The sequence below is a fragment of the Cetorhinus maximus genome, unplaced genomic scaffold, assembly GCF_964194155.1.
Source record: "Cetorhinus maximus unplaced genomic scaffold, sCetMax3.hap1.1 HAP1_SCAFFOLD_455, whole genome shotgun sequence".
NCBI lineage: Eukaryota > Metazoa > Chordata > Chondrichthyes > Lamniformes > Cetorhinidae > Cetorhinus > Cetorhinus maximus.
Genome location: NW_027596399.1, coordinates 41,609 through 329,966, shown reverse-complemented (window position 1 = coordinate 329,966; position 288,358 = coordinate 41,609). Strand labels below are relative to the sequence as shown.

General features: G+C 44.0%; 2 protein-coding genes across 8 annotated transcripts; both read right to left on the bottom strand.

Moving 5' to 3' along the window:
• Positions 1-782: 782 nt before the first annotated feature.
• LOC144673728 (UDP-glucuronosyltransferase 1A1-like) lies at positions 783-23,273 on the bottom strand. Of its 4 annotated transcripts, none has more exons than XM_078535429.1 (5): positions 22,334-23,273; positions 22,046-22,177; positions 20,099-20,186; positions 18,873-19,092; positions 783-918 (listed from the first exon to the last, which is right to left on the bottom strand). In XM_078535429.1, the coding sequence occupies exons 1-5, from the start codon at positions 23,165-23,167 to the stop codon at positions 849-851; spliced, it is 1,344 nt and encodes a 447-aa protein (XP_078391555.1). In that variant the 5' UTR covers positions 23,168-23,273; the 3' UTR covers positions 783-848. The 4 variants fall into 4 exon arrangements, with proteins under 4 accessions (XP_078391555.1, XP_078391556.1, XP_078391557.1 ...); XM_078535430.1 differs by lacking the exon at positions 783-918 and adding an exon at positions 935-1,231; XM_078535428.1 differs by lacking the exon at positions 783-918 and adding an exon at positions 14,372-16,907.
• A 26,592-nt stretch (positions 23,274-49,865) lies between these two features.
• Positions 49,866-265,064, bottom strand: LOC144673727 (disco-interacting protein 2 homolog A-like). 4 transcript variants are annotated; one of them, XM_078535427.1, is made up of 39 exons: positions 264,784-265,064; positions 181,268-181,339; positions 152,521-152,664; positions 135,465-135,584; positions 131,405-131,614; positions 114,015-114,146; positions 112,342-112,461; positions 110,716-110,913; positions 110,357-110,448; positions 108,369-108,479; positions 108,117-108,240; positions 107,266-107,375; positions 103,221-103,323; positions 101,745-101,809; positions 97,246-97,339; positions 95,658-95,777; positions 91,537-91,651; positions 90,634-90,773; positions 89,582-89,718; positions 86,068-86,148; positions 83,992-84,119; positions 82,844-82,958; positions 80,137-80,338; positions 78,170-78,279; positions 75,694-75,774; positions 74,533-74,656; positions 72,462-72,583; positions 69,906-70,017; positions 69,074-69,183; positions 67,493-67,623; positions 65,746-65,914; positions 64,833-65,003; positions 63,889-63,918; positions 62,285-62,346; positions 56,762-56,819; positions 55,322-55,396; positions 53,358-53,532; positions 52,646-52,769; positions 49,866-51,414 (listed from the first exon to the last, which is right to left on the bottom strand). In XM_078535427.1, exons 1-39 carry the CDS (start codon positions 264,860-264,862, stop codon positions 51,162-51,164), a joined length of 4,719 nt encoding a protein of 1,572 aa, XP_078391553.1. In that variant the 5' UTR covers positions 264,863-265,064; the 3' UTR covers positions 49,866-51,161. The 4 variants fall into 4 exon arrangements, 3 of the variants coding, with proteins under 3 accessions (XP_078391553.1, XP_078391551.1, XP_078391552.1); XM_078535425.1 differs by lacking the exon at positions 63,889-63,918; XM_078535426.1 differs by lacking the exons at positions 55,322-55,396; positions 63,889-63,918.
• Between the last annotated feature and the right edge of the window lie 23,294 nt (positions 265,065-288,358).

Genomic DNA, 288,358 nt, shown 5'->3' with positions numbered 1-288,358 from the left:
GCAACACGTTGCAATACCAGACAAAATGTTATCACTGAGCCAGATTAGGGAATATTTGAGCTGGTGATCCCCATGCTTTGTCAGAGTGGTAGGTTTACCGCAGTGTCTTCAAGTAGGGCAGAAAGAAAAAGAAAGGGCTACATTTTTGTAGCCCCTTCCACCACCCCAGGGCACCCCAAACAGCTTTACAGGCAAATAGAGTGCTTTTGAATTGTGGTCACTGTTATACTGTAGGAGAGAGAGATGGAAAGAGGAGGGGGATAGAGAGAGAGAGGGATAGCGAGGCGAAAGGGTTCTGGCGGGGTGGAATTCCAGACCTTCGGACCTAGTGTTATAATTGGATGGGAGGAGTGCGCAGATTGACTAGCCCCACTACTCTGCACGTCACACCACTAGTGTAAAGGTAAATTCACTCACCAAAATGGCCAATTATTTACCTTCGTCACCGTTAGACCCAGAATAAAAGAGACTTTAACCAGGCTCATTTCAACTCAGAATGATTGATTTATTAGAAAACAAGCCTCTTTTTAACAAGTTGCAAGAACTGATTAACACACTATTGTAATCTGGAAGAATAACTATCTATCCCTTCTTAAAAATTCCTCAGTTAACACAGACAGACAGACACACACACACACACACACACAGACAAACAAAGGGCACAAAAGTAGTCTCTGCAGGGATGGGCAGTTAGAAAAAAATTTATCAGAACAGGATAAAGTTCACAGCGTTCGATGCAGTTGATCTCATGAGAAGATGGGTCGCTGGTCCCAGTAGATGCCTGGAGGTTCTCACCAATGGGGCGTCGGCATGGAGGAATATATAGAGATGGATCAATTCTTTATATCTCAGCTTTGCAGGTTTCCAAATGCGGACAAGTTACACTCTGATGAGGATTCTCTGGCTACAGGTTGATAACTACACACAGAATTACAGGCAGGGAGAGAGAGTCAGTATAGGGTAGACTTCCTTCTCAGCTTATTCCCCAAGAAAGAACCGAGATCTAAACAGCACATTCAAAAGCTTAGAGCTTGCCTCTGTCATGTGGTTTCCAGTAAGTCACTAGCCTTTGCCTTTTTTCAGTTTTATTTTCCCCAACAATTGAAGCAATTGCAGTTCAAAACAAACAAACAAACAAACACCTCTCCCCCCACTCAAGTACGATGCTGCTCAGGTGATTTCTTGGAAAAGGCATTGTTGCTCCCAGGCCAAAGGTGAACTTATGACTTTCCTGTAAAATAAAAATCAAGCGTCCAAATAATGCATTGCTTTCCAATCTTTGAAAGAAAAACCCAATTTGTGAAGACATGGGTCAGAATCTTTCTCTCGTCAGGGGTGGGGGAGGGGGGCGCGTGCCCGGCCCGAATGAGCGTAAAATGACGCGCGATGATGTCGGGCGAGCATCCCCGATGTCATCGCGCACTCGCACGGTATTTTGGTCAGCGGGCGGGCATGGGAGTCAGCAGCGCCCTCGCTAACAATTAAAAAGGCCCATTAAGGCCATTAAAGCAAGAACTGAGTACAATTTTTCGCTGCCCGTCCAACCTTTCGGTTGGCGAGGGGAGGAAAAGGCCAAAGCGGCCTTTGGATTTATTTTGCGAAACCTCATCCACGGGCGGGATGAGGTTTCCATCAGTCATTAAAAAAAAATAAAACATTTTCAAACTAATTTCTAACACGTCCCTGCTCATGTGGCAGAGTCACAAGTGGGGACATGTTTTAGGACATTTTAAAAGTCTTTATTGTTAATTTGCAGAAGTCTCCAGTGGAGTTTTCCCCGCGTGCACCCGAGCGCATGCGTGAAGTTCCCTGTTCGCCCTCCTACCCCCACGCGGGCAGCGCTTAATTGGCCCGCCAGAGTGAAATCGTGGCCGTAGCCTGATTGCGGGCGGCGGTCAGCTTCCGGAACATTCCCGCCCACCCCTGCCGAGCCCGTCTGACGAGGGCAAAATCCTCGTTTGTTGGTTTTCCCAATGCTTGACGGTCAATAGTACGGCCAACAACGGTGGGGGCAAAGGAAATCTGAGGTGCATGAGGAGGCAGTATTGGACCGATACAATGATCTCGGGGGGTTGTAGGGGAGAAGGATGTTTCAGAGAAAGGGTGGGGGGGGGATCAAAAAGGCACAGAGGCAAGGTTGAGAATTCGAAATGCCAATACAGGTCAAGCGAGGGAGGAATGGCACAACTTGTTAGGGCATGGGGAGCAGATCGGGATCAGCTCAGGTTTAGAAGATGGGAGACCAGCCTGGAGAGCCATGGGTTAATGGAGGCAGGAAGCAACAGGACCCTGGTTAAAATGTAACAGTAGGTGGTTCTTAACAGTAGATAGTGCCCACGGGACCAGATATCCCCGCCCAAAGTCAATGGGCCTTCTGCTAGTCCGCCAAATTTTCCATCCCACCCACGGCAATTCCCATGATGTTTGGGGCAGGAAAATCCCACCCATGGCCCCAAACATAACCTTGGCATTCATTCCGATGGCCTCTCAGAATTAAACATATTAACGTGGTAATTAATGGTTCCAGGCATCCTCTCAGTCAAAACACCCACCATTCAATGCTGGCTCATTCTGAGAGTTAGAATGGAGGAACAAGTGAAAGGACATTCGGACCCTGTCCCACCATTCAGTTAGATCTGCATCTTAACTCTATCTACGCACCTCAGTTCCATATCCCTTAATACCCATGCCTAACAAAAATCCATCAAATTTCCATTTTGGATTGACACCTCGGCCTCAATAGCTTTTTGGGGGAGAGAGTTCCAGACTTTCACTCCCTATGTGTGAAGAAGTGATTCCTGACATCACCCTTGAACTCTAAATTTGAAGTTCAGCCCCCTGGTTCCTGACTCCCTCCCACCAGAGGAGAGAGTTGCTCTCCATCGACCCCATCAAATCGTTTAATTACCTTAAACACCTCAACCAGGTCGTCCCTTAGTCTTCCACACTCACGGGAAGGCAAGCCTTGTCTATACAGCCAGTCCTCATAATTGAATCCTTTAGCCCAGGTACCAATCTGTGCTGGGCCCTATATCCTATATAAGGATTATTAAGATCCTTATAATTAATATTTCAGGTCAGCAGCAAGACCACAAAAGCTGAGGGGCGGCCTGTGAATCCAGCTATATACTGCCACCCACTGTAAAAATGGATAATATACACAGAAAAAACTGCCAAGAGAAACTGGTAAAACACCATATTGTCCTCAAATCTTTTCAGCAAACTATTCCCCCAAGAACTGGCCTCATGTTACTTCGAGAAAATACAGAGTGAGCAGATGGTAGCCTGCTTCTGTGGAACTGTCCCCCGGTGAGAGTCAGTGACTGTGGAAATGTGCGCCAGTGAGAGTCAGTGACTGTGGAACTGTCCCCCGGTGAGAGTCAGTGACTGTGGAACTGTCCCCCAGTGAGAGTCAGTGATTGTGGAACCCGTACCCCAGTGAGAGTCAGTGACTGTGGAACCCGTACCCCAGTGAGAGTCAGTGACTGTGGAACTGTCCCCCAGTGAGAGTCAGTGATTGTGGAACCCGTACCCCAGTGAGAGTCAGTGACTGTGGAACCCGTACCCCAGTGAGAGTCAGTGACTGTGGAACTGTCCCCCAGTGAGAGTCAGTGATTGTGGAACCCGTACCCCAGTGAGAGTTAGTGACTGTGGAACCCGTACCCCAGTGAGAGTCAGTGACTGTGGAACTGTCTCCCAGTGAGAGTCAGTGTCTGTGGAACCCGTACCCCAGTGAGAGTCAGTGACTGTGGAACTGTCCCCCAGTGAGAGTCAGTGACTGTGGAACTGTCTCCCAGTGAGAGTCAGTGATTGTGGAACTGTCCCCCAGTGAGAGTCAGTGACTGTGGAACCCGTACCCCAGTGAGAGTCAGTGACTGTGGAACTGTCCCCCAGTGAGAGTCAGTGACTGTGGAACTGTCCCCCAGTGAGAGTCAGTGATTGTGGAACCCGTACCCCAGTGAGAGTCAGTGACTGTGGAACCCGTACCCCAGTGAGAGTCAGTGACTGTGGAACTGTCTCCCAGTGAGAGTCAGTGTCTGTGGAACCCGTACCCCAGTGAGAGTCAGTGACTGTGGAACTGTCCCCCAGTGAGAGTCAGTGACTGTGGAACTGTCCCCCAGTGAGAGTCAGTGACTGTGGAACCCGTACCCCAGTGAGAGTCAGTGACTGTGGAACGAAAGCCAAAGGCTAGGATTTTACTGGGCCCTGCTTGGCAGGGTGGGAGGTGTTGGGTGGGTAAAATCACCCAGAGAGGGATCAGGTCGATGTCCCAACATGCTCTCGCTGTTGGGGAATGTTACTGACAATGGGACCGGTTGCTGAGAGGCTGCCCGCTCCAAGGAGACAGGCCGTTGATTTGCATAACTAAAGGCCCATTCAGGAGGAAAACCCTCCCATTTGGTCAGGCCCCCCAGACTATTGGAGGCGGCCTCCCAGCTGCAGCCCGGGGTGGACCCACAGGCCATGGATGGGGGCATGGGTCAGTTTGGCAGGTACCCATGGTCCCAACGACCTCCCTGCAGGGCTTTACCCTCCGACCCTTGGCACTGTGAATTGTTTTTCTCCTTCCGCTCCCTCTCAGAGACTCCAGCTCTCATGGTGCGATGCCCAGAACTGAATGCAGTTACTCCAGATGGGGTCTGGTGAAGGCACCCCACAATTAAACAAAACTCCCAACCAATTCCATTCCCGCCCCTTGGGATAAAATTCAACGTTCCATCCGCCTACTCAATTCTGTTTTTGAATCTGACCACTAGTGATTTCTGTACTTGGAGCCAGGAATCTCTCTGTTCCTCCACTTTCCCTAGCATCTTGCCATCTAGGAAGGGGAGATAGTGATGTAGTGGTGTTGTCGCTGGACTGGTGATCCAGAGGCCCAGGCTAATGATCTGGGGCCAAGGGGCAGAACATGAACAGTTTTAAAACTTAGAAATAAAGATTCATAAAATGGTTATAAAGCATGTTCCCCTCGTGCGACTCTTGTCACATGAGCAGGGCCAGGTTAGAAATGAAATTTTAAAAAAGTTTTATTTTATTTTTGTTTGATTTTGGAAACCTCATCCCGCCCTTGGATGAGGTTTCCCAAAAAAAAAGTGCAAAGGCCGCTTGGCCTCTCCACCCACCCGCCGACCATAAGGTTAGACGGGCAGTGAAAAATTTAAGTTAATTGACACTTTAATGGCCTTAACAGGCCTTTATAACTGCCAATTCCCGTGCGCGCACCTCCCCCCCCCGCCCCGACCGAACCATCACGCGACTGTGCGTTGACGTCGGGACGCTCGCCTGATGTCATCGCGCATCATCTCACGCTCGAGCGGGTCGGGCTCACCTTTTGTCCTCACCTTACAGCTATACTTTGCAGCTCAAGTGGCTAAATACGAATAAAACACATTTCCAGATCTCCCTTGACAATGGTCTAGCTTGGCATCAACCCTACCAGATCCTGAGTGTCAGCCATGGCTCAGTGGGTAGCTTTCTCGCCTCCAGGAAGTCACGAGTTCAAGTCTCACTCTAGAGACCTGAGCATAAAATCTAGGATGAGGCCCTAGCTGAGTGCTGCAGGAGGGCTGCACTGCCTGAGGTGCCACCTCTTCGGATGAGGCATCAATAACTGAGGCCCCACTTGCCTCTCTCAGGAGGATGTAAAAGATCCCATGGCACTATTTTTGAAGAAGAGCAGGGAGGTTCTCCCTGGTGTCCTGACCAGTATTTACCCCTCAATCAACATTGCAGATTCTCTGCTCAGTGTCACATTGCTGTTTGCGGGATCTTGCTGTGCGCAAATTATCTGCCATGATTCCTCCAACAATGACAGCACTTAAGTACTTCATTGTCTCTGATGTGCTTTGGGGTATCCTGAGGTGATGAAAGGTGCTATATGAATTTTCTTAAACCTTATTACCACTATAGAAACATGGCCCACCTGGTCTAGGCCAGTGTTTACGCTCCACACTTGACCCCTCCCACTCTACCTCTCCCCAAGCTGCCTCGTCCTTCCATATTCCCTCCTTCCTCACCCACGAGTGCTATTGCGACTTCACTGATCCAAGTGAGTGGTGAGTGCTCCATCGCAGACCTGACCTGAGCCTTGGAGATGGTGGAGAGGCTTTGTGGGCCATGATCCAAACCCCTTCTTGGCTACACAGTTACCCAGCAGCCTTTGCCCTGCCATTGAAGCCACAAGGTTGATAATGGCTGGTCCAGTTGACCATTGCAATTAACAGTGAACAACCCGAACCTGACATTATGAGAGAGCAAAGGTCAGTGGAAGAAGCAGCTGAGGATGATTAAGCCAAGGACACTTTCCCATCAAACTCCTGCAGTTGATATCCATTGGCTGAAATGCTTGTTTGGGATAACAGCCATGGCCATGTTCCTTTGTGTCAGATATGCCTCCAATCATTGGAGGATAACCCTTTGACCACCCCACCCCAACCCCTACATTGATCACAATTTTCCAATATGAAATATAACCTTAAAGTTGAGGACTGCTACTCTCACCTCTCCTCTGGTATTCAGTTCTCTCGTCAGCCTGGAGCACAGTTATGTTGAGGTCTGAGTGAAACTGGCTCTAACTGAGCAACAACGAGAGGGTTATTGGTAAGTAGATGTTGTTTGGTCAGCTAGTTGCTGACTACTTCCACCAGAGCCTCAAGTCACAGCAAGCCCTATCCCTTTTATCACCCCTGTGGTCGCTGACTTACATTGGCACCCAGACACTATCGTGATTTTAAAACTCTCATGCTTGTTTTCAAATCCCTCCATGGCCTTGCCCCTCCCTATCTCTGTAACCTCCTCCAGCCACTCAACCCTCCGAGATATCTGCAGTCCTCTAACTCTAGCCTCTTGTACATCCCCAATTTTAACTGCTCCACCATGAGCGGCCACATCTTCAGTTGCCTTGGCCCCAAGCCTCAACCCTCCCTGCACATCTCTACCTCTCTACCTCGCTTTCCTCCTTTAAGACACTCCTTAAAGCCTACCTCTTTCAACCAGCTCTTGGTCACCTGACCTAATATCTCTTGGTGTGGCTCAGGGTCAGACTTGGGGTGGAATTGTCCCAGATTTGCCCTAAGTGTGGCAGTAGCCTCGATGGCGGGTTTTCATGTTGTATCGTCCCAATCCCGCCACGTTATGTTTGCATTCCCGGGAAACACGCCATTTCCATGGCGGGCGGGATCTCATTCGCCTACCAAGGCATCACCTCGCTGCTTCATCACGCCGGGCGCCATGTTTAAAGTCCAGTCGTACGCACACATCTCAGTGTTTCCAGCCCACCACTGCTGCAGGGAAGATGTCCACGAAAGGCAAAAAGACTGCAGACCCCAGGTTTAATGACACGTCAATGGAACGCCTTTTGGTTGCCGTGGAGGCCCGCCGTGATGTCATCTACTCCCACACCGCCGTGGGAGACGGTGGCAGCAGTGGTCAGTGCCAATGCCCTTCAGAAGAGGACAGCCACCCAGTGCCGCTACAGGATGAATGGTCCCATCCATTCCGCCAGGTTAACTCAATCTTCTCATCACTCTCAACTCACAAACCCATCACACACCCACAGGGATCTCACACCTCAAGGGACAACACCACTCACTCTCACACACACCCTCACATCTCCATCAGGCTCATATCCTCTCGAGCTCACATCCTCATCCCGTCCATGTCTCCGCTCACCACACAAACATTCCAGGCAGTGCCATGTATCCTACTCACAGTCTCTCTGCCTGTTTTCATGCAGGAGTAACTGGCTCAAATCAGCAGGGAGAGGTTCCAGACCGGGGGGTGGAGTAGCCCACATTAGACCCCTCACTCACTTTGAGGAGTGGCCATTGTGCTGACTGGGGAGGATGTGGACCCTGCCTGTGGTGATGGTGAGGTCAGTGGTGAACACCCACGTGAGGATCCTGCACCGCATCATCCCTCTCTCAACGCAACTGTGAGCTCTCTCTCTCCTGCTTTTGACTCTGCTGCCATGCACTAGTTATCTCTACTTTGGTTCACAAGGAGCTCTGCCAAGCGACCAACACCCTCAGCCAGCCAGTCCCTCAGCTCCATCCAGGTCCTCACCTCCAGCCAAGAGGACTCCTCCTCCAGTGAAGAGCTGGAAATAAGCAGCCTGGGAGACCTGTCACCACAGAGGGAGGAGACAGGGCATGAGTGATTCTGGAGGGAAAAGTGTGTGTGTGGCAGGGTCTTTCGGAGCCTTGTGCAAGCACGCTCACAGGCACACCGATCCTTCACGTTTCACACTCATCTCACTGTCCCGAGCATTTTCAATGCTGCCTGCTGGGGTTCTCCTTCAGTTGTCCATCTGAGCTGATCCACATCTCCGCCCACCCACTGCTCACACCCCCATGCAGCACCTGATCTCGCCCACCACAACTCTCGGTTCACATTCGATTTGAACAATATGGTGCTAATTCGGTTTTACTTTCGCTCCACCATCCTTTCCCCTCCCCCAGTCACCCATTTCCTCTCCCCCATCACAGTTGCCCCCCTGGCATCACCTTCCACCTCCCCTCCGTGACCTACCAGCCACAACCCTTTTCCTTCGGGAATGTCCAGGTGAATGCGCACATTCCCTTCCTTCCCGAAAATCACCCCCTGCAATCCACACTCACCTCCCCGACCTCCTCCTTCCCACCCCCAGGGACCGTGTCTGCCTTCGGGTCCCCACTAACCACCCTCACCATCCCTTCTGTCACTACCATTGAACCCTCACCCTCCCACCTCACTCTGCCCTGGGTCATTCTTACCCTTTCCTCATACCACACCCACCCTCAGTTCACTCCCCAGGGGGCAGACATGGACCCATCAGACGCCTCTCGTGCAAGTTGACCTGCACATCTCGCCCTCCGCACCCTTTCCCCCCTCTGTACCCAATCGCGCCCCCCACCCCAACTCCACACCCCCTACCCCCCGGAACCCCGTCCCCGGTCCAGACCCCTTCCCGCGCAGAACCTCTACCCCCCCAAATCCTCCCACTCCCGGACTCCCCCTCCCGTTTAGTCCCTCCTTCCGCCTGACCACTTCCTCCACCCTTACCTCTTCAGCCCCTTTAGTCCCTCCCCTTTCCTGACTCCTTCCTCCAGGCTTACACCTTCCCCCAAACTCGATTCTTCCTCCAGCCTTACTCCTACCCCCTTCCTGACTACTTCCTCCACTCTTACTTCTCCTCTCCTCACCCCTTCCTCTCCTGGACACCCTCACACCCTCCCCCCTTCGCACCCCTTCTTCCCTCAGACACGCTCTCCTTTCCTCACTCCTTCCTCCCCCGGACACGCTCTCCTTTCCTCACCCCTTCCTCCCCCGGACACGCTCTCCTTTCCTCACCCCTTCCTCCCCCGGACACGCTCTCCTTTCCTCACCCCTTCCTCCCCCGGACACGCTCTCCTTTCCTCACTCCTTCCTCCCCCGGACACGCTCTCCTTTCCTCACCCCTTCCTCCCCCGGACACGCTCTCCTTTCCTCACCCCTTCCTCCCCCGGACACGCTCTCCTTTCCTCACCCCTTCTTCCCCCCGGACACGCTCTCCTTTCCTCACCCCTTCCTCCCCCGGACACGCTCTCCTTTCCTCACCCCTTCCTCCCCCGGACACGCTCTCCTTTCCTCACCCCTTCCACCCCCGGACACGCTCTCCTTTCCTCACCCCTTCCTCCCCCCGGACACGCTCTCCTTTCCTCACCCCTTCTTTCCCCCCGGACACGCTCTCCTTTCCTCACCCCTTCCTCCCCCGGACACGCTCTCCTTTCCTCACCCCTTCCTCCCCCGGACACGCTCTCCTTTCCTCACCCCTTCTTTCCCCCCGGACACGCTCTCCTTTCCTCACCCCTTCCTCCCCCGGACACGCTCTCCTTTCCTCACCCCTTCCTCCCCCGGACACGCTCTCCTTTCCTCACCCCTTCTTCCCCCGGACACGCTCTCCTTTCCTCACCCCTTCCTCCCCCCGGACACGCTCTCCTTTCCTCACCCCTTCCTCCCCCGGACACGCTCTCCTTTCCTCACCCCTTCCTCCCCCGGACACGCTCTCCTTTCCTCACTCCTTCCTCCCCTGGACACGCTCTCCTTTCCTCACCCCTTCCACCCCCGGACACGCTCTCCTCTCCTCACCCCTTCCTCCCCCGGACACGCTCTCCTTTCCTCACCCCTTCCTCCCCCGGACACGCTCTCCTTTCCTCACCCCTTCTTCCCCCGGACACGCTCTCCTTTCCTCACTCCTTCCTCCCCCGGACACGCTCTCCTTTCCTCACCCCTTCCACCCCCGGACACGCTCTCCTTTCCTCACCCCTTCTTCCCCCGGACACGCTCTCCTTTCCTCACCCCTTCCTCCCCCGGACACGCTCTCCTTTCCTCACCCCTTCTTCCCCCGGACACGCTCTCCTTTCCTCACTCCTTCCTCCCCCGGACACGCTCTCCTTTCCTCACCCCTTCCACCCCCGGACACGCTCTCCTTTCCTCACCCCTTCTTCCCCCGGACACGCTCTCCTTTCCTCACCCCTTCCTCCCCCGGACACGCTCTCCTTTCCTCACCCCTTCTTCCCCCGGACACGCTCTCCTCTCCTCACCCCTTCCTCCCCCGGACACGCTCTCCTTTCCTCACCCCTTCTTCCCCCGGACACGCTCTCCTTTCCTCACCCCTTCTTCCCCCGGACACGCTCTCCTTTCCTCACCCCTTCCTCCCCCGGACACGCTCTCCTTTCCTCACCCCTTCCTCCCCCGGACACGCTCTCTTTTCCTCACCCCTTCTTCCCCCGGACACGCTCTCTTTTCCTCACCCCTTCTTCCCCCGGACACGCTCTCTTTTCCTCACCCCTTCCTCCCCCGGATACGCTCTCTTTTCCTCACCCCTTCTTCCCCCCCGGACACGCTCTCCTTTCCTCACCCCTTCCTCCCCCGGACACGCTCTCCTTTCCGCACCCCTTCTTCCCCTGGACATGCTCTCCTTTCCGCACCCCTTCCACCCCCTTACTCCTCCCGGACACCCTCTCCCCTCTGAGCCCCTTCCTCCCCCAGAAACCCTCGCCTCTCTGAACTCCTTCCTCCCCCCGGACACCCTCTCCTCTTCGCTCTCCTTCCCCTGCATTTTCCACCCCTCCTTCACCTACCTCCCCAGTTGTGGTCTTCTACGCTGTTACCCCCTCCTCCCTGTTCTCCCTCCCCCACCCTGACCTAACCTTTGTCTCCTGACACCTTCATTCCCCAGCTCTCATCCTCCCCCCCATCCCAACCTCACCTGCCCCGGTACCCCTTCCTCTCCCAGCCGATCCTTGACCTTCCTCTCCCTCCCCCTTGACCATCATGCGTTGTGAGCATCAATGGTGACTTTCCAACTTCCGTGTGGAGCCACATCCCATGAGAACCCACCCAGCATGCCATGGACATTCCCCCAATGTGCCATTGCTGTTGGCCTCCAGCATCTTCTGCTCCTCCGATGTCCGCGGTGTGAGCAAGGCCCTGGCGGTAAGTCCCGACTTCTGCACGTCACAGTTGTCAAGGCGTGTTCTGCACTGGCGTGTTTTCCCGCCAACGTGGGTGGACAATCCAGCGGGGGTGGGGGGGGGGAAACGATTCCGGCGGGCTGGCCTAATAATGATATGCTGATGTATTACGATGAGGTTCCCGACGTCGGATGGTGGAGAACACGGCGGGCTGAGCGGACGATCTGGAACTGGTCTCACGCCGTCGTGAAACCGATCGCGCCATACTGTCCGCTGGCGCCACCGAACACGCCCGACGCCGGCAGGCACGGAAAATCCCGGCCTTGGTTTCATAACGTTCCTATCAAGCGCCTTGGGATGTTTCTATCATGGTGAAGGGGCTATCTAAACGTGAGTTGTCATTCACTCGCATTGGGAGGAGGATCATAGAGCAGCCATTGGCTTGTTCGTCTTCCCTTTGGGGAAAAGTGGGATGGCGTTGGGAGGAGAGGCAGGCCGATTATCAGCCTGTTGAGCTATGTCACGATGGATCCTTCCATGACCGACAAGCCCTGTGGTGCGACTTGGACCAGGGCTTCTGGCTTCGAGATGAGGGCACTACACCCGAGCTACAAGATCTCCTCGGCGATCAACTGGGGTTAGATTTATCTTGTTTCATCACGTACAGGACGTACCTGAGCAACCCTCAAGCTGAAGACAGAGCCATAGCACCTGCTGGAGCGGAATGGGATTGTGGCTGCTCCGCTCAGGAATCAATCTGTTCGCCATCACTACACAATTTTTTCCACTGGAATGTCGTTTTTATTTGTGGCCCAGATGAATACAAAATATTTATCAAATAACAAACACATTTGTTTTTAAAACATTTCCCCTTAAAATTAAGAACGTTAAGTTTACCTCTATGATAGTCCATATTTTTACACCGTTGTATTTGTTCCACGGGCCTAACTCTATTTGAGCTACCTCGCTTTGTTCATTTGTTCACGGGATGTGGGTGTCGCTGGCCGGGCCAGCATTTATTGCCCATCCCTAATTGCCCCTTGAGAAGGTGGTGGGTGAGCTGCCTTCTTGAACCGCTGCAGTCCCTGTGGTGTAGGTACACCCACAGTGCTGTTAGGGAGGGAGTTCCAGGACTTTGACCCAGCGACAGTGAAGGAACGGCGATATATTTCCAAGTCAGGATGGTGTGTGGCTTGGAGGGAATTTGCAGGCTGTGGTGTTCCCAAGTGTCTGCTGCCCTTGTCCTACTGGTTGGAAGAGGTTACAGGTTTGGAAGTTGCTGTCGAAGGGGCCTTGGTGAGTTGCTGCAGTGCATCTTGTAGATGGTACACACTGCTGCCACTGTGCATCGGTGGTGGAGGGAGTGAATATTTAAGGTGGTGGATGCGGTGCCATTCAAGTGGCTGTTTTGTCCTGGATGATGTTGAGTTTCTTGAGTGTGGTTGGAGCTGCACTCATCCAGGCAAGTGGGGAGTATCCCACCACACTCCTGACTTGTGCCTTGTAGATGGTGGACAGGCTTTAGGGAGTCAGGAGGTGAGTTACTCACCACAGGATTCCCAGCCTCTGACCTGCTCTTGTAGCCATTGTATTTATATGGCTATTCCAGTTCAGTTTGTGGTCAATGGTAACCCCCAGGATGTTGACAGTGGGGGATTCAGCGATGATAAAGCCATTGAACATCAAGGGAAGATGGTTAGATTCTCTTTTGTTAAAAATGGTCATTGCCTGGCACTTGTGTGGCGCAAATGTTACTTGCCACTTGTCAGCCCAAGCCTGGATATTGTCCAGGTCTGGCTGCATTTGGACATGGACTGCTTCAGTATCTGAGGAGTCGTGAATGGTGCTGAACATTGTGCAATCATCAGCGAACATCCCCACTTCTGACCTTATGATGGAAGGAAGGTCATTGATGAAGCAGCTGAATATGGTTGGTCCGGGGCCACTACCCTGAGGAACTCCTGCAGTGATGCCCTGCGACTGAGATGATTGACCTCCAACAACCACAACCATCTCCCTGTGCTCGGTATGACTCTAACCAGCGGAGAGTTTTCCCCCTGATTCCCATTGACTCCAGCTTTGCTAGGGCTCCTTGATGCCACACGCAGTCAATTGCCTTGATGTCAAGGGCAGTCACTCTCACCTCACCTCTTGAATTCAGTTCTTTGTCCATGTTTGAAACAAGGCTGTAATGAGGTTAGGGGCTGAGTGGCCCTGGCTGAACCCAAACTGAGCATCAGTGAGCAGGCTGTTTCTGAATAAGTGCTGCTTGATTGCACTGTCAATGACCCCATCCCCGGATATCTCCCAGAGAGGCCAACTCATGGCTTTCCATCACTTTGCTGATGATCAAGATGATCACCTGAAGGGGTGGTAACTGGACAGGTTGAATTTATCCTGCTTTTCGTGAGAGGCCAGAGGTTGGGCTTGCTGTCCAATTAAAGCGCTGGGTGGTTTCACGAAGCTGGAGAACCAATCAGAGGCCTTCTAGCTTGAAGGCAGGGGAAGGATGAAATGAAGGGTAAGTAAGAGAGAGGTGCACTTCAAAAAAGGAGGTGCCTGCTCTCCAACAGTTTCAAATGTGAAATTAAAAATAGCCTTGGCAGCCAGGCCATGGCTGGGGAGAGGGTACCCCTTGACAGGGTGGTCTCCTGTGCCTCCAGGCAGGGAGGAAGGTCACCTGGGTCTACCTGGAGTGCAGCCCCCACCCCCAGGAGGCTGCCTCCAGGCAGCTAAACGGTCACCCACCGCCTCTCAGAAGCTGGATGCAGGCTGGAAAATCCCAGCTGACCTCCTTCAATTGGCACCAAATGGCTGTCCAACCGGCTTAATCGGCTACCCACCACAAGCAGGCAGGGAGCCCTGCCGCACTCCACCCCCCACCTCTGCACCCTCCCCCCCCCCAACCCACCACCCCCCCACTACCATAATGCCTCTGGGAAAATGGCCCAGGGATCGATCGACACAAGGAACCAGTATGTAGGCTGGCGGCAATATATTTAAGCCCCACCTCCGGTGAGGGCTTGAAATTCAGTCCGTGGGTTTTTGAGTATTGCTGAAAAAAAGAGACATGCTGTCAAAGTTTTTCATGTTGGACTCATCAGGACAGATTCGCAAAAATACCAAATCCCTTTGAGAATGAGTACTCTTGCGAATCTGTCCTGATGAGTGCAAGATGAAAAGCTTTGACAGCATGTCTCTTTCTTCAGCGATACTCAAGTTCTGTTCTGCCGAGTGACTACCTGTGGCTTTTATTTCCCCATCGCACTCTTTTGGCCTTGAGTTCAAATTCAGCCTCAGGCTCACACACCTTTAACCCTTGCTCATTTATCCAGTCCTGTTCAAACATGGACCAATACAAGGGACAGGTGAGCAAATAAAGATATTGTGATTCCTTGTGTGATTTGCATAGAGATGAAGAAATCTGCACGGAACCAATTCTCACGAAAGTCAAAACATATCAAGAATTTGAGAATGAGAATGTGCCCAACTTGCTAATTCACAAAGATGGGTAAAACAAACTGAAAATGGGAGAAAAATGAACAGCAACTCACCTTTCAATTGGGCACTTTAGAGGCTTCCACGTTCAATGTGGAGTTCAACAATTTCTGAGTGTCATCTCTGCCCCCAGTTTGTTCCCCCCCCACCTTTCTTTGCAGGTTTTGTTTTGCTCTCATTTTTCTCCCATTTTCACTTTTGGACGGCACCTGTTTATCATTCTGCCATTCGCACCACCTCTAGACGCATCCTCTGTGTCTTTATTAGTCCCGACCCCATTCCCTGCCCCATCAAGTCCTTTGTCAGTTAATCTCTCCTGTCTTCCAACCTATCACAAACTTTCTTTTTGCACTTTGTCCCCATCTTCCAACCTTCCAGTTGCTCAAAACCTATTATGTCGCCACCTTTTCCTGGTTCCGATGAAAGATCGCAGAGCGGAAAGGTTAACTCTCTTCTTCTCTCCACAGACGTCGCCTTAACCTGCCGGGTGTCTCCAGAATTTTCTGCTTTTGTATTGAAAGTAAAGATTCTTGCTGGTTAGACTGAGTTACGGGGCATGAATTTTCAGGTCCCATTGACTCTAGGAATGGTGGCGGGGGAGGGGGGTGGTCCGGGGGGTGGGTGGGGGGCCTGGAAAATACAAGGCTGGCCAGAACATCGACATCCCCACCCCCTTTCTGACCTGAGGTGTGTTTGGGGCCTGGAGTGAGGGGGTGGTTGCTCAAACCCACGAGGCCTCCAGCTTCCTGGTGCAACGGGGGGGAACGTTTACTGACTGGAGATTGGCACTCTGCGGCCTACCCTAGTGCCCGTGCTCCAGGTAGGCCTACAGGCCCCTCTCTGCCAGCCTGGGTGCGGGTGCAGCCAAAGGCTGGCATGTTTCCAGCATCACAACAGTGGCTACAATACCTGAGAAGTATTTATTTGGCTGTGAAGCACTTGAGGTGCCTGGTGGTCAGGGAAAGCGCTATATAAATGCAAGCCCTTCTTTTATTTTCTTTTTGTAGAGGCCACAGTGATGGCCTGGATGCTCTTTGTAGTTTTTTTTTTAATTTAAAGCACCCTCTCGGTTACTCGCCCTGTACTGTAGCCTACTGCTCCTCTCAAACTGGGAAGGCCTCTCATTGGCCCTCCAGCTTCGAGACCGCATCCGCCACCTTTAATTGGACGGGGAACCTGTCTCCATGCAAATTAAGGGTCAAAATTCCGATGAGTGACTGTTTCCCTAAGAGGGCGGATTGGGGACCCGGAAACAGTCCCGACTCCTGTTTCAGCAGAGGTGAAAATTTAGCCCCAGTGACCACCCAAGTCGCATTGAATGAATTATTTTTAATAATCACAGTGTTGACCCGCATTCCTATTTCAGCGTTTGCAAGGCCCCTTGTAAAGTACAAAGCGACGAGTATTGACAATGATTAAAAATGGTTCAATCTGTCACTCATTCCATTCGTCCTCCTGATATGTAGGTTAAAGTTGAAATCAGAAACTCTCATGCAGATCATTCGAAATCCAACACACCTGTATGGCACTCAGAACAAAGAGAACCTGAATGCAAGTGATGTCGATTACCCATTCCCGCAACTAACATTCGAGGTCTGAGGTTAATAAGCAGTGTTCGCTCTGCTTGGTCTCAGTTACCCTTTCAGCAGTTGCAGAGACGTTTCTAGGAAGGATTTACGCCCGCTCTAATCTGGTTTTCTCTTCATCCGATACCTCGCTCCGCATAAACATCGCTTACAGCAATAGGAGCAACACTTAGCCATTGACCACACAGAGGCCACCACAGAGATAAGAAACACACCGATGACATCCAGGCTGTGGTACTGGATCCAGTTGAGGTCGTGAGCTGCTGGGTGCAAATGCTCTGCCCCCTTGTGCTCCATCACAAATTCCACCCAGTAGACAGAGAGGTCCATGGGATGGACAGGACGACTCTTGTGCAGTGAAGACAGCTTCATCATGGTTTCTTTGTATCTAAGGTAGGAAAAGGAAGTCAAAATTTGTTTTAAATGGATGGGAACGCGGCGAGACGATGATGAATAGGCCATTGTTAGAAGAATAATACGGAAAAATTGTAGTGACTTGCCCTTCTGCCTAAAAAGCTGAAAAATTGGATCCCCTCATGAAGGAATCTAAGGGGCATAGTTTCTGAATGTGGGGTTGCCCACTTAAGGTGAAGATGAGGAGGAATTTCTTCTCTCAGAGTGTCGTTAATCCTGGAATTCTCTGTGTCGGAGAGCATGCGACACTGAATATATCCGAAGCTGAGGTAGATAGTTTTTTGGGCTGTAGAGGACTCAAGGGCTCCTAGGAACAGGAACCGTGGAGTCGAGGCCAAGATCAGATCAGCCATGATCTTATTGAATGGTGGAGCAGGCTCGAGGGGCTGAAGGGCCAACTCCTGCTCCTAGCTCTTATGTCCTCATTTACAATGATGCCGAGATACTGAGAGACAATTAATTGAACATTAAAGAGCATCACTGCCTATCAGAATCAGATATCTACCAGGGAACCAGGTTTATAGACAAACACAAATTGGATTCTGGTTTGGAACCTCAGAAAGTCAACTCTTGGACCATTCAAACCCAGGATAGGTGGGAAAGGGAACCGGTGCCTAATTTTTAACACATATATTTCTTCATAGAAATGGATAAGGAAGTGTGCTGTTAACTTTCATTTGGGTTTCATGCGATGATATCCGATTTACGTCATTGCATAGAGACAGCCTCCATTAAATTCAGAGCAGCTATTGTCAATCTGTTTGATTCCACAGGTCTAGTTTCTCTTTCAGTCAAATCAGTGACTCCAGCTTTGCAGAGCTCATTTTATATATCAGCTGTGGCTCAATGGGTAGCCGCCATCGCCATAGACCAGCTGACCAGGTCATCGTTACAGAGCTGTTGTGGGAGCTCGCTGTGCGTAAGTTGGCTCTTGCATTTCCTACATTACAGCAGTAACTGAACTTCAAAAGTACATCATTAGCTGTCAAGTGATTTGGGACATTGAGGTTATAAAAAAACCCTACCCAAATGCAAGTCAGGCTGTTTATCCGACACATTCAGTACTGGATTAGCAGAAAGTTCCATCCACTAAATATTGGGAAGATTGAAATCATTGTCTTTGGTCCCCATTCCGAGCTCCCTTTCCCCAGCTACCTCGGCCATCCCTCTCCTTGTAAACTTCCTGAGGCTAAACCAAACTGATTGCAACCTTGGTGTTGTATTTGACCCCGAGATAAGCTATTGACCACATATCTGCATCATCGCTAAGACCCCCCTATTTCAACCCCCCACCCCCCTCCATCAACTCCACCCATGCCACAGATCAACACGTGTTGTAACCCTCATCCATGCCTTTGCTACATCTGGACGTGAATATGCTCTCCCTGGCTAGTTTCGCACCTTGCACACTCCATAAACTTGATCTTGTCCAAAACTCTACAGCCTGCACCCTTGCTTGCACCAAACCCCTTTCCCCTTTCCCCACTGTGCTCGCCGACTGCTCCCAGTCAAGCAACATCTTAAACATTCACCGCTCCCTATCTCTGTTATCTCCCCAGGCCCCACAGCCTTCCGAGATCTCTGCGCTCCTCTCATTCGGGTCTCTTGTGCACCCCTGATTTTAATCGCTCTACCATTGGTGGCCGTGCCTTCAGTTGCCAAAGCTCCGAGCTCTGGAACTCCCTCCCTAAACCTTCTCCCCTTCTCCACCTCTCCTTCCTCCTTTGAAGACACGCCTTAAAACCAATGTCTCTTTGACCAAGCTTTTGGGTCATGTGACCTAATATCTCCTCATGTGCCTCGGTGTCATCCTTTGCTTTGATCGAGCTCCCGTGAAGCACCTTGGGAGGTTTCACCATGTCAAAGGGGCTACATAAACACAATGTGTTGTTACTGTCGGAGTATTTAAGGTAAGGGTGGAATCATCAGTTTTACTGACCTGGTATCATTGATAACTGTGTTTAATGCGTTGACTAGATCATGCGAGCTCATGCGTTCTATATCCAGCCCAATTCCAGCACCACGATCCACCATGTGGTCTACGTTATAACCTTGATCGCCAAACAAGGGTATCATGACAGATGGTACACCATTGCAAATGGCCTCATAGATCCCATTGGTCCCTCCGTGGGTGATGAAGGCTCGTGTTTTGGGATGTCCTGGTTGGCATGAGAGTTGGGACAAAAATTACCAAGGTTCTTTGAAAGCGTTCAACAACTGGTAAAACCCTCAGCAGGAAGGAGCTGGGCAGTGAGAAAAATTAGGCAATTTGACCAGCGTTTTCAAGGTTTACAAGAGACCAGGCTGCCTAAAGCCAGCAACTTCATGAGCTTATGTCCCCAGTCGGCAGCTGCACGCGCTCGATGAAGACGCTAGGTCACCTGAACCCTTGCAGCTAGGACAGGTGGGCATCATTTCAAAGAATATAGTCCATGTACCCCATCACTCACAGGTGAACGCTGGACTGGGGTAGAGTGTAGCCACAGCGTGAGAGGCTCTGAATTCTGAACCATCTTTAGAAGTCGGATTTGAGGTTAAAACCATCTCTTTAAGCTGATGGCTCGGCTGACGTTCTAAATCAGAATTCCCATTCTAGAGGCTTGTGCACCGAATCTGGGTTCACTCTGTCAGAAGTGCCATCTTTCAGACGAGACATTAAAACCAAGGTCCTTTCTGCCCTCTCAGGTGGATAGAGGTGATCCCAGGGCACTGGTTCTGAGGGGAGGTCTCGCCGGTGTCCCGCACGCTATTTATGCCTCAATCAACATCACCTATTTGGTCATTGGCACGTCGTTGTTTGTGGGATCTTGCTGTGCGCCTCCTGGCTGCCAAATTTCCAACATGACCACAATGACCAGGCTTCACAGATACTTCACCTGAGGTGAAGCAAGGCGCTTTGGGACGTCCAGAGGGTTGTGAAAGGCGTGATATATAAATGCCTCAAACTCTAAATTGGTAAGCATGCGCAAGCTCCAATGTCAACCCACTTGTGCCAATGCCCAAATCATTGTACATCAATGGAAAACAAGGAAAATCCCAGTGCTAGTTCCTGAGGCAGTCCAAGGCTCCCATTCACCAGTCGGAAAGCCGTTAATTAAACCAAGCTTACCATCAATTAGTCAGCCAAATTTACTAAGCCCAGATAATGATATGTTGGTATCTTACCCAGTAAGTCATTCTGTGGTAGCCATTCCATTAGTTTTGTATTTGGTGCTAGTGTAGTAGGAAACTCTCCAGTATATCTCCACAGAACCTTCCAGAAGAGAGATAACAGTGCCGAGTTACCAGGAGAGGACAGGAAATGGTGAGGCAATAAGAGAGAAGGGGTAAATTTGAAAAGTAACATAATGGAGTCATTATGGCACAGAAGGAGGCCATTTGGCCCATTGACTCCACACCAGCTCCCCCTGGGCCAATCCAGTCAGCCCCATTCCCCCCGCTCTATCCCCCTGGCCCTGCAAGTTTATTTCCCTCAAGTCCTCATCCGATTTCCTTTTGAAATCATCGATCGCCTCTGCTTCCACCACCCTCGTGGGCAGCGAGTTCCAGGTTATTACCACTGGCTGTGTAAAAATGTTCTTCCTCGCATACCCCCCTGCATCCCTCGCCCAAAACCTTAAACCCTGTAACCGCCCCCCACCGCCCACCCCCCCCACCAAGTCTGTGCACCAACAGCCAATGGGAACAGCTTTTCCTTGCCTACCTTATCTAAACCTGTCCTAATTTTGTCCCCCTCTATCAAATCTCCCCTCAACCTCCTTTGCTCCAGGGAGAACAACCCCAGCTTCTCCATCCTGACCTTGCAACTAAAATCCTTCCAACCTTGAACCATAACTTTCAAAAGGGAATTGGATGAATTCTTGAAGTGGAAATTTGCGGGGCTATGGGGAAAGATCAAGGGGGCAGGACTCCAACAGCAACACCTTCCAGGACAAAGCAGCCCACTTGATCAGCACCACCCCATCCAGCCCCTTCAACACTCACTCCCTCCGCCAATAATAAATGCTGGCTTAGCCAGTGACACTCACATCCATGAAAGATTTTTAAAAAAGGATTAATTGGAGCTGGCATAGGTGTGAAGGCTGAATGGCCTCCTTCAAAACTGTGATTTTAAAGTTTTTACCCAAAAATCTGTTTCCCTGAATTGGATTAGAATTTTTATTTTTAATAAATTCATGGGATTCAGGAGTCGTTGGCTGGGCCCAGCATTTATTGCCCATCCCTAATTGCCCTTGAGAAGGTGGTGGTGAGCTGCCCTCTTGAACCACTGCGGTCCCTGTGGTGTAGGTACACCCACAGTGCTGTTAGGGAGGGAGTTCCAGGATTTTGACCCAGTGACAGTGAAGGTACGGCCGATATGTTTCCAAGTCAGGATGGTGAGTGACTTGGAGGGGAACTTCCAGGTGTTGGTGTTCCCAGGTGTCTGCTGCCCTTTGCCCTTCTAGATGGTAGTGGTCGTGGGTTTGGAAGGTGCTGTTGAAGGAGCCTTGGTGAGTTGCTGCAGTGCATCTTGTCGATGGTACACGCACTGCTGCCACTGTGTGTCGGTGGCGGAGGGAGTGAATGTTTAAGGTGGTGGATGGGTTGGCAGGACGTTGAGGAGGACTCCCTGGGTCTTCTTCAAAATAATACCATGGGATATTTTACATCTGCAGTACTGGTTTAATATTCCAACTGGAAAGCAGCATCTGCGATAGTGCAGCACTCCCTCGGCACTGCACCATGAGTGTCTGTCCAGCATTTGTGCTCAGGTCACTTCCTTGAGTCTTGAGCCATGACCTTCAGACTGAAAATTGGGCAGTTTAGTGAGATTTTAAAGTATGTTTAGAATTTGTCCTGAAAATACATTTCTTCCCCTCTTTAAATCATTTTTAATATTGCTGAAAAAGTCAAAGCTTTTTGCCTCGCTCTCCTCAGGACACTGGCAAGAATGCCAATATAAGGAGAAAACAACAATTTGCACTGTATGTGAAGAGAGTGCTGATTGGTCGGCAAGTGGCATTGCCATGGATAATGCACCAGTGATGGTGACTGACGGTTAACTGCCAAGCATTGTTTGAAATTTAAATTTTTTAAAATTCGTACACAGCTTCAGTTTTTCCACTCACTCACCTTCTGAGGAATCTGCCCCAAAGCACTTGCAATACGATTAGATAGCTCAGGAGGCATTTCCGACACCATCGACCCAAGGGTAAAGACCACGACACCGTGCTCCCCGGAGCTGTTCATAAATTCTTCGAGTTCCTGCGGGACACAAAATGGAGCTTTTGTTCAAAGTGCGGGTTACGCAGCTGAAATGCTTTCTTACCAGCTCCCGCAATCAATCAAAATGCAATTGGGAGCTGAAAAATACCAGGCAAGCTTTTAACGTCACATCTGTTTGTTCAGTCTTGTCCATACCTGCGGTAAGGGTTTCCTGTCCTTGCAGTTAATGCCTCCAACTAGCACCATATTTGGCATCAGGGGTCTCGGGTACTCGAGCGTGAAGTCATACCTCAGCAGCCAGATGGAAGTTTGACTCAGCAGCTGGACCAGTGTCACTTCCCTCTGAAGGAACCTCTGGGCCAGCTCTTCAAAAGGCGAATATATGAACCAGCACAACAGCGGCTCCAGTAAGCTGAGCAACGCGTTCCTCGTCCGTTGCAGGAAGGTCATCCGATCGGTGTTCCCAGAGAAAACCCTTGGCACGTAGGAGAGCGGCCGGGGGCATTGCGTGGCTAAATTATCCAAGCCGCAAGGCAGCCCCCCCAGCAGGTTGACTGTGGGCAGCGAGAGGTTCTCCGCAATAATAGTGCCACAGGGGACTAAAGGGTCAGTCAGTAAAGCGTCATACTTCTCTTCAGCCAGCTCCTTCATGAGCTCTGTGTTGTACAGCAGGCTCTCACATGTGGTTAAGAGGAACTGCCGAAGACGGCTTGCCTTTTGGAAGCCAGTACTGATCCTTTCGAACACAGTCATGTTGGCGAGGATGCTTGGCTTCAGGCTCTCCATGTCCCCCCTGCCGTAAGGCACCGGGAACACCTTGGTTGTGTAGTGAGGGGACGGGCCCATTTTCATGTTGACCTCAGGCACGACAACCACCACGTTGTGGCCCCTTCGGCCAAGTTCGTCCATCAGAGCTTTCAGGTTTAGCCAGTGGCTCCAGTCCACGGGCACCACGAGGAGGTGCCCACCTTGGGTCACTCCCCACAGGGACGCGAAGAGAAGCAACAGCCTGTGAGGGGTGGAAGCCATTTCACAAACTCAAACAGCCTCGGTCACTGCACGGAGTCAGGGCTTGTTTGAAGTGCAACTGAAACTGGATTCAACTAACTGCCAAGTGAGGCAAAGTGCACAGAGCTGCCAGGGAGCCGTTTGCATATGCTGCTGCAGTATCAGTTTTTAACTATTAACGCACAATTCAATTTAATTCCCAGAACTGCAAAAAAAGCAATGTAGGATTTCTGGGCGTATTTTCTTCAAAGCAAGGGGCCCGTCGTTATCTTACACAAAACATTCGCGTTTGCTTTGCAAGATGAAGATTGAGGGAAACAATAGCGGCCTCACCACCAGGATCAAGCTGAAGGACTAATGATTAATGAAGGCGCCCCCTCAGGAACTTGTGATCAGGTTCAAAGCTTAATAGTGTTATGTCATAAAAACAATAAAGCTAAAAGCTACTGCGGATGCTGGAAATCCAAAACAAAAACAGAATTACCTGGAAAAACTCAGCAGGTCTGGCAGCATCGGCGGAGAAGAAATCAGTTAACGTTTCGAGTCTTCGTGACCCTTCGGCAGAACTGAGTATAGTTAGGAGAGAGGTGAAATATAAGCTGGTCTAAGGTGGGGGGGCGCGGGGGGGAGAGAGAAGTTGAGGGTGTGGTGATTGTGGAAAGCAATGAAGGTGAGCAGGGCAGAAGAGACAGGCGGTCATACCTGGGGAGTTTCAGAAGTGGTGATGCCCTCTAGGAGCTTGTCCAAATTAACATTGGAATGACTGTAATATTCACTGATTGTGTTGAAGCACCTCAGAGTGCAACATGATCTGTGTCGATAACTCCAATCCCATTGCACTGTCTGACTGTCTGTAATGGCCATGTTGAAATGACTGTAACATTCACGGAGTGTGTTGAAGTACCTCGAGATCCATGCGTAAAAGTTGAATCTGATTGCACTTTTTGTGATGGCCATTTAGAAATGTTTTGTAATGTTCTCTCAGGTATTTTATGAACAAAGTATGTTTCTCCAAAGAAAAAACTATGTTGGTTGAGGCTTTTTTAAATTACACTTCAAAAATCAAAAGACTGACACCAGTCACATGATTTTCTCACTGTTTCAGGGAAATGCATTACCGCCCTCACTGTTCCGATTGCGGTCAATCTCACCGCCTCTATCCGACTCCAGGCTGGGCCGATTAAAAGCAAACTTCCCGAAATATTTACCATCTGCCGCTGGAAGAGCAACAGGCCCCCTCGCTGCGGCTTTGCTAATAATAAATTTGCATAATTTTATTCATCATGCGAAAGGAGCAGCTGATTAGATTTGGACGGGGGGACTTTGTTGTAGGAATAGTCTGCCTTCCACTGCCGAGCCTAGCAGTAGCCTGAGGGGTGGGCGCGGGGGCCAAGATATTCGGGATGGGACTGGCTTCCGTCCTATGTTCCACGGAAAAACGGAGGGCAGGGTTTTCCCCTGTGGCTTACGGGATCCCATTGTCAGGGTCCAGTGCGGGGCTCAGAGTCTGCACTGTCTGGGGATTTGGCCAATTAGCAGCCGGAGCACGGGCTCAGCATCTAATCGAAGATGGGGGGAGGGGGCTGAAGAAGGTACAGCTTCAAAATAAGGGATCTCCAATTTAAGATGGAGATGAGGGGGAGCTTTTCCTTCCACCCCCTCAGAGGGCTATTAGTCTGTGAAGCTCTCTCCCCCTAGAGAGCACTGGAGGGCTGGATCCTTGAACTTATTCAAGGCGGAGTTAGACAGATTTTTGATAGACAAGGGGGTCAAGGGTTATGGTGGGGTGGAGGTGGGGGGAGGCAGGCATGAAAATGGAGTTAAGGCCACAATCAGTTCAGCCATGATCTCATTGAATGGCACAGCAGGCTCGAGGGGCCGAATGGCCTCCTCCTGCTGCTATTTCATACGTCCTTGTGTGTCAGCAGCAAGTTGCCTTTTCAGCTAAGTGAGGGAGATTGACAAAGGAGGCAAGGGTTATGGGGGCAGGCAGGAAAGGACACAATCAGATCAGCCAGGATCTTATTGAATGACGGACTGGCTTGAGGGACCAAATGGTCTACAGAGGGTGTCACTCATCGTCTTCATCTGCTGCTCTCCTTTACACCCTCACGCTGTGACGGGGAGAGGAGCTGGATGAGGAGGAGCTGGAGGAGCTGGAGGTCTCCTAGGATGAGGAGGACACTGACGGGGATGAGGGTGTGGAGGCCCTCGGAGGCAACGATGATGGCAATGAGGCCCTCGCACTGGCCAGACGAGGCAGGCGCACTCGGGAGGCCCTCATAGCTGCTAGAGTCGTGGAGGATGATGACAACATGCAGTGAGGAGACCCCATAGATCCTCACGTTGCATCTGTGAACGTTTGACTCCAGTCTGGCTTATCGCAGCGCTAATACTTTCTGAGAGAATGCTCCTGTCATGGAGACACAGTGGAGGCCCTAATAGTCGCTCGGTTGCAGGAGGATGATGACAACATGCAGTGAGGACACTCCATAGATCTTCACATAGCCTCTGACTCCTGTTTGGCTGAGGGAAGCTCGCTCACACTCTGTGATCGGGGTCATATCATGGAGACGCAGCCATGAAACTTTAGAAGCACCTGATCCTTTCTCTGCCTTCAGCACCTGAGCCCTTCAGGAGCACAGCATCACTGGTCACAGACGCTGAAGAGATGAGGGCCAGACCCACCTTAAAGGTGCTGAGAGCACACGGAGAGAATGATGGAACTCTGTGACACCTGCCCACGACATTCTGGCAGCAATGACCAGCACCACCGAGGTGCAGGTATCAGTAATGTGTCCAGTGAGTGCGAGGCTGGACCATCACTTTGGTCTGAAGGCTGCACAAAGCACAGGGAAGAGGCCCTGGACAGAGTCACCTGCCTTTATCTTGTGCAGAAAGGTTTCACATCTGAGTGACATGAACACTGCTCATCAGAACAAGGAGCCAGAGGCAGGGAGACATTATTGGGAGTTTATTGACAATAGTGAACAGTATGTACAAGTGATTAACACCCGTGCCCAGGCTGTGCAACTCAGCCTGAGTTATGACGTGCAGCTCCTGTTTTCAGACCTGAGGGGTCTTCGTGGCTCCTTGCAGGCATTGTCCATCTTTTACCAGGACCTGATCAAAGCCTGGAACATGGTCGCCTCGTGACGCAGCTCTCCCCCGTCAGGAGCAACAGCTATCGTCAGAGAGCCGCTGCTCAGGAATCCGCACCTTCGGCCTTTTCAGTGGCTGGCGGAGAGGAGGGCTGTGGTTGCCAGGGTGACCAGGATCGGGGACGTGCTGGGTGGCGGAGGAGAGGGCTGGATGCTTCCAGAGGAGCTGGAGCATCGCACATCTGTGGACGTCTGGCTCGTGGCCAATGCCATCCAAGATCTTAGGACAGTCGTGCTCGGACCCAATGTTATACTGGGTCTCGAGGTGGCGCAGGTGCGTGGTGGTCTTCCGTCCTAGGGTACCCCTGTTTGGATGGAATTCCACATCGGCCCCAAGCTCCGAACCCTCCCTCAGGAGCCGGTGCCCTGCAACCTGAGGCACCTGGTGGAAATGCCCCCCATGTCCTTTAGCATGGCACGGAGGGGTTTCCTGTACCAGCTGCTGCTGCACACCCTTCACTTCCTCGCCCGCCCCCTGGACACACCCTGGCGTACCTTGTTGCCGTCCGGCGGCGGAGGTCCCCATTGGGGGGCCCTCTACGGAGGTGTCCTCCCGCTTTCCATTGGGGTCCTGGGGTGGAGGGTGTTGCACGCAGTAGTCCCCTATAACTGTAGGATGTGTAGGTTCATGGACTCCCAAGATACCTGCGTCATTTGTGGTCTTGTGGAGTCCGTGGACCATGTTTATATAGGGTGTGGAAGGCTGCACTCTCTATTCAGTTATTTAAAAAACCTTTTATTGATGTTTTGTTTGCACTTCAGTCCCATGCTCCTGATCTATGGGCACCCGGTGCAGAGGGTGGGGGGTGCAGGGAGGAGGAGGACCCCCCTCGTGAACCTGCTCCTGGGCCTGGCCAAGTTGGTCATTAACAGGTCCAGGCAGCGGGCGATCGAGGGGGGAGTCCCACCCGACTGTCTGCCCCTTTCCCCGGCTACATTCACGGCCGGGTGTCCCTGAAGAGGGAGCGCGCCATGTCTGCCGGCACCATCGAGGCCTTCCATGCCCGGTGGGCACCGTGGGGTCTGGGGTGCTTTATAGACCCCCTTTAATCACATTTTGATTTAATGTTGGTAAATTTCCTTTAAATTTTGCCTTTGGTTTTTTTACAGTTTCCCTAATTTAGAGGCTGTGTTTATTTTGTCCCTTATTTTGTTAATTTAGTCTAATTGGTTGACTCCCAAAAGAGTTAATTCTCCTTAACTATCTGAACCTTGCCGCTACATCTTGGTTTTCCCCGGACATCCACAGCGGGGTTGGAGGCAGCCTGCTGACTGAGACACCCTGTCTGTGATGACCGTGGTGGGCGTCATCTGGAGGGCTGAGACCTGGAGGGCCCCGGCCTGCTTTCGGGGTCCTGCTGTGAGGCAGTGACACCCTCCCCAGTCAGTGGAGCTGGGGCTGCAGATGTCACAGGAAGGGGGTATTCGGATGGGCCGGACACTCCCAGCATCACCTGGCTGGATGGGCCCGGAGTGTGCACCTGCTGATCCTCCTCCCTATGGGTGCCCGAGGGCCCCTGGCTGACTCCCTTAAAGAGAAGGGGTGGCTGGAGAGGGATCGAGCTGCCCAGCACCCGTCTCGCGTACACACTGTTAGAGGCCAACTATGGAATCAACGATGGAGTTAAGCCCGTGCAGCAGTGCAGGAGTGAAGTCCTGGACCAAGGTCACCACGGCGGCCATCACCCTATCAATGTTGACCTCAGTGCGTTGCAATGCTGGTGCTATCACCTCAGCCTGAAGGCGGACGGACTCCTCCATCGTGCCTTGCAATCTGAGGAGTGCAGTGGACATCCCTTCCTGACATTCCCGAGCTTGCCTTTGCAGCAGCTGTGACATGACCGAGTCCAGAGGCTCATCACCTGACTTGGACTCAGCAGATTTCTGGTCTCCAGCAGCCCCCCGAGTGCCGGGGACCTGGGAAGTCCCTGTCACCACCTGCTGTGGATCAGACAGTGCGATGTGCTCACCAGATTGTGATCCCGAGGCTACGCTAAAGCTAGGTCCCACAGAGGTCTCTGCGCTGGTGGAGGGTGTGGGTGAGTGCGGTGACAGGACTTCAGGGAGGGTGCCTCCAGATTCCTCTTCAGAGGCTTCTACAGGGCTTGACTGGAGGCCCTGGGTCATGGACTCCATCGGCTGTTTCCCAGATGTGCCTGCGGAAGCAAGGGGAGATAATTAGTGCATGGCAGTGGCCTGTGAAACAGGACACATCACTCACAGCATGGATGTCTGATGGATGTTGCACAGCTGGATCCTCACTTGGTAGAGCAGCGCCGACCTCACCGTCAGCACAGGACCGGTCCAGATCCTCGCCGGCCAGCTGGATGGCTCTGTTCTCATAGCCTGTGGGGACCTTGATGTCAAGCATTCCTCCACCAGTCTGCGACCTCTCCCTGTTGTTGTGTGCCAGCTTGTCCTGCATGAATAGAGATGGGGAGAGTGTAAGCAGGATGTCTGCCAGGCCAGATGATAAGGATGCCTGGCACGTGTGGGTGGTGAGTGGTCCCATAGACGGGATGAGGACAATGAGTGTGTGTGAGAGAGTGAACGGTGATGTCCCTTGAACTGGCAGTGAGTGAGGGCCCTGTGGATGTGCGATGGGTTTGTGAGTGTGTGAGTTGAGAGTGATGAGAAGAGTGACTTACCCTGGCGGAACAGATGAGACTATTCATCCTGGAGTGGCACTGGATGGCTGTCCTCTTTTACAGGGTGTTGGCACTGACCACCGCTGCCACCCATGCCGGATTGGTGATGCAGCTGCCCATCCTGCGGTCAGAGCGGGGGTAGTGGACATCACAGCGAGCCTCCACGGCGTCCAAATGGCGTTTGAGGGGGCGCGTCACTAAGCCTGGGGCCTGCAGTCTTTTTGCCTTTCGGGGCCGTGTCTTCCATGCAGTAGTCACGGGCTGGAAACATTGAGATGTGTGCGCGCGGCTGGAATTTAAATATGGTGCCCGGGGTGATGAAGCGACGAGGTGATGGTGGGTGGGCTCTCTTTCACCCGCCTGCCATGGAAACGGCATGTTTCCCGGGAATGCGTAAGCAATGAGGTGGGTTTGGGATGGTACAGTATGAAAAGCTGCCATCGCGCCCACCAGTAAAACATCATTTTACCCGCCCACTACCACACGGCGCAAATCTGGGATGATTCCGCCCAATATGTCTCCTCCATTAGCCACATTCCCTGACACTAACCCAGGGTACACAAGCCCTTCCCCACATCCCCTCCAAATGGATTCTGTACCGCTTCCTGATGGCTCTCAAATTCCATCTTTGTGTGAATGTGTATTCCAAATTTCCTACATCCATTTTGTCAGTTTCTGCAAATCTGTTTTTGATGTTGATGTGAGGTGACCATGTTAGGGCACTCCTCCAATCACCTCTATTACCCCCGTTTTAAAGTCGGAGAAGGGATCCCCCTCCATTTTAAAGATGGAGAAGGGATTCCCCCTCCATTTTAAAGACGTAGATGGGATCTCCCTCCATTTTAAAGACGGAGAAGGAATCTCCCTCCATTTTAAAGTCAGAGAAGGGATCTCCCTCCATTTTAAAGACGTAGAAGGGATCTCCATCCATTTTAAAGACGCAGAAGGGATCTCCCTCCACTTTAAAGACATAGAAGGGATCTCCATCCATTTTAAAGACGTAGAAGGGATCTCCCTCCATTTTAAAGACGTAGAAGGGATCTCCCTCCATTTTAAAGACATAGAAGGGATCTCCATCCATTTTAAAGACGTAGAAGGGATCTCCCTCCATTTTAAAGACGTAGAAGGGATCTCCCTCCATTTTAAAGACATAGAAGGGATCTCCATCCATTTTAAAGACGTAGAAGGGATCTCCCTCCATTTTAAAGACGTAGAAGGGATCTCCCTCCATTTTAAAGACATAGAAGGGATCTCCCTCCATTTTAAAGACGGTGAAGGGATCTCCATCCATTTTAAAGATGTAAAAGGGATCTCCCTCCACTTTAAAGATGGACAAGGGATATCTCACAAGCTTTTGTTGTTTAATTATACCCAGACATGTTTACAAACTTTTTGAACATTTTCCTTTTCTGCAACAAATGAACTACGGTTTTAATGCAAACTCTGCTTCACAGGAGAATCACTCTTTTTCATCGTTTAACTTCTTATTTATAGTTCGATTCTTTCATAACTTCATATTTACAATTGCATTCCTTCACAATTGTAGAGGGAGCTTTACTCTGTATCTAACCCCATGCTGTACCTGTCATGGGAGTGTTCGATGGGGACAGTGTAGAGGGAGCTTTACTCTGTATCTAACCCCGTGCTGTACCTGTCCTGGGAGTGTTCGATGGGGACAGTGTAGAGGGAGCTTTACTCTGTATCTAACCCCGTGCTGTACCTGTCCTGGGAGTGTTCGATGGGGACAGTGTAGAGGGAGCTTTACTCAGTATCTAACCCCATGCTGTACCTGCGCTGGGAGCTTTTGATGGGGACAGTGTAGAGGAAGCTTTACTCTGTATCTATCCCCGTGCTCTACCTGTGCTGGGAGAGTTTTATGGGGACAGTGTAGAGCGAGCTTTACTCTGTATCTAATCCCGTACTGTCCCTGTCCTGGGAGTGTTTGATGGGGACAGTGTAGAGGGAGCTTTACTCTGTATCTAACCCCATGCTGTACCTGTCCTGGGAGTGATTGATGGAGACGGTGTAGAGGGAGCTTTACTCTATATCTAATCCCGTGCTTTACCTGTCCTGGGAGTGTTTGATGGGGACAGTGCAGAGGGAGCTTTACTCTGTATCTAACCCCGTGCTGTACCTGTCCTGGGAGTGTTTGATGGGGACAGTGTAGAGGGAGCTTTACTCTGTATCTAATCACGTGCTGTACCTGTCCTGGGAGTGTTTGATGGGGACAGTATAGAGGGAGCTTTACTCTGTATCTAACCCCGTGCTGTACCTGAAATGGGAGTGTTTGATTGGGACAGTGTAGAGGGAGCGTTACTCTGTATCTAACCCCGTGCTGTACCTGTCTTGGGAGTGTTTGATAGGGACTGTGTAGAAGGAGCTTTACTCTGTATCTAACCCCGTGCTGTACCTGTCCTGGGAGTGTTTGATGGGGATGGTGTAGAGGGAGATTTACTCTGTATCTAACCTCGTGCTGTACCTGTCCTGGGAGTGTTTGATGGGGACGGTGTAGAGGGAGATTTACTCTGTATCTAACCCCGTGCTGTCCCTGACCTGGGAGTGTTTGATGGGGACAGTGTAGAGGGAGATTTACTCTGTATCTAACCCTGTGCTGTCCCTGTCCTGGGAGTGTTTGATGGGGACGGTGTAAAGGGAGCTTTACTCTGTATCTAACCCTGTGCTGTACCTGTCCTGGGAGTGTTTGATGGGGACAGTGTAGAGGGAGATTTACTCTGTATCTAGCCCTGTGCTGAACCTGCCCTGGGAGTGTGTGATAGGGACAGTGTAGAAGGAGCTGTACTCTGTATCTAACCCCGTGCTGTACCTGTCTTGGGAGTGTTTGATAGGGACTGTGTAGAAGGAGCTTTACTCTGTATCTAACCCCGTGCTGTACCTGTCCTGGGAGTGTTTGATGGGGACGGTGTAGAGGGAAATTTACTCTGTATCTAACCCCGTGCTGTACCTGTCCTGGGAGTGTTTGATGGGGACAGTGTAGAGGGAGATTTACTCTGTATCTAACCCCGTGCTGTACCTGTCCTGGGAGTGTTTGATGGGGACAGTGTAGAGGGAGATTTACTCTGTATCTTACCCCGTGCTGTACCTGTCCTGGAAGTGTTTGATGGGGACAGTGTAGAGGGAGCGTTACTCTGTATCTAACCCCGTGCTATACCTGTCCTGGGAGTGTTTGATGGGGACAGTGTAGAGGGTGCTTTACTCTGTATCTAACCCCGTGCTGTACCTGCCCTGGGAGTGTTTGATGGGGACAGTGTAGAGGGAGATTTACTCTGTATCTAACCCCGTGCTGTACCTGCCCTGGGAATGTTTGATGGGGACAGTGTAGAGGGAGCTTTACTCTGTATCTAACCCCGTGCTGTAACTGTCCTGGGAGTGTTTGATGGGGACAAGTTTATTTTGATTGACAAAAGAAGCAAAGGTGCTATGAGGACAAATTCTTTAACACTGTGAATGATTCGGATTTCGGTTGCACTGTGAGTGATTCGGATTTGGGGTGCACTGTAAGTGATTCGGATTTGGAGTGCACTGTGAGTGATTCGGATTTGGAGTGCACTGTGAGTGATTCGGATTTGGGGCGCACTGTGAGTGATTCGGATTTGGAGTGCACTGTGAGTGATTCGGATTTGGGGCGCACTGTGAGTGATTCGGATTTGGAGTGCACTGTGAGTGATACGGATTTGGGGCGCACTGTGAGTGATTCGGATTTGGGGTGCACTGTGAGTGATTCGGATTTGGAATGCACGGTGAGTGATTCGGATTAGGAGTGCACGGTGAGTGATTCGGATTAGGAGTGCACTGTGAGTGATTCGGATTAGGAGTGCACTGTGAGTGATTCGGATTTGGAGTGCACTGTGAGTGATTCGGATTTGGAATGCACTGTGAGTGATTCGGATTTGGAATGCACTGTGAGTGATTCGGATTTGGAGCGCACTGTGAGTGATTCGGATTTGGGGTGCACTGTGAGTGATTCGGATTTGGAGTGCACTGTGAGTGATTCGGATTTGGAGTGCACTGTGAGTGATTCGGATTTGGAGTGCACTGTGAGTGATTCGGATTTGGAGTGCACTGTGAGTGATTCGGATTTGGAGTGCACTGTGAGTGATTCGGATTTGGAGTGCGCTGTGAGTGATTCGGATTTGGAGTGCACTGTGAGTGATTCGGATTTGGGGTGCACTGTGAGTGATTCGGATTTGGGGTGCACTGTGAGTGATTCGGATTTGGGGTGCACTGTGAGTGATTCGGATTAGGAGTGCACTGTGAGTGATTCGGATTTGGAATGCACTGTGAGTGATTCGGATTTGGGGTGCAGTGTGAGTGATTCTGATTTGGGGTGCACTGTGAGTGATTCGGATTTGGAATGCACTGTGAGTGATTCGGATTTGGAGCGCACGGTGAGTGATTCGGATTTGGAATGCACTGTGAGTGATTCGGATTTGGAATGCACGGTGAGTGATTCGGATTTGGAATGCACTGTGAGTGATTCGGATTTGGAATGCACTGTGAGTGATTCGGATTTGGAGTGCACTGTGAGTGATTCGGATTTGGGGCGCACTGTGAGTGATTCGGATTTGGAGTGCACTGTGAGTGATACGGATTTGGGGCGCACTGTGAGTGATTCGGATTTGGGGCGCACTGTGAGTGATTCGGATTTGGAATGCACGGTGAGTGATTCGGATTAGGAGTGCACGGTGAGTGATTCGGATTAGGAGTGCACGGTGAGTGATTCGGATTAGGAGTGCACTGTGAGTGATTCGGATTTGGAGTGCACTGTGAGTGATTCGGATTTGGAATGCACTGTGAGTGATTCGGATTTGGAATGCACTGTGAGTGATTCGGATTTGGAGCGCACTGTGAGTGATTCGGATTTGGGGTGCACTGTGAGTGATTCGGATCTGGAGTGCACTGTGAGTGATTCGGATTTGGAGTGCACTGTGAGTGATTCGGATTTGGAGTGCACTGTGAGTGATTCGGATTTGGAGTGCGCTGTGAGTGATTCGGATTTGGAGTGCACTGTGAGTGATTCGGATTTGGGGTGCACTGTGAGTGATTCGGATTTGGGGTGCACTGTGAGTGATTCGGATTTGGGGTGCACTGTGAGTGATTCGGATTAGGAGTGCACTGTGAGTGATTCGGATTTGGAATGCACTGTGAGTGATTCGGATTTGGGGTGCAGTGTGAGTGATTCTGATTTGGGGTGCACTGTGAGTGATTCGGATTTGGAATGCACTGTGAGTGATTCGGATTTGGAGCGCACGGTGAGTGATTCGGATTTGGAATGCACTGTGAGTGATTCGGATTTGGAATGCACGGTGAGTGATTCGGATTTGGAATGCACTGTGAGTGATTCGGATTTGGAATGCACTGTGAGTGATTCGGATTTGGAGTGCACTGTGAGTGATTCGGATTTGGGGCGCACTGTGAGTGATTCGGATTTGGAGTGCACTGTGAGTGATACGGATTTGGGGCGCACTGTGAGTGATTCGGATTTGGGGCGCACTGTGAGTGATTCGGATTTGGAATGCACGGTGAGTGATTCGGATTAGGAGTGCACGGTGAGTGATTCGGATTAGGAGTGCACGGTGAGTGATTCGGATTAGGAGTGCACTGTGAGTGATTCGGATTTGGAGTGCACTGTGAGTGATTCGGATCTGGAGTGCACTGTGAGTGATTCGGATTTGGAGTGCACTGTGAGTGATTCGGATTTGGAGTGCACTGTGAGTGATTCGGATTTGGAGTGCACTGTGAGTGATTCGGATTTGGAGTGCACTGTGAGTGATTCGGATTTGGAGTGCACTGTGAGTGATTCGGAGTTGGAGTGCACTGTGAGTGATTCGGATTTGGAGTGCACTGAGTGATTCGGATTTGGAGTGCACTGTGAGTGATTCGGATTTGGGGTGCACTGTGAGTGATTCGGATTTGGAGCGCACTGTGAGTGATACGGATTTGTGGTGCCCTGTGAGTGATACGGATTAGGAGTGCACTGTGAGTGATTCGGATTTGGAATGCACTGTGAGTGATTCGGATTTGAAGTGCACTGTGGAGTGATTCGGATTTGGAATGCACTGTGAGTGATTCGGATTTGGAGTGCACTGTGAGTGATTCGGATTTGGAATGCACTGTGAGTGATTCGGATTAGGAGTGCACTGTGAGTTATATGGATTAGGGGTGTACTGTGAGTGATTCGGATTTGGAGGGCACTGTGAGTGATTCGGATTTGGAATGCACTGTGAGTGATTCGGATTTGGAATGCACTGTGAGTGATTCGGATTTGGAGCGCACTGTGAGTGATACGGATTTGTGGTGCACTGTGAGTGATACGGATTAGGAGTGCACTGTGAGTGATTCGGATTTGGAATGCACTGTGAGTGATTCGGATTTGAAGTGCACTGTGGAGTGATTCGGATTTGGAATGCACTGTGAGTGACTCGGATTTGGAGTGCACTGTGAGTGATTCGGATTTGGAATGCACTGTGAGTGATTCGGATTAGGAGTGCACTGTGAGTTATATGGATTAGGGGTGTACTGTGAGTGATTCGGATTTGGAGGGCACTGTGAGTGATTTGGATTTGGAATGCACTGTGAGTGATTCGGATTAGGAGTGCACTGTGAGTGATTCGGATTTGGAATGCACTGTGAGTGATTCGGATTAGGAGTGCACTGTGAGTTATACGGATTAGGGGTGTACTGTGAGTGATTCGGATTTGGAATGCACTGTGAGTGATTCGGATTTGGAGCGCACTGTGAGTGATTCGGATTTGGGATGCACTGTTAGACAGCGACCCCTCCCCATTGCGCCTTTGCGGCAGCTGCCCCAAGCTTTAGTGCGTCCCTCAGCACATAGTCCTGGACCTTGGAATGTGCCAGTCTGCAACACTTGGTCGGGGACAACTCTTTGCGCTGGAAGACCAACAAGTTTCGGGCAGACCAAAGAGCGTCTTTCACCGAGTTGATGATCCTCCAGCTGCAGTTGATGTTTGTCTCGGTGTGTGTCCCTGGGAACAGCCCGTAGAGCACAGAGTCCTGTGTCACAGAACTGCTCGGGATGAACCTCGACAGAAACCACTGCATCTCTCTCCAGACCTTCTTTACAAAGGCACATTCCACAAGGAGGTGAACAACGGTCTCTTCCCCACCACAGCCACCTCAAGGGCAACATGCGGAGGGGGTGAGACTCCTGGCGTGTAGGAAGGATCTGACGGGGAGGATCTTTCTCACCACCAGCCAAGCTACGTCTTGGTGCTTGTTGGAAAGTTCTGGCGATGAGGCATTCTGCCAAATGACTTTGACAGTCTGCTCAGGGAACCATCCCACAGGACCACCCTCTCCTTTTCCCTCAAGGCCTCTAGAACGTTACGTGCTGACCACTGCCTGATGGACTTATGGTCAAAGGTGTTTCTCTGCATATATTTTTCCTTGCACTGACCCCAGGAGCCAAGGTAAATCGTGGGAAGAGCGAGGCCATGTTCTTTGGGAACTGGGCTGACCGATCCTTTGTCCCCTTCACCATCAGGGCTGACGGCCTGAAGGTGCTGGGGATGTGGTTCAGAGGGACTGGGGCATGCGTTAGAAACTGGAAGGAGCGAGTGTCTGTGGTGGAAAGAAAACTGGGCATGTGGGAGCGACGCTCCCTCTCCATTGCGGGTAAGAACCTGGTCATCAGGTGTGAGGCACTCTCGGTGTACGTGGCGCAGGTCTGGCCCATTCCACACTCCTGCACGATGGTGATCACCCGAGCCGTCTTTCGCTTTATCTGGAGGTCGGAAATGGATCGTGTCCACAGGGACGCGATGTACAAGCCTCTAGATAAAGGGGAAAAAAACGTGCCCAACATCGCCCTCATACTGATGGCCACCTTTGTATGTGGCTGCGTCAAGCTGTGCGTAGACCCTCGGTACACAAACACCAAGTGTCACTACATGCTGAGGTTCTACCTGTCCCCGGTGTTGCGAAGGATGGGTCTGGCCACACTACCGCGGAACGCTCCAAGTAGTTGGACCACCTGTCCCTGGTGGAAAAATTTATGCAGAGACATACCAGTCTTCAGATACTTGAAGAAGGCAGAGAGATTGGAATATACAGGTCATGAGATGCCAGAGAATCTCAGGATTAAAGTTGTGAGGCCGTTTTCCACGTCAGAGTGTGAATGTTTTACGTTCTAATCTGTAAACCTGGGCTAATGATTCAGAAAGTCAGAGTTTCCCATCCCACACTTTGCTGCTGTGATTTTGAATTCTGAATTTTCTGAAGTTGAATGTGGAATTGAAATACTTGCAGGATGGGCTGATTCACACTCTGTCTGCTGCTGCAAAGCCCGTGTGTGTGTGTATATCTCAGTTCCGCTGTTTATCAGCGATTTAAGACCATGAGATAGAAAGCCGCAGGTTTGCAAACTTGCACAAAAATAGGCAGCGCTGTCAGCTCTGTAGCTGGGAGCTTAAAATTGCAAAGGGGCATGAATGTCTCAAGTGATTGGGCAAAAGAGTGAAAGGTGGATTTCAGTGTAGGCAAATATGTGGTCACCCACTTGAAAAAGGGAAAAACCAGATTATTTTATAAATGGTGAAAAGCTGGAAACAGGTGGAGGTCCAAAGAGACTTGGGGTTCATGTCCATTGGTGTCCATTGTAGATTTACCAGAATGATGTTTGGACAGCAAGGGTCAAATTACAAGATGATAAAGTAACACAAATGAGGGTTGCGTTCCCTGGAATTCCCAAGGATCAGGGGCGATCTGATCCAAGTTTTTAGGAGAATAGTGGGAACTGATAGGTTGATAGAAACTCTTCTTGCTGGTTGTGGAGTCAGGGTTAGCATCATAGTCTAAAAATCTAACACTAGTCTGAAACCCGTTCAAGAATGAAATTAAGAAATGCGTCTTCCCCCATGGCATGCTAGAAGCTGTGTTTTGTAAATGACCCCTCCCCCACCTCCTCCCGTCCCACCATCCTCCGATATCTGTTTTCCTTTCATTCTGGCCTCTCGAGCATCCCCAATTTTAATCGTTTCACCATTGGTGGCTGTGCCTTCAACTGCCTGGGCTCTAACTCTGGAATCCCTTCCCTGAACCTTTCTGTCTTAATACCTTCCTTTCCTCCAATAAGATGCTTCCTAAAACCAACCTGACAAAACTGACCAAACCTTTGGGCATGTGCCCTTAAACTCTCCAGTGGCTCAGGGTCAAATTTTTCAATATAAGGCTCCTGTGATAAAGCATCTTGGGACAGTTCCATTCAGGGTGCTATACAAATGCACGTTGTTGTTGTTTTCGTGTGTCAGCTTCTGTAAGAGGGAATGATTCACTCCCAACTGTTACTGTACATCTCGTGTGTCTCAGTGTCAGCTCTGAAACATGTACGGCACAATCTCATCCTGTTTCTGTCTCTCTCTGGCTCTGTATCTGCATCTCTCTCTCTCTCTCTCTCTCTCTCTGAAATCGGCTTCCCCATTTCCTAAATAACACAAGACTACGTTTCAAAAGTGTTCCATTGCCTCTGAAGCACGTTGGGATACCCGGTAGTCACGAAAGGTGCCTTGGAAATGTCCATCCCCAAGTTGCTGTGAGGACATTCAGGGTCAGCGTGTGACTTGGGTCCAATATAGGCCAGTCAGGCCTCTCTCCCTGAAGGGCACTGGGCGGCCACTTTGCTTTTTATGTCATATTTCATCTCTCTTGTATCTATCTTATTCCAACCCTGTGCCTTATTTTAATCAGTTGTTACTTCCTATAGGACCCGCAGAGCCCTCTTCAGCAACAGGGAATCCACTGAGAAGAACATCAGGTGATGCCTTTCTCTCCTGAAATCCATGTTTCCTGTTTGTTTCTTCTTGTCTTGTAGCTAAGGAGAGGCCAGAGGAGGGGGGGTGGGGTAAGGATTTGTGTTGAACGGGGTTTTCGTTTATTCACAAACTGTACCTGAAGCAAACGTGCGGGGATGTAAATAACACTGGTCAGTAAAGGGCCATGGATAGAATCCTAGGCCCCTGGCCGGGGTGCTCGGTGGGGGTGGTTGGGAAGCTGACCTCTGCCCCACGATGGGCACCGCACCGCCAGTAAAAGCCCACCCCAGCGTGAGACGCGAGCGGCAGCACCGAGCGCAGTGAGGGGGGGTGGGGGGGGGGGTGGGGGGCCCCCCGAGAGCGAACTTCACGCACGTGCGCAAGCGAGCGCTGCACAAACCTCGCTGAGGCGCTGAGGCTGAGCCGCCTCAGGGAGATGAAGAAAAGTAATTTTTTTACAAATGTAATAGCGCAGGTCACACACGGACCAGGGACACATTATTCATGAAAAAAATTTTAAAATGATTTATTTGCTTTGGGAAACCTCATCCGGCCCGTGGATGAGGTTTCCTGAAAAAGCGCAAAGGCCGCTTGTCCTTTTCGCCCTCCCGCCCGCCGACCGTAAGGTTAGACCGGGCAGCGAAAGCTCTACGTTAGTTGACAACTTAATGGCCTTAACGGGGCCTTTTAATTGTCGGCGGGCGCGCTGCCGACTCTGGTGCCCGCCCGCCGACCGAACTATCGCGCGACTGCGGGTTGACGTTGGCACGCTCAGCCGAGGTCAGCGCGCGTCATTCGTCATCTCCGCCCGCCAAGCGAAGATTTCTGCCCATCGGGTAGTACAGCACGGGAGGTGGCTATTCGGCCCATCCGGATATGCTGGCTCTTTTGAAGAGGGATCCAGTTCGCCTCACTCCCCCACCACCCCCCCACTCTTTTCCCCATAATCCTGCATGTTACTCTCAACGATTTAGCCCATTCTATCGCATAGGATACTATTAAATCATTATCCACCTCCCTAGCAGACATTGCATGATATATTACACAATATACAACAAAAACTAAAAAATGCTGGAGAAACTGAGCGGGTCTAAAAGCATCTGTGGAGACGGAAACACAGTTAAAGGTTTCGAGTCCGTACGACTCTCCTTCAGAGCTGAAGAGGAGTAGATGTGATGTAATTTATACTGTTTAAGGGGGTGGAGCAGGTAACACAGGGATAGAAGGTCAGCGATAGGTGGGGGCAAAGGAGTCATGGACACAAGACAAAGGGAGAGTTAATGGCAGTGGTGAGGGCTAAAGAAGGTGCTGATAGTGGGATAAAGGTAAGAAAGCAGAATGTGTGAACAGCAGAACAAGGGTCAGTGCTCTGTGAAAGCACAACATGGACCAAGTAACAGATAGCCCCTATTGGGGGTGGGGTGAGGGGAGGGGGTGGTGGGGTTGGGGAAAAATAGAAAAAGAGGGATAAAACAAAGAATAAATGGATAAAAATAAGTGAACAAAAAATAAAAATACATTTTTAAAAAGGGGGAATAATAAATGGATGAGGATAGAGGGGAGAGTGCATGGTCTGAAGTTGTTGAACTCAATGTTAAGTCCAGAAGGCTGTAAAGTGCCTAATCGGAAGATGAGGCGCTGTTCCTCCAGTTTACGTTGAGCTTCACTGGAACAATGCAGCAAGCCAAGGACGGACATGTGGGCATGAGAGCAGGGTGGAGTGTTGAAATGGCAAGAGACAGGGAGGTCTGGGTAATGCTTGCGGACAGACGGAAGGTGTTCTGCAAAGCGGTCACCCAGTCTGCGTTTGGTCTCTCCAGTGTAGAAGAGGCTGCATTGCACGATATATTTGTGTCCTGAGGGAGTTGGGTGTCCTTGTACACAATTCACACAGAAAGGTAACATACAAGTACGGCTAGAATTTTAAAATTACAATGTATTCTAGGCACCATTTTCTTGCAGACTCGCTTAACCTGTCCAAACCCCTTTGCAGCCACTCTGTCCTCCTCGCATTTTACTGTCCCCACCTAACTTTGTGTAATCAGCGATCCTGGATATCGAACACAACATACCTTCAGCTACATCATTGATATCGGATTGTAAATAGCTGCGGCTCCAGCAATGGTCCTTCTGGCGCCCTCTAGTGCCAGCCTGAAAACGACCCGTTTCATTCCGACTCTGTTTTCTGTCCTTTATCAATCCTCAAACTAAGTCCCCTTTACCCATCAACATGAGGTGTCAGCTGTGGCTCAGTTCATAGCACCCTCGCCTTTGAATCAGAGGGTTGTGGGTTCATGTCCCACTCCCGGAAACCAAGAACTGTGAATGTACTCGAAAGAGTTACAATCTGTGACTGTTGATAACTCGAAAGAGTTACCCATCAACATCTGGGCTCGTTGACAAAAATGGGCTCTCCATCAGCACCTCCTTTAACCCCCACCACTACCATTAACACCCCTTTGTCCTTCTGTTCATGACATCTTTGTCAATCTCTCCTTAGCCCCCACCTATCATTGACCTTCTATCCAGCTTCACCTGCTCCACCCCCTTTAAACAGCATAAATTTCATCACATTTTTACTTCTTTTTAGTTCTGAGTCGTCGTCATACACTCAAAACGTTAGCTATTTTTCTCTCCACAGATGCCTGCTGAGTTTTTCCAGCATTTTTTTGTTGAATATGATTGCACCTTTTGTGATGGCCATTTTAAAATGTTTTGTAATGTTCTTTCAGATATGTCATGTATAAAGTATATTCTTTTGCAAAAAGAGAGATTCTGACAGTATCCAGCAGAGAGCAGATTGGTAAAAGTGTGTGTGTGTGATTCTGATAGTATCCAGCAGAGGGCACATTGGTAAAGGTGAGAGATTCTGACAGTGTCCAGCAGAGGGTGGGTTGGTAAAGGTTTGTGTGTGGGTGAGATTCTTACAGTATCTGGCAGAGGGTAGTTTGGTTAAGGTGTTTGTGTGTGTGTATGATTTTGACAGTATCCAGCAGAGGGTAGTTTGGTAGCGGTGAGCCAAATGGATTTTTACGACAATCGTCAGTGATTTCACGGTTGCTATTACTAAAACTAGCTTTTCAATTGCAGATTTATTAACTGCATTTAAATTCCACAGCTACCATGGTGGGATTTGATCGTGTCCCCAGAGCAATAGCCTGGACCCCTGGATTACTACTCTGATGACATTACCACTACACCACCGCCTTCCCCCTAAGTTGTTGACCATAAATGTTCAAATCCATCACGCACCTGACTTTTGTGTTTTGTAGATGGTGGACAGGCTTTGGGGAGTCAGGAGGTGAGTTACTCGCTGCAGGATTCCCAGCCTCTGACCTGCTCTTGTAGCCACAGTATTTATATGGCTAGTCCAGTTCAGTTTCTGGTCAATGGTAACACCCAGGATGTTGATAGTGAGGGGATTGTGATGGTAATAGAATCACACAATAGTTCCAGTACAGGAGGAGGCTATTCGGCCCATCTAACCTATCCCAAGCCTGAATGTTGCCCAGGTTTTGCTGCATGTGGGTGCAGACTGCTTTATTATTTGAAGTCTTGTGAATGTAACTGAACCCTATATAACCATCAGTGAACATCTCCAACTCTGAGCTTTATAATAGGAAGGTAATTGACGAAGCAGCTGAAAATGGTTGGGTCTAGGGCACTGTCCTAAGGAACTCCTGCAGTGATATCCTGGAACTGAGATGATTGACCGCCAACAACCGCAACCATCTTGCTCTGTGCTAGGTATGACTCCAACCAGCAGAGAGTTTTCCCCAATTCCCATTTCCTTCAATTCTCCGATAACTCTCTGATGTCACATTCGTTCAAATGCGGCCTTGGTGTCAAGAGCAGGCAAATCTCACCTCACTTCTAGAATTCAGCTCTTTTATGCAAGTGTGCTCCAAGGCTGTTTTAAAATTTGGAGCCAAGTGGTTCTGGCAGAACCCAAACGGAGTGAAGGTGAGCAGGTTATTGACAAGTAAGAGTCGCTTGATAGTATCGCCGATGACCCCCTTCCAAGCATTGTCTGGTGATCCAGGCTAGATTGATGGGGCAGTAAACAGCCAAATTGGATCCTCTCCTTCCACAATATTCACAAAGATGTACATACTTGGAGGGACCACCTGAGAGTACTCAAGTTGGTATTTTTTCTGTTAACCTAGGGTAGAGTGTTGCTACAATTGCCCTGGCAAAGATTAGGTAACTGGACATGCAGGGTGTTGGGGCCTTCCTGGTGTGTTGGGGCTCAGTACCAACCACATCATGTGGGGTAGCTGCCCATGGCACCATGAAGCCTTTGCTAATAATTTAGTCCAATAAAACAATTGCTTTCATGTTAAATGTTTCCACAAAGCAGATTTAAGGGTCTAATAATTATATATGTTCCCATGAGGTGAATAAAGAGTGTGGTTATTGCAAGAAGAAAGCAGTTACATTTGTTTTTGGTAAATATGAAGATTATTTAATGAATCTCTCATAACTGTACAGAATAACATTTCATTTGAGGTTGGGAACAGTGGGGTAAGGACAGCTGGACTGGGAATAATAGTATTTATTTAGCATGTGTATAGTCACAGAGTCAAGCAATAGCCTCATCAGTGGCTAGATGGAGTTCTTTACACCTACCTTCAAGTTTAGTCAGCGGATACCCCTCGACAATGTGAGTCAATGTTTGGACTGCACCACAGCTGCAGCCTGGGTGGTCTTGGTAACCTTGCTGATGTTGAGTGGCTGCACAGGGGCATTGGTCAGTCTGGGACCAGTTTAAAAGTGCCCACCGTCACCATTGGAGATCAAAGCCGGGTGGGCGAGTAGAGGGGTCTACAGCGAGTGCGCGCTTTCTGGTGGCAACGGATCAGCATTCTCGTCACATCGCCTGTCAGTACCTGGCGCACACTGGGGAAACCAATGGTCCTTCTAGCGAACTGAAACCAAGGCTGCACTTGGACAATCCCGGGAACACAATGAAAATCCAACAATATGAAATCCTGTGGTTCCCGGACCATTGGACTCTCACTTCACATCCTGCAACTCAACGTTGAGGGAATAATGGGAACACAGATTAGGGCAAAGCACATTATATAGACTTGCTGCTTCACACATTGTCCGAAGGTTGGACAGTTCTCTTGGGCATTTCCATGGCATACAAGAGCCTAAAAATGGAAATAAGACATGCGAATATAACGTTCGCAGTATAAGCATTTTATCTGATCATTATCACATTAGTTTGTGGGACCTTGCTGTGTGCAAATTGGGTGCTGTATTTCCTCCATCACTAGTGACTCCCCTTCAAAAGTATTTCATTGGCTATGAAGCTCTTTGGTACGCCTTCAGATTATGGAAGGTGCGATACAAATGCAAGTTCTTTTTCACCTCTCCTATGGGCAGACCCAGCTGCAACTGAAATCAACTTTGCATGTGGCTTCTTACAAGAGGCTGCAGCACAAACTCACCCAGTGCAGTACTGAGGGAGTGCTGCACTGTCGGAGGTGCCATCGTTTGGATGAGACATTAAACCGAGGACCCATCTGCCATCTTGGGTGGATGTAAAAGGTCCCGTGATACTATTTCGAAGGTGAACAGGGAGTTCTCCCCAGTGTCCTGGCCAATATTCACCCCTTAATCAACATCACAAAAACACAGATTATCTGGTCAGTATCACTTTGCTGTCTGTGGGAGCTTGCTGTGTGCAAATTGGCTGCCTCGTTTCCAACATTACAGCAGTGACCACACTTCAAACGTTGCATGAAAAGTGCTTGGAGATGTCTGGAGGTTAAGAAAAATGCTTTGTAAATGCTAGTCTATGTATGTATAATTGCCAGCTCCATTGTTTGCTGTTAAATACTTGTCCACATAGCTACCCCACCAAGACCACTAGTTCTCACATAGCAACACAGCTCGTTTAAACAGTCCAGCCCTGTGACCAGGATTTCTGCACAAAACACTGAAGCAAAGTGTTGATTGTACCTTTCCTCTTCCTCGAAGTTGGCGATGTCGATGAGCTTGCTCCATCTAGTGGGAAGGGATTTGAAAAAAAAAACAGGAGGATTCACGTGTCAAGCGAGGCTTCTCTCCTAGCCATAACCCAGTATTATTAAACTGCCAGGTTAAACACCCTGCTCTGGGGTAAATGTTGAATAGCGCTTAACCGTGACCACTGGGCAACTCAGCTTTGTCCATAACCACTAAACCTCGCGTTCACTTACTCTGTCTGAAAACTGCTCTTTAAAAGGATCGCAGCCTTTTCTCCCCCCGAAGCTGAGCTGCCTTCTTGAACTGCTGCATTCCATGTGGTGTAGGTCATATCCCTTTTCGCAGGCTTTGAAGCGGCTTGATACAACAGAGTGGAATGCCAGGCCATTTCACAGGGCGTTTAAAAGGGCCAACCACATTGTTGAGAGTCTGGAGTCACGTGGAGGCAGGTTTCCTTCCGCAAGGAAGGGACATTAGTGAACCAGATGGATTTTTACGACCATGGTCGCTGTTACCGAGACGAGCTTTTTAATTCCAGATTTATTAACTGAATTTAAATTCCACCAGCAGCTGTGGCGGGGTGGGGTGGGGTGAGGGGATTTGAACTCGTGTCCCCAGAGCGTGAGCCTGGGGCCTCTGGATTACGAGTTCAATGACATTACCACTACGCCACCGCCTTCCCTCCCCCGCCATCCGCCTCAAGTTGTTGGCCATAAATGTTCAAATCCATGCCTCTGCTACAGGGAGCCAAAGTGAGTGCGGTACCAGAGGAACAGACAGAGAGAGAGTGCAATGGTTTTTACAGGAACGAGGGTGGATTGAGCCAATCAGAGGCTGTAAAAGTGTTTGTGGCAAATGGAGGGGGTGGCAACAGCTGGATGACTGGGAATCGGAAAGAGTTTTAAGAGAATTAGGGAGAATTATTTTTGTGCGGAGGGACACACAGGAAGCGGTGAAAGGGGCATGTGGGCAGGGAGGGATACAAGGAAGTGATCAGAGATGGCCTTAACTGTAATTGGCACAATAGGAGTCGAGGGGCCGGTGAGATAACAAGGTCGAGGAGGTGGCAGGACGGGATTGTATAGAGGGAGGGGTTATTGCAAGGGTCAGAGGCCAGTGAATTCAGTGGAGAGAGAGAGAATGATGAATTCAGATGGATCACCACAGATAAGTTACGCACAGAGGCAGGAGGAAGAAAAACAGCAGGGAGGTTCTGCTGAGGAATGTGGCTGGAGATAAAGAAGATTTTAAAGGAGGGGCTGGAACAGGGTGAAAAGGTGCAGGGGGAGCCAGAGGAATAGGGGACAGAGTGAGGTGTGGTTTGGTGATAAGACCGTCACTCTAGGGGTCTGAGTGGACCGGTGCTGGAAGGTATGGCAGTTGAGGCTTGGTTATGGCAGGAGCCATCATCGCCCTTTAGCCCAATTTCCTGTCAAGATCATGATTTCAATACAAACATCCCCAAATGCAGGGGGCAGGCGAAGACGGACGTTGTTAACTCCTCCACCAGCAGAATCCACAGAGTCAGTTCTGGGAGGGGAGAATGGCACGTCAGCGAGGGAGGTGAGAAAAGTTAGCCCCAGAGGGCAGGCTGGTTGGGATGCTCAGTGAGAAAGCAGGACGGGGGCAAGCTGGCATTGCTGCTCAGAAGCCGGGTTGCAATGACAGGCCCTTCGCACAAAGGGCAGCCGTGTGCTGGCTAATCCACGAGGCCCTCAAGCCTGGGATGGTGGCAGGAGAGTACGGGGGTTCAGGAGTGAAGGGGAATGGGCAGAGTGCCAGATGAAGAAACGGAAGGAGGTCAGAGGACAAGAGGAGGGCCTGGGAGGGGTATAGTCAAATGAAGAACAAAAAAAAGAGGAAATTAGAAGTGGTGAGCACAGGGACATCTTAAAGCATTTTACAGCCAATTCCTTCCTTAGTTTTCAGATACAGTTACCAGTGTTGGGTGAGCAGCCATTTTGTACATAGCAATAATCCATAAACATCAATCAGATGGATGATTAGCCCATTGAACCATAGAATGATACAGCACAGGAGGCGGCCATTTGGGCCACTGAACTTGTGTTGGCTCTTTGATTTATCAAAGTTAGTCCCACTCCCTTGCTCTTGCCCCATATCCCTGCAAACGCTTCCCCTTCAAGCATCCATCCAATTCTGTTCATAAAGTTATTATTGAATCTGCTTCAAGTACTGCATTCCAGATTATAACAACTCATGTGAATATATTTTTTCCTTATGTTACTTCTGGTTCTCTTGCCAATCCCCTTAAATTTGTTGTCTCTGGCTACCAACTCTCCTGCCATTTCTCCTTATTTACTCTTATCTATAAAGGTTTTTAACACTCCTATCAAATCTCCCCTGAACCCTCTCTTCTTTAAGAACAAACCCAGTTAATCTAGTCTCTCCACATAGTTAGCCTGTTTTAGTCGTTTGGTCAAAGGACAGAAGTGGTCAGGACACCTGGAGATCTCCCTCCTCTTATCTGATAAACTTCCACGGGATTTTTATGTTCATCCAGAGTCACAGAATGCAACACATCATCGAAAGAAGGCACCTCAGACGATGCAGCACTCCCTACATTATGTCCCAACTGGAGGTGAAAGGACACACTGCAGACCCATCATTACGCTCCTTTCTTTCAAAATACTCTTTTCTCTCTCCCCCAAGTAAACTTTACGCTGGGAATTATTATTACACAACTATATCCTCATTCAGATAAACTATAAATGTCATCTGTCAAATGTGGCTTTCACTTGACAGCCATTTCCAGGCCGGTTGACACTTACTCATCTTGGGCTTAGTTTGCTTCTCTGACATTTATCTTCTTCAATCATCTTTTCTTTTCTGGCTTCAAACTTTCAGACATTTTGATTAAATTTCTGCTATTCTTTCTCAACTCTCCATCATCAGATCTTATTGACCAGTCATTGCTGCACAGAACCACTACCAGCTTCCATGTATTTCATTTCAGTCCAGGCGCTGTCTCCTGGTCATACTGCTTTTAAAAGAACTGCTCCTCTGTAATGGTGCATCTGCGCACTTTTTGTCACGCTTTAGCCCTTGTGTCCTTTGATGAGATTTAGTTTGATCAGTCGCTCAGTGACATGAAGTCTTATTTGCTCCTATGGCTCTTCGTCAATTGTGCTGGGAATATTATTCTATCTTCATGAAGAGCCGTGTGTCCTCATCTTCAAGTTTTTTCTCCTCCCCCCAGTCTAAACAACTTTCTCCAATTTCCCACCGGAGTTCAGCTATTTTGTTGATGAGGTGGTGCCTTGGAATCTGTTGGGCCTTGCTAGATTTCCTGAGCTCCGCTCTTGCAAACTGGAGACCATCATCTGAAACTACCTCGTCTGGAATACAACATCGAACAAACTGCAATCACATCTGAATTCCTGTGCACAGCTTTGGCGAGGCTTTATCCAGCTGGACTTCCCAGGAGTCACAATGTGCACCAAACATACTGAAGATTGTAAGTATTTATTGTTTATCTTGAGGTCAGCTTAATATTTACATAATTTCTGTCCGACTGGCATCCATGAAAAAGTTGTTCTTACACTCAAAACGTTTTTTTTAAATTCGCTTTCTGTCCGACTGGCATCCATGAAAAAGTTGTTCTTACACTCAAACGTTTTTTTAAATTCGCTTTCTATCTTATTCTTTGCTTCTCTGACGAGAATGCTTTTGGCTGACTAACAAGCACATGAAATCTGCCAAATACATGTCTAACACTTCAGTCTCCCCATTACTGGTCAAGTCGGTTTACTGCCCATTAGTACGATTCAGTTTCACTTAACCTCCTCTTGCAGATGTGTCAAAGGCCATGTGACTGGGACGGCGAAACGTCTGGATTTAACCCCAACATTTAGGATTTGCAGCAATAAAGACCAGGAACCGGGAAGCATTGTGGATTCAATAAACATCGAGTTTCTGCTTGAACGAAGGGATACTCTTTAAAACAGATTTCGTTGAAGAACATCTTGAATTGTATTGGAACAGAGCGCTAAACCACTCCGCTCTCAGGCAGTATGCATGGAATTCTATTTCAAGACCAAACCAAGACTCTGGAATTTCAGAACTCCTAATAGATGCCAGCAATTGTAATGCTCGGTTCAGCTGAGACTTCTCTGCAGGACAGATGCACGGGGAGCACAAGGAGCTGACAAGAGCCCAGTGACTGCTGTCTGCACAGGAGAAATGAAGACAACCTCTCAGTGCAACAGAAGCTGAAGTGAAGGGAAAAGTAATATTACTTTGGGGATAAGAACTGGTCTGAACTGAGCATGAAATCTTTCAGGCCTTTCAAATTATGAAGGGGTTTGATAAGGTGGACACAGAGAAGATATCTCTACTTGTGAGCTGTCCAAAACACAGGGCCCGAAATGTAAGATGGTCACCAACCAATCCACTAAGGGATTTAGAAGAGGTTTCTTTACCAAGACAGTGGTTGGATAATAACAGGCAGGATAAGAGCTTTGGGTGCTCCGTGTCCTCTGCAATTATAATGCAACAACTCTTGTCTGCAGTGGATGAGCCCTCTAAATACCACTGCTGAAGGGTTCCTTCCAGTCTACTAGCAAACATAGGCGCACTGATCTGAGGAGCCCAATTTCAGGCATCAACATCTGAGTCAGCAACTTCAACAGTTCAGTCATCTGCCCTGGATGTCTGGAGAGCAGCCTGACTCAAATGGCGGGTGGCACGCTTCCGCCTTCTAATGCCTGCCCACACATTGGGTCACGTGCCCGAAACGCGGGCATGGGGGCCATATCGAATGGGTAGGCTTTTTATATTGTGGGCAGTTGGCACGTCTGACCATTTTCTGATCTGGGATTAAGCTGCAATGTCTCGTGTTTTAAAAGAGCAAAGGGAAGTGCTGATTGGCCTTGCAAATATCACAACATTGCAAAATGTTATTATTTCTATCAGCGCGGATGATTTACTTAGCGTGATTTGAAAAAAAAAGCCCCGAGAACAGAGAGGTGCTGTAAGACTGAAGTCGTATTGTGTCATTACACGAACAGCAGAGCGAGAGTTCAAGAGGTCCCCCCCACCGTCTCTCTGCAGTATGAATAAAGCAGATGGACTGCCCACGAGCTGCTGTCCCACACGGGGTAATGATTTTAGCAAAATCTGTAAACGTCTGCAATAACTTTATTTATTTGTGTAATCACCGAGTTATCTCATGTCTCAAGGCCCAGAATGCAAAAAAAGCCAGCCAGATATGCATGTCAGCAACATGGGTGCAAATGGAGCTCAATAATCAAATAGAAAGGTTTTAATTTCACATCAATTCAACCGTTTTGCAACTTCATGATTAAAGCCACTCTAGAGAACCCTCAGAAAATCTTTTGGAACATGATGGACGATCGACTCCCTGTGGCATTTCCAGGCCTGGCGTTATTCTATAAAATGGAAGGAAACTCATTAACGATGGGAGCGCTGCAGTCGGATTCTGTTGATGGATTGACAAAAAGTATCACAATGCTCTAATCATTAAAATGACAGGATACTAGTTTTATTTATTTTTCCTAGGGATATAAGATGGTCCGAAGTGGGTTTTCTGTTGCTCAGGCCTGATTATCATGGTTAGCAATGATCACAACAGTGACACAAGCTGGCGAGATTCTCACCAGCTTTACAGATCACAACACAATAGCGGGATAGGAACTCCCAAAAGTTCCGCTCTCAGGTCAATGGTGCGACCGTCCCAGGATGGCCCGAGCTCTCGACATTACCCTTGTCCACAACCGTTTTTCACTGCTTCTCAACAAGATGAACATTGGATTAGATTGAACAGTACAGCTTTAAAGAGAATGCCCCCCCGCCCCCGCCCAAAACACCTCCCCAGCCCTCAACCCCTGGCTCTGGGATTTCCGAGTGTCTGTCCATTCAGCCGTCCAATTGCATCCACTGATTTACAGAATAAATAGTTTTAAAAAGAATTTCCAAATCCAAAGCCACATCCAGAAAACGTGGCAACCTGAACTGCAAAGACCAGCAGGGATTTCAGAAAAATATAACACTGGTGACTGGATTCGTTTCTCAATCTCGCAGGAAGTCCGGTGACACTTGGTGGAGATCTGTTGCTGCTGCTGCTGCTGTGCAGTCTCTTAAACGTGCTGTGATACAGTGATTTTTCTAGGACACTACTTCACATTTAATATGGCACCAGCAGTGGTGTGGCAGGCTAGCCCATCGTCTTTTGATATGACAGGCGTTGGAGCTATGCGGAACACATCGCCATGAGAAGTGGCTGACAACAGGTCATACTGGATGTGTGGCCTTGACGCGCACAGCACCACCGCCCAGCAAGGTCTGGCTTTCTTTGTTCTCACTTTTAGTGCAGCATTTAAGATCAATATGGACATTCGGGGCACCGGCGAACACCGCCACCGAGGCAGCAGTAGCAGTAAGTAGTCTCGGAGCACGAGGCTCACATATTATAGGCCACATAAATGGGATCAAGCTGATCAGCTAGAAAACCATCCCGAAGGTGCATTCGCTGCTTTTCGCCACGTGAGTTGATGGGAATCACCCCTGGGTCCACCACAACTACCACTCCCACAATTAGATAATGTTCTTCCAAAACAACGTTGGTCACCAAGGCAACCAAGTCCAGTGCTTCCTGCTCAGAACCGTCCAATTCCACCACTACGACAAGCAGGTTGGTCCACGTAAAGACAGCGCTGTGGCAGAACAAAGACACAATTATCAGAAAAAGGCACAAATACAGGTTAATGAGCTATACAATGGGGGGAAGATGGCGGTGAAGTAGGGACCAGGGGGCTTATACTAGTAGGGTTAATGTTAAAATGCTTTGCTAATCTTAAAATAAGCACTGTAGTTATGAGGGTTATTTTCCTAAGCATGGTGGGACACTTGATCAAAGGTGGCTCTGGGGATGCTGACTCAGCAGCTAGCAATAACAGCCTGTATAAACATTCTATTCATCACTACACAGAGGAAGGAGGGGGGGAACCGAAGGCCAGGCTAGACAATTGAGTCACCATGGAAACTGCAGAAAAAAGGCTGAAGGTTGAGACAACAGGATCATTTGTCGGGCCTACATAACCCAGTTCACTGATAGAATTGTACAATTAAGGATTAATGGCTGCCCAGAAACATTGTAGTGAAAGCAGGAAAATAAGAACTACATGAATATGTGCTGCAAACTTTGTATTATTGAGAGGCTCCTTGGGTGGCTGAGGTTCTCTAACTCGACAGTGGTCCTTTTTGAGACTACAACTCCAGGATTAACCCCTGCTGGCTCATGGTCAAATCTCCATTCCTCTTCAGCCCTCATGTACTCGCTAGCTCCATGTAATGGACTATGAATCCGTGTGCTGGTTTGTGCATGCTCAAAAGTTATTGTCTACAAGCTGACTTTATCCCAACACAGGGCCTCAGATATTAACTTTGGACTCTGGCACATCGTCCCTTCCTGGTCCTCTATTCACACCCTTGACTTTTCTCATGACTCATGCCATGTTTCCGTAACCTGAATCTGCTATATCCGTTCAGTTAAACATTGTCTGCTCGCCTGGACTCATGCCCAACTATTTTGATCTCCCCCCATCCCCCTTTTACCTTCCTCTATCCTCTGCTTGACACCCATTCATGCCACCTATTATTTCTCTCCCTCTCGGGTACTTTTCACTCACAATCCTTTCGCAGCTCATCATTAATTTCTCCACCTATCTACTCTGCCTACCCTGCCCCAACCTGGACTTCCCCTTGAATAAGCCCTCATCAGTGAGAAAGAATGACGGGTGTGCATGGTGGAATATTTCCCAAGCAGCACTAAGTTCAGCTGGAAAGAGCAGTTTTATCCTAAACCATGGGTTAGTGGATGTACCAATTAATCATTTGGATTGCTTCATTACTGAGTCTGGTTAATTTATAGTCTGTGGGCCTCACCATTCAGCAATGCTCTTGTGAGATCGAAGCACTGAGGTCTCAATATCAATTGGATGATAACGCATTCCTCTCAACTCCAGAGTCTCGTCCAAGGACCCAACCACATAAAGGGCATCATGGCGTTCTGCAACAGGGGAGAGAAACATCACTTATCAAGAGAAGTCAGCTTTAGTTAAGCTTACAGAAAGAGATGAAAGCATCCTTTCGGAAAGCCGGCCACCCTCTCTTCAAATTAATGTAATCAGCCCACATGCTACATTTTACTGCAAGTGCCGGTGCTTCCTCCACCACTCCCAATACACCACCACTCCCAATACACCACCACCCCCAATACACCACCACCCCCAATACACCACCACCCCCAATACACCACCACTCCCAATACACCACCACTCCCAATACACCACCACTCCCAATACACCACCACTCCCAATACACCACCACTCCCAATACACCACCACTCTTTTGCAGTTCATTAACTGCTTCCTACATACATTATACCCCTCCCAGTGACTCCAGCAGAAACCACCCCTCCCAGTGACTCCAGCATAAACCACCCCTCCCAGTGACTCCAGCATAAACCACCTCTCCCAGTGACTCCAGCATAAACCACCTCTCCCAGTGACTCCAGCATAAACCACCTCTCCCAGTGACTCCAGCATAAAACACCTCTCCCAGTGACTCCAGCATAAAACACCTCTCCCAGTCTCACCTCCGGTTGCGTCAGTCAGCTCCGTCCTGCGAAGAAATCCCAGGTATCCTGTCCGTGCCCACAAGGTTTGTGTGTCCCCAAAACTAAGCTTGGCGTTAAAATGGTCAGCATGCAAGGACTCTTCACCATAAACAGTGTAGTACCCAGTAGCATTGTGAGGGCTGCTTACCCAGATCTGTGCAAGGAAAATGTCACAATCAGCAGCAAATCATTAGTTCCTCCATGTTAAACTTCTTATAGCCAGTTGGTGAAGATGGCCAGAGGTCAATCTTCACTCAGTTTTAGATTTATTCACAAAGTGAGACATGACAAATGTATAGCTCCTAACTCTACTACCTGCCACCCATGTCAAGAAGTGTCTCTTTATACCAATAAAGTAAACAAATAAACTAATTAACAAATAGTAAACACATTAGCAAGTTAACAGCCCCTTAAAGAGGCACTGTGAAAAAAAATCAAGACTTTAAAGGAAGCTTATTTAAATTAAGATGTTGTTTCCGGGCTGAGGTGTCCACTGGTCACGTAAGGCCTCAAGTGTACCAGTGGACACCGCATGCTCCCTCTCCAGGGACACCCGGGCGTGAACACAGACACGGAAGAGGGGCAGACAGTCGAGTCTAACAATCCATTAAACCGCCCGCTGCCTGGACGTGTTAATGGCCACCTTGGCCAGGCCTGGGAGCAGGCCAACAAGATGGTCAAAGGTCAGGAGGGGCGTCTCTTAGCATGTGCACATATATCCAATACATACATTCATCCAATGAATGACCCCCACCTGCAGACACAACCTTGATTTATACAATTAACTCTCCAACCTATCAACCAATTTTAATCAGCAGGTAGACAGAATCGGGCAGTTTAATTCATAGCCTTCGACAAAATAAAAAAAGGCTGGTGCAACACGACTGATAACAAAACTTTAGTGTAGTGCTCAGATTGTGCTGGATTGATGGAGAGCTGCCATCTTTTGGGTCAGATGCTTCATCAAGCCCCATCTGCCCTCAGGTAGCGCTATTTGAAAGGGAGCAGTTAAGTTCTTCCAGTGTCCTGAGCAACATTTATGCCTCAGGAAATACCCCAAAACAGATCGACCGTTCAATCGTTTCACAGTTTGCTGTGGGAATTATTTTGTGCCATGCCTACCTATAGATCAACGGTAACTTCACTCAACTGCTCCTTCAATACCATGGAGGGGAACAAAAGAATAGGATAATTATGGAAAGGCCCATGTACAAAGAGACCAGTCTCTGCACTTCAACCCAGTGAGGCAGCTGCAACACGGCCCTGCAGCAACTTCTGCAGGTGACTGACAATAAGGTGAAGGAAGACAGTACACAGCAAATGTGTGATTGGGCATGCGGTAGCATAGTGGTATTGTCACTGACTAGTTTTCCAGAGCCCCAGGATAATGCTCTGGGGTTCGAATCCCACCACAGCAAATGGTGAAATTTTAAGTCAATAAAAAATCTGGAATTAAAAGTCTGATGACGCTCATGAAACCATTGCCGTTTGTCATAAAGACCCATCTGGTTCACTAATGTCCTTTAGGGAAGGGAACCTGCTGTCCTTACCTGGTCTGGCCTACATGTGACTCCAGGTCCACAGCAATGTGGTTGACTCTTAAATGCCCTCTGAACAAGGGAAATTAGGGATGGACAATAAATGCTGGCCCAGCCAGTGATGTCTGCAACCCATGAACAAATAAAAAAAAAAAGACTGCCTGGGAACTAGGAATGTAGCCAAAACCAAATGTAGCTTTTCATTCCAGCCTTCAATTACAAAATTCTTTAGAAAACATACCTATTATAGGTTCACTAGTGCACAATAGATTAAACACACACGAAAAGAAAAGCATAATACTGTCGTAGTATCGCTGTATTAATAAATATTACTAGCAGGATCATTTTCCAACTCGTGGAAATTAGGGACTAACTGTAGCAACAACCTGCTCTTCCTAATCTCACCTCTCCCAAGTGGGAATCTCCGAGGGGGCCTTTGGTCTCTGGATTAGTAATTATAACCTTAACTCCAGGGAGAATCTGCAAAAGAAAGGAGATTAAAAAGACTGAGCTGAAGATAAATTAGGCAGTTAACTATTTTTGCGGTGAGCTCTCATTGATTCAATAGTCCCTTACATCTTTTTTTTTAAAAAATCAGCTAATCATTAAAGGTAACAGAAACAGCCAGAGTTCCACTTTCATCAAAACTGGAAAAATTCAGAGGTGCTACAGATTTTGAGCAAGTACAGAGGACAAGAACAGAAAATGCTGGTAAAACTCAGCAGGTCGAACAGCCTCTGTGGAGAGAGAAACAGAGTTGATGTTTGAGTCCGTATGACTCTTAAGTCAGACAGACTCGAAACATCAACTCTGTTTCTCTCTCCACAGAGGCTGTTCGACCTGCTGAGTTTTTCCAGCATTTTCTGTTCTTTTTTCAGATTTCCAGCATCCGCAGTTATTTTGCTTTTATATTACACAGGACAAGGCTTGCTTAAAACCTGTTACATCTCCAACATTGCCCAGTTCTGATGAAGAAAGGTTACCGACTAGAGAAGTTAACTCTCTTTGTCTCTCCACAGATTCTGCCCTCCCGCTGAGTTTTTCCAGCATTTTCTGTTTTTATTTCAGTTTTCCAGCATCCACAATATTTTGCTTTTATAGGATATGAGACGTGGCCAACCCTTAAGGGAACAAAGAACCTGTGAGTCTAGCTGCTACAGAACACGTGCAAGACTCCCCATATTACACAAGTGATATAATGTTCACAGGACCACGTAACGAGTACAAGTGTCCAACATTTGGGCAGGTCAACAAGCTGGAGTTGGTTTGGTAAATCCAAACTGGCCTTCATTCCTGCTAATCTGCAAATAGAGCATTGTACACCCTCTTCCTTTTCACTACGTTTCATGATGCTACAATTAGGATTCAATGCAGCTTCCCCAACTTTAACTTTTCTAGGACCATAGAGCATTTTTCCTCCCTCAGTCTTTCCTTTATTCTGCACTCTCAGCTTTTGAAAAGAACTTAAAAGTCAGGTCAACGAATCACTGTTTCCTGTTTTACTTGGTCTTCTCCTTACACCTCAGTGACGTATAACATGATGAACCTTGGATCTTCACAGGTCTTTCTCAAGATAAAACATTTCATCTCCTGATGCAAACGGAAGGAAAATTTTAACCTTCCCAGTATTACTGAGTCCAATTTCACCCACATGCAAGCCTACCAGCAGTTTGGTTCATGATATTACAAAATGAATTTTCACACCTGCTGTTCAAACTAGAGGCTGATGTAATCAGAGGTATCCTGCTTAATCTCTAATGATACCTGGCTGATCAGCAACCTTCTTGAAACCTCTGTGAAAGTTCTTCCACCACCCCCTGACTTTTGTGTTCTTGATCCACTTACCTTTCCCGATTCCATTAGCGGAAGGCTATGCGGGGAGCCTCTCTCCACCAAACGTACCCTGCAACCAGAGAAATTAGTTTTTTTTTAAAAATCCATAGAGTTAAAAAAAAATCATGTGCACTGATGCACATTGTGCATAACCCCCTACCCTCCAAGTTCAAAATTCTCACAGAGTGGGAGCTACACTTTAAGAATGAGCTACCTTTGAAATAGTCTCACTTTTCAAATATAGGTTATCCAGCATGCGCAAGGGAGGGAAATGAAGGACAGTCCTGTCTCTTTGAAACTTTGCACTACCACTTATGTTTATATAGCACTCATGCTACTTAACAACCAAGCCCATGGGCCACTTCCACCTTCTCATCAACCAAAACGTTTTCGAAGGCTTAAAGTGTCAAGCTGAAGAAGAGAATGGTCCTCCACATACTAATTGACTCTATCACAGTACAGCCCGGATAGATGTGGTTAATGTAATTTTATCTCAAGACTCACAATAGGAAATTCCATACCAGAAAACAAATCTTCCTTTGCAAGGAGACTGAAAACATAACACTTCCTGAAGGATTGCCTCATATAGTAACTTTGCAAGTGCAATCCAGTACAATAGTCTCATGAGGTACTCTGGTAGAACAAACCATCAGTTTCCTGAAGCAAAACACATTATTGAACCTAATTTGCAAGACACTAATACTGCATTGAACGCAAACCATCAGTTTCCTGAAGCAAAACACATTATTGAACCTAATTTGCAAGACACTAATACTGCGTTGAACGTTTGATTTTCACAAAATGAGTTAACTGTTTAGTCTGTGCATGTAGGAAAAAAAAGCCCTGATATAACAATTTTCACAAGGTCTTTTAAGGTAATAAGATGTCCCAAGTTGCTTCACAGGAGCATTATTAGACACAATCCAACACCGAGGCACATAAAGAGCTATTAGGACGCGTGACCAAATCGAATCTAGGCTGCATCTCACATGATGAAGGTGCCAGACAAAGAATTTTCATTCTTATTTCACAAGAAAATTGCAATTTCTCTACCAGAGAGAAGAGTAATGCTGAAAAGGGAGACATGCTGTCGAAGCTTTTTGTCTTGCACTCATCAGGACAGATTTGCAAGAATACCAAATCAAAGGGAACAACATATACTGTATGATGAAAGGGCGCTGTTGTTGCCAATCAGATCCTCTTCTCAACCAATCAGCACTCTTTCCTCATGCAGTAGAAATTGCTGTTCCGTTTGATTTGGTACTCTTGCGGATTTGTCCTGATGAGTGCAAGATGAAAAGATTCAACAGCATGTCTCTTTTTTTCAGTAATACTCGAGTTCTGTACTACCAAACGACTGTAAGGGGAGAATTTTGTATGAACTTCATGGGCAGCCACAAGATGGGCAAAATCCACCATAAATATGGTGTTTATGTTTCAAATTGATACAGCAAGGAACTTGGCTATTTCTTTTAGCAGTAGCCATTTTTATACAATGTTGAGATGAGGGGGAGAATTTCAGACTTTCCAACTTGGGCAAAGGTGCAACGCAGCACATGGTTCTCTGAATTTATGGAGGCTCTATGTTGATATCCCTGTTGTTGCTACGTTTTGCAGTGGAAGGTGCTTCCAGCACTGCAGGAGGTCTTTCCACAGTTATCTTAGTCTCAGAGATCTCATGGTAAGGGACAAGATTACACCTGTTATTTACTTGAATGTGATTCAATTAATAGGAACACAGCAAGGCTTCTCGGAGTTAGTGCTTTAATATCATCTAATCAATTTGACATATACCAGAAATAGCCCATACCATGGAACATTCAAAATTACAGAGCTGTCAAAGCTCTATTTATACATTCAGGATCCTTGCAAGGCAATGTTTAGACATTCAGTGCTAGATACATCATCAGAGCAGCTTGTGTATGCAGGATGACAAATCTCTTAATTTGCTATTATATTTAGCAGGTTTGAATAAAGGCAGAGACCAATTCTATCTCTGATTTCTTGTCAACATTTGTCCACTGAAATATATTAAAGGGGCCATATCTACGCAATAGACTTAATTGATTTAGGACTGAGATGAGGAGCAATTTCTTCACTCAAGCCGATTGCGAATCTTTGGACTTAAACACCAGAGGGTTGTGGATGTGCCATTGTTGAGTATACAGCATTCAAGGTTAAGATAAACATTTTTGGCCTCTCAGGGAATCAAGGCATTTGGGGAGTGGGTGGGAAGGTGGAGTTAAGGCAGAAGATCGGCCATGATCATGTTGAGTGGCGGAGCAAGCTGACAGACCGTATGGTCTTCTCTTGCTCCTATGCCTTATGTTCTTAAGAACACAATGGCATATGTGGTCTACTGGAACACAAAGGAAAATTTAAGTTCACTTTAATCTTAGGGGAAAGTTTTGAAAAATTTGTACACTGTCTTTTAAGGAAGGGTGAAAATGCACTGGAGGCGGTTCAGAGGAGATTTACTAGATTGATACCTGTAATGAGCGGGTTGTCTTATGAGGGTAGGTTGGACAGGATGGGCTTGTTTCCACTGGAGTTTAGGAGAGTGAGGGGTAACTTGATTGAAGTACATAAGATCCTGAATGATCTTGACAAGGTGGGCGTGGAAAGGATGTTTCCTCTTGTGGGTGAGTCCAGAACTAGGGGCCACTGTTTTAAAATTAGGGGGTCACCCTTATAGGACAGAGATGAGGAGAAATTTTTTCTCAAAGGTTGTGCGGCTTTGAAACTCTGTCTCAGAAGGTGGAAGCGAGGTTACTTAATATTTTTAAGGGAAAGGTAGATTGATTCCCTTGCCTAACAAGAGTCTAAGGTTATTGAGGGTGGATGAGAATGTGGAAATCAAAACACAAAAAGATCAGCCATGATCTTAATGAATGGCAGAGCAGGCTCAAGGGGCTGAATGGCCAACTTCTGCTCCTTTTTCGAATGTTCATATGTACAGCAACTTCAAGGTAGAAATCCCAATCAAACTCTGGATGTGTGTTTAAAATAAATGAGCCAATATTTTCATTAAAATAGTGCACTGAAGAATTCCATACGGGCACCAGGAAGGCAAATTCTGCTTTCTTTGTGCAAAGGTGCTTTTAGTTCCAAATTATCTTTCTTGCTCATTCAGAACAGTAGCAATGTTGAGTCTAATTTTATTTAGCAAGTCAGCAATTATGTCAATTAGATCTTAACCGCCTCTGCCATTTTCTGAGACAGTAGGTGCTGGCTAAAGAGGACGGTTGCACTTGGACTACTGGGAGTGGTGGTGGTGGTGCAGCCTGGTGTTTGCAGTGGGAATTCACCACCAGTACATGGTCAGCAGAGTGGCCTGCACGGCCAAGGTCTAGCAAAACATTCGCTGCTGCTTTCCTGGGCCATTAGAACCATCACCTCGAGTCATATTTTCCTTTCCCCCACCTCACCCCCTGTTGTTCTTCTGTCACCATTTAAACCTCCTCTAGACCCATCCTTTGTTTCTTTACTTGTCCCATCACCACTCCCATTTGCCTTCCATTATCAGTCCTTTTGTCATTTAATCACTCCTGCCCCTCCACCCGATCACAGACCTCACCCTTCTGTTTTTTTTCTCCTTCCCCTACTCCCCTAGCTCTATCTTTCCCAGGTCATGCTTAAACATTGTTAAACTCTAAATTCTGGTTCTGATGAAAGGTCATCGATCTGAAACATAACACTGCTTCTCTTTTCACAGAAACCATCTGACCTGGCGAATGTTTAACAGCACTTTTAAAAAAGAAATTATTTCAGATTTCCAGCATCCAAAGCATTTTGCTCTTTTTCAATAAGCAGTCACATGATCATACTGCACTGCAGCACTTCTTGCTCCCAGAGGATATAGAATATTAAATGGAGAACGTACCAGCTGAAGCAAGGTGCAGCACAGAACAGAAATATTAATTACTTTGCCTCGATATTTACCAGGGAAATTAACATGCCGGACATGACATTAAAAGATATATTAAAGATACAAAGACAAGTTTTTTTCAAATTTAATCGTTCATGGGATGTGGGCATCACTGGCTAGGCCAGCATTTATTGTCTATCTCTAACTGCCCTTGAGAAGGTGATGGTGAGCTGCTGCAGCTCCATGTGGTGTAGGTGCACACACACTTGGGGAAAGAGCTAAAAAAAACTCAAGTAATTGGTCTATATTTCTCTACCAGGGGTAGGTAAGACAATGGAATCCTTACTTGAATATTTAATAGAAAAGCATCTCAACACCGAAAATATGATATACAGCGTGGAAAAAAAAAGGAAGATTGCGTTTGACCAACTTAACTGAATTCTTTGGAATAACAGAAAGGAAAGAAAGGGTAACATATTGGATTTCCAAAATCATTCAATAAGATTCTGTGCAATAGATTCATGACCAAGGTCAGAGAATATGGAATCAGGAGGCAAGCTGCAGCATGGATAGCAAGCTGATTACAAAACAGAGGGTAGGGGATTTAGATTGGCAACAAGGTTGGAAACGGTGTTCCACAAGGATTGGTGGATTGATTGGGGGCTATAGATAATACAGAAGGACATTAATAAACTTGCCGAATGGACAGGCAATGGAAAACTAACTTAAATATAGGCAGGTACCAGGTCATACATTTGGACAGGAAGAACAAGGAGGCCACATACTCTTTAGAAAATGTGTGCCTAAATGTGGTAAAGGGATCACAGATAACCAAAGCATTGAAAGTAATGATACAGGCCAATAAGCCCATAAAAAGCCAACAAAACTATGGCATTCATTTCTAGAAGGGGAGAATTGAAAAGCAGATGAGTTATGTTGAGCTTGTGTAGAACCTTGGTTAGGCCACACTTGAGAGTACAGTGAACAGTTCTCATCTCTATATTATAAAAAGCATGCAGAGACACTGGAGAAGGTGAAAAATAGACTTACAAGGATGGTACCAGAACTGTGATGATATATGGATCAGGAACGATTCAACAGGTTGCAAAAGAGATAAATGAGAAGTGACCTGGTAGAAGTCTTTTAAGATCATAGAAGGGTTCTGGTGGGATAGACAGAGTCGATGTCTCCATTTGTAGTCGAGAGCAGGATTAGGGGCAATAAATGTAAAATGGTCACCAATGAATCGAAAAGGGAAAAAAGAGAAACTTCTTTACCCAGAGAATGACAGGAATGTGGAACTCTCAACCACAAGGATTAATTAAGATGAATAACAGAGATGTATTTAAGGGGAAACTAGTTAACCACATGAGGGAGAAAGCAACAGACTGATATGTTGATTGAGCTAGGTGATAAGAGGCTCATATTGAGTGCAATCACCACCATGGATCTATTGCGCCAAACATAACATTTCTATGCTGTAACTACTCTTTATTTTTTGCAAAGTCACTCGATAGCAAATTTTCCATCTTGGATACGCTGTTGAGTAAAGGCAGTAATTGGATACGCCATACTTCCCTGGGCCTAGATGGGTGATGTAAGGAGGTGATAAATTGTATGGGGAGTTGCCAATAAAAATTAGTCCAAAAGGAACGGTTTAGGCATACCTGTCATGCCGGAGGGCTCGCATATCCACAAATACTGTGGTTGGATCTGGCCCAGATGTTCCCTAGGAAACAAAGGCACTGACGTTAACAGTAGAAATGTCAGATGAACAAAGGTTACGCAGCCACTACTTTAAGTTGCTTAAATAAATGGAACTTCACAACACTTCTCAGAAATAGGCCTGTAACATGGTGTCCTGCCAGATCTACAGATACCAGAAATAGCTTTCACCACAAAACATTGAAAATTACAGAGCACTATTTATACATTCAGGATTACACATCCTTAAAAGCATAACTACACATTCAGCATTAGAGGTGTTACCAAAACCGATTACACATTCAGGATTACAAATCCCTTCAATTTAGAAATTATTTCTTGAACAGCAAACATGGATCAACTCTTTTGAGTCGGCCTCTAGCTAAGATTGTCTTTTGCTTCCTTGCTTGAAAATTGGTAAGAGTGAATGCTGTTGTGCAGCAGGAGGGATCTAGCACCTTGCTGTGTCTAGAATGTTATTTGTAAATCAGGGTAAAAATAATAGAACTTTTACCAGTGGAAAAACAGTCCTGAAGAATCAATTAAAGAGGAAAGAGAGTGCGAGAGAGATGGGCACAGACACCACTAATAGATTTCTGCAGCAGATTTAATAGGGACTTGGAATTGGATTTTACTCCTGGCCTAATCAGATAGTACAACAGTCTTCTGGGCTGTGTTGTACATAAGTGAGACTGAAATGTTTACCAGCTTGCCATGAAACTTGCAGTCTAATACAACAGTACTTTTTCACCTTTTATCTGATCTAAGAGGATTGGTCCTAACTCTGCACTACAGGGGGAAACAGAAAATCAGCTGGGGACTTAGTACCAGACCACACTGAATGCTCGAATCAAGGCTGTACTAATCAAGTTGGGGGAAAGTGTCATCCAACCATCCTTTTGGCCACACTTTTTTTCATGGCCCTGGGAATAAAGGGGGAAAGAGGAGTTTTGCATTCTCACTCCAAAACAATACTGATACTTGATCACGAATACATACTGTGAACGTTGGGAATCTAAATTACTTGGTGCTCCCCTAAGCTCTGCTGGAATCCTGCTCTGTACAAGTGTATATCAGTGATACAGCTACTTTAATGTCCGGTAATAACCATGACAAAGTGCTGTGTGAAAATATTTTAAGACAGCAAACTTGTGCTCCAGCATCTAGAACTCATCAGTGGAAACTCTTGGATAACAGGACAGCAGGTTATTTATTGAAACGTAGTTCAAATTGGCATCTGCCCTGAGACTTCATTCACACAGTAGAATAAGAATTGTGATCAAGTGTAAACATTAATAGCTTGTGTCTTAACTAGGCTAAATCTACACAAAAAAAACCAATTTAACCCAATGCCGCTGTCTGTACTCTTAAGCCATATCCGTTAGTTAGATATTGCCAAGTCGTTTTTTCATGAAATTTAACTTATTTCTTGATTACTAATTTTTTCAGATATTTAAATATAGTAGTGATTCTTAGCTCTGTCAGTTTAAGATAAATGTAAGTTTAAGATAAACTTTTGCTCGTTGGCCAAGGAAAGGACCTGGGGCAAAATAAAACACAAAATTACCTGCTCAGCCAGCTTGCCCAGCCTGTGTGGCTGAGAGTGCGAGGGAGGAGGAAGCGAGGAATGGAGATGGCACAGGTCAGCCCAGAGAGAGGAAGGGACAGCCAGATTTAAAGAGAGAGAAGCATAAGCAAGAGACAAGAGACAAACAGAAACAGCAAAACAGTTACTGGAGACACTGGAACAGCCATTAGCAAAGTCACTCTGCTGTTATAATACAGGGACCTCAGGGAAAATATGTACAAAAGCACAGCCCATATTTAAATTGCTGCTTTAGTACAGGGCACCTTAACAAAGCATTGAGAAAGGCATGATGGTTTAAACAGTTTCATACATCAGAAAATAAAACCTGTCTATTGGTTCTTCTTCTCACACTGTTCTCATTCTCAATTTATATCAGCCAAAGTCTAAGCACAGTGCAAACCAAGAATGCAATTTGGGACCTTCCTCCAAAGTGTTACTACACAGGGGTGGGCCTCCAAAATGCTAAATGAGTCCCTTCATTAGTGCAATGTGGGAATGGGACTGTAAACTGCACTAAAGTCACACTGCCATTGTGTTAACTCGGTTGCTCCTGGTTTTTTTGGGAGGTGGGATGGTGGCGGTGTAAGGACCATTTTGCACCGGATAGGCCCTCAGAAAACAACACAGCTTTGGATCAGTCAGTCAGGTCAGAGATGGCTGATACCATCCCCTACAGCGCAAACCGTTTTAATACAGATTTATCTCTTGTGACTTACTGGTTACATAATTCCTGACATCACCATCAAGCTTGCAATTTTGGGCATTCTGATGGCAGCAAGGAAGCTTGGGGTGGGTGAGCATTCCTCACTAAATAGGAGACTGTGTCAAAAGTACAGGCAAAGAGGAGATTACAGCTCATTGAAAGGAAAGGCTATTCCAATATGTTCTCAACTTATATTTAATTTACAGGATGAAATTCTCACCTGTAAGCAGATGGCCACATTGACCCTGCAGCCAAAGGTTGTACTGACAGCCCTCAGAGATAGTCCAAGGTCCTTAAATAACTTGGAGAAGGATTGTGTAAGCGCTATTCGTGGCCGCTCCTCTGCGACCACCATACATGTCCGAACACAGGACAGATTCACACCTTTAGCCTAAAGAAAGAAAATATGCTTACACGTAGACCCCAGTGCACACAATGACAAAGATGATAAAAGGATACCATTCCTTAGGTTTTAAAAACAGAAGCCAAAGTAGTTTCACTAGACACTTATTGCAAGATGTGCCATTTAAGTTCAAGTGGTCCTGAACCTTGATAAGGAGAAACATGATTTGAAGAAAAAGAAAATTGCCATCAAGTTGCCACAGCATCTTCAAGTATGGGGAGATGGTGGTGTTGTGGTAATGTCACTGAGCTAGTAATCCAGAGGCCCAGGTTAATGCTCTGAGCACACGGTTTCAAATTCTACCATAGCAGATGGTGGAATTTGAATTCAATTAATGAATCTGGAATATAAAGCTGGTCTCAGTAATGGTGACCATGACAAGAATTACCAATTGTTTTTTTTTTTAAAAACCCCATTTGGCTCACTAATGTGCTTTATGGAGGACATTCTGCGATCCATACCCAGTCTCGACCCCTTTAGGGAAGGAAATCTGCCATCCTTATCTGGTCTGTGCCCTACATGTGACTCCAGGCCCACAGCAATGTGATTAACTCTTAACTGCCCTCTGAAATGGCTGAGCAAGCTGCTCAATTCAAAGGCAATTAGGGATGGGCAACAAATGTCTTGCCACCGACGCCCACATCCCATGAAAGAATAAAGACCAAAAAAAATGACCCAGTCACATGGCACAATTCCTTAGATAAATTCCAGATACACGATTGACTCTTACCTTCAGTGCATCTGTTTGTGCACCAAGTCCTTTGGTGCACATCTCCATTACAGAGTAGGAACAGAAAGTTACACGCACTTTGTATTGACTAACTACAGACAGCCAGAGGGAGACATTACTCTCCAATTCAAGTGGAGGGACCAGGATGGACTGATGACCCGAATAAACACTGGGAAGAGAGAACAACAGATGTTTGGCCATTATGAAAATGCGTATCTGGTGTCTCTCATAGTCCAACATTGTGCAGAGTGTTTACATTTAAACAGTTCACCATCAAGAAATGCTCAAAAAAAAATCAACGTTTAAAAGTATAAGTATAGTTTGTGTGGGTAAAAAGTGTCCTAAAAGTAAATCAAGATACTACTAAACCTGACAACTCATTGACCTAAATGATGGTTTCTAAACCTCAAACCAATACTGATCATTCAAACATATCCACCACCAAGTTAAAGAATTGAAAATCTGTTCAGTGATGTGACATGCCCAGTAGCATGAAAATTCAACACGTTCAAAATACAGATAAAGATTGTGACATTTCAGTGTTCAGAAATGTACAAGTGACTCATGATTATTCCCAGCATGCTTGCTTAGGAAGTTGTTTGATGAAAGGGACATGTAACGTTTGGCTGAAATTAGATGAAGCACTTTTAAACTAATAAAGGTGACAAAATTTGCATTCAGAGATGAGAGCATGAACAGATGTAAATATCATTCACGCCCAAAATAAATTGCCAGGAGATTAAAAACAATAATTCAGTCTGTGCCAACAATGCTCCCCAGAACTTAAACCAGTACTGTTATTTATTCATTCAGGTGAAAATGTAGATGATATCCTGCCATTGTTATAATGTCTACTTTCAATCCTCTTATCTCACAGAGTCTCTTCCAGAAAACTGAAGGTCTAAAATTCCTGGCAGTATTATTTCTAGCTGTCACAACAGCAGAAATCTCTTCACTAGTCTCTAAGAGTTGAGCGTTTCGGGAGAGTGATGTTGTGCTCTTTAAACGGCTTTCTCTTAACTGATTCTTCTCGTGCCATGCAAAGGTGGGTGAGTGACCTGTCACCAGACCTTTGCTCATGTCATTTTAAAACTAGTTCACATAATTATCTCTCTCAGTTTCTGCTCCATCCCTGTGGGGGGCTGACTATTTGGCATCCCACCTCTCTCAGCAGTGCGGAAGGAACCAGGAGCTCGGATGCAAAAGATTGCGAGCTTGAACTCACTCCAGTATTCTCAACTTTCACAGGTTAACTCACCAATATGCTGTGTCACCCTATGAAATCCTGTCGTGTCTTTATAAACAGAAAAAAAATCTTTGCATATGGTATAAACACCACACAAAACTTGTTTACAATATATTTCTGAACCTAAACATTTTTCTTGGCTTGGGTTAAGATTGATCATAAACACTGGGAAATAATGATCACAGTTCCATACCATTGCTCTGCGTCTACTGCAGCAGGATGTGGTGTATCACAAGGTGGCATTATGGTTTGAATTCGGATTTCTGTTTTGCTCATTTAGAAGTAGCACTGCATACTGTGACCTGACAGACATAGCTTTAATGATGCTGTCTCTGTCTCACACTTGCTGTCACTTATTAAGTTAAAAACATGGTTACAGGCACCTCCAGTCTCTGGCAATGGTACACATTGGTGAATTATGCAACTACCATAGAGGGATTGAGTTCCTGCAATTCAATTTGTGTCACTAGGATTGATGAGTTTTAGGAACAATGGTCTTACCTGCAGAGGCACCAGAGAGCAAAACCAAGGCCGCAGTAGGGGTCAAGGCAAACTGCAATCTGTCGGGAAGGGTATAGCTCACACTGCAACTTGATAGAACGACACATGGCACTCGTTGCTTCATGGGACATCTATTGCCAACAAGAACAATACTCAAAGTGAAGAGCCATCTATCTAGATTTCCCTCTTCCCCAATGTAAATCACAAAGTTAAAGCCAGTGCAGCCCACAGTTAAAGCCAGTGCAGCCCACAGTTAAAGCCAGTGCAGCCCACAGTTAAAGCCAGTGCAGCCCACAGTTAAAAGCCAGTGCAGCCCACAGTTAAAAGCCAGTGCAGCCCACAGTTAAAAGCCAGTGCAGCCCACAGTTAAAGCCAGTGCAGCCCACAGTTAAAGCCAGTGCAGCCCACAGTTAAAGCCAGTGCAGCCCACAGTTAAAGCCAGTGCAGCCCACAGTTAAAGCCAGTGCAGCCCACAGTTATGCTGAGATTTTATCATAGAACATTTAATATGCTTGTGTCAATTTCCTGTCCACCATTTTGAAGACATGAACCCATTTATTACAACATATGAACTCCTCAGTTGTAACAGCAAACAAAGGAACTGGTTAGGAATGCTTTTAAGTATTTCTATGATATCATCATACAGGCTTACAGGTACTACTTTAATGCAGACTAAAGCTGCATTGGTATGATGGAGCCACGTGTTAATAATGGTTTTATGAAGTAAGTTTTACAGGCAGTCGATGCAAATCTTTCTGTGGACAAGGGGAAGGACTTGAAGTGCATTCTCCAGCAGCCGTGTGTCAACTGTGCTTCAGTTGGGAGCACACTCACCCAGGTTAGGAGGTCATGGGTTAAAGGCCCACTCAAAATCTAGGCTGACGCTCCACTACAGGACTGAAGAGTGTTGAATTGTCAGAGGTGCCACCTTTTAGATGAGATGTTAAACTAAGGGCCCATCGGGCATACGTAAAGGGTGGTGCTATTCGATGGGGACCAGGGGAGTTCTCCCTGGTGTCCTGTCCAAAAGTTTCCGTTCAGCCAACAGCACTATCCGGTTTGTTATCCAGATCATGATGACATTGCTGTGAGAAAATTAGCCACTACGTTTACAACAGTGACTAAACCTCAAAAAATACTTAATTGGCTAAGCAGTGTGGGGTGTTCTACTGCTGAGAAAGGCACTACATAAATGAAAAAGTTTCTTTCTTACTCAAGTAGTTACTGTTTATGATGGTGGATTTAGGCAATTTTACCACTTGAAATTCATAGTGCTACCCGACATACAGAAACGTGCCTTCACTGTACTTGAGTCTTGATTAATGGGAAGGCTTCACACGTGCCCATTTACTAGAGGTGTGACGATAGTTCTACCCGTTTCAGCCTCCTCACCAAAACCCAGACTGGGAGCAGGCTCAATCTACTGCTGTAATGCCCTTCACCTAACCCATCTACTGAATTCCCATTTACACAGTGAGGGGCATGGGAAGGTCAAATTGTGTTGTGCGGTTTGCAGATTGTTATAATTGTCAGAGCTGCCTCAGTTAGCGTATGCAGCTATCCAAAGGAAAGACTCCATACCTTCACTCCTGCAAGGATTCCAGTAGTGGATACGCTGAAGTCCAAGTACGCCAACATTTCAGGTGTTGGTGCTTTGTATATTTGGGGAGGCTTCTTTCGGGGCAAGTCATCTAATCGAAATATAAATGTCAAAAATCAATTATTAAACATTATTAATACAAATCATTAAAGCATGAGTCCTAAACTCACCAAAAAAAGTTAAGCAGTTATATTTCCCACATAATTGTTTCCTCATTCAATAATTCTATATTCACTTCCTACAAGGGGTAAATAGTCGTGGGTTGGATCAGGTTAATGTACTTAAATAGGGTGCAATTTACAAGGTTCATATCTGCCCTGGATACTTTTAGGTATAGCAGGGCTGGCAACTTCCAGTAAGTTGTCAGACAACCTTGCACTGAGCAGTGGGTCGAATATCTAGTTATTTTATAGTGTGACAAGAGGTCCTCGTGAACCCAGCTAGATGTACAGTCACTGATGTGTGCCCTTCACCAACCTTGCTGAAGCATTTTAGGGAGATGAAACTAGATACAAAGCGTTAAGCTATCTTACAGTTAACAATGAATGCACAGAGTAACAGTTTTAATCAATTCTCTCTAACAGATTGATAAACATGACGGCATGCTTTAAGAACAAAAACATAAGAATTAGGAGCAGGGGTAGACCACCAGGCCCCTTGAGCCTGCTCCACCAGTCAATATCATGGCGGATTGGATCTTGGCCTGCGCCCCCTACAACTCTTACTCCCTTGTAATATCACAAACCTATCAAAAGAGGTCAAAAATATTATCCAACTAACTTATAGTTTGTTCAATAAACAACAAAAGCCTACCGGTGTCTAAAACTGTGGGCCAGCTCTTGATATCCACAGCTGCAGCTGCCTCCTTTGAGCGGAGTAGCTTTAATATAGCTTGCGTTGTGAGAATGCAGACAGATTTGCTTACCTAGAGGAACAAAAGGAACAAACAGTGACCACATTGCTGCATGATCATTGGGATCTTCAGTTAATCACCAGAATTTGGTGGGTAACAGTGGATGTACCACGCAAAGACTTGAGCTGTCCCAAACACCACCTCATTCACCCAGCCATCCATTATTCTTCTATGCTTGTTTTTGCTGTCGGCACCACAACAAGGCAATATTCTTCACACAGGTGAACTGCTCTAGCTTTCCTACGCTACAAAAACCAAAAATCAGAAACAAAAAAGATGCTGCAAATGCACAGAAAGGCAACTGGCGTCGGCATCAGAGAAAAAGATAGCCAGCATGTTGGGTGGCACTTTCTCAATCAATTCAGCATATTCTGTTCTTGTTTCAGAATTGCAGCAACCATGAGTTTTATTTTCATCTCCAAAATGAATGCCAAGTCACTTAAATTATGGTTAAACCTAGCAGCAACTTGTTTTTTTGATTATGATGTACATGAGCCTCAATAAATGAGTAATTTAACACGGTGACAAGTGCCACTTGTTTCTGAACATTTTTCTGCTGAAGAGAAAATGCTCTGACTTTATACTGCAAACATAAAATGGTTTTCTTTTTATTTGGCAAGCTTGCAGCTGAAGACACCAGGTAAAGTAGGTGAGGTGACCCATTGGAATCCATCCCAACTTTATACTGGCAGAGCTCCACATTCAATCCAATGGCCTGGGGGCAAGTGACACACCTGAAGTAGGTCTCATGAGCCCAAGGCTATATCTGTCAGGTATGAAATAATATTTATAAATCAGCTCCTCAGTGTGAGCTCATCCTGAATTCCAACATCCCATTTAAAAAGGAAAGGAATTTATGCAGCGCTTTTCACAACCACCGGATGTCTCAAAGCGCTTTACAGCCAATGAAGTACTTTTGAAGTGCAATGTAGGAAATGCAGCAGCCAGTCTACTCACAGCAAGCTCCCACAAACAGCAAAGTGATGATGACCAGATAATCCGTTTTTATTTTTGTGATGTTGATTGAGGGATAAACACTGGCCAGGACCCCCTGTTCTTCAAAACAGTGCAATGAGATCTTTTACACCTGCCAGAGCAGACAGATTTAACATCTCACCTTAAAAATGGCATCTCTGACAGCGCAGTACTCTCTCGGTACTGCACTGGAGTGTCAGCCTTGATTTTTGTGCTCAAGCTCTGGAGTGGGGCTTAAACTCAGAAACTTGCAGTTCAGAGGTGAGGCTGCAACCAACTGAGCCACAGCCGACACGTGGTAACTTACGAATATAGGAATGGGGAGCAAGAGTAGGCCACTCGGCCCCTCGAGCCTGCTCCACCATTCAATAAGATCATGGCTGATCTGATTGTAACCTCAACTCCACATTCCCACCTACTCCTGATAAGCTTTCGCTCCTTTGTTTATCAAGAATCTATCCAACTCTGCCCTAAAAATATTCAAAGGCTCTGCTTCTAACACCTTTTGAGGAATGGAGTTCCAAAGGCTCACTACCCTCAGAAAAAAATTCTCCTCATCTCGTCTTAAATTTACACAATTATTTGGTGCAAAGGTTTTCACTTTTTCAGGAGCTGGTTTGAGAAGTTTTTCCCATTTACACTGGAGGTAGAAGATAGTCTTTCTGATTATAAACAAGAAAAAGAACCTTTTATTAAGTACGAGATCTGCATGACCATGGAACAAACTAGGCTGCTAGAATGCAAATATTGATTTACTTCTGTTTAGGGCACATGGTGAACAAGCCACAATTTAGCAAATATGTTTGAGCTGGTTTCAATCCAGGGTCTTAGTTCTAGCACAGTTGAAACCAACATTGCTATAAAGGGGTAGTATAAACAAGCTACATTCAAGAGCAATGTAAAACTGCAGCAGCTTTCTCACAGTTCCAAATTTCCTCCATGCAGACAGAAGATAGACACATGGTAGATGTCTATCAATCTTTTCCTCTGCATGTACACCAAAATAACACAGGATATGTTACGATCAGTACATCCCTCTGTATAGGCAGTACAGTGCTTCATGACATTACTTCACCAGCTATTGTCTTCCTAAAAGATGACTCCATTAGTTATAGCAGCAACATGTGGTATAACTGCGTGCGTGGGAGTGCGATTACTAATTTAAGTATGCCTCATGATATAACAAGCAGTTACTCCCTATTTACAGAAATTAGTGAGTTACAGTTCCATAAATTCTTTCATATGGACTGTCATGAGGCTCGCTCATTCAAGGGTACCAACGTACTTAATGGTACAAGATTTTTATTTAAACCTACAATATGGTGGCAAAGTAGCTAATGTTATAATTCGTATGGTTAGGAACATCAATTTCCAAAGTCAATACAGTTAATAGCATAATTCCTAAAGTTAGAGATAGCAAGATCTAAATGTAACAGCATGAAATCATCTCAGAAAAGGGTGCTAGTTGTTTGATATCATACCTCTACAATCATCTTGACAGTGGGTAAAGTGGTGGCAAGGTTCTGTGGGTGAGGGGGTCGCACAGTGACAGGCACACATCCTGCATACAGGCACCCATAGAAAGTCATTATGAGGTCGATACCTGGAGGAAGGAGCAGAATGAGACAGTTTTGTACAGTACTGTGGTCTACTGAACTCGCAGAAATCACTCTGCAAATTGAATCCATGGAATTTCAACATCTCAGAGACACAAATCATAGACAAATCACTCTCTGTTCACAATTGGTTAGGAAGTTAAATGGGGATACAGGTACCAATTCAATGGTACCCATCCGTGTCACAATCGGCACCGATTAAGTGTGGCAAATTGACTAGAGTACCAGGTTAATTGATACGGAAACAAAATTAAGTTGTGACAATTCATATCAAACTGAGAGAATCCCACTATTTCCTGCCCATACAATGCACAGGTCGAATATCCTTTATTCGACCATCCAAAAACCGAACACATCCAAAAACCCAACATTTTTTTTGAACGGCTATGAAGTTAATTTGTATGTTAATAAAGCAATGTAATATTATATTACAGGTGTAATAAGTGTTAACAGATAAGAGGTAGGGTGTGAGCGAGGTGGAAAATGGAGAAACAACCTAGTATTTGTAGAACTATAGCCAGCCTAGGCTTACTATATATATATGGTAGACCCAAAAACTGAAAATATCTGAAAACCAAAACACAATCGGCCCCAAGGTTTTGGATAAAGGATACGTGACCTGTACTTGCTTTGTCAGGTAATTTCCTTATAGTCTTACTGCTCTGACAGTATAAAACAAAGTAAAACTAGCTTTGACAAAAGGTCACTGATTTGAAAACTTTATTTCTCTCTTCATGGATGCTGCCAAATCCAAGTATTTCCAGCATTTTCAGTTTTATTTCATATTTCTAGCAATCGCAATATTTTGCTTTTGGCTATGTCTAAATAATAACTTGCACTTTGAGTTGCTGGGTTATAAAAAGTTGAACACCATTAATTACAGAATCAAGAAGTGCTGCCTGGGTCATCTGCACAGCCAAGATGCTTGAGCAAAGTGTGTAAACTGCTGGAATGTTAGTAATTTCTCCCCAAGATATTCTCTCAGGTTCAATATCACCTGGTCTGTCCTTTAACCAGACCATATCTCCCCCATGACCAAGAGTTTAATTTTACTTTCCCATCTAGTTGTGAGATAGGGGAACCTGGGGCTTGGAAACAATGAAGCCCCATGCTATGTAAACCGGTCGTGAACATCTTGCGTTTCTATCTTCTGGAAGCGGACTAACAAATGCTAATGAACAGTAGTGAGACTAGACTAGTCATGAAGTAACAAGCCACTTTATTTCAGGTACAATATACGAACAACGGAATACAATTCATAGTGAATTTTAAACTATTTTAAGATGTGGCTTGTAAACAACAGAGCAGGTCACACTATCCCTGTTGACAGGCTAAATACACTTAATAGCTTACCTGAAACTAGTTACACTAAACGTAAGCTGGGAGCTCTCAATTTCTGTGCTTAACTTTCTTAACCGATCTCAGTGTGTCTTTTCTCAGTGGGTTAGGAAGCCAAAAGCTAGACCTTTGACCCTGTCCAGCTCCGTGCTTGATGATGGTTTGTCAAGCTGCTGAACACACCTGGTACTGATCTCCCGGGTCTGGGCTCTAGGTACTCATTCCCACTGAGCTAACAACGAAGGCATTGGAAACATACAATTTATAACTCTCCATCGTTTCAAGCTGACATTGAAAGCACCATGAGTCAGTTGCCTGAATCTAATCTTTTAGGTGTCGAATTCTATTCTGCAATCCCCCACTGCGATCTGTTGTGCATTTAGTACCTCATGAGCCAAGTTTTAACGACATCCGAATGTGAAACGACCCGAAATCCTTCCTTGGCCAAATAGCGAGAAACCCCATAACACACGACTTAGATAAACGTGCAAGCATTCTGCTGCTGGAGTTACCCAATTCAACAGCAACCTGTATGAAGCGTACAAGCCCGTTTAACCACAAACATGTTTTCAAAGAGGCAGCACACTGTCTTGTTTACCTGGTGGGTAAACCAAGGCCACGTGATCCCCAGTGTTGAGGCGTCCTTTTTCTAACAAGGCTGCAGCCACTCTCTCTGCTCTCTTGTGCAGTTGTATACAGGTTGCTGTATTCACAACGGTGCCCTGGTGGGTAAAAACATAAATACTTTTAACACTTCACGATGGAAGATGAAAGTGCTGTCACAAGCTTCTCTCAAACTTTATTCTTCTCTCTGCACTTTGGTGATCAGTCCACTCCATAATTTCTAACATAGATTTTATTAGCCCCTATTATACCCACCTGTTCTATTACGTCAGCTTCTAACACACAACACACATCCCCCCCCAAAAACACCTTTTTGCCTCTCCATCTCTTTGCTCCACAATATTCAATATCACTTTAATAATATACACATTTTAAAGGATCTTCCATGTCATTGCTCAATGGAAGTATTATGATGCCCTGAAATAAAAGGGCAGTAATGATTTACTATGTAACGCATAGTGTATAATGCTGCTACGAAGGCTGAGTTAGGTCCTGTGAAGCTAGAGTTGACATGTTATGTAAACACAAGCTGCGGGCAGTGTTTAATTGTTATTTGCTCAGGAAATTTCACAGATTGGGACATATTTGTTATTTCAGAAAGCCAGGTGGATACAGCCATATATTAAAATTGTTTTGCATCTGTAACAAAGTCTGAAATTTAGTGTATGATGTTGGGAGTACGAGTGATGCATACTAGCGAGTTTCCCATGTTGTTGCTCACACAAAGTCAAGGGTGTCATGCTTGACAGCATCAGGTGCATTATACCAGGTAGAATTGCTTAACCCATGGAGGCAATAAAATCTAATTATTAACAATTTAAAAATGGAAATTTTAATCTTTTAAGTAAACACTGGGTAAATTCATATCGGGTCAGCTAAGCAGATGCATTTGGGGACACAGAATACCACTGAAACCAAAACACATGTCCTATTGTTTCCCATGAGTTATTCTCTATTGATAACTATACCCTCGAAGCCTCACTGCAGCCTGCTGGGTCTTCAGCCAATTACCAATACAACTCCAGATGAAATTGCTAGACACCACTAACTGAAAGAACAAAACAACTCTTATTCATTACATTTCGAGCTGAATTCCTTGTCTCTGAAAAATTAAGTCATCTCCCTCTGAACATACCTTGGCATTCAAGAGGAGAAAAAGGGGGTGGTCTGGTGTGGTCTGAGCACGCCAGTGCAGAACATCTGCCAAGAACAGAAACTGGGAAAAGAAGGGGAAATGTCACTGAGCAGTTAAAGGCAGTAAAAATATCAAGTCATTTGTTAAAAGACAACAAAATGCATCCTTTCTTGTCACCTGAATAATGCATCAACTTTCAAGGCAACACAAAGCAGATATCCCAAGCAGAAATCAACTCCTTAAAATAAACCTGTACTCAAGTAATTTGTTGGTAGGGAAGACTGAGCAGGTGGGTTTAACTTGGGGGTGGGGGAAAGGGAGGGGAGTAATTGCTCTGGTTTCTACTAGCAACGACACAGGAAGTGTTCAAAAATGTTATTTAAGAGGTGGCCACAAATAGCGGCCAGAGGAATTCTTGCGTCTCAATACACCTTATACAGTGGTGTGTCAAGCATCACTGAGGCGCATCAGCTGCACAAACAATTTACATACACTTGGGGCAGAATTTTCACCTCGGCAGGCGGACGCGCGCCCAACCTGCTCGAGCGTGAAATGACGCGTGATGACATCGGGCGAGCGTCCAGATGTCAACGCACAGTCGCGCAATAGTTCAAGCGGTGGGCGCACTCAAGAATTGGCAGTGCGCCCGCAGACAATTAGAAAGCCTATTAAGGCCACTAAAGTATTAATTAACTTAAATTTTTCACTGCCTGTCCATTTATAGGCAAAAAGGCCAAGCGGCCTTTGCATTTTTTTGGAAACCTCATCCACGGGCAGGATGAGATTTTCAACATCAAATAAAAATAAAATGTTTTAAATTTCATTTATAACATGTCCTTACTCATGTGAGAGAGTCACATGAGGGGACATGTTTTATAACATTTTAAAAATCTTTATTTCTAATTTTTAAAGCTCTTCATGTCCTTGAGGCAGCCCTAACCCTAACCCACACAGCTAAGCACTGCAGCATGCGTTTCACGCTGGGCAGGCCTTAATTGGCCCGCCAGCTTGAAATCGTGGTCCGGCCCAGATTGCGGGTGGCGGTTGGCTTCCCGATGGCCCCCGCTGAGCCCGCCCGACAAGAGCAAAATTCTGTCCTTAGAAACAAACAGCAGAATGCAGCAGCATGAGCAGGTGGCTTTCTTCTAGCCAGGAAAGATTAAGCTAACAATCACGGCTTTTGGTAAAATGCCTTCCATTTTGAAGGCAGAAAGCCAAAGTATTTTATTCCCTGGGTTTGGAACAAGAAGATTTTTTTTCCCCCCCGCATGCTGTTAACTCCTGATATGAAGCTCGTTATTCTCAGAGTATGGTGGTCAGTAACTCATAGATTCGTAGAATCGTACAGCACAGGCGAAGGGCATTTGGACCATTGTGCCTGTGCCACCTTGAAGGTGCTATCCAGTTCATCCCACTCCCCTGCTCTTTCCCCACATTATTGTGCAAATCTTTCCTTTTCGAGAACACATTTGAAAGTTACTACTGAATCTGAATGCCAGCACATTTCCAGGTGGCGCATTCCAGATCATAACGACCTCTACCATATAAAATGTCTCTTCATTTCCTCCCCATCAGCATAGTTTCCATCACACACATGCTTTCATATTTGGTTAAAACTGAATATTGCGTCAAGATGTTAGTTTGAAATGATCTTGCGGAATTAGTTTGTTGTTCGCGATCCCAAGGTCGGTCTGCATCCTCTTACTCGGTTGGGGACAGAAAATATAAGGATTGAAAATGTTTTCTGCTTTCCTCGGGGTTTATAAAAGCAGAGGTTTACAGATTGTTTGCAGACAGCAGCTTTGCAATAAATGTATACCTGGCAAATCATTCCTTTGAATCTATGTAAAGATACCAAAATAACGAGAACAATCTTTACGGATTGCTTTTTGATTTGGTGTTACACATGCTGTCAAACCACAGGCTACTGCTGGCTCTAATACATAGGAGCAATTCACCAATTTTGTGTGCGCATTTAAAATAGGAAAAGAAAATTACAGGGAAAGAAAAACAGAAGGGATTTCAGGTAAACCTCTTCGACTGTAACACAGAACTTCACCCTAGCCGTACCAAGTCCTGTTCACTCAACACCCACTCTCGCTAACCTACACTGGCTCTTGGTCTGGCAATGCCTCGATTTTGAAATTCTGATTGCTGTTTTCAAATTCCACCGAGGCCTCGCTCCTCCAACCCTCCAACTCTCGGAGAACTCCAATGTTGTTTTGACGAGCAATTCGTACTTTCTGCTGGAATGGGATCGTTTTTCCTTGAACTCGCAGTTCTGTTTCAAGGCCTGGAATACATTCTGAAATGCTCTTGCTGTGCATGATCCTTAGGACAGACAACACCCTCAAAGTGCACTATATTTCATCTTATTGATCACGTAGCATAAAACTGATAACATCCTATGACCGGAACAGAGTATAATACAGTACGTATTCAAATTACCATTCTTACATTATACTAGAATCCATACCTTTCGAGCCTGATCGTTGTCCTCAAACTGGGTGACATCCCTGCCAGAGGCCTGCGCTATTCGCTTTCCTGCCACAAGGTTACCAACTATCATGGAAGCAGGTCCCACCTCTGCATTCAAGAACAAATAAGAGGGTTAAAAAGAACAGTGGAAAGGAAACAAGAAAGTAGAGAGTTACTTTTCAACATTTTAGTCAGGTAGTCTGTACCAAAACAAAATGTTCTTCCACTGAACTGTAGTTATCAATTAACTGTTTCCCAGGACATATTACTCACAATTAGTTGTTTGGAAGTACACAACTTAAGTATTACTGAAAAAAAAAGAGACATGTCTAAGCTTTTCATCTTGCACTCACCAGGACACTTGCAGGAATACCAAATATAAGGGGAGAACAACAATTTGTACTGTATGTGAAGAGAATGCTAAGATAAAAGCAAAAAACTGCGGATGCTGGAAATCCAAAACAAAAATAAAAATAAAAATACCTGGAAAAACTCAGCAGGTCTGGCAGCATCTGCGGAGAGGAACACAGTTAACGTTTCAAGTCCGTATGACTCTTCAACAGAACTGTTCTGTTGAAGAGTCATACGGACTCGAAACGTTAACTGTGTGCCTCTCCGCAGATGCTGCCAGACCTGCTGAGTTTTTCCAGGTATTTTTATTTTTGTTTTGAAGAGAATGCTGATTGGTTGGCAAGTGGCGTTGCCATGGAGAATGCACCAGTACAAATTGTTTTCCCCTTATATTGGTATTCTTGCGAGTGCCCTGACGAGTGCAAGACGAAAAGTTTCAACATGTCGCTTTTATCAGCAATACTCGCAATTAAGATTGGAAATTTAAATCACTGACACTTGGAAGATGAAGGGCTAGATTTTATTTTATTTTTTTCCTGAATTTATATTTCTTATTCCATCGCCTCTTTTAAACAGATGAAAGTTAGGGGTTAATGTGTACAATTCCACCACACCCACAGAGGAATCAATACGTTACAAGACTCCAGCACTCCAACACAAATCTAACTGAAAGGGGTAACAAGCTCTCGAGGATTCCACCCCAATGCAGCCAGGTGGGAAGATAACTATGTTTCATGGGGTACTCTACAATGAGGTATGCAGGTAAGTCAATGACTCATCCGCACAAAATCTACTAACGTTTACCCGAAAGGAAATCATCCAATTTAAGAAGTGATCGATGCTCACTTAATGGTTCAGTCTGTAATTGCAGCAAGGGCTGTAAAACTGCACCACACAGAAGAAGCAGGTTTGATCACTGACCTGTGCTGAGCCGGCTAATCTCAGCTCTGTTGGGAATCTTAGAAACCCTCAGGCTAGAGAAGTGAAAAATCGACCAAGTTTTGAAACATGGTTCTTCTGTAACACCAGCCAGGAAGTACTGATGTGGACATCACCTTGGTCGCTATAGCCTAAATTTACTGTCTTAGCTCATAGTTAGGCAATTCCCACAATAGCACAAGGTGCTGTGGACAACCAGTTAAGCAGACAATTGCATCCCTAATGCCACAAAGAGAAAAAAAACGAAGAATACAAATTTTAAAGACTTGATAATTTTAAATATATTGCAATGCACAAGCTTAGAATCTGTAGAGAAATTGTGAGATTCATAAATTCATCTTCTAAAATCACGAAAAGCAATTTCCCTTTTAACTTAGATATATGAGAGAAAGGGGCAAGAAAGCATTGTTGGATAACAAAATGAAAAACAGAAAATTATAGGCTAAGAATTTTTTTTTACCGTTTACATGGTATTTATAGAGTTAACACCGGTGCCTAGTATGTGTGTTATTTAGCTTATCAACTTCAAACTCCAAGCCTACCGACAGCGCATGGGAGTGTAACAGCAGAGCAAAAAAGGAAGCTGTGCAGCACAGGACTAGAAATGAGGAAAGACCTTTATTCGCAACAAATTCACAACTGCAGACCAAACACACTATGGCAGATCACACCTACCTGGCTGTTTCTGCCTAGGCTTAGGAAGGTTGGTGACACAGGTGTGGGGGCACATTAAGACATTACATGGGTGCAACATGCCCTCCAGAAAGCGCTGTTTGGTCTCAGATAGGTGGATGCCTCCTAAAGGAGTCTTGGGAAGTGTGTTGGCAGGTACCAGGGCCAGGCAGTACACTCCTACCTGATGAATACTGTCGATAGCCTGGAAGAGAGCAACAGAAGGTGATTATCATACTTCTGATCTGAAGAATCAAACTTTGCCAGAGCCTGTGATATAGCAAAAAACATTTCCTCTTCATTAGCTTCAAAGGAACGTTCAATCAGCCGCTGACAGCATTCTGCAAGCCTGCCGCTGGTAGTGTCATGGATGTGTAATTATATTATCATAGATTTTGTAACAAACTGTAATATCTTTTTAAAATTGACAAAAAGAGCCTTAAGACATGGCTCCCAGAAGTAACACAACTTCTCTTGTGGATTCCAACCGCTGACAGCCAGACTGTCCTTATCTCAAGAAGGATCACAAGGCACTTGAAATGCAAAGACGCCTTGAGCTACATAATTGAATCTCTTAAAAGGTGTGAAAATCCCCTTTACCTCAGAGGGAACAGGAGACAGGAAGAACTTCTTTAAAAGACTGCAATTTAATTGACTTCTTTGCTCTGTGGAACAATGGCTCACCTAAATTAACATAGCAGCCATCTTGCGTTTTTTGAATTATAAAATGGGCTGCAAGAAGCCATTTCAGTGTGGCAGTTTTGAAAGACACTACCAGCAGACAGCTCTCGGCTAAAACTCAAGAGACAGCTGGGTTCTCTGCCACTACAGAGGAAGGAGCCCTGAAGGAAAACATCCTAGAGCTGCTAAAAAAGGAAGCCAGGCAATCATCATGTTTCATACTGGCAGAACCCGTAAAAAAAACGACCCTCATTTACTGAGTCCAGCTGTACAGGCAACTTTCGACAGTCAACTAGCGAAGCCATTGCGGCTACTGAATTGGACTTCAAGTTTCAAGCCCTTCACTTCAGAAAGAAGGAATTCAAAGCAGCAGGCCCGCAACAATACTTCACAGCGACTGATTTGAAATCTCAGCTTTAAATATATTTTTCCTTTATTTTCATTTTAATCTTTGTATCTACAATTTCAGTTAATAACTTTATCACTTTTACCTAACTTTCAGCAGACGTCTTTGTAATAAGCTTTTATCTTCTTTCGAGGCTAAAGCTTGACGGCTGGGTTATTTTTAATTGAATCACTCAAATTAAAAGGGGGCCACATACACAAATCCTTTCACAGGCCACTTTAAGGAAATGCCTTTCATGTGACAGTGGAATGGCCTAATATCCCAAAGCTGAATGAAGTATTCCACTCATGATATTTACAAAGTTCTTTGAGATATAGGCCAAGAAATTGCTGCTGGTGACATTAATGAACACTTACATTTGTATGACATTCCACTGCGTACTATTTCAATATAAATTGCTTAATCCATATTAAAATCATGAACAAAGAATATGGTACAAATAAATATTTATTGACTGTTAATAGTGGTAACTGTAACTCCCAGGCGATGGAAACAAAGGTGGGGTGTAAACATTGTGCTTCATTTAATTTCTAATTTCAGTACAAAATCACATTTTACCTGAGCTGCTAGATCATTTCCCCATCAGCTTACTGAGGTGGATACAAGTATATAACTTTTTTGAGCAACCAAAACTGTAACAGCTGTTGCAAATACAATACTTTGTGAGGCGATTATTTTTTAAACTATCTCCATTGATTTATGATAAAACCGAATGCCCTGGAATGGGGGATGGTGAAATCATACTAAACTCTGCCCGGATACAAGCCCATGTGATTTGGCTGTCATGGGGAACAAGGCCCAGGACGAAACCTACAGAAAAATCAAGTACCCGTTTTCACACTTAAAAGAGGGGTAAGCCGGTCTTTCTGGACACACGCATTCAGACTCCAAAAGACCAGGAGAGGCGAAGTGCAGGAAAGGGCCGTTATGTGTTAACCACAGAGTAGGGTGCAGAGGAGAACTGATCTTCTGTTTAAAAAGATGGGACTTGAGATTTAAGGGCCAAAGGAGCCGCCGGAGTGGGCCTTGCTGCTGGAAGTCAGGTCGGGGATGCTCAGAAGTCCGAGTGAAGCGACTTTCAAAGGAAACTGGACGACTCGCCCCAGTGCAGCAGGCTGAAAAGCCGGGAGGAATGCGGAACTTAATCTTCAAGACTACATAGCTGTTGAGAGAGTGGTGCAATGTACAAACGAGTCGTATTTTCGGTTGAGTTAATTATTTAATGGGGAAGTAGCTTCTCTGTCATTTGGTATATGAGGTGCCTACTAAGTAAGGTTTAGTCTATGTGATTTTAGTTTGATGAAGTAGAAGCCTTGAAACGCTAAATCTTGATGTGCAATTCCATCAGTCACTGGGAAATTCTCTTTCAGTCTCTATGGGGATCGTAACACATAGATAGGGCACAATACCAAATTATACACAACACCATATTGCTTTCAAATAGAATCTTAAGCTAGATACAAAATAAAACTTCAAAGAAAACCAATGAACATTTGAAATATTTGCAGTGCTTGAAGATCTTTGTGGGTGGGATTAAAAGCCTTTCGCAGGTGGCCATGTGCTTTAAGTACTCTTCCACAAAATCAAAACAGCCCACCTCCAGAGATAAGACAGCTTAATTACCTGCAGGACTCTGCTCATCCACTGGAAACTGTCTTCCTCAGATGCATCTGGTCGCTGCTCTGCCACCAATACAATGCGTTCGTCATGCAGTACATTCACTGAAAACACTGCTATCCTAAAATAGAAAAAGGGGCAAAATAAAAAAATTAAAATCCTGTTTGGGAGTATTTGCATATTGTACGATACAAGTAATTAGACTCTTTGCTTGCAATAAACCATATAGACACATCACAATGGGAGAACATCACTCAGTTTATAGTGTGACTGGAGAATAACTTCGCAAACTCATTGAAACATGCAAACAGTTTTCCCCTGGCTGTCTCTGAAAATCAGTTTCAAATTGTGGAACCGGGGTGAGGGTTCAAAGAGACGTACTGCCTTTTCACAGTTTTACATGGAAACAAGAATAAGTTGCCTCTTTAGTTTGTGGCTGTTTTTGTTATCCCCCACATGACACAAAGCACAGTCTGTGTCAGACACTCTAGCGCTGAAAATTACTTCATACCTTCAAGAAAAAAGGTGTTAAAATGCAGGCAGCACATTTCCTACTCTCAACATGAGTTTATCACTACATCACTTCAGTTTCAACCCAGTGGACAAGAATTTGGTGGTCTGTCACCTTCTCCCTTGAAACCATTGCCATTCAAGCATATTTCACTATTCATTGCACGTAAAGCTTTCTATTTGAAGATGCACTTCAACTCATTCAATAAAAAGGAGTGGAGACAGAGACACCAAGATGTTGCAATAAGGCAACGGGTGTATAAACACTGGACTCTTCAAGTGCTTCAGCTGTGAAACGGAAGGTAGTAAAGAAGTTTTGTATGAAGAGGCTGTAATCTAAGGAATGAGTAAGGTCCTATCAAAGGTTACTATGTCTCCTCTTTAAAGACAGATGATCTGTGTGATGCAACCTCACACAGCCAACCTCCGATGGCCACAAACTACCAATTTTTATAATAACATTTAAATTACTAATTTAATTCTGTAAAACGCACGTGGGATATATAAAACAGAATTAAAAGTATCAGGGTTAGTAATACAGAGAGACGCATGGGCGAACTTTGCTGGATATGCAAATGAGCTAAAACTATTAGCTGTACCCTTAACAATGAGATTATTAGATCCATGTTTGGTCCTTTACTTACCTTCCTCTGTACACAAACTTCATGGGCTCTACTGCTAATGCTGTTGCCACAACATCATCTGCATTGTGCCTACGCCCACTCACCACCATTAGGCCATCCATCTTGCCTACCACAAAGATTTGGTTGCCCTGAAGCAAAAGAAAACAGAATATAATCGAAGCAATGTTCATTCCATTCAGGTATCTGCTGGTCAGAATCAGTGCCCATGAGTATGTCAGTGTCTGGACTTTACCACATAAAACAGAACACACAATCTGTTGTCGCGAGGCTATGCCCCTTTATTTTTGAGAATGTGATTTAAACTTTCAAATGACTGGAAATTTTGCAATTTGAAATGAGACAGAACAAACTACAGGTTGAGTATCCTTTATCCATAAATCTGAAATCCTAACACAAACAAAAACTGTACTTTTTTTTTGAACCTCGTTGACCTTTAGCCCAGGAAAGTCTAGTTGTTTGTCTGCATGGTTTACCTCGCCATTTCTGCGGTGAACATGTCAAAAAGAAACTTTTTCAGGTACCCTGTATTTATCATCAGTGACACATCTTACTTTTGTTGCCGTTTTAATTACTTTAGACTATAACTAGCCTAGGCTTAAGCTATTGTAATGTAAGTTTATATGCAGTATCCGAAAACCGAAATGATCTGAAATCAGCCCAGGGATTTTGGATAAAGGATACTCGACCTGTACTTATAAATGCAAGGCCATCTTCCAAGGTGAAGGTGAAGTAACAAACAAGACACCCTCAGGGGAGTGTGAGGAGAGAGACATTTCTTGTAATTCAGAGACCCATCGAACTCGTCACTGTCTAAAGAAGAGGCATTAAAATGCAAAATGCTGGACATTGAAACAATGGCTGCTACAGACAGACACATCCAAAAACTCTAGGAAGTACACAATGGGTGAATTATAAGAGGCCAGGCTGGAGCCACTGCAGAGAGATAGCAATAAGGTTTTCAGCAGCGGAAACAGGCTGAAAGTAAGGTTTGCTCTCTCTCTATCTCTTTTGGAACAAGCGTATTACCTGATTCAGAAGCCAACATTACTAGAAATCTCCCAACGAACCAGTGTCTCATAATAATTGCAACATTTTTCATTTTGTAGATAGCGCACAGGGCAGCCACATTTTCCTGGTATTGGGCGGGTGTAATGTATTTCATTACACTCCCGTCTTGTGCCTTACAGTGGATGGAAAAAATTGTAAGTCAGGAGATAAGTCACCTGCCTCAGGATACCGAACCTTGGGTCTGTTCGTGTAGCCAAAGTATTTAGGTGGCTGATCCAGTTAGGTTCCTGGTCCCCACAGAGTGTAGATGGTAGGAAATTTGACACTGCTGATGCTATTGAATGTCAAGGGCCATGGTTAGACTCTCTCGTGTTGGAAATGGCCATTGCCTGGCACTTTTTTGTGGCACGACTGTTACTGATCACTCAAGTTGCCCAGGCCTCACGGCATGTGGATACAGACTATTAACTGGGGAATTAAGAAAGGAACTAAACACTAAAATCATCAGCAAACCACCACCACCCCCCGCCGCTCCCTCTTGTCCTTACAACGGAGGGAAGATAGTTAATAAAGCAGCTCAAAGTGGTTGGGCTTAGGATGCTACCCTGAGGAACTCCTGCATCAGTTCCTGGGGCTAAGATGTTTGGTTGAACAGAGAACTTTCACTGTGCCTTTGTGGTGTCTGAATTTGATGGCTAGATCAATGCTGGGTGGTCCATCTAGTTTTATTCACATTATACATTTTTGCAGTGGTTTGATACACTTGAATGGCTTGCTAGGCCGCTTCAGAGGGCAGTTAAGAGTCAACCACATTGTTGCGGGTCTGTGGCCATACCCGCTAAAGACTGTAGGTTTGCTTCATGAAGGTCAAGAATGAACACTTTGCAGTTTTTAATGACAATCCAATAGCTTCATGGTTGCCATTACTGATGTCAGCTTTTTACTCCAGGTTTGTTTTTTAAAAATAGATTCCGTCCTTGAAAGTCACAGCAAAATAAACTGAGAATGAAACATGAACACTTCAAAATTACTGTATCCAGTCAATATAAAACAAATACATTTCCTTACAGATCCTAGAAATCCCAGTAAATTAGTCCTGGTGAAGACATGTTCAGTGATGGGGGCTCCTCCAGCATTCACTGGCACAGCCTAGAAAACAGTAAATAGCAAAAGTTATCCCAACATCATTCAGAAAGCAGCAATCAGTTCACAGAAATTTGTTCTAACCTAGAGAAATTAGTGTTTCCAATATGCAAGATTGTTGCGTTTTGGGACTCTCTCTTTTCTTTCGGGCAAGGTGGAAGAATGAAGTGGGTTATGTGACCTGTTCTGAATTCCAACAAAACGCTTGAGTGGCTTGGCTGTTAAAGGTTAAAGGGGGTCCAGGTTGTCTAACTGGGAAGAGGGTGAAAGATATTCACACCTGTAAGTAATGACCTGAGCAACTGTGCTGACGGAGAATAGACTATTAGTCTCCAAGTCCCAGAGAGCTGTTAAAAGTGTCAGGTTTTGTAATCAGTTATACTTTAAACTGTCTATTTAACTCCAAGATAGAATGAAGTTGGAGGTCTAGAGGATAGCTAATTTGTATTTCTACCTGGATATAAGGCCCATGTGATTCACATTGCCATTAACTTGGGCTTTGAGAGGGGAAGAGTCCATAAGAAGCCATTGTAGGATCAGGTTTTCCTAAAATATCACTGAACCTCACTGGTAAAATCCCAAGACAGAGAGAGAGGGAGGCAGCAAATCTCTATTGCTCTCCATGCAGGATGCAGGTGGGAGCCCCGGTTGGACTGAAGAGACAAAGTTCATGAGGGTTTAAACTAAGCTGGAAGATTTGTCTAGCTTTGGCTAGAGAGATTCATCCCTCACCATGAAAGTCAGATTTGGAAGTAGAAGTTATCCGGCTGGAAAAGGAAAGAGCTGAGAATAGCACTGGACTGATCTCCTGGAGCATGGAGTGTCTACTTATGGGTCAGGGTAAAGGAAAACTGTGGAAGGAGACTTGCAGTTGTTTTAACTGTTAAATGTGAGATCTTTTCTGTGGTTTACAGTATAAGTTGCCTACTTAAACAGTTAAGTCAATGTTACTTTTTTAAGTTTGTTACTTTAAAAGTCTTCAAATTTAAACCTTGTCATGTGATCCTTTCAACAATTTACTGGAAGTTCAATTATTTTTAAGGAAGTTATCGATCTCTATGGGGATCATAACACTAGACAGGTGTAACTAAGATCCAAACTAAAATATTGCTAAAGCAACATAAAGTAACAAGGGTAAAGCATTAAACACAAGTGAAGGATCAAATGCTTCACTTGAGAACTCAGCCAGGACGCAGATGCACTTCAAATGCTTTTGTATGTAACACATTTAAACTTTTCACACTTGCAATCAAGTGATATTCCTCTCAGCCTCTTCTGACTCATTGTTTGGCTCTGGCTGCAGCCTCTGTGCTTTCCTGAGAAGGTACTGGGTAAGGGTTCCAATGCAGTGTGAAACTTTCCATTCCAATGCTGTGGGTGACAGGAAGCATTGGGAAAATAGTTTTGGCTGAAGAAAATAATAAACGTGGGATAATTTAATTGGTGCCACTGGCATCATCTGAAGCTTGGAGGACTGGCACAGCCTAACTGAGGTTGAAAGGGAGCGGCCAGGGATCCCAATATGATCACCTACGCTCCCTTGGCCAGTGCCCGCGTTATGAAAAGCAGAGCAAAGCAAGCAAAGGCCTGGCTGGAGAATGAATTCACCAGGTCCAAGACTGTGTCCATGTTCAAGCCTGCAAGAGCAACTACTCTCCCCCACCCCCCCTTGGTGCAATGCAAAAAATTCATTACAGGTGACAAATGATATGCGCAACATAATCCAAGTCTCCAGCAAATAAATTAAATCTGGCATCTGGATGTCAGCATTCCTTTCCAATCACGCCTTTTTTTCCTGACTGTGTCATAATAAATTTTAACTGGCACATCTTGGAGAAGAGGAATTCCCACCATCTACTCAATTCTCTCCCTGGCTGGAGGTTGAAGCAACCCTCCATATGTCACAAAGAACTAAATGCTGACATCCAAGGCTAGGGTGCCTTTCCAATGATTTTTTTCTATCTTTGCAAGTTTTGTAATGCTTAAAAAGAACAAGCATAATAATCGGAGGAGAATCTTGGATATCTGGTATTGTAGGTTCTTCTGGACAAACTGGACAAATCTTGAAACGAAGTACTGGCATTAACTAGGATGTTACTTTTTTTTTTAAAAAATGATGGATATTTCCTTAAGTTCAGTAGCACTGACTGGTCCCATAAGATTCCAATAAACCAAAATGGGCCTTTTACCTACATTTTACAGATAAACACATCAAGACCCAGACATTGAACAGAGAACTTGTCACTGTGCCCCAGTTTATAATGGGATATATCACGTGCCAAACACAGGGTCTTCTCAACTGCGGGACAAGGAAAAATATATACCAGATTCTGGCTATAAACCACTAGGCACATTTACTGAATCTGTAGCAGGTAAATAAATACTCAGCACAAACTATTAATAGTAACAACACTTCTCTAGTGTAATCATGACATTAAAGCTCTGTTCCTTTACTTCATAGAGGGCCAAAGGCTGCATCTGAGTTGTTGACCTAACCTTCATCTCTGCTTGCAATGCAGCCAAGATATAGCTCTAAATTTCTAGAACAAGGGATTTCCCACAGCTCCATGAGGTAGTCAGGATGCTATTTTATTTGAATTGGGTGCCTTGATCCTTTTTGTAGAAACCAATTAACGTGTTTCAATCACTCAGTAAATTAACACATCCATGCAGCTATTAGGGATACTGTTGGACAGCATAATGCTACGGTTCTGCAACTAACAGGCATGAAAATCAACTTCTGCTCCACAAGAACTAACTGATGCAAACTGATATCTGTGAAATGGGCCTGACAAACACTCTTGCTGTCCAGTCAGGTGATAAAGGTAAAGCAGCACTTACCTGCGCTGCTAAGATTAAATGCAAACCATCAAGGGAATGGAACACAATCCATGCTATCAAACATGCTGGAACTTCATTTTTGTTTCACACAGTGTATCAAATAAAGCACGAGAAGATCGAGCTCAGAGGCCAGAGTGGTAATTGCCTTGTAATAAACATTGGGCACCATCTAAGTCTTAAAAACTACCAAAAAAACTTCCAAAATGTTTCTCACGTGTCAGTGCAGACTCGATGGGCCAAAGGGCCTCTTCTGCACTGAGAGATTCTGTGAAAATCATTAAAAATCAACCCAAAAAATTCAGCTCATGTTAAAAGGAACTTAAAGCAAGATATCGTCAGCAGTTTAAAAGAAAGCTTCTCCCCAGTGAAAGAGCAAGTAGGTCAATAGCTTGTGGGCACACTACAAAAATATTTGAGGGTCCAGCAGGTGTAGGTGAGGGGGAAGGGAAAAAAAACCTAAATGCAAGTTTGAAAATTTTAAAAGACAGCAGTGCATTGTCCCAGTGGATGGAGGAACTTTCCAATTTGGATGTGAACAATGAATGAATGAGAGGAATTAGCATGCGCTTTCAGCAAAATAAGCAAGTATTTCAAATACCTCAAATACAGTCTTTGTCATTCCCGGCAGCCCATAGTACGATGTCCCTGACGCACGCGAGCTCACGCAGATCTCACCAATCTCATCTGTCTTGCAGAGATGTGGGGTACCTTCAAACTTTACAATACACACCAATGCTGAAAGGCAGGTAGACGGAAAGAAAGGGTACCAGTTGTCAGAAACATCAACAACAACCCGAATTTATATAGCGTCATTAATGAAGTAAAAATTTCCCAAGGTGCTTCTTGGGCGACGTTAAACAAAAATTTGATGCCAAGTCACATAAAGGAGGCATTAGAGGAGATGGTCAACAGCTGAGTCGATGAGGTAGATATAGAGCACCACCTTAAAGGAGGAAAGAGAAGTAGAGGGGGGCGAAAGCTAACAAAATAGTGGTCAATTCCGCTATTTTTTTATACTGAAATGTCTTTGTTATTGTTAACTTTTACACCTCAAAAAGGTTTGCTGATATACTTCACAACACAAATTGCCTTATAGTTCAATATATTTTTTGTTCATGACAATGGGTCAGTAAATTCTATGGCCTAGAAATTGGTTTGTGCAGTTGGCCAATGCAAACTGGACACAGGGAACAACCCCTGCACCAGAACAGGTATCAGCTAGAGAGTATTTCAATTTTAGGCAGTCAACATGACGACGATGGTCCAGGGAGGTGGACGCAGGGAAGAATCAATCAAAAGAGAGGGAGGACATCCAGGAGAGGGAGGGAGAAGCAATGACCAGGAGAGTAAGAGAATGATTGAGTAATGGGGTGGGGGCAAGAGGGTGATGGAAATCGAGTAGGGGCTGGCAACAGTCTTTGGCACTGCAGTGGAGTCAGTCAAATATTTGATGCATAGGTCAGAAAAAGTAATTTTAAAACTGTCTACAAAGGGGTAGGCAGTTTTAAAAATGCCTTTTCTGACCTAAGCATCTAACATTTGACTGAATCAATGAGATGTAAGTGAAAATCAATGATAAAAATAAACTATACTGTTCTCTGCAGGAAGCATCATCAATATTAATGAACTCAATTAACAGAGGGAATATACCTCCAGGCATAACAGCACCCACATCTTGGACAGTAAGAACAGAGAGCTTTTCCTCCGTGTCCATGCGTATGACTCCATAGCTCAAGCCATTCATGGATAGCACCATTTTCCCTGAAAAAGGTCCTCCTAAGTCGCCAGGTCTGAAAGGAAAGAGAACCCATTACAGTCACCAGGTTATCCCCAAGTCACATGGTGTTTCACATAGTGATCTCTAATCCTTTAGATACATCAGATTCAAATCATGATTACGTAATCCTGTCTAACAATCAGCAGGCAATCTGAACCTGGTGGCTGCTCAGCTATTAACAGGGATGTGGAAGGGCTCACGCCAACACTGATTCGTCCTTCTTCAGCTCCCATACTCTTACACATCCAAAGCCAAAAGGATTGAGACATTTTTTTTTTTTATTCATTCACAGGATGTGGGCTTCGCTGGCTGGGCCAGCATTTATTGCCCATCCCTAGTTGCCCTTGAGGTGGTGGTGGTGAGCTGCCTCCTAGAACCACTGCAGTCCATGTGGCGTAGATACACCCACAGTACTGTTAGGGAGGGAGTCCCAGGATTTTGACCCAGCGACAGCGAAGTAACGGCGATACATTTCCAAGTCAGGATGGTGATCAGATTTGAAAATTGCCCATGATCATTCCTCTACACCCAAGATCCTAGGAGGTCAAAACAGCACCTCCAAATCTTACTGCAGCATCTATGAGTAAACCAGGAGAAATCACTGACCGCAATGATGCTGCTCACTACCCTTTATAGATATGTAGAAGAGAGAAGATATATTTATATGCAATGTATTTTAGAAACATCGCCACACTCAAAGGCATGAAGGCAATACTCAAAGACATGGAGAGGCAGTGAAACCCTAGGATTCTGACACTGCAAAGAGCATTCTGTACCTGCGAATAGCCACTGTCAGAGCTTCTGATGAGCTAGCACATGGGCAGATCACCTCAGGGCGTAAACCACGTGACTGAAAAACATTCACAAATGCATCGCAAGATGATATTGACCCTGCAACAAAACAAGATGTTTAGTAAGGAAACACTATTTTGATGAAGAAACTCATTAGTATTAGGCAAACAATAGCTTATCATTTGATCGGCAAAGATCAAAGAATCTTACTGCTTTAATAAGGTTACCTGCTCAATTCACAATACAGCAGAGTCTCAAATCCTGCTGTCCAAAAACCAGATTTTTTAAAGAATATTTTTAACTGAGTAAAATTTTTTTAAAACTTAGCTGGATAACTTGGCTAGGCACTGCATTGGCTCAGTGTGACCCCTGACTAGTTATCCCCTTTATCATTTGCGCACGCCGGTATATTCCCACACTCAGTGACCCATGACCCCACCCAACCCAGCTTGACCCAAACCGCCCATGGCCTAAACCACCCGGCCAGGAGATCTAAAATCTGGTATGGCCTCAGTCCCGAGGTTGTTGGTTTTGAAACCACTATCTGTATAAAACTCTGTGAAACACATGATCTAATAGTATAATATAGTGAATCTATAAGTGCACTATCCAATGGAGCGGTAAGATTGTGGGCCCATATCGAAGTTTCCTCACTTAGGTCCAATTATTAGATGAGGGGGCCAAGTGCCAGCCAGACAGATAACAATGAGAAGGGAGAGGGGAAGCAACCAGAGAACCAAGAGTCTCAGCGACTCCTGTACATTATCTAGCAGCCAGCAACAAATAGCTCTGGTAGAGGCTTAGGATTAAACTGTCTACCTCACTCCTAGTTGTGAAATAAAGCCATAGATTAGAAATTTAGAAAAACAACTTATACAAGCACATGAATTTCTCCTCCTCCCCGCCACTTCCATTGACAGGAATAATTGGTACTGCATAAAGATATTGAAACAGAAGGTCAAGTCAAACTCAATTCAGTTTTCCTTCTCTAAACTGTCTGTATTGTAGTTCATTGTCACTAGATGTCAGCATCACACACACTCAGTCAATGCTGCAAGCTTGCACATGCTCTTCATTCTTGGGAGCCAGTGTTTCCTCTTCACCTGCGTTTCTGTTCAGCTGTTGAACGCTGCTGGCAAATGCCGAGTGCCTACTTGTGGCTTATCCTAGGTGGCATGGCTGAAGTGGCCATGTGGTAAGTCAATAAAGTCAATAAGCATTTTGTCACTCCACTGACAACGCACTATATTGAGGGTGGTAGCTTCAGATTATTTCACCTTCTTGCTCCATTCAATTCTGTGCATCAGGTATTCCTGCCAATTCTTGATAATTTAATTCATGGGTTTTTTTTTTAAACAGGAGTTTCTCCATGGTGAAAATGATGGAGTTTCTTGTGGGGTGGTGGGGGGAGAGGGAGGAGAGGGAGGAGGGAGGGAGGGAGAGAGAGAGAGAGAGAGAGAGAGCAGAGCAAGACCCTGCAACTTGCCCAAAGAAACCTCCCAATGTTACCTCAATTAGATATAACTTTGGTGGGTAAGACTAGCTTGTAGGCTACATGCCACTGAAGACTTTTGAAGAGAATTTGCTATCCATGGATCTTAAAAGATCCTCAAGAGGATTCTAAGAGATTTGTATCACAGTATCGTTTACAGTGCAGGAGGCCATTCAGCCCATCGAGTCTGCACTGGGTCTCTGAAAGTGCATTCCACGCAGTCCCATTCCCCCTGCCTTATCCCCGTGACTTTGCACATTCTCTCTTTTCAGGTAGCAATTGGCATCAGATTTCTCAGGCTGGCAAAATATGTGCTGTAGTGTAGCATCAATGAAAATGTCTTTATTTATTGATTTATTAGTGATTTGGTGATGTTTTTAAAAAAAATGATAGTGTATTATTTTCCTTTGCCATTATGCTGCGTTTCAGGAAGTGAAATAGGGGCTCCCCCTGAAGTGCAGCAGTATTTGTAGGAGTTCCCCCAGCAGTATGCTAGTATTTGAAGGGGCTCTGTTGCAGTATATCAATATTTGTAAGGAACCCCAGCCTTTGTAGACAAAGTTGCTCAACGTTAGTTGGGATCCTCCTCAAACTATTATTTACAGCTCATATTTATTGCAGATCATTTGCTGGCAATAACCCTTCTCAGAACAGTGAGCCAGGAAGTTGTTCACATCCTCTGCCCCGTATATTATTGGAAAATTAGCAGGTTTACTGATTAGTGGTATGCAGCAGGCGGTAACGTTTCTTTGTGATGTTACTGTGGTGGAAGCAGTTGATGTTTGTAACTCAGAGGATGTGGAGTCAGAAGCTCAGCTTATGGTCACATAGGATGCTGAGGTTGTGAACAGTCTGGTTCAGCCTGAGAGCATGACCAAGGACAGTGATGAACTTCGTGGCAAAGTTTGTCACAGGGGCTTCAGTCTTCAAATGTTTAGCTGGAGGAAAGAACAAGACTGGATGCCCGGCTAGCAGCTTGCCACAGACGGGGAAGGGATGTGACAGGGAGTAGAGAGTTAAAGCTAGGAGTCATGAACATACATGTGGAAATTGACCCTACTTTAGTAGGTGATATCACAAAGGAGCAGCATGTAGACTCGGAAGAAAAGCATGTCAAGTTTTGATTTTTGAAGTGTTTTGGAGCTAACAGTGGAGTAGGGGTGAGCTGGCAACCGCTGGCAATAATTAGATAGGTATGGCTGGGGACAAGTGAGAGTAATCTCACTGACCCACACAATGGAGGAGGGGTTTTGAGGAGGAAAGTGTGATGGACTGTGTCAAAGGCAGTACAGAGATTCATGGAGGACAAAGGGGAAGAATGCACCAGTCACAATGGATGTCTTTCATGGCTTTTTAAGCAAATGGCTCTGTAGCTTGTAGGGAAACTCAACTGAAGTGATAGATACAGGGAGTTGCGCTAAAGGTACACATGGATTTGGGAAGAAACAACATATTTGAGGATTTGGGAGGAAAGAGGGGCTAGTAATCAGATTGCAAGGATAGAAAGGTTGAGGGGGTGGTAATGATGATTTTGAAATGGAGGAAGAGAGTACCTGGGTTGGCAGCCATTTACAATGCTGGCTAACATGGGGACCAGGTCTAGAAGTTGGCTATTCAACATCTTCCTAGGAATGAGCTTGAAGAAGCAGGAGGTGGGTCTCATAGTCAAGATGAGCTTGGAGGAGGCACACAAGGAGAGGGTGGAAGGAAACTAGAGAAAGACACATTCAGTGCTAGGACAGGGGAGAGCTGGTGTTTTGGACCGGTGTGAAAGGGGAAGGTGAGATAACAACAATGATAGGTGAACCAATAATATCAACCTCAGTGACAAGTCAGTCGAAGTGTGCCTCAGACTTGCTGTTTGAAATGAGGATTTAAGGCTGGGATAGCATGATTTAAAGAGTTTGTTGGTGGTTGAAAAAAAAAAGCTTGGGAGTTATCTTTGTTCTCCAGGACAATCCAGGAGCAGTGGGTGGTCTTGGCAGAGGAAGGCGAGGCCCAACAGTGCTTGATGTCGTCCAGCCAGATCTCAGATGGATGGCTGGACTAGTTGTTCACCAGATGTACTCAAGCTTGTGCCCTTTGTGCTTGAAGGAGTGAAGGCGGATTCCACTCCATGGGAAACAACTGGGATCGGACAGACTAGAGGCTTTCCGAGAGACTAAAATTTTCCACGGGCAAAGTCATCTTGGATGGAGCTGAGGGGATGGCTGAGTTATCGACAGCTGTAAGGCCAAAAGCTAGGCAGCTGGGAGTTTGGAAGTGCAATTATAAGTGATTTAGGGAAAATTGATTTCAAAAGATGCACGCAAAAGGAAGTGGAGTTAGAAGGGAATGTGGTTGGTCACACGCTCTTGTACATACGAACATATGAATTAGAAGTAGGCCATTCAGCCCATCGAGCCTGCTCCACCATTCGATTAGATCATGGCTGATCTGATTGTGGCCTCAACTCCACATTCCGCCTACCCCCGATAACCTTTGACTCCCTTGTTAGTGAAGAATCTATCTCCCTCTGCCTTAAAAAAATATTCATTGACTACGCCTCCACCTTGTGACAAAGACTTTGTTGGTAGAGATGGCGAGAGATGACAAGGTAAACTGCATACTTACATGGATTTGCACCATCTGCTACAATCAGCATCCGCAGTGAGCTGAGACTTACATCCCTCTGATCCCGCTGAGCTAAGAGAGACCAATGCATGTCCCGAGATTTTACCACAGCAATGTGAGCTGCAAGGCAATAAAGCAGGATTTGCTGTTACACTCCAGTGGCTCCAGACCTCTTAACATTAAACGTACAAATTTGAAACTTATATAATCCTAAAATGAAGAAGCTGCATTAATAGTAAATGTTTAGTCCACATAACTCTACAAGAGTCAATGCACACGCTCGAGTAGTGGTTCTCAAACAGTGGCACTGATGGGAGGAATAACTGGGGCACAGCACTTAAAATATACTTTTGAACAGGGTCTGCCAAATCTTCCACAATTTTGCACCACTTCAATTCTGATAAAATGGCTGATGAAAAGCCTCTGGGGCTCATTGCAGGAGAAACCTTCAGGTCATATTAGGGAACTGAAGTGTTGCTGGTGCCAGGTACAAAGTGAGCTGCTGCTGCTGCTTAAATTTTCACATTGTACTTATCATTTCATTGTGGTAAGTGGAGCAGAACTCTACGTTCAGCTCAGGTATATATTCACCTCTCACCCCAAAAATGTACTCTTTGGCAGAACAAACGATACTCCATTCTAAAACTAAATCTATATGAATAGTCGTTGGGTAGTACAGAGCTTGAGCACTGCTGAAAAAAGACATTTGTCGAAGCTTTACATCTTGCACTCATCAGGACAATTGCAAGAATACCACTGTCAGGGGAACCAACATTGGTATTCTTGTGATTGTCCTGATGAGTGCATGACGAAAAAGCTTCGACAAAATGTCTTTTTTCAGCAATACTCAAGTTCTTAATCTATATGCCTAGTTGAATGGCCTCAAAATGATACGACATAGCACCACAGGGCTGAAAGTCAAGAGGTAAATGGAGTGAGAGTGGGAAGAGACAATGAAAAAAGTACATAAAACCTGGTAAAATATTCTCATTTAATGCAAGGACTACTCAAAAAGTGTGAGAAAAAAAACTCAAATTTTCTGTTGAAAAGCATGCATCAAGTCTCCTTACAAAATAAGGGTTGTGCCTCCAATCCTTGCATCCTCCTTCAGACAATCCCAAATCCATGTATGAGAGATTATAACATTGATTGGAATTTTAACCTTCCTGAAGTGTGGTGTCCAAAATTGAACACAATTCTCTAGCTGAGGCCAAACCAGTGTTTTATACAAGTTTAGCATAACTATGTTGTTTCTGCATTTTTTATTAATAAAGCCAAAGATCTCATATGCTTTTTTAAATAACCTTCTCAACCTGCCCTGCTACCTCCAAAGATTTGTGTACATAAGTTCATGATGGAAAAATAGCAAGGAAGCATATGTCAATAGATTGATATGAACTAAGGTGGGATGAGGCTCATATGAAGCACAGCACCTGTTGGGCCAAGTGGCCTGCTACTGTGTTATAAATTTGAAGTAAAGCAAGTTCACACAAATACAAAATTGTACATAGCTGACAGCAGAGTGTGAGGTGGGCTGAGTGACCTCCTTTTGCTTGTTCCGTGCCTTCTGACATTGTTATTACCTTACCTTTGTAGGAATAAACTTTCTGTATCCAGGAAAGAGGGTTCACCTTCATCAGAGCATAGGGAATGCTGATCACATGCATCCTGTTCATGACACTCTGCCAACAAGATGTATAAAACATCGGTCAATGGTGCTGCAATGTCTCAAACTGCACACTGATTAATGACTGACAACTAACTAATGACCATCATCTTTGGGAAGAGAGGTAAGCAGGGTTTAATTTGGCTCCAGGGTGACATGCCTGCCAATGAGGGTTCAGACCCATGTCAACCTTCTGTAGTTGATTCAGCAATGTGAAAACTGAGCCAAAGATGCAGATAATGACTAACCAGCTTGCATGGTGCACATGGGCCTTGAATGGGTAGCCATATCACTAGGGACTGCAAATAACCAACAGATAAAGCAGTACTTGCTGGATAAGCCAGGGTATGCAGTTCTGGTAAGGAAATGGATAATTCCAAATTAATAGAGTTCTGAACTGTTCAGATTTACTTTCTGATTAAAGGAGAGAACTGATTTGGTTTCATGGCGAGACTGCAAACAGACTAACTGGGAGGAGGTGAAGATAGGGGGAACCTCAGCCAAGTAATCAGTGGAGGGACACCAAAAAGAATCATGATTTTGAGCACCATTGTTAGAGGAACTAAAATGAAAACAGAAAACACTGATCGTGTTCAGCAGGTCAGGCAGCATCTGTGGACAGAGAAAGAGTGTTAACGCTTCTTTTTTACTTCAGATTTGCAACATCTGCAATAGTGTGCATTAATAAGGATGAAATTATGTTTTTAGTTAAAGGGCTTCTAATAAGGAATAATAAACACTCTGTGCTGTTGGCCAAGCCTTGATGGTCTTGAGACAGTTGCCAGTGAATGCCACATTAATACATGCAGTTCTCTCAGGAGCATTTTAAAAAGCCAGAAGTTTGTGAGCAGACATTGTTCAATGGGACATCAGCTGGATACTTCCACAACTGGTAACTTTCTCCAGGGTAGGGAGATTTGGACAGACATGCCAGATGATAACACAGGCCCAATAAACGAAATGCACATGGCTGATACTGAGGAAGAAAGCTGCAGATAGCAGGAAGGTATCAATGGACTGGTCAGGTGGACAGAAAAGTGGCAAATGGAATTCAATCCGGAGAAGTGTAAGGTAATGCATCTGGGGAGGGTAAACAAGAAAGGAATACACAATACATGGTAGGTTCCCAAGAAGTGCAGGGGCAGACAGGGAGCTCTGCTTAAGGTCTGAAGTTAAGTTCAATGCTAAGGTCAAAAGGCTGCAAAGTACCTAAAATGAGGAGCTGTCCCTCAACACTGAATTGCACTGGAATGATATAGGAGGCTAATGCCAGAGAGGAAGAGAGAATCAAAATTGCATGCTAATGGAATCTCAGGGCTATACCTGCAGATGGAACAGAGCTGTAGAGAATAGCAATTACCCAACCCACATTTGAATTTCCCAATGTACAGGAGGCCATATCGTGAGCACTGAATACTGCAGATGATACACTCGGATGGTGATATGGGATACCCTGCATATGTGCATTGTAAGGTGCCGGGGAAGAGGAGATGGACTAGGGATGATTGAGGGCCAAGAGATTAGGATGTTACAGAGGGAACAGTCCCTTCAAAATGCTGAAAGAGAGGAAGATATTTTGGGGGTGAGGTCACACTGGAAGTGGTGGAAATGGTGGAGGATGTTCCCTTGAATACAAAGGCTGGAGTGATCAGTAAGGACAAATAATGGTTCTGGAAAGGAGGAAAAGGGCAAGAGTGCAAGTGTGGAAGACAGGATGGGCACAGTTGAGGGCCCTGTCTACCACAGTGATGTGGAATCCTTAGCTAGGTAAGGAGGAGGATATTTCAAAAGCTTTAGGACTGAAGTAGAAAAGTTTGGGGTGGGAATTCAAAAGTCAGACCAAGGCAATGAAAAGCACAATCACCAGCAGTGAGGTGAAGGATGGAGGGATGCACAACAGGCCAACGTTAGAGGAATGGGAAGTTTGGTAGGGGTTTGTAGGTTACAGAGAAAGGGAGTAGAGAGGCCATGAAGGGATGCAAATTTAAGTATGAGAATTTTAAGCTGACCAATATCCGTGATGACAGGCTGATGTGTGATCAGGATATGAGCAACGGAGTTTTGACAAACTGGAGAGTGCAAAGAAAACTGAGTAGTCGTCTCGGGCATGAATGAGGATTCTGGAGAGGGTGCATTGAGGTGGGTGTGGATATAGGCAATGTTACAAAGGTGAAGGGAGATTGTCTGTCTTACGGGATATGGGGTCAGAAAAATCAGCTTTGGAGCAAAAAGGCCACTGAGACTGCTCACATTCATCTTCAGCCTGAGTCTGGGTGAGGAGGCGGATGGAAAGATAGGGAAGAAAGTGGAGTTTTGTGGGCGGGGCCAAGGGCAATGGCTTTAAGCTTGCCAATATTCAGCTAGAGGGAGCTAAGCTTCATTTCAATAACAGCTTTGGCAAGTGAACGCAAATTATTAAACAACTGAACAGCACAAACCGCAAGTAAAAGCAGAGCTCCACCAAAACTCCAAGCATGATACGAAAAGAGTATGCAAGATCCATATTTACAAGGTTCCTTCAGGCATGTAAAGAGTAAGCTCTGATATCTCGCTGCTCACTACAATGGGGCTCATTGATCTCCAAAGTCACACAAAAATTCTTGAGGGTAAATGTAAACATGCATAATGGCAGCGCAATCAAAGTGCTATTGCAAATTATACACCATCAAAGCAATATATAATGCACTATAATTGTAGAATTAATATAAAAAAGAGAACGATTGCAGGATGACACAATTTTAACTTCTTCCTGGTGTGCGATCAATAACATAACAACTGTGATAAATAATGGGAAAAGAATCACTGAAGTGCAAAAGGAGAACAAAGCTGAGAGGGAAGATCATGTGGTTTTATAATTTTTAGGCCATGATAGATTTCGAAAGGGGAGGTGTCGCAACTAGTTTCTCACTCAACGAGATAACCGAGATAGGATATTTCTCACCTGAAAATAGGTGTTAAGCTGGCAACACTGTGCTTAAGCACACCAGGGAGGAATCCAAATCAATCACAATGAAAAGGGCTAACTGCTACTTCAGCAGTAGTGACTGCTGTGAATCAGCTTTCTGCCAACCTATCGCTTGTGCTGTAAGAAACAGCAACTGAACTTAGCTTTGTCGTATCACAACAGAAAGAGAGAAGAGTCTGGCAGATTTTTTCTTTTTAAAAAAAAAGCAAACTGTGAATGAAAGAAAGACTTGCATTTATATAGCGCCTCTCACAACTACCAAACGTCTCAAAGTGCTTTACAGCCAATGAAGTGCCTTTTGCAAGTATAGTCACTGCTCTAAGTGTAGGGATTGCAGCAGCTAATTTGCGCTCAGCATACTCCCACAAACAGCAATGTGACCAGGTAAGCTGATTGTTGTGATGGTGATTGAGGTATAAATATTGGCCACGACAGCAGGGGTAACTCCTCTGCTGTTCTTCGAAATCATGCCATGGGATCTTTTACATTCGCCTGGGCAGACAGATGGGGCCTGGGTCCAACAACTCATACAAAGGACAGGTATTCTCCATCAGCGCATTGAGTATGGCACTGGAGTGTCACCCTTGGGTTTTTGAGCTCAAGCCTGAAGTGGGATTTGAACACAAAACCTTGTGATTCAGAGCTGCTACCAACTGAGCCCCGGCTGAAACACTTGATGCCTGAATGTGAAGGCTGTGAATAAACTTCATTAGAGCCCTCATCACTTGTAGTAGGCACGTTCGATCTAACATGATCTGCCCTGTCTATGCCTTGGGTAGTTAATATGAATCTTATGTTGTTTGTGAGGGGAACTGAAGCTTCAATTACAAACTGCTGCAAATAAAGTCATGGCAAAAAATGATTTAAATCAGGAAATGGCTAAGTTTTTTGAAGGTCGCTGTTGTATGTGAAATTCTCTATTAGCAACTAATTTTTAAAATCTCATTGAGGCTTGAAAGCTGACCCTGTCAAACACCATGTTCATAATTACTTCAAAAACATTCAGTATTAGTTGGCAGCATTTAAAGAAGGTTAAGGATACTAGCTAGCTGCTGTATATCTAAAGTTGCAAACTACCTAGTGAACTCCTTTGTCTGCCCAAAATAGACCACACAGTGTAAATGGTGGTTTTGTAATTGACAAGAATAGTAATGATTTGCACTATTTGCCAGATTTAAATGTGGGTGGTTTCAATGGTGGGGGCAATAATGGCAACTCTGTTTATACTACCCATTTGACTCAACTAATTTTTCCTCTTGAATGCATGTGATAAGACCAAGTGATCCAATTTGCAGTAAAATCTTAGTAGGTCGTTTGTCACAGGAAACAATACAGATACTATATACCATAGGTATGTAAGCTTATTCTGTGAACACATGTTGCCATGTTCATTAACAGTGTCTGGAGATACAGACGGGCTCTGTCTCTAGACGACAAATCTGGAGATAATACTTACGGTTAAAATGCCATGCCACAGGCCTGCATCCCTTTTAAAGTCCAAAACATTTGTTAATGTCTCCCCTGCAATATAAATTTAGAATATAAGTTCCGTCACAGCTCAGCTCTAACTTCCTTTATGCAGCTGCTCTGACAAATTTACTGTAATCTGTTTCATAGCACTGCAAACAGATGTCTTACAACTCTCTCCATACTACTGCTGGGGCACTACTGTTATGTCCCATATGTACAAATCAATTATATTCTAAAATCTCTTTGGTTTGAAAATAAATCTCCTTTGAAAGGGAGTATCCCATTCCCGGACATGAGTATCCAAGTTATAGAGCTGTATAGAGCCACCAAGGCTCCTCAGACAGCATCTCTCAAACCCATGACCACTACCATCTAGAAGGACAAGGGCAGCAGACACATGGGAACACCACTATCTGGAAGTTCCCCTCCAAGCCACTCACCATCCTGACTTGGAAATATATCGCCATCCGCTCACCGTCACTGGGTCAAAATGCTGGAACGTCCTCCCTAACAGCACTGTGGGTGTACCTACACCACAGGGGCTGCAGCGGTTCAGTCAGCTCACCACCACCTTCTCAAGGGTAATTAGGGATGGGCAAATAAATGCTGGCCTAACCAGCGACGCCCACACCCCATGAATGAATTTTAAAAACCGTCACGGCTGCACTCTGACTTGGGGGCTGCAGCTTCTGATTCATTAACAATCTCCTCCATTTCAAAGCTATGCTGATCAGCTTCAGGTACATAAAATGAATCAGTCAGTAAAGGTCCGTGAAACCTCGCTATAAAAGTGCACGTCATTACAAACCATTTCAAATACCTTACAAAATCAATGGGAACAAAGAAACACAGACCATCATGTAATAATAAAAATGCTTCCCCTAGGTGGTTTAACTGATGTCATCCTGAACATACAGCAAGGTCTTAGATTTGATTCCTGGACCGTACTAAGTGATCTGATTTCTATTGCCAAGGTGGCAATAGGGATTCTACAATTCATTCTAACATCCCAGGTTAGGGAGGGGGAGACAAAGATTCAGTCCAAGTTTCCATCTTCCAGTGACTATTTGGACATGGGAGTGACCATATAACCAGATTCAGACTTGACTGAGATAGCCTTCCCCGCCTCCCAAGGTCAAATAATTAGCAAATATTCATTATCTAAGCTCAGAGATGAAGAATGGGGACTCTGGTGAGTTAGCAGGGGGCTGCTGTTACTCCTAGAATCAAAACAGACAAGTCACCACCTTCAATTGGGTAGGGGGAAAATGATGCCAAGCAAAAGCATACTCCACACTGGCTTAGTTAGTGGTCAATGCCCATGTCAGCATGTCCTCCCAGCAGCCAGTTTTGTAAATCTTATCCATGAGGTCCCCACGTTTCATCTTCAAGCTAAAAGCTTCTTGGGTTCTATCCAAAGGTATTTTTTTGGCTGAATATCAATTGGAAACAATGAGCTCACCTTCACTGTATCCACAGCTTTGGCTAAGGGCATGGCAATGTGCTAACATGGCAGTCTGAGATATGGTTATGCCCATTGAACTTCCTTCTTTACTGGTCTTGTACTGAAGGAGGAGCAATAAAAGACAAATTAAAAATATTCAAAAATCATGTACTGTCTGCATTCCAAAGCACAGCAATGTAGAGAAGTTCAGCTGCATTCAGAAGTGGTCCTATGACGCCGGTGTTCCAAATCATCAGTTAAGCTAGGAACATAGGAACAGGAGTACACTACTTTTCCCCTCCAAGCTGTTCCGCCATTCCATGAGATCATGACTGATTTGAGACCCAATTCCATATACCTCTCTTTACCTCACATCCTTAATATCTCTGGTTAACAAAAATCTAGCAATCTCAGATTTAAAATTTACAATTGGTCTAACATCAATTACCATTTGCAGAAGAAAGTTCCAAACTTCTCCCACCCTTTGTATATAGAAGTATTTACTAATTCAACTCCTGAGCAGTCTTGCTCCAATTTTAAGATTATGACTCCAAGTCTTAAGACTCCCCAACCAGCAGAAATGAGGTAGATGTCCATGATATTTAATCCTCTATGTACCTGGACCCAAAGTCTGTTTGGGCCTCCATTGCTATAAGCTTCTCAGCATTTAGAAAGTACCCTATTCTATCTTTTTGTTTTAGGCCCAAAGTGGATGAGCTCATGCTTGCCTACACTCAAATCCATTGCCAGACTTTGACCCGCTCACTTAATCTATCAAAATTTATTTGTAATGTTACACTTCCATCTACAATGTCACCTAACTTTGTGTCAGAGGCAACTTTGGATATGTGGCTTTCTATCCCGTCATCTAAGTCGTAAATAACTATGGTGAATAGTTGAGGCCAGCACATAGTTCCTTGAGGTACACCATTCGTCATGTTAGCCAATTAGAGTACCTACCCATTATTCCTACTCTCTGGCTCCCAGCGTTCAGCCAGTTTCCTAACCAAGTCAATAATTTGCCCTCAATTCCATGAGCTTCAAGTTTCGCTGAAAGACTCTTATGGAGGACTTTGTCAAATGCCTTTATTAAAGTCCATCTAAATAACATATGTACATAGCATCTTTGATGTAATAAAGTATCCCAAGGAATTTCACAGAAGAATTATGAAACAAAATGATATAACATCCACACGCATTCCTCTGTTCACTGCTTTAATCACCTGTTCCAAAAAATTCAAGCAGGACCTATCCTTTATAAACACATGCTGACTTTCCTCAGTTTGGGTTCCGTCAGGCCCACTCAGCTCCTGACTTCCTTACAGCTTTGCTCCAAACATGGACAAAAAAGCTGAACTCGAGAGGCAAGGTGAGAGTTACTACCCTTGTCATCAAGGGAGCATTTGACCAAGTGTGGCATTAGGGCCCCGAACAAAACTGAAGTCATTGGGAATCAGGGGGAAAGCTCTCCACTGGTTGGAGTCATAACTAGCACAAAGGTAGATGGTTGTGGTTGTCAGAGGTTGATCATTTCAGTCTGGAGACATCATTGCAGGAATTCCTCAGGATAGTGTCCTAGGCCCAACCATCTTCAGCTGCTTCATCTATAATCTTCCCTCAAGCATAAAGTCAGAAGTGGGGGTGTTTGCTGATGATGGACAATGTTCAGCATCAGTCATGACTCTTCAGATACTGGAGCAGCCCGTGTCCAAATGTAGCAAGACCTAGACAATACCCAGGCTTGGGCTGAGAAGTGGCAAGTAACATTTACGCCACACAAGTGGCAGGCAATGACCCTCTCCAACAAGAGAGAACCTAGCTATCTCCCCATGATATTCAATGGCATTACCATAATCGAATCCCCCACTATCAACATTCTGGGGGGGTTATCATTGACCAGAAACACAACCGGATCAACCATATAAATACTGTGGCTACAAGAGCAGGTCAGAAGCTGGGAATTCTGTGGTGAGTAACACACATTCTGACTCGCCAAAGTCTGTCTATCGTCTACAAGGCACAAATCAGGCATGTGATGGAATACTCTCCACTTGCCTGGATGAGTGCGGCTCAAACAACATTCAAGTAGCTCGACATCATCCGGGGCAAAGCAGCCCACTTGATTGGCACCCCATCCATCACCTTAAACATTCACTCCTTCCACCAGCGACGCACAATGGCAACAGTGTGTACCAGCTACAAAATGCACTGCAACAACTCAACAAGGCTCTGTCGACAGCACCTTCCAAACCCATGACCTCTACCATCTAAAAGGACAAGGGCAGCAGACGCATAGGATCACTACCACTTGCATGTTCCCCTCCAAGCCACACACCATCCTGACTTGGGTCTATATCTCTGTTCCTTCACTGTCGCTGGGTCAAAATCCAGGAACTCTCTTCCAAAGAGCACTGTGGGTGTACCTACACTGCATGGACTGAAGTGGTTCAAGTAGGCAGCTCACCACCACCTTCTTAAGGGCAATAAATGCTGATCTAGCCAGCAATGCCCACATCCCATGAAAGGATAAATTTAAAAAACACTTCACGGTGTAATACAAATAACCAGACAGAATCATGTTCTCAGCATTTTAAAACACTGGCTAGCTACTCGTTTTAATCTTTTCACTCATTGTTTGTAGTTTATATGTACCTTTATTATTTTATATCACCTGCCAGATAGGTGTGCCCTGACTGAAGCACTGAACGAGCCGTTCAAACAAGGAAACCTGACAAGACTATATCTGATGTCAACTTTGAATGAAGTGCCCTCAATAATTTGCTGCGTACACTATCACAAACAGGTCTGAATGAAGGTCCATGGCCCATTTCATTTTATCCCTTCAGCTATGAACTAACAATCTTCCCACTTTAAGATCTAGTTGTTTCTTTAGTGACTCCCATGTCTTGTCTTCCACCACTCCTCCTAGCAACTCATTTCAGCTGTTGATTGCCTTGCAAACAAATATTTCTTGTCGTCAAAGCTAAGTTTGTCTATCAAAACTCAGCTAGTTCTCCTGCACTGGCATATTTAAAGGCTTGTTTTGGATTTAATTTCATTTTACATTAAGTATTTTATACACCTCAAGTTCCCTGGAGATCTCTATTTTAAGCTTCCACCGCTTATCTACTCGTTCTACATGGCTTATCCCTCCAGTGTTAGGTATCAGTTTCAAAACTTTCCTTCTGACAATCTTCAAGGTCTGCACAATCCTCTCAGGATTTTTGGTTCTATTAATTATCCAATTATTCAGGCCAGGCTAATGGGTCTGTAATTGCCATGATGTGATTGTTTGCCTTCACTGAATGTGGAAATTGCATGCGGCCAATGTACACTGGCTGCTGCAACGTGATTGTCAAGTGTTTTTTTTGGACAAATCTTGTCATCTTTCTAAGTACCCTGGCGGCTGTTCATCCATCCCTTAGGGTTTACCCTTACAGTCACATCTAGAATTACTGCCTTGTTAATGTCTGATGCTGGATAGTACACTGGTAAAGTTCTCCATGGTACAAACCTCCCAGGTAGTCGTTATTTAGTGATTATTTCCCGTTCAGTCTCATCCATATGTTTTTGTTTTAAAAAGAGTTTGAATTGGATTTCAAACTACCCTTTTGCTACGATACAGTTGTTGAAGAATTTTTGGCATGGTGCTTTGAATTTTATTACACGTTTTAAATTTAAGGCGCCACTATAACCTTTACAAAAATAATACAGCTTCCCGTCTGCTGAATAAGAAATATTGCAAAGGGCTTGTTATTGCCTTTCAGGGATAGAAGCATGACATCACTAGAAAGGAAGTGTGTCAGGCAATCCAGGTTTAGTTTTGCTTTTAAGCAGAGCACACACAGACAGCTCTGCAGTTCTGATGTCTTCATACCTCTGTACATCTGTTCCCATGTGCCTAGTCTCAATAAATAAACCCACAACGTGTTTGTAAAATCCTTTATGAGTGATTGGCGCTTTTATATCATTATAAAAACATGACAAGGCTAATGCTTGCTTATCAAATTACAATCAAAGCTCAATAAAGTACAATATACAGCAAGATCAGTTCAGGACCTACCTCGATGTAAGCAATATTGTTGCTGGCATCCCTGATCACGGGGTTCCAATCTTTAGCAGGCTTTGACAAGTGTTTAACATCTGTCACAAACCAACCCAAACGAGGCCAACCTACAAACAGAACAATAGTTTAATCTGTCTGGTAATCAAAACTCTTGGTGCAGAGTGGGGAGATCAAATATCCACAACCAAATTGGCAGCAGTACTTCACTATAATTATTTTCAAAAATACCTACTCAGATTTTATTTCATTAGTTGTGGACTGAAACGTATTACCGGATTTTGATGTTAATTTTAATAAATTTGGTACCAGCATATTGCTGTCAAAGAAATGGCACTCAAATAAAAATTCACTACCAAAACATTGCGCCATTTGTGTGACAAGGCTTCAGTTACATATGCTGTGCTAACAGGCTGTATACTTATTCACTGCATATGCCATCCAAATCCGCTGCCTGCTGGTGTCAATCACTGAACTTGAACAAAAGGGGAAACATTTCAATTTGAGTCTGTGATAAGACAACATATTCTGATAGATCAACCAACCATTAGTGAAGCCATAGCATCAGGGGGTTTTTTCACACATGCACTGTGACTCATGGCATATATGTCAATTGACAAGCTGCTGAGCCCATCTTCATCCACCCAGTAACAACCTGCAGCTCCTCTTTTCCGCACCATTGCAATAAACAGCGGTTTCTAAAATTATTCCAGGGTTTTTGCCTCAACTATTTCAGTCTGCTCCACATATTGACCACTCCTGTGTAAGGCTTTCTGGTAAAGACATCTTTCAAAGCAATTGTGGTTATTTTACTCATTGTCCCATGGTTACAGATAAGTGCGTGATATTACCTTTAAATTGCACCACATCCCCATTCTGAGACTTTGGTAATCCCTTGTGACAGGCATCACAAGTGAGAGCGACTGACACACCACAGCTGCCAAGTAGAAAGCCAATCTGCTGACTACCAGCATCCTGCCAAGAGCAAAGGAAACATTATGTAGTATTCAGAAAGAAAAATTTAGCATTACAATGGCCCCAATCTGGCATTACAGAACCAACACCAATTTAAGATCAAAGGCTTAGACGATAGCTGACATTACCTTTCTAGTTAGTGGTACTTCAATGGGCACAGGGACCAATTCTGCTAAAAGGCAACCGTAAAATGCCACAATAAATGCCACAGGGTCATTGTTTGGATACACCAAAGCCACCTAAAACAGAGCAGAGAAATTTCATTTGATAACTAGGTCTGAAAAAAAATGCAAGATGCTCCCATTATTTCTACATTAGATGTAACAAATCTGCAAATGCGATGTTTGGATCAAACTAATGTTCAGAGGAAAACATTGGGGGCCAGGGGTATGGTCATAATTAAACCACAATTCAGCTTCAAATGTTTATCAAAACCTGTGCATGTTTATGAATTCCTGGTTAGAAAGAGGCATTGTCAAGAGTTTGGCACAACTGATGAAAGGGCAACAAAAATAAACTTTGTCTTTCTTCCAACAATATATTTCTTTATACATTTCCCAAATAATTAACTGATGCCTCTTTTTGTAGGGCAAAACATATTTTCTTATGTTGGCTCTTTGAGGTCATTACTGAGTCACAAAGAGCTATGAGTATTTTATGCAGAATCAAATATAATTTTACAGCACAGAAACAGGCCATTCAGCCCAATATGTTGATGCTGATGTTTATGCTCCACACGGCCCTCTTCTCATCCATATTCATATCACTATCAACATAATCTTCTCTTTCTTTCTCCCTCATTTAATTATGAAGCTCTCTCTTAAATGCATCTGCCAGAGGCTAAACCATTCAGTATGGCAGTGGTATTTTGTAGGATTCAACCACACTAATCGATTTGCCAGGTTATGATCGCCTTTCAAAGGTTTCATGATTCATATCCTGCTTGCTTAGTCCCCAGCAATCTTTTATTTTTGAATACAGTAATGATTGATTTGTAGTTCTCTCTTTCTTTGCCATCCCCAAAATCTTTCCTCAGCCCATTGCCTCCCCCAAAGGCAATGACTCATCCCCAAGTCAGGAGCAGCTTTCCTGTGGCCATTATTCACTATCTTCAAGTGTGAGCCCAGGTTATGAGCTTCTGTAGCTTATTTGACGATGGGGTGGGGTGGGATGGGCATAACAGCCAAGATTGATCCAGTCTTCAACCTTTGCCCACATATGCACATTTCTAGCAAGATCACTGCGTAGCGATCAGGAGCAGGAACTCTAGCAGGTTTTGGGTAGTCTAATTCTATCACCTAGTCACTACCCTGATTAAAGTTATAAAACACAGCAAACATTAGGTTTGAGGTGGAGACCTTAGTGATGAATGATTAGGCATCCCATTAAGTACTGCAGGTTAAACAAAGACTGGCATTCATTTTGCACCTTATACAACCTCAGGACATCCTAAAGCATGTTATGACCAATGGAAGACTTTTGTTGCATAGTCATTGTTGTAGGGAATGTGGCAGCCAATATGTACGTAGTGAGCTCCTGTGATGATGGCTGTATAATCTTCTGGTTTTTTTTTTATGCGATTCTGATTGAGAGTTAAAATGGCCAGGACATTGTGAATAACTTCCCTGCTCTTCTTGGAAATGGTGCCATAGTTTATGTACACATGAAAGGGCAGACAGAACCTCAGTCTAACATGTCATTCAAAAGATGACACCTCAACAGCAGCGCCCCCTCGGTGCTGCACTGCCAGCCCAGAGTTTTGTACTCAAGTCTCTGGAATTGATTTGAACCCGCAAGCTTCTGACTCAAAGGTTAGAGTGCTGCCAACCAAACCACGGATGACACATTTAACTGCTGAGTCATCTGCAGAATCTTGTAATTTGTAATCTTATGCTCTACACTGGTTTGAAAATTGACATAATGCTCCAGAGAAAACGTCTAAGTATCATCCATTAAACTAATCTTGAATGTAAAAGTACACAGGGGAAGGGGCAAACAAATAGGTTTAGTTCAGCAATTAGCACCATCATCTATGAGTAGTAGCCTCCTTTCATGTTGTAATTCCTGTAATACCGCAAAAAAAGAAACTGTACAATTCTGGGGAAGAGTAACTTACTCTATCACCAGGCCTCAGAAGCGGATCATTCTTATTGCTCAGTTTGTTGAGGAGTGTGTAAGCTAGCTTGAGGCTCCGAGTCCACAGCTTCCCTAAAACACACAAAACAAAGGAATCAAACATTAAGTATACTGTGCTGCGAGACTTTCTGTAGCTCCACGAAACAATACCACACTCCTCAAAGATATTTTCATCACATTAACCCCATTATAAACTGATAAGTTTATGCATTATTGCTTAATCCTGGATCAGTCCACATTCATTCGACACTTGAATTAAGTATACCACAAACAGGATTCCCATCGGTAGCAATGATCGACGTCTATTACAATCGCTTTATTCAATTGGCAGGTGCTTACCATAGGTGAGTGTGTAAATTGGCTTCCCTGTAGTATCCAGTGAGGTCAGACAAGAAGCCTTGGGCTGTGTGGTTCCCCATCTTTGCACAGCAGCCAGCAGTGATGGGGGCCAATTCGTCACAACTCCTAGTGGCTCCCCTTGTAATGGTGTCGTTTGAAGACCTTCTGGTTTTGGCTGATTGGGGTCTGCTTGTGGAACTGAAGTTGGAGTGGGATAGTAAAGACAAGCATTATGAGATGATCAGAAAAGATGTGGCTGTCCTCATTCTTTACATTCTCTGCCACATACCACTTTCAGTGTATTTGAGATGGGGCTAAGCTGACTCAGATGCTATTGAGAACGACTATTTGCATTAAAAGTGGGAGAGGGAAAGGACAAGAAAAATTTGCTCCTCGTGGCAGGGTTGGGAAATTAATAACAATGTATAAACTATCAATAAGTGAAAAGTGACTATATCCTGGGAATAATGACAGGGGATTGCATTTTCCTCCTCAACTTTTAAGATGTCAAGCCAGGTTCATAGTAATTTTTTTGTAAAGAATTCGCCCCTGCAGCCAACTCTCATCACATCAGCGAGCCAGCAATTCCTGCTGGAGTTAAGCAAAGATTTGCACTGTGTCAAATAAAATCAACACTACTAGGGTTCAAGAGCTGTGAGCCATATTGTAAGTGGAGAGGTCAGTGCTCATTTAAGTAGATGGTGACATAAAGGGGCAGCAGAAAGGTTAGAAAGAGGCGGTGGCCAGGAATGGGTCCTTGGGGGACTCCCAAGGGAGCGGTGCAAGATTGAGAAGAGAAACCACAGCTCAAAATGCTCCAGCTACGTCACCAACTATTGTAGGCCTCGTTCAAGAATGTAGACACCTTCGCAAAATTGTAAAAACTCCCCCACAAAAATTTCAATGTCTAAATTCGTGTTCAAAAACACCCCCACAAAAGATGACAACTGCAACATGATGGAACAATCAGCTTTTCCAATGAAGCACCAGTGTGAACTGCCGCTGAAAGTGTAAGGAAAAAACTGAGGTAAGCAACCAAAATAAAATCTGTACACAAAGTGGGAATGAGGAGGTAAAAAGAACTGAGCAGAATGATCACGTCTTTACACAGCATTAATATCTTATTAATACCTTGTGGAGGCGGTGGTGTAGTGGTATTGTTATTGGACTGGTAATCCAGAGATCCAGGGTAATGCTCTGGGGACCTGGGTTTGAATCCCATCAAGGCAGATGGTGAAATTTGAATTCAATAAATATCTGGAATATCAAGTCATGATGGCCATGAAACCATTGCCGACTGTTGTAAAAACCCATCAGGTTCACTAATGTCCTTTAGGGAAGGAAATTTGCTATCTTTACATGTGACTCCAGACCCACAGCAATGTGGTTGACTCTTTTTTTAAAAAAAAAGCCCTCTGAACAAGGGCAATTAGGGGTGGGCAATAAATGCTGGCCTAGCCAGTGACACCCACATCCCATGAATGAATTTTAAAAATTCAGGAAAAAATAGAAAATTTAAAGGATTTGACTGATAAACACTTCTGAAAATGAAACTGCACATTAATGTATCTGAGTGTTTTCAACACTCCAATAGAAGCAGCTTCATCTTCATTTAGACTCATGTACCTTCCAGCTGTTCTTCAAAATCATCGACAAAGAACTCTTTCAGTGGTGGCCGCTTCGGTCGCTTGAGTGTGTTCAGGAGCTGCTGAATTTTTGAAGAGACTCTGCTATTCACAGGTACACCTGACAAAAGTGAGCAAAAGAAACATATTCCTCTCAAATTTTGTCTGTCATGTTGGCCTTTTATTTTGGGTTGAAGATGAACAATTTCCTAATACCAAAGACCACAAAAGGTACATCGCTAAAAGTCTGGTTCAAGAGGGGATTTGAATGGTTGTTAAAAATGACAGATAGCGTTACAAAGGAAAAGCAATTTTTTAGTTTTACGAAATTTGGTGCAGTTGATGCAGTTTTGGCTCCCGTCTCTAGTTTGTACACGGTAGTGGGGATGCATCGAGTTAACAGCTGACATATATCAGATTCGTCCTTGGGCCGTTTGTAGTGTCGGATATTATTAGGGCTCGCGTCTGTCATCCTGGCTAAGTGGTAATTCACCCGCTTCAGAGTCAGAAGATTCAAGGATTCAAGTCCCACTGCAGGGGTTTGAGTACTCAATCGAGGTTAACACCAGAGTGCGATATCGGGGGAATGCCGCACTGTCAGAGGTGCCTTTATTCTGATGAGACGTTAAACCAATGCTCAATTTGTCTTCTCAGGTGCAAGTAAAAGATCCCAAAACACTATTTCGAAGAGAAGTGAGCTATTCTCTCTAGCGTCCTGGCCAATATTTATCCCTCAATCAATACCTACAAAACATTACTTGATCATTATCACATTTCCATTTGTGGGCCTTTGCTATGCGCAATTGCCTGTCTGTTTCTTACATTACAACAGTGACAACACTTCAAAAGAACTTCAATGGCTGAGAAGCACTTTGAGAGGTCCTGACAAATTTTTTTAATTTCTGGCACTCGGGGTTGAATCATACCCAGGTCAGTGAAACAAATGCCTTTTTTCTGGTGGCAAGGGATCTATGTGAAATAGGTTTGAACGCTCTTAACACACACTGGAGACCCAGAATGTATTAAATGTCAAAGCAAGATATTACAGATGTTGATATTCAAATAAAGGAAAGAAAATGCTGGAAAATACTCAGCAGATAAGGCAACACCATTGGAGAAAGAAACAGTGTTAATATTTCAGATCGAGAAACCTTCATCAGAACTTTCCAATGAAAAGTCACCAACTTTCTGTCTCCAGTGGTGTCACCTGATCCGCTTTGCATTTTGTGTTTTTACTGCATTTTATACCAGACTGGAAATCTGATTCAGAGAAGGCACAAAGGTGTATAGTATAGCAATGAAAACATTCACAACAGGTGCTGCTCTTTCAAGTCTGGGTTGGATGGGTAAAGGATGCTTCATTTTGCATCTGCTCCTTTCATAGCCAATTTGGGAATTCTTTACTCAGGCACTGGATGCCCTGAGTTTAACTTGCTCTATTTCTGAACTCTAACATGCCTTCTTTGAAGTAGGCAAAAAAATCACTATCCACCCTGCCCTTGCCAAAAAAAAAAATCTAAATTTAAAAATGGAGCAAAAACTTTTAATTGGATCGCCATTCCAGTCGGGATACGTTCTCAAGTGCTCTGCTCCAAACTCTCGCCAAATATGATTTTAAAAGCACAGTCAAACCACTTTGAACATGCTCGATGTTGAAACCCATCACAAACTCACCATCGGCAGTTTCCATTACGCCACTGTTAAAACCACGAGGAACTCCACGGACTGAGGAAACTTGCGGTCGCTCAAAGTGGGTAACGCGCTCTGAGGCACCAGTGGTCACATCTGGTGGTGCTGAGTGGTTATCTGAATAGAACATAAAGAAATTATTAAAACATTGGCTATCCTATCTGGTGAGAATTGAAGAATGAACCACTTGGTGCATTCCATGTGCAAAATACAACTTACTTTCCCAAAACAGTTTTCTCCTCTCCCTTTCTTGCTGACGTGCAGCTCCATAGGAACTGGCTATACTCCAGGAACTTGCTTAGCAGGCTACTATTAATCTTTACAGTGAGTGGCAATGTGCTCGCAGATCAAGGGAGACATCACAACATGGCTCAATCCTTTCCTCATCCAATGTTTGCACACACTGACTTATGGGGGGAGGAGGGGGGGTGGTGTATTCAAATCTAGGGTCCATAAGTATAGATTGTCACTATTAAATCCAGAAGGATTTCAGGAACTTAACTCAGAAATTGGTGAGAATGCGGAACTTGCTACCACATGTTTCAGCTGAGGTGAATCGGATGGGCACATTTGAGGAGAAGCTAGGCAAGTATATGAGGGAGAAGGGAATAAAAACAGATTTGCAGCTAGGGTGACATGAAGTAAAGTGGGAGATGGTTAGCATGGAGCATAAATACCAGCGTAGACCTGCTGGGTCAAATGGCCTGTTTGTGTGCTGTAAAATTCTGAGATTAAACTTTTTTGGGTTGTGCAGCTGAGCTACTCTGTAAATACACTCAACACAAGTCTCGGTACTCAGCATGCAATTGTTTATAAAATTTAAAACTGGTTCTCAAATGATTTTAATCCCTCCTTGTTTGTGTTACAAACCTTGGAGTAATACGAAGAACATGAATAAAAATCTCATTCCATTTCATGCGCTAAGATCAGAAGCTAGGCAGTATTGTGCATACAACAGAATTCCTTCCACTCAGTGACATTCTCTGTAGCGGGGGGCTCAATGAGCTGGTACAAAAACGTCCAAAATGAGAACAACATGACATGTCACAGCAGGAGGGGATGCACCACTTCTCTTTTGACTGGCTGCCCATCTTCCACAATAAATGTGTTGAGCTGTAGAATGATACAACAAGGCCTTTCTCCTTCATCGGGACAGCTATTTGGAAGAGTTATTCAATTAGTCCCACTCCCCTGATCCTTCCCCACAGCCCTGTAGATGCTTCCCCCCCATGTATATCTCCTTTGAAAGTTATTATTGAATTTACTTCCACCACCCTATGGACAGTGCATTCCAGAACACTGGTAATTCTTCCCCCCCACTCCTGCCCCCTACTCATGTCACTACTCAATTTTTTGCCAATCAATTTAAGTCTATGTCTTCTGGCTACTGACCCTTCCACCACCAGAAACACTTGTTCGTTATTTAGCTATCAAAAGCCTTCGTGATTCTGAACACCTCTACCAAATCTCCTCATAACCTTTGCTCTAGGGAGAACAACTCCAAAATCTCCAGTCTTTCCACCTAACAGAAGTTCTCCAGCCTTGATACCATTCCAGTAAATCTCTCCTCTCCCCCTCCAACCCCTCCAAGGTCTGGGAATCCTCACTGAAGTGCGCTGACCGAAATTGCTTAAAATACTCCAACTGGGGCCAGTGTCTTATAAAGGTTTAGCATAACCTCCTTGCTTTTGCACTCTAAGACTCTATTTATGAAGCCAAGAATTTGCTTGCCTTCTCAACTTGTCCTGCTACCTTCAAAAATGCGTACATACAATCGGAGGTCCCTGTTCCTACACTCTCTTCCTAATTACACCATTCTGTTTATATTGTTCTTCACATTCTTACTATCAGTGCATCAATTCACAGTTGTGTGTTAAATTTCATCTGCCATGTATCTGCCCATTTCACCAACACATCTATAGTTTCCTCACTATTTATTACATTTTTAAGGTTTGTGTCACCTGCAAATTACATTTGAAATTCTGCCCTCCTTAGCCAAGTGCAGATCATTACTATAAATCAAACAGCTGCGATTCACACTGTCCCCCAGGGACACTGCTGCACATTTCCCTCCAGTCTGAAAGACTCATCGTGACTCTGCTTTTTGACCCTCACTCAATTTCTTACCCATGCAGCCATTGATATCACGTTTAGCCCCATGGCTTCAATTTTGTTAATAAAGCTATTATGCGGTAATTTAGCAAATGTCTTTTGAGAAGTCCCTATGCACCTCAACCGCATTACATCAAACCTCTCCACCACTTCAAAGAATTCAATCAAGTTAGTCAAACACAATTTGCCTTCAATAAATCTGCGCTGGCTGTCATTTATCAACTCTCAGAGAAAATATGGGTCAATTTTGAGTCTCAAAGTTTTCCACCACAGGTGTAAGCTGACTGGTCTGTAATTGCTGGTCTTACCCCTCACCCCATTTTTGAACATTTGTAATCCTCCAGACCTCTCTCATTGCACCCATATCCAAGGACAATTAGAGATTGCGGTCAGGGCCTGCAATTTCCAACCCTTATTTCCCTCGGCATCCCATCTAGGCTAGCTGAATTTAATACTTTTGAGCACTGCCAACTTATTTTTTTATCTTTTCTTGGGATGTGGACATCACTGGCAAGGCCAGCATTTGTTGCCCATCCCTAATTGCCCCTTGAACTTAGTGGCTTGCAAGGCCATTTCAGAGAGGCAGTTAAGACTCAACCTCATTGCTGTGGGCCTGGAGTCACATGTAGGCCAGACCAGGCAAGGATGGCAGATTTCCTTCCCTAAAGGGGCATTAGTGAACCAGATGGGTTTTTACAACAATCGATGATAGTTTCATGGTCACCGTTATGAGGCTAGCTTTATTGAATTGAATTTAAATTCTTCCAGCTGCCATGGAGGGATTTGAATCTATATCCCCAGAGCATGAGCCTGGGCCTCTGGACTACTAGCCCAGTGACATTATCACTACACTACCATCTTTCCCCCTCCTCCTCCTTATTTAATTTCAACCAATCTAATTTTTCTACCAACTCCTCCTCCACTCTAACATCAGCAGCATCCTCTTCTCTAGTTAAGAATAGGTTAAGTCAAGTCCCCAATTATCACTACTCTAAAATTATGGCATCTTTCTGCAATTTTCCTGAAAATTTGTTCCTCCCTCCTTCTCACAATTTGGTGGCATATCCAGCAGTGTAATAGCTCTTGCATTGTTCCCTAATTCTAACCAAATAATACAGGAGCTCTTGAAAATAAAGAACTCCACCCACACACCGTAGATATAAATCACCCAAGTGTGAGTTTTTAAAAATTCCAAACCTCAGCAATGATGCCAGAGAATCTGAACAATGAGGAGAAACAACAAAGTGAACAGGAAGGTGCTTTCATGTGGAAAGGAAAAAGGAAACACAAGGATAGTACCTCAACGTCCTTTATAATTTTCTCCACTTCCAATTTTACAAGGAGAACACGAGAATGGATAATCTGATAATCTCTCCACAACTGCCAGGTATCCAGTGCTATGCACAGCTCCCAAGTATTCATTTTTTTTCCCCAACCCCCTACAAAATCTTTTCTGAAATAACTACATTATCATCATTCGTTGATCATATTGTCGAGCATGGTTTACCTCAGAATTTTTCCTTTAGTCAAAGTAATTGAGGGCAGTCATTTTGCATCTGCACTTCTTGTATTTCATTTAATTGACAAAGCTAAGCAATCCCACAACCAACGGATCATATCGAAGCTCTAGTCCAGCCACATCCAGTTGTGATTGGTGGTGGACAATTAAACAACTAAGAGGAGGAGGTGGTTCCACAAATATCCCCATCCTCAATGATATGGGGAGCCCAGTACATCAGTGCAAAAGACAAGGCTGAAGCATTTTCAACCATCTTCAGCCAGAAGTGCACAATCCATCTCGGCCTCCTCAGGAGGGCCCCAGCATCACAGATGCCAGTCTTCAGCCAATTCGATTCACTCCACATGATATCGAGAAACAGCTGAAGGCACTGGGTACTGCAGAGGCCATGGGCCCTGACAAATATTCCAGCAATAGTACTGAAAATCTGTGCTCCAGAGCTTGTCACACCCCTGGCCAAGCTGTTCCAGTACAGCTACAACACTGGCATCTAACCGGCAATATGGAAAATCTCCCAGGTATATCCTGTCACAAAAAGCAGGTCAAATTCAACCCAGCCAATTACCGCTGCATCAGTCTCCTCTTGATCATCAACAATGATGGAAGGTGCCATCAAGCGGCACTTGCACAGCAATAACGTGCTTGTTGCTGCTCAGTTTGGGTTCCGCCAGGGCCACTCAGCTCCCAACCTCATTAAAGCCTTGGTCCAAACATGGACAAAAGAGCTGAACTCCCGAGGTGCGGTAAGAGTGACTGCCCTTGACATCAAGGTAGCATTTGACTGAGTGTGGAATCAAGGAGCCCTAGCAAAACTGGGGTCAATGGGAATCAGGGAAAACACTCCACTGGCTGCAGTCATACAAAAGAAGATGGTTGTGGGAGGCCAATCATCTCAGTCCCAGGACATCACTGCAGAAGTTTCTAAGGGTAGTGACTTAGGCCCAACCATCTTCAGCTGCTTCATCAATGACCTTCCCTCCATCATAAGGTCAGGAGGCTCAGTTCATAGCACCCTCGCCTTTGAATCAGAGGGTTGTGGGTTCATGTCCCACTCCCGGAAAACCAAGAACTGTGATTGTACTCAAAGAGTTGCAATCTGTGACTGTTGATAACTCGAAAGAGTATAAGGTCAGGAGTGGGGATGATCGCTGATGATTACACAATGCTCAGTACCATACTCCTCAGATACTGAAGCAGTCCATGTCCAAATGCAGCAAGACCTGGACAATATCCAGGCTTGCACTGGTAATAGCAAGTAACATTTGCAACACATACATGCCAAGCAATGACCATCTCAAACAAGAGAGAGTCATCTCCCCTTGACATTCAATGGCATTATTATTGCTGAATCCCCTACTATCAACATCCTGAGGATTTCCATTGACTGTACCAGCCATACAAATAATTTATCTACAAGAGCATGTCAAAGGCTGAGAATTCTGCAGAGAGCAACTCACTCCCTGACTCCCCAAAGCCTGTCCTCCATCTACAAGATACAAGCCAGGAGTATAATTGAATACTCTCCACTTTCCTGGATCAATGCAGCCCCAACAAAACTCAAGAAGCTCAACACCATCCAGGGCAAAACAGCACGCTTAATCAGCACCATATCCACCGCCTTAAGCATTCATTTCATGCACCATGGCAGCAGTGGGTAACATCTATACGATGCACTGCAGTAACTCACCAAGCCTCCTTCGACAGCACCTTCCAAACTCACAACCTCTACCATCTAGAAGGACAACGGCAGCAGACACATGGGAACATCACCACCTGCAAGTTCCCCTTCAAGTCACTCACCATCCTGACTTGGAAATACATCACTGTTCCCTCACTGTCGCTGGGTCAAAATCCTAGAACTGCCTCCCTAACGGCACTGTGGGTGTAGTACTTACACCACATGGGCTGCAGCAGTTCAAGAAGGCAGCTCACCACCACCTTTCTCAAGGGCAATTTGGGATGGGCAATAAACACAGGCCTAGCCAGCGACGTCCACATCCCAGGAAAGAATTTTAAAATCCAGTCAAGCTAAGAAAGTCTATGGTTAATAAGTAATTTAAAAAGTATATAGTTTTGGTTACATAACTCGTGCTCCAGTGAAGAACGGAAATTTTCAGCACCAGTTATACATACAAGATGTTTTTCAACTCAAAATAAATGACTCAGTATCATGTGCCTGGGAGCAACATTATAAGTCTCTCCTGCTTACAGGTTGAAAAAGTACTCCTAAATCCGCAGGTAATTCCTTTTTAATACAATGAACATGCATAATTCCTTCAAAAGGTGGAAGGCTGTTATTAATAAGATAATTTGCTTTGAATGTTTGGTTTAACCACATCATGAAGAGAAGCTTCTCTCCAACCAAGTGTCAATACTTGCTTGGTAAAACACGTCATTCGATAAATCACCCCATCCTTAATGATATTATTAAAATTCATGAGTGCTGTGTAGTGCCAACATACAATGCTGCGAGTGGTAAATGAGTTTGTACCCATAACACTGTACATAATAGAAGTTCTGTTCTCAGCTGTGCCTGCATAGGCCAAGTGCTTCCCCATAGGCAGAAAAGATGATCCAAATGAGTCGATGCTCACTGAGCTGCTAACATGCACCTTCCACTTGCTGGATCAGGCGAGTTCTCTCCAACAGGCATTTCACTTACACTCGTAAAAATATGTGCAAGAGAAAACATGAACACCAAAATAAAGCAGCAAATTCCCCATGAGAACATGGCAAGCTACCACTTATTTCCATTTAATTTTTACCATGAAGTATTGTCCACAATAACAACATGTCTTTCATAAAAGCCACTTCTAAATTACAGATTTAAAATCCTGAAAGTCTTTCTAGGGTGTTACTAGGTTTTATTTTCAAATACTGAGACCTAAAAAAAAAAACTGGGGAGAAAATTAGAGCCCAAAAAATAACGGGTAGATTCAGGAAAAAAAAATCGATACCCCACATAACCTCCAACTTTTTCCAAAGATCCACAGAATGCACACATTATTATTAGCTTAAAAAAACAACTGCAACTTGGCCTCTGTTCCAGAAGTTGACATTCCCAAGAAGCACATACATCACATTGTGCATGTTGCACAAGTGTTATCACTCAATGTGCACGACAACATCAATAACACAAGATGTGCACATTGTGGGATTCTGGGACACAGAAGTAGGGTCAATTCCTCTTTCTGCAAGTCAGAATCGAGTAGAATCATCAGCCCAGACTAATCTGGGAATTTTTTTGAAAATCAGTTTTTAAAAAAAAAGAAAAACTTTTTTCAGTCTCTAGTAATCCAGTAATTCAAGTGACATATTGAAAGTTGTGCACAGTATTTGTGAAAGATTCATGGGAATCCACTCAGAAATTGACAAGGTGGTTAAACTGATCCAGTCTGGCTCTTGTTGCCAGGGCTAATGGCAGGAAAACAGCATTTCAGCGCCTCTTCAGCTTGGGGGTAGGTGAACTACGTTTTTATGTAACAAAGCAGTAAAACAAGAGAAGCAACCAAAAATATTGAGCCAGCTATTTTCGGCATTGTGTTCTAAAGAGTGTGCCAGCTCTGCCAGCTTGTTTTGCACGCAGAAAAAAAGTTTCCGCGTTTGTTGATTGGCATTTTACGTTGCAGTCAATCACAATGCAGTACATGATGCTGATTCCAATCACAAAGCAGCCACACACATGCTGCCACTCTATTCGCTTCACAAGAACAACACCGGCCTGGATTTTGTGCTCCTCAGCAAAGCGATGGCGCTTGTTTTATCAATTTTCAAGCTACATTGAGGAATTCTCACAGACAGCAAGTCAGGAAGAAAAATATATTGATTATCCTTCACTTTTTATATATATTTTTTATACACTCAGCAACATAAAGATTGGGGCATACACATGAGAAAAATATCATGAACAAACTTTAAAAACATTAAAGCTAGGGCATTAAGTTGGAAAATCTGACACTATGCAAATATAAAATTTGTTTTCCAGAGTCAGACAGGTCCTTCAGACAGGTCCTTCAGTTGAAACTTAACATGCCAATAGAAACCCATAACTTTTTCAGGGTTTTTTTTTAAACAGCAATATTACAGTGAAAAGGGGGAAGTTCTCATCAGTTCAGTGATTTCTAACTGACAGCCATCGGTGGGGACTTCAATGGCACACCCAACAGAGCGCAGAGTTACTGACAGCCAACTTCTGGATTTCCGCCTTCAGCTGCATCTGTATAGAGAAATGACGGCAATTGTTGACAGTTTTGGCGTCATTACTACCGCAAAATCTGGGCCACTATATTAAATGCAAATGAAAAAGTCCTAAATTTCACGACCAAGATTTCTTTTAAAAGGGCCCATTTAACAGCCAGTGCAAATGATTTACAAACAAAAAAGCTGGAAAACAAATTCACGGTGACTCATCTCTGGCAGCCACTTTGCACACATCTTCTGCAACGGTACTAGCTCTGAGAACGCCACAAGGCCTTTACAATAACATTTGTTTTGAGGATATGATACACGTACAAATTTAGTCTGTGCAGGGCACCACACAAGTTATACTATATCAACCAACTCAAGAGTCATAACACAAGTACACACACAAACTGCAATCCTCACTGTGAAAATAAACAAAAGCAAAACTTTCCTTTGTTCTTCAAAAGTCACAACACAAGCAAACGACGTACACATAGCTTTTACAGCGAAGTTATGAGAGGCTACAGGAAGGTGGTACAATAAAAGCTTGTGAAAGCAACATGCAATCTGAATCGAGATAAAAACTGACAGATGGGTTGATCAACATTTAGTTGAAAGGTAGAGAAAATTGCTAACAGTGAAAATGAGTCAGCAGGATTGGGCTGAGAAATTGTGCATTTGATTCCCAAGTCTAAACCGTTAATATAAATTATGAACAGCAGTAGTCCCAACACTGAAACTTGTGTGTCACCACTTTCCGCCTTCTGCCGCTCTGAACAGCTACCCTTTGCCACTTACTCTCTGCTTCCTGACATGCAGCCAGCTGTCTATTTTGTAATTTGTCCCCTCACTTCGGATGTTCTAACCTTATTCATTAGTCTAGAAGGTGGAACCTATCAAAGGCCTTTGGGAAACCCAGATAAATTACATCTTCTGCATTATCCTGTCCACCCTCTCTGTTACCTCTTCAAAGAATTCAATGAGTCAAGGAAGACTTTCTCCTTTTGGAATCCATGCTGACTATTCATTGTTATATTTATGGATTCTGGATGTTTTCCTATTTTCTCCTGCATTAGGGGTCCTATTATTTTTCCTGCCACTGACATTAATCTAATGTTAAGTTTTATTGTTTAAAACCAAAAGAAAGTCCCTGCCACCCACTCATGCAGATAGCCAGAATACTTATTATAAGGTTTGAACATAGGCCCAGCAAGATACAAGTGATTCATTTTCGTGTTACACTGAAGTTGATCCCTGGAGAAGTTAAAGCAAAATACTGCAGATGCGGGAAATCCAAAATAAAAACAGAGAATGCTAGAAAAACTCAGCAGGTCTGGCAGCATCTGTGGAGGGAGAAACAGAGTTAACGTTTCGAGTCCGTATGACTCTTCTTCAGAGCTAAAGATAATCAGAAATGTGATGGAATTTACACTGTTTAAGAGGGGGGGCTGGTGGAACAGGTAAAGCAGGATAGGGGGCTAAGGAAAGATTGACAAAAAGGTCATAGACACAAAACAAAGGGAGTGTTATTGGGGGGTGGTGAAGACTAAAGAAGATGCTGATAGTGGTATAAGGTTACGAAAGCAGAATGTGTTAATAGCAGAACAATGGCCAGCACTCTCTGAAAGAACATAGAACAAGTAACAGATGGCCTTTGTAATGGGGAGGGGGGGGGGGAGAGAGAGAGAGAGAGAGAAGTGGAAGGGCCCTGGAGAAGTAATCTAGATTCAACATTTTAAAGTGATGCAAGTTTCTTGTACTTCATTGTACCACTAAATGGGGCAGGCGGGGTGGTTAGCTCAATTGGCTGGAAGGCTAGCGTGTGGATCATCTTAAGGCCAACTGCACCAATTCCCATTTCGGCTGAGGTAGACTCAGAGGCCTGCCTCCTCACCCTACCCACAGTAAATAAATCACGGCACTTTGCGTTGCTTCGGCAAATAATCGCCAAGGGCCTGCCTTCGGGTACAGAACTCAAGGAGAAGTCTAATGAAACAGGAGACACACTGTCATCTCATTCACTTTGCTCCCAATGTTTTTCTTTTCCTTCTTAGCTTCCAGTAATAGCTGCTGCACCTCATTTCTTTTTTTTAAAAAAAAGTCCCCAGTTTCAAACCTGGAAACTTACGCCCACACACACAACTCAGTGAGGACAACCCCTTAAGGAACTTTTTAAATATGTAGATACTTCAGGAGACTAAAGGATCCTTGGTTATGGAAAATGGCTACACAATGCCCCTGTTGTTACGGATATTTCTACAATAGTTCCCTTGCTCTGTGTGCACAACGGTGTTATCTTGTAACGACAGAGAGGGAAGTGCTATTTAAAGCTGCTCCCACACAGTGCCATTGTAGTCAGCAAACTCTACACCATAAAGGGAGGTGCACACATTCCAAATAAATTTCCACTCTGCCTTTGGAACTTGAACTATTATCAGTTTTCCAACCTCCAACACATGCAAGCAATCCAGGTTTATCTCATTAGGAAGACCTCCAAAACTACTGACTGTTGTAATTACCAGTTTTATTTCTAAATGCCTTCTCTTTGCATTGTCCTCCCTCCACATCATGGCCCTATTTACTTGCATTGAAATGTTCAATCCTTACTCTACGAATAGAAGCGGGGGGCAGGGGTTTAGATTTTGCTTTGGGCATTATCAGAAAATTGAGGCCAGAGCAAACTAGATAAATTAGGCTTCAAGTTTCCACTAAAATTTACTTGCATAATCACAAACATAAAATAAGGCACTGTAACAGAACTTAATTTTTTTCCCAAGTAAAACTAGGAGAGGAGTGAAATATAAGCTAGTTTTTGTTTTGGATTTCCAGCATCCGCAGTTTTTTGTTTTTATATTAATATTTTTCCCCCCTTCTTTCCATTCAAAAGGTATTTTCTGACGTACTCATCAGTGGTAACCTGGCACAGTTTATGGATATGGCTAAAAAACACTATCACTAAAAGAACATATTTTTAACAGGGGTGGTCAGTTGCGAGTAAGCTGATTTCAAACCACTGAAAAAAGACGAAGAACCTTGAACAAGGAGAAAGACAGAGGAAAGCACAAGTGCGACTGGCCGTAACTCACTTCGGTTTAAATTTCCCCGATCTTTTCCGCTGCTTCAGCCTACTCTGCCCGGATTGCAATGATATAACTAGCAGAGACAAGTGGAAACTTGATCCACACATACCTCCACACGCCACATCACAAAAACTTATCCAATTAGCTTAGTTATTTCAATGTGCATGAATCTTGAAAGCTTTCGCATCATGTATATGCACACATTTCTCTCAGTTTTTTCTTCAAATGGTGACCTGGCCAAAACTGCACTCGTACACCCAAACTTCTGGCAATGAACCAAAGGAAAGTCAATTATATTTTCTGGTGACCAATATCAGTCATCATAACAGCTGTAATCAGATCATTTGGATTCTGTGTGTACTGTTTTGGGTTAATTTATGCAGAAAAAAAGCATGCTACTCTGGACAATTTGAGATCTAATCTGAATCCACTTAATTATTTTGGACTGGGTGCTACGTGGTACAAATTTGTTCCATCATTCTGGGCTATGAAACTTATAGCAGGATTTGTTGTACAATACGATGTCAGGTTGCATTAAAATTGGAGGGGGGAGCACACAAGCCTCTGCATAGGTTGTTAGCATGGAATCAAGGCCTATAGTTGGTGAAGCCCACTAAACTTATGCAGAAGCATTCTATTGTCAATGAGAGCTGTAAAGTCAGGACAATTTGTATGGGAATTCAGCTTAAGCAGAACTAGCATTATAGTTGCAGGGGAAGCAGTTCAAAGAAGGTTCACTAGCCTGATTATCTGGATGAAAGGGTTGTCTTACAAAAAAAGGTTGAGCAGTATGGGCTGATACTCATTGGAGTTTAGAAGATGAAAGGTGATCTTATTTAAATACAAGATTCTGACGGGCTTGACAGGGTAGATGCTGAGAAAATGTTTTCCCTCTTGGGGGAAATCCAGAACTAGGGGGCACAATTTAAAAGTAAGAGGTCTCCTATTTAAGACGGAGGAGTAGGAGGAATTCCTTCTCTCAGAGGGTCGTTTATCTTTGGAATTTGGAGTTCAGGGCACAACCAGATCAGCCATGATGTTACTGAATGGCAGAGAAGGCTCAAAGGTCCAAATAGCCTACTCCTGCTCCTATTTCTTATGATCAGTAATTCATAGTAAGACATTCCCGGTTCATATAAATTCACAGAGTCTCATATCACGTATTCAGGTAACTAAAACTCCCCATTCTGCTTCATTAATAAAGTTGTGCTTTGCAAAACTCCAAACTTGAAATTGTGTCAATGTGGTTTCCTCACCAGTGGAAAATATCAGTACAAATCCCAAATTGCATAAAAGTGTAGGATTAGTACTAGATTCACGTGGTGAGAAGAAACTTTTTGACACCAAAGTTATGGCACTACAGAATTCTACAAATGGCTGTTAAAAGGGATAACTGAAAAAAAATCAAAAGGACACAAGGAAAAGGGGGGAAAAAAGACAGAAAATAACTCCCGAGTGGCATGGGCACTGGTGCAGGTCCAACGATCAGCCATGCTGGAATTTCCAATTCACTATATAAGTATACAGACGGGGCTGAAAAAAGATGAGGACAGTTAGGTTCCACATGATAACTTCCTCCAAACAGTTGCAAGGGAGGACACAATATGCTCTCTTTCAATAGTGATAACCCAAGTAGAATTGATGACTTCAATATAAAAGAGTATGAATTCTTAACGATCTAAAAGGTAATAAAGCAAGAGAATCCCTACAGATAGATGGTATTTATCTCACAGTACTGAGAGACAAAACTGAAGACTTGTGAAGCACTGCTCATGATTATGAATGAGATATTAGGGAGGTTTCTAAGGGGGAAGAGAAGCAATAGTGGAGGAACAAGCAAGCATGCATACAGGGTTGGTGGGTGGCAGCAAACCACCAGGCAAAGGAGCTGAAGTACCATTCTCCTCATTTGCCTCTCTGCTGCCCCTTACACCTCTTTTTAAACATTCGTTCATGGAATGTGGGCTTCGCTGGCTAGGCCAGCATTTATTGCCCATCCTTAACTGCCCTCAGGAAGGTGGTGATGAGCTGCCTTCTTGAACCACTGCAGTCCACGTGGTGTAGGTACACCCACAGTGCTGTTAGAGAGGGAGTTCCAGGATTTTGACCCAGCAACAGTGAAGGAATGGCGACATAGTTCCAAGTCAGCCAAACCCACATCAGCAACATCACTCAAAAACGTAACCGAGAAATATGTAGTATCTGAAAATATAATATAGTCAGCATGGATTCCAAAAAGGAAGATCATGCTTGACCAAACTTATTGGAATCAATTGATGTAACAGAAAAGTGTAGAAAAGGGCAAATGCAGTAAATGAAATATATTTGTATTTCCAAAAAGCTTTCGATAAAATAGCACATAGTAGACACGTGACTAAGGTCAGGACATGTAGCATCAGGGCACAAGTTGCGTAATGGAAAGCAAGCCGGCTACAAATCGGAAAACAGAGGGTAGAGGTTTTAGGTAGTTATTCAGGTTCTCAAACACTGGAAAGTGGTATTCCACAAGGTTTGGGGTTGTTCACTCTTTACATATACGATTCAAACTCGGGAATCAAAGTACAATTTAAAATTTGCAGTTGACAACGGATCGGTGGCTTGGTTGATACAGAATAGGGCGCTGACAAAATACATAAAGACATTGATAAATTAGCAGAATGGGCATATAATTGGGGGAAGAAAAAGTGAGAGGCAGCACATTTTGGGAGGAAGAATAAGGAGGCCACAGGTTCCTTGGAAAAGAAATGCCTAAATGAGGTCATGGAATAGAGATATCTGGAGTACAGATAGATGAATCACTAAGTAGCAACATAGGTTAACAAGGCTTCAAACAGCAAACTAGGCACTGGGGTTCATCTCCAGGTGGGAGAGATCCAGAAAACAGAGAAGTTATGCTGAACTTGTAAAGAACCTTGGTGAGACCACATTGAGCACTGTGAACAAGTCTGGGGGGAGATGGGATAAAGCCCGAAAATGGTATGCAATTAACAAGCACCTCTTCACTCCGGTGCAGGCGACACTAACTTTGTGCTGCTTGTCATTATATTGACTGCAGCGTCCAGCCAGCACAAAGCCGGAGTAGGGTGGCATAAAATCGTGGGAGGCTAGCTTGAGCACTGCATTATTTTAACCAAGCCTGCACCTCTTCAAGGGAAGTACATTTTGGCTGGAGCAGGTGCTGGAATTCTTTCCACAAGTGACTTTGACATGGGAAAAATACATTAATGGCACGACATAGGAGAAAGTGGGCTCCAAGCAGCATAGCTAAGGGTCCGGATGGAAGCTCAATGATCTCTTACCAGTGGTCGGTTAGGAATATATCTTCAAATGCCACATTCCGCCAAATCCACCAGCAGCCTCACAAACTGCTCAATGCACCATACGCCTCTCTCTCACCCCAAACCAACCATCTCCATCAACATGGCTCATATTTCACATTCATAGCTTCACTTCACCCTCGCATACTTAACACTGCTGCAAGCCTCACATCCACATCTCTCAGCTTGCACACAGTGCCAGCTATTCAACCATGACAGCCATATCATCCAAGCAGATTGATTGCACCACGCTTACTAACACCATTCCCTCTGTCTTGTAGGACAAGGCAGCACACAACTGAAGGCAACAGCAGATAACCAGTGGGGGACAGGCACAGCAGTATGCCCTTCCCCAATGGAGGAGACAGGGCTTGCCATCATTGCAGCGGGCATGACTGAGATTGTGGGGCTGAAAGAATCAAAACTAATGGCATACTCATAACTAATCCTGCTTCTCACATCCCACTTCCTCTTCGTCACACAATTTCCTCTGATTCCCATGCTGAACGTTGTGTCAGTATGCACCCCTTGCCTTCACCCTATCCCATCACAGCAACCCTACATTCTGCTTTTCTTCTTTCGGCTACCCAAGAAATGCCACCTGGCCAAGCACTTCACACTCCTGCAAGGGGAAAACAAGACAGATGGGGAAACACCTTCACTCAATCCCACATGCACAGCCACCATCACAGATAGCATAGGGGCGGGATCTGCATGTGGTGAGTCACCAGGCAAGGGTGGCCTGCAGCCAGGGCCAGGGGAAAGGACAGCACTGGTGCCAGCTCACGATAGGGTTAAATCGTCCTGCTACTGAGGTCTTTCAAAGGGCAGCATACAGGAAACGGCTGATGGATATGCACAAAGAAATGTTGGGTGCATTAGCAAGCCTGTCAGAATGTCTGCTGTTACTACCAAGGAGCCTGGAAGAATCTGCACCAACCTTCCACAGGGCTTTGCTGAGAACTTTTGAGTCCATCCTTTCCAGTGTGGACACGGTGGTCAACTTCATGAGAATGCTTGCGGACCCACCCATGGCGCAGTGTCTTGATGGCTGATGTCTTTGCTTTCATGCAGCAACAACAGAAGCCTCCTAACGTCAGAGTGCTGCAGCGGAAGCTCAAACTGCAGTCACGCAAGCTCAGCTTGTTGCCCTGCAGACTCAGAATGTTGCCATCATGGCAGCAGATACCAGTACTTCAAGGGTGTCTCAGTCTAGGAAACTGCCCACAACAGATTACTAGACTTGCTGAGGCACCCCGCAGGGGCAGTGACTCTGTAGTAGGTGAACCTGCTGTCCATCCTCAGGATGACAGCATTCGTCCTCTCGTCACTGCCTCTCCACCTCTACCCTTACTGCTGCCCATCCTCCAGGCAGCCCAGACTGTTGCCCCTGCGCTGAGATTCTCCAAAGCTTGGCTTTCTAGGGTCAGAGCTGCTCAAAGTCATCCTGAATGAGGAATTGGGGTTGTGTTGGCTGCTTTCTCCCTTCTGCCTTTGCTGTTCACCATTTACCTGGTGGCAAGGGCTGTGCCCTTGTGTTAGAGAAGTTTACAGGATGCAGATCACTACAAATCATATTACACGCTCTGGCGAATACTGCACGGTTCCACCAGGTAGCGCAAGTGTTGCTTAAGCAACCCAATGGTCAATGACATCCCTTGCGACAGCATGGCTGTTACATGGATGCTGCCCACCTGTGTTTGGGTTGCGCACCGGAGTCATAACCCAGGTGGTCATTGGGTAGGCCTCGTCACCAAATGGCTACCCTCGGGTTTGACTTGCTGCTCAAATGCAACAGCCTGCCACACAGTATAGGCATCATGGCTGCTGCCAGGATCCCAAGCATTCACAAAGTTGTATGCTCCAATTTGCTGGAACAATGTCGACGACATATGATTTGGCTCTATTGTCTTTGCGCTTGTGTGAATATACCTGCAAACAAACATATGCGCACAAACACACAACTGAAATATAGCATAAGGCTGTTGTGTTCTAGTGCTCCATTCTTATTCTGGGTGGTGCATGTACGGGGGGAAAAAAAACACACGTTCTTGAGCAGCTGAAAAGAAAGGGGCTAAGAAAATAGGAGAGAATATATTAAAATCCCAAACAGCATTTTTAAAAGAAAATAAACTGGTGAGTTGGAGAAAAAATGAAAAATATCCAAAACAAAAGTAGGGGCAACAGAAAATCTCTCATAAATTCTGTTTCGCTGACAATAAAACTGCCATTGGTCACTGTTTCAACCCGCAAATAAAGCATTACAACAGTATTTGTTAGCAGGCTATCATGACGACTGAAAAGAAGTTGCAGGAATATCTTTATGATTACACTTTTTACAAAAGGGCATGAAAATATCAGTAAATCTATTATTTAAACAAAATCGTTTCTTTCTCTCACCTAACAACTCACTAACAACATTGTCATGAAGCAATCTGAAATACTGTCCCTGAACAAACAGTCCCATCTGTACGTTATCAGTGTTGTAAAATATATTGATTCAGCATAAAAATAAATGTACAAACTGCAAATATAAAAAAGGAAATGTGCTATGCAAGTGTCATGGCTCAATATTATTGGTACATCAGTACAGGATGAGCAGTAAGGGGCGTTAAAAAAAAACATCTTTCAGATGACACATTAAAACAAGGACCCGTCTGCCCTCTCAGGTGCATGTAAAAGATCCTCTGGCGCAAACTGCAGAGCAATGGAGTTCTCCTGACAAACGTTTATCCCTCAAACACCACCACCAAAAACAGATTAATGGCCATTTATCTCACTGTTGCTTGAGAGCTCTTGTTGCGCATAAATTGGATGTTGTGTGTGGTATTTAAAAGTATTTCATTGGCTGCAAGGTGCCAGAGGGCATCCTGAAGTTGTTAAAAGTGCATTGTAATGTAAGTGCTTTCTGTTCCTTTTACGATATGCTGTCCCTACATTGAACCTTTTAGCATGAGCAACTTTGAACTATACTAGGCATTATTAATTTGAGGCATATAACAGCAGATCAATAACCCTGACCTTTCTCTTCTCAAATCTTCTCAACCTGACTCTGCACTACTCAGTTGCTGTTAACAACATTAATTTAGACAATAGTTACTGTATATTAAGGTTTGTTTCTCATAATGCTGTACAGGAAGTAAAATTAAATAAAGGTTTACTGACCTAAATGGGTATGTGCCATGAGGTCAGCTAGTGAAGCAGTAGGTTTCCCTCCTACATGTGATGAGGTGGACGATGCAGAAGATGAGGTGGAGGAGCTCTGGATAACCTTGTTAAGCCAGTGCTCTACGTTCAAATGGCCCTGGTTTGGAGTGGACGTGATCCGGCCCTGGCGACGGAGTGAGCCCTCATCTTCCGATGCTGAAGATGTGTCTGCATTCAATATAATACTAACGTTAGGACAGTGTAGTCTCTACTCTATTAAACTCAGTAACACAGCCTCAGAGGGAGCATTTCATATGTGCAGCACAAGGGATATGCAGGACACAATTTGCATCCCACAAGTAGCCTGGCTGGATAGCTCCTGATGAGAACACAACTTTTAGCCCACAGATCCTCATTATGAACTCTTCATATTACACATCACACACGCAACATAAAAGCGATAAAAACTGGATGTAAATATTAATATGAGTACAAACATTAAGGTTGTGTGGATTGTACAATACCTCACATGGAATGCTACTTCCCACTGCTTTAAAACCTCATGTTCTCCATTACGTGTTTTTTTATGGGCAATGAAAATAATTCCATAGAGGTAGTTTCACATTATTCCTAAACCATGTTTAGGAACTGGAAGCATTGAGTTAGGGACACTGAAACTTGAGATTTGTAAGAGCATATTTTGCTCTTATTCTTTCTCCTATTTGCTGTGTCATTCAAAGTTTCATTCCCCCAGTTTCCTTACCAGTATTTGTCAAACTCATTCATCTGTGTAATTCTTCACTAATTTCACACAACAGAAAGATTTAATGTTTTCGTACAATGGTTGTGCCAATATTTAACTGTGCTAAGTTCTCATTTGCATAAAATAAATCCATGCACTCTGACCATTAACTTAGCTGTTGGCTTAACATTATACAGGTCTACAATGATTACCATAAACACTACATGGCGCAAATACTACACATTTCTGTTTTTCTACCGTAGCTGCAAGACTTAATTCCTTCACTGGTCAATTCAAACTGCAAAAACAATTATTTTATTACACCTCCAGAAATGGTGCAGCAATACTATTACCTAATGGTGTTACTGCAAGGAGAATTATCACAATGTCATTTCACCCTTATTTTTAACATGACATTATTTATCAATATGTGCCCATGTACAAGGGGGTCAGAGGCTTATGGAAACTAAATTAAGTTGGGCTATCCCTCTATCTCACCAGCAATGTGAGTTATAACTGTCGTGTGTGATTTAATTCCATCAGTCACTGAAACACATTCACAACATGTCTAGTGACAATTGATGGGCTTTCATTTTTCTTCGATGCTTGTTATTTCAAATGCACTTACACCATTCTGGTTGTGGAGTGACACTACTTGTTAGGTCAAATGATACTGTCCTGTATGTATGTTTCAGTATTGATTGGAGGCTGAAATCTAGACTAAGATTGCACAGCAGGAAGGAAAAGACTAGTCTTCCCAGGGTCCCCAGCATTCCCAGATTTATGATTATTCCCAAGAACTGTTAGTTACTTGAACACCCACCCAAATCCAACGTTGACCACCACTGCGAATTATGTAATCATTAAGCTTGGTTCTGGACTCCACATCTGACTGTGTCTACCCGTCTCCTTCTCCGATTCTGTGACGCATTTTATTTGCTTGAAATATGGGCAGCATACAAGCTTCTAGCAAATTTAGGTGGCTGCCTGACTTCACAAATGACAGAAAAAGTTCCTTCAAATGTTGATCATAGCGAAAACAATCAAGCAGAATCAGATACCTCAAAAATTAGATGAATTATATAAAATTTTTAAAAATATAACTACATCTACCAACTAAATGCATTCCTCAAGGCATGAGATCCACATCCCACCATTAGATTAGTCTTCACCTTCATAAAAATAAGCATGATCACATAATTTCTCTCACACACCGTCACCATGCAGCACAAATACTGCTGCTAATTTCGGAGGTAGGAAAATAGTTCATATATCCTAACTTTAAACGGAAAGGGCAAGCATGGTACCAGTTTTTCTCCAATACCACTGGGGCTTGGGCTCAAAAATCACAGGAGCTACAGCAAATAAAGTCTTTGCTCTTTGCATGCGTGAGTGGGTTCACTCAGTTTCAGCACAGACCCACTGAAAAAAATTGTTTATGATTTAGAACATTTGGCACAAGACTGGTGATCTCATTCAGATGTACCATAATGAATTCAATAAAACTATAATTTGTGAGTTAGTGCCAATGAAAGCTGCAGGACCGTCATAAAAGTCCAACTGGTCCACTAACATCACCCAGGCCTGCCACCCTTACCTGGTCCAGCCAGCATGACTCTAATTCCACATTATTGAATCTGCAGCTGGCTCTATGTTTGATCAAGAGGGCATAATTTCAACATTGTATAATGTCATCCATTTTGGATCCAAGGAAGACAAAAGGGATTATTTTAATGGCGAGAGACTAGGAGCTGCGGAGGGCAAAGGGATTTAGATGCCCACGTGCACAAATCACTAAAGCTCATGCGCAGTGTACGGTAACTGATCAAAAAGCAAAAATGTGATCAGTGCTGTCCTTTACCGTAAGGGAGCTGGGTATAATAGTGGATCATGGCGCTTTAGTTATAAAATCTTAGGCTTCATCTGCAGTGCTGCATTCAGTGTTGAGCACCGCACCACAGGAAACATGTATTGGCCTGGGCTGGGGAAATGCTCAGATTCACCACAATGACACCAGGATTTAAAGGGTTAAATTCTGGGGACAAGTTGCATAAACTTGCACCATATTTCCTTGAGCCGAGAAGATTGAGGAATGATCAAATCAAGGTGCTTACAATAATTAAGGGATTCAATGGGGTAGGTAGAGAGAAACTACTACTTCTGGTTGGGAAATCCAGAACAAGGGGAACAACCTTAAAAACTAGGAGTGAAATCAGGAACCAATTTTTCACATGAAGGAAAGTGAAAATGTAGAACTCTCTTCCTCAAAAAACTGATGAATTGAGGTCAACTGGAATTTTCATGACTGAGAACAACCAATTTTCATTAGATAAGGACATTATAGATATAAAACAAAGGTGGGTAAATGGAGTTGAGATACAGAGCAGCCATAATCTAACTGAATGGCCCAGTCCTATTCGTGTCTATGCATGAAGCTCCTGTTCATTCAGCACGATGAGGTTAACATCTCGTTTCCAAATGAGCTCTAAAGCTATTTTGAAAATATACTTTGTTCCTCCTTCAAAGTAACAACACTCTTCCACAGACACACACGGAGTATAAACACACTCCATAGAGTATGCATGCACAGCTCAGTGAATGTATACACATTGATCACATACCAGAGGGGAAACTCAGGGACAGTCTTTGTCAATCAGACATATCATTAAGTAGCCAGTTCACAAGCATCACTGGCAGCAGACCAACTTGCAGTCTTGTTTAGAGTGATGGCACTGCTTGTGAAGTAAGGAACATGGAACTGAAAAAGTACATAGGAGTCTAATTTTCTGTTCCCAGAGGGGACAATTTATTTAATTTAGTCAAGTCATTTGAAAAGATTTTTCCTCCTCTGCAGATCTTCACATACTACACATTACTGGAGTAAGACAGTTACAGGCCTCTGCCAATGTCACTCACGATGCAAACCTCCTTTGTGATATGCAAAAGAATTTAATAAAATGTCAGAATTTTCATGTCTTTCATCCCCATTTATCAGTTTCAGTCTAAATTTATTTAATTAATCATGCTAATCTCTTTCTGAGACTCCCCACTCCCCCACCCAACCTAAAAGTAATGATTGCAGAAGGGGTTCATTGTTTAAGGTGGATTCCAACAGAAACAGCCTTCACTGCTTATTGCTGGGATGCAACCTCATGGTTTTGTGGAGGAGGGACAGAAGAGAGAAGGAATTCATTAAAAGAACAAAATATCACTATCTGAAGTCTATGATCTCAAGCAGCGATGTTGTGTCTCAGCCAAAGTAGGACGCCAGTTCAACAAATGCAACCAACAGTAGGAATTAATATGTAGATTGTAATAATAGGTTTGTCTGTGTACCTGGTGGAGTGTATGCATCTAGTGATGAATGTACAAGCACAGAGCGCCTCTTCGAAGGCATCGGCATCTTTCTCTCTTTGTATTTGGCCAGAGCTGCTTGGACTGCTTCAGTATGCAAGTCTGTGGAGACAGAAAGATCAGCAAACAACATTAACAAACATATAATGGACAATCACTGCAACTTAAGTAAACATCTTAAAGGAAGTCTTGGGTCGTCAAGTACGGAGGGCAAATGCATTGTTCCATGGAACGGTGGGATGTAAATCTTATCGCCACTCCACAGAATTTTAAATTTTAACTCTACTACTGTATGGAGTTACCAAAGTCCAGCTTCCACTTGGATGGGGGTGGGGGGGTAGTGGGGAAAGAGCGGTGGGGTTGAGGGGAGTGCAGGTGCAAGGGGAGGGGAGGGGTATGGAGGAAGGAAAAGTGAGAGGCAGTTCCATTATCTCTCATAAACCCAATGGTAAATGAAAGTCTCTTTCATGAATCAAAATACAAGATATTTTCCAAGAAAATCTTTCTGGAAAGACAAAGAAATTTGCATTAGCTGTACCATACAATTTGAATCGAACTCTGTTAAAAATATTCATAAACGTTGCCAATCCTGCAATAGCCAAGCCAAGGAGAAGTGTGCCAAATCTATAGGAAGTACTTGGGTTGTTCAGTAAGATTGTATATTCCCTTTGAAGATTGTAAGATCACTGCAACATTGGCCAATGACCAAGGATTACAAACTCCATGACCAATGAGGTTATCAGAATCAGAGTCATGTTCTTTTTATTTTCTATATTACACTGGGAATCATATGAAATGAAAATACCTGGATCTCAAAGATAACAACAGAAATCAATATTTGACTTTTTTTTTGTAAAAATATACTTTATTCATAAAATATCTTCAATCACATTCCAAACCATTTCAAAAACAACATTACAAGGGTACAATCCAGGTTAAACTTTTACAAAATGTATCACCAGGTGCATCAGTACAAACAGCACTACAATCATTCACAGCCTCCCACCCCGATCTGCACAGCCCGAGGGGCTCCAAACAGCCCCCAGTCTCTCGGCGCGCCGCGGCAGAAAGGTCCCAGACAGCGACCCCTCCCCACCGCGCCTTTGCGGCAGCTGCCCCAAGCTTTAGTGCGTCCCTCAGCACGTAGTCCTGGACTTTGGATTGTGCCAGTCCGCAACAATCGGTCGGGGACAACTCTTTGTGCTGGAAGACCAACAAGTTTCGGGCAGACCAAAGCGCGTCTTTCACCGAGTTGATGATCCTCCAGCTGCAGTTGATGTTTGTCTCGGTGTGTGTCCCTGGGAACAGCCCGTAGAGCACAGAGTCCTGTGTCACAGAACTGCTCGGGATGAACCTCGACAGCAACCACTGCATCTCTCTCCAGACTTTCTTTGCAAAGGCACAATCCACAAGGAGGTGAACAACGGTCTCTTCCCCACCACAGCCACCTCGAGGGCAACGTGCAGAGGGGGTGAGCCTCCTGGCGTGTAGGAAGGATCTGACGGGGAGGGCCTTTCTCACCACCAGCCAAGCTACGTCTTGGTGCTTGTTGGAAAGTTCTGGCGATGAGGCATTCTGCCAAATGACTTTGACAGTCTGCTCGGGGAACCATCCCACAGGGTCCACCCTCTCCTTTTCCCTCAGGGCCTCTAGGACGTTACGTGCTGACCACTGCCTGCTGGACTTGTGGTCAAAGGTGTTTTTCTGCATAAATTTTTCCACCAGGGACAGGTGGTACGGCACGGTCCAACTACTTGGAGCGTTCTGCGACAGCGTGGCCAGGCCCATCCTTCGCAACACCGGGGACAGGTAGAACCTCAGCACGTAGTGACACTTGGTGTTTGCGTACTGAGGGTCTACGCACCGCTTGATGCAGCCACACACAAAGGTGGCCATCAGTATGAGGGCGATGTTGGGCACGTTTTTTCCCCCTTTATCTAGAGGCTTGTACATCGCGTCCCTGCGGACACGATCCATTTTCGACCTCCAGATAAAGCGGAAGATGGCTCGAGTGATCGCCATCGCGCAGGAGTCTGGAATGGGCCAGACCTGCGCCACGTACAGCAACAGCAAGAGTACCTCACACCTGATGACCAGGTTCTTTCCCGCAATGGAGAGGGAGCGTCGCTCCCACATGCCCAGTTTCCTTTTCACCATAGCCACTCGCTCCTTCCAGTTTCTAACGCATGCCCCGGTCCCTCCGAACCATATCCCCAGCACCTTCAGGCCGTCAGCCCTGACAGTGAAGGGGACAAAGGATCGGTCAGCCCAGTTCCCAAAGAACATGGCCTCGCTCTTCCCACGATTTACCTTGGCTCCCGAGGCCAGTTCGAACTGGTCGCAGATGTGCATCAGTCTGCGCACCGACAGCGGATCCGAGCAGAAGACGGCGACGTCGTCCATGTACAGGGAGGCTTTTACCTGAGTGCCTCCACTGCCTGGGATCGTCACTCCTCTTATGCCCGGATCCTTCCTGATGGACTCCGCAAAGGGTTCTATGCAGCACACGAAAAGGACAGGTGAGAGAGGACAGCCCTGCCTGACTCCAGATTTGATCGGAAAGCTATCTGTTTCCCACCCATTGATTGAGACTGCGCTACTGATGTTAGCGTAGAGCAGTTGGATCCAATTTCGAATTCCCTCCCCAAACCCCATTTTGGAGAGCACATCCCCCATGTAGGTGTGCGATATTCTGTCAAAGGCCTTCTCCTGATCCAAGCTGATGAGGCAGGTATCCACACCCCTGTCCTGTACATAGGCAATCGTATCCCTGAGCAGCGCCAGGCTGTCAGAGATCTTCCTGCCTGGCACAGAGCAGGTGAATCACCAATTCCAGAGCGGATTTGACCCGATTGGCGATGACCTTGGACAGAATCTTATAGTCCACATTCAACAGTGAAATGGGTCGCCAATTTCTAATTTCCTCCCTTTCCCCCTTGTGCTTGTAGATGAGGGTGATGATGCCTTTCCTCATGGATTCTGACATACTACCGGCCAGGAGCATACTCTCGTACACCCCTAGCAGGTCTGGGCCGATCAAGTCCCACAGAGCCGAATACAACTCCGCCGGCAAGCCGTCGCTTCCGGGGGTTTTACTCTTCTCGAAGGACTCGAGGGCCTTAGTCAGTTCATCAGGAGTTAGCGGTTTGTCCAGGCTCTCCCGCGTACTGTGGTCTAAAACCTCCGTGATAGAGGACAGGAAGGACTGGGAGGCCGTGCTGTCCGTGGGCTTCACGTCATACAATCCGGCATAAAAGGATTTGCTGATCCTCAGAATGTCGGACCGTGATGACTTTACTGAGCCGTCTTCTTCCTTCAGGCTGCTGATCACAGAGCGCTCTCTGTGTACCTTTTGGAAGAAGAAACGTGAGCACGTCTCATCCTGCTCCACGGAGCGGACTCTGGAACGGAAGATGATCTTGGAGGCCTCCGAGGCAAAGTGCGAGGCTTGCTGGCCCTTCACCTCTTGGAGCTCCTCCTTGACATCGACCCCCATCGACTGCAGCCGGAGCAGATTCTGCATCTTTTTCTGGAGTCGGGACATTTCCCTCTGTTCCTTTCTAGCTTTCTGGGTGCCTTTGAGGATGAAAAACCTCTTGATGCTTCCCTTGGTCGCTTCCCACCAGTGTGTCAGGGACTCAAAGAGGGGTTTCACGGTTCTCCAACCTTTGTAATCCCTCTTGAGCTCCTCAATGTTCTCTGGGGTCAGCAGTTGCACATTTAGCTTCCATGCCCCCCTGCCCACCCTCAGGTCCTTCTCCAAGTGGCAGTCCGCCAGTAGGAGGCAGTGGTCAGAGAAGAACACCGGCTTGACCTCGGTGGATCTGACTGTGAATGCACGGGACACAAACAGGAAGTCTATCCTGGAACGAATGGACTCGTCTGGCCGCGACCAGGTGTATCTACGCTGCGCTCCGTCTGCAGGGTTGCTGAAGACGTCGTGCAGCTTGGCATCCTTAACTGTTTCCATCAGGGATCTGGACGTAGCGTCCAATCTGCTGCCGGCCCTGCCGGATCGTCCAGCCGCATCGATGATGCAGTTGAAGTCACCGCCCAGAATGACCGGCCTGGAGGTCGCCAGCAGCAGTGGGAGCTGCTGAAAAACCTCCAGCCGCTCAGCCCCTTGTGCCGGGCCATACACGTTAATTAACCGGAGTGGAGCATTCTTGTACATTACGTCTGCTACGAGGAGTCGCCCGCCCACCACCTCCTTGACCTCGGAGACGGTGAAGTTGCCTCCCCGCAGCAGAATACCCAGGCCGGAGGAACGAGAGTCGTTTCCGCCCGACCAGATCGATGGCCCATGGGACCACCATCGTGACCATTGCCTGTAGGAGCTGAGGTGCGGTATCGCACACTCCTGCAGAAACAACAGGTCAGCTTTGACCTTGGCTAGGTAGTCCAAGGTCGCAACACATCGCGTAGTAGATTTAATGCTACGCACATTTATGGATACAATCTTTAAACCCATTTTAAAGCATTTATTCTCCTACCAAACCCACTGTCTCTGAGAGTCCCAGACCTTTAGTCTGCTCCTTCATACCCGTAGTGAGCTCAAATTCCTTCACTTTGGATGGGCTGAGGTAGATCTCCTTGGCCGTGTTCTGCTCCGGTGGCATCTGGAGGTTCACGTAGAGAGTGGGTTTTGAGATGACCTTTGCTGGAGAAGCTTCTCCAAAACTCACCCCCTCTGGGGTGTTGCTGTTCCCGGCTTCCTGGAGCTGGGGTGCGATGATTGCCTCACTGCTCCCAGATTCCAGGGGCTGTGGTGCACTGGCCTCCTCAGGTTGCAGGCAAAGTTGGGGTGCGCTGGTCTCCTTGTTGTCTCCAATTTTCTGGAGCTCGGGTGTCTCGTCCTCCAACGCCCTGGAGCTTTGCCGCCTCTTCTGTCGGTGCCGCCCTGGCACTTCATCATCCGAAGAGCTGCTGCCCTTGTCATCCGTGTCGGATGGGAGACGCCTCTTGCCGCTTCTCTGGGAAACGCCTTTGCTTCTTCTTCGCTCCCTCTTACTTTTCTTGTTCTTCACCGTCCGCCACTCCCCCTGCTGCTTTTCCACTGCTGCCTCCTCCTCCATTGATTCGCTGTCAATATTTGATTACTAAACCTACCTTTGGGCAAACCAAGTCTCAAAAACTCACCTGCAAACCAAGCACCCATTCTTCAACAGACTATAGCAACTTTGTACTGAGGTGTCGTCCATGGTTCTAATATGAATTCCAATCAGAAGAATATTCCAGCACAAAATATGTAGATCAATCCCTCCATACGCACTTATGATGGCATTGCCTATCCAGAGAAAGACCTATTTCCTTTGAATCAGAGTTTAAAATTTGCATCAAGCTAATTGCACTGCTCTGAAGACTACTGGATTGGTTACAGATGCCCTGATTCTGAGCCCTTGCAACACAACAGCAGAGAAGCCAAAGGAAATATGCAGTGCGAACTCTGAATATTTTGTCTTGGTTCATCACAACAGGGGCTCCAAATCTGATCTATTCAAAATAACTGAGATAGCAGAAAATGATTCAGACAGCCATCTGAGGGTATTTTAACTGCAAAAAAAAATTTAAGGAGATTTGCACATCTCTCCCTTTCCCTTGAACATAGCTGGTGCAATCATATCAAATATGTAAATAGTCCCTGTTAAAAGAGAACCACAATGGAGCAGAAGAAAAGCAGTCTTTCACTGAAAATACCATTCCCCAACCATTCAACCAATGTTGTCAAAAGTAGGCACCCACAAACATCAAGTCCTGTTATCACTTTAATCAACACTTCTCATTACTGATAAGGACCGCGGAGGTTTAGCACACTAGCTGGATCACAGGCTAAGTGGTCCAACTTATCTGAAGAAACTGAAAAAGATCTCAAATTTGACCATTTGTTTCAGAGGTGTGGCCACACAAACTTCCCCATTAGCTTCTGGTTGCGGTCGTCAATTGCAGAATAAAAATCACGAGTTTGAGGTTCTCACTCCCTCAGCAATGGCTCAATCATAGTAAACCAGGTGAGCAATAACCAAGGAATTGTGAAATTCCAAACCTGGTTTGTGATGAACTAGTTTATCCCAGCTGAGACAGAAGTGAGAGCACAATAATGATTAGCTCTGATATCCCCACGATAGGAAGAAGCAACAAAGAACAAGACAAAGGATTGACCGTTGATTAAATTATCCTGAATTAACAAAGTGCCACATCTCAAAGCATGCCTGTTACACTTAAACTCAAAAAAAATTTACATCACAATTTGTTGCAAATGCAGGCTAATTAGAGCAAGGCAAAGGCAGGGCTAGGTGGGATTTAGTGAACAATGGGACTGATAAATCACCTTGGTTAAGGAGATAGACTAAGGATTGAGAAAGAAACAGGAACAATGGAGGAGGAAATGGGGTGAATTAAGAGTCAAAACAGATACAGAAAGAAACAAAGAGAGGGGAAAAAAGAGCAGGGTGACAGAGATGACAGGTATTGAGACAAAGGACCAGAGAAAAAATATAACCTTATATTTGTTCTAAAAAACATGAACGGTTTACCAGCATAGGAATGAGACTCCAGATAAATGCCTTTCTGGGCTGCGGAGGTTGAAAGGCATGCTAGCAAATCTAGTCACTAAAAAGGTACCTGCACTGTTAAGTATCAGCCCTAACTTTCAGTGGCAACTTTAATTGATAATGAATGTATAAGTGGAACAATTTGCTGAAACTCACAGGGAGATTAATTGCAAACTGCTGTTTTTGAGAGGCTATCAGCAGATCAGCATAAAGTGCCCTGCTCACAGGGAACTCTTTATTGCCACAAACTGTTGGACAATTTGTACATCAGCAACAGCAAGCATCTTTAAAGTTTCCATTAATTTTCCAAACAATCCTGATCCATTATTCAATGATAATTGCTGGGAAGTGGTAAGCATGCAGTCACAAAGGGTAGGATACTCTTCAGCTTTGATTTTCCCACACCCTCAAGCTAAATATCAGCTAAAGTGACTTCTGAAACTCAAACAACAGTTTAGCATCATTTTCAAGGAGAGCGATAAAAGAAATTAACTGGGGTCAGGTGGGGTTGGAGGGCAGAAAAGAATAGGTTCCTGATGGCAACGCTTCCCCTCTGAAAAGTTCAGAAACCCACCACTCCATATTGACCCACCATGTCAATCTGAACATGAAAAAGCTTGGTGAGTTATAAAAAATATTTCCTCATGTGCTTTTGACGAACCCTTCAAAGCAAAGAAAAATTACAAAAATAAGCCAAGAAGATATTTTATAAGTCACAGTCCTCAAAGGTTGAAGGCCTATCTCATTCTTACCCTAAAGTGATGGAAGCATTAACTATTCTCACTTATTTAATGACTAGCTTTCTACACAGAGAGCTGTAAATCACAAGCAAATTGCTCCAATATATTTTTCTCATTCTACTTAACCATGACCATAAAGCTACCCTCCCTCATTAATGCAGACACCTGCTTATTCCAGGTGACAATTAAAATGGTAAAATCTAGTGTAAAGTGCTGCCTTTCCTTCTACTGTGTATGATGAACTGGGGTTATGTAATTATTGTAAAATTTATAAGCATACCAAAATATTACAAGTAATAAAACACTAAATGGAACATAATGCTTCCTACATTGTTCAAAATATGGAATGTTATTAGTGGAACATAACCTGCTGAGATTGAATATAGGCCATAACAATGGTTAGGAGTTCCTGCAAAAAATACATTACAATGGATTTGACTTCTTCACTGCCGCTCAGGTTTTTTTCAATTTTCTAGAGGAGATGTACATCTTGGAAGCCACAATTGCACCGAAAGCCCACCCTCAAGTTCTGAACAAAAGTCCAAGTCATTTAAGTGGAATATAAAAACACAAGCAATGGGAGGAGGTGGTCATTCAGCCCTTCGAGCCTGCTTCACCATTTGATAAGATCATGGCTGATATCTTCTACCTCAACCTCACCAATGTCTTGCCCCTCTATCCCTTGATCATCTCCTCATCCAAAAATCTGCCGATCTCTGACTAGATTACACTCAACAACTCTCAACTCTCTGTAGTTGAGAATTCCAAAGATTCACAACCCTTTGAGTAAGAGATTTCTCTTCAGAGTCTTAAATGGCCAACTCCTTATTCAGAGACTGTGACTCCTTGGTTTAGACTCCCCAGCCTGCAGAAGCATCCCCCTAGCATCTAACCTGTCAAGCCTCTGTGTGTTTCAATGAGATCACCTCAAATTCTTCGAAATTTCAGGGAATTAGGCTTGGTCAACTCAATCTGTCCTCTTGGAAAATGCCCTAATTCCAGGAATCAGTTGAATGAACCTTTGCTTCACTCCCTTTAAGGCAACTATATTCTTCCTTAGGTAAGGAGAGCACAACTATACGAAGAATTCCAGGTGCAGAGTCACCTTGGTCCTATATAATTGTAGTAAGGCATCTACCCATACTCCAATCCTTTGTAATCAAGATGAATAATTTGCTTTCCTGATAGTTAACATGCAGGTGCAGCAAATATTGTGATTTGTGTACTCAGGTATTTCAAGAAATATTTCATAACTCTTAATAAATATGAATCCATGGAAAAAAATAAATTCCATGGAAAATGTGATCCATCTGTGGCTAACTAAAGAGGGTAAGAAGAGCATTAGATTAAAAGAGTTTGATGGGACAGAGCAGAAGGAGCTTTGCTTTATACTCATGCTGTCCTGGGAGTGTTCAATGGAATCAAATACGGAAGCTTTACTTGTATCCATCTAGTGCTGTCCCTGACTGAGGAGTGTTTGATGGGACAGAGCAGGGGAAGGTTTATTCTGCTTCTAACCAGTGCTTTGCCTGCAGTGGGAATACTTGATGGGACAGTGTAGAAAACATTTCATTCTGAGCTTGTTGCATCCACCATTCAATGAGATGATTGCTGACCCGAGATCCAACTCCATATTCCCTTTGCCCAGGTCCCGTCATATTTTTGGAAGTCATTCATTTAACATTAATAACTGATCAAGCAGCAATCACCATTTACAGAAGAGAATGCCAAATTTATACCACCCCTTGCGTGTACAGGGGTGTTACCTAATTTCACTCCTGAAAGGTCTGGCTCTAATTTTTAGACTACACCCCCTCTGTTCGACATGCCACACCCAGCAGAAATAGTTTCTCTCTATCTACCCTATCTGCTCTCCTTAATATCTTGAAAATCTCAATTAAACCAACTCTTAACCTTCTACTTTCCAGGAAATGCAACGCTAGTTTGTATCGCCTTGTAAATTAACCTTTGGATTCCAGGTATCATCCTGGTTAATCTATGCTACACTCCCTCCAAGGTAAATACATCCAAAGTTTAATGGCCTCACATTTGCCTACACTGAAATTCATCTGCCACAGTTCTACCCATTTACCTAATCTATCAATATTTCCTACCACCCAGCCAATTTATTAACCAGGTCATTAACGCAAGTTCATATAAATAACATCCACAGATATTCATCTATCCACTACTCTAATCACCTCTTCAGAAAATTCAAATCAGGCTCATCGGGCATGACCTACCCTTCACAAATCCATGCTGGTTCTCTCATCAACTAGGCATTCAGTCACCTTACCCCCCAATTATAGAAACTAGTGATTTTCTGACAGGAGATGTTAGGCTAACTGGTCTGTAATTCCGGGCATCCCAAATGACAAAGAAAAATGTCCATCTGAAGGAGTGGTTCTGGAATTGACAGCGCTTTGGAAGATTATAGTAGAGGTGTGTACAGTGTTCCCACCTACTCCCTTTAAAACCGGAATAGAAACCAACTAACTGTGGGGACCTGTCGCTCGTCAGTACTACCATTTTCATTACTGTTATTTTGCTTGCGTTAACCTTTGTGAGTCACTGCCCCTACTTCAGCATTATTTTCCCTTGGGATTTCCAGCATGCTGACCTTTTCCTCTACTGGAAATATTGATGCCAAGTTGTTCTTCAGCATGTTCACCACTTACTTATTTTCATTGATGTCACACTTCTCAATTTTAAAGGGTTGCCCCTGACTACCCCGTTTTGCTCAACATAATTGTAAACATTTTTTATGTTGATTTTGATATCCCTTTCTTATTTTTTCAAACTCACTGTAACTTTTGCTATCTGTTTTGTCACCCATTGATGTTCTTTGTATCTCTTCAAGTCACCAACATCTGCACTACTTTTTGGATGTTTTTTCTTTTATTCTTCTGTTGTCTCTTACCTCTTCAGTTGTCCATGGCTGCTTTTTTTTTGGCAGGTAGGGCTTTTGTGCCTTAGGGACATAAACTGATTCTGTAACTTTTTTAAACACCTCCCACCGATCTACTGTTATCATTTTATCCGTTAACAGGCTTGGCAGATCACTGTGGAAAGTCACCCTGCCTAAAAAGTCAACCTTAACTAAATCCAGCATCTTAGAAGATGTTTTGTATTTCTCCCCTTCAAACTGTTTAAGCACCACCTAGGTGTCACTGGCCCTCAGCCTGAACCCCTCAGTGCAAGTTGCTCCATGCTAAGGGAGGAAGTGACAAAGATTATGATCTTGGGCCACCCACCACCTCAGATTCTGTGGTGACCACTCATCTCCACTAGCCAGAACGATGGAGACCTGCTACAGAATCACTGAAAGAAATCATGAACATTCATAGAAACAACAGTAGGTCATTCAATTCCTTAAGCCTGCTCCACTATGCAATTAGATTATGGTTGGTCTGTATCTCAACTCCACACACCAGTCTTGGTGCCATAACCCTTAATAACTCAAAATCTATCAATTCCAGTTTTGAAATTTTCAATTGACCAACCCGCAACAGTTTGAGGGAGAGTGTTCCATATTTGCACTACCACTTGTGAGAAGGTGCTTAATAACATCAATCCTAAACAGCTTAGGTTAACTTTAAGGCCATTCTTGTATAAGCAGTCATGAAAATGGCGGTAGCCATTTGCACGAAGACACAAAAGGCATGTTCCCTTCCTTTGAGGGCCAGCACCTTCCTTGCAGGGGAATAAGACAGCCTGATGGTAAGACGACTTGCTGCACTAGATCCCACTGATGACAGTTTTTGTAAATGACAAGAAACCTGATAACTTGGAAAGTAGTGGGAATTTAATTAATTGATACCCGAGCAATCTTTTGAGGAGCTCTGAAACTAGTCAACTAAATACAGATATGAAATACTGCTAAAGATTAGCTGCAGGTGAAAGAATAATTTGAAAGATATTTAAAGGACATCTTGGAGGTTGCGGAAAAGTGACAAGGTATTCCCTGTATGGCTAAATTTTTCATCTAGAAATTGAACATGAACTTTACTCAGCAGGTGTGGGCTAAAATATGGCTAAATGACAATACGAAAATGAAAAGCCCCTGTCGGCAGTCACACTGGAACTGAAGGATAGAGTATCCTGCCCACTGAATTCAGCCATAAGACCATGATATGTGAAATGAAAGGGCAGCTGACTCGACTTCAACCCTCAGATGAGATTGCTGAACACTAAGAAATTGGAAGTGCTTTTAAACAGTTTACTGGGATAGTCCAGGGCTCCGTTGATGGTAAAGCAATTCAGCAGAATATATGATAACAGAACGAACTCCTGCACTGAGCGAACTAATTAGTATTATGTACCAGGAATCCTTCAACAATGCAAAGCAACATTTCCTGACAAAACCACAAGTCGTCCTGACTTGTGACAAAAAGTAAAGTCTGCTTGTGTGAGAAATCTGTCAGCAGATGCGGGGCACGAACCACAACAGATATTCCAATCACACACTTGTCCAATATTATATGACCTCAAAGGTCATACAAAGACTCCACTCATGGCGAAGAGGTTACTGGGGATATGCTCAAGGGCTCTGAGCTGAATTAAAAACAGTAGACATCGTGAAGAAAGAAAGAGGAACGCAGTCATCTTCTCATCCCTCTACACCAATCTCTGAGAATAAATCTCTGCTCCTGCCTGGTGGGGAATGAGTCCTTGGTTTATTGGTAGCAATCCTATCTCTGAGTCAGAAGGGTAAAGGGTTCGAACCCCACTCCAGATAGCCCAGCGAGTGGAGACCTGAATACAGTCTTGGGTTGACATCCAGTCATGTACTCACAACCAGTTGCAATGAACACAAAATCAGTGGCAGCATTCCACCCCTGAACCACAAGGCCTGGGTTACAGCTTCACTCCACCAGTCCTGGGAACTGGAGTGCTGGGTCTGATTCTTGGGCGCAGTGAGGGTATTTGCATATGATGGAAGCAGCTAGCCCTCCATACTCGACAACATAAAGGGCAGGTGAGTTTTGAGCATTGCCTGCAGCTGGCCCACCATCTGAAGATAAAAACTGTGGCAGAGGGGGAGAAAACATAAATCAAAGAAAGAAAGGAGAAATATTTCCTTTTATATAACTTTCAGTGCGGCCCAAAGATTTAAAGGTAATTAAACACTGGTTTCAAGTGTAGTCACTGGATCAACCCTGGTTCAATGAAGAGTACAGGAGGGCATGCTAGGAGCAACACCAGGCATACTTAAAAATGAGGTGTCAACCTGGTGAGGCTATAACACAGGACTACTTGCGTGCCAAACAGCATAAGCAGGTGATAGGCAGGGTTAAGCGATCCCACAACCAACGGATCAGATCTAAGCTCTGCAGTCCTGCCACATCCAGTCGTGAATGGTGGTGGGCAATTAAACAACTCACTGGAGGAGGAGGCTCCACAAATATCCCCATCCTCAATGATGGAAGAACCCAGTACATCAGTGCAAAAGATAAGGCTGAAGCATTTGCAACAATCTTCAGCTGGAAGTACCGAGTGGATGATCCATCTCGGCTTCCTCCGGAGGTTCCCAGCATCACAGATGCCAGTCTTTAGCCAATTTGATTCACTCCAAGTGATATCAAGAAACAGCTGAAGGCATTGGATACTGCAAAGGCTATGGGCCCTGACAACATTCTGGCAATAGTACTGAAGACTTGTGCTCCAGAGCTTACCGCACCCCTAGTCAAGCTGTTCCAGTACAGCTACAACACTGGCATCTACCCGGCTATGTGGAAAATTGCCCAGGTACGTCCTGTACACAAAAAGCAAGACAAATCCAACCCAGCCAATTACCGCCCCATCAGTCTACTCTCGATCATCAGTAAAGTAATGGAAGGGGTCATCAACAGTGCTATCAAGTGGCACTTGCTTAGCAATAACTTGCTCAATAACACCCAGTTTGGGTTCTGCCAGGGCCACTCAGCTCGTGACCTCATTAGAGCCTTGGTTCCAACATGGACAAAAGAGCTGAACTCCCAAAGTGAGGTGAGAGTGACTGCCCTTGACATCAAAGCAGCATTTGACCGAGTGTGGCATCAAGGAGCCCTAGCGAAACTGGAGTCAATGGGAATTGGGGGAAAACTCTCTGCCGTTGGAGTCATACCGAGCACAAAGGAAGATGGTTCTGGTTGTTGAAGGTCAGTCATTTCAGTTCCAGGAGATCACTGCAGGAGTTCCTCAGGGTAGTGTCCTTGGCCCAATCATCTTCAGCTGCTTCAACAATGACCTTCCTTACATCTAAGGTCAGAAGTGGGGCTGTTCGCTGATGATTGCACAATGTTCAGCACCATTCACGACTCCTGAGATACTGAAACAGTCCATGTCCAAATGTAGCAAGACCTGGACAATATCCAATCTTGGGCTGACAAGTGGCAAGTAACTTTCGCGCCACACAAGTGTCAGGCAATGACCATCTCCAACAAGAGAGAATTCAGCCATCGCCCCTTGATGTTCAATGGCATTACCATCACTGAATCCCCCACAATCAACATCCTAGAGGCTACCATTGACCAGAAACTGAACTGGACTAGCCATATAAATACTGTGGCTCCAAGAGCAGGTCAGAGGCTGGGAATCCTGCAGCGGGTAACTCACCCCCTGACTCCCCAAAACCTGTCCACCATCTACAAGGCACTAGTCAGGAGTCTGATGGAATACTCCCCACTTGTCTGGATGAGCGCAGTTCCAACAACCCTCAAGAAGCTTGACACCATCCTGGACAAAGCAGCCCATTTGACTGGCACCACATCCATAAACATTCAGTCCCTCCACCACCGACGCACAGTAGCAGCAGTGTGTACCATCTACAAAATGCACTGTAAGAATTCACCAAGGCTCCTTAGGCAGCACCTTCCAAACCCACGACCACTACCATCTAGAAGGAAAAGGGCAGCAGACAGATGGGAACACCACCACCTGGAAATTCTCCTCCAAGTCACTCATCATCCTGACTTGGGAAATATATCACCGTTCCTTCACTGTTGCTGGGTCAAAATCCTGGAATTCCCTTCCTAACAGCACTGTGGCTGTACCTACACCACATGGACTGCAGCAGTTCAAGAAAGCAGCTCACCAGCACCTTCTCAAGGGAAACTAGGGATGGGCAATAAATGCAAGCCCAGCCAGCAAAGCCCACATCCAATGAATGAATAAAAAAAATTGTAGGAAGCACAACAGCCAATTTGTACACAGCAAAGTCGTAGAAACAGCTATGTGTCATTACCGAATAATCTGTTTTACTGATGTTGGGTGACGGATAATATATTGCTCAGGACACAACACCCCTTCTCTTTTTCGAATTAGTGCTGTGGGAGCTTTCATGCTCGCCTGAGAGAGCAACTGGGGCCTCAGTTCAATGTCTCGTCAAAAAGACAGGACCGCAGACAGTGCAGCACTCCCACACTACTGGAGTGTGGGCCTAGATTTTTGCATTTAAGTCTCTGTGGAGTAGGCCTCAAACTCTCAAACTTCCGACTCAATGAGCAATAGATAATGCTATACCAAATCCTCGCTACTTCTTCACCTCTCTCTCTCCTTGAAGACACCTCATAATAAAATCCACCTCTCATGAAGCTCTTGTTAACCTTTCCTAATGCTTCCTTTGTGGTTTGGTATCAAATTTTGTCTGATAACACTCCTGTGAAGCACCTACATATGTTCTTGGACGTTAAAAGTACTATATTACTTTAAGTTGTTATTAAATCAATTCAGTAGCCAAGCAGGAGACAAAATTTGGGGGTTGAGGGAGGTGAAGGAGAGATGGAGGCTGTTGGTGGGGTGGGGGTGGGGGAGAGTGATGAATGGTCACACATAACCAGCCTAAAGAATGCCACACTAACCTTCCAAAAAGTTGCAGATATCGACAATTCATTACTAATCCTCTCATACTAAACAATCATTTAGAACTTAAATGAGGAGAAATTCCTTCACTCAAAGTGTTGTGAGTCTTTAGAATTCTTTACCCCAGAAGGTTGTGGATGTTCCATTGTTGAATACTTTAAGACTGGGATAAACAGATTTTTGGTCTCTCAGGGAATTAAGAATTATGGTGAATGGGCGGGAAAATGGAGTTGAAGCCCAAGGTCAGCCATGATCATACTGAATGGCAGAGCAGGCTCGATGGGCCAACCGGTTTACTCCTGCTCCTGTTATGTTCTTATAACCCGTGAGGGGTCAAGACAGTCATTGCAGTGTGCATCAGGCTAAAACTGACCTACCGTTATACAAATATTCTTGGAACATGGTCTCTGGACATAGACTGCAGGCCCAAGAGAACCAAAAATATTACACAGATCAGGATGATACCATGCTTTATGTAAACGGGCACCCAATGTTTCCTACATAACAACAGTGACTACACCTCAAAGGTGCTTCATTAGCTGGGAAGACTTCGCGCCGTCCTGTGGTTGTGAAAGGTGCTACATAAATGCAAGCCTTTTGTGTCCTTTTACTGTTGCAGGAAAATGAAAATGTTAAAGGTCATGTTATGGCACAGCCGATGGTAAATGTTGAGTTGTTCAAATCCCAAAGGGAAACTTGAAACAACTGCCACAACTTGTTATGCAATTTGTATAAATTTTGAGATACATGCCTTGCATTCAGTAGTAATAGGATCACAAAGTCTTCTGGGTTTTTACAAAACTAGATTAAACATTTATTAATAAGAGAAATGATTTTAAGCACATATATATGTCTGTAAATTACTACTATAATAGCTTCTGAATCCCCTAATTAACTTAGCTCCCAGTTACACTTCGTTAAGGCAACAGTAAGACACAGATTTTAAAAGACCCAGGCAAGGTGGCACACAATACCCTGAACCAGTTGAATTCAAAGTGAGTTTTCTTAACTTCAGTTCGTCGCAGACAGCAGCTTGAGGTGTAGATGCTGAAGGCTTCTCACACTTGTTAGATCGTAAAATGCCTACCCTTACACACAGCCTTCGCTCCTTTATACATATTTTTCCCTTAGAATGCAAATTCCCATTGTTTCACTATATCTTTGGACTTTACCTTTCTGATAATAAAAATCTCTCATTGTACTAATTTTACCTGTAATCTTTGGGAAAGATAAACTCACTGTTTCTGAACTTCACCTGGCTAGGTGACACATTTCACCCCTGCTTCCAAAACAATCTAGTCTGATTTATTTAAAAATGCAAATGCCCTTTTACTCCTATGTCTACCTACTTAACATTTCAAACCTAGCTCATCTTCTAAAACATCAAAGCTACCTTTAATCCAATTAAGACACACACATACACACACTTATTTTATAATAAATTCCAATAACATTACTATATCTTCCTGAGTCAACCCTTAATATGCTAGGAATGCGTTTATTCCTCGAAAGATCGGAGATGTAGGGCAGAATGTTTAGTGGATCATTTTGCTCTTGTATCGGCGGAAACAGAAATGTAATGGGAAGTGCCAAACGAAGACCATCTTTCCAATTCCAGTGAAAGGTTAGAATGGAATAGAAAATATCCATCTAGATGGTTAATGTAGGCTGAATGCATCAGACCATCCACTCTTACAGCTCAAGGAGTGGCTATTGTAGGGAGGGATGCAGGACAACTACTAATATAGGCATGCTGTAAGGGTTTAGAATAGAAGGTGTTTTTTTTCAATACCAGTAATTCCTGGATCAATAAAACTCCTTAAAATGCAGTTTTTGATGGCAAAAGATGCATTCTATTACAGTGACAGTCTTTCTTCACCTCTGCCTAACAGAAGCGTGACTTACCCGATCGATAGCGGTCATCCCTGGAATTGGAGGCTCTGGATTTGGGCTGCCTGGTTGCAGCCACAAAAGCGACAGAGGAGGAAAATGGTGAAGGCTGGATAGGACCTGGGAGCCTGGACTCAATTTGAAAAGAAGGATCTACACCTGTAGGAAAAAAAGAGGTTTAATCTTTATGATGTCTCTCTCGACATACTCTCCATAGGTAATTCCAGTTTATTCAGCATGCTGAGGAATACTTACCATGCAGCTACACTGGACTTCAGTTTACTCAGCAGGTAGGGGCTAAAGGCAAGAATTCTACAGTATCCTAAAATATTCACACATATGACCTTTCTTCTTTTCCCCTCAAATTCAAGAAATTATACTATTTTCATTGCAACAGCTGCACTTTACTATTAATACCACATTGTGTTTGATTGTGGTAGAAGGTAGACGCTGATCATTTAGAGGAATGAATCAGAAAGCTGGAGCTTCAAGAACATTATTTGGGTCCAAACACATATAGCTAAAACTTCACAATGATCAACATGAGTAATTAGACAAATTCCCCCTTCCCAAATAAGTACGCATGATAGAGAATCACAATTACACATTGTCCCACACGAGTTATGCAAGCTATAATTTCCTTAAATAAGCATCCTAGATTATATAGTTTCAACTACTGAATGCCCCATTTATCCAACACTAATTTATACGACAGGTCAAGTATCCTTTATCCGTAAATCTGAACACCAAATGCATCTAAAAACCACACACTTTCTTTGAACCTCATCGACCTTTAGTGCGGGAAGTCTTGTTATCTGCACCTCGTGATTTTTTTGATGATCGTGTCAAAAAGAAACTTATTACAGGTACCCTCTATTTATTATTCAGTGATGCATCTTACTTTTCTAGCCATTTTATTTACTTCAGACTATAGCTAGCTTAGGCTAATGTAATGTAAATTTACATGCAGTGTCCGAAAACCAAAATGATCTGAAATCCAAAATACAGTCGGCCCCGAGGGTTTCGAATAAAGGATACTCGACCTGTAATGCGCTGACAATTGATTGGTGCACGACAACTCCTCTCACCAGAGAATCAAGGATGGCATTTCCTCTCTAACTGGTTTTAGCTGTAATTCCGATGTTAAATGTGAAAGTTTGGGCTGGCATTAGATTTAGTATTTACATTTGGAAAAGTGCTCTAGAGCTAGACAAAACTACGAGCAAACCAATAATGGGAAAAATCTTCAATCTGCATTGCAAAGATCAATGGCAATATTAAAAGGCTTGAAATATGGTCTAACTTCAGAAAACAGCAATCAATTTCATTCCTGTTTCCTGAGAGAACGGACAACAGGCTATAGACTAATCGTTAACTGTAAATGTTAACATACTTTGCAAACAAATCTTCACTGACTTCTTCAATCTAACCACTTAGATTAGATCATTTTCAGAATGTACCATCAGGCAAATATGAATTTCTAGGCAACATCAAGAAACAGCAGGATTTAATTTCTAACATACTCTAGATTATCCGGATTTATACTAAATGCCAATACACATGAAGCTCGATGTATGACACACTAACTGGAGTTAATCAAGAATCATATGCACAGTTAGAAAGTGTTGGCCAACAATTTTTTACAAAAAAATGTTGCATTTTTATTGTGCTTTATGTCATCGAAACATCTCAAATGCTTCACACATGTTATTTTCTGGAGTGCAAGAACTGTTAAGTGTAAGTTTATAAGGCAGCCATCCTGCATTAGTCATATCCCACACAGCAATGACTTAAGTTATCAGTTAATTTTTATGGTGACACTGGTTGAGGGAAAAAAGGAAATCTTCCCTCAATACTGAACTGAAATATCAAATTAAGAGCTCAAATCCTCATATGGCTCTCAAATCCACAAGTTCATACATACTAGAGTCGAATTACATGCTAAACTGAACTGACAGTTTGTAAATGTAAAATAAAAGGTCATTCTGCCCTGATTGAGGTCACAGCTATCTGTCATTCATCTAGTTGATGGTGTCAATTTAATAAGAGCTCATTGATTCTAGAATTTGGGGTAGATAGAATACAATTGTGCAGACCCAAACAGAATCAAAATGTCCTTCACTGGCTAAATATAAACTAGGAGCTCTGCAAAGATATAATAGGAAACGCTAATTATTTCTTCGACAGGATATATTGCTGTATTTTTACATCAGAGGATTTAATTAAACTAACTGGTAACTCTATTTTTAAAATTTAACTTCACAATCAGACTGCAAAGATCAAGAGTGATAAGCACAAATAGTAATTCTGATAAAAGAGCATAAATGTTACCATTCATACTGGATTCACGATCATCAGCTGAAATGACAGAATTCAGCTGAAAACCAGGTGCTGATGTGTGATCTATGAATGACAATTCAGCCACACATTAAGCAAGTCACCTCTGTATACTGTACCTAAAAAGTAAAAGCAAAACTACAAGTATAATGTGGTAAACTGTAGTTACAAACATGCTTGGGGGTGACTGCGATGTTGCAACTGAATTCGAGGAACTAAGACAGAGCACCAGCTGACCCCAATCAGTTCAAACTTCAGCACTTCTCTCCAATGTCTTATTAATCTACCACAACACGAGGGAGGCGGTGGTGTAGTGGCAATGTCACTGGACTAGCAAACATGGATTCAAATCCCTCCACAGCAGCTGTTGGAATTTAAATACAATAAATCAATCTAAAATATATAGTTAGTCTCAGTAATGGTGAAATTATCATTTGTCATAAAAGTGGTAGATTCTTAACTGTTCTCTGAAATGGCCTAGCAAGCAAGCAAGCCACTCAGTTCAAGAGCAAATAGGGATGGGCAAGAATTGTTGGCCTTCCCAGTGACACCCACCACTCATGAAAGAATAAATTCAAAAAATTTTTTTAATTTAAATTCTCTATCATGCTCATGCTCTCTAACAATTCATACTGTCCTTCACAAACTGCCCCAGTGGTATATTTCCCTTACCCTTCAAGTCTTGACCAGGTCTTTCTGCTGTCTTCTTCCATATAGATTTACTATATCTATATATACTATATCTCCTCTCCCTTTTCTTTGCAGCTGCAAACACTTCCCCTTTCTCACATACTTCCGAAATGCACTGTACTCTATCCCTATTTTTCTCCCAGTTGCACACGCCATCTGCTTTCAATGTGTAGCTGCTCTTGCTCAAATCAGTCACATGCATTCGCTCCCAAAACTCTCATTTGTATTCTCTCCAAACACTCTGCGAGAAGCTTTGCTCAAATTGCTCTCATGCATGACTTTCAAACTCTGTTCACAGCAGCACAATCAGCTTTGCAGCACAGTAACCATGAGACACGGTTTCCCAATCACACTTCCCCAGGGCAGTCCAGCGTAAACATTACAAGGACGAGTGTCCATTTGTCACTGTCCAAGGTTCGTCTCCTGTGGGAAAGCTCAACTATCTTGTACATGTTAACAAAGCTTAGCCAGCTTTTTGTTTCTTTAAGAATGACCATCAGATCCATGTTCAGAAAACATACCTGCCATAGGGTTGCTACTCAATTAAGGGACAATTCATGGAGGTGCTTCAAGTCCTTGTTGAGGAAATTCATCAGCACATTCTGTATGCTTGCGGAAGTACTGCACAAACGTAGTGATTTGATTCTGGCAAACATCATTGATTTATCTGAAGCACACTCAGAAAAAAGAACAGGACTGAGTTCTCCCAATTTATTTACTGCACAACAGATATATTGCCTGCCCAATGTTTGGCCATATATTTAATCTGGACAAGCAAGAGGGCCTGTCATGCTGCCCAAGTCAAGCCCATTCACGTGTCAATCGACCCGCAACTGTGCTCCAAGTAAAATGGAATTAAGGTTCCCAAAGATGGTGAAAGAAGCTGTGAAGGAGGAATCCATCATCAGTACTAGGTCTGTAAAGACCCAAGTAGAATTGTCACTTCAAGACTGCCAGGAAGGGCAACTTCTGAATTTCGAGAAATCTTGTCCAATAGTTTCAAACATTCTTTCCGCTATCCCAAAATGTAGTTGATGAAGCGGCAATGATTTTTTCAATCATGCCATCTAAGAGCGTGGAGGTTTGGGGGGTGGGGGGGGGGGTGGCGCACGGCAGATGAAATTGTATTAAGGAGTGCATGGGAACTACATAGAGGAAGGAAAAAATAAATGACATGTACTCCATTAATTGTGTTGAAATAACTAAGGACAAAGCCAAAGAGCTTACGAGACACCAAACACAACAACCCAACCACTGCGCAGTAGCAATCCAGAAAACCAACCCTACATAACTGAAGAAGCAGAAATGAATCTGAAAATTTTGTGCCCATATTGTATAGTGCTCTGGTCAGATCACACTGTTGCACACTGTGACCAGTTCTAAAAATCAAGACACAAGGGATACAAAAAAGCCAACGTGATCTCTAGTGTCTAAAGGATGGGGTTACCAGGAAAGATTGTAGAAATTTGGATTTGTCCCTCTGGAAGGGAAGAAATCCTGCACTCCGGATCCCATGACCTCGTGGGACATCCTGCCCCACGTGCCCAAAAGGTCTGCGGTTGAGAATTGGCCTGTTCAGTCACATGAATACCCATGGCAAAAACTCGCGGCCCTGAGTAGGCGTTATCCTTGAATTGAGAAACAGCCGACAACGTTGATGAGACCTTCAGAAATAGTACTGGGCACAAAAAAATCTGGTTCCTTTTATCAAGCAATGAACTGGGGTAAATTCAAGATCTTTCAGGGTCAATGAATGGGAACAGCCTGACTGGCCTTTCTTCTCCAACTTATCTTACACTCAAGCACAGTGTACAATATTGGTAGAGATTAAATATTTAGATTTAAGTGCATGGTCGACAACAGCTATTCCAATGCTGATGGCATGGTTCAGAATATTAGAAACATATCTTATTCAGTCATTTGGGGTTGCAAGAAACCCAGACAAGCAATATCCTGAGCATGACTGGATAACTGATTTTCTGAAACAAAAACAGGACAACTCAAGAATTCCCATGTTCTGAAGTGCAAATTAATGTCAGTGCTAGACTACAGTCAAATTTCGATTTTTCACATATGGTATGAAATATGTTGTGAAGGAAGCTGTCCTTTGCCTGATTGTCATTTGCCATCACTTTTGGGATTTACTAACATGCTTCAAACTCAAATCTTGTTGCAAGACAACAAAGTTAGTAAAATTGACAAATATGACTCAATTTCTTAAGGAAATTACCCTGGAAACAACTGTGTCATGGCAATTAAAACAAATTAAAAGTTGATTTCTGACCAGAAGGTTCGCCTAAGTTTTTTTTAAAAAAGTGGAAAGCGACAATGACAGACTGATGCCAATCACAAAATAATTCAGGAGATGTTTCAGCTTAGTGTGCAAGGAGGTCGTCATGTGGCTCACAGTAAGTTACAAAAAGCCCCTGGATGAGGACTTGAGTTAATTCTGTAACAGTGAACACAAGTCCCAAATGGTTATTGCCTTGTAGGAGCTGGAGTATTGAATAAAACAGTGATTTGGTAGATCAGAGCTTGAATATTGCTGAAAAAAAAGGGACACGTTAAGCTTTTCATCTTGCACTCATCAGGACACTTGCAAGAATACCAATACAAGGGGGAAAACACCAATTTATACTGTATGTGAAGAGAGTCTACCACAAACCTACCTTCACTGATCAATATATGCATTGGGATTCTTACAGTTCCACACACTATAAGATTGGTCTTAGCGGCAACCTTGTAAATAGGACCCGAGCCATTTGCTCACTATGCAAGCTTGATAGGACACATCAAAAGCATCCTGCAGGATAATGGCTACCCTGATCAGATCATTTTGCGCTGTATATCACGCAAACTCATGAATGGGCCTAAGGCCATCACTTTCGGCCCTAAAAAGCACCCAGTCTACCTCAGATTACCCTGGAAGGGCAAGGTATCTCAAAAATTTAAGCAACAATTGAACCTAGCTGTTTCACACTGCTACTATGCAGTAGCAACACAAGTGCTGTTCACCACTAACAGGATGCTGCCGTCAAGCCAAAAAGACGCCCTGCCTATCACAAATGAGTAATGTGGTGTATGAATTTCAGTGCCAGCGTGATGCTAGGTACATAGGCCGTATGTTCCAAAGGCTGGCGGGTTGTATCAAACAGCATGTCCCGGCCGCTGTTCGCAAGGGGCAGGGTACAAACTGTACCCAACCAGCCCGTACTTGCAAAACTCAAAAGTGTCCAACATTAGATGTGATTCCACAATTGGACAACATTTGCTAAATAATCCTGTGTGCTAAGAATTACACTGACAACCAACTTAAGATTGTCAGTCAGACTTTTAGTGTGGTACATTTGCGTGCACTGGAATCTACATATATCAATACACTGGGCCCTGTCCTTTGCAGACAAAAAGAACATGGACATAATTTGTTTAGCTGAAACAGGCACAATGCAAGTGACAGCCTTTCATTGACTCATTCCTTGGCCCAATTAGGGTCAAGCTGCCTGGGTTAAATTTCAACAATGCTTGGCAGTTAACTGTCAGTCAGCATCAGTGGTGCACTCCCCTTGGCAACGCCACTTGCCAACCTATCAGCACTATCTTCACAGAGTATAAATTGTTGCTTTCCCCCTTATATTGGCATTCTGGCAAGTGTCCTGATGAGTGCGAGACTAAAAGCTTAGACATGTCTATTTTTCAGCAAACCGGAGTGAAGGCAGAAGCTTCTGGAGAGGAAGAGAAATTGGCCAAAAGTTGTGGCTTTAGTCAAATGCAAAGACATAGGAAAGACAGAACTGGAGTATCACTAAAATGACATATGTCAAAGCTTTTCGTCTTGCAACTCATCAGGATATTCGCAAGAATGTCAAATGTAAAGGGAACAACAATTTATACTTCATGAGAAGAGAATGCTGATTGGCTGGCATGTGGACTCTGATTGATAGAGGCGCTGCCATGGAGATGACTGACAGTTAACTGGCAAGCTTTATTTAAATTTAAACCTGGCAGATTGACTGACTGGTCAAGGCATTGCCCTGGGGAATGAACCAGAGAATGACTGTCACTTATTTTGTGGCAAGTGAAATGTGTGTACATGTTCTTTCTGTCTATAAAGAACAGGGCCCTGCATACTAATATATGTAGCTTCTAGCACGCTTAAGTGTTCCACACTAAGTCTGACTGATTCAATTGGTATTCAGTACACTCAGGATTGTTTAGCAAATGTTATCAGAAACGTCTATTATCATCTGATATGTAGATGATATATTTGCTACATTTGAATCTGCAGCTGCATGTATGAGTTTCCTGCCTGTTTCAACTGAACAAAATAGGCGACCGCCATTCTCTGGCTCATTCCCCAGGGTCATGCCTTGACCAGAGTCAACCTGCCTGGTTTAAATTTAAACAAAGTTTGGCAGTTAACTGTCAGTCATCAGTTAACTGGTGCATTCTCCATGGCAACACCTCTACCAGAATCCACTTGCCAACCAATCAGCATTCTCATCTCATGAAGTATAAATTGTTGTTCCATTTACATTTGGTATTCTTGCGAATGCCATGATGAGTGCAAGATGAAAAGCTTTGAATGTCTTTTTTCAGCGATACACAGGAAAGAATTGGATTCATGACCTGCACGAGTTAATACAGAATTCAAAGGGCCGCAATTTCAGGATTGCGAGAAGAGCCCTGCACTAGATGGAACAAAACATCCAGATCTAGGAGGTAAATGCAAGCTGAGGCATTGGTGGGTCCAGTTTTAGGGCAGGCATGAGCCAAATAGAGTGATGGGGCAAATCTACAATTAACGATAGGACCAATGTTCTCACGGGCAGGTTAATTAAAGCTCTGAAAAATAACAGGGGTGGCAAGAGGAGATTAGAAGCGGAAATTTGGTGTATAGAAATTAAGGAGGCATGGAGTATGAAAAATGTTAAACATAACAGGAAAGTTTATAAGAAGAAACCAGGATGGAGAGGCAAAAAAGGGGAAAATCTTTCAAAGCAAGGAAATCCAAAGTAACATCGTGTGAAATGTGCAGAGAACAAAAACAAAACTGGGAAACTGGTGGAGTTCACTAAAATAGAAAAGTGACGACAAAATCAATAACAAATATAGTTGCAGCTGGGTCAGGATTGGATTGGGAGTTAAGTGTACTGGATATAAAAGCTTCAGGAAGTATAGGCATGAAAGAGGAATGTTAATGATATCAGAGGCTGTATTACAGGACTAGAAAGTCAGGATTTGAATAAATGTTTCCAATAGAATCTCCCTTTGGATTCAGCACCAGACTAGCAATGGATTTGCCTCATTACTGGGATATATGTAATCGGTCACAGTGAAAAGTAAAGACAGGATGAAATTTGCAGATTAATAAAGATATGCATTAATAACTATAACTGTAGGATATTTTAGCGACCCAACAGCAGACTGGGAAAAGGAAAATGTTTGAAAGGAGGCATAGTTATCTTGTCCATGTCCTCACATGTCCATCTGGTCTCATCCCCTCACGAGACTGCCTCCTCAGCCCTCACCACCTTGAGGCCACTTGCACAGATAAACACGTGCTCCCACACACACCGAGTTACCCTCCTTCCACAGTACAGCTCTTGTCCTGCAGTCTCTTTCTTCCCTTGCCCAAGGCCAATTCTCCCCTTTCCCCAAGCAAGCCCTAGACGTGCAGCCATTGAAAAGCCACCCACATATGGCTGATCTGGTAAGGAGAGGCCTGCTGTGAGTTCCCCTAAAAGTGATGTGGCGCTGTGAAGCCTGGCGCTGATGACTGCGAGCGCTGATCGAAGCAAAGTAGGCAAACAAACCTTGAAGTCTCAAGCAAAGCACAGTCTGCCAGGTGCACGTCGCTTATGTGCTTTTGTGAAACACATCGACGTGGGCAGATGATCCAGCGAGGGGGGGATAAGTCCGACGGACTGGCCTCATAATGATATGCTGATGTATTACAATGAGGTTCCCGACGTGTGATGGCAGAGAACATGGCCTGCCATAGGCGGGCTGAGCGGACGATCACAAACTGGCTTCACGCCATCATGAAACCAATCGCGCCATATTGTCCGCTCACGCCACCAAACACTTCCATTGCCGGCAGGCATGGAAAATCCCGGCCAATATGTCACTTCAAGCGCCAGGTTTGTTTATTTGGCAGTATTCACATCTCCGATTCACAGTGCTATCGGTTCAAGTCTTACTCTAGGAGTTACACAAAGTGTAGGCTGGCACTTCAATGCAATACAGTGCAGTGAGGTGATGTGCTGTACTTTCGGAGATCCCCTTTATCAGGCTAGAAATGAATCAAAACTCAGTCTGTTTAGGTAGACACAGAAGGTAGCATGGCACTATTTGAAGAGAAATGAGCTTTCTAATGACTGTACCATGACTTGTTCCTCAAACGCTACCAAGAAATTTATTGCAATTTTATGGTTTGTGCAACTTTGTGTGCCACACATAAGCAATGACTGCACTTCAAAAGAAATTTAATGGATATAGTGATTTGGGGTGCTTCGAGGACCTGAGGAGATGCTTCATTTCTATGCTGAACCGAACAATAAGGTGGCAATATTTGACCTGATTCCGAGTGCTGAAGGAAAGCAAATAGGTGGTTTACCACCAAGAAAAATATCTGGCTAAGAGGCCACAAGGTAAGTAGTGACTGGTTAAAACCCAAATTCTGGCTATGAAAGACAATGCAGCATCGAAGCCTCAGTGCAGTTGCAAACCATCTAACTGGTGAGCTTACTACTCTGGCCCTTTACTGAAGTAAACTTTCTTTATTCTTTCAGTAGTCCATCTAACAAAGTGACAATAAATGCAATGCACATGGCATTACTACAGTGAAAATTAAACCTGGTATTCTAAAAATCTAAAATAAAACTTGATGCTAGCCAACAAACTGTTCAATCAGTGCATCGCTGTATTAAGGATATTACTGACTGTCAACAATTCCTGTTCAAATAAAACAGCAACCCTGCCGGAAAAGTTGCCAAATTTAAGCGCTTAATTTTGACTGCTGAACGTCATCAGCATCCCTGGAGTTCTGCCCAGCGTTTCTTCTCTGCATCAACAGCAGAAACGGTGCTGAACCCAATAAAATAATTTCTTTCCGGCTGTACCAAGCACTCAGGTTAAAGGGACTAACGCAACATCATCAGCAATTTAAAGTGCCTCACTGCAGCAATGCAACTAACCAGCAAGGGCTCAACGTTGTGCCCAAAGGTTAATTCACTGTCGCACCGTGTACTGTGCATAGGGTCAAGAATTCATAGTTACAAGTCAGTCACCATCATTTCTACTTGCATGTTGTATATTATCGGCTGGTCCAAATGAAGGCCAGCCTAATCACATTTAGTCTACGTTCTCCTGCTGTTATTTTTCAATCTTGGACACATAGCATTGAAACATGCCTACAATTCAGCTAAACCTGGCATCAAGCATCCTTTGAAGAGATGGCAGATATGATAGATGAGGAAAATGATGTGGATGCAGTGTCCATGGACTTGTAGAACCTCTGTCATGTTACCACAAAGGGCACTGTTTAACATTAGGGATCATGCAATTAGGAGAAGGTAGCAAACTGAATTAAAAATTCTTGAGGGAGTGGCAGGTCGTGGATATTGGTGGCCCACAGGGCCCTGCTCTGAAACTGCTTTTCTTTACTGGTTACATCATTGATTTGGATATCGGGCTTGAGGGAGCGATGTAAATATATTAAAAAAGCCATTGTAAACGATCGAGGACCAAAGGAAGCAGAAAGGGGACACTGATAAAATGGTGGCGCAATGGAGTGGGTGATATGTGAGAGCAGGGAGATTTAAGAGTTCAGGTTCAAAAGGCATAGGTGATTGAAGGAAATGGAAATAAGGAGATTTGCTAAGTGTCGGTGCATGAAAGGACTGCTGTTCACGTGGTTAAATAACACCAATACAGGATGGCTGGGCCGACCAGCCTGTTTCCATGTTCGAATTCCGCTGCAATTCTATGATAATAACCAGCATCATCTTTGCCTTGAAAAGACAGCACTGCTAGACTTCCAAACTTGAAAGTATTCTCTGAAGTTGCTCTTTCCCCACCAAGTACTATCTCCTGCTCTGATTTATCACATTAGCAATAAAACATGGCAAGAGCTTTATATCATGAACATGCCGGCTGGCTATGTGCCAGCAAACAGATTAGGCTACTCCTCATTATTGTGCACACCCTCGGTCTTTGCAGACCAAGAAGATTAGAACTAAAAGAACCACAAGATGCCTTCATCAAAAGCTCCAGCAAGCGTTAAATACGCCTAATATTGCTTCCAAAAGAAATTCACTGTATCTCTTATACACAGGGTTTTGAAAGCACACCATGGAATCTGTACACACACTTTGCTGAATGGTAGGAAGGCGTGGCCTCATGCCCTTCATTGCTGCTTAATGTGTCATTTCTCAGCAGAGATCAAGCTCATTTAAATCCTGCGTAGTCTTACAGATCAAGAGCGTTCTTAAGGTACAGTGACATATAATGCTGACCTGAAGTGAACTGTGCCCAGATAAGCAACTATTAATTCTTCTAAACTGGGTTACCAGGGGAAAAAAAAGGAGGCTCCGTTTTGAGATTGGGATATGCAAAACCAGATGGAAATAATGAATAACTATTGAAAATTAAGGCTTGTTTGGGCCAGACTCACCTTTCTTCCTGACACCATGTGGAGAAACAGTCAGACCATATGTTAATATTTTCCACTCACCATCTGAATCTATTTATATTCCTCGTAAAGGCTTTCACATCGCTACTGTTCAAAGGCTCAGTATTCCAATTTAAAAATATCGGTGGTATATAAGTATAAATGTTGGAATGGTACCACAGAGTCCATAACACTCCTTGCGCTGAAATGCATCCTTGTTAGTAGATGCAAAACTGATGATTGCTATTCTGCTCTTTCCTGATTATAATAAAAGTCTTCTTATCCAAACTCCTCAATTGTTCCGTAGAGATGTTCCCTGATCTAATGACGAACGGTTTAATTGCCTGGCCCCAGCACAATCCCTTTGTACTGCAGCAAGTAAACATTACTTGAATAAATCTGATTCAAAAGCTAAGGCAAGCAGAATTCTGCATGTACACAAATGGTAAATGCAGAATAATTCTTCGGTTACTGTTTAGCAATTGCAAACTCAAAATCTTAAGAACATTTTAGTCCATCATTGTATGTTGTTACTAAAATTATTTCTGTCCCAAACACCCATAAATAACGATGGCACTTTGTTAAGGTGTAACTTGTTGCTGGTACCATGTCGCATCGTTATCAATATTCATAGAGAAACCACATTCAGTTCACTGTATTTACCACAGCAAGAATTAGTGCTTTCACTCATACTCTTAGGATGCCTGTAGCAAACAAAACAATGGAAAATCTGTGCGAGCATAGCACCATTATTCCCTTCAGGTTACAATATAATGTATAATAATTTGAACACTGGAAATTCTTCACAATAAACCAGTTCTACTTCAAACATAAACAAAGACGATTTGCTACAATGAATTGAACAAAGTAGTAATGCAAATCTAATAACTACTATGTCAGTTCTAACAGAACGTTCACTATAACATCAATGCTAGTACATTGTGAACGCCAGCGTCTGCCAATCTAGGGGTCAGCAAAGATCAAGAACTATTTGCTTCAGCAGAAAGAATATAACTTTTATACCACTTAGTGACAGAAGACTTGGAATTTGTATTTTTAAATTCTTCCTGAGAATGTTTCACAGATTTGTGCACTTCAACTGTTAAATTGGCTTAACTTCACATTAACTGTCCAGAAATTCGACCATGTAAGTGCCTAGTTCAATACTTCAGTTCTCAACACAAAGCTCTGCATCAAATACATGAAAGCCAGTACACTTCTAATCGCAAGTGGCTCGCTGCAGAATTCAAACACAATCAATTGCAAGAATGTTATTTGACAACATAATCTATTTTTAATTTAAAAAATGAAAGGTTAGATGCATATCATGTATAGTGCCATGGCCGGCAGCAAACAAATTGTGGCACAGGAATTTGCCAAAAGGTGTTAAGTGTGCAATAAAAACAAAGTAAGTCTGGCATCTGTGGAGAGAGCAAGAGTTAACATTTCAGGTTAAAGGCCTTTTGTCAGAACTCGGGGAAAAAAAGTAAGAGATTGAACAGGTTTAAAGAAAGTTTAAAGGCAGGGAAAGGGGAGAGAACAAAAAGGAAGGTCTGTAATAAGGTGGAAAGATTAAATGACGAAAGGGATGATAGTGTAAGGCAAGGAGGGGATGGTAATGGAACAAGAAACAAAAGATACATCAAGAAGAGGAGTAAATGGGAATAGCAGAATCATTGCTGGGAGCTGCTTCCAAATAACAGAGAAAGAGGTTATGATCCAAAATTGTTGGACTCAAAGTTGAATGCTGGGGCGCTGTAAATATCCAAATCCAAAGGTTAACCAAAAGTTCCTCAACTTTTTGTTGAGCTTCATTGGAACAGGGCAAGAGCCAATGGATAGAGAGATCAGGAGTGATTAAAATTACATACAACCAGAAGCAAGGTCATGCCTGCAAACTGAATGGAGAATGTTCCACAAAGCAGTCACCCAGTCAATGTCTGGTCTCCCCAATTTACAGGAGACCCCATCTTGAGCAGCACATACAGTATACTGAATTGAAAGTGCAAGTAAATCACTGTTTCACTTGGAGAATGTTTGTGACCCTGGATAATGGGAAGCGGGGGTTGTTAAAAAAGGTGTTGCACCCCCTGCACTTTCACAGGAAGGTGTCATGGGAGGGGGAAAGGATGATGCAGGGTAATTGAGGAGTGAACCATGGTGTTGCAAAGGGAATGGTTCATTTAGAGCCCATAGAATAAAAGGGACATTAGCAGCATGGATTCAAAATTGTCAGTGTGATAGGAAACAGAAAGTAGTTGTGAACTGTCCTTATTCAGACTGGAGGAAGGTATATCGTGGAATCCTCCAAGGGTTGGTGTTAGGACCCCTGCTTTTAGAACCTGCCTCTCACAGATTGGTCTCGTCAGCCATCAGCAGAAGTGCTCCATTGAATCCCACCCCCAAAGGAGTTGCACGTCCACCATCTTACGCAGATGGAAGGATGCTGATGATTAATGCCTCAACTTGGGTGTACAATGCGCAACTTCAAGATTTGCGCTGGGACAAAACTTGCAAGTATTGTGAACTGTAAAGAGGATAGTGATAACCAATTCTGTGTCAAGAGGACACAGACAGGTGAGTGTTTCAGCGGATAAGTGGCAGATGAAATTTAATGCAGAGCAGTGTTAAGTGATATTTTTGGTAGGAAGACGGAGGCAAGACAATACAAATGAAAGGAAACATCTTTAAAGGAGATGTCGGAGCAGAGGGCTCTGGTGGTATATGTGCACAATTCATTGAAGGTGGGAGGACAGGTTGAGAAAATGGTCAATAAAGTATAGGGGATTCCGGGCTTTATAAATTGGGGCATAGAGCACAGTAAAAAAGACGGTTTGATAAACCTGTATTAAAAAATTGGTTCGGACTCAGCTGGAGTATTGTAAACAGTTCTGGGCACCACGCTTTAGGCCTTAGGGAGGGCGCAGCAACGATTTACAAGAATGGTTCCAGGGATGAGGAACTTCAGTTATCTGTATAGATTGGAGAAGTTGGGTCTGTTTTCCTTGAAGAGGGAGTGAAGAGAAGAGGAGATATTATTTGAGGAGAAAAAATTGCAGGGCTACAAAGAAACAGCAGGGGAGCAGGACAAGGTGAGTTGTTCTTCCTAAGGGCAGGCGTGAGACAATAGGCTGAATGGCAACTCTCCGCACTGTCAACCATGGTGGAACAGAAGTCTTGGTTGAGGAGGAAACATGAGTATGGAAGGCGACATTGTCAGATGAGACACGATGGAGACAGAGAAACAGAGAATGAAAAAGATCTTACAGGAAGTGGGAAAAGGGAGAGCGTAGTCAAGTTGTTTGAGGGAGTCATTGGGCTTATTAGTGGATATTACCACATGGACTGCAGCGGTTCAAGGCGGCAGCTCACCACCACCTTCTCAAAGGCAACTAGGGATGGGCAATAAATGCTGGCCCAGTCAGCGAAGCCCACATCCTGTGAATGAACAAAAAAAATACTGGTTGACAACCTACCCCCGGAAATGGAGACAGAGAAGTCAAAGAAGGGATGAGTTGGCATGGACCACGTGAAGGTGAGGAAAGAGTAGAAATTAGAAGCAAAGTTGATGAAATTTTCCATCTCAGGATGAGAGCAGGAAACAACACCAATAGAGTCAATGTACCAGAAAAAGGAGTGAGGAAGGAAACCCAAGTAGGACTGAATTAATGAATGTTCCACATATACTACGAAAAGGTAGGCATGTTTCCAACAATACAGGTTTCCACAGAAACACCTTCTACTGATCCTTTTGCAACATCCTGGTCCACTCTTCAATTACCCCCAGTACCTTGCCCTCTTCCCATGGACCTTCCTGTGCACAGACAGGAGATGCAACACTTGCCCTTTTATCTCTTCCCTTCCCAACAACCAGGCCCCACTCTTCCAGGTGAAACTGTGATTTATTTGTACTTCATTTCTTTTAGCATACTGCGTTCACTCCTCACAATATGGTCTCCTCCACACTAGGGAGACCAAACGTGGATTGTGAGACCAGTTTGCAGTACACCTCCATTCAGTCTGCAAACTTCTGGTTGCCTGTCCTTCAGACTCTTGCATTGTTGCAGTGAAGCTCAACATAAGCTTAAGGTACAGCACCTCATCTTTCGACTGGACAGTGAACAGTCTTTCTGGCCTTGACACCCACTCAACAACTTCAGATCATAACCTCTATCTCCATTTTTCCCCAGAGAGCAGCTATTGTTGATGATTCTGCTATTCCCATTTACACCTACTCTAGACCCATCCTTTATTCCTCTTTAAAAGCAAAATACTATGGATGCTGGAAATCCAGAACAAAAACAAAAATACCTGGAAAAACTCAGCAGGTCTGACAGCATCTGCGGAGAGGAACACAGTTAACGTTTTGAGTCCGAATGACTCTCCATCAGAACTAAGGAAAAATAGAAAAGAGGTGAAATATAAGCTGGTTTAAGGGAGAGGGTGGGACAGGTAGAGCTGGATAGAGGGCCAGTGATAGGTGGAGATTGCCAAAAGATGTCATAGGCAAAAGGACAAAGAGGCGTTGACGGTGGTGATGTTAGCTAAGAAATGTGCTAATAGTGACATTAAGGGTAGAAAGCAGGACGAGCAAGGGACAGATAGCCCTAGTGGGGGTGGGGTGGGGAATTGATTCCCCCCCCCCCCCCCCCCCCACTAGGGCTACCTGTCCCTTGCTCGTCCTGCTTCTTCACCTATCACTGGCCCTCTATCCAGCTCTACCTGTCCCACCCCACCCCCCCTTAAACCAGCTTATATTTCACCTCTTTTCTATTTTTCCTTACTTCTGATGGAGAGTCATACGGACTCAAAACGTTATCTGCGGGTATTCCTCTCCGCAGATGCTGCCAGGCCTGCTGAGTTTTTCCAGGTATTTTTGTTTTTGTTCTTTATTTCTTTTTCCTTTCTCCTTACACCATCATCCCATGTCACTTAATCTCATGCTTTCCACCTTATCACAAACCTTCCGTATAGTTCTCTCCCTACCTCTTTCCCTGCCTCTGTAGTTGCTTATGACCACTCACATTTATAAGTTCTTCCAGTTCTAATGAAGATTGTTACTGAAATGCTATTTCTCTCTCTGCAGATGTTCCATGACGTGCCAAGTACTTCCAGTATTTTCCGTTTTTATTTCAAATTTGCAGTATTTTATTTTAGCATCAGTGTTAAGTATGCAATTGTCAGTTGACAATAGGCGACAATCTATGCACTCAACAGATGTCAAAATGCTGAGCAAAGATAGGCCATTTCTTTAGACAATAACAGGAACAATTTTGGGGTTATAAAACAGTAAATAAAAGTTTCTATTTCTATGGTGCAGTCAGATTCTTGGTTGTTACAGTCATTTATGTCATTAGAGACTGTCTGTACTTTGGCATTGTCAGCTGTGGGAAAGGTCAAGAAGCAGCAAGTCGACTTGGTTTCATTAGGGGAAACATTACATTCTTATGAAGGTGGTCCATTGTGAGTCAGAAGCAGGGACTCGGTAATAGCTGAAATGTCTGAAAATCACATTACAAAGCAGTCTGTTCAACTACCAGCATTCCTCCATGATCTCATCTAGATATGCAAACCTCACATAAAATCATCGGCATTACACAGCACCCTCAAGGAATCTGTACAATGTCATCTTCAAAGACTGCTTTGAAGACTTTCCTTTCAGTAATGATTTGGATATTTCACACCATCTCTCAGCTCTATCCATCAGTCTTCTCTTAATTGTTTGCTAAGGGTCATTTTAGACAAAACCTTAAACCTAACCAGGGGGAATGAAATACTTCTGCCTAATTCACATGAGTGCACCATACATTGATGATAGGAGATGGAGCTTCATGCAATGAGCAGGAAAATATTATAAACACGTCTTTACAGCAAACCAAACCACGTTGACACAAATTGTCCTGCTGGTGAAAGTTTCGGCATTTTAGGCTTGACAATCGAAGTACATTGAGGTTAGCTTGTTACAAGTTGGATAAAAGATTGAAATCAAGTGATCAGTTAGCAACCTCAGAAAATATAAACACTTGGTGTGCATTTCTTAACTTCACAACAGAACTTCAGGCCAGAATTGGTTATGTCATTACTCCCCAACATCACAAAGCTACCAAAAACACTGCTAACACCCAGAAATGCATTTAAATATCTAATACAGTAATGCCATAATATCCTGTTATATATCAGCAGGCTCTCAATGTAAGTAAGCACCACAAGTAGCCAAAGTGCAAATACTTGCACTGCAAATCTTAGTCAATACCCAGTGTAAATATCCAAACACATGTAGCAGAAATATAACATGCATGCCTCATAAATAGCAAATACATTCGATGCAAACCTCAGAACATAGATACAATATAATCATCAAGTGCTTTTGATGTATTACTCTGCAGGAGACAGACACAGGCAACAATGACCTTCTGATAGATGTGCACACAGATAGGTGGCAATTATTCAGTAACAGAAGCACACAGCAAATATTTGGAACATATGGACACACACATTCACAGTTACACAGGAAGTACCCAATAATTTTAAGTTTCGGGCTTCAACTTCAGAGTTATATTGCTTACTTTAGAAGGTTGAATCCAGGAGAAAAATTAATAAAATATATATAATGTGGTGGGTGAAGGAAAAGGTCTGGCCACCCAAATGGTTACTTCTGCTTTTCGAGGTGACATAGGGAGTAAAGAAAATGTTGCAAAAAGAACTGTATATGTACTTACAGTCTCTTGCGACAATTAAACATTTTTAATAAATAATTCCAACTTGATTTTTTTTGAGGGCTACTAAAACAGTTTTATAGAAATTAAGAATTTGGAAAATCTCACAGATGAAAGAGTCAGTTTAAAAACAATCAATAAAAATCTTTGCCATCTGTCTTGCTCTTATGGGAGGGGTTTTCTATTGTGTTCATAAATGAAAATGTAAAGTGTTAAAGTAAAAGGAAACTGGATTCCATTCATGAAAAAGTGAACATGAATAAGGCTTCCATTAAAAAACAGAAGTTGATTCATTTTAAAAAGGTAACCAAAGCAAAAATACAGTTCGACACCATGTTTCTATGGTTTGCCGCTTATTTTTAAAATAGTTATGTCTGCCAAAAATCTTGGGTACATGAAGCAGTGCAAAATGTAACAAAACACCACATTCTGCTAACCATTTGTTTACTGAATCTCATTTTTTTGCACCTCCTCCGGTGCCTCTATGTCTTTTTAATATTATGGAGACCAGAACTGTTCAATGACATTTTAAACCGATGAGGCAATTTGAAACATGCAGCATATTTGGCTATGCTGTTCAGCAAAAGACGTTTGAAAACAGTGAAACCATGTCAAACACGGATGACACCAAATTCCGGTTATGTTGAAGTCGTCAAATAACCCTGCTGGCAGAATAGCAAATCCCATCGACTGATGCCCGTGATAAATTGAAATTCCACACCGGTGACTCCAGATTGGTAGAACTTGTCTAAGCTCGTCATGTGACCACGCCGGCCAGAATGGAGCTGCACCAAGGGTGCAAAATTATGGTGTGCTGGGCAAGCCATCATTTGACGTCATGATTTTCTTCTGAAAGGACACGCAAAACCTGCGAGTATGGCTAAACATGCGAGAAAAGTTAAAAATATTGTCGACCGGAGAGAAGGTGAAGTTGATACACCAAGTGGAAAACCGTGGCACGAAGCAGAAAGGGGACATTGTGAAGGAGTGGGAGATTTCGCCATCAAGTTTGTCCACCGTTATGAAACACAAGGTGAACATACAGGAACAGTTCAACAAGCAGGCAATCACTCCAGCAAGGAGGACGACGAGAACGGCTGTCTATCTCGACATGGAAGCAGCTCTGCTAATGTGGTTCAAGGCAGGCCGCATAGACAACGTTCCCATCTCCAGTCCAATCCTGCAGGAAAGGGGAACCGTCCCAGCAAAGCAGCTGGGCCACATGAAGTTCACCTGCAGCAATGAATGGCTGGACCGATTCAAGACAAGGCACAACATCGTTTTCCACACGGCAGCAATGACAGATGATTGGCTCCAAAATGGTCTCACCCAAGTCTTGAACGAGTATGCACCAAGAGACATTTTTAACACGGATGAAATTGGACTATTTTACTGTCTCTTGCCAGGCCGCTCTTTGATGTCTAAAGGTGAAACATGTATTGGTGGAAAGTGGAGCAAGGAACGTGTCCCTGCTACGGTCTGTGTCAACATGCATGGTACCGAAAAGCTGCCATTTTTTGTGATGGGAAACTTCAAAAAGCCACATTACTTCACCAATGTCACTAACAAAGCCACCTGAATGACCTCTCGTATTTTTGAGGCATGGATCAGGAAAGTGGACAAAATGCATCAACAAAAGAAAAGGAAGATTATCATCATTACAGACAACTGCTCTGCACACCCTGACATCACTGTTCTGAAGAGCATCAAGCTGATGCTCTTGCTTCCCAAAACCATGGCCAACTTCAACCAATGGGGTCGGAGGCAGGATTAGGAACTGGAAAGCCCACTACCAATGGCAGCTGATCTTTAAGGTTATTGAGGCCATCAATAAGGGGGAGTTCAATCAACTGTACTAGAGGCTGTACTTACGATGAAAAAGATAGGGCAGATGGTAACGGAAGCCACAATCACCAACTGCTTCCACCATGCTGGGTTCAAACAGGTTACGGCTGCACAAGGTTTCGAGAACGATAAGGAGCAGGGTGAGGCCAATGAACCTGATGACAAGGTACTTTTCGCTCACCTGCAGGAGCCCAGCATGGGAATTCCAGCAGAGGCAAAAACAGAAATTTACGCGGAGGTGGGCAATGCCGTAGAATGCATGATGGAACTGACAGATAATGCCATCGTAGATGCAGTATGTTCTTCAACCGAGGAGACAGAGGACACCGAAGAGTCCAATGGCTGCTCGCCCACTTGTTTCCCCAGCTGATGCCACAAGGGCCATAGAGGCGCTCTGGGATTTCTGCAACACGAAAACACTGACTGCACTGAAGACATGGGGGACTGTGTCACACACGTCCACAGACAACGTGTTAAACAGAGAAAGATTACGGAGATTGCCCGGAGCTAACTCCCGGCATCTATCGATGCAAAACTCGGCCTTTTCCAAGGTCAGGCCATTGTAAGGTGTGAACAACTTGAATAAGACTTTGTCACTGCTTTACTGTGTTTTCATTTGAATCTGTTGTTTTTGACATAGACCATGTTTGGAGGCACATCAGGTTCCATAGAGATGCACCCATATGGGATTGGGGCCCCCTTACCGAGTACAAAGCTCCATTTAACACGAATTTGTGGGCGGATCCCATGGGATTCAACTCAGCAGGGTTTTACTGTAATTCCATCCTTTGGATTTTTTTTTATATGCACAAAAACAATACTGGTGGTGAAGTGGCTGTATCGTGAAGGTTTGGGCCATGTCATTGAGGTAAAACTTTGGGATATTTTGTGAAGCAGTACTAGCCCCTGTGGAGCTCTGAACATTTGTTAGCTGTGGAGAACTAGTGGTCACCATTCATGAAGCATTACATAAAAGAGGGAAGTTGCTGAAAGATAATTCTGTAAGAAAGAACGCAAGAGTGCAAGAGCAGCTTGTTTCTTCTCAGGCTCATTGTAGCTGCATTCAATTACCAAATAATCAAACATCACAATAATTAGTTGCAAAAATGATAAATCTGGTACCAGCCTTCACTGTCGGTAATGCTACAATTGCAACTGTGGATATCAGTGTGGTCTAAATGGTTCCCACCAGCCACATGTGGTTAATTAACAACATGGCTGATTGCATTTCTGGTTAGTAGATAAAATTGAGTGAGACACGGTCGCTGAGCGTGAGATCTCAATACTCAAATGGCACAGCATACATGTGGACTTCAACCTCTTTTTGTGAATTTGTTGGTAAAATGCTGAGACAAAAAGCAGAGCGTACCTTTGTTTTTGATTATGTACTTGACTTCCTTGGCTACTGCTTATTGGTTACCTGCCAAAATGGTGCAAAACTTGGGTGCAAACATCCGACTTCAGCAACACAAACTCTGGCAGCATTTTGTGAGGCTGTCGTCCTGGTCAACTTGATCAATCTGAATAAACCTTTCCAGGCTAGAAGAACACAAGCCCAATTGTTAATGAGCAGCTTCAACATAGAACGTCAAGACCATGGTACAGCTCGTGCAGTTCAACATTCCCTGCAAACACCCTGATAAAATCAAAGCATCACTCAAGCTATAGATAAAAACCTGGAAACTGCACCAAGGTGTGCTGTGTCTTACACATTCATGCTGGAACTCAGAAATTTGGTGATGCAGAATATTTTCAAAGTTTCACTGAATGGCAGTGCACGTCTGTTAAATATACATAAAGGTGCATTTACCAGTATTGTGTGTAAGGTGTTTTCCCCTGCAATAATGCATATGGCTTAAATGGTGCCAGTGTCGCCACACCTGTGGCTAGTCAGCAATTTCTATTGGACCAACACTGCTGTAGATCTGGAAATGAATAGTAAATGAGCCCCATGCTGCTGAGGACTAACAGGAATCAGTTTGAAGGAAAAACCACGGAGGAGGGCAGATTGATGCTAAGAAGGTCAGTGGTTCTCAAACCTTTTTCCGCTTAAGGGCCCCTTTTCAAGTGGATTAAGAATTACGGACCCCCATCCAAATTATAATAGTATATGATACTCATAATATGAAAACGCTGCACATAAAAAAGTGTTTTAATAATTCTTTGAAGAAAACTGGTATTTGCTTATGGATATCAGTGAGATGGCTCTGCATCTCACTGCAGACCTATCCTTGGCAAGAGCATAGAGGTAACAGCAGCTCAGGAAGAAGATATTGGAGAAAATGCTAGGAAAGCCCAAAGGGAGCACTAGAAGTCCAGAGGGAGTGCAGGAGTAGAGGGGCAAGGGGAACTGAGCACAACTCTGGCTGCTGTTCACTCTCTCACTCCTGACCACAACAACTTGGCAATCGCCCAAGTCGCTTACTCACAAGGTCAGCTCTGAGTCACAGGCCCCTGGAATGTATCTGAATACGTCCAAGAGATCTGTGGACCCCATTTTGAGAACCACTGGCGCAGGTTACAAAAGAATATTGGCAGGATCTATAATAGTTGGAGCCACCATCTTCTTGGTCAGAGATGAGCGGGTGGGTGACACAACGAAACTTGGAAAAAAAAAGACAAGCAGAGAAAATGAAGTTTTTTTTTGAGAGAATGGACTCAGATGGAAATAGTATGCTCTGTCCATGGATGAAGCTGCCTCAGCTAATTGAAAAACAACGAACGTGAAATGTGGGCTTCAAGTTGCTCAGACTGGAGTGAACAGTAGCAAAAGCTGTCGGTTAGCTGAGGAACAACGGACTACACCAAAGAAGTCTTGTTCTCTTGACTGTTGAGTGGTGCTGGAAGTGAGTCAGGAAAACCTCAGCCACTCAACAATTTGAGCTCAATCCCATGTTCGGCAAACATGTCCCCATTACTAAACATGTATTACTCCTTTCGCCAGTTTATTAAATCTTACTGTAATGAAAACAAGCACTTTTACATAAAGCCATTTACCAAATGGTTTGATTTCGCCAACAGGGCTCCACATACAATTTTTGACCTCTGACATACTATTTTGAAACAAAGAGAAACTGGAACTGAAACAAATTGAACAGGACAATACAATGGTCCAGAAGTAGCACAAGGACCCCAAAGCAGGCCAAATTGCATCTGCAGAAGCATAATGACCCAAGATATGGTTGGGTAACAGTAAGATGGCTCCTGGCATGAGGCACAACAAGACAAAATATTTATTGTTGAAGTGAGAGAAAGATGCTCATTTACGCAAACAATTCCATAGCTTTAAAGATAAATTACTTTATCCATATTAAAAGGAGTCATACAATTACAGCCAGAAGGTCATACAATCATTTGGCTTGTTAAATCTGAACTGGTGGGTTTTTTTTTGCCATAAAGGCCATCTAATCTAATCCCACTCTCTTTCTCGCTGCCTACAACCTTTAACATTCTTTCTCAAGCAGCTACCCAATTCCCTTTGAAAATTATTTACAGATTCTACTTCCAGCAGAAAATTGCACACTACACTTATCCTCTAATTTTGTTTAAACTTAAGATTCCTTTTGTGATCTCAAATTTGTGCTCCCTCATTATTTGATAGGCCAGTAGAAACAGTTCATCACAATTTTCCATGGTCTTCAAGCTGATGACACACAGTTCTACACAGTTCTCTAGCCCTCCACAACCTTGCCAATCAGGCTGCTTGTCAAACTTCCCCATCTTCAATGAGTAATTTCCTCCAATTAAACACTGGGAAGATCAAAATCATCCTCAGGACCCACCAGGAGATCAACACCTTTGCAAAGCAGTGCTAAAAACCCTCCACAGCCTTGCCTCTTCCCATGTCACCTCCCCAACCTGTTCTTTGGACTCTAGACTTGTGCATGCATGCCCGCCCCAGTGCTGGTAGCCATGTCTTCAGTCACTCAAGCCTTCAACTCCATAAATCCCTCCAAGCTTGCAGCAAACTTGAAGTCATCCTTTTCTAATATCTCCAGCTTTGGTTTGCTATTCATTTTTCCCTTATGCCTCCACAAACCACTGTGGATATTTTCCCACATGATGAGCTAGATTTTATGGTCAGCGATGAACCAACAAAGCTCACCACTGACCTCAAAAAATGCTGCCCACAAAGAACCAACAAATCTATGCTGCAGGCTTCCCCTTCCCCAACATCAGTTTAAACAGTAGGGAATCGCCAAGAGTGCAGCAGCAATGTCAGAAAGCAGCGTAAGCAGCCAATCGCAATGAAGTATTCTTGCAGACAGCATTAAAAGCACTTCATCCGTAACTTTTTATTTTCAATTTTCATGGAAAAAAAAATTATGACTGGATTTAAATAGAAGCCAAAATATCAATATAAAAATATTTTAAAAACTCCTTAAAAAAAATTTTTTTTAATGGGGAATTATAATGGAGAAATTTAGCATTCCACAAACATAAAACTAATTTCGTAGGGATGTTGAGGGTGTCCAGCACTAATTATGAAGTTAATACACCATTAAAAACAGTTACACTTTGTTGAATGAGTGTGTAAGTTTTGCAAAGGTTTTTACAGTGAGGCTAATAGCATGGAAGTGGAAGTTTTCCTGACTTACTGGGTTACTTCGGACTTCACTCTGGGAGGGGGGCGGGGGTAGTGGGAGTGGGGCTCAACAGCACACCCTCCTGGAAGAGTGTGAAAATCATTGATAGCTACTTAGGATTTCTAAGCTATTCTGCGCATATGCCAAACCCCAAAGTTGAAAAATGGACTAACTGGGTGTTGCGATCATCATCTTAGTCCTCTATCAGATAATCCCTTAAACTTCTCCGCTCAAATTAAAAATGCCCCCAATCCCGTTAGTCACCCTTCATAACTGTAACCTCTCATTATCAGTGCAACTTATACATTGCTTTGATATTGCTCCTAAAAAGGTCCCCAAAAGCAAGAAACAACAGCATCTTAACGAATATCTTATGCAAGTTCAGCAATGTTTCATTCCCTGTGTTTTTTTTCTAGGTACAATTTCAAGGTTTTTATTTGCCTTTATACAGCCTTACCTCTCTTTATTGATCCATTATCTGCAAACCATGGCCTATCTATGTCATCCTTCCCACAGATGCTGTCAGACCTGCTGAGTTTTTCCAGCAATTTTTGTTTTTATGTCATTTAAAACCTTAGCATTCAAAATTTATTTTCTCTGCTTATTCTTGCTTGCAAAAACACTTCACACGTTTGTGATCTCTGCCCATTCTGCTATCCTATCATCCTCCACAATTCTCATCACAAATCAGCACACACCAATTTGGGGGCCAGCAGTAACGTTCAATACACTGCCTTCGACTTGCAAATCCGATAAGTAAAAATAGCCCAAATGCAGGACTCTACAGAAAACCACAAATCTTTCCAACATAAGAAACCTGCCCTAACTGCTACCTTTTGCCTTTCTACACTCCAACCATCTCTTTATTCATGTATCAACATCCATTTAATTACATGTGCCATAATTTTAAATTGAAATAATTATCTATAATATCCACTGCATTTCTTTCAATTATTCTCTCAAGCATAATCAAAAAATGTGTACTGACTGAATCATGTTGCTCCCAAGTATTTAGTAATTCAATCCCACATTACAATTTAATCCCATATTACAGCCTTCAGCAGTTTACCAACAACTGAAGCAAGATTAACCGGCCTATAAATTATCTCAGCTTGACAATGACAACTTTCATTTCTATATTTAATGTAAAAAAAATCCCGAAACAGTTCACAGATAAACATATTGGAAGCAGAGAGCATTCAAGGAAAGGAGAGCCAGGCAGTGCTGACAAGCAGGATGAGAAAACTATGATCGTCAATATATTGGTTTGGACAGAATATCATTACCAAAGCACTGTAATCTTTATCCTAATGCAAGTCCCCATGGGATCGCTACGTTTTTATGATGAATGCTTTCCATAGAGAATTTGAAGAATTGGCAAACGAATTCTTCACTCGGGCAAAGATTGCATCACAGTGTCTCCACATATAACATTTGTCCCACGTGACCTCCTGGACTGGTTTCGATCACCTGACGGGGTCAGACAGGGACTTTGAGCATTTTTTCCCCCCTCTTATGGGCCCTGGTTTTCTTTGCCTTTCCTAGGTTACGCGGTTTGGGCAGGGGGTGGTAGAATGGAGATGGTAAGGAAGTGATGCTGCAGGCATCATTATGTGGCACAAACCTGATTGGGCAGCTGGTCCTTTCTTGTAAAGTTTCATAAAGACAATATTTATTTAATTTGGCTGGTACCCCAACAAAGCAAACTGAGCCATCCAATGAAGGCTCAATTATATGGCAAACCATTAGCAAAATGTGTAGTCCACGTCCAAAGAAGGTGTCAGCATTTTTCACCCCCCACCACCACAACAAGTCCAGAAACAGTTCTTCCTTGGCAGTTTGGAAACACTAGGATTATGGTAATCCCCAGATTTTCTGAACAGTGTTCAGTATATAGGAAACAATTCAAACGTAGAGAGGAACAAATCAAAAATCACATAGAAAATTTTCTACCCAGGAAAGAGACACTCAGCTCATTGATGCTGGTTGTGCAGCCTTCTGAAAGGAGATTTCGTGGTAACCGTGCTACAAAAATCATCCATCTTTCCACAATATAGATCCTATTGTCCTTCAAAGTCCTGATGTAATGGTTGCACCTCCCCACCCATTCACAGAGATGATTTAAGGTTTGACAAAAGCGCGACAAGAACCCACATAAGGTCTCTTCTGTTTATTTCCCGTATTACCATTGTACTGTTGGTCCACACATTAACTTGCTATTCAAATCAAGTCTATTTTTGTCAACTGAATCAACACCAGCAGAAATATAAAGCCCCATTATATTTATACCCTCACGTCAGAACGAAAACATTGTGAAGTAGACACAACAATTGGTATTTATATAGCATCTTTCATGTGGCAAAGAAGCTCAAGGCTCTTCACATGGACGCAATTAAAGGCAGAATAGGATACCCAGGCAAAGGTGGAGATACTAGACTAAAAACTTGGGCAAACAGAAAAGTTTTAAGGACCGTCATAAAGAAGGTAGAGGGTTTTAGTGAGCATTGTGACAGCGTAAGTGTGCCACAGGGAAGATGCTTGAGAGGGCATAGTTGGAAGAATGCAGAGATCTTAGCGGGTTGCACAGATAGGGTGGGATGAGACCCTGGAGCGATCTGAATGTCAAGATGCGAATTTTAAAAATGCGTGTGTTTGATGGACCAGCAAGCACAGCAGTGATGGATGAAGTAAAGTTTACAGAGGGTGAAAGATGGGGAGTTGACCAGGAGACCACTGAAATAGTCAAGCCTGGAGGTAAAAAAAAAGCACCGATGAGGGTTTAAAAAGTAAATGGGGTGAAGTAGGGGTGCAGGCAAGAGGTATCACGGAGGTGGAATTAGGCAGTGTTTACGATGGACAGGATGAGAGACTGGGCCTCAGCTCAGGTAAAAACAGGGTACAGAGACTGGGAACTGCCTGGTTCAGTCTGAGGTAGTGGCCAGGGAAGGGACAGAATTGGTGGTTAGGGAATGGAGTTTGTAGCATAGACTGAAGACAATGACTTTGGTCTTCCCAAAGCTTAATTATAAGAAATTCCAACACACATTGTCAGACAAAGAAATCTGACAATACAGAGGTTGTGAAAGGGTCAGGAGAGACGATGGAGAATTACAGTTAGATGCCGTTGGCGTACATATGGAACCCAACATCATTTCTTCGAATGGTGTTGCCTCGGGGCAGCAGGGAGATGAGAAATAGGGAGGGGCCAAGGATAGAGCCCTGCGGGTCTCTGGGGCAACGGTGTGGGGGTGGAAAAAGAAGCCATCGCAGGAGATTCTCTGGCTACAAGTGGATAGGTAAGATAGGTGAGGCAATTCCACTAAACTGGGCAACAAAGGAGGCACTGAAGGAGGATTTTGTGGTTAGCTGTGTCAGAGAATGCAGAAAGATGGAGAAGAATAAGGAGGGAAAGTACACCACAGTCAGTCAACATTACTTAAGGCCATTGTTGCCAAGTGGTGGGAAACCCAATTGGACAGATTCAAACATGAGAGTTGCTGGAAAGGTGGGTATGAGTTTGGGAAGCGACGAGTTCAAGGATGGTGGAAAGGAAAGACAGGTTGGAGATGGGCAGTAGTTCAAAAAAGGCAGAGGAAAGATGGTGGGTTTTTTGAGGAGAGGAGTGATGATCGCAGATTGAAAAGGATGGGGAACAGCTAACGAAAACAGTTAGCATGGAGGTCAGGCGACTGGCTGGTCAGTCATCTAGTGAGAATATGGTCAAGAGAGCAAGAGTTGAGTCTCGTGGATATGGTGAGCTCAGAGAGGGCATGAGGAGCAATAGGAGAGAAACAGGAGATGGTGACAAGGGGAGGGGAGGGATATGGCACAGGTGGCTGAACAGATAGTCTTTGTGACCAAGATTGAGCCAATTCCTTTTCATTTATCAACAATTGTGTTAATCTTGGTCATCTTACCTACAGTCTGTGGTATGTATGGAGCCAGCAGTTTGGCCTTTTTCTTTTCATAGCCCTTCTGAGTGATATCACCTGAATGGAAAGAAACAAAATAGACTTAATATCTCAACATTTGGTTAACAATACTTACAATACCAAAACAATGCTGCTAACCCAATGCTCAATTGTTGTACAGGATCACTGTTGCCAATGATGGAGACGTGACTCAGGGAGCTCTGCTTCTGATTAAAATGATGGTTAAGTTCACAATTCGCTTGGTCTACCTGACACGCAAACACTACCTGCACTCTGCATAAGGGTTAGCATCGCACAAAGATTTCTAAAAAAGGCCATTGTTAGAAGGGATTGGAGGCTGCTGGGAGATGCAATGAGCTTACAAGACTATTTTTATGCTTTGGTTGACCTGGCCTTGAACCCATGCCAAACTGATGGAATGAAAGTGTGTTCTCCTCTTCCAGCTGTGAGAGACTAAAACGAAACTGATCTGGGTGCGATCCAGTGGGTGACAATCCACAAACAAATGTGAACAGTATCTGGCATCAATTAACAGTGACATAAGGATGGCAGGTGTGGGATATGCAAACAGTGGTGCAATAGAGAATACCTCTTATGACTAGAGTGTTTAGTCACATTGTTGGGGCAGAGTGGATTTATTCTACATCTGGCAACGCAAGATCTAGTCTCAGAATGTTCATCTTTGATTCTGAGTGTCCAAAACATAACACTGTTCCATTCTTTCAAACAAAAATTCTGACACACAAAAATTTAACCTTCAAAAAAAGTTTGGGCAGCATATGCAGTTAGTGTTTGAACAATATATTCAGTTTATCTGAATTTCCCTTTAGTATGTTACTGCACTTTTAATCATACGATTCGGAGTACAATGCCTGTTAACTTTTGTCATGATATTGACTAAAAAACTTTGACAAAATCAGAGTAAACTCTGCCACACGAACTAAAATATTAACGAAAGCAGCCTCAGAGGCTCAAAGTACATGAATGCCTCAAATTTTCCATCACACTGTTTAGGTCGTCTGAACCTCTGAATTTATCATTTCGTAAACCAATATAACAAACATTCACTTTTGTAGTGATTAACTTTGACCCAGAAGCAATATAGCAAGGAAAATTTTTGATTTCTTTAAAAGGTCTGTGGAATCTGCAATTGTTTTTAAGAATCTTAATAAAGGACTTTAGAGTTTGCATCAATTACAAATGGACCAACTGTAATTTTCTTGGATATTATCAAATATTGGTCCAATGACCTAGCAACCCTTGATCTGGAAGCAGAAGTTAAGAAAGAAGTCATGAGGCTGACAGACACAATGGAGAGCTGCAGGCACAAAGGAGCTACAAGCAGAAGAGCTGGAGAATGAAGGTTATCAGTGCACAGATGCAGACACAAAGAGAAGGCAGACAGAGAAAGGGGAACACAGAAAATTCTTGAGGAGGAAAAGCAAATCTCTTTCAGGAGGTCGTCAGTTTTTCTGTTTGGCAGAAAAGGAGACAGGAGCTCGTGGAAGTACTGGATGAGCTGGCTAAAAATGTCTAAAACCTGGAAATGTGTGTGAATAGCTTAGAGACACTAAAGGGCTGGATGTTTTCCCAGAAGTGGCCAAGCCATGAACCAGGTTGTTATTGATTGGTTGAAAAGGAACTCTGGAAAGCTCCACCATCAGAACTGTCAGGGCCCGAGGGAAAGGGGGTTGTGGAAGTGTGCCTTGCTGATGACAATCATACCTGCGAAACTAAAAGGTGAAAGCTGTTGTCAGATAGGACTCCTGACCTACCCTGCGTAAATAAATAACAGCATATTGTGCAACTGTATACCAATGTAGTGCCATATGTCTGCCGGAAGTGATGTGGATGCTCGTGGTTGCAGAAGACGAATCTTTGTTGTATCAAATATTAAAAGTGAAATTTACCTTTTCATCTGAAGTGTCATTTTCCTGTTAATTCATGGTTAATTTGTGTTAATTCTGTTGTGAGAGTAAAAGAAAAGTTACAATAAGTGAAATCTTGTTGGTACTTTCTTCATTTGGGGGTCGCTTGGTAAATTTGGTTACTTTGGTTTACAGTTTCCTCACGGGGATCAAAAAACTTACAGTAGTAAGTTAAGAAAATTAAGGGAACAATTAACTTGTATTAAAAATTTTATGTGTAGCAATGTCAGAACAAAGCTTTTTGGGTTAAGGTTGTTGCTTTTGAAAGGCTTTGAGTGTTTGATCAAGACTTAAACACATCAGCCCATCTGTCTTTCTGGATTTCTAGACACTGACCTCACCAATTTTCAGTGAATCAGAGTATAAAACTTGAAGTGCAGTAACAAAGAGAACCACCAAGATAACCTGTTACACTTTGGTGCTCTCACTATCATCTATCTTACTTATATTACTTGATTATATATTACTTGATATTATTAAGCAGAAATATACTTATTTGCATAGATTTCTCCCTACAATGGATATGAAAACAGTCGTTTGTTAACACTAAACAGAAATGTTTCATGCCTTTTGTACATTGTTTGCTCAATCTTTGGAGCATCTTAGTGTACTTGTACCACATTATGTTTCCCTAATGCCTCTACTAATCAGAATCGATTTGCCAACCAATCAGCACTCTCTTCTCGTGCAGTATAAATTGTTGTTCCGTTTACTATTGGTATTCTTGCGAACTGTCCTGATGAGTGCAAAGACAAAAAGCTTCGGCAGCATGTCTCTTTTTTCAGCAATACTCAAGTTTCCCTAATGTGTACTGTATGTATCATTTCTTCACTTCATACACCACAGCATAGTGGGTTAGGTTTTAATGATATATCTCTGGTAGCCATAGGAATATTTATCAGGACCACCACTTCTAGTCTAACATACAATGAGTAGTATACTAAATCACCTCTGAAGTGCAATGCTTAATAAAGTTTTTATTTCGACATATTTCATATGTTCCACACCCAAGCATGAGGTGATGAGTGCTTGTGCAATTCCTCCCACGAAAGTTTTTATTACTCAATAATAACCCAGCTGAATAGGATGAAAGTGGAGTGGGATATTAAGTCAAGCCAACTATCTAGGAAGTCAAGTCTTCCCACTTACAGTCCCAGCCTGTCGTTACTGGGCTTGACTAATGAGAGCATTTTTGCGTTGTTGGTCTCCATGTACATTAGGGGAGCATACATCAATAATGTTTGTGTCAGCAGCAACACTACAGTTAACGTGAAAACTTTCACAAGGAAGATCATTCGCAAAAGATAAACCACTTCTTCTTTCTCTCCCATACATGACAACGATGTATTCCCGTAGTCCTCATGAATCAGTGACATTAATGTGCAAAAGAGAAGGGTTAAACACCAAACAACTTTGTACTTCAAGTTACCAGCTTACTGCACAGAACGTCGAACAATGAAACGCTCTTTGCTTCCAATGCAAATGCAATTTTACTACACACACGCACACACACAAACATCTTTCAGCGGACATCAAACAACTCCCATGTCACGAACTAATTATTAACTAATCCCACATATCTTTGTTAACAAAATTATTTCCTCTTCAATATATATTTAGATAGCATCCTCAACATGGGAAAACATCCAAAGAATAGCAAGGAGAAAGCTTGGATTCTGAGAAGATATTCGGAGTAATGACAAAAAGCTCGGTCAGGGATGGGTTTATTCTGAAGCAGTTTGTGACAATTACACAGAGGTTTTAGCACCTGAATGCATCATTTACAATTGGATTTGTACTTAAACCAGCACATCTACCCCAATGAAGACAGATAGGTCTTCAGCTGCCAGGGCCCTAAGCTCTGAAATTCCCTCCATAAACCTCTCTTTCCTCCTTTAATGTGCTCCTTAAAACCTACTTTAACTAAACTTTTGGCCATCTGAACATCTCATGTGGCACTGTGTCAAATTTTATTTGATAACATACAAAGAAGGAGGGGTAGGCCATTCAGCCCCTCGAGTCTGCTCCGCCATTTAATAAGATCATAGCTGATCTGATAGTAACCTGAAATCCGCATCCCACCTACCCCCGATAACCTATCACCCCCTTGCTTACCAAGAACCTATCCACCTCTGCCTTAAATATATTCAAAGACTCTGCTTCCACCGCTTTTTCAGGAAGAGAATTCCAAAGAGACACAACCCTCAGAAAAAACTTTGCCTCATCTCCGTTTTAAATGGGTGAGCCCTTATTTTCAAGCGGTGATCCCTAGTTCTAGATTCTCTCAAGAGGAAACATCCACCCTGTCAATCCCCTCAGAATCTTATATGCTTCAATCAAGGCACCTCTTACTCTTCTAAACTCCAGTGGATACAAGCCTAGCCTGTCCAACCTTTCCACATAAGACAACCTGCCCATTTCAGGTATTAGTCTGGTAAACCTTCACTGAACTGCTTCCAAACAGATTTACATCCTTCCTTAAATAAGGAGACTAAAACTGTACACAGTACTCCATCTGTGGTCTCACTAGTGCCCTGTATAACTGAAGTATAACCTCCTTACTGTTACATTCAATTTCCCTCGCAATAAATGATAACATTCTATGAGCTTTCCTAATTCTGCTGTACCTGCATACTAGCCTTTTGCAATTCATGCACTAAGACACCCAGATCCCTCTGCATCTCAGAGGTCTGCAATCTCTCACCATTTAGATAATATGCTTCTCTTTTATTCTTCCTGCCAAAATGGACAATTTCACATTTTCCCACATTATACTCCACTTGCAGATCCTTGTCCACTCACTTAACCTATCCAAACCTTTTTGTAGCCTCATGTCCTCTTCGGAACTTACTTTCCTACTCATCTTTGCGTCATCAGAAAATTTGGCAACCATCCCATCCATCCCTGTATCCAAGTCATTTATATAAATTGTAAACAGTTGAGGTCCTAACACTGATCCCTGTGGCACACCACCCGTTACATCTTGCCAACCTGAAGATGACCCATTTCTGCCTACTCTCTGCTTCCTGTCAGCCAGCCAATCTTCAACCCATGCCAATATGTCACCCCCTATACCATGAGTTTTTATTTTCCACAATAACCTTTGATGTGGCACTTTATCAATGCCTTCTGGAAATCTAAGTACAGTACATCCACTGGTTCCCCTTTAACCACAGCACATGCTACTTCCTCAAAGAACTCCAGTAAGTTGGTTAAACACAATTACCCTTTCACAAAACCATGTTGACTCTGCCTGATTACCTTGAATTTATCCCTGCTATAGCTTCTTTAATAATAGCTTCTAACATTTTCCCTATGATAGATGTTAAGCTAACTGGCCTGCAGTTTCCTGCTTTCTGTCTCCCTCCCTTTTTGAATAACATAGTGACATTTGCTATCTTCCAATCTAATGGGACCTTCCCCAAATCTAGGGAGTTTCCGAAAATTAAAACCAATGCATCAACTATCGCACTAGCCACTTCTTTTAAGACCCTAGGATGAAGTCCATCAGGTCTCGGGCACTTGTCAGCCCACAGCTCCAACAATTTGCCCAGTACCACTTTTCTGGTGATTGTAATTTTCCCCAGTTCCTCCCTCCTTTCTATTTCCTGATTTATAGCTGCTTCTGGGATGTTACTTGTATCCTCGATAGTGAAGACTGATGCAAAATACCTGTTCAATTCATCTGCCATTTCCTTGTTTTCCATTATCAGTTCTCCAGACTCACTTTCTATAGAATTAATGCTCACTTTGTTAACTTGCTTCTTTTTTAAATATTTATAAAAACACTATCTGTTTTTATATTTCTGGATAGCTTTCTCTCGTACTCTAATTTTTCCTTCCTTATTAAACTTTTAGTCATCCTTTGCTGTTCCTTATATTCTGTCCAATCTTCTGGCCTTCCACCTATCTTTGCACAATTATATACTTTTTCTTTAAGTCTGGTAAGATCTTTAACCTTTCTGGTTAACCATGAATGGTGTCCCCATCGCTTGGACTTTTCCTTACTCGTTGGAATGCATCTATTCCGTGTATTCTGAAATATCCCCCGAAATGTTTGCCACTGCATCTCTATTGATAATCCCTTAACCTAATTTTCCAATTTACTTTAGCCAGCTCTGCTTTCATGCCCTCATAATTGCCCTTAAGTTTAAAAACAGTCTCGGACCTACTCCTCTCTCCCACAAACTGAATGTAAAACTCAAATCATATTATAGTCGCTGCTGCCTAGGGGTGCCTTCACTATGAGATCATTAATTAATCCCATCTCATTGCGCAATACCAGGTCTAGAAAAGCCTGCTCTCTGGTTGGCTCCAGAACATGTTTTTCTCAGAAACTATCCCGGAAACATTCTATGCACTCATCTAGGCTACCTTTGCCCATCTGCCTTTTCCAGCCTATATGTAGATTAAAATATCCCATGATTATTGCTGTGCCTTTCTGACAAGTTCCCATTACTTCTTCCTTTATGCTCCATCCTACCATGTGGTTACGATTAGAGGGCCTGTACAAGACTCCCACAAGTGACCATTTCTCATCTCTACCCAAACCATTTCCACATCCTGGTTTCCTGAACTTAGGTCATCCCTCTTTATTGTGTTAATGCCATCTTTAACTAACATAGCCAGCCACCCACTCCCACCCCCTTTCCTCATTTCCTGTCCTTCCTAAATGTCCTATACCCTTTAATATTCAGGGTGCCAATCCATGTTCTCCTGCAGCCACGCCTCTGTAATGGCTATCAAATTGTACTTATTTATTTCTATGTGCGCTCTCAGGTCATCTGTTTTGTTTCAAATGCTTCATGCACTCTTTACAGAGCCTTTAGTTTTATCCTTTTATGTTTTTTATAATCTCTAGCCTCATCTGTTGATTTACTGTTAGATTTGTACTCTCTATCCCTTCCTGTCACCATCTGTTTTTTATTTCCCATAATAATACCTTTCTCTTTTGCCTGGTCCCTACTCTTTCATTTACCACATCTTGCCAAATTTGATCCCTCACCCCCACTACTTAGTTTAAAACCCTCTCTACTTCCCTAGTTAGACAGCTCACAAGAACATCGATCCCAGCACGATTCAGGTGCAGACTGTCCCAACGGTACAGATCCCACTTTCCCCAGTATTGGTGCCAGTGCCCTACGAACTGGAACCCACGGCTCCCACACTGAGCATTCATCTCCCAAATCTGATTTGTCCTATGCCGATTTGCACGTGGCTCAGGTAATAATCCATAGATTATGACCTTTGAAATTCTGCTCCTTAATTTGGTTTCAAGCTCCTCATACTGACTATGCAGAACCTCCTTCCTAGTCCTGCCTATGTCATTGGTACCAACATGGACCATAATGACTGGGCCATCGCCCTCCCACTACAAGTTCCTCTCCAGCCCTGGGCAGATTCCCAAACCCTGGCACCGGGCAGGCAACACGGCCGTCTGGACTCACGCTCTTTGCTGCGGAGAACTGTGTCAATCCCTCTAAACTGTTCCCTGCTACCACTACATTCCTTGGAACTCCCTCAGCTTGAATGGCTTCCTGTACCACGGTGCCATGGTCAGTCTGCTCATCCACCCTGCAGCCCCCACTTTCATCCAAACAAGCTGAAAATACCTCAAACCTGTTGGGCAATTGCAAGGACCAAGGCTCCTGCATTCCTGCCCTCTGGGTCCCATTACCTCGTTCACTTGCAGTAACACCCTCCTGTCCCTGATCGCTGACCAAATCAGAAGATCCTATCCTATGAGGTGTGACTGCCTCCTGGAACAAAGCATCCAGGTAACTTTCCCCTTCCCTGGCGTGCCGCAGTATCTGCAGCTCGGCCTCCAGCTCAATAATTCAGAGCCAAAGTTCCTGCAGCCGCAAACACTTACCGCAGATGTTTGCCCTGGATCACACTGGTATCCAAAAGCTCCCACATCCTGCAATCGCAGCACTTCAACTGCCCTGCCATCTCCAATATCTGTTAATTAATAATTGCTAATTAATTAATTATAATTAATAAAGCCTACACCTTCCAATAGGTTTTGGCACTGCCAGTAAACTACACAACACTGATAATACAGTACTTACAATACTGATAAAACTAATACCACCAGTTACTGGTTTACCTACTTCTTTTGCTGCAAGGTGGAAATCAAATACTGGAGGCTGAAAAAGAGTAGAAGATAAAAGCACCTCCTCCCTACAATTCACCGAACTCCCCAACTCAGCACACTCTACTTCTTCCAGTAAACCTTACCTAAAGCACCTTTTTTCCCCGATGCACCAAATTCCCACTTGAAACCAAATTTCCAAATATACTCGCTCGTTCTCGGTCTCACTCAGGCCAAAGTCTCCCCTCTCTGACCATGCGCTTTAAAAATCCCTTTGATATCACAGAATCTCACAGTGCAGAAGAGGCCCTTCGGCCCATTGAGTCTACACCGACACGTGAGAAACACCTGACCGACCAACCTAATCCCATTTACCAGCACTTGGCCCATAGCCTTGAATGTTTTGACGTGCCAAGTGTTCATCCAGGTACTTTTTAAAGGATGTGAGGCAACCCGCCTCCACCACCCTCCCAGGCAGCACATTCCAGACTGTCACCACCCTCTGGGTAAAAAGGTTTTTCCTCACATCCCCCTAAGCCTCCTGCCCCTCGCCTTGAACTTGTGTCCCCTCGTGACTGACCCTTCAACTAAGGGGAACAGCTGCTCCCTATCTACCCTGTCCATGCCCCACATAATCCTGTACACCTCAAACAGGTCGCCCTTCTGACTTCTCTGCTCCAACGAAAACAACCCAAGTCTATCCAACCTCTCTTCATAACTTAAATGTTTCATCCCAGGCAACATCCTGGTGAATCTCCTCTGCACCCCCTCCAGTGCAATCACATCCTTCCTATAATGTGGCAACCAGAACTGCACACAATACTCCAGCTGTGGCCTCACCAAGGTTCTATACAACTCCAACATGACCTCCTTTTGTAACCTATGCCTCGATTGATAAAGGCAAGTGTCCCATTTGCCTTTTTCACCCCCCACTAACATGCCCCTCCGCCTTCAGAGATCTATAGACACACACGCCAAGGTCTCAGAACTTCCTAGTGTCATGCTGTTCATTGAATACTTCCTTGTCAAATTACTCCTTCCAAAGTGTACCACCTCACACTTTTCAGGGTTAAATTCCATCTGCCACTTATCTGCCCATTTGACCACCCCGTCTATATCTTCCTGTAGCCCAAGACACTCAACCTCACTGTTAACCACCTGGCCAATCTTTGTGTCATCCACAAACTTACTAATCCTACCCCCCACATAGTCATCTATGTCGTTTATATAAATGACAAATAATAGAGAAGCCAGCAAAGATCCCTGTGGTACGCCACTGGACACTGGCTTCCAGTCACTAAAGCATCCTTCTGTCATCACCCTCTGTCTCCTACAACTAAGCCAATTTTGAATCCACCCTATCAAATTACCCTGTATCCCATGTGCCTTTGCCTTCTTTATAAGTGTCCCATGTGGGACCTTGTCAAAGGCTTTGCTGAAATCCATAGAAACTATATCAACTGCACTACCCTCATCTATACACCTGGTCACCTCCTCAAAAAATTCAATCAAATTTGTTAGGCATGACTTCTCTCTGACAAAGCCATGCTGACTATCCCTGATCAAACCTTGCCTCTCCAAGTGGAGATAGATTCTCTCTCCTTCAGAATTTTCTCCAACAGTTTCCCTACCACTGACGTCAGACTCATCGGCCTGTAGTTCCCTGGCTTATCTCTACAACCCTTCTTAAGTAGCAGAACCACATTAGCTGTTCTCCAATTCTCTGGCACTTCCCCTGTGGCCAGAGAGGAATAAAAAATTTGGGCCAGAGCCCCTGCGATCTCCTCCCTTGCCTCCCTCAGCAGTCTGGGACACAAATCATCCGGACCTGGAGATTTGTCCACTTTTAAGCCTGCCAACACCTCCAATACCTTGTAACTCCCTATATTAATTTGCTCAAGAACCTCGCAGTCTCTCTCCCCGAGTTCAACACCTTCATCCTCATTCTCTTGGGTGAAGACGGATGTGAAGTATTTGTTCAATACTCTACCAATGTCCTCTGGCTCCACCCATAGATTACCCCCTTGGTCCCTAATGGGCACTACTCTTTCCCTGGTTATCCTCTTCCCATTGATATACTTATAGAATATCTTGGGATTTTCCCTACTTTTACCAGCCAGTGCTTTCTCATATCTCCTCTTTGCTCTCCTAACTGTTTTCTTAAGCTCCACCCTGTACTTACTGTACTCCACTAATTCCTTTGCTGATTTGCTTCTCTTGAGCCTACTAAAAACCTCTTTTCCTTCTCATCGTATCCTGAATATCTCTGGTCATCCATGGTTCTTTGGGATTGTTACTCCTTCCTATCACCCTAGAGGGAACATGTTGAGCCTGTACCCTCCCCATTTCCTTTTTGTACTCCCCCCCCAGCCCCCACTGTTCCTCTGTAGATTTCCCCACAAGTAGCTGTTCCCAGTCTACCTTGGCCAGGCACTGCCTTATTTTACTAAAATCCGCTCTCCCCCAATCCAAAACATTTTTTTGCAACTTGTCTATTTCTTTGTCCATAATAAGCTTAAACTGTACCATGTTGTGGTCGCTGTCACTAAAATGCTCCCCCACCACCACCTCAGCCACCTGTCCGGCTTCATTACATATATAGAACTGTAATGAGTCACCCTCTAGCTTAGCTTCCTGCTACAGTAATCAACACCTATTCAGGCAAGGGTTTTCAGGTGATTGACAGTTAACTGCCACTAAGGCAGTTGCCAGTTTAACTAGGCTATTTAACTTACTTAAAAGCTTAAAAGGTCAGAATCTAACTCTTACTCTAAAATTGAACTTGAAAAAAATTTACCAGTTGAATTCCCACTGTGGACCAAATTCCCAAATATAATCACTCGGTCTCTGTCTCACTCAGGCCAAAGTCTCCCCTCTCTGACCGTGTGCCTCTTAATGACCTTTCGGTGAAGCACCTTTGGGACAGTTTACTCTGTTAACGGCACTATGTACATACAAGTTGTTTTTACTGTTATCTGCTGTGATATTGGCCCCGAAAGAGTGCAGCATTTCAAAGGGCTTTCCATTCACTTAGACAATAAATTGGAAATGGAGCATCTGACAGCTCGAGAACGATCCAATAAGTGTTGTGGGGTAGCAAATGACCCATCACTCAGAGGACCAGAGCTCAAGCTGTGGCACCAACTGACATATGAACCTGCCTTACATTCGATCAAGAATATTTCTGGTTTTTAGCTGGTTTTAAAAAAACCTCCCACCTGCATCACAGCCAAAAGGCTATCCTCCAAATTATTAATTCAAGTTGTCGATTTGATAAGACTGAACAGGAAAATAGGGGTACAACAAAACCAGACTGATGGGCTTCAAAACTTACAGCGTAATGGGGCAATGAAGCAGGGTATCAAAATAGATAGCCAGCTGGGAACTAAAATCAGACAATTCAGCTCGGTGGGGAGGGGGAAGGGTAGGGAGAGAGCACAAGCCAGAAGCACACAAACTGACAGCCAAACAGCCTACAAAAGTAGGCAAGAGTAGAAATATTTTAAAAAGTACATTAAACAAATCTCTAGCTGCTTCATTGTCATTGCAGAGGAAAAACTTGGTGTAACATAAACAGATCACTGAAATCCAATCAAATGCCACAAAGAGGGTAAAACAATTGCCAATCTCAGTGAAAAACTTGTTTAAAAAAATCTCAACATTGGAGCAGATTTGCAGTCAGCTCAGTAACTGAAAACTAAATAAATTAAACATTTCAGATTTTTAGCAGAATGAATGCATAGAGTTGCTACACTAGGTTATCAATTACTAGAAACATGACAATTACGCCAAACAATTGCAAGGAAAAGGTTTAAAAAGAACTGAACCAAATGAGCATATACCAAGTGTGACCATGTGCAGCTTTCAATAAATTAATAGTGCTGTAGGAGCCAGAGGCAAACTACTCCTTTTCAAACACACACCATTACTATTGTTGGATCACAAAGAGGCAGTTTCTCATACCTTATAATGTCACTGCAAATACAGTGTGCAAACCACAAATCTCCATGTGCCAATCCATACAATCAATAGTTATTTTTAAGCTAATTGCAGAACTGATTTTAATTTCCAAGTCTTTCCATGCAGACTAATTTGCCGCTGAAGGAGTCACAGTCATGTCAAGAAGGGATCTGAACGCTCTCCAGGCTTTTTAAAAAATTTAAAAAATAAAACAGCATCAAGGGCAAGGTCTATACCACAGCAAGAAGCAGCATTGAGGCAATTATTATATCAGAGGCAGTCAAAGAGAGTTGAAGACAGTGGTTTGGATGTGCAGCTCCGGCCAATCAATTCCTTTCCGTCCGAGTCAGACAGTACAGAGTGGAGCCTCTTTGTTTCCTGCTTTAAGAGCTCAGGGGCTGAATGTGCCACGCGATGGTTTCCTAAACACAAAGCACTAACATCCTCTGCAATCAGACCATCACCCAGAGCTCTAGCAAATCCCACCCACCAACCCCCCCCCAACCCAAAATTCATCTCAGCCCCCAGGCACATCTGGTACACTTGGCAAGCAGCTGTCGTCACTCAGCTCTGGCAGCTTTCTCAAAGTCTATTAAGATGTGACAAAGCAGTCTAATGCAGCTACTACCCCAGTTTAGCTGAGACACCACAGTGTGAATCAAGGCAAACAGCTGAGCACAGGGTTCAGCAGGTCAGAAGTAACGGAGGGCTGATAATTTATGCAAGTGCGAGGTCATTGTTTTACCACGCTGCGGCGAGATCCCTCCTGGCGTGCTGCAGATTCATTAATTGCTAAATTACATTTCCGATTGGCACTGGAGCAACTTCGTGCATCTCCCGGATAATATTTAATTCGCACAACATGCTTTAACTTTGAGGTTCGCGATTTCAGGAGAGCAACCCAAACTGCCTTCTTGGCGTAACCTCAAACCACACCATCGCAGCCCCAACCCACCCCCTAAAACTCATTTACATCCCCACCCAATGTCATTCGCCATCAGATGTGGAGCCAATCAATCAATTCGCTGGTAGCTCACAAAGGCTCAAAATAATTTATTAGCAATGCCACTAAAACAAGATAAATCCATGGTTTTTACTTCTTACTGCAACCAACTCACTATTCATTGGGCTTTAATAACCTAAAAGCACTTGTATTGCTAAGGCATTTCATTAAGACAGAACACAAAAATAAAAATCTGGTTATACTGCCCGAACACACAAATCTTAAATGCACGTGGGGCAGAGAAAAATTGTTAAATACCAGGAATGCGGCAAACGCTATCCACACCAACTAACGTCCAAAGCACCATAGCAAATGTATGTAATTTAGCATTTTTAACCATAGTAACATTGCGCAATTCACAATCTGTAATTGTTAATTTGGACATATAGTGTACTTCACTGCAGCAACTACCACCCTTCCCTTCCCCTCCGCCCGCCCCCTCCCCCACCCCATGTGAATCAGTGTCTGAAGCTAATACAAGCAATTAATTAGCTCACATGCAGACTTCGGGGATAATTAAACAATAATTTAAATTTATAGAAAACCTTTAGTGTAGGAAAACACCTCAAGTCATTTCACAGGAGCGCAAAAAGACAAAAATCAACACAGGACCAAAGGACATGTCAGGACAGGTGACAAAAAGCTTGGTCAAAGAATTAGGTTTTTTAAGGCAAGTTTTAAAGGAAGACAGAGGTGAGTTGGCAGAAAGTTTAAGGGAGAGATTTCCAGAGCTTAAAGCGACTTAAACGCCAATGTTATAGTCGGGAGGTGAGAGATACACAAGAGTTGCAAGTTGGATCCATGCAGAATTCTTGGACAGTTGTAGGGTTGGAGGGATTATGGAGATAGGGAGCAGCAATACCAATGAATACATAGATAAAAAATTTTAAAATCCAAGGATTGGTGGACCAGGAGCTAAATGCAGATCAGTGAGCACAAAGGTGAAGAGTGAGCAGAACTCAGTGCAGGTTAGAAAGCAAGGCAGCAGAGCTGTGGATGAGTTCAAATTTATGGAAGATGGTGAATGGGAGGGCCAGCAGGAAGGAATCAGAATAACCGAGTCTGGGGGTATCAAAACCATGGATGATGGGTTCGGCACCATATAAACTGAGGTAGGAGTGCAGGGTGATGTTAGGGAAATGGAACTAAGTGGCCTTTGCAATGATGAGGATATGAGGTTGGAAACTCAGCTCAAGGTTAAATAGGACATCACGGTCGCAGTCAGTCAGATTAAGCCTAAGACAGTGGCCCAGGAGCGAGAGGGATCAGTGGCAAGGGAACGGATTTTGTGGTGGAGGCTGAAGGCAATGGTTTTGGTCTTCCCAATGTGCAATCAGAGCAAATGGCAAACTACTGACCGGTTATTACGAAGTTATCAGGCCTGCCTAATTCAAACAGGAGTGCAGTAAGTCAACACTCACATTAACGACTACATTCCCCCCCCTTCATTTGTCTTGTGACTGCAATACAGACATCTAGGGCAAGCAGAAGGTGTGAAACCTCCCAGCTATAGCAAGCTGATCCTCTTCAAAAACAACCAGTAAAGTGAAATCCGAGATGCATCCAGCCACCAAGTAACCGTGACAGGGCCCCGTGTTTCCCAAAAAACAAGTCTTCTAGTGTGATGTATTTTCTAGCCAGCAAATTAAAGGCTCTGACCCTACCTCATTAAGTTTGAGTCTCATTTTATTAGTAAACAAAGTAACCATTATTAGCATGCCCTGAACTGAATAAAAGAGTTTTCGTCATTACTGAGATTATCATTTTTCACCCACATATTCATACAAGGTTTCAATTGAGATGCCGTACCATAGACAGAATGTGGTGGTGACACTCCCTGCCAAAAACAGCTGGCAAGCAGAAAGGTCAATTCACCAAACATGCTTTAACACAGAAAGAATAGTGAACAGTTAATAGTTTGAGTGTAGCTCCTCTCTACCCTCCCTCACCCAGTATCCTTCATCTCAATGAGAATCCGGCACTTTCTGATTACAAAATGGCAAAGAGATCAACAGAACAGAAACAACAGTAAACACTCATTTTAAGACTTCACAGCTTTATGTATGACAACTTGGTTTTGTATATGGTGCCTTTAATGCAATAAAGCATTCCAAAGTGCTTCAAAGGATTGTTATCAAGCAAAATTTGACATCAAGCCAAATAAGGAGATACTAGGGCAGATAATCAAAAGGTGGGTTAAAGAGGTAGATTTTAAGAAGCGCCTTAAAGGAAGAACGCGAGGTAGAGAGGTGGAGAGCTGTGGGGCGGGCGGGGGGGGGGTGGGATTCCAGTGCTTGGGGCCCAGCCAACTGAAGGTATGGCCACCAGTGACAGAGCAATTCTGATTGAGGACAGAATTAGAGGAGCACAGATATCACGGAGGCTAAGTTGGGAGAAATATCTCCCAAATAACCATCAGCCCATGTCCTAAGGTTGTCTCCAGTTCCGTGCACACTAACATTCATTAACAGTCTCATGTGGAACCTTATCAAATACCTGACAAATTTAGTCAGATTTGACCAACCCATCACAAAACCATGTTGACATTTACTTGTGTAAATGCTCACCTATTTTCTGATGTTAGATTCCTGCAACTTCTGCACAACAGATGTTAAATTCACAAATCTCTAATTTATTTGTTGCTCCTTCCATCCTGTCTTAATGAAATGATATTTGTAATTATCCAATGCATTGGCACAATTCCCAAATCTACAGTGCTTTGTAAAATTATGGCTTACACACCTGGAATTCCCTCACCTGTTTCTCTTAACACCCGATCGAACCATCAAGTCCCGGAGGTTTGACTACCTGAGAAGTCTTTTTTTTTTAATTACTATACTGTTGCTTATATTAAATCTACTTAATTCCCCCTTTTGGCTTATTTTGAAGTTCTCCTATACCACTGATACACTTTTTTCAGATTTCATTGCATTGATAGTCCCAAACGTAAACAGTATGAATATAAGGTGCATGCTTGCAACAAGAGTTACAAATGTCACTTTTCACAATTTTTATTAGGTTATTAAATTAGCTTTAACAGCTCAGCTTAGATAACATACAGTTGTAACATTTAAGAGCATTTATATTTTGTGCCCAGGAATCTCAAGTGACAGCACAATGGCACTGTGTATCCTACAAATCATTAATATGGTTTTACACCTGTGAGCACTTCAAAATAATAAGACTGTACTATGGATATCTGCAGAAGAGACAAGTTGGATTCCACTAAAATGGCTTAAAGAACCGTGATGTAGTTAAATGCAATCCTCAATGCAGAGAGTTAAACCACATTTTATGGTCAATGTTTGCATTCAGTCTTTCTGTAGAATTCTTAGATTTGTCTTACTAGCCTGGCTGTTATTTCACATTAAACTGATAAATGCACACAGTTCCCCTCCCTCCTCAAATAAATGGTGAAGTGATTATTATCATACACCTCCTAAAAGGGAGAATTTAAAAGATACAATAATAACTAGCTCGAAATAAAAAGTACAAGCACACAGTGACCAGTGTAGAGAGGCTGAGTCAAGCTTGTTAATCAAAGGTCAAGGCCCTTCATCAAAGGAAGTTCTGACTGCAGGCTTTATGCACTCCTTTCTCACTCACTCACACACACACACACACACACACACACGAGCAACTTTAGTGCACAAGGTTCCAACTCTCAGTTACTCACAGCCCTGAGTAACAACAGATGCTGCCTAGCAACTCCTTGCTATGGAAATCTTTAAAGGAATTGTCTCATAAGGGTCTCCTTTCATCGTCAGGATAACATTCAGCATCATACAATTTAACCCTAAGTCACTAAATACAATGCTGTATTAATTTCCAGTGACCGATAGTCACCCTTATTTTGATGGAGAATTTCCTGCTTATTCAGAGACTCATTGTGTGCATCTCGCACAAGAGAAAGGTTTCAAACTCTACTATTGGCAGCACATCTTCTCGCTAACTGGGCCAGCAAACATCAGACCCACATCTGAAACATGCCTCGACCAACCTTGTCCTCAGCTTTGAAAAAGGGTCACACGGACTTGAAACATTAATTCTGCTTCTCTCTCCACAGATGTTGTCAGGCCTGCTGAGCTTTTCCAGAATTTTCCATTTTTATTTCAGATTTCCAGCATCCGCAGCATTTTGCTTTTGTCTTCGACTTCTATCTCCACACAGTACATTGGGGGTGACAATGCTTCTTTTCGACACGCTCAGCAAAGAATATCTGCGTGATTTGGTGAATAAATGATTTGGTGGATAAAGGAGCTGCACCTCAATAAATGCAACAATTGCTTCTGAGCCTACTATGCCAACAAGCTTTTTTCCCTTCCAGCATCTCTCCCCTCCTTACACCTCCTCCAGGTGTCAACAAGAGACTGTGAAGCACAAGTTTGGAAACTAGAACCTTCAAAAATAAAAGCAGGCCAGATTTTGCAGTTATCAGGTCTCTGGAAAGAAAAGTAAGCTGAAAACAATTCAGCAAGCCATCAAATGAACATAGTATTACTATTTTTGTTAGGTAAGGGTAGCAAGGAACTATCTAACAAAGGTGAGTAAATGAGTTTGAGGTACAGATCAGCCATGATCTAACTGAATGGCAGAATAGGCACGAGGGGCTGAATGACCACTCTTGTTTCTATTTGAGGACAGAAGAAAGAGGTAGTTAAAATGGGATTTGCTTTGACTTTAGCTCTTCATGTTCACTTGGTGCTTCTGGAATAATTCACACCTGGCTTCCCTTCACTAGCTGTTTGAATGTGCCTTCAGAAACATTGGAGAAGGGTCTGAGACTATGTCCAAAAGAAATGATATCCCATTCAGATCAGAAGAGAACCCTATCATTATATGCAGGACATTGCGGGCACACCGCTGAAGACAAAGCACTTAGAGACAACCTAGAGGTGTGACCAGCATGGTCATGCCAGAGAGTATCCAAAACAGGCCAAAAACTTACAATAGCAGAAGGGAAAAAGAGGGAAAGAAAGAGAACAAATTAGGCAAATGGGAAAGATTCAAGCTTCCAAATGTATTCTAGCAATAACTATTTTATTAATGCTCTCAATTTCTTCACAGAAATTAACCTCCATCTTGCATAAAAACAAACGGTTTCTTACGTGGTTGTGACTTCAGAGAAAAAGTTTCAGCTAATCAATTATTTTCCTAATATTCTAATCACTTGCAGTTTTAAATGTTTTTGTTGCAAATGGAAACAATTCTCGTTTGCCTTTCATTCTTCAATTTGTGTTAGTTTCTTTTTAAATAGTAATTGTGAAGTTTCAATGTGCTATAATAGGGAAGGCAGTTTTAATCCTGCACTACACTAAAACTAATAACAGCAAAGGTAACGTGGGAGGTACTGAATGAAAGACAAGGTGTTTACAGGGAGGATAGTAATCGGCAATAATTTGCTACGGGATCAAAACTAAGAGACTGTTGCACATGGAAGTTTTTGAAATTTTTTTGCATGCCAACTTCCACCCTGAAAGCTCAAGCTGACAAAATGACACCAAGGGAAACAGAGAATGTGGGACACGAGTGAACAGGGCCAGGGAAAGTGCATCTCCTTAACAAATCAGATTCCAGGGCTGTGAAATTAACAGCACCAGGCGTGAGAAGGATGTTTAGATCAGAGCATTCAGGTACAGAAAAAGAGAAAGAAAGCAAGACTAGATTAAGAGAGGAATTCAAAAAAAGGGAAAGGAAAAGGAAACAATTAAAATATTACATTAAGATCTCCAACAATCAAAACCTTAAGGTATGAGACTCCACCCTTGTAATAATTAATTTTCAGAGCCCGAGGGGTTGACTGGCAGTAATTAACACTTACCGCATCATTAAATGTTACTTAGGCTGAAATGGAGAAGATTTACTTTTCTGTGGTGAATTCAGTTGGTAACCACCATACAAATACAGCAACTTCATGCCATTCAGTATATTTCAATGGTGAGCCTGACAGCAAGGTGCCATTTTCACCAAGCTGACTGACAGCAGCTTTTGGGTTTCCATGGTTAACTGTGCATCCACCCTTGCTGAAGTTGCACATAAATAGCAGGATGCACCATTAGCCAAACTAAAAGCACATGTTGGCTCGAGCATATACTAGATACTGCTACATAATTTATGATAGTCTGTGACCATATTACACAAATTATGTGTCTCACCACATACAACCTTCAGGCATTTCCAGTAAACCTTCCCTCGTATAATATGTGTCCCACACTGTCCTCCCAATGAAGTCAGATGCTCAGCCCACATGTTACATGCTTGTTGAAATGCAGCCAAATGGAAAAGCTAGCACAGGGAAATCAGGGGTTAAACATAGCACAGAGATAAAAACAAAAAGCTAAAAGCTACTGCAGATGTTGGAAATCCAAAACAAAAACAAAATTACCTGGAAAAACTCAGCAGGTCTGGCAGCATCGGTGGAGAAGAAAACAGTTGACGTCAACTGTTTTCTTCTCCACCGATGCTGCCAGACCTGCTGAGTTTTTCCAGGTAATTTTGTTTTTGTTAAACATAGCACGTTGGTTCATAAAGCCAATAACCACCAAGATTCTTCGAGGACCTACAGGACAAGTTTGGAGACCAAACCTCAAGCTACAAGCCTGCCAATGGTGCTGTCACCACAGTCTTGGATTCATTACATCTACCTGGAAAAATGCCAGTCAGATCAAGGAATTTGAAATCGACAAACAATTATCCATCTGAGGAGAATAATTTAGCAGAATGGAGATAGGGGAAGAGGAGAAAGATGAAAAATGATCTTAAGTTTTATAGTCCTGGAGATTTTTGCCTTTTAAAGGATACAACCACAACAGTCCCCTGAGTTCTGAAAGGAGAACTTAGATTGGGCCCAAGGAGGGAGAAAACACAAACATACAAAATTCAAATACTGCCTTTGGTGAGTGCAATGTTTACATATCTCCTCACACCAGCAGCCACAGGTTTCCATTAGTTTCAAGGTAATGGTGTGTATACAATAAATCAAAGGTTCATGCATTATACCCATGTTATTAACTTTGCCTTCAAAGCCTAAAAGTACAAGTACTGACTGAGAATGAGTACTTGTTCAGTACAAGTACTGAGTTTAACATCAGCAAAATTTTACAATGCAAGCCAAAGTTGTGTGACCACAAGAGATAGCACTCATTACACAAGTAACAGCATCACAATGACTGATGTACAACCATTACTCAAATAAACACAGCAATCCACTTCAAAAGACTTAGCAAACTACTGTAAAACAAATATCCCAATTGGCACAGAAAAATTCAAATGGCTTACATAAATCTACTAAACAGCTATTCTAAAACAAAATACTGACTAAAATGTGATATTACTCCAGTTTAAAAGTTCCAATAGTTATGGTGAACTAATATTTTGGGGCAATTGAGCTAAAACAAAGGTCAGCTTGGAGAGGTGGGATCCTTTCAAAGCAAATTCTGATAATGCAAAAAAGATGATCCACAGCTCATGGAAGGACTAAATGCAACCTGCAACTCTGCCCTCAGTCTCCTAACTTCCCCTTGAACAGCAATAGCCAGGTTTGGGCTGATAAGTAGTAAGTAACATTCACACCACGTAAGTGCCAGACAATGACCATCTCCAACAAAAGAGAATCTAACCATCACCCCTTGTCATTCAATGGCATTACCATCACTGAATCCCAGACTATTAACATCCTGGGGGTTACCACTGACCAGAAACCGAACTGGGCGAGCCATATAAATACTGTGGCTGAAGAGCAGGTCAGGGGCTAGGAATCCTGCAGTGCATAGCTCGCCCCCTGACTCCCCAAAGCCTGTTCACCACCTACATGGCACAAGTCAGGAGTCTGATGGAATACTCATCACTTGCCTGGATGAGTGCAGTCCAACAACACTCAAGAAGCTCAACAGCATCCAGGACAAAGCAGCCCATTCGATTGGCACCCCTTCCACAAACATTCACTCCCTCCACCACCGACACACAGTAGCAGCAGTGTGTACCATCTACAAGATGCATTGCAGGAACTACCCAAGGCTCCTTCGACAGCACCTTCCAAACCCACAACCACTACCATCTAGAAGGACAAGAGCAGCAGATATCATAAGAACACCACCACCTGGATGTTCCCCTCCAAGCCATTCACCATCCTGACTTGGAAATGTATCGCTGTTCCTTCACTGTTGCTGGGTCAAAAATCCTGGAATTCCCTAACAGCACTGTGGGTGTACCTATACCACATGGACAGCAGCGGTTCAAGGCGGCGGCTTACCACCACCTTCTCAAGGGGCAATTAGGGGTGGGCAACAAATGCTGGCCTAACCAACGACACCCACATCACAGAAATGAATCTTAAAAATTCACCCACATTGTTTAATACTGAAGACTCCTGTACACTGTTGCCATCTGCACAGCAAATAATCCAGACTGCTCAGAACAACTCGACTCCAGAGACTTTTGGGGGGGGTGGGGGGGGCGGTGAGTGGAGGAACTGCACTGGTAATTCCTGTTCTCATAGTCAAGCTTTTTTCTTTCTCTTGCTGCCTAAAAAGCCATCAGAAAAGAGGACATTAACATTCCTCTTGGACTGCATTCTAGGATGCAGTCTTGCCTCAGCTTTCACAACAAAGCATGCAGGGAACCAGACCAAAATAAAAATAAAAATACCTGGGAAAACTCAGCAGGTCTGGCAGCATCTGCAGAGAGGAACACAGTTAACGTTTCGAGTCTATATGACTCTTCAACAGAACTAAGGAAAAATAGAAAAGGGGTGAAATATAAGCTGGTTTAAGGGGGGGTGGGACAAGTAGAGCTGGATAGAGGGCCAGTAATAGGTGGAGATAACCAAAAGATGTCAAAGACAAAAGGACAAAGAGGTGTTGAAGGTGGTGATATTATCTAAGGAATGCGCTAATTAAGGGTAGAAAGCAGGACAAGCAAGGTACAGATAGCCCTAGTGGGGGTGGGGTGGGGGGAAGGGATCAAAATAGGCTAAAAGGTAGAGATAAAACAATGGATGGAAATACATTTAAAAATAATGGAAATAGGTGGGAAAAGAAAAACCTAAATAAATTATTGGAAAAAAAGGGGGATCGGAAAGGGGATGGGGATGGAGGAGAGAGTTCATGATCTAAAACTGTTGAACTCTATATTCAATCCGGAAGGCTGTAAAGTGCCTATTCGGAAGATGAGATGCTGTTCCTCCAGTTTGCGTTGAGCTTCACTGGAACATTGCAGCAGGCCAAGGACGGACATGTGGGCATGAGAGCAGGGTGGTGTGTTGAAATGGCAAGCGACAGGGAAGTCCGGGTCATGCTTGCGGACAGACCGAAGGTGACCCAGTCTGCGTTTGGTCTCTCCAATGTAGAGGAAACCGCATTGGGAGCAGCGAATGCAGTAGACTAAATTGAGGGAAGTGCAAGTGAAATGCTGCTTCACTTGAAAGGAGTGTTTGGGCCCTTGGACGGTGAGGAGAGAGGAAGTAAAGGGGCAGGTGTTGCACCTTCTGCGGTTGCATGGGAAGGTGCCGTGGGAGGGGGTTGAGGTGTAGGGGGTGATGGAGGAATGGACCAGGGTGCCCTGGAGGGAACGATCCCTGCGGAATGCTGCCAGGGGGGTGAAGGGAAGATGTGTTTGGTGGTGGCATCATGCTGGAGTTAGCGGAAATGGCGGAGGATGATCCTTTGAATGCGGAGGCTAGTGGGGTGATAAGCAGACTGTTGTTTCTATTGTTGGGAAGTTGACTAAGGCAGGCCTCCATAAATATACATGCAAACTCAACACACAACATAGCCCAGTGTCAGGAGTGTTTTTTGATGATTGAACAGAGCTAAAATTTAAGAAATCTGCAGAAGTAACTTGGCATGGCGAGAATCACAACTCAACACCAAGTGCCATACATACTCACACCCATTAATTGAACATTGACCCTTAAGTCACGGTGTGTGATCTGGAAGCAGAAACCGTTCATAGTGCTACCACTAGTGCGTCAAGACCACGGTGGCTTGTGCTGTCTCCAATAGTTTTCTTTCGAAGCTTGCTGTCAATGACACTTCAGAAGTCAAAGGTCAACCACAGGTCTAAATCGGTTAAGATACGTCCAAACTGAGGATCAAAGTAAAGCTAAGGTTGTTGCATACAAAGTGTTGCTCCTCAGAGGCTAATTTAGAGTTAGAATTTACCAACATGGCTTAAAATCTCACTCAGCATCATACATATTCAGAATAAATTAGCTAAAGAATAGTCAAACCCAATACAAATAGTTTGGTGAAAAACTATTATTGAGATGAGTCAGCCCTTCTCAAAGTGAATTCAAAAGAACCACCCTGATAACTGGATCTTCCTTTCCACCATGTCAGATTGCAGGATTGTTTTCCTCCTCTATTAGGCATGTTACACAGGCTCATTTTTTTGCCTAATTGAATGTCAGGATGCATTCACATTAACTTACCTGAATTGGGGCGTATGTCACCACATCAACCATAAGCACAATAGAATTCAATTCACTGTATGAAATAACTATCAACCAATTTTACAAAATGTACTCAACTAAATAAACATGGTTCTAGGATATTGAGTATTATATTTATTATTAGTATTATCGTATTTTGTTCAGTCTAACATAGAATCAAATTTTCAAAAGGTTTGACTGCTACTATATACAAAGTAATGGGCAAAATAGAAGCAAATCTAGCAAGCTTGGTCTGCACCAAAATGTGTTGCATTGCTTTGCAGTGCATACGCTGAGCAAATTTTGAATGAAAGCCAAACAGGAAATCCTACTTCAATCGGGTCTTCAGCTTAAAATGCACTAGATATTGTATCTAGGGCTACAGCTGTCTAAAACACACACAAACACACAAAGTGCTCTGTATTTTCTTAAACCTTTACAAGGGAAGGGGAAAAAAAACACCATTTGAATATCTAAAACAGGGTTTGACAATTATAGGCTCATGACTCAATGGAAATCTCCTTTTTGTTCCAAATGTGTAAAGTTACCAACAATTTTATCATTGGGTTGTTTGCCCATTGAAAATTTAGAAACAGCCAACCAAATAACTCGCTCACACCTTGTACTAAAAGGATTGATCTACATGCCTACACCTGCATGCAAACTGTACACCAGTTAGAAGTGAACATTCTCAAGCGTTTGACACCATTAAAAATGAACACTTAAATTACATTAACAATATTCAATGATCACAGCATCAGTGACTGCTGAAGACTAAAACAGCAAAAGGCAGGAGTAATCATCAGGAAGAATATGCATCTTCGTCACTGCTTCCTACTCCGTATGGCGGTTGGAATGCCATCATTTGCTGATTAGCCCATGTTAAAAAAAATTACAATGGTAATCAAGACTCAGAGTTAGATTGCAAATGTTGCAAATGGCATGGAGATGCCTGGTGCAGACAATATTGCAAACAACATGCAGGTGGTGACTATTCTGCTAAATTCAATAGGAGCACACTATTATGGCGTACTGAGAGACTTGTATCGGTAGACAAAGCCTATTATCAATCATATTATCTGAAAATAGTACGATGGAAACACCTGAAAAAAAAATGCCAATGCGGGATCATTTCATTCGTGCTCTATAGAGTAAATCCAAGTCACTCAAGCTTATTGAAAGAGTGAGTGCAGACCCAAGGCTGACGGTTTGAGATGCAGTGGTCCACAGGCTTGCATGTGAAGTAACAGCAGGGGGGACACGGGCGATGAGAACTGAACTATCATCGTCGTCGACTGTTCCTCAATTCAAGAATGATGTTTGCTCAGGGTCTCGCGTTTCTCCCTTGGGTCTTCATGTGACTGAACAGGCTGATTTTCGTCCCACAGAACTTTGGACACATGGGGCAGGACGTCCCACAGTGTAGTGGGATCCAGAGTACAGGATTTGCTTCCTTTTCTTTCTTTCTCTGCTGTTATTCTACCTCAGCACAGAGGCGTAGGGCTCAAAGCACGATGCAGCTTGATGGGCAAGCTGGCACTACTCTGAACAACTGGTAGCAAGCTCCTCCCTGTCATTAATGTCAATGCTGCCACACATCAAAGAAAGCTTGAGAGTGTCTTTGAAATGTTTTCTTTGCCCTCCAACGGAATGTTGGCCATTTCAGAGTTGAGAAACTGGGACCTGGTGAGGAAGGTACTTTTCGGCCGTCTGGACACAACGTCCCGTCCATCAAAGTTGATTTTGCAGCAGTTTTGCCTGAGTGCTTGCAGAATTGGCTTCAAGGACACTAACATTTATTCAATGGTCCTCCGATTGAATCCGGAGGGTGCGGTGGAGGCATTGCTGATGCAATTCCTCTAGTGCTCTGTGTCTCTGAAACAGAGTCCAGGTCTCACTGCATTGCAGGAGTGTGGTGACGACAACTGCTCTGTACACCAGGACATTTGTTGACTTGCAGAGGTCTTTGTTGTCAGACACTCACTGCTGTAGTTTGTAGAAGGTCGAGCTGGCACAGCTGATCTGGTGTTGGGTCTCCTCATCTATGGTGCCCTTTTGACAGACATGGCTGCCAAGGTATGGGAAGCGCTCAACATATTCCAGGGTGTCTCTTTTCACATAAACAGGAGATGGAATATTTGGCTGAGCTGGTGTGCTTGATAGCTGAATTTTGTTTTGGCAACATTCAAGGATAAGCCAAGTTTGTCTGCAGAATTGAAGCGGTCAAGAGTGGCTTGTAAGTCTGATGCAGAGCGGGCAACAACACTGCAGCCATCCACACACCATAGATCATGTGTATCTATGGTGGTCAGTTTAGTTTTGACATGCAGTCGAAAGAGGTTAAAGAGTTTTCCATCTGGACAGTATTTAATACTCACACCAAAAGGCAGACGATCTTTGATGAAATAAATAGTCACTGTCAGTAAGATTGTAAATAGTATGGGGGCAGGGTCTTTGTTGCCAAGCAAGTCCAAGAAATATGTTGAGAATAACACCAGGAACTCTTCATTGCATTCATTGACCTGACCAAAGCATTTGATTCAGTAAATCTGTGGACGTGCTCCAAAGATTTGGATGTCCAAGAAAGTTCACCACAATCCTGCAATTGCTTCATAGTGATATGACTGCAACTGTCCTCAGTGGGAGATCTGAAACACACACCTTCAAAATCTGGATCGGTGTCCAGCAAGGCCATATGGTAGAATTGAATCACTGAGGACGGCAGTTATGCCCACACAGGGAGAATCAGACAACATGGTAATCAATGAGTATGGAAAGCCACAAAGGAATTCGCAAAACAAGGAGAAGAGTTGTGAAAAGCAAAAATCATGCTTTCAATGAGGGAAGAATCAGCTACTCACAGACAGTACTCAAAAACTGGACACAGGGAATGCGGAAGCCCAAGAAAAATCCACAGGCACATCAGAACCATACAAGCAATCAGAGGCAAAGACAGGGTAAACAAAGACAGTGCAAATAAAGAAACTCACAAATGGGATGAAGTACAGGTGGAAGTAAGAGTGAGAATAATGGTACCCATAAATATGCCTATACAGGTTGAAGTTCTATGATGATGCAATTTTTGGCAAAGGGACAACTCCAACAGAGGGCAAGGTTGTTACCATGGAAAATACTGGGTCCAGTGTGACAATAGTACCTTTGGCCTTCTATGAAGCCAGCCGGCTCATTTACCTATGCTAAAAGCAGACAGTCATTTGTCAGTTTCACAGGGGAAGGTATGAAGCCAACTGGAAAGGTGAAGGTGAAGATGAAGATTAGATAAGCTAACTTCAAAGATGAGCTGTGTATGTGTGCGCGCATACGCGCACACGTGCTGTATAACGTACAAAGTGCATATTGCCGGGTAGAGATTAATTGGAGGTAATTCCTTTGAAGTGGAAGTCTCTCGGCAGGTCTACAATGTAGGGAGAAGTACATAGGTTTTCTGTTGGAGAAGCATTCAAAGTTGTTCGATGGAGAGTTAGGGAAGCTCCTGCATGTCAAGACAAAGATGGCTGTGAAAGAAGGTGCTATTCCAGTCAGAATAAAGCCATACAAAGCTCCTTATGCAACCTAAGGGCAAGTGGAACAGAAGTTGGATTGTCTCCAAACATCCGGTGTCCTGCCACCAGTCCCACAGTGAGTCGAGTTCCCAAAAACGGTACGTTATAACTGTGACTGTACAACTGTACCATTAACTAGATATTGAGCTCAGCACCAGCCTCGAATATAAATACTGAAGACATAGTTTCAAATTTGACTGGAGTAGTATTTTCCAAGTTAGACCTATCACATGCCTACAGTCAGTTAGAGCTAGATGAAGAGTCAAAGCAGTACTAGGTCCTTTCCAGCCAGAAATGTCTCTTCCAACAGATTAGATTGATATGTGGCTTTACTACTGCACAAGCTTCTTGGCAGAATGCAATGGAACAGGTTCTTCAAGGACTACCTGGGGTGCAGGTATATCTGGATGATATTTTGGTCAAGGGTCAGACGTAAGAGGAGCACATGATAAATCTAGACAGAGTGCTCATATGCTGAGAGGGGCAAGGCCTGAAGCTCGAGAAAGAGAAGCTTGAATGCATGCATGGCTTGGTCAAGTTCTTAGGACACATGATAGATGCACAAGGGGTACACAAGTTAGAAGAGAAGTTACAGCAAATTGAGAACATGCCTAGACCTACACAGGTGTGTCTCAGTTCAGGTCATTCCCGAAAATGCTTAATTATCAGAAATTTGTACTGAACCTAGCACACAAAACTGCGCCATTGGATGCACTGCAAGAAGTGACTCGGAAATATGAGCGGCCAAGATGATACGTTCATGCGATTGAAGCAGTTGTTCGGAGATAAAGAACTTTTGACACATTCTGACCCAAAACCATCAATAACGATTGCTACTGATTAAAGTCGTATCGGCATTGGAGCAGATCTCTCAAATGTCTTTCATAATGGAAATGAAAGGCGGATACAGTTTGTGTCAAAACCATTAACAAAAACTAAGTGGAAACATCCTCAGATACCGCGCGAAGCTTTGGCCATTGTGTTTCACTGAATCATAGAATTGTTACAGCACAGAAAGTGGCCATTTGGCCCAACTTGTTCAGGCTGGCTCTCCTTAGGAGCAATTCACGTATTACCACTCTCTGCCCATATCCCTGCACATTGCTCCTTTTCAGATATTTAGAAACAACAGAAAAAATTATGGCACAGGAGGCGGCCACACTGCCCATTGTGTCTGCACTGTCCGAAAAACGAGCCACCCAGCCTAATCCCATTTTCCAGCACTTGCTCATAGCCCTAGAGATTACTTCAGGTGCATATCCAGACATCTTTTAAATAAGTTGAGGATTTTTGCCTCTACTATCCTTTCAGGCAGTGAGTTCCAGACCTCGACAACCCTCTGAATGAAAAATATCTTTCCTCAGCTCTCCTCTAACCCTTCCAATCACTTTAAATCTATGCCACTAGTCACTGACCTCTCTGCTAAGGGAAACAAGGTCCTTCCCATCCACTCTATCCAGGCCCCTCACAACCTTGTACACCTCAATCAAATCTATCCCCAGCCTCCTCACTTCAAAGGAAAACAATCCCAGCCTATCCAATTGTTCCACATAGCTGCAATCTTCTAGTCCTGGCAATATCCTCGTAAATCTTTTCTGTACTCTCTCTCTCTCTCGAGTGCAACTACATTTACATTTCTTAAATGGCGAGAAGTTGGTAAGTGTGTGTGTCCAAAAGGACCTGGGTGTCCTTGTTCATGAGTCACTAAAAGTTAGCACGCAGGTGCAGCAAGCAACTAGGAAAGCAAATGGTATATTGACCTTCATCACAGGGGGATTTGAGTACAGCAGCAAAGATCTCTTGCTGCAGTTGTACTGGTGAGACCTCATCTGCAGTACTGTGTACAGTTTTGGTCCCCTTATCTAAGGAGTGATATACTTGCCATAGAGCGGGTGCAACGAAGGTTTACCAGATTTATCACTTGGATAACAGGATTGTCTTATGAGGAGAGATTGAGGAGACTGAGTATGCATTCCTTAGAGTTTCAAAGGATGAGGGATGACCTCACTGAAACTTACAAAATTCTTACAGGGCGTGACAGGGTGGATGGAGGTAAAATGTTTCCCCTGGCTAGTGAGTCCAGGACCAAGGGATATAATCTCAGGACAAAGGGTAGGCCATATAAGACTGAGATGAAGAAGAATTTCTTCACACAGAGGGTGGTGAATCTTTGGAATTCTCTACCCCAGAGGGCCGTGGAAGCTCAATCATTGAGCATGTGCAAGACAGAGATCAACAGATTTCTGGAGTTTAACGACATCGAGGGATATGGAGATAGTGCCGGAAGATAGCTTTGAAATAGGTGATCAGCCATGATCTAATTGAATAGCAGAGCAGGTTCAACGGGCTGAATAGCCTACTCCTGTTCCAATACTCACATGTTCTGTAATGAGGTGACCAGAACTGCACACCGTTGTGGCCTAACTGGAGTTTTATATAGTTCCAGCATAACCTCCTGCCATGAAAATATAATAATTCTCATAATATTGAGATTTATTGTAAAGATAGGTTAATAGTGGGGTTTGGATAGAGCGTGCGCACGAGTGAGAGTGCACGAGAGAGAGAGAGAGAGTGTGTGAGCGAGTGAGAGAATGAGAGAGAGAGAGAGTTTTAATTGAATTGGAAACAGCTGGTCTGGAGGCTTTGAGTCATCAAAAAAGCTAGGTTTGAAATGCTAAATACATAAACATGGCTGAAGTTTTCAAATGTGAGGTATAAGGAAAGTTAGCGTTCTTAGATTAATTAGGGTAGTTTGAATTTCAAAGAGATGGTAGGATGTTAGCCAGAAGAAGCTAAACCAAACTGTGTTTATTTTTCCAAAGGTTACTGGTAAAATTAGTGCTATGAAAAGATTTATATTATGAGAAAGGTAAAGTTCCAAAGACATATTAGAACAATGGGCTTTGCATTAAAAAGGGTAAACATATATAAAGGAGAGAAGGCTATGTGTAAGAGGGGAAGGCATTCTAAGCTCTAACACAAGCAGGAAAAGCCTTCAGCATCTGTGAATCAAGTTGCTGTCGACAGGAACCGAAGCTGACTCACTGTCTAGGGTGTCCTGTTGCTTTGCCTGGGTCTGTTTAAATCTATTTGTTTTTTGACTGTTGCCTTAACAGAGGTGTACCTGGGAGCCAGGTTAATTAGGGGTTATTATAGTCGTAATTTGTAGACCTATGTAAGTGTTTGAAATCTTTTCTTTTGCTAATAAATGTTTAATTTAGTTTTCTAAAAACCTCAAGTTGTGCTAGTCTTATTACTTCTCAATTTAGGGCATGCATCTCGAAATAAAATACAAATTGCAAAACAGTTGTGACCGTGTGATCAAGTTTCCCTTGTTATCTTGATTCACCTGCCATGTCATAACACTCCCTGCTCTTCTTTTTTATGCTTCAGTTAATAAACACATTTACACGGAAAAGGTTTTACATGCATTTATAAGGACACAAGTTCATACTCATTATGGATAATAAACCATTAACTGCTTTGATAGGCCCAAAGGGTTACCAGTACTTGCAGATGAGGGAATGCAAAGATGGGCAATACATCTCTCAGAATTTGAATATGACATTAAATACTGCAGTTCAAAGGAAAACACCCATGCAGATTGTTTGTCGAGGTTAGCTGGTACTAATGCAGATTCGGTATCGCATGAATCAAATGTATCGGTATACCATGCTTATGTTTTGCCATGCACCAGGAAAGAAATCTGCAATCAAAAGCACAAGGACACCGTCCTTTCTAAAATCATGAGGTATACCTTGGATACCAAACAAGCTCTTGGAAGGAGGGAATTTGAAACCCTTCTGCAATCATAAGCAAAGGATCAGACGGAGCACGGAATTCTCAGGTGGAGAATGAGAATTATCATTCCAGTCAAGCTGCGCAGCACTGTTCCGAGCTACAGGAAGGTCATCTGGGAGCTATGAAGATGAAATCCATCACAAGAGATTGGGTCGGGTGGCCCCAAATTGAACGGTGTTCCAAAGCATGTGGATCATGACAAGTCATACAGAATAATCCTACACAGGAATCCTTACACCCTTCGATGTCTGCTTCCTAACCTTGGGAATAAGTCCATGTTGATTTTGCAGATCCTTTCTGGATGCTTTGTCAAAGTCGCCAGAAGTGGTTACCATGAAGAATTTGACAATAAAGTACACCGTTGCTACTTTGCAGAGTTTGTTCATTAGATACGGATTACCTCATGGTAGTCAATTCATGTCTGAAGAATTTCAACAGTTTACGTACATATAAAACACAAGTTCAGTACATCACATCATCCAAGCACAAATGGACAAGCAGAGCATCTTTTTCAAACATTGATACAGGCAAGGCGAGCAGCTAGGCAGGGCGGAAGTTCAATCTGGACTAGGTTAGCCAAGTTCTTGTTAGCTTGTTAGAAACACAAGGAATCTCCATCCACCTTGCCCATCTTTATTCTTTCATGAGATGTGGGTGCCACTGACAAGGCCAGCATTTGTTGCCCATCCCTAATTGCCCTTGAACTGAATGGCTTGCTGGGCCATTTCAGAGGGCATTGCTGTGGGTCTGGAGTCACATGTGGGCCAGACCAGGTAAGGATGGCAGATTTCCTTCCCTAAAGGACATGAGTGAACCTGGTGGGTTTTTACAACAATCAATGATCGTTTCATGGTCACCATTACTAAGAGCAGCTTTTAATTCCAGATTTATTAACTGAATTTAAATTCCACCAGCTACCATGGTGCGATTTGAACTCATATCCCAAACATTAGCCTGAGCCTCTGGATTACTGGTTGAGTGACATTACCATTTTGCCACCATCTCCCCTTAATTCATGGGCGGATCCCTATTATACACTTGGACATCATGCACCCAAACATTGATATCCATTATAAAGAGCAGTTGCACAAACTGAGATGCAGCCAAAATAAGCACAGCAGGGTTGGCAAACAGAGTTCTCAGGAGGGAAGTAGTGCTTGTTACAAATTACATCAGCAAATAGAAATGGATCCCAGGAACCACAGTCGGCAGGGAAGGTTCACTCAATTACAAGATTCAAGTGCAACAGGAATCTGGAAACACCATGTAAAACAATCCTCGCCTAGAATACCTGGAAAGTCAGGACAGTCAGCGCTCATACCAAGTGAATCTGCAGACACACATTCTCAGGCTAATGATACACTCATCGATAGTGACAAGTTTGAAAGTCCAAGATTATTTCTACATGCACTTCCATACCTCCTAAGATTCTAGAGGCTAACACCAGTGACTCAACTCAAGGGTCAAGTGAGGTAGAGTGATTGGGAAATCTAGAGTGAGGGGATAGTTCTGTGATCAGGGCTCACCCAACACTGAATCTTCTAGGAGGGTGAGAAGATATAGTCAGAAAAGAAAACCAAGGTTTGAGATGCATAAACAATTGTTATATAATTACTTCTATCATTTTGACCCCGTCAATGCAGATTGGTAGAATTATCTCTATCATGTTCTTTTATAAGCGTATTTTTGGTCTTGATAGTGAAATAAAAATGATGTGTCATATGCCCAGATTTTTTGTGAAGATAACTTTAGATTTGGTAGAGCTTTGTGAATTGAGATCTTGCTTTAAGAGTCTGTCATGTGGTCAAATATTGCAGCAGTGAATGAAGCTGATGGGCACTGTTGGTTCTGCTTGCGCAGTTCTGGTGTGAGTGTGTCTGCAACAGCTGGTTGCATGTTTTTTTTGCATCTTGGTAAGCTGTCTTCAAGGCCATTTACCATCCATGTCCAACGCCCCCCTTGGAAAAGTACGAATCCAACATAAAATGCTTCTCTTATGAGTTTGCCACCTTATATTGTTCCAGTATAATCTACTTTTTGAGTTTGCGCTTTTCTGAACAACAGATTAATTAATTCATCTTCTCTTATAAACCAAATAAAACATTAAAATTTCAATTCTGTTCCATGGACAGGGGGTACAGGCCTGATGATCCTTCACTTCATTTGCATCGTCACAATAAATGTGCTACGTAATCTGTAATGAGCACAAATGCATTTTCAATTTATTCTGGAATTTTGCATAACAGCACTGTCAGACAGGGGTAGAGTCTGCATAAGCACAATAACATGTTCAGTCCAAGTGTGGTAGATGCACACAGCTATAGCTTACTCCATACAAGCAAAACTGCACCATGTGAAGTGATGACTGAAGATTGGGGGAACTGAAGACAATGTCCCAGAGATTCGTTCTTTTTTGGAGCCTTTTGCAAAGTCCTAGGTACTGAGCAAAGAAACTGGCGGCTCTGTGTTATATTGCTATATTATTCAGAGTTAGTTATTGCTTAGCGAATTTGCATCCAAGGTGCCACATTTGCTACCACACTGCAGTCAGGTGCCAAGCAATAATCTATCAGTCCACCAGCCACATGAAGAACTGTAAGAAATACACTTACGAGGCTCCAGCATTTTGAGTCTAAAATTGTGATTATTTACAACTTCTGGGAACAAGAAGAATAACACAGAATAGATGTGAAGCTAGATTTTTAACAATAGTAACCCATGACCTGGTGGTTTGTGGGGGAACAATGATGTTGTGTTCAGCCTGGTGCTTTGCAAAAATGTTAAACAAGATTATTTTGCCCATGTACAAGACTGACGGAAGCTTAAGAGGCTTTTAATACAGGATCTAAAATTTGCAATGTCAGAAAATAAAAGTCCTTTTCATCACAGACTTTGAAATATTTCTTGAGGTATAATAACCTGGCCACAAGACTCCTGTATTTTTTTTAAAAAGCCAGGCACATAAGGATCTGGTTTGTTGTACATTTATCTTACTCTTACTTCCAAATTTTGAATGGTTAAAAAGACCCTGACTAAACTAATGTGCGAGTCTGAGTAGATCAGGCAGAGTATGGCATCAGAAAAATTACTAAAGAAGAAATCTGTATACCGCTATTCTTTTATGGTAGAAGAATGTGAATTTCTGTTTTCTTTTATATCTAGGATAATAATGTTTTCTTCAGTTTACATCTCAGCCTGATCATATTCTGTTCCCTATTATTTATTCATATTCCTTATATCTGATTTAGGCCATATAATAAAATAAAATTAGTGTCCCCAACAGGTTGTATATAAATACTCGTTTTATAGTACAGAACTTGAGTATTGCTGAAAAAAGAGACTTTTTTTGTCGAAGCTTTTCATCTTGTACTCATCAGGACAATTCGCAAGGCGGCCAAATGTAAAGGGAACAACAATTTATACTGAATGAGAAGAGAACGCTGATTGGTCGAGGCGTTGTCAAAGACAATGCACCAGTTAACTGATAACTGACAGTTAACTGCCAAGCTTTGTTTTAATTCAAATCAAACAGGTTGACTCTTGGTCAAAGCATTGACCTGGGGAATGAACCAGATAACGGCTTCCTGCCATTTTGTTTAGTTGGGAAAGGCGCAGTGTGTGTAACTGTCCTGATGAATGCAGACGAAAAGTTTCGACATATCTTTTTTCAGCAATACCCAAGGTTGCACATAGATTATGCCGTTAAAATCAGCATAGCCCAAACACACAGCATTTGTCCAAAACATGAAAAATAACAGGGTTTGTCCTGCTGGAATAGCTATGAATGCACATGCAGTCATCATAAGTTAACAAAATTCACGTTACACAGGTTTGATACAAAGTTTGGAATTTCTTTGGCTCAAATTAGCTTAAGCAGTTTTTGTCACAGCCACTTCCACAGAGACAATAAACTTCAAACGTTTGATCCATTTCCTAGGGCCCCATAAAGGAGCCAAGGAAGGAAAGGAAACAAAATGCCCACACAAGTATGTTCTACTGACAATGAAGTATAGGAAAGAGTTTTTAGAGGTCAAGTAGAAAACAGCAAACAAGTTGAAATGTACCTCAAGTTGACCTCAATGAGATCATAACATAATACTATGTCAAAAACAACTAATAATATAAATACTTAATTCACTTCAGGCACAGGGAGCTATATAAACAGCCAATGTTACCTCGTAAATCCAGACTACCCAGTGTAATATATTTAAACCATGAGTGTAACTAATGACAAAACACGCAACTATTTCCAGTTAAATTCATGATTTGTTTTATGTGGTTATCACACCAGGATCCACATAGTATTCTACTTATACACAGGGGCAACAATTTTTTTAGTGCTATAATTTTTAAACATTTTCTCCTTGGCAAGTTGTGTGCAGTGATTACATTAGTGTGTGAGGGAATTGATATTTTCAGATTTTTCTGTGTGTTTTCGGGGCTCCGGTGCAGAGAATGGCAGGGAAACAGGCTTCGCATGCTCGTAGATGGTGTGAAAACTGGACCACACGATCGAGGGAGATGGCACAAAAAATTGCTCAGGTGACCAGAGCTTTGGGCACGAAAGTGAACCCATGTGACAAGACAAGATTAGTCCGAGCTGGAGAAACCGCAGGAGCACAAGGCTGAAGGGCAGTTGTTGCTTGGCACGGCTGGGAGTTGGGGCTCAGAGAGACCGAGGCGCAGTAGTTGCTCAGTGCAGCTGGGGCTCAAAGAAGCCTGGGAGCAGCGACTGTCATTAGCTTAGTGAAGCTAGGCGTTGGGGCAAAGAAAAGCCGTAAGCAGTGGTTGCCTGCTCAGTGCTGCCAGGAAGCTGGGATCATGCCGATGATGAGATGCTGGGATATAGCCTTGTAAATCCAGTGGGACACAGTCTCAAGAGAAGAGATTGAGCAACTAGGTGGTGAGCAGTCACTGGAGCATTCTAAGTTGGAGACCTGTTGCCTGAAAACTCAGTGCAGGCAGAAGCGGCAAGAGGGCCTCCAGGTTGAGTTGGAGTTGCTGTTTTAGGGAAATGAGAGGCTAAATCCTCAAAAGAGAGCTGAAATCCCTCGTGGGGAAGACCAAGATCGAATGACTCAGTGATCATTGATGTCTGGGTGGATGGCCGAGATCTGTGGGATCTGTCTTGGTTGTGTCTGCCATTTGGTGTGTAGTTTGTGGTTCATGTTCAACAACATTTGCCTGTTAATTCATGTTTATCTCATGATAATTCTAGATGTTAGAGTACAACATCGAGAGTATTGACTGTTTGCTTTGTTGACTCCTGTACAGTAAAAATTCTTTCTTTGTTTAAAACCATGGAATCTTGTGGTTTTATTCTCTTAGTGAATACTTGGGATTTCAAATTTTGCCTACTTGACAACAAAAATTACTGGTCCCTAACTGGATCATAATAATTGCAACTGGGAAAGGAATTCTAGAAAAACATTTTCAGATTTTCTGTGAAATCTGAACCACAGAGCGCAATAGTAACTGACAAAAAAAAATCAAAATTCTGCACCCGGCTGCTAACAGCACGTGTAAACCAAACAGACAAGAACCACCAAGAACCAATTCCCAGTCTAACTTGAGTCTCACTTCACACTGGAATCGGAATGCTACAACTCATCCCAGTACTAGGTTTTTTTGGAGGGATGTAGAGGTGGAGAGGAAATCAGCTCAGGTTATCAAATAACTTCTGCAGGAAACTGCACATACAAACAAGGTTCAAACTCAAATAGCCACCTGGTTAAGATACTGGATACTACCTTTATTTAAATTCATTCACGGGATGTGGGCATCGCTGGCTAGGACAGCATTTATTGCTCATCCCTAATTGCCCTTGCTCAGAGGGCATTTAAGAGTCAACCACATTGTTGCGGGTCTGGAGTCACATGTAGGCCAGACCAAGTAAGGGTGACAGATTTCCTTCTCTAAAGGACATTAGTGAATCAGATGGGTTCTTACAACAATCGGCAATGGTTTTGTGGTCCTCATCAGGCTTTAAATTCCAGATTTTTATTGAATTCAAATTTCACCATCTGCCGTGGTTGGAATCAAACCCGTCCATTACTCATTACCCTGGGTCTCTAGAATACTAGTCCAGTGACAATACCACTACCCCACTGCCTCCCCACAATTACTTGTGCAATTATAATCCAACAGAAATAAAGTCTTCTTTAAAAAAAGCATGGAGTCAATATTAACAACTAGACAATGAAGAAATCAATCCCATAAGTACAAACGAATTATCAATTCAGAACCATATTCAGTTTGGCATTAATTTGGTACTTAGCTCAAAATTAGCACCAATTCAAACAGCATGTATTTATTCAGTTGCAACAGAAACATGAAATTCAGTGCAAAATGAAGCACCAACAGCAAATTTACTGAGTTAATCACCTTCATAACAATATTTAAATAGAACAAACTTGTATTCATCACAAACCCAGTACCACTAGTGCATAAGCTATACAACTACAAATAATAGTCAAGTAACAGTACAATTATACAACTACAGAAAGGTAAAATTTTCACTGCAACTCTAAGTTGAGTTTTCAAAACAGTTGCCTGTCATTCCTTAAAAGGAAGACAGTACTTTTCCTGGATGCTGCTAATCACTACTTTCCACTTCCTGCCTTGCATTTTATCTGCAACACCAGAATTGTACTTGTGTTTGAAATTCTGGGACACAGATAGGAAACACTGCAAGTCATACCTTCAAGGACAAGGCCTACAACTCTGCATTAATTTATTAGGTATAATTAATGTTGCGCTAACTTGCAGCTCACTGCCTCCACCACAGTTTTGGTCAATAGAATGCAGTGACTGCCCATAGGCATGTCTAAGGTGACACCATTTTAGCTGCATCCACTAATTTTAGTAGAATACACCTTATGCATAGCTCAGATAAAAGTGCTTCAGCATATATTTACTTATAATCAACATTCAATGCAAAATTTTATTTGACCAAATCAGACACAGAACATCAGTATAACTTTGAATCTTTTTTATCCAGCAGTTGCAAGCAGCACTGACTTCATCAAGGTGATGGTTGAGCATGTCGATGCTCCAGAACCGTTTTATGCCTTACCATTTTTATAAATGCCCAAAAAGAATGAAGTAAATATGCAGGCAGCGCGAGAATGGGCACTGAGATTATATGGCCAACGATGATGTCCATTACTCATTTTTATATGCGAATCAAAAATGCAACTAAACACATCTGGGCTTCCAATTAATCGCATGTGGCTAGTGGCTACTTTTTTTATTATACATATATACCTTCATGGGATAGGAGTAGCAGCATCAAGCCAGCATTTATTCCCTATTCCTAAATCCCTTGGGGAAAAATGGTGATGCGAACTGCTTTCTTGAACCGCTGCAGTCCACATGCTGTTGCTATACCAACAGTGCTGTTAGGTAGGGATGACGGTGAAGGAACGACGATATCGTTCCAACTCAGTTTGGTGCATGACTTCAAGGGGAACTTGCAGGTGGTGGTGTTCACATGCACACACTGTCCATGCCCTTCTTAGTGGAAGATATCATAAGGTTTGGATGATGCTGTCGACGGTGGCTCAGTGAGTTGCTGCAGATGGTACACACTACAGCCATGGCGTGTCATTGGTGATTGACCTGATGCATCATCTTGTTATAAACACTTCTGGTTGTGAATGCTTGAAGTGGTAGAAGGGGTGAAACTCAAGCAAGCTGCTTTGTCCTTAATGCTGTTGAGGTTCTTCAGTGTTGTTGGGGCTGCACCCACCCAAGCAAATGAAGAGTAATCCATCACATTCCTGGCTTGTGCCTTGCAGGAAGCGCAAAGTTGACCACTGCAGAATATCCAGCCTCTGACCTGCTCTTATAGCCACAGTGTTTGTTTATGTGGCTCATCCAGTTAAGTTTCTGGTCAATGGTGATCTCCAGAATGTAAAATGGTGGGGGATTCAGCAATGGTAGTGCCACTGAAAGTCAAGAGGTGGTGGTTAGACTCTCCCTTGTTGTAGATGGTCAATATCTGGCACTTGTGTAGCACCAACGTTACTTGACATTTATCAGCATAAATCTGAATGTTGCCCAGGTCCTGCTGCATGTGAGTGCAGACTGCTTCTTATCTGAGCTCTGAATGGTACTGAACACGGTACAATCATCAGTGAACATCCACACTTCTTACCCTTATGATGGAGGGAAAGTTACTGATAAAGCAATTGAAAATGGTTTGGCCTAGGACACTGTCTTAAGGAACACCTGCAATGTCCTGGGACTGAGAAGATTGGCCTCCAACAACCACAACCATCTTCCTTTGTGTTAGGTATGGCTGCAGCCAGCAAAGAGTTTGCCCCAGTTCCCAGCGACTTCAATTTTATGAGAGCTCTTTGATGCCACACTCAGTCAAATGCTTTGTTGTCAAGGGCAATCATTCTCACCTCACCTCTGCAATTCAGATCTAGGTTTGGACCAAGGCTGTAATGAGGTCTGGAGCTATGGTCCTGGTGAATCAAAAATGCATCGGTGAGAAGGTTATTAGCGTGTAAATGCCGCTTGATAGCATTGTGACACCCTCCATCAATTAGCTGATGATTGAGGGACTAGGCTGATGAGGCAGCAATTGGTTGGATTGGATATGTCCTGCTTTCTGAGCACGGCACGTACTTGGGAATTTTTTTACTTTGTCACATTGATGCCAGTGTTGCAGCAATACTGGAACAGATTGACTAGGCGTGACTAGTTCTGGAGCACGGGTCTTCAGCATTACAGTCGGGATATTATCAGGGTTCACTGCCTTTGCTGTATCCAGTGTGCTCAGCCATTTCTTGACATATCACATGACATCACGTGGAGTGAACTTAATTGGCTGAACTTTGGCATGTGGGGACCTCAGCAGGAGACGCAGATGAATAATCCATTTGGTACTTCTAGCTGAAGATAGTTGCACACTTCAGCATTCATGTGCTGGGCTCCATCATCATGATAAGGATATTCATAACTGAATATGGCAGGACGACAGAACTTTCATCTGTTCCACTGAATGTGTAATCGCTCAGCTCTGTCGATAGTATTTGCTGCTTCCACTGTTTGGCGTGTACACAATCCTGTGCCGTAGCTTCATCAGGTTGGCACCTCATGTGTAGGTATCCCCGATGCTATCATTTTTGATGTACTGATTAAAAACACAATTAGCCACATGCGGCTATCACATCACATTCAACCGAATTCTGCTGACAAAGACTATACTTCAAAACAAACCTGAAACATTCCAAGTTTCCTTGCAGTGCTGCTCTCAATGTCACAGGATGCAAGTGGAGATTCTATGGTGTAACCCTCAAAAGTAGTGAAAGAGGATCGAAACACCAAAAATTAGGATATCACCCATGACATGCAGGTTTTGTAAGTAGATTTGAACAATGTGTGTGTATTTGGGACTTGGGTGGGGTTGCAGTGGCAGGACAGTTTGAGGAAGACAAGTATTTTCCCATCACCCTATGCTATGATCAAAGACAAGTGTTGGGACAAAGGCCAAGGGAGCCTTCATAGGCTCAGGTTTTTTTTCACCTACTGCAAGAGGTGCAGTAAAGGGAGGGTTGGTCCTCGCAGGTGAATTCCGGCAGTAGCAAGCATTTAAGGACTTGATGCATCTTCTTGTTCTGTATATATAAACACTTCTAGTTGTGGATGTGAGCTACATTCTAGGACTTCAGCATATAATCCATTACTGAGCAGAACTGGAGGGAGTGCTGCACTGTTGGCCATGCTGCCTTTCAGATGAGATGTTAAACATGGGCCCTGCCTGCCTGCTCTTGTGGACGTACAAGACTGCAGTGCCATATCTGGTGTCATAACAAACATTCCTCACAAAAACAAAGAATAGATGAGCTAATTCCTCCAACTGGCTGCTGCATATGCTTACATGATAGTGACTGCATTTTGAATGATATTCATTGGCTATGAAATGCTTTGGGACACTATGAGGATGAGCAAATTACAATTTAAACTGATATTGGCACTTGCACTGATGTTAGAACATTGTTGCATTCTTCTGTTCTTTCCATCACCACTAGCAATTTCAGAGGCATGTTTTAATTCCAAATAGGAATATATTTAATCTACCCTACAACAAATGACCTCCCTCATTAGTAAGTAGCTTGTGATGGTAATGTAAAACCATGTACATCCTTTCATATCCATGCCAAGGAATATTAGTAAAATACATGTCCTCAAATGATTAAACAGAGCTCTTTTTATAAAATATATAAATGGCTGAAAGGACAGTCTCCCCAAGTAAACATACTTCAACATCTCTGTTAATTTATCTATCCAGATCTGCCTGGTTTTATTTGGGGAGAAAGACCATTGATTGAGATAATATTCTTGCATCATTGCCAGACGTTATCTCATGGTATTTACAGAAGTAGAGAGCACTGTAGAACTGAAGACAAGGAGGAATCTTTCCTTCAAATCCTTTCAATCCACAAAGACATCTACACTCTCAAGTTAACCCTCTCGAGTAAGATGCAGTTGACAAGTTGTGAACTTTTTATTTTGATCTGTCCATTTGATAAATGATCAAACAAGTTTATTGTTGCGACCATATTTACACTTGAGTATTTACAGATTGTGCGCGCTGGACAATAATGCAGGATATGAGGTTGATTAGCACACACTTGACTAGTTGCACTGCTTATCCACTTACTGGAACAAAACATCAGCACATCAACTGACAAAGTATCTAAATTTAGCTGAATATCTGATTGTGCTGTGCAGGTTACTCACATACAGCCGAAATTTAGGCTGCAGTCAGAAATGAAAAGGTGGTATAGAGGTTGTACGGGCACCCGAGACCTTCCTTAGTCCAGAACAATAATAAATACGTGCTAGATGTGATCCTCTGGGCACTGCTCAACAAACACAGTAGAGATTCACATCTTAACACAGGAAAAATATAACACTATCTGGGTAATTAGTTAACCAGTTTTGATCTTGCATTCATCATTACACAAGAGGATTGCTTTTGCTTTCCTTTCAAGCCAATGTGTGCCAATATTATGACAGGCGATCACAAAGTCCGCTGGCTGCTGCCCAGCTGGCAAGATTCTCACAGACAAATTCAAATCGCAGATTCATCTGTTCACCTACACAGTCTCTAAGACACGAGAATTCCTGTGAGATAGTTAGCGTTCCTGTGAAACACGGCTCATTATTTACAAAGCAGCAACTTAGTAACCAAAGTTATCGGTGAAACTCAATTCACATAACTGCTTTCTAAAATCATTACGATACCCAGTGTCACAAAAACCAGATATAACAGCCAGTGCTAGATCACATTTTGGGTTATCACCCCAATCCATTCGAAATGACTAAACATCAGAATAAATTTATAACAACACAAACTCTTAACATTCAAACTTTCCTGGTGTCTGATACCAGCATGCGATTCCATCAATTGACATTAATAGATGAACTGCTGCAAACTGGTTGCACTTAGCTCAAGAGATCAGTCTCTGCAATGTGGGTGGTCTTTAAAATTACTAGTTTTCCAACAAGCAAGTGTTAATTTCAAGCTCTGAAACATTACCACACACCCTGCCTTTAAGGATTAGTTTCCAAGTCTGCTCTGCAACTGCAGCTCCTGTTTATTCAGCAGGCTAAGAGTTAACAATATTTTGAGTAATTCAACACAAGCTTTGCACGACTTGATGGGTTTCAAGGAGGTAACATCCACTGCATACCAAAGCAGCAGGATCATTCCCGAAATTAAAAATAAACCACAACAAGGCTTGTTTTATGTGCATTACACAAACGTTTTCCTCATATTGTGAAAATTAGTAACCCACTTCAAAAGATAAGGCATCACAAAATTCCAACGTGAAAATAACTTGAAATTTCAAAAGGTACACCAGCTTCCATCTCTATTTCATCTGCTCCCTCTTTCTGTCCTGTCATATCCATGATCCACTTTGAACTCCAACCAATGCAAACAAGCTTTCACGTTTTAACTGGAATATCCTTTTATAAAAAACAGGATACTTATACAGTAATTCTTGAACATTCAGCCGGGTGGGTAACAAGTATTTTGCACAGCAGCAAGTAATAATTTTCAAACAATGCATGTCATTATCCAGATCAATAAAGATCTAAAACCCTATTTCAGAATTTACTTTATTTTGGAATCATGTAACTGATGTGAATGGCCAGGTGAAATGCACAATTATTAAGAAAGCAATGGAGGAGTTCCACCTCGCACACAAGATTGCAGTTTCAAAAGCCAGAGCCAAAAGTAGTTTTCAACAGACTTTGCTTTTTTGCAGTCTCCTGGTTCAAAACACGGATAGGTTGCAGAGTCTTGAATGCTGTAAGGCTGGACTGCTTTACTTTTATTTCAAGAAAGAGCAGATGATTGAGAATAAAACTTAGGCTTTCTGCAGTTAGTCATGTAAACCCTGTCATGTGGAGCACGAGGGAAAGTGAATTTCTGCAATTTACGTTTTATTAGCTGCAATATAAAGATAATGTCCATACCTGCAATTTTACATGTTATGAAAAAATCCAATATACTGCAAACATTTATCGTTCACGTGATACTCTTTCCTTCCACCAAGTCTGAGCAACTGTGGAAAATTGGAGAGGGTGCAGAGGAGATTCACCAGGATGTTGCCTGGGCTGGAGTGTTTCAGCTGTGAAGAGAGACTGGATAGGCTAGGGTTGTTTTTCTTGGAGCAGAGCAGGCTGAGGGGGGACCTGATAGAGGTATACAAAATTTTGAGGGGCATTGATAGGGTAGATATGAAGAAACTTTTCCCCTCAGCAAAGGTGTCAATAACCAGGGGGCATAGATTTAAGGTAAGGGGCAGGAGGTTTAGAGGGGATTTGATGAAAAATGTTTTCATCCAGGGGGTGGTAGGAATCTGGAACACACTGCCTGGCAGTAGAGGCAGGAACCCTCACAACATTTAAGAAGTATTTAAGTGAGCACTTGAAACGCCATAGCATACAGGGCTACGGGTCAAGTGCTGGAAAATGGGATTAGAATAGATAGGCGCTTGATGGCCAGCACGGACACAATGGGCCTGTTTCTGTGCTGTATAACTATGACTTTATGACTCTAAATGCAACAAACTCACTAATTTTCAGGACCAGTTATATGTGACAATGCAAGGTCAGCTATATATCTGGAAAATACGCATTATGTTGCACAATGTCATACTTTCAACAGTGACTACCACGTTGCAAAAGCAGCCACATTAGTAATTTCAAATAGTCGTTTGGTAGTACAGAACGCTGGTTAGGGCACAGCTAGAGTATTGCATGCAGTTCTGGAATCCACATTATAGGAAGGAAGTGATTGCACTGGAGACAGTACAGAGGAGGTTCACCAGGATGTTGCCTGGGCTGGAGAGTTTTCGTTATGAGGAGAGATTGGATAGACTGGGGTTATTTTCCCTGGAGCAGAGGAGATTGCAGGGATGTGCACTTGCGATGCCATGGCATACAAGGCTGTGGGCCTAGTGTTGGAAAATGGGATTTGAATAGTTAGGTACTTGTTTGACCAGCGCAGGCTCGATGGGCCAAAGGGCCTTTTTCTGTGCTGTAGACCTCTATGACTCTATAGCTTCAGTATTGCTCAAGAAAGAGACATGCTATCAAAGCTTTTCATCTTGCACTCATCAGAACAGCTTGCTGAAAAAAGAGACACACTATCAAAGCTTTGTCTTGCACTCGTCAGATCAGCCTACAAGAATTTTCCAACTGTAATGTTGGAACTACAGTTTATACTGCATGAGAAGAGAGTGTTGACTGGTTGGCTAATGCCCAGTTTAAATTTGAACAAAGCTGGGCAGTTAACTGTTCCATACTGGATTCTCCATGTCAACGCTTCCACCAATCAGCCAACCAATCAGCGACTAATCTCTTGCAGTATAAATTGTTGTCCCCCTGCTCCAAGTCTCTCTCTCTTCTGAATCTTTGCGAGTGTTTTTTTTTGCCAGTCTTCAGACAATTCATGCAACCTTGTAAGCAGTCTAACTTATAATGAAAGGTCTCACCAAACCAGTGCATATGGGGACCTATATTTCATTACATCACCACATTCCATCAGGGGCAAGTGGAATGACTGCTGCACCTAGTTATGAAATCAGAGTTTGCCAGAAGATAGCAATGCTTTTTAGCCAAAAGCATAACTAAGGAATAGGAGCTGGAGTAGGCGATGGGGCCCTTCAAGCCCACTCTGCATTTCAACAATGTCAAGGCTGATCTTCCACAAAAGGAGGTTGGACAAAAAAGGAACATCTTGAAATCAAAAGGTAATTGATGTTCAACAAAGTCTTTACTTAAAGATTTCTGGGCATGTTGTTGTACAATCAGAGAAGAGCCAAGGTAATCAGAAAACAAGCCACGATTTGCATAGTAGAGCCCGGAAATTTATGGTAGATAAAGCCGTATATGTAAGAAACTTCGATAGTGGTCCAAGTTGGATCCCAGGGATTATTGTCTGAGAGACCGGACCCCTTTCATACCAAGTAGATGTGGAAGGCCGGATCGTTCATACACACATGGATCACCTGAGGAGCAGGGAGATGCTTCCAAAGTCAGTGCTGCCACCAAGGAATGTTATCGAACCCGTAAACACCGAAGTAACTGATCGACCTGTTAAAGACATAACTGATGTCTCCATTGAATCAAATAGTGATGAATTGCCTGTGCCAAAAGAGGTACCCGTCATCACAGTTCCTGTTAGTGTCGATCCTGTAGGAGAGCCTCAGGCTGTAGTATTATGCCGCACTACCTGGAACAGAAAAACCCCTCAACAACTTGATTTGTAATTACTGGACCATAATCTGAGTTCATGACAAAGTGCCAGTGTGATTATTTCTAAGATTTTTGAAATTGTTATCCATTCACCCGTATGAAGTAATGTGTAAATAGGAACGTAAAACAAGGAATTAAAGGGGGAGGAATGTGGTGATTGTTGCTTTAAGGCCAGCCTGAGTAATGGTAACATGGCCAGAACAGCTAATCAGCACCGAGCACGAGGAAGCTTATATGGGGCGGAATTTTCCTCATCTAGAGTGTGTATTGTAGCCTTGCTGGAGGCCTGCAGCTAAAACAGCAGCTCTGAAAATAAAGTTCGTTGTTCTACTAAAGAAGCCTCTCAGTAGGCATCTCTACAGAAAGCAAAATTATTAATGAATTGACACTTTTATTTAGTATAGATACATTATCCCTTCTGAATAATTAGCTATCAGCAGTATTTATGATGAAAAATGTCAACAAAACTTAAGCAGGTGAGAAAAGGTGATTGGACTCAAGAAAATCTGTTCTTGTCGTAGGCCAAATCTCCCAGCCTAAAATTGAAGTATCCCTAAAGTTTCTACCTCTTCTCAATTGCCTGGCATATTATTCTAGACTTTTATGGACAATTGTATGGAAAAGTTCAGTGACTTACTAGATTTTTATAAAATGTACATTTTACTAGTTTGTACTACAACTTCTAGTTCCAGCATCTGGTCTAACATTATCATCTTCTGGATTTACCTTGTCCAAACCATTTAATATTTCAGACATGTTTTCCCCATTAATTGTCCTCTCTCTACGCTGTGGAAACTTGAGATTTGCTTACATCTCTCCTTACAGGCTCGCATTACATTTGCAACCATTCTTCTATATTTCAACCTTCGTCTTATCATTTTCTCTCCTCCGAATTCACCAACTTCTTATCCTCCCTAAATCCCTGCCTCTATATTCACAGCCACCCCCTATACCTTGCTATCTCACGTGCTCATGCTAGTCCCATTGTATCAATTACAGATAAGGCCATCTCTGCTCACTTCCTTGTTAAGCAAGCTATTAGTAATACACCCTTCGGTTGTTCGGAATAGGCAGAGTGCAGACCATACTCAACCGGCCAGTATTTGCACAGCCCAAAGCAGAACGTCTACTGTTACATGTGATTCCGCGCTTGGACAGCACTTGTTGAACAATGCGCAGTGTGCTAATAGCTACACTAACAAACAATTTAAGATGATCAGTCGAGCTCGTAACATGGCTCATTTCGTCTGCTAGAAACAACATACATTCACACGCAGGGGCCTGTTCTCTGCAAACAAAAATATGCTCAAACCTTGCACTTCTTCAGAATCACCTGGAAGCTTGGGGAGCCTAAAGTTCTATGTTGCTTTCGCCATGGCAACGCCTCAACCAATCAGCACCCTTTCCTCCTGTGATCTAAATTGTGAGGATTGCTTGAAATTTAGCAGTCTTGCCTTTGTCCTGGTGAGTGCAAGATGAAAAGCTTCAGCAAAATGGCTCTCTTTTCAGCAATATTCAAGTTCTGTACTACCAAGCAACTGTTAACATACTCTTCCTTGCATTCTAGTGGTTTTAAGCTTAACCAAAAACTTCAACATAGTAAAAAAAAAAGTCCCAGGGTGTTTCACAGGAATATTAACATAACTTTACACTGAGCTACATAGGAGATATTGGGACACATGACCTAAAGCTGGGGCAAAGAGGTAGGATTGAATGAGCATCTTAAAGGAAGAAAGAGATCTTGAGAAGTGGAGACATTTAAGGGGGGGGGAATTACAGAGCACAGGGAGCTAAAAGGCCAACTGCCAATGTTGCACCAATAAAAATCAGGCATCCACAACAGGCCAGAATTCGCATGAATGTAGAGACCATGGACAACTGTAATGCAGCAGGACATTGAAGAGACAAGGAAAGACAAAGTTCTGGAAAACAAGGGCAAGAGTTTTAAAATCAAGGTACTGTAAGTCTATGAGTACAGCAGTGATGAGTGAATGGGACTTGTTGAGAGTTAGGATATGTACAGAGTTTTAGATGAGCTCAAATTTACATAGAGTGCAAAGTGGGAGGTGGGCCAAGACAGTATTGAATGCTCAAGTCTAAATAAAAAAAGTACCAAAGGCACAGGTGAGAATTTCAGTAGATGATGGCAGAGTGGTTAAGTGGTTTTTGGTGATCAAGAGGGAATGTGGAAGCTCAGCTTAGCATCAAACAGGATGGCGGGGTTAGGCAGGCAATGGCCAGTGAGAGTGATAGAGTCAGTGGCTAGGCAACTGAGCTTGTGGCGGGGACCAAAGACAATGGGCTTGGTCTTCCCAACAGTGTGAAACCTGGAAATTAAGGTCACCTAAAGGGCTTGCATCAGGTGTCCTTCATTTCAAAATGGTCAATGTATATACAGTAAACTGAATGAGCCAACTATTCTAGGATTGGCTGCATTTCCTGCAGCGCTGCTGCTCCTTTCCACTCTCAATTGGGATCGTGCCTAGTCTGAAGTCCTTCCAGAAATGTGTGATTTCAGTTCATGTTCTCTTATTGGGTTTCCCAATACATTGTCATCTCATGGTCCTTCTCCATCAAGGAAGGGATGGCCTGACCCTGGGACCTACCATGGTGGCAGAATGTGCAGGGCAAGGTGGCTGTTGCAGGCCCAGAACACCTGAAAAATCCTAGTCAAACTGTGGGGAAAGTCATGTCCCGTAGGCCCTTGTCTGGGACCTCGTACCTCCTGGTGCTGAGAAATGGGTGGGGACTATTGGTGGCACATCAGTACCCAAGATACTGGTGGGGAAGGCTGCTAACTCTGGTTGAAGGCATTACTGGAGGTTTGAGTGAGTGATGCTCCGACCATATGACACGTGACATCAAATGCCGTGACATCCAATCACATGACAGAGATCACATGACTTCTACAAACATTATTGGATTTACCTTATAATAGTTGATTACGCATTAATCTTTAATTGTCGTTTCAATTGAATTTCAGCACACATTATCCTGATCAAATGAAAAAGCATGCAAACAGGGACAAGGGATAAATGTTTTCATTTCCCAGCAAAAGAAAACCAGGCCAAATAACATCAGCCAATGCAAACATAATGATCTTGTGCCAATCCTTGACCAGTGGAGTAGACAAAATATAAACCATAAACCCACCAGCGCTGATAAGCTGGCAACCACCAAGAGTAATTTCATCTGCAAAGGAAACTAGAGACAATGCTCACTTCTTGAGTAAACTACAATATAGAATTACAATTAAGGCTGCAGTTCTGACATAGAACTAACATTATCAGGATGCCAAATCTCTTAAGCCTAAGTTTCCTACATTACAATATTGACTACACTTTGGTTTTTCTTAACTGGTTGCAAAGTGTTCTGGCACGTTGTGAGGCCGTGAAAGGCATGCTATAAATACAAGTCTTTTTCCCTTGGAGATCAACTATTTTAATCCAATTTTCAACATTCTTGCATATAGCTTTAAAAATCTCTCCCTGAACTGCTCCATTCACAGGTCTTCACTTTTATATTTCTCAATGTTACACTGCTTATGCTATTCGCAGGCTAGTTCCACTTCTGTCTGACATTCCTAAACAATCTAGTCAACGAAGTAAGGAATTCACAACAATACTATGCATAAAACACTGGAGCACCAAAAATGCAATGCTATAGATTGCCAGTTTGCTGCATTGTCACTATCAACCACACTGCTTTAATGAAACTAGTCACATCTGATAATGGGGACCTTAAAATCTAATCACACAATCTTCAATTTGCACACATACACCACTAAAAAAAATCATTCAATAATAGAACTGGCAAAAGCTTGAAAGGGGCAAATAATCTCACAGCTGATGCATGGCCAAGCTAAATACATGGAAGATATGAAAAAAAGGTGTAACAACTGGTTACTTTCATCCCAATAGGAACTCCCAACCAACCATCCATCCATCCTTCCTTCACTGTCCTACCCCACTTGTGCCTCGTTTGACCTCTTCCATGGCCATTTCCCCACTCTATTCCAACCTCTTCCAATCATAGAAACCTCCCCTGAAGAACTATATATTACTTTGCTTCTGCCCTTTTTCTTTGCATTCAGCTTCCCGGTCTCAAATCCCAACATTGCCAGTCTTGCCTTCAACCCCACTCTCTGAAACTCCCTCCCTGAACCCCACTCAATGACTCTCTCTCCTTTAAGACTCTTTAAATTCATCTCTCTGCTCAAGCTTTTGGTGATCACTCGGATCATCTTTTTGGCTAATCTTCCATTTTTGTCCTTCTGTTGATATCTCCACAAAGTTTTTTGGAACCTTTTCCTATGTTAAATGTGCTACATTAATGCAAGTTGTTGGTGGTTGCTCTCCTAATGCTTAGAGAGAAAAGTCAAGGATGCTGACCTTTACAAGTTGCCAAAAGAGAATAAACCATACAAGCAGATAGGTAAACAAATAGCACTGTCTAAATAGACAGAGAAAAGATGCGTGCGCACACTGCTAAAGCACAATTTAAAAAGATTGCAAACTGGGATAATGGCACCTTTCATAATTTTTTCCAATATACAAAAAGGACATTTTAAGCTCAGTAACATCAGTCATTCAAATTTCAAGCCAGTGCTTACCTTTGAATCTTTTCAACTTGTGTCTTTTTCCTTGGGAATTCATATAAATTAAGTAAATAACAATTAAAGCTAAAAACTTTGATGGACCACAGATCCGAATTAATATAAGAACTCCCTTTTTTAGAGTGCCCAAGAGAATAGCTACTTCAATTTTGGATCACATCAGCCTTGATGAACCAGTTATTAAAAACTCTGCACCTGCATGCCTGAATGACTAGTGCTTTATCACTTCCAGAAGCCATAAACAACCTCACAGCATTATAAAATGAATTCAGTGCTCAACTCTGTACTAAATCAATTTTCAAATGATTAAAGCATGTAAATGCTGCATAACACATGGTCTTCTCAGATTGAACTGTGAATATTTTTCCTCTCTCAAACAGGGGAACAAGGGGAAATCCAGAAGTAGTGTGTAAATTTCAAAAGCCAGGAATCAGGAAAACATTACAGGCTTCACGTTGTATCAATCGTTTATCCACTAACACTCAGTTGCAGCCAAGCAATGGAGCTCCGAAAGCAGGAGAAAATTACTGCGAATAATGAAAATCTGAGATAAAAACAGAAAATGCTGGAAACATTCAGGTCTGGCAGCATCCGTGGAGAGAGAGAAACAGTTAATATTTCAGGACAATGACCTTTCATCAGAACTCATCTCTACTCTGTTCCAACTCACATCACGAGGCCTTCATTACACCATCACCAGCTGATCTGTACCTACCTGCACTTTTCCATTATATTTTTGGACAGATCCCATGAAAGATCAACCACCTGAAACATTAACTCGGTTTCTCTCTCCAAAGATGCTGCCAAACCTGCTGAATGATCACAGCTTTGTGATGCTGTAGTGCTTCCTGCATTTTCTTTTTTCGTATATTTCAAAAATCTAAACACTTAGTTAGCATTTCACTGTCTCCTCTACACTGCCCCAGTGAGTGGCGTGCACAATTCCATCGCGTAGCATGCCTCTAAATTTTTGAGGTGTGCCAACGATTGCACATTATGTTATGTCAATGACTTAAAATGCGTAGCATAGAAATCACCTCCACGTTCTGGAGGAACTTCTAATCTGTTCCAACTCGCGTCACGAGGCCTGCATTACCCTGCGTTATTTATCAGCTGATTTGCACCTACGTTTTTCCCATTCCCCCTATTATACTTTTGAAGCAACCCAGGGCATTTTTCTCGATTCATGGCACAATAAAATCCAATTTTTCACTGTAGAGAATGGAAGCAGTCATGCAGGCGTCATGATGCTTCTTCACCCATTTTCTCTAAGGACGTTGATCGCTACCTTCCTTGGTTAGTTGTCCATGGTCTTGGAACCCATTCCACCCACCCACCCCCAACACCCTCCCAATTACAATGCTTTCCTTTTCCCCCCAAGACAGTGTTACATCCACATTGCTAGCCTGTCACATGACCAGAACAAATGCCCACACGCTTTACACTTCAGTCAACCTGTGTACTTAGGGCACATATCATTCTGTTGATCGTGATCAGCCCCGCGGCATTTGTAAATTTGTGCTGGTGATTTTTGTACTACACGCCATCATTTATAAAACAAGTTAAACAAACTACAACCACATTGTACCACATAATGCCACGTAAGTTTATTATCAGATATTGCACCTTTGGCATTGTGCTCTATAAATAGGTAAATATAATGAATACTGGACCATCTTTTACTTCCAACTTATTCAATCAATCACAAAGTTGCTTCTGCTACCCATCTCTCTCCACTATCCCCCTTGGAGGATTGGAGAGCAGACATGATGCCGAAACTTTGATGATCCATAGATTTGCCGATAGGATTCATACAAGGTCGAAATATTATTCAGCCTTTCCAGCAAGTAAATATAGTGTCTATATACGGCAGTAACCTGAAAATCCTGCCCAGTAACACAGTCCATTCATCCTGAGTCATCACTAAAATCCCAAAAATGGTTAGATTTTAATTTCTCCTCACCATATTATTATTATTAGCTTCAAAATCATCATTATTGATTACATAAATAGCCAATCCAGTAGTTGAAGTTCAATCTCTGCAATTTTAGCACAATATTATGCAAAATAGAGGAGGTAACCAAGAATTCTTTACTCTTTTGTAGCTTGTCTGCATCACTGACAAGGTCAACATTTGTTGCCCCTCCCTAATTACCCTTTTTGAGTGGCTTGCTAGGCCATTTCAGAGGGCAGTTAAGAGTCAACCACATTGCTATGGATCTGGAGTCACATGTAGGCCAGACCAGGTAAGGATGGCAGATTTCCTTTCCTAATGGATGAGTTTTTACACCAATCAATGATAGTTTCATGGTCACCATCACTGAGACTAGCTTTCAATTCCAGATTTTATTAATTGGATTTAAATTCCACCAGCTTCCGTAATGGGATGTGAACCTGTGCCCCCAGAGCATTAGCCTGGCCCTATGGATTACAAGTCCAGCAACACCACCACTGTATTCATCCAATTAGTCTGATGTGACTCTCCACCTTTCTCAATTTAAAAAAAATACAAGAAACTTATTTTATGTAGCTCCCTCACTCTTCACCCATCCCTCTCCCAATGCAAGTTGGTGCCTTATTAAAAGGAAATTTACCCAATATTTAACCAAGCCTAAATCATTCCACACACAATAACAAATTTCCCATAGGCGAGGGCATAGTGGCATTGTCGCTGGACTAGTAATCCAGAGATGCATGGTAATGCCCGGGTTCGAATCCCGTCACAGCAGATGATGGAATTTGAATTCAATAAAAATCTGAAATTAAAAGTCTAATGGTGACCATGAAACCATTGTCGATTGTTGTAAAAACTCACCTGGTTCACTAATGTCCTTTAAGGAAGGGAATCTGCCGTCCTCACCTGGGCTGGTCTACATGTGACTCCAGGCCCACAGCAATGTGGTTGACTCTTAAATGCCCCACGAACAAGGGCAATTGGGGATGAGCCAGCGACGCCCACATCCAATGAACGAATTAAAAAAAAACTACTCTGAACATTGTCAACATGCAGACTGGTGGATTATCACATGTGCAATCACAGTACTTTATCCCAGATAACTGTAAAGGCAAACCACAGTACAATGCATCCTCAAACAGTGTTATTCTTAAGTAAACAAGGATGAATGGTACTGGCAGTTCAGTGAACCAGCTGGCACGAATGAAGTCCTGTAGCAACAGCTCTGTGTTTTCCAACCACTGGTTATTTTTCTGCTTACCAGGTGACTTTTTGCTGTAACTGGTATCATTCTGTAGATATCACCGCAAGCTAAAACACGACGATTGTCCTGCTTACACTTTTTCTCCTGCAACCAAGTCCTGCTTTGCTTCCTCAGTCAGTACCTCATGTCACTTAATGAACTAGAAAACATTTCTTGCATTTCATTGCCAATTTCCATTTCCTTGCACCGTAAAACAATCATGGCATTTTAAATGTTAATTTGAAATTGGTCAGTCTAAACACAAATTACAGGTCAGAGCAACTGATCTCAAAATTTCACCACTGATAACTGGCTACACCACAGAAGCCTCCATGCAACTTCTGTGGCTAGTATGCTAATTTTCTTATTAAATTCTGACCTTCACACAACTTATTAAAGCGCCACCTTTGTTTATTTTCATCAGTGTCTTATGCTACAATTTGGTGAAGCTGAGTATTTCTTAATATTTGCCCCATTTATATTACAGGGCAGATTCAGGGCACCAGTGCCAACATCAGAGTAACTTGAAACCACTGTTACCTCCAAGTCATATTTACAACTCATGAGGGGTTAATCTTGGGTCAACCGCGGCATTCTCACTTCTGAATCACGAGACTGTGGGTTCAAGCCCCACTTTGAGGCTTCAGTGTCTATAACGGCTGACACATCAGCGCAGTACTGAGGGACACTACACTGTCGAGGGTCCTGTGTATCAAATGAGATGTTTAAAAACAGAGACCCTGCATGCTCTCTGAGATGGGCATAAACAGTCCTTTGGCACTTTCAGCAGGGGAATATTTCAAGTGTGTTGGCCAACTTTTAGCCCTCAACCAACTCCACTAGTCAGATTATCATTTATTTCAACGTTGCTTGCGGTGATCCAATTACCTGCTGCAATTCCTAAATTACAACTAGACTTCAAAAGGACTTTATTGCCTGTGAAATAGTTTGGGGTGTAGATGGAAGGCACTCTATAAAAGAAAGTTCTTTCTTTTTTATACATTTCTTGCCAGGGATCTTTCTGTGCACTGCCATCATTTTATTCGCTGTTAACAGGATATGATTCTCGGGCAACAAATGAAACCCCATGTTCTATGCTTCCAATACTTTATCAGCCACTTTGTTCATACTGTGTGAGAACACTTTAACATAAGAAAGACAAGTAGGCCACTCTACCCTTCGAGCCTATTCCACCATTCAATGAGATCATGGCTGCTCTTCTGCTTCAACACCATTTTCCTGCACTACTCCCGTATCCCTTGATCTTTTTAATATGAAGAAATCTATCAATCTCAGTCTTGAACACGCTCAGTGACCGAGCCTCCACAGCCCTCTGGGGCAGAGAATTTCAAAGATTCACTACCTTTTGAGTGGAGAAATTCCTCCTTATCTCAGTCCTAAATGGCATACCCCTTACTCTGAGCCAGGGGAAACATCCTTCCTCCATCTACCTTGTCGAGCCCTGTAAGAATTTTGTATGTTTGAATGAGATCACCTCTCATTCTTCTCAACTCCAGAGAATAAAGGCCCAGTCTATTTAGTTGTTGCTTATAGAACAATCCCCAGGAATTAATTTAGTGAACCTTCCATGGTAAGTATATCTTTCCTTAGGTAAGGAGATCAAAACTGCACAGAGTACTCCAGGTGAGATCAAGGCTCTATATAATTACAGTAAGACATCTTTACTATTATGCTCAAATCCTCTTGTAACAAAGAGTATTCTTTCAAAGTACAAACCAGTTATCACCTGTTCAGGAATATGACCTATCAGACCATAAGACGCAGGAGCAAAAGCAGGCCATTCGGCCCATCAAATCTGCTCCGCCACTCAATGAGACCATGGCTGATCTGATAATCCTCAACTCCACTTTCCTGCCTTTTCCCCATAACCCTTGATTCCCTTACTGATTAAAAATCTATCTATCTCAGCCTTGAATATACTTAACGACCCAGTCTCTACAGCACCTCTGCTGTAAAGAATTCCACAGATTAACTGCCCTGAGAAGAAATTTCTCCTCATCTGTTTTAAATGGGCGACCCTTTACTCTGAGATTATGTCCTCCGGTCCTAGACTCTCCCACGAGGGGAAACAACCTCTCAGCATCTACCCTATCAAGCCCCCTAAGAGTTTTATATGTTTCAACAAGGTCGCATCTCATTCTTCTGAACTCCAACGAGCACAGGCCCAATCTACTCAACCTCTCCCGATAAGAAAATCCCTCCATCCCCAGGATCAACCGAGTGAACTTTCTTTGGACTGCCTCCAATGCCAGTATATCTTTCCTCAGTTAAGGGGACCAAAGCTGTTCACTGACACCAAAGCAACACGATCACGAGCAATTGGGTCGGGCAGCAGAACAGACAGAAATGACTCAGTATGAGGAGCTGTCTTAAGTGCAACTTGATGCTGAATTCAGCCTTTTTTGGCAAGGAGATATTAAGAGGACTGGCTAAAAGTTGGGCGATCGAGGTGGATGTTCAGGAAATTTTATGGGAGGAGAAGGAAGTAGCAAGACAAAATGTGCACCCTGTTAGCCTAGCCGTTTGCAGCTTTTTTCTGCCATTTTTTCTCCTATTCTGGCGCAGGTTGCTTCTTTTCCCTAAACAGCCCAACTCTTTGGCGCAGAGGCTGCTTAGCACAAGTTTAATTTGCATTTTGTTTCTACTGAGGGGAAAAAAAAAAACGCAGTTTTCTTTTGAAGCTTATTAGTCTGTTCTGTATCGCAAATATCAAACCACAGGAAATGAAAAGTGGCTTAAATAAGTTCTCTGTATTTTGTAACAATAGTTGTGCACATCTTTCACAGATAGTCAGGGGAGAAGTGTCTTTAAACAACTGTCATAGTGTTAGTGTTAATTACATTTTTCTTTTTGAAAAGGAATCTGGTCTGGATTCATCTTCCCTATCTCACACTTTTAGAAATGATGTTAATTCAAAAGTCTAGTTGTGCACTTTAATCTGCAGCTGACTACTGAGGCGGCAGATCAGCATATTTCCTTTAGCAACAGGAAGCTGCATTGTATCTTTTCATTGTGGCTATCCTACGAGAGCCAGCTGCTTCGAAGGAGGAAATGTATTGAAAAGTATCCTTTTTTAAAAATCTCAGTTTTGTAAGGTTAACAAACACAGCAGAGAGAGAGAGAAAGAGAGAAAGAAAAAAATCGGGCATTTCTACGGTTAACCCTGTAACACTCTGGATAGAGTTCAGTATGCATACGATCTGCAATGCAGCAATTTCAGTGTTAGCATCCGAGCTTGATAGACGCAGAACAGACAGCAGAATGCTGATAGGTGGATTTATTGCATTCATTAACAGATCTTTGCACGAGGCAATATCGCTGAAGTTGACCTAGCTGAATTGAAATGTGATCACTCTTTGCGAGTCAGCATTTGAGTCCTGTCCCATTGAATTCCTTCCACAATCACATGCTTGGTGCATTGTGCTCCCACACATGGGAAGTTTCTAGTGTGGACCTTTTACAAACCGCCTCCGGCAAATAGCTGTATGTGGAGAGATTGTGTAGGTTTAGTTTCTGCTGAATTAGTGGGCTGTGTCTTTTAGCTGCTATTTAATCAGTTTTTGACCCTGTTATTACCAGATTCAGTATCTTGGCATTAAGCATAGAGACTTGGGAGAGAGTTGGTTGTCTTTGAAGTACAGAAGTCATTTAACAAAATTAATCAGTAAAGTAGTCGGCACTGTTTTCACCAACTTGCTAGAGTAGCTAATACCTAAACTATGAAAAACGTTTGCATAGCAGCACATGTAATGAATAAACCTGCCGAGCCGTTGTTTACTGTGTACTTATAGTGAATGCTAAGCTGCCAGAAGGGTGAGGATAATACCACGGTACAGCAGAACTGCGTCAGAATGAACAAATTGTAAGTATAGGATTGAGAGGAATATACAGTAGCTGCAGTGTTAATATGGGCTAAGGAGCAATGGTTTTGTGTTGATAGAAGCAGACTAGTCTAATCTCAGGAAGTGCATATTTACCATGTTAACAATAATTAAAATAATAACTGAAGAAAATAGCAATGTAATATTTCAATGAGACTGGAGTATATGTATGGTGCATAATGGATATAATTAAATTAATTACAAAAACTAAAATTATATTGACAAGGAAACTGTACTGGGAAGTATGGGGCTGGTGAATCTATGGCCTGGAGTTTTCCTCTGTTGACATGTCTGGATGCAAATGCAAAGGCTCAACTGGCAGCACTCTCACGCCACTGAGTCAGAAAGTTGTGGGTTGAAGCCCAGCTCCAGCGACTTGAGGGCATATTCCGGAGTGATACTCTAGCACAGTACTAAGTGGTTGTTGCATTGCCGAAGGTTCCATTTTTTGGATGCAATATTTAATAAGGTCTTGTCCATGTTAACAGGATCCAAGCCAGTTGGTGAAGCCGAAGCCAAAACACAGAACTTTTTTTTATTGAAAGAGTTTATTGACTTATTCAGTCTCACAGCTCCACTCCCACCCAACCCAGTGTCCCAGCTGTCCCCTGTTTATACTTTTAGTAAAACAAAAGGCAATAAATTAAACAAAAATCAATAACTAAGAGGATTCCTCCCCCATTTATATGTGCTCAAAGACAATTAATACCCATCACCTATTTTTAACCTTAACAATGTAATTGATGTTAACTAACCTTAGCAATGTAATTGATAAGACATTAATAGGCTGCCCCTCAGGTGGATGTGAAAAGATCCACAGCATTACTTTTAAGAGCGGGGGTGGGAGGGTTCTCCATGTCCTGGCTAATATTTGCCCCTCAACATTACTTAATAAAAAGAATATCTGGTCATTTATCTCATTACAGTTTGTGCGAGCTTGCTGTGTGCAAAATGCCTGCCATGTTTCCTACATTACGACATAACTACCTTTCAATAAAAACACCAAGTGCTGGAAAAACTCAGCAGGTCCATCAACATCTGTGGGGAGAGAAAGAGAGTTCATGTTTCAAGTCCAATATGACTCTTACTTGGAAAGAGAGGTAGAAATGTGATGGGTTTTTTGCTGTTGAACAAAGTGGGAGGGAGAGGGTCATGTAGAACAAAAGGGAAGGTCAGGGATAGGTTAGAGGACGGGAGAGATCAAGTAACAAGGATGTCATGGATCAAAAGGCAAAGGGAGTGTAATTGTTATAGTAAAAAAAGACATTGGACCAGAGTAAGTGTTGATTGCAGAATAAAGGACAGCTTTGTCTGAAAGCAAAAGCATGAAAACAAGATACATGCTGGTGCTTAACAAAAAAAAAAGTATCAAAATGGAGTTCATGGTCTGAAGTTGTTGAACACAATATTGAGTCTGAAGGCTGTAAAATGCCTAATTGAAAGGTAAGATTCTGTTCCTTAAGCTTTCATTGAGCTTCACCGAGATGTTGCAGCAGGCTGAGGATAGAAATGTGAGTGTGAGAACAAGGTGGTGATTTAAAATGGCAAGAAAGCAGGCGGTCAGGGTCCTGCTTGTGGACTGAGCGGAGATGTTCTGTTAAGTGGTCACCTTGTCTGTGTTCGGTCTTGCCAATGTAGAGGAGACATCATTGTGAGCAGTGAACACAGTATACTAAATTGAGAGAAGTACAAGTAAATCGCTGCTTCACTTGGAAAAAATGTTTGGGGCCTTGGACAGTGAAGAGAAAAGAGGCGAAATGGCAGGTGTTACACCCAGGTTGAACAGCTCTCGGTGGGTGGGGTTGGTTTTCTGGATGGGGAGGGGGAACAAGAGAGGGTTTTCATGTTTTTGCTTCCAGGCAGAGCTGTTCTTTATTCTGCCATTAACATTTATGCAGGATCCATGCTTTGTTTTTTTTAAGACAACCATGTCTCCTTTTGCCTTTTGTTCCATGATATCTTTGTTATTTAATCTTGCCTGTCTTCTAACCCACCTGACCCTTCCCCTTTTGTTGTACCTGACCCTCCACCACCCCTCCCACTCCATAGAGCTATTGGATCATTCTTCTCTGTCAGGCAGACAGGGGCTCGATTTAACAATTCCTTCAAAGTATGCTGATTAACAATGCAGTGTCTTCTTATTGCTGGATTATCTGTCTAGACTCGATGAAATACATGCATAAAGGCATAGCAGAAGGAACAGTCCCTTGTTTGATGAGGGTTTTGATATACTGAATGCAGAGGCACCATAGGTGTACTTGCATGTTATGACACTGAATGCTAGTATGTAAGCCAACAAGAACATCTTCTCATGTACCATGTTCCCAGTTTCAGCCCTCAGTAGGAAAGCACAAGGCAGTTCCACATGGAAGGGGTGGAAACTGTGTTAGCAATGGTCATTTTCACATCTTCCACAGACACCCCTTGGGAACTTGTCAGGCTTTTTGCCACCAAATGGAGCATGATATGGGGTTGGGCAGGTGGGAGGTCAATCAGCAAGCAGCTAAATCACAAATATGGATACGCTTGAACATAAATCAGAAGTAGCCATTGGCTTCATGAGACAAATATTGGAACATCAAGGTTTCAGGTTTAGCATAAGAGCCATAAAAAGCAACCATCATATGGATTCCAAGCTTTAAGAAATAGAGCAATATTAATATGACAGTTAGAAGCTTTGAGAAAGGAATGTTAATCCACAACAACACATGATGTGAAAGGATTTAAACAAGTGGACGAGAATTTTAAAAACAGGCCAGAAACCATCGTAGGTCAGAAAGGGTAGTGTTGATAATCAAGTGGGACTTGGTTAGAGATAGGATACAATTAACAGGTTTTGGTGAGCTGGAGTTTATAGAAGCTGCACCAGGAGGGCAGCAGCGAAGTAATGGATTTTGGCCAAAAGCATGTACAAGGGTTTCTGGGGAAAACGTACTGAGGTAGAAGCAAAGCCTAAGAATGTCACGTAGGTGGATATGGACAGTCCTTCTCATGGACAGAATATGGGGTTAAAAGCTCAGGGTGCTATGGTCACTACCAGTATAGTTCAGCCTGGGAGGAGAATAGAGATGGTGCAAGGCAGGAGAGTCTGCGGTAAAGGGCAGGACAGCAGCTCTGATGACGTCCGCAGTGGTTCTACCTCATCCAAGAATCCGACAGCACACAGAGGGTCAAGAGGGTAGCTAAGTAGAGCTGGACAACATAGTACATACAGAAGCTGACCTCGTATATGTGCATCATGTTGTCAAGAGGCAACATATAAATGAGAAAAGCACTAAATCCTGGAGGTGACAGTGCAGGGATGCAAAGAGAAACTTGTCACTCGGCTTTCAGTAGAGCATACAAGGTGAAATATTTGTGATTTTCACTCCATGTCTATTTATATCAGTAACTCATTGAGCAGTTTAAATGTAAATTTGTCTGAAGGCAAAATTAATACATTGGTTATAGTCAAATAAGCCAAAAAAGCATCAAATACATCTTTTTTTTTTAATGACATGTCAATAGCCTGCTAAAACAAGCTTGGTGTTTACTAGATTTAGAGGCTGGATGATTAAATGGTTAGGCTGCCATAATATCTCATTAAATAAATGCTTTTGTGAAGTTATGCAGCTAAAAGTGCCAACACAACAACATGCCTCTGGCCCTAGGGACTTCGATTTACCTTGACCCCAATTTCCAACCTTTTCTCACTATTAATGAAAAATGAAGAATGAAAATGAAAAAGCCACAGCCATAACAAAGCACAATGTCTGTTCAGGTTTGAATGGTAAAAGTAGAGCCACGGAAGGCTTTACAACAGGAAGTTGTCACAAAAATAGGAAAGAGCTAACATTTAACAGTAGCAGAGTTACCACAGGCAGCAGCCAAAACATACAGTAAAACGGATACACTAATTGCATCACTTGAAGTACACATACAATAGAGAAACAAGAGAGAATTCAGTGCACACTATGCCACTTCCATGAATACTGGACTTATCTTCTCATTTGCACTCAATGACCCTCTTATCCCAAATTTGGGGTTGTGGGGGGAGGGGGAATGTCAAGCCTGGAGAAATCTGTGTGCATTAGACTCAACAAACCGCTTCAGCTGCCTTATACCAGGCTGCAGACTTCAGACAGGTACCCTTGTCATCCAGTACTACATTTTAAAAATCATTGGCTAAGTTTTTTTGTCCTTTTTTCCTCTCAACACAGCAGATAGTTTTGGCTTTTGTGTCACCTATTCTGTATAGCCCAAAGGAGTGAAAAGCTTGGGGGAGGTTGGGGATGGGGGTGGAGGTTGGGGATGGGGGTGGGGGTGGAGGGGGTGGTGGAGAAGAATGGAGAGTTGGGAGTTACATTGGTAGGGTAGGTTAAAGATGAGATGGGGCCAAGACACGAAAGGATTTAAATAAGTGGACAGGAATTTTGAAGGCAGACTGGAAGCCAATGTTGCTCAGAAAGGGCAGCATTGATAATCGAGTGGGACTTGTTTAAAGGTATGATACAACTAACAGGTTTTGGTGAGCTGGAGGTTATTGGAGTTGCATCGGAGGGGCAGCAGTGAAGTAATGGAGTTTGAACGAGACAAAACAATGAACAAAGATTTCTGGAAAAAGCGTACGAAGGTAGAAGCATGTTATGTAGGTGGTCTTCGTCATGGACAGGATATGGGGTTGAAAGCTCAGGATGCTGTGGTCGTTATCAATATGGTTCGGCCTGGGAGGGGAATGGAGTTGGTAGCAAGGCAGTAGAATCTGCAGCAAAGTGCAGGACGATGGCCCCAATGGTTGACTGGAGGAAGCTCTACCTCATCCAAGGATCAACATTGATTATGTAGGACATAAGGGTTCGAGAGAGGGGTTAACTTAGTAGAGCTGGGCAACATAGTACACATGGAAGCTGACCTCACCTGTGCATCAAGTTGGTCAAGAGGCAATGTGGAAATGAAAAACAAATTAAATCCTTATGGGGTTCTGGAGATGACAGTGCAGGGATGGAAAGAGAAACCATTGCTCAAGTTGCTCTGGCTACAATCAAAAACCCAGAGTGGAATCAAGTAAGGGCAGTGCCAAGGAACTAGACAACCAAAGAGAGGTCTGAACAAGGATGGTGTGGTTAACTCTGTCTAAGGCTGTAGAGAGGCCAAGGATGACAAGAGGTGACAATCTGCCATCCTTCAAAGTTTCTGATGGTTCAATTTCATGACACATGGAGATTTATTATGAATTTGCGACGGCACATATCTCTATATATTTTCCTTTCTTTTTGGGATGGGACTAATCTTGACAAAGCAGTATTTATTGCCTACCCCTGGTTGCCCTGAGGACATTAAAGAATCAGCCAGTGTGCCACTGGAGCCACATACAGGCCAGACTGGTAAGCATGGAGGGTTTCCTGACCTGAGGACAGTAATGCTTCAATCGAGTTAACAATAATGTAGCAGTGTTCATAGTCATTCAGTGGAGCGAGCCCATAAGTTGGCATATTTATTTGAGCTCAATTTCCCAACTTGGTGGATTTGAACACTCAGCCTCTAGTCTGCTTGTCCAGCACCACACCACAACCCTGTTACTCCCATACCAAAGCAAGATCCTGCAGATCTTTATTTGGTTATAAAGTAAGGCACCATCACAGCAAGCACAATACCTGCAATTTAGCTGCAATTGCCCAACAGTACTGTTTCAAAAGTAACAATACTTAGCTTGAGACGGTGTTATAAAGCCAAGATTTTCAAACTTTACCCTTGGCTTCCCAACAGCCATTCCTGCAGTCAGCTTAAGGACAACAGTTGGGTGTGGAATAAGGAAATTCAGTCAGAATGAGCAAAGCATATCAGAGATCATTTGCATAAGCAAGTTTGATAAATATACAAAACTGAATTTTATGGGTGTCCTGCAACCTAATAAACATGAGTACAGCCAACTACACAAACAGCACCTTTAGAAATAAAGCTTTTGCATTAACTTTGTGATACCTTGCTACTTCCCCTTCATTTATTAAAAACAATATGAAAATGTACTCAACTTCTCTAGCATCTTTTAAACAACCAGAAATTGTGCTCTTGTGTAATGCCAACATATTCTTCACTGGCAACACTAGGTCACTGTGACTTCTCACTGCCAGAAAAATGTTAGCAGTGACAGCAACATTGCCCAAATCATCATCTCGAAGACAGAGCATACAGAGATCTAATGAAGATAAGAAGAGGGCAAAGGGAGGCTACGAGAAGAGACTTTTGGCCAGCATAAAAAGGACTCCAAATGTCTTTGATAGACAAATAAATATTACCAGGGTAGGCAAAAGAAGGTGAAGCTAACTCTGGATTAAAAAAAGAGGTCTTCATGTGGAGGCAGAGGGCACAGCTGAGGTGCTAAATAGGTAGCACTTTGCAGCTGTCTTCATTTGAGACAAGTAATATTGGGTAGGGTAAAAATTTGTAAATAGAAAGTATTTAAAAGTATGGAAGTAATCAAAGCAGAAAGGCTAATTGATAGAATGCAACTCAGTTACTGAGAGAAGTGAGGGAGAAAATTGGGTAGGCTCTGGCCACACCTTCCATTCCTCAGATTTGGAGGAGATAAAAAGATATGAGAAAGATGCCAGAGAATTGGAGGATTGCAAATATTACATCCGTGTTCAAAAAAAAGGTGAGGGGTGACAGGTAACCAATCTGCCTAACATCAGTGGTAGGGGAAACTTTCACAGACAACAATCATGTACAAAATAACTAGGTGCTTGGAAAAGTGTGCTAACAAATGAAAGTCAGCATGAATGTGTTAAAGGCAAATGATGTTTAACTAACTTGGTTTAGTGTTTTGAAGAACTAACAGAGCTGGTTAGTGAGCGTAGTACAGTTGATACTTTATAAATCGACTGTCAAAAGGCATTTGATAAAGTACCACATAACAGACTCATTAGTAAAATTAAGCTCATGGGGGTTAAAGGGACACGGGCAGCATGGATATGAAATTGGCTGGAGGACAGAAAGCAAGCAGTAATGTCCATGATACTGCATTTCAGACTGGAGGGAAGTAAACAGTGGTATTCTCCAGGCATCTGTATTAAGATCACTAATCTTTATAATACATGTTAATGTTCTGGTTTTGGGCATACAGGGGATAATTTCAAACTCTGCAGATGACATGAAACTGAAATGTAATAAATAGCAAGAAGGGTCATCACAGACTTCAGGAGGACATAGGCTGGCAAAATGGGCACACACAGCAAACGAAATTTAACGCAGTGGAGTGTGACATGACAAGTTTGGTAGGAAGAATGAGGCATTATAAGTTAAATTATTCAATTTTAAATGGGATATGGGAAACACATAGCTGAGGGTATATGTACACAAATCTTTGAAGTTGGAAGGACAAGTTGAGATGGCTGTTAAAAGAGCACATGGTATGCTTGACTTTATAAATTGAGGTGTAGGGTGCAAAAGCAAGGATGTTATGCTAAACTTATATAACACTAGTTAGGCCTCAGTTGGGGTGCTGTGTTCAATTCTGGGCACCACAACTTAGAAAGGATATCAAGATGTTAGAGGGGGTGCACAGGATATTATTCAATTATATGAAGAAACTAGAATTGCTTTCCTTAGAACAGAGGAGGTTGAGAAGGTTTGATGAATGTTCAAAATCATGAAGGAAGTAAGGGTGTTATGCTTCAGTTATACAGGGCACTGGTGAGACCACACCTCCAATACTGTGTGCAGTTTTGGTCTCCTTATTTAAGGAAGGATGTAAATGCGTTGGCGGCTGGTCAGAGGAGGTTTGCTACATTGATAGCTGGAATGAGTGGGTTGTCTTATGAGGAAAGGCTGGACAGACTGGGCTTGTCTCCAGAGTTTCAAAGAGTGAGGGGCGACTTGATTGAAGTATAAAAGTTCCTGGACAGTCTTGACAAGGTGGACGTGGAAAGTATGTTTCCTCTTGCAGGTGAGTCCAGAACTAGGGGGCACTGTTTTAAAACTAAGAGTTGCCCTTTTAGGACAGAGATGAGGAGAATTTCTTTCTCTCAGAGGGTTGTGTGACTTTGGGACACTCTGCCTCAGAAGGCAGTGGAGGCGGGGTCATTGAATGCTTTTAAGGCAGAGGTAGATAGATTCCCTTACCTAACATGAAACTAAGGTTATCAGGGGTAATTGGGAAAATGGAATTCAAAACACAAACAGATCAGCCATGATCTCATTTAATTACAGAGCAGGCTAGAGGGGCTGAATAGCCTACTTCCACTCCTAATTCATATGCTCGTATGAATGATCATAGACTGATTAAGGAGGAACTGTTTCTAATGGCAGATGGGTTAATAACCAGAGAACAAAGATTTAAGACGATCAGCAAAAGAACTACAGGTAACAGGAAGAGGAAACAAGTTACACGGCAAATTTGTGTGATCCAGAATACACTGTCTCCAATTGCGGTGGAAGCAGATACGAAGATAACTTTCTAAAGGGAACTGAAGAAATACTTGAAGGGGAAACAATTTACAAGGTTATGGGTAAAGAGCAATGGGGTAAGACTCATTAGGCATGAAAGAGACAGCACAGATACAATGAGCCAATTGCCTCCTTCATCTATGCTGTCTCATTCTATGATGGTATGATTCTGCCTTGACGGAACTGCTGTTCCTCTAACCTAAACCTCCTCAGAGTGCTTCCCAGGTAGGAGATGACAATTTTATCCATGGCCTTGAAATCATTTGACCAGAATAAGTTCCACCAAATTATGGCCTAGATGCTCACCTCTAATGCTGCTCCTCAGATAATGATCATATCTGTTACTGACATGAAGGCTAGCTAAATTATTATAACAAGGTAGGAGATTTCAGTCCAGTTTCAAAACCAGGTTTCTTTTTTAAAGGAGTCAGGCTAAGGCTCAATCCATGGGGACAGTGGGAGATGTGGGAGAGAAGAACCCCTGAAGAATTTCAACATTTATTGGAAGAAAAAATAAGTCAAAAGAAGCAAAAAGGGATAAGCCATCAATTACAGCACAGATAGAGAACTGATCAGGGCCCTGTGAAAAACCCACGATCGTAACAAAATCATAATCCAAACAAAACTGAACATGACACTGCAGGAGTTTGAGCTGCTATTACAGAAATGTTTTCCATGCAGGAGCACAGGACAGAAAACTGACCGAGAAAATACTTTCCATTGAAAGGGATTTTTCTTTTTGGCCCATTGGAAAATGGGCAATAAATTTAACACCTCAAAAAGTTCTCCTTACTTTGTAGTTAATGAGATTAACATCTGACAGTCCTTGCTCCTGCCTTCCAATTTCTTTATCAGGATCACCAAATGTGGCTCTCTACCATGGCCGGCAAGGGGGGGGCGAAATTGGGGAATGGGGAAGGGCATCCAAAACAAAAGAAAATCAACAACTCAACTTTTTCACATTTTTATCATAACATCCACAAAGTCAAATTAATATCAGAAGTACAAAATGTAATCTTCTGTAATGTAAAAAAAATCACATAGTTGATAAGTGGGGGAGATGGTGGCATAGTGGTAATGTCACACAAACTAGTAATCCACAAGTCCAAGCTAATGCTGTGGAGAAATGGGTTCAAATCCCACAACACAGAGTTTGTGGCATAAATCTGGAATTGAAAGCTAGCCTCAGTGATGGTGAGCATGAAATTGTCATTGATTGTTGTAAAAACCCATCTGGTTCACTAACGTCCTTTGGGGAAGGAAATCTGCCATCCTTACCTGGTCTGACCTACATGTGACTCCAACAGAAGTGTGGCTGACTCCTTGGAACTGTCCTTGGAAATGGCCTCGCAAGCCACTCAGTTCAAGGGTAGTTAGGGATGGGCTACAAGTGCTGGCCTTGACAGCGATGTCCACATCCCATGAAAGAATGGAGGGGAAAAAAAACATTATTGTATGGTATGTAACCAAAACAGGCACCTCAGATTGTCTCAATTGGTGTTGACTTGCGTTGATACCTTCCCCTATCAAACAGCGTGGAATTATTATTGTTTTGGCCATTTGACAGAGGTATAAGAGGGTTTCTTCTGCATACCCAATCAAGAGTGAACGCCATCAGTGCAGGAGAGGATAAAATCGGAGTTGGGGGAGAGAGAGAACAGAGAAGAATATTGGAGAAAATATGGATAAATGGTGAAAGGTGATTTAAGTGGCATCTTGAGTGGTGTATCACAGCTATTTGGCTCCAACATTCCTTAGTGAAATAAGTTCAATGCTTGTTGCACTGAAATCTGAAATTGGGCTTTTAGCATTTTCCTCTCTATCTCAGAAAATCTAAATAGAAACCTACGGTTGCAAAGCTTGACTGATTTTTATACTTGATGCTCCCATTATACCTTTGCAAGATTTTTGTGGTTAGTGTAGATTAAAAATAATCACACTGTGTGCTATAGTTATACTCTATTGCAGCCCTATGCATGCAAATGCATGCTTAACCCTCACTATATTACAACACCCACATTTACATACCACCATTAAACTTTAACTACACAAGGTATTGCTTTTGTATTTTTTAATTTCTGCATTACAGCTGAAATACAATGCCAGGTAGAGAAATATATAAAGAAGACTTGCATTTATATAGCACCTTTCATGACTTTAGGATGCATCAAGGCAATGTGCAGACATTGAAATACACAAATCTGACCCTACACTAAGCTATCAATTCCATCGCGTAAGGAAATTATTTAGTCCCATTTTGCTGGAGCACCACCAAATTGTTTGTGGAAATGGCAAAAGCGATTCCCTTCACTTTGTCATCACATCCGTCTCACTGATACACAAAACGTAAAAGGTTCGAAACTATTGGAAGCAGTTCCTGTGCTGAGTCAAAATTGTGCATTTCAGCATCTGAACCAAGAGTAGAATTGGCAAATGTCTGGTGTATATTGTTGGCCCATTCTTCTAGCCAGGGAAGGGACATAGCAAGAGCTCCTCAAATAGGCAGAAACATGCAAAGGGACAAAACATGTCCGAGGAAAAACAGTCATTCTATTCTTGTGCTCTGAAATACAAGAAGACATGTCAGAGAATAATCAATTGTGCCATTTCTCCTGGTCTACTCCGTACTAATACAATTTTTCCACTTTAACACCTGCAAACCTTGCAATATCAAAATGAAATTGCCTGTTACTGCTATCTGTGGGCAGTTTATGTTGTGAAAGTCAGGATGAAGCTGCCTGAACCTATTACTTTTGGGACATTTACAGACACACTAAGAGTAGACCTTCATCCATTGCTCCACTTAACAAAAACAGGAGAAAGTAAAAAGAACAGAAATGGGTGATCACATAGGGGAGCTGAAAACAACTAAAAGAGATGTCAAGTTAAGTCAAAATGTCACAACAGAAAGAGATATAAAAAAAGGTCTTTTTAGTGTCACAGTTCTTTTTTTAAAGGCCACATAAATCCTTCAAAGGATCATAAGTAAAATCAGTGTATCAAAACAGGAAACTGAGGAGTGTTAAATTATTTCTTCACAAAAGACAAATGAAAACTTCCACACCAATTTGGCTTATGATCCAATATACATGAAGTCAGCCAAGCATTAAGAAATCCAATGCATTGAATGGTTACAGGGCACCTGGACCAGTTGGAACAAAGCAGAACATTCAAGTAAATGAATGAGGAAACAGAAGAGCTTTAGTTAATTTAAGGGACTTAACAATATGCATAATTGAAACAATGGCCAAGATACAAATCAGGGAGTTTTGCCTGCCTGTCTGTCTAAGATCAGTCATAAAGGAACATATGAAATCTTTTCAGGATGTGATTAAATGTTTATCCAACAGAATACTCATCAAGGTTTTTGAAGTAACATACAATGCCTCAAATCTAATGGAATTCTTTCTGATCCAGCAAATTATTGAATTCCACGCTTACTGTTTACAGAAGATTCATGGGAATGGAAAAAATAGCAAATAGGCTTGACATTACAAATTACATAAACATGCAAGACATTGAGGTAAAAACGGAAAATGCTGGAAAACTCAGCAAGACTAGCAGCATCTGTGAAGAGAGAAACACGAGTTAACACTGAGCCGAATGTGACTCTTCTTCAGAACTTAAGAGTCATTGTTCAGCTCAATGCGAACGCTGTTTCTCTCTCCACAGATGCTGCCAGGCCTGCTGACGTTTTCCAGCATTTTCCGTTTTTATTGCAGGCTTGCAGCATCCGCTTTTGGCTTTTATTTTAGGCAAGCAGGCTCTGGAATACAGTTTCATTCAAAAACAGACACCTTTTTGCCTCCAAGAACAAAAGTGTTTTTTTAACAAATTTTGAAAGGATTAATAACGCCAGTGTAACCAGCTCACCTGCCCTAAGTTGACTGGGAAACATGACGAGCACAAAAAGACATGCATACATCAAACAAGATTAGAAGAAACTCTGAAGGTGTATCTAAGTAGGAGTGGAATAAACAGACGTTTAAGGTGGTGTCTGGATACACATCTCAAGCGCCATAACCTGCACAATGGCAGGAGAAATGGCACAATTGATTATTCTCTGACATGTCGTCTTGTATTTCAGAGCACAAGAATAGAATGATTGTTTTTCCTTGGACATGTTTTGTCCCTTTGCATGTTTCTGCCTATTTGAGGAGCTCTTGCTATGTCCCTTCCCTGGCTAGAAGAATGGGCCAAATGCTGGAAAGTGGGATTAGGCTGGTAAATACAATGTCCTGGTCCTCTGGGATCACTGGACAATCATCAATGGAATACAGCCACTCAAAGTGAAAAATCAGAGATTGGGGCATTTTATTGCTAGCCTCTATCTCATTCAGAATAAGGGAAACATTTATTTCCATAAAGGCTTTACTGTGGCTTATTACCTTCTTGAGGAGAAAGATATTGTAGCTATATTTTTACGGCACTGCAGCAGGACTTTCACAGAGGCTGCAATGGTCAATACAATGACATATTTCCAGTTGTTTTTTGTCTATGGGGAATTACATCACATCACAAATTGTATACAAGCTGTACGAAAGAAACAAAATTAATGCCCTACTCTCCTGAATTTATTGCTTAATTTCAGCTGCTGGAAATACAGAACAAGATGCTTCATAATCTATGCAAGCAGCTGAGGTCTCGGTTTAGCAGCATCTCCAAGTGTGATATTCCCTCTCCACTGCACCCTACATTACGCGCTCAAGAGTGAAGTTTGAATCCACAACATTCGATCCACAGCTGAGTGTGCTACTTCAAGGCCAACATCTTGCAGAGAACGTGCCTTTCAACAATAAATGCTCAAATTTTTTCTCCAAAATGTTATGGCATAATCTGTTACTAAAATAAGCAGCCCTTCAAATTGATTTTTTGGAAAGGGAGTACAATCCACCAACATGTCATGGATTTCATTATAAAAACAGAGGTAGGTTGGTCAATCACAAGCAGCAACAAGTTTTAGCTCACATGTACATCATGAAAAGAATTAAGTTGGCCTTCTTATAATCACAGGCAGGTCCATTCCATCCGCTACACTGATCAATGCTTCTGTGATTTTAAGCACAATTTCAATGAGTTCAGGAGCACAATGCATTGCTTTGGAGTGCATCATTTACTTTTCCATATATTCAACCATGGAAAAAAATGTCTACACAGGACTTTTCCCCTGAAGCTAAAAACGAACACATTTAGACTGAAGCTACACGTGTGTGGGAGTGAACTGATTTACAGAGAATGTTCCGTGGCCAATTTTCCTCTCCCTCACCCAGAGATACTACAACAAGCAACAGATACCTTTACAACATGATGTCAATGTCCTGGTTGAGAATAGCTAATTCAGCACAGGCCAGGACTAACACTCGCACCCAGGTGGCTCACATGCTTCAGCCAGTGCAGCAAACTCCCTCTTTCTAAAGTTTTTGAAGCCACATTTTTTTCTTTCCCATTAAGCTGATGGAATCCATTCTACACTTTGAGAAGAGTTTGTGAATATAAATCTGGTGCGAAGCATGTTTGGTTTCATACCAACAAAATAATTTTCTGTTTAATGCAAAAGGGCAGAGCGCTAGTCACTGAACACTAGATATCGCAAAAAACTAGATCTCAATCCCCTTGAAAAGAAACCTCTTAGAATAAGACTCTACAATATTAAATATTTGAGGCAATAACTAGATGCATGGCCACCTCATTGCCAGCTAGTCTGAAACAAAGGACTAAGGAGCAAGAGTAGGCCATTCGGCCCTTTCAGCCTGCTTCACCATTCAATAAGGTCATACCTGATCTGGTGTATAGGCCTCCCTGAACTATATTACTGAATATGCTGTGAAGACCATGGGCGGTAGTGGGCTCTCGAAGCCAAATTATTAATTCTAGCAAACTGAAGGATTAAAATTGCAATTTCGGGAAAACCAGCTCCCATTCAAAACCAAGCGAGAGAGATTTCTAAGACTCACAAGTAGCTATTTGTGGAAGCAATGGAGCCATAAAGGATATAAAACTGTCCCAACAACCAGTCCGAGGAGCTGATGGTCAGAATATATTTTATTTGGGAGCCTCGCTGGAGAGAAATAGGGATAAAAATAAACGTAGAAACAAGCTGTAATAATTGCCTGAGCTGTGCTTTGGCTTTTATTTTCAAGGCAATCTTGAAAATTCACCATGCTAGTACCTGCTTCCGTCTGGTGTTCAAATAAATGAACAGAAATAGGGCGTCTCACAGTTGCTAGCAACTGTGGGTATGGGAACCAAGGTTAAGGAACTTTGTCCTTTTCTTGAAGGCCGTAGTTAAATGTGAGACTGTGCCAACCATCCATGTGAATAATTCTTAAAACTTAGGATTTTCCTTTTGCCTAATTTAGTCACAAGGTAAGACCTTTCCCACATGAATAGCCATTTTCAAACTTCACCCAGAGCTATTTAATTTCATGATCTGTAGTCGTTAAGCCACTGTTCTCACGTGCATTCCATGATGCAGTTTATTTGGTGTAAAGGAGGCTAGAAAGAAAAGATCAGAAAAAAATTTGCCAGTGACTATGTCATAAAAATGACAGACAAAAATTTTAAACAGAAAAAAAGTAGAGGAGCTTGAATGTCTAAACTGTAACAAATTCAAGTCAGGAATATCAATGGGTACACATGGTAAATACCAAAACACAACTTCTGCAAGTTTTTCCTCCTACAAAATAAAAATATCAAGTTTTCAGAATGTTGCTGAGAAAACCAGAAACTGTTAGCAAAATGTCTGCTCTTCAACATGGCTTCAGATAGGCAACAAAACTTCAATATATCCCAATTAGCAAATTACTTGTCTCATAATGAATGGTAATTTCAAAGGCTTTGCAGAGCCCATCGACATCTGACCGGAAAGCAATTCTTAGGAAATGCTACTTCTGCATTCATGGATGCAAAGTAGTTCTTTGTTAATTAGCGACATTATCGAATACAGTTGAAAACAACTGTAATGAGGAAAGGTATAGATTTAACACTAGTGGTTGGGGGTATATTGAATGATTAAGAGGAATTAGACTCCAGTGAACTCCCATTTATGCAAATTGATGCGCTAAGAAACGTGGACATACAAATGCAGGTTGAAGCACCACTCAAAGTCCTACACACAGTGGGCACCGTCTCAAAGAACCAGAGCCGGAGGGGCTGTTTGAAGCTTCCTCACCAATGAATCATCTGGATCATATAGAATGACAAGAATGCCACATCTTGTGCAATCCTGGCATACCCATGTACAAATTTGTCTTTAGAGTACGGTAATAAAAAGCGCATTCATTATAAAAAGGGGGTTATTTTTAGATGAATGTTCATCTGCTCTTCAGTTGCACTTGTGCTCAATTGTTACAACTCCAGTCTAATGTTGAGTCCCAATTAGTTTCAGTAACACCAGTGATTTGAGATTGGATTTCATTTTTCTTTTATTGTCTGGTCCCCAGATCCTGTACACGTCATCAAATTCTTATGCCAGTTTTTTTTCTGTAAGCCTTTCAAGCTCCCGTTGATTCAAAAGCATCTTACCGAAGTCTTTGCAACAAGCAAATCACACGGCTTTCAAATTGATTTAACTCCACCGTACCTGTCCCTGAATATTTCTTGTAAACAAAAACCTTAATATAGAATCCCTCTCAATTTCCACACTGACTTCCCACTGGCAAGCCAGCAGCAATTCGCAGAACAACGTGGGTATGAAGGAAACCCTGTCATTAGCCATGTCTGTGCCATGGCATCCTGAGGGGCAAAAGCTGCATGCCTTCTCAGAAACAAAGACAAAGCTTGGAGCTAATAGCTTCAGCTGCCGTAGGAGTCTCTGCAGGTGCAAAGAAAGGAACTGAAGTGAAAGTGACGCACAGGTAGAACAGCCATCAAGAACACATCACTTTAGGGGGGAGGATGGTGGCATAGTGGCAATGTCACTGGACTAGTAATCCAGAAACCCCAGGCTAATAGTCTGGGGATATGGGTTCAAATCCCACTAGGGCAGATTGTGGGGGGGGACTTTAAATTCAATTAATAAATCATTTAATTGAAAGATTGTCTCAGTAATGGTGACCGCAAAACTACCATCAATCACTAGTGTCCTTTAGGGAAGGAAATCTGCCATCCTTACCCGGTCTGACCTACATGTGACTCCAGACCCACAGCAATGTGGCTGACTCTTAACTGCCCCCTAAATGGCCCGAGCAAGTCACTCAGTTCGAGGGCAATTAGGGATGTGCAAAAAAAATGCTGGCCTTGCCAGCGACGCCCACATCCCAGGAATTAAGAAAAAAATGTCAGTGGTCCTTGGTCCCATGTCATCATAAAGATATTTTCTTTGGATTCTAACCACTCAATTTATCTTCCAGCATGCCACCCCTCTCATCCTCAACTCCCAAGTTAATTCTGAAAACAGTTCCCTCTCTCAAGAGACTGCCTCTTCCTTTCAAAATCATCACATTCCCCTTCCTCAGGGGGGGGAGATGACGGCGTAGTTGTCACTTTATCATTTGAACCCATATACCCCTCAAAAGTAAACTGTAATTACAGCATCTTTTCACTGTGTCGTTCAGTTATACTTAACCAGGCTTAAAAACAATGCAAAAAAAAGAGAAGCCACTTGCAAAAATTACCCTTTCCCAAGTTGTACATCAATGCACTTTGTCACCATGGTCACAGTACTTGGTACAAGTGGTTGAGGTTAACACTCATCAGGCTATCTCTGAGAGTCAGAGTTATACAACACAGAAACAGGCCCTTCGGCCCATCGTGTCCGTGCCGGCCATCAAGCACCTATCTATTCTAATCCCATTTTCCAGCACTTGGCCCGTAGCCCCGTATGCTAAGGCATTTCAAGTGCTCATCAAAATGCTTCTTAAATGTTGAGGGTTCCTGCCTCTACCACCCTCTCAGGCAGTGTGTTCCAGGTTCCTACCACCCTCTGGGTTAAAAAGTTTTTCCTCAATTCCCCTTTAAGCCTCCTGCCCCTTACCTTAAATCTATGCTCCCTGGTTATTGACACCTCCGCTAAGGGGAAAAGTTTCTTCCTATCTACCCTGTCTATGCCCCTCATAATTTTGTATACCTCTATCAGGTCCCTCCTTAGCCTTCTTTGCTCTAACGAAAACAACCCTAGCCTACCCAGTCTCTCTTCATAGCTGAAACGCTCCAGCCCAGGCAACATCCTGGTGTATCTCCTCTGCACCCTCTCCAGTGCAATCACATCCTTCCTATAGTGTGGTGACCAGAACTGCACACAGTTCTCCAGCTGTCGCCTAACTAGCGTTTTTTCCAGCTCCAACATAGCCTCCCTGCTCTTATATTCTTGGCTTTGGCTAAGAAAGGCAAGTATCCCATATGCCTTCTTAAATCACCTTATCTACTTGTGCTGATACCTTCAGGGATCTATGGATATGTACACCAAGATCCCCGTTATCCTCTGTACTTTCTAGAGTCCTACCATTCATTGTGTATTCCCTTGCTGTGTTAGTCCTCCCAAAATGCATCACCTCACACTTCTCAGGATTAAATTCCATTTGCCAATGCTCTGCCCAATTTACCAGCTCACCTGTATCATCCTGCAATCTCAGGCTTTCCTCCTCTCTATTTACGACACCAATTTTTGTGTCATCTGCGAACTTATTGATCATACCGCCTATATTCACGTCTAAATCATTAATGCACACTACAAATGGCAAGGGTCCCAGCACCGATCTATGTGGTACACCACTCATCACAGGCTTCCAATCGCAAAAACAACCTTCCACTATCACCCTCTGCCTCCTGTCACTAAGCCAATTTTGGATCCCATGGGCTCTTACCTTCTTGACCATTCTCCCATGCGGGACCTTTTCAAAAGCCTTACTGAAGTCCATGTAGACTACATCAACTGCACTACTCTCATCTACACACCTAGTCACCTGCTCGAAAAATTCAAATTTGTTAGACATGATGATCTCCCCCTGACAAAGCTATGCTGTCTATCCCTGATTAATCCCTGCCTCGCCAAGTGGAAATTAATCCTGTCCCTCAATTTTTTCCAATTGGTTCCCTACCATTGATGTTAGACTCACTGGCCTGTAGTGACCTGGTTTATCCATACTACCCTTCTGAAATAATGGTACCACATTCACTGTCCTCCAGTCCTCTGGCACCTCTCCTGTGGCCAGAAAGAGTATGAAAATTAGTGTCAGATCCCATGCAATTTCCTCCATTGCCTCACATGGCAGCCTGGGATACATCTCATCTGGGCTACTTTTGAGCCCACTAAAACCTCCTCCCTTTCAACAATAATCTGTTCAAGTATATCACAGACCCCTCTCTGATATTTACACGTACATCATCCTTCTCTATAGTGAACATAGGTGAAAAGTAGTCATTCAAAACCTCACCTATGTCCTCCGGCTCCACACACAGATTGCCACTTTGGTCCCTAATGGGCCCTACTCTTTCCCTGGTTATCTTCTCGCCCTTAATATACTTATAAAATGCCTTGGGATTTTCCTTTATCTTGCCCACCAGTGTTTTTTCATTGCCCCCTCTTCACTCTCCTAATTACTTTAAGTAGCCCCCTACCCCCCCCACACATTCTATACTCGTCTAGGGCTTCTGCTGTTTTCAGCCATGTGTGTGCCATAAGCCTCCTATTTCTTCCTTATCCAATCCTCTATATCCCTTGACATCCAGGATTGCCTGGACTTGTTGGTCCTACCCTTCACCTTTACAGGAACATGTTGGCCCTGAACTCTCACTATTTCCTTTCTGAATGACTCCTGCTGGTCTGATGTATACTTTCCTACAAGTAGCTGCTCCCAGTCTACTTTGGCCAGATCCTGCCTTATCATATTCAGCCTTCCTTCAATTCAGGACCTTTATTTCCAGTTCATCTTTGTCCTTTTCCATAACTAACTTAAATCTTAGAGTGTTATGGTCGCTATCCACGAAACGCGCCCCCACTGACGCTTCTATCACTTGCTTCAATCCCTAAGATTAGGTCCAGTTCCACCCCTTCTCTTGTAGGTCTTACTATGTGCTGACTCAAAAAGCTGTCCTGGATGCACTAAGAATTCCGCCCCCTCTAAGCCTTTCACACTAAGACTATCCCAGTTAATATTGGGGAAGTTGAAATCCCCTATTATTACCCTATTATTTTTACACTTCCCTGAGATTTGCCTACATATCTGCTCCTCTCTCTCACCCTGACTGTTTGGAGGCCTATAGTACACTCCAAGCAGTGATTGCCCCCTTTTTGCTTTTATGTTCTGCCCACATAGCCTCATTTGAGGAGCCCAAAATACCATTCCTCCTTACTGCAGTAATTGACTCCTTGATCAATAATGCAATGCTACCGCCTCTTTTATACCCATCCAACCCCCCCCGTCACACCTGAAGATTTTATGCCCTTGAATATTGAGCTGCCAGTCCTGCCCTTCCCTCAATCGTGTCTCTGTGATAGCAACAATATCATATTCCCACATGCTAATCAACACCCTCAATTCATCTGCCTTACTTGTAAGACTCCTTGCGTTAGAATCGAAGCAATCCAGCCTTGCATTATTCCCTTGTGCCTTAACAGGTCTATATTTGCTCTGCCTTGACTTAGTTTCTCTTCTATATTTGGCTGTGCATCACCCCTTACTGTACCTCCACTCTGTATCCCACCCCCTGCCAAATTAATTTAAACCCCCCCCCAACACCAACATCACTGGAAAGCCTCACCGCAAGGATGTTGGTCCTGTTCTGGTTCAGGTGCAACTCATCCAACTTGTACAGGCCCCATCTTCGCCAGAAACAGACCCAGTGATCCAGGAAACTAAAGCCCTCCCTCCTGCACCATCTTGTCAGCCACGCATTCATCCTCTCGATCTTCCTATTCCTATACTCACTAGCATGTGGCACAGGGAGTAATCCAAGGATTACAACCTTTGAGGTCCTGCTTCTTAATCTGCTACCTAGCTCCCTAAATTCTTGTTGCAGGGCCCCATCCCTCTTTCTACCTATGTCACTGGTACCAATGTGAACCACGACTTCTGACTGTTCGCCCTCCCCCTTCAGGATGCCCTGCAGCCGTTCTGTGACATCCTTGATCCTGGCACCAGGGAGGCAACAAACCATCCTGGAGTCACGTCTACGGCCACAGAAGCGCCTGCCTGCACCCTTCACTATTGAATCTCCTACCACTATTGCTCTTGCACTCTTACTTCACCCACAGTGCCATGAACTTGGCTCTGGCTGCATTCTCCAGAGCAGCCATCAGCCTTGCCATTTTCCAACACAGAAAAAACGGTTCTTGAGTGAGGTGCGCTCTGGGGCTTTCCTGACTACCTGCCTGCCTGCCTCCCTTCTTCTGACTGGTGGTCACCCATTCCCTCTCTGGCTGCACTTCCTGAAGCTGCGGAGTGACGACATCTAAAAACATGCTTTCCAAGTAACCCTCAGCCTCATGGATGCACCGCTGTGTCTCCAGCTGATGCTCAAACTCCAAAAACCATTGCTCAAGCTGGTCAAGCCGGTGGCACTTCCTGCACATGTGGTCATCCAAACTGCAAGGAGTGTCTAAGAATTCTCACATCTGCAAGCCGTACAACACACGGGGCTGAGCGCCCTTGCCATATTTCTTGTTTGTTTTTAATTAAAAGATTGTTTCCTTAAATTTAAGCCCCACTCTGCTCACTGAAGTCTCGATCGTTACAGCCCCGCTCTGCTCACTGAAGTCTCAATCGTTACAGCCCCGCTCTGCTCACTGAAGTCTCGATCGTTACAGCCCCGCTCTGCTCACTGAAGTCTCAATCGTTATAGCCCCACTCTGCTCACTGAAGTCTCGCTCTTTACAGCTCCGCTCTGCTCGCTCTAGTCTCGCTCTTTACAGCCCCGCTCTGCTCACTGAAGTCTCGCTCTTTACAGCCCCGCTCTGCTCACTGAAGTCTCGATCGTTACAGCCCGGCTCTGCTCACTGAAGTCTCGATGGTTACAGCCCCGCTCTGCTCACTGAAGCCTCGCTCTTTACAGCCCCGCTCTGCTCACTGAAGTCTCGATCGTTACAGCCCCGCTCTGCTCACCGAAGTCTCGATCGTTACAGCCCCGCTCTGCTCACTGAAGTCTCGATCGTTACAGCCCCGCTCTGCTCACTGAAGTCTCGCTCTTTACAGCCCCGCTCTGCTCACTGAAGTCTCGCTCTTTACAGCCCCGCTCTGTCAATGAAGTCTCGATCGTTACAGCACCGCTCTGCTCACTGAAGTCTCGATCGTTACAGCCCCGCTCTGCCCCCTGAAGTCTCGATCGTTACAGCGCCGCTCTGCTCACTGAAGTCTCGATCTTTACGGCCCCGGCTCTGCTCACTAAAGTCTCGATCGTTACAGCTCTGCTCTGCTCACTGAAGTCTCGATCGTTACAGCCCCACTCTGCTCACTGAAGTCTCGATCGTTACAGCCCCGCTCTGCTCACTGAAGTCTCACACTTTACAGCCCCGCTCTGCTCACTGAAGTCTCGATCGTTACAGCCCCGCTCTGCCCCCTGAAGTCTCGATCGTTACAGCCCCGCTCTGCTCACTGAAGTCTCGATCATTACAGCCCCACTCTGCTCACTGAAGTCTCAATCGTTACAGCCCCGCTCTGCTCACTGAAGTCTCGATCGTTACAGCCCCGCTCTGCTCACTGAAGTCTCGATCGTTACAACCCCGCTCTGCTCACTGAAGTCTCGATCATTACAGCCCCACTCTGCTCACTGAAGTCTCGATCGTTACAGCCCCGCTCTGCTCACTGAAGTCTCGATCGTTACAGCCCCGCTCTGCTCACTGAAGTCTCACACTTTACAGCCCCGCTCTGCTCACCGAAGTCCCGATCGTTACAGCCCCGCTCTGCTCACTGAAGTCTCGATCGTTACAGCCCCGCTCTGCTCACTGAAGTCTCGATCGTTACAGCCTGGCTCTGCTCACTGAAGTCTCGATCGTTACAGCCCCACTCTGCTCACTGAAGTCTCGATCGTTACAGGCCCGCTCTGCTCACTGAAGTCTCGCACTTTACAGCCCCGCTCTGCCCCCTGAAGTCTCGATCGTTACAGCCCCGCTCTGCTCACTGAAGTCTCGATCGTTACAGCCCCGCTCTGCCCCCTGAAGTCTCGATCGTTACAGCCCCGCTCTGCTCACTGAAGTCTCGATCTTTACAGCCCCGGCTCTGCTCACTGAAGTCTCGATCGTTACAGCCCCACTCTGCTCACTGAAGTCTCGATCGTTACAACCCCGCTCTGCTCACTGAAGTCTCAATCTTTACGGCCCCGGCTCTGCTCACTGAAGTTTCGATCGTTACAGCCCCGCTCTGCTCACTGAAGTCTCGATCATTATAGCCCCGCTCTGCTCACTGAAGTCTCGATCGTTACAGCCCCGCTCTGCTCACTGAAGTCTCGATCATTACAGCCCCGCTCTGCTCACTGAAATCTCGATCGTTACAACCCCGCTCTGCTCACTGAAGTCTCGATCGTTACAGCCCCGCTTTGCTCACTGAAGTCTCGATCGTTACAGCCCCGCTCTGCTCACTGAAGTCTCGATCGTTACAGCCCCGCTCTGCTCACTGAAGTCTCGATCGTTACTGCCCCACTCTGCTCACTGAAGTCTCGATCGTTACAGCCCCGCTCTGCTCACTGAAGTCTCGATCGTTACAGCCCCACTCTGCTCACTGAAGTCTCGATCGTTACTGCCCCACTCTGCTCACTGAAGTCTCGCTCTTTACGGCCCTGCTGTAATCATTTTGCTCCCCATGTATTTCAACTTGAAGCCTGTTACCTCCTCAAAGTTTTCCTCAATTAATCTCACCCCTCTTACTCTTCCAACTAAGTATCATCTTAATCTCCATCATTAACTTGATAGTTTAATTTATGATATATTTATAATTAAGCACATCATGAATGAATCACACAAAGTGAGCATGTGGGTACAGCAAGTAATTAGAAAAGCAAATGCAATGTTGGCCTTTATTGTAAGGGGGTTGGAACATTAAAGTAGGGAAGTCTTGCTACAACTGTACTGGGCAGTGGTGAGACCGCTCCTGGAGTAGTGTGCGGTTTTGACCTCCATACTTAAGGACTGATATTGGAAGCAGTTCAGATAAGGTTCACTAAGCTGATTCCTGGGATGAAGTGGTCGTCTTATGAGGAAAGGTCCAGCAGATACTCACTGGGGTTTAGAAGAATGAGAGATGATCTTACTGAAAATTGGACCAGACGGATGCTGAGAGGATGTTTCCTCTCGTTGGGGAAATCAAGAACTAGGAGACACAGTTTAAAAATAAGGGGGTCTCCTATTTAAGAGAGAGATGAGGGGGAATTTCTTCTTTGAGGGCCGTTACTCTTTGGAATTCTCTTCCACAGAGAACAGTGGAGGCTCGGTCATTGAATATATTCAAGGCCGAGTTAGATAGATTTTTGATCGTCAAGTGAGTCAAGGATTACAGGGGACAGAGAGGAAAAGTGGCATTAAGACTACAATCAGATCAGCCATGATCTTATTGAATGGTGGAGCAGACTCGATGACTAAATGACCTACTCCTGCTCCTATTTCTTATGGTCATGACCTTAAGGGCTCGGCATAAGTCAGATAACATCTAATGATCTTATAAACAGGCACAGGCAGCTTTGGAAAAGAAATTCCATCAATACAAAATCCTATTTGATCAGCAAGTACACACAAGTGTATCTGTACGTTGGTTAATACCTAGGTTTCTTAATTTCAAAGAGTTAGTGCTTCTGAGCTGCTTCAAATTTGAAAAAGCCAAAATCAAAAAAATTCCACAGAGAAAAAAATACAAAAGCAGTGACATACTTGTAATCCATCCAAAATTCCAGCTAACATCAATAGCAGATTATTCTTAAATAAAGCTGCAGCCATTAATACGCCAATGAGAGCTTCAATGCACATCACAGAATCAATACCCACACAAAACCAAAAGCAATCCCAACATAAACACAAAAAAATCCTATAGAATTAACAACCAGGGAAATTATTTACAGTCAGTAAATCAATTTTGTGGGGAGGTGGGGGGGGGGGGTTTAGAATTGCATTTGAAAACCGCTGCTGAAGAATTGGGACTTCTGTATTAATGGCTTGCAACTACTTTCAGATGTCCATTATTATGCTGTACACACACACACACACACACACAGCAAGAATGCAATCTACTGAGTTTTGATTCACGGAACATCCTTCAGAAACATCACCTGTTAAAGGCCACATTAGCAGATCAGCAGATACGAGGGGTGGAGGCAATTGTTTGAGGCAGAGTTTGCAAATGTATGCAATTCGCAACCCTGGATCTTTAACAGGGATTTGACCAAATGCAGCACTCCCACAGAATTCGGAAAAAAAATCGAGAACATTTTTTTTTTTAAATCAGCATATTGAAAATCGAGCCATCAGCTCAGTTTTAGGCTTGTAAAATGATTTCAACACACAACAACCAGTACAAAAAAAAGTGAGCAATAAACAGGGTCGCAACCAAGTCGGCATTTGTGGACCAAAATCCAAAAATGGGGCGGGGAAAAAAAGTCTGTCACCTACAATGGCAAAGTAATTCTTGTCAAATCATGCCAGCCTGCAAGGCTAACTCTAAAATTAAAGATCCCACTTATTCGCTCCAGTGTCTTTTGCCCCCATTGAAGCAAGCAGTAACTGAAAAGCCGTCCATCCAAAGATAAGTCATGCTGGGGGAACTTCCAAACCATACTGCAGCTAAATTTCTTTTCCCCTCCTTTTTTGTGCATTTAAAGCATTTAAAACTCCCCCTACCCCACCCCTCCTTCCCCCCCTCCTCACACCCCCCCGTCCTCACACTTCCCCCCTTCCTCACAACCCCCCCTTCCCCCCCTCCTCACACCCCCGTCCTCACAACCCCCCTTCTCACACCCCCCGTCCTCACAACCCCCCTCCTCACACCCCCCCTTCCCCCCTCCTCACACCCCCCCTTCTCACCCCCCCTCCTCCCCCTCCTGACACCCCCCCTTCTCCCCCTCCTGACACCCCCCCTTCTCACCCCCCCTCCTCACACCCCCCCTTCTCCCCCTCCTCACCCCCCTCCTCACACCCCCCTTCCCCCCCTCCTCACACCCCCCCTTCTCCCCCTCCTCACCCCCCTCCTCACACCCCCCCTTCCCCCCCCTCACCCCCCTCCTCACACCCCCCCTTCCCCCCCTCCTCACACCCCCCCTCCTCACACCCCCCCTCCTCACACCCCCCCTCCTCACACCCCCCCTCCTCACACCCCCCCTCCTCACACCCCCCCTCCTCACACCCCCCCTCCTCACACCCCCCCTCCTCACACCCCCCCTCCTCACACCCCCCCTCCTCACACCCCCCCTCCTCACACCCCCCCTCCTCACACCCCCCCTCCTCACACCCCCCCTTCTCCCCCACTTCTCCCCCTCATCATCCCCCACTTCTCCCCCTCCTCACCCCCCCACCACCCCCCCGCTTCTACCCCCCCACCCCTCACACCCCCCTCCTCACACCCCGCCCCTTCTCAGCCCCTTCCTACCTCCCCCACCCCCCCCCCCCCCCACCTTCCCCAGCCCAGCCCACATGCAGCACAATCCAATGCTTGGCAAGCTGCAAGGGCATCTGAAGGGAAGGGAAGGGGAGAGGGAGAGGGAGACTGCGTCCCTCGCTTGCCGGACCAGACATGGGGGTCGCGGTGCCATCGGGAACGCAGTGTGTGTGCCCCCCACCCCACACCACACCACCCCCGCCCGGGGCCGCCTCCCCGGCCCCGCTCCCGGTGCCGCCGGTCCGCCCGGGGGATCCCCACACACAGAGAGAGGGGACAGGCTCTCACCTTCCGAAAGCTCCAGTTCCAGCTCGGCTAGTTTCACCTTCACATCGCGAGGGAGGCTGGCTGTTTCCATGCCGGCCATGGATGGATGGCAACCTGCCCCCTACCCCGGGCCCGGCCCGGCTCGGCTCGGCTCTCCGCTCCCACACCACCTCTCTCTCTCTCTCTCTCTCTCTCTCCGGCTCACGCCGCCGCTGCCGCCCTCCTCCTGCTCCTGCTCGGCGCTGCCATGGCGCCAGTACGCCGCACCGACAACCCTTCCCTTCCCCAACCCCCCTCCCCCTAACCGCCCAGGACAACCCCACCCCGCCCCCACACACACACAGAGCGCAGGCGCGAGCAATCCCGCTGTCCATCACCCGCTGGCACCGCCCTCCCGCCAATCATCCCGCCCCGCCCCGCTGTCAATCACCCGCTGGCACCACCCTCCGGCCAATCATCCCGCTCGCTCGCCCAGCCCCGCTGTCCATCACCCGCTGGCACCGCCCTCCCGCCCATCCTCCCGCTCGCTCGCCCAGCCCCACTGTCCATCACCCGCTGGCACCACCCTCCCGCCAATCACCCCGCTTGGTTCGCCCCGCCCCGCCCCGCCCCGCTGTCAATCAAACGCTGGCACCGCCCTCCCGCCAATCATCCCGCTTGGTTCGCCCCGCCCCGCTGTCAATCAAACGCTGGCACCGCCCCCCCCACCCATCTCGCCCCGCTCATCGCTCGCCGGGGCCGCCCACCCGCCAATCACGGGCTGGCGCCGCCCACCTGCCAATGGCTCGCTGGCTGGCACCGCCCACCCCCGCCGATCATCCGGATGGCTCCGCCCCACCTGCCAATCATCTCGCACCGCCCCCCCCCCCATCTTCGCCCATTTGTCAACAGATGTTGGCGCCGCCCACCCGTTCTTCGCAGGCTGGCACCGCCCAACCGCCAATTACCTCGCGCTTCCCAGCAACGCCAGAGAAAAATTAAACATGGCTGTGTCCCGCCCCCTCCCCCTCTCATTGGCTACCAAATGCCCGACCAACCCGCCCCACCCCGCCTCTGCCCCACCCCCCCCCCCAGCAAACCGTCCAGCACTGCGCAGCATCTCATTGGTCCATCCGGCATTGCGCACATTGTCATTGGTCCGCCTGGCATGGCGCACCTTCTCATTGGTCCGTCGCGACGCGCCTTGGGACCCAATCACCGAGGGAGCTGCCGGCCAGCCGCCCTCTCATTGGCGCTGGAGGCGGAGCGGGCGCTGTGGGAGAAAACAAACGGGAGGCGGGAAGCGCGCCTGATCCGGGATTCCCGCCTGCGCTGGGTTATTGTGCTTTGGCGAGTTTCCCAGGGAGGCAATGCCCCCTTCTCTCCTCTCATTGAGAGACAGTTGTGGAGGGAGGTTGGAAGAAGTTGTTGGGTGAGTTGCTGACATGGGGAAATTGAACATAGTTGTGTTTAAACTTGAAACAAAAACAAAAATAGCTGGAAAAACTCAGCAGGTCTGACAGCATCTGTGGAGAGGAATACAGTTAACGTTTCGAGTCCGTATGACTCTTCAACAGAACTGAGGAAATGTAGAAATGAGGTGGAATTGAAGGGACAGGTAGAGCTGGATAGGGGGCCAGTGATAGGTGGAGGCAAAGAGGAGATTGCCAAAGATGTCATAGACAGAAGGACAAAGGGGTGTTGACGGCGGTGATATTATCTAAAGGATGTGCTAATGGTGACATTAAGGGTAGAAAGCAGGACAAGCAAGTGGCAGATGGCCCTAGTGGGGGTGGGGTGAGGGGGAAGGGATCGAAATGGGCTAAAAGGTGGAGATAAAACGATAGATCGAAATGAATTTAAAAATAGTTGGGAAAAGAAAAATATATTTTAAAAATAAATTATTGGAAAAAGGGGGTGGAGATGGAGGAGAGAGTTCACGATCTGAAGTCGTTGAACTCAATGTTAAGTCCGGAAGGCTGTAAAGTGCCTAGTCGGAAGATGAGGTGCTGTTCTTCCAGTTTACGTAGAGCTTCACTGGAACATTGCATCAGGCCAAGGACCGGCATGAGGGAATGAGAGCAGGGTGGTGTGTTGAAATGGCAAGCAACAGGGAGGTCTGGGTCATGCTTGTGGACAGACCGAAGGTGTTCCGCAAAGCGGTCACCCAGTCTGCGTTTGGTCTCTCCAATGTAGTGGAAACCGCATTGGGAGCAACGAATGCAGTAGACTAAATTGAGGGAAATGCAAGTGAAATGCTGCTTCACTTGAAAGGAGTGTTTGGGACCTTGGACAGTATTCATTACAAGCCTACCGACTCCCACAGCTACCTCGACTACAGCTCCTCGACTACCCTGCTTCCTGTAAGGACTCCATCCCATTCTCTCAGTTCCTTCGCATCTGTTCTGATGATGCCACTTTCCAAAACAGTTCCTCTGATATCTCTTCCTTCTTCCTTAACCGAGGTTTTCCACCCACGGTGGTTGACAGGGCCCTCAACCGTGTCCGGCCCATCTCCCGCGCATCCGCCCTCACACCTTCCTCTCCCTCCCAGAACCATGATAGGGTCCCCCTTGTCCTCACTTATCACCCCACCAGCCTCCGCATTCAAAGGATCATCCTCCGCCATTTCCGCCAACTCCAGCATAATGCCACGAGCAAACACATCTTCCCTTTACCACCCCTGGCGGCATTCTGCAGGGATCATTCCCTCTGGAACACCCTGGTCCACTCCTCCATCACCCCCTACACCTCAACCCCCTCCCATGGCACCTTCCCATGCAACCACAGAAGGTGTTAAATCTGCCCCTTTACTTCCCCCCTCCTCATCATCCAAGGGCCCAAACACTCCTCTCAAGTGAAGCAGCATTTCACTTGCACTTCCCTCAATTTAGTCTACTGCATTCACTGCTCCCAATGTGGTCTCCTTTACATTGGAGAGACCAAACGCAGACTGGGTGACCGCTTTGCAAGCATGTCTGCAAGCATGACCCAGACTTCCCTGTTGCTTGCCATTTCACCCTGCTCTCATGCCCACATGTCCATCCTTGGCCTGCTGCAATGTTCCAGTGAAGCTCAACGGAAACTGGAGGAACAGCAGCTCATCTTCCGACTAGGCACGCTACAGCCTTCCGGAGTTAACGTTGAGTTCAACGACTTCAGGTCATGAACTCTCTCCTCCATCCCCACCCCCTTTCCTATCCCCCTTTTTCCAGTAATTTATTTTTTAAATATATTTTTCTTTTCCCACCTATTTTTAAATTTATTTAGATCTATCGTTTTATCTCCACCTTTTAGCCCATTTCGATCCCTTCTCCCCACCCCACCCCCACACTTGCCATCTGCCACTTGTTTGTCCTGCTTTCTACCCTTAATGTCACCATTAGCACATTCCTTAGATAATATCACCACCGTCAACACCCCTTTGTCCTTTTGTCTATGACATCTTTGGCAATCTCTTCTTTGCCTCCAACTATCCCTGGCCCTCTATCCAGCTCTACCTGTCCCACCCCCCTCAACAAGCTTATATTTCACCACATTTCTATATTTCTTTAGTTCTGATGAAGAGTCATTCAGACTCAAAACGTTAACTGTGTTCCTCTCCGCAGGTGCTGTCAGACCTGCTGAGTTTTTCCAGCTATTTTTGTTTTTGTTTCAGATTTCCAGCATCCACAGTATTTTGCTTTTATCTTAGCATTTAAACTTGCACAAGACTTGGATTAGAGCACACTTTGAGGATCTGTAAATATTTCTGGTGTCCATGTTATATTTAAAAAAGATACAGAGGCACTGGGGAATGTGCAAGGAAGATTTACCAGGATGATGCCAGAACCGAGAGGTTATAACCATCAGGAAAGACTGAACAGGCTACGGCCTTTTCTCTAGAATGAGAGGGCACCTGATAGTTCAATGGCAAGCGGGTCATGTTAAACCTGTATAAAACACTGGTTCGGCCACAACTGGAGTATTGTGTCCAATTCTGGGACCCACACATTTAGGAACAATGTGAAGGCTTTAGAGAGAGTGCAGAAAAGATTCACGAGAAAGATTCCAGTTATGAGGAACTTCAGTTATGAAGATAGATTGGAGGACTTGGGACTATTTTCCTTTGAGCAAGAAGATTGAGAGGAGATTTGATAGAGGTGTTCAAAATCATGAGGGGTTTGGATATAATACTGTTCCCACTGGGAGGATCAATAATAACCAGAGAGCACAAATTTAAGGTGACTGTCAAAAGAAGTAACGGCAACACAAGGAAAAACCTTTTTACACAGAAGGAGGCCAGTTGAGTCCATGACAGTTCTGTGCATGAGCAACTGACTTAGTGCCATTCCCCCACGAAAATACAAGGAAAAACATTTTTACACAGCAAGTGGTTAGCATCTGGAATGCACTTCCTCAGAGTGTGGTGGCAGATTCAATTGTGACTTTCAAAAGAGAATTAGATCATTTTTAAAGAAGAAACATTTACAGGGTGAAAGGTGGGAGAATAACACTGAGTTATTCTTGCACAGAACCAGCATGGACTCAACTGGCCGAATGGCCCCCTCCTGTGTCGTGCTGTATGATTCTAGGTCTGTAAAATTATGAAGGTTAGACTGAAAGAAAAACATTTCCACTTGCGCGGAGTCCAAAACTAGGGGTCACGAAGATGAGAGGGTTGCTCATAAATCCATTCAGGGGAATTCAAGAGAAATTTCTTTACCCAGAGAGTGGAGAGAATGTGGAACTCGCTCCCAGAGGAGTTATTGAGGTGAATATCATAGATGCATTTCAGGAAAAGCTAGATAAACACATGAGGGAGAAAGGAACAGAAGGATATGTTGATGGGGTGAGATGAAGTGGGTTGGGAGGAGGCTCAGTGGAGTGTAAACACTGGCATGGACTAGTTGGGCCCAATGGAACATAGGAGTAGGCCATTCAGCCCAGTGAGCTGCTCCGCCATTCAAACAGATCATGGCCGATCATCTGCCCCTACACCATTTTTCCCACTAACCCCATATCCCTTGATGTCATTAGTATCCAGAAATCTAACAATTTCTCTCTTGAACATGCTCAATGACTGAGCTTCCACAGCTCTCTGCGGTCGAGAATTCCAAAGATTCACTACCCTCTGAGCGAAGGAATTCCTCCTCATCTCAGTCCTAAATGGCCTGCCAATTATTATGGGAATGTGTCCCCTGGTTCTTAATTCACCAGCCTGTTTCTGTGTTGTAAGTTCATTTAATATTTAATTATATATAATAAATAATAAATATTAGAAATATTTAATCTAAACCCCACCAGCACATCCTTCAGTCCTTTCTTCCTCATGTAGTCATGGAAACATCTTCTCCACATCTACTCTATTGAACGCCTTCACAAAGTTAACGACCCTTTTCGGACTAACTCTCAGTCCTTCAAGAGAAAAGAGCCTCAGCCTGATCAGTCTTTCCTGATAGTCATAACCTCCCATGGCTCTGATATCCTCGTAAATATTTCTTATATTTTCGTAAGTGTCTCCATAAGCTTTTTGTAATACAGAGACCAGAACTTGGCACAGTACTCCCAAACTTGGTGAAGATAAAATAACCAAAAATGGAGGTGGGTGAATTTGAATTGGTTCCCAGGTGGAAAAGCAAGATACCGCGGGGCTGAAATCTGAGAAGAAAACTAGAACATTCTGGAAACTCCCAGTGTGTCAGCTATCATCTGTAAATGGAAACAGGAAATACCTGAAAAACACAGCAGATCAGACGATATCTGGGCAGGAAACAGACAGTTTAATGGCAGGCACCAGGGGCAAGGGCTCTGGGTAGGCCAGTTAGTACTATAGGGGTTCCCCTTTTCCCTCAGGGACCCTCCCCACACTCAAGTTCATGACGTCAGATTCACAAGTGCATGGCTCGAACAGAATGACCAGCAAGGCAAGCTTCTCCTAATAATTCACAATTGCTTTATTGAATCACCCACAAGTCCGCAGCACAAAACACAAAATTTAAAACAACCTATTCCCAGTACCCGACACAAAATCATCGTGACTCAGTTAAAACTTACAAAAACACAGGCAAAACACCATGTCCTGTCCTGAAACCTTAAGAAAAAAAAAACCCCTAAGACCAATATTACCAAGATATGGCTGAAACAAGTTACAAGGTACCAGCAAAAAAACACCTAGTTTTTCCCCCAAACTTTCACAAAACCCTCCGACCAATATCACTACAATTTGGCTGAAAATTACAATCCCCAACACGGCTGGTCTGTCCCGTGTTGATTGTAGGCCTGAGTCAAGGTGACCAAACTCGACCCTTCGTCCCACTGCAACCCAAAACCTCAGATTTGCTCTTCCTTTACAATAAGTTAACTCCGACATTTCAAAACATATTTCCTCTTGTTCCAATTTGCTCCTTTAGTTGATTCCACACAAAGTCCAGACAAATGTCATCAGCTCCTGCTGGTTGAAACAATACAGGGTTTTCCATGGAAGATGTATCCAGACGAATATTATCAGTTCTCATTGTATGAGCAATTCTCCTGCTGCTTGAGGCGGCACAGTAACAGCACCTGGCTCCAAAGTTAATGAGGGTTTGAATGACTCTGTTCCAGTACTATTGTCTGTTGTGGTTGAATAATTCCCTGAGTGTATTGTATTGATGATATGTCCTTGGTGCCATTGTATTGAGTAATCAGGCTTCTTGATCAGGTTAGTCAATGTCCAAACCCTTTGCATGAGTCACTGTGTTTTCACTAAATGTCTGAATTAACCCCTTGCTGCCCAGCCCTGTACTGCTGACTGCAGCTTTTTGAAATTTATAGTTCCAATCACGAGGTCAAAACATGCCCGTGGGTTTGAAATTATGTTCCACGAATTTCCCAGTTGGAGGGGATTTTGATCCTACAGCACCAAGCATCCCCAAAATTTGTCGCCAACCCCGCCCCCCACCCACCCCCCACCCGAACCCCCACAAAAATGAACTCATTGTCCAGAATTGAATACTGAATGCAGTATTCCAGATGCAGCCTGATCAAGGCTGCATGCAAATGATGCATAACCTCCTCTCCTTTGTATTTCAATCCCCTTAAAATAACAGCCCGCGTTCCACTTGCTGGATTTTAATTCATTTTTGTACCTTCTGAATTGTCTATTTGTGACTTGTCTACATGGGGATCTTAACCCCTGTGCTCCTCCACACTTTCTGGTCCAATCTCCAAGTCAGTCAATCACTCAGAAAATTATCTTTCTACAGGCTGAAAAAATTGCTTGTACTTAAGTGATACAAATGCAAAAGTATAAGCTACGTGTGATATGATATAAGTAACCGTTTCAAACTAAGCATAAAAGCAGGTGATTCCTTCAGCATTCTCCTTGTGCCTTCCCCAGCTGTCAAGATAGCCTCCGTAAAATTAGCCTTTCACTGTAATTTTCAGATCAGTGGTTCTCACTGGAACGCATAAACCAAGATTAATGGAGATCACGAGTCTGAAGGATCTTCAGGAATCCAATATGACCAAGGATAAGAATCCGCTTCCCACCTACTCTAAGTGCCCTTAGTGACGGAACCAACACTACTGATGTGGTATGAAAGTGTAGATTTTCTTCCTATTTCCTGACAATTTACCTATAATATCGTAAAGACCTCATGGAATGTTAAAGAGGAATTACAGATACATGTCAGCAATCTTTGCTGGTTTAGGTCTTCAGTGTCTGCCATCGATGATCTGCTGAACATGTCTCCTACCTGGTTCATAATAGCCTGAAAAGACAATACATTTTATAAGGTTTTAAAAGTTTATTGAGTTGAAAAAGTGCTTGAGTGGGCTATTGTTGATTTAAAGAGACAAATGAATCGATCAGATCTGCATTAGATTAAAGCTAATGTAAGCCAAAAAGGACAATATTTCTGCATTTGTCAGAATTGGGGTTGAGTTGTAAAAGGATTGTGTTAAGGTTTGCTGAAGGGGGGGAAAAGAGGGCTGGAAGAAAGGAAAACCCTTGTATTAAAATCCTGGAACTCCCTCCCTAACAGCACTGTGGCTGTACCTACACCACAGGGACTGCAGCGGTTCAAGAAAGGAGCTCACCACCACCTTCTCAAGGGCAATTAGGGATGGGCAATAAATGCTGGCCCAGCCAGCGAAGCTCACATCCCATGAATGAATAGAAAAAGTTATATAGCACATATCTCATCCCCAGGCAGTCCACAACCGCCAAATTACTTCTGAACTACAGTAACTGTTCTGTGGACAAATTTTCTCACAGCGAAGCCTGAGAAAGCATATATGAATGAATAACTAGATTGTGTTTTTGGCGGTGGTTAGGACACCAGGAGAACTCCCAACCACTCATCAAAGGGACTGCTGGGATGCTTTCTGTCCACATGGGAAAGCAGAGCATCCATTTAACATCTGGTCAGAAAGGCAGCACAGCACTCAACATAGTGAAATGTTCGCCTAGATTAAGGGGCAGAAACCTTGGAGTAGCACACGAACACAACCTCTGATCCAGAAGTGAGCTCCACCAACAATGCCAAACTGACACTAAGGTCCTCCCCATCAGATCTTTCCTACACGCCAGGAGTCTCACCCCCTCCACACGCTGCCCTCGAGGTGGCTGTGGTGGGGAAGAGACCGTTGTTCACCTCCTTGTGGATTGTGCCTTTGTAAAGAAGGTCTGGAGAGAGATGCAGTGGTTTCTGTCGAGGTTCATCCCGAGCAGTTCTGTGACACAGGATTCTGTGCTCTACGGGCTGTTCCCAGGGACACACACGAGACAAACATCAACTGCAGCTGGAGGATCATCAACTCGGTGAAAGACGCTCTTTGGTCTGCCCGAAACTTGTTGGTCTTCCAGTGAGTGAGTTGTGCTCAAACGAGTGTTGCAGACTGGCACATTCCAAGGTCCAGGACTACGTGCTGAGGGATGCACTAAAGCTTGGGGCAGCCGCCACAAAGGCCCAATGGGGAAAGGTCTCGGTCTAAGACCTTTCTGCCATAGTGCACCGAGGGGCTGGGAATTGTATCGACCCCTCGGGCTGTATGACTCACATTGAGTGTATACAGTGAATATTGCGTGTATCACAATTATATTGAAGCACCTGAGAGTGCAACATGAGGTATGTAGACAATTTAAATACCATTGCACTTTCTGTAACAACCATTTTGAAATGTTTTGTAATGTTCTTTTAGATATTTTATGAATAATGTATATTTTTGCAAAAAAAAAAATGCCAAACTGACACTAAAACATAAACAAAAATACCTGGAAAAACTCAGCAGGTCTGGCAGCATCTGCGGAGAGGAACACAGTTAACGTTTCGTGTCCGAATGACCCTTCAACAGAACTAAGTAAAAATGGAAGAGAGGTGAAATATCAGCTGGTTTAAGGGGGTGGGGGGGGGGGGGGGGGGGTGGGACAGGTAGAGCTGGATAGAGGGCCAGTGATAGGTGGAGATAACCAAAAGATGTCACAGACAAAAGGACAAAGAGGTGTTGAAGGTGGTGATATTATCTAAGGAATGTGCTAATTAAGGGTAGAAAGCAGGACAAGCAAGGTACAGATAGCCCTAGTGGGGGTGGCACTAAAACATATTAACAGAAATACACTGCATGTGACTGGGAGATATAAATGTCATGGAGATAAACTGCACAAGTCATAACTTTGCAAGTAACAGGTGTAATGATTAGAAAGAGAAACAGGCACTCGACATAGCATGAAAATTGTCACAAAGTACACAATCTAGATTATACATAAAAGAAATAAATGCTGAAAGGGTAGGACAGGGGAAGATGTGTTTGATAATGGCATCGCACCGGAAATGGCCGAGGATGACCTGTACGAACATACAAAATAGGAGCAGAGGTAGGCCATTCAGCCCCTCGAGCTTGCTTCCGCTGTTCAACAAGATCATGGCTGGTCTGTTTGGGTTTCGAGTTCTACAGTCCCACGCGGAGGCTGGTGGGGTGCAAAGTGATCTAGATTCTCAGTGGGCCATCAATGAAAACAAGCGGCAAGGTTGTCCAACGCGTACTGCAGAGCAATAACCAGCAGGAGGGGGATGTGTAGCGGTTGGGAGGAAAGCAGAATCCTCTGACGCCTGGCATCACCGTCAGCAACAAGAGCCACAGGCAGAGCGCTGAAAACCTGCACCGCCTCTGGTAACAGTGGAGAGGAACACGTGTTTCCCAAATGGCCAGGCAGCACAAGCTAAGTGCACGCAGCTTTGATCAGCCTCTGGTGGCAAGCCAAGTCCACTACACCTCACAGCCCCAGGCAGCCTTGCAACCAAATGCCAGTCAGGTCCGACCCCGCTCTTATCTTAAGGTCAGGCACTCTTATTAAGGGCAGTTTCTCTGGTGAGCACAGAAAGAAGAGCAGCCACCTGGATGTCCAGTGTAGCTGCCGGGAGGAGGAACTCGCGCCTCTGGCACTTGTTACGTTTCACAAGAGGGCCTTGGCAAGTTTGTACAACATGGATTTTAATTCATCACCAACACAAAAATTGTTATTTAAGGCTTTGTGAAACTGCGATCTCTCAGCTAACCAGCACATTCCAGCTGCCATACACATTTCTACTTTTACAGACAGCCTTTCAGCTCTGAGTCAGTTGTGACCTGTATGTACCGACTGTGAAAAGGTATTGAGCGTTTAATACCGCTTATTGTGCCATTATGCATGGGCTATGAAGTCAAAAGTGTTACATCAGTGCCTGGGACATGCTTTCTTTCATCAGTTTCTGTCATAATAGATTTCCCAATTTTCTCCCTTCCCCTGAGTGAGGTAAATGAACTTGCAGCAACTGGTCTTCAGCCCGAGGGGTGAACATTGACGATCAGTGCAGCTCCCTCCATGTGGAACATCTGGAAGGTATCCTGCCATGAACACCCCAGAGCCTTTGTCTGCTGAGCTCAACTTCCTTCAGGAGGGCTTGCAGATGAGACACGGTGAAGTTGCATAATCTTCTTTCCTGAGGCCCGCTGTACTGTTTGGCTCTGTTCCATTGGCAGCAAGAGATTCACGAGATGTGCGATCGAATTAGCTGATAGTCAGGTGAGGGAGCCAAGCACAGTGCCTTACTTACCTGCTAGTTCACAATTCTGTTGCTGCTGTATTCAGGCAGATCTGGCTTTTTAAAAGCCGCACTCTAACGCTAATGCAGTCCAGTACATGTCAGTTATTTTGGACAGGATTTGCTCCAATATCAAAAGCCAGATGAGACGTCCTTGGAAAGCCTGAAGTAAATACACTCCTGATCATCGGCAGGCATAAACCTTCTTTCCCTCATCGGGAAAGTAATGCTACTCACTGCCTGGAAACATTCTCCTTACCGGCTCTCTCATGGGAGAGTCTGTGCAGTTAATGCTGGTTCTTCTCCAAAAGCACTTGTAAGCAATCTCACAAGGGCCTACGCTATTGAAAAGGAAGATTTGTTTTCTATCTGTTGGACCAGCTATGGTTCATTTGGACACGGATTGAACAAGGTTCACATATCTTCAAACAGTGAATAGGCCGAAGACTTCCCAACTGATTTTGCCCAATTATTTACCTGCCAGAGGCCCCATTTCTGAAACCTCACAACCCAACTGTGAGAGCAATAGAGCTGGGTCACCCCTCATTCCATTATGTTTCCTCAAATTCAAGTTTGTGGTATAAACTTTGGGTATGCATTGGGCATACACAGCTTCAGCACCCGCTATCTTTCCTGTAAGCAGATCCCATATCCCTTATCATTAGGAATTTGCCTTCACTATCCAGTATCTAATTATATTTAGCGGATCCAGGTGTTGGACTATGCAATCCTATGTTACATGAACTGGATACTGTGTTCTTTCATATGTCTTTACGTTTTATTTAGTCTTCCATGGGATTTGGTGGCAATGATAAGGCCAGCATTTGTTGCCCAACCCTAACTGCCTTTGAACTGAGTGGCTTGCTCGGCCATTTCAGGTGTTGAGTGCCAGGCAATGACCATCTCCAACAAGAGAGAATCTAACCATTGCCCCATGACATTTAATGGCATTACCATCGCTGAATCACCCACTATCAACATCCTGGAGGTTTCCATTGACCAGAAGCTGAACTGGACTAGCCATAGAAATACTGTGGCTACAAGAGCAGGTCAGAGGCTAGGAATCCTGCAGCGAGTAACTCACCTCCTGACTCCCCAAAGCCTGTCCATCATCTACAAGACACAGGTCAGAAGTGTGATGGAATACTCCCCACTTTCCTGGATGGATGCAGCTCCAACAACACTCAAGAAGCTTGACATCATCCAGGACAAAGCAGCCCACTTGATTGGTACCCCATCCACAAACATTCACTCCCTCCATGACCAACGCACAGTAGCAGCAGTGTGTACCATCTACAAGTTGCACTGCAGGAACTCACTAATGCTCCTTCAATAGCACCTTCCAAACCCACGACTACCACCATCTAGAAGGGCAGGGGCAGCAGACACATGGGAACACCATCACCTGGAAGTTCCCCAAGCCACTCACCATCCTGACTTGGAAATATATCACCGTTCCTTCACTGTCGCTGGGTCAAAGTCCTGGAACTCCCTCCCTAACAGCACTGTGGATGCACTTACACCACACGGACCGCAGCGGTTCAAGAAGGCAGCTCACCACCACCTTCTCAAGGAGCAATTAGGGATGGACAATAAATGCTGGCCTAGTCAACGATGCCCACATCCCATAAAATTCATGCCCCTAGAGCCTGGGCCTCTGGATTACTAGCTAAACAGCATTACCACTACACCATCAGCTCCCCTCACACACACTAGCTTGAGAAGGTTGACTGATGAACACTAGTGAGATAAGGGCAGCAGTAAATCAACAAATGGGCATTGCTTCATGTAATACTTGACAAAACAAGATCAAGCTGACAATAAACTTCAATCTGTTTATGACACTCCTGGTAACAGAACATTAACAAAGCATTATTCCACCAGTAACCTCGCTTCATTGACAAGTAAATCCATGGAACTAGATGGGTTAAATATAGGAAAGAAGTTTTCCCTAGAGGAGTAATATGCATTTGCTCACAACGACCTGCAAGGCTTTCCGCACCCAGTGGGTACCCAAGGGACTGGAGTCCATCGTCGATGGTGAGGGTTTTCTTAATTAATTTTATAAGTTCCCTTTATATAAATCGAGTGCTTTTTGTTCGTGCCCATTTTAAAAAGGGGCACTTCTGTTCACTTAATTTTCGATTTGGGTTGATGACGCTGGTGCATCCTTGTGGTAACCAAGAATAGAAAAGGAGTTCTCATCCTGTCTGATTTCCGACCTGGCTGACTACGCTCGCCACCGGAGTTGCCAATTAAACCAGCGACTGCCCTCCTAGCATCTGCTCTTCATTCATCACCCAGGCTTCACATGAATCCATCACAACATGGGTAAACATCTGCCGGAATGATTAACAAACTCCATTAATCTCAAGCTGCTGTGGAATGCAAATAAACACCAACCTGGACAAATTCTGAGTGTGCATCCTATGGATTTAACCTCTGGAGTGCTAAATTTAACTTATCAACCTCTAGTTATTAGTTACTAGCAGCTAAGCAGTCCTGGAAGTGAGAGTGAAGCAATCAGTGCTGCTGCCTGCATGTGGCTCGACTGGCATTTCTGGAAGGTTCCCTGCCATGAATGCCCAGGAGTCTGTGTCTCCTGAGCTCAGTTTCCTCGAGGAGGCCTTGCAGGTGAGACACCATAAGCTACTGAAAATTCCTCTTCCATCAAATCATCAAAACTCCTGAAACGTAACTGTCTGTTTGGACCAATAGGTGGATGGAGTTTGGCCTGTTCCTGATTTTTAAAATAGTACACTGCACAACTGCACATTTGCAAGTCCCTTTAAGTCAGGAAACGAAGTATTTTGTTCTCGTTCGCTTGTAGTCCTCAAATAAGGAGAGCAGGTGAGACGATCGAATACTCAGGTGGAAATGGGAATTGTCATCCCCAAGATGTACCACACACAGGTGCTGCACCTTCGGGATGCTAGCTGTGCCTTCAGCTAAGATTCTCCGTGTGGAAAGAAAGCTCTATGCCGGTGGTGGGCAACCTGTGGCCCCGTGGGCCACATCCGGCCCATCAGACTGCGGCCTGCGAGACGTTTTGTTGACCATTGCCCATGCGCAGTGTGGCCAGATTCCTTTGGTTTCCAACCGCGTAGTTTTTTTTCCTACCGGTATTACTAAAGCGATACGCACGTTAAGCAAGGGCACGTGAAGTGAGGTGCGCACCACATTGACCGTGAGAGCCATGCGCTCCCTCTGCGTCCAATCAAAGTGCTGCTACAGTTCAATCGGCAATCGGCCCCGCAAATTCCTATTCATGGGGCCATGGTTAGTGCACATGCCCGATTTCAACCTTGTGGCCCAGTCACAGGCCTAGATTGCCCATCGCTGCTCTACAATATTCTGTTTGGTTTCAGTGCATTCAAAGTATTCTCACTTGTTGCCAGCCTTTGGTAGCGAGGTGGAGTTTTGAGTGACTAATGCTTGTATTTTCCTTGTTCTAGTTTTGCGATAGAAGGTGGATGGTCTCTAAATCCACCACTGCGATGTGTCAGACACTGGGATAGGGCAACACCTCTCTCTTGAGATGACTCCTGACCATATCCACTGCAGCAGGCTTCAGAACGGAAATGGAGCAGCATTAAGTGCTGGGAAGTAATCCGCTGCCTGGAGCATATTGGTCTTCCAGTTTGCCACTGGAGCAAGAGTAAATACAACAACAACAACTTGCATTTATGTAGCGCCTTTAAGGTAATGAAACATCCCAAGGTACTTCACAGGAGCATTACCAAACAAAGTATGACACCAAGCACCAAATAAGGTGATATTGGGTCAGGTGATCAAAAGCTTGGTCAAAGAGGTAGGTTTTAAGGAATCTCTTAGAGGAAAGCGAAGTAGAGAGGCAGAGAGGCGTAGAGAGGGAATTCCAGAGATTAAGGCCAAGGCAAATGAAGGCACGGCCACTAGTGGTGGGGCAATTAAAATCCCGAATGCTCAGGAAGCCAGAGTTAGGGGAGCGCGGATATCTCAGAGGGTGGTGGGGTTGGAGGAGATTGCAGAGATACGGAGGAGCGAGACCGTGGAGGGATTTGAACACATGTATGAGAATTTTAAACTCAAGGTGTTGCTTGACCGGAGCCAGTGTTTGTCAGTGAGCACAGGGCCGAGAGGGGAATGGAACTTGCTGTGAGTTAAGACACGGGCAGCAGAGCTTGGAGTGTCTTCAAATTTGCAGAGGGTGGAATGCGGGAGACCAGCCAGGGGTCCATTGGAATAGTTGAGTCTCCAGGTAACAAAGACATGAAAAGAGGGTTCCAGCAGCAGGTGAGCTGAGACAGGAGAGAAGTCACAAGTGCGGGAATAGGCAGTCAGTGATGACATGGGTATGAGGTCAGAAGCTCATCTCAGAATCAACTGTGACCGCAAGGTTGCGGACAGACTGGCTTATTCTCAGCCTGTTGCCAGAGTGACCCTTGAATTAGAAGGCCATTTTCCACTGAGTTATTCCGGTTTAAAGAGAAACCTTCTACTGGCTTCAAGAACGTGTGGGCAAGAACATGGCAGATCGAATATAATGTGGAAAATTGTGAAGTTATCCAATTTGGTAGGGAAAATAGAAATGCGGAGTATTTCTTGAATGGGGAGAGTTTGGGAAGTTTTGATGTCCAAAGGGACTTGGGTATCCTTGGTCATCAGTCACTGAAAGCTAACATGCAGGTGCAGCAAGCAATTAGGAAGGCAACTGGTATGTTGGCCTTTATTGCAAGAAGATTTGAGTACAGGAGTGAAGAAGTCTTGCTGCAATTATATAGAGCCTTGGTGAGACTGCACCTGGAGTATTGTGTCCAGTTTTGATCTCTTTACCTAAAGAAGGATATACTTGACTTACCTGGAATGCAACAAAGGTTCACCAGACTGATTCTTGGGGTGGCAGGATTGTCCTATGAGGAGAGATTTAGGAGACTTGGCCTACACGCTCTAGAGTTTAGAAGAATGTGAGGTTATTTCATTGAAACGTAAAAATTCTTAAAGGGCTCAACAGTGTAAATGCAGAAAGGATGTCTGCCCTGGCTGGAGGGTCTAGAACCATAAGACACAGTCTCAGAATAAGAGGTAGGCCATTTAGAACTGAGATGAGGAGGAATTCCTTCACTCAGAGGGTGGTGAATCTTTAGAATTCTCTGCCCCAGAGGACTGTGGAGGCTCAGTCATTGAGTATGTTCAAGACAGGCGGTGACTAGTGGGGTACCAAAGGGATCGGTGCTTGGGCCCCAGCTATTAACAATATATATCAATAATTTGAATGAGGGAACCAAATGTGATATTTCCAAGTTTGCTGATGACACAAAACTTGGTGGGAATGTGAGCGATGAGGAGGAGTTAAGAGGCTTCAAGGCAATTTAGACAGGTTGAGTGAGTGGTCAAATACATGGCAGATCTAGTATAACATGGATAAGTGTGAAGTTATCCACTTTGGTAGGAAAAACAGAATGGCAGAGTATTATTTCAATTGTGATAGATTGGGAAATGTTGATGTACAAAGGGACCTGCGTGTCCTTGTACACCAGTCACTGAAAGCAAGGATGCAGGTGCAGCAAGCAGTTAAGGCAAATGGTATGTTGGCCTTCATTGCGAGAGCACTTGAGTACAGGAGCAAGGGTGTCTTACTGCAGCTGTATAGGGCCTTGGTGAAACCACACCTGGAATATTGTATGCAGTTTTGGTGTACATGACATAGAGGGAGTGCAGTGAAGGTTCACCAGACTGATTCCTGGGATGGCAGGATTGTCGTATGAGGAGAGATTGGGTCAACTAGGCTTGTATTCACTGGAGTTTAGAAGAATGAGAGGGGATCTCATTGAAATGTATAAAATTCTGACAGGGATGGACAGACTGGATGCAGGGATGATATTTCCTTTGACTGGGGGGGTCTAGAACAAGGGGTCACAGTCTCAGGATACAGGGTAGCCAATTCAGGGCTGAGATGAGGAAAAACTTCTTCACTCAGAGGGTGGTGAACCTGTGGAATTCTCTACCACAGAAGGCTGTGAAGGCCAAGTCACTGAATATATTTAAGAAGAAAATACATAGATTCCTAGACTCTAAAGGCATCAAGGGGTGTGGGGAGAGCGCAGGAGTATGGTGTTGAAATAGAGGATCAGCCATGATCATATTGAATGGCGGAGCGGGCTCGAAGGGCCGAATGACCTACTCCTGCTCCTATTGTCTATGTTTCTATGTTTCCTGTGATATTGGATTGCTACCTAAAAAGAGAGAATGTGCAAGGTTATGGGGATAGACAGAGGAATGGGACTAGGTGGAATGCTCTTTCAGAGAGCCAGTGCAAACTCAATTGGCCGAATGGCCTCCTTTTGAACTGTAAAGATACTGTGATACTGCGATATATTTCTAGACATTAAAGATAGCAAGGAATATGGGGACAGTGCGGGAAAATGGCATTGAGTGAGAAGATCAGCCATGATCTAGTTGAATGGTGGAGCAGGCTCGAGGGGCTGAATGGCCTACTCCTGCTCCTATTTCCTATGTTCCTATGTTCAAGTGTACAAATGCCTTTTTCAAAATCTCTGCAATGCTGTTCATAAAATGAGACAGCAGAGGGAGGCCATTTGGCTCCTTGTGTCTATGCCAGTTCTTGGAAAGAGTTATTTAATTCGATCCATTCACCTGCCTTTTCCCCATAGTCTGGTAAGAATTTCCCCTTTCAAATATTTCTCCTATTCTCTTCTGAAAGTTATCATTGAATCTGCTTCCACCACCTTTTCAGGAAGTACATTCCAGATCATAACAATTCCTTATGTTTATAAAAACAAGCTTGCCTCTAATTCTTATGCCAATTATCTTACATTTGTGTCATTTGTTTGCCCTCCTGCCACTAAAAACAGTTTTTTTCTAATTTACTCTATCAAAATCCTAACACCTTTATTAAACTCCCCCTTAGCCTTCTCTGGTCTAAGGAGGACAACCCCAGCTTCCCTCAGCTCTCCATGTAACTGAAGTCCCGTACCCCTGCTCTCATTCCAGTGTGTACATCTACAAGATGCACTGCAGGAATTCACCAAGGCTCCTTCGACAGCACCTTCCAAACCCACGACCTTTACCATCTAGAAGGACAAGGGCAGCAGACACCTGGGAACATCACCACCTGGAAGTTCCCCTCCAAGCCACTCACCATCCTGACTTGGAAATATATCACCGTTCCTTCACTGTCGCTGGGTTAAAATCCTGGAACTCCCTCCCTAACAGCACAGTGGGTGTACCTACACCACACGGACTGCAACAGTTCAAGAAGGCAGTTCACCACCACCTTCTCAAGGGGCATTTAGGGATGGGCAATAAATGCTGGCCTGCATCCCAGGAATGAATAAAAAAAAACTTTGCTCCGCAGCCTCTCTGAAGCTTTCATACTTCCTAAAGTGGAGTTTGCAGAATTCAACGCAATAGCCCAGCTGGAGGTCCAACCAGTAATCCATAAAGATTTAACATAACTTTATTGTTCTGTAATCTATTCTTCTGTTTGGAAAGGCAAGGGTGCTTTTTTTTAAAAACAATGACCTCAACTTGTCCTGCCACCTTCAGAGATGTACGCACCCAGGTCTCTCTGTACCCCCTTTAAAATTGTACCATTTAGTGTTTAAAACAGTAAATGCTGGGGATACTCAGCAGGTCTGGCAGCATCTGTGGAGAGAGTTAACATTTTGGGTCAGTGGCCTGATGAAACATTAATTCTATTTTTCTTTCTCCACAGATGCTTTCCAGTTTTTATTTCAGACTCTTCCAGCATTTGCAGTACTTTTCTTTATGACCACTCTTCCCCACCAGAGAGGCAACACATTATGCGAGACTCATCTCAGTGGTTAAACACCTGTCTATCCCCCTTACTTTAATTTATTTATTCTTTCCTGGCTTGGGCATCACTGGCAAGGTCAGCATTTGTTGCTCATCCCTAACTGCCCTCAAACTGAATGGCTTGGCTTGCTCGGCCATTTCAGAGGGCAGTTAAGAGTCAACCACATTCTTGTGGGTCTGGAGTCACACATAGGCCAGACCAGGTAAGGATGGCAGATTTCCTTTCCCAAAGGAATTAGTGGGTTAAAGGGGGCTGAGGCTAGCTTTCAAATTCCAGATTTATTAATTCAATTTAAATGCCATTGGTTGCCATGGTGGGATTTGAACCCATGCCCCCAGAGTATTAGCCTAGGCCTCTGGATTACTAGTCCAGTGACACTACCACTACACTATACCACCATTTCCCCAAATGATTGAACTTTGGGTTGATCACTGCATTTGTATGCTTTTCTGTATCCCTGTGCAGTCCAATGTTGCTGTGGTTTGCAGGCCTTTGAGTGAACTACATGGGTATTCAGCACTGAAAACTGTTTTGCCGGGTTGTCACTACCTATGGTGTGTACTGCTTAGACACCATTAAGCAGTCTTGTAGGAGTTACCAAGAAGTCTTCATTAACATTGAGGGTACAGGTATGGAGAGGATCCCATGGCAGGTCCTTACATGTTGCTACCTAGCACTAGTCTGCTGACCTAAGCTCGAGGTCAGGTACCTTCCTACATCACCAGTGGGCGGTACTGTACTCAGGTTAACCCTTAATGTCTCAGATCCTTCTATTGCACCTGCCCCCCAGTCTCTATCCCCTAGCTATAGAATGACAATAGTTACTTACAGTTTGATTCAACTCTTGTGTTATTAAAAGGCTTGTGTACTTAACTTTGGCGTCGCAACTATAGCCATTCTAGCTCTAGACTACTTTGTGAGTAACATTGCAACATTAACAGCATGCATTCGCAGAGTTCACACTGCCCCATCTCCCCCCTTCAACTCTTTGAAATCAAGGTTTGAGGCAGCCTGGAGGTCTTGAACCCCTGCCACATCTCATTTTCCGTCCCCTCAGGGGAGGGGTAGGATTTAGGGGCTGTTGATCTTGGTGGTGGATCGTTGGTTGGAGTCGGGAGCAGGCCCCGGCTTCATGCACTTCTTCCATTGGCGAGGGTTGCACCATGCCTTGTCGGTCAGGGTGCTGCGGTGGTGGTTTGGCACCGTGAGTGGTGGTTGTTTCTTTCTGGGAGGACGAGAGTGGTATCCGTCCGACTGTCCCTTCTCTGTCCTCCTGCACTTTTTCCGGGGTCTGGACATCTTCTGGGGTTGCGGGGGGGAGGGGGTGGAAGCCGTCCTGTGGATGGAAGAAGAGTGCAGAGGTGGTTCACCCTTGTTGGGTAGCGTTTGCGTCGGGCTGCTACCTGGTTCCAGTGGACTCTGTGGTTCCATCACACTGCGGGGGACTTGCTTGGGGCCGTGTGTAGGCCACCAGCTCAACCGACTGCACTGTGGTGGCTGGTGGAGGCGGAGCCTCTGCCGGAAGTCTCTCCGGCTCTGGTGTCACCTCCTCCAGAGGGGCTGTGGTAACCTCCTACGCTGTGGGTTGGTCTGACCTTTGGTTCGGTTCGGGGACCTAAAAAGGAGAAGAACAGATCTCTGCGATCGGTGAAGAGAGATTACAAACGACGTCAACACCTGAATATGGTTTTGTGGTTGAGCCTTTGGGAGGATGCTGCTTCGGCTGGGTTACGACTGAGGGCTGCTTTCTGCCCTGTGAAGTGTTCTCTCCAGTGATCGGTTCTTCCCCGGTGGAGTATAATTCCTCGATGCGACCTTTCAAGGGCACATTCTGTGATTGCTCTTCCGCCAATTGGTTTTGCAAGAGCTCACGCTCTTTAGTGAGAACTTCAGCCTTCGCTTGCCGTTCTCTGTTCTTGATCTTCAGCTGTCCGTCGGCCTCTTTGGGAACGTAATGTTGTTCCAAGGTTCCTTCCAGAGGTGCAACCGTTTCCTTCAGCGCTCCAAGTCTCATTGTCATGCCTCTCGGCTTCCTCCCGGAATAGTGAACATTCCCCAGCCTTCCGTGAAAACTGGGTCGATAGTTCATTTATTTTGCCTCACTTCATAATGTTCCCGAGGGACAAACGGGGTACCTGAGGGATCCTAGCAGCGTGCGACAGTCCTTTGACGGGTTTTCCTTTCCATTGTGGGGCTCCAGGACTTCATTTTGAGTCTCCTTGTAATTTAGCAGAGTCTCACCGAGCCTGTTCCACTGTCCTGTTGCCCTGGGTGTTCTGTATTTCGTTACGTTGCCAAAGGGTAATGGACTATGTTGAATCTGCTCTCGAAGGGCGAGTTGCGGCTCTTTCGAACGTTTATTTCCGTGTTCCGCTCTCGCCTTCTGGAGCTGTGTATCAGTGAGCATGTTGGTCATTGCTGACAGCTCCAACGCAGCTTTCTCCAAAGTAGTCTTCAAGGCCTTTGCCAACTCCTCGTTTTCTTAAAGGGATATGTTTTGGCTTGTCTAGGTCGTCAAGAAAGTAATCACCTCAGTCTTCATGGCCCAAGGTCCCCCATTCGGATAACTTGGCTGGGGTTTTGGGCAATGATGGTTGTGGGGGGGGGTGGTGCCTCATCGGCGCCCTCGTGTGGTTTGCTTAGGTTTCGTCTTTTGCTTTTCCTTTCGTTTTTTTTTATGGCTCTTTTCAAGCTCAGCATTCTCCTCAGCTTGAAGATTAAAATATCCATCAAAGGCTGTTAACAGTTCCCTGAGACTGATGTCGAATTCGTCAATGCCCTACATTAGGACGACATGATTTGCAAGGTCACCAAACCAGTTAAAGAAGCATTTATCCTGGTGTCGGCTCTGATCTTCTTGCTAATGCCTGATGCAGTCAAATAATGTGAAAAAAATCCCTTCTCAAGGATGCCAGGTGTCCTGTTGGATTTGGTGTAATGGAATTATGATGCATGGTTGAAAATACTTTAAAGTGTGCGTGTCCCTTTAAGAGATAGGGGGGTTTCAAAATGGCGCCGCCAGCATGGCTGTGGAGAAGATATTCGCGTGGGTCGGGTCCGGATCGGGTGGGCAGAAGTCTTGCTGACCGGGAGGCAGAAAATTCTGCAAGGCACGCAGGCTTTCGTTAGACAGGGGTTTCTGCGTGTTCAATGGGTTTTTTTTTAATCTTCTGCTGCGCTCCGGACTCAGGGGCCACGTGGAGGGGCCGCCAAGTCGGAGGTCGGGCTAGCGACGAACGTGCAACTGAGTTTCCCGCCTGACTGATTTTTAAAAGAAAAAGTTCACAGGACTGGCTTCCCTGGAACTTTAAGAAGGTTGTATCTCACCCTGCGGGCTGCCGGCTGCTAGCTCTGCTTTGTTGAAGCTACTTCTACAGGGCTCCAGTGGAGACTTTAGCTTAACTCCTGCCTTTTTTTTTGCTACCAGGGTCTTCTGTCTCTGGAGCTTTTCAGCTGAATTTTCTCAGCTTCTTGCTTCTTAAGCGAGATTTTTGTCAGAGCAGAAATTGATTGCTGGTTTCCTTTTCTTGATTTCCTCAGTCTTTTTACAGAGGACGAGGATGTTGATCTCCAGCTGCCACCATGTATTGTTGGATTGTCGCCACCTGTGGTGTGTGCTGCCTAGACACCGTTAAGCAGTCTTGTACAAGTTACCAAGAAGTCTTTATTACCGTTACTGAACTACGTAGATATTTACAGTAGCAGGTACAGGTATGGAGAGGATACTACGGCATGTCCTTCCTTACATGTTGCTACCTAGCTCCAGAGTGCTGACCTAAGCTCTAGGTCAGATGCCTCCTTACATCACCAGTGGGCGGTGCTGTACTCAGTCCCAGGTTAACCCCTCCTGTACCGAATCCTTATGCGACAAAAACCAGTTTGTGAGGACCACACTGGCGGGGGTTGCCTACAATCCCTGCCTTTTCCTACCCTGCCGGATGGCCAACCATTAACTATCCTCCTGAAGTCACCGTGGGTGCAGGGTGACCACCTCCAGGAATGCGTGACCCAGAAAATTCTCAGTCTCCTGTACCCTCTGCAGTGATCCAACCGCTCCTCAGAAACTCAGCTTGAGCTCGAGTAGACAGATTCCCTCCCTGCACACTTGATTACCCAAGGCCAATAAGTAGCAGTAGCAAGAATTACAGGCACAGGTCTCAGCTCTCCCATCGTTTACTTGCAAGTCTATCTACCAACATGATAGTATCCTCTTAGGTCCTAATTTTTATTTGTGTACCCAATTTTTATTTAATGCAATTTAAATGTCTTTAATATTGATATTCTCTGCTTATTTAATTTTAGATGTAATGAATTACTCTGATCATATTTATATTTACTTATTTATTGATGTCCCTTGGTTTAAATTACTTCACTCCTCCTCCCCCCTTCTGCACCCAATTCCTGCCCTCATCAAATTCCCATTTTAAAGTCCTCAATGTTTTGCAATTCAATTCCGTATGGGAGTTCATCCTCTCTGCTTCGAGCTCTCTCTCTCTCTTTGCCAGCGGACGATGTGAGACTTTGCAATGGGCAATGCACTTCCTCTTAATAACAGCTCAGTAAATTTGGCATCTGTTATCTTGTCTTTTTGCAAAGTGTTTCTGACTGCGAGAAAATCACTGGGCAGCCAAGACCGCAGTAAAATATGTGGCCATGGCTCAGTAAATAGTTTCCTCTCCCAAGCGTCCTGTTCAATATTTATCCCTCGAGCAACATTACTAAAACGGATTATTTAGTTATTCCATCGTTGCTG

Excerpts from the sequence above, each read along its gene's own strand:
- LOC144673728 (XM_078535428.1), bottom strand. The coding sequence starts at position 23,167 with ATGGCTTCCACCCCTCACAGGCTGTTGCTTCTCTTCGCGTCCCTGTGG. Across the intron at positions 22,178-22,333 it reads ACAGGAAACCCTTACCGCAG|GAACTCGAAGAATTTATGAA; the intron begins GTATGGACAAGA and ends TGTGTCCCGCAG. Across the intron at positions 20,187-22,045 it reads TGGGGCAGATTCCTCAGAAG|GTTCTGTGGAGATATACTGG; the intron begins GTGAGTGAGTGG and ends CTCTTCTGGAAG.
- LOC144673727 (XM_078535427.1), bottom strand. The coding sequence starts at position 264,862 with ATGGCCGGCATGGAAACAGCCAGCCTCCCTCGCGATGTGAAGGTGAAA. Across the intron at positions 95,778-97,245 it reads GAAAGTTTATTCCTACAAAG|CTCACATTGCTGTGGTAAAA; the intron begins GTAAGGTAATAA and ends ATTGCCTTGCAG. Across the intron at positions 55,397-56,761 it reads CGCTAATGGAATCGGGAAAG|ATTCTCCCTGGAGTTAAGGT; the intron begins GTAAGTGGATCA and ends TTTCTTTTGCAG.